The sequence below is a fragment of the Semicossyphus pulcher genome, unplaced genomic scaffold, assembly GCF_022749685.1.
Source record: "Semicossyphus pulcher isolate SPU_LCO1_2020_fin unplaced genomic scaffold, fSemPul1.0.p SCAF_1, whole genome shotgun sequence".
Lineage (NCBI taxonomy): Eukaryota > Metazoa > Chordata > Actinopteri > Labriformes > Labridae > Semicossyphus > Semicossyphus pulcher.
The window spans coordinates 4112376-4378324 of record NW_027211603.1 but is presented as its reverse complement, the minus strand read 5'-3'; the positions used below and the strand labels follow the sequence as shown (position 1 = coordinate 4378324).

The 265949-nt window shown below is 44.4% G+C and overlaps 2 protein-coding genes across 5 annotated transcripts; one reads left to right on the top strand and one right to left on the bottom strand.

Moving 5' to 3' along the window:
- Positions 1-34126: 34126 nt before the first annotated feature.
- dbx1a (developing brain homeobox 1a) lies at positions 34127-37003 on the top strand. Its single transcript, XM_069663637.1, has 4 exons — positions 34127-34503; positions 34607-34708; positions 36245-36447; positions 36556-37003. Exons 1-4 carry the CDS (start codon positions 34137-34139, stop codon positions 36844-36846), a joined length of 963 nt encoding a protein of 320 aa, XP_069519738.1. The 5' UTR covers positions 34127-34136; the 3' UTR covers positions 36847-37003.
- Positions 37004-37370: 367 nt separating this feature from the next.
- On the bottom strand, positions 37371-165543 carry nav2a (neuron navigator 2a). Of its 4 annotated transcripts, XM_069667862.1 has the most exons (39): positions 165343-165543; positions 132717-132834; positions 128256-128308; positions 115433-115505; positions 114826-115069; positions 111016-111143; positions 101255-102491; positions 99145-99254; positions 98945-99053; positions 97463-97888; positions 91534-91656; positions 73700-73829; positions 70936-71254; positions 69662-70367; positions 68239-68458; positions 66328-66602; positions 64964-65029; positions 64193-64237; positions 63502-63662; positions 61987-62169; positions 58327-58379; positions 54760-54783; positions 54276-54350; positions 50554-50637; positions 50330-50453; positions 49870-50054; positions 46648-46820; positions 46331-46484; positions 45646-45832; positions 45343-45443; positions 45160-45255; positions 44817-44994; positions 44422-44657; positions 43346-43497; positions 43144-43215; positions 42822-43018; positions 42618-42736; positions 40953-41153; positions 37371-40625 (listed from the first exon to the last, which is right to left on the bottom strand). In XM_069667862.1, exons 1-39 carry the CDS (start codon positions 165541-165543, stop codon positions 40500-40502), a joined length of 7464 nt encoding a protein of 2487 aa, XP_069523963.1. In that variant the 3' UTR covers positions 37371-40499. The 4 variants fall into 4 exon arrangements, with proteins under 4 accessions (XP_069523963.1, XP_069524035.1, XP_069524054.1 ...); XM_069667934.1 differs by lacking the exons at positions 111016-111143; positions 114826-115069; positions 115433-115505; ... (1 more) ...; positions 132717-132834; positions 165343-165543 and adding exons at positions 48915-48923; positions 59359-59415; positions 59820-59834 and having other exon boundaries at positions 49870-49997; positions 58327-58387; positions 61953-62169; ... (1 more) ...; positions 68272-68458; positions 101255-101959; XM_069667953.1 differs by lacking the exons at positions 111016-111143; positions 114826-115069; positions 115433-115505; ... (1 more) ...; positions 132717-132834; positions 165343-165543 and adding an exon at positions 48915-48923 and having other exon boundaries at positions 49870-49997; positions 66328-66620; positions 68272-68458; positions 101255-101959.
- Between the last annotated feature and the right edge of the window lie 100406 nt (positions 165544-265949).

The window sequence follows — 265949 nt, the reverse complement described above, 5'->3', positions numbered from 1 at the left end:
CATACATTGGCTGCATCCAAAGAAAGTTTCTAATGTGTCCTAAATGTGCCAAATTGTATTTGATTGTTTTTTACATGTTTCTTGTAATAAAGATTTGGCTCTAATATTACACCTAGATATTTAAACTCACTAACTATATTAAGGTCATTAAAGTGATAATTGGGAATATCTCAGTTTCTTTCTCTTTGGCGGCACCTATAGTGATAAACGGTAATTACGGGAGCACACTTTCCAGATATCCAGACAGTGTTGCATGTGTGACGTCCACGGTTGGCTCCGGTTGCAGAGCTACACTTGCAGAGAGAGGAAAAGCAGCCACTTAGCTCCGCCTACCCTCTCTGGCAGACCAACCAGAAAACGCGTAAATAACTGGGCGCCACTTGTGAGTTTTTCCGCGAAAGTCGCACCAGACACCCAGTCCATAATACTGCAAATGCAAAGGCTTTCATCGGTGGGCCATAGGCTCAATCACCATTGTGTTACCTCATTCAGCGATAGATAGAGACTTAACAGACATTTATTTAAATGAAAATCTTCGAGATTATAACTTTAATATATTGACTAAATAACAGGGGCCCTAACAAAGAACCTTGATGTACACGCATTGTACATTTCATGTTGCTTGATAGTACACCTTTACCTTTAACACACTGCCACCTGTCAGATAAATATGACGACATCCATGCCAGCGCTCTACATGAAAAATTAAATTTAGAACGTTTTGAAATAAGACATTACATTATGATTCACTGTATTAAATGCTTTACGCAAATCTAAAAATACTGCACCAACTACGATAAGCAGCTTTTACTTAGAACTTACTTAAATAAAAAATTAAATTAAATGAATTTCCCTTTGGGGATCAATATAGTTAATGTTATTGTTATTGTTGTTGTTATTGTTACTTAGAGAATACAAATGTGAGTAGATTTAAGCAGCAGAGGAAAATGTAGTATTTCAGATAAACAGCCAGTCTCTGAACTTGGCTTGAGTTTCAATCTCTGAAGTTGAAAAAAAAAAAATACTATTTTCTTTACACATTTACAGAGACTGATTTTAGATTTCTGCTGTAGGACAGTTTAGTTTATGATTTTCATGCAGCTGAGACTTTGACAGTTTGTCTATTGGTCATGTTTGATTGCACCCTCTGGCATTTAACAAAACATGACATGTCAGGAGTCACAACCGCACAGATTTAGTACTCCTATTTGCTATACATAATTTATGTCTCCATAATCCAGGTGGTCACACTTTTATAATGTAATTTATAGCGTTAAATGATATATTGCATTTCTTATTTCTTTGAAGCAGAACAGCGATCTGACAGATTAGAGTAGATGAAATTATTTAAAAACAGTTGTGAATTGGATTTTAAGTATATTTCCATATGAAATACATATGTGCAAATGCATGCCTGCATATACATATCACACAAACACGCGCACACACACGCATGCTGTACACAAGCCCGGCTTAAGGCTTAAGAGACGGTTCCAAAGACTCTGGAGTGTGATGCTAATGATGGAAATTAATGGAGCCTGACAGCACAATCTGCTGCCCATTGTCTCCCAATAAACAGCTTTACAGTCCACATGAGGCACAGAGGGGACGGAGGTTTAATCTGAGCGCGGAGACGGGGAGAGGCAGGGTGGAGGGTCAGACCTCAGGGGACAGAGCTGATCCTGAAGTGGGGATTAGCTCAATTAGAGAGGCACTGTCTGATCAAGATGCAGGGTTCGATGGTACCTATGATGTTTGTCAGTGTGTGTGTGTGTGTGCGTGTGTGTTATGAGTGATCCCCCATCATTAGAGCCGACTGTTGCCATTATTTGTTGCTGCGTCTGCTGATGCAGCTGGTGTGAACAATAGCCAAGATGATGCCTTTCGCCTTCCTGTGACCTTCTGCTCAGATATCCATTTATTGTCGTACATCTCAATGGTGATTAATCGCCAATGTGTTTTATCGTCCAAATGATAACAGTTCCATGAATATATCAGTAGGCTAAAAGTCGGCTTGTTACAGGTCAGTTTTATTATTAAAAAAAGAATCATGAAAGTTTTTTTTTCTTTCACATTTTTCATTTTTGACAGCTTTGTGAATGATTAAACTAAATGTAGGTGTTAAGCAGGTTAAAGGGGTTTGAGTTACAGTTATAGAGTATGCACTTTTAAAGAAAAGTTTCAATTCAGTGTCCAAACAAAGCGGATACATACAATAATAAACATGAGGATGATGATTTTATTTTATTTTTATTTTTTGGACAATTTTCTCTGAAAATTGCAAAGATTTTCTTTTCCTTCTTGCATGCAAGGAAAAATTTATTGATTTTCTACGGTATAAAGTCAATGATCAATGTGGTTAACAATAAATAAAGTCTGTTATTGTTATTATTTAAAAGTACCCAGAGGCCTTCTTAAAAGCATTAAAAGAAGAAACAATGGGATCATATGTTACTAGAGTTGTTGCAAGCTGTAATATATTTGTTCTAGTGAGGTATTTATCCAGATTTTTTTGCTGCATTTGAAGCAGAATTTTTAAAATTATGTAAATATTCAAAGATGCCTTGTTGTGTAAAAATGTAGATAGATGGATGGATGGACTTTATTGATCCCAAACTGGGAAAGTGTGGCGTTACAGCAGCAGGTTATCAAAGCGAATACAGCGAAAATAAATACACAGTATAAAATAACCCTAACACTAGAAGAAAGGAACATAATACATCCAGGAATTCTAACAACAATAATAAATACATAATAACCTCAACTATAGTACTTACAAAATATAAACTAAATATATCTGAAAAGTAAACCTGTCAGTCTAAAGTATAAAACTAACATATATCTAAAATGTAAATACACATTACAGGGAGATAGAAATCTTAATGTACCATACAGTCTTCACAGTTTTAAATTACAGCGTACAGGTAGGTCATGTGCAAATGTGCAAATACAGTGATTGGCGGTGTTAATGTGCAATTACAGTGAACAGAGATGTTGGTTTCTTTTTTGAACGTTAAACAAAAATAATAGTATTATATAATATGGGAAATTGTCCTACAGTACATTCATAGGAACCTGATATAAAATGTTAAAAGTGAAAATCAAAGTTTGAGGGGTTAAAAAGGCCACAGCAGCTGTCAGATCCTCTGATCATGTGTTTAAAAAAGCGGCACAATAAAGCAGCTCCACAGCAGGACAGAGGCTCGGGGTCTTCCTCAGGCTCGGCTTTGTTACGGGCTCAGACTCGAGGCTCAGACCTTCACAATATGTTGGAGGCGAAGCCGAGTATCAGCGGTGCTCAGAGCAGCTTTCCTGCTCAAAGAGCTGCAGCTAAGCAGCAATGAGACCTGCTTTCCCTCCTCTGAGGAACAATGCACTCATTAAAGGAGCAAACAGATTATCAGTGTTTTCAATAGAGGGTCCTAAAAAGAGTCTGGGGGACCTGGCAGCTCCCAGCAGGTAGAGATAAGACTACACTTGCACATCTGGCCAACCTGCTGCCAACTGATTATCTGTCTGTCATCTGTCTTTTTTTAGTCTATCAATTACTCTGACTGCAATTTGTGAACAGTTTCACATGTATGACCTAACATTCAGCCTTACTTAGAATGAATCCTAGCTTTAGTTAACTACTTTTTAAGAAGACATGGATGTTACTGGAGCTTACAAGGCAACGTTTTGTAACAGTCTTGTGGAGAGTTGCAGTGACCGGTCAAATATAAGCTTCATGTTTTTACTGTGATCAAACTCGGAGGTGCAGCAACAAATGACACTTATTTTTATGTTTTTCTTATAGGAAGAACGCAGGTGTTAAGAAGAGGGGAAAGAGGAAAGCAATGTGTGTTTTCACCAAGGGGGTCTTGCCCTGCCTTCTTGCACTGTTCCACCACTGGAAGAAGGAAAGACAGGTGTCATTCTGAGGTAAGCAAAATATAATGTGCTGGGACAAAAAAATCAAACTGCAATAACTGTCAAACAAGCAGCAAAGTGAGCTTCCAAACCATTCATGCATAGGGGTTTATAAAGCCGCTTTCCCACTGGTCAAAATAAACGCTAACCCGGCTTTTTTGCTTAGCTGGAATTGTTACAATCGGCAGTTAACCCTGGTAATTATCGCCTTGGCTTGGTCAGCATTCGAACTTAGTTCCAAATGTGTCGTTGCCGAGTTTGATAAATAGACTGATTGAGTAATAGATACAATAAAGACCTAACCACCGTAACATCTTCACTGTTCACTAACCCTGTTTCCGGTGCGTTTGTGACGTCAGATGGTGATGCAACAGAAAAGAGACTGAAAGGAGGATGCTCCACTGGCAGTGGGAAAAGAGACAATTGGCATCTATAAGCAGGTCTTCCCGGGTCTGAAAAACCTGCGTCAATGCGGTAATGTTGTTGGGAAAGGGGGTATGAGAGTTCAGAATGAAAAGAGAAACCAGTATAACACATAAAAGCTGATTCTGCACAGTACAACAAGGAAGCCCTATGAAAGTGTTGACAAACTGTAGACCTTCACACCCTCAGGTACTCTGAATCATGATCACGCTTTGTTTTCTCACAGATACCTCCTTGTGTGTCTAAAAACGTCAGCTGAAACTTATTACAGATTGAACTCCATCATGTGCTGTTGCCAACAAGTATAAAATCACTTAAGATACACTTTATTGTTTTTTGCAAATGTCCACTAAAAGCTGTTCACTAATGGTAATGGTGCTAATGGTATCGAGTCTGTCTTCTGCTGCAGAGCTGGAAAGCCTGGTCTGAATGGATGTGTATTGGCCCTGGAGGCCTTTTCATTAACATGGCTTTGTTAAAGTCAGTCAGCTGATTGACAGGAGATTCCCTTTTCTCTGTCTTTTGAAGATATGCTACAATTAGTTTGGGTCTAATTGCCCTTTTTCAATACAAACATGTATTTCCAAAGTATATTTAGTTGATATTGGTTTACCACAGCATTTAGGCGACCAAGGCAATGAAATATCAATATTTATTGTTGGTTTCTGTCAGTATTTCCCTTTTTGTCAGTGGTTGAACGGTATGAACAAACACAGGATCTGTTGTGATGAGACTTTCCCATGACAAAATTAAACAGTTAAATCTGCACGCTCTTGTATGGTGGTATAATAATAGCATAATACACCAAAGCCTCTTAGTGGATATTTGTGTTTGGCTTTGAGTTTTCACTATCAGATCTATTTGCTGTCTTAAATCTCCCCTTTGTGGCCGGACGGGTTGAGCTTAATGACTTCTTTGAACTGCCGACATCCCCGGCAGAACGGCTTCGGGAATGTCAACCAACTAACCTTTAGTCTGTTTCCCACATCCAGCAACAGTGAAGGCCATGTAATACCCATCTTTCTATTCCTGTCCGCCACCTACATTCAGGATGCAAACATGCCCCGATTCTCTTAAAAGTCAGCGTTCCCATCGTAGTCAAAACTTCAACACATGTTTAGCGTTCTAGAGATTAAATGAGAGCAAAGATGTTGTTTTTTCTGAAGACAAAATGCAGAAAAACTTCATAATAACTGCAGACAAGTTATTCGTCTGCTTCTCTTTGTAAAGGTTACAAAAAATATTCAACAAAGTTTCACACCCTCTCTTAATATTTTGACACTTTCTCTCTGTGGAACTGAAGACATGAATCTATAAAAGCGTCTCAAGTTTAGTTTCCCTAAACAGCTGGTTAATGTAGTTAAAGTAGGACTGTACCTGACTCCAGTCCAGTCGGATTTGGCTCTTCAATACAAAGTTTGGCCTCTTTGATCCTTTTTTCAGTTCTGGGCCAAAACAAGCAGCTACATCAGATGATTCTCATGTTATACCTGCAGGCCTCAGGTTTATCTGGCTTTTACATAAAAACATTTCATGAAACTACTCTCTCACAGTTTCAAGTTACGCCCTCCTAGTTTTTAACTTCATCTTTTACCAGTGAAGAATTCAGTGAGAGACTGAAAGTAAGCGGCAAGTCTTTGTCAATTTTCAACACCTTTTGAGATGAGTTGAATAGCATGATGACCATGCTTTCATGCATCAGGCTGAACTCCCATAAGGTTTGTTTTGCTCACTTTTCGTGTTTCAACAGTTTTCTTGGCACAACTTCCTTTTGTTAAGCTCAACGATCCAAACTACACAGGTTAAGCAAAGCTAATGCTTATTCCTGGGGATGCTCCCTTGAGACCCACATGGAATCATGGTTTTATATTTGTGCAAGGAATTATACTTAAGATTAATTACAATCATAATTATGTATTTAGATCTTGAATTGCATAGATCTGGTCTTCATTCCTTGATCTGTAAATGTGGCAACTTTCCTAAAGAAGTTTCATAACTGGCAAGGAGCGTGTGCAGATTAAGCAAAGAAGCTTTAAAGAAACATCCAGGGTGGCAAAACATGTTTGGAAAGGGAAAACACAGGAACACAGTAAAATGATATCCAAGCATTCTGTTGTAAATATCCATCACAGTTAAAAGACCAGCAGTCTGCACTTAGTGCCTCAGTCAGCTTTGCTTAATTCGACAGTTTTTCTGATGGATTATTAAAGACATTTTCAGATCAAGGTTGTAATAAAGCTGAACTGTATCCCAAAATAAGTAGATGCAAGACTGTTCTGCAGGCAAAGAACAGATGCATTCAGATATTTTCTGATGGACCCTGTCTCAGTATGATGCTCTGTTGCTTCTGGCTCTCAAAAAACCAGCTGAGTGTGTCTCTCTGATGGGCCCTGCTGTCCAGAGGCCTCCAGGGAGAGTGAAAGAAGTAAGAAGGGAGATCATGTCGGATCATAACGGACCCACCACAGCACAGAGACCTCCCTGCCGATGAGCAAACACAGCTACAAATGGCAGAGCTGGCTGGACAATCACTCTGTGAATGGAAGCTAATTAGCTGGAGTCTAATGCCAGTTTACTAACACCTGTATTAGCGTGCTCGCTCTGCAGGGAGTCGGGGCTGGCCAACAAGCGCTAATCCCTCATAAGCCCAAAGTACTCCTCCCAAGAACTGACATTAGCATACTCTGCTTTAGCCAGCTGTTGCTAACCTACTGGAGACGGGCTTCCGCAGTGATGTGTTGATTGAGAAGAGGAGAGGATTTCAAGGAGTTTGTAGTGGCTTACTTGTGTCTTCCCATGTAGGACAGATTCTCCCTTAAGAGTCCTCAAGGGCTCAAATCTGGCATTTCTGGAACATACTGTATGTGGCAAAAGTACACTTTTACTACAGCTGAAGGACAGATGTAAAAGCACATGTTAAAAGTGGAATCACTGATTCAACTTGTAAAAATTATCAGTAAATAAATCCAAGCTCTGAAACATTCTCACAGTATACAAGTAAAGAGTCGCCCTCTGAAGGACTAAACTTCATGTTATATGCTGATGACTATTACAATTTATCCAACTCTGAATAAATAAAAATAAATAATAAAGATTAATTATGTTGCACTTTAGATGTTGGTTGGGTGGGAAGTATCTTGCTCCTCCTGAACGTTGGTCACGTTGGTCATCGCATGACCTAGAAACCTCTTCTCTGTAGTCGAGTCCATGCACTGATGGATACACCAAAGATTTGTAACTGTAACCCGACCATTTAGGTTTCAATTGGGGCAGCTGTGGTTCAATAGTAGAGTCGGTCGTCTCTCAGTCTGAATGTTGGTTCGATCCCCAGCTCCCTCAGTGTGCATGCTGAAGTGTCCTTGGGCAAGGCACTGAATCCCACATTGTGTGTGAATGTGATGACACTTTACGTAGCAGCCTCTGCCATCAGGAGGGACTTTAAGCAGCGACGGCTGAGGGACGGCTGCAGCGCACGTGAAACATTCCAACGGGTAGCCGTAGCGGTAGAAATCTAATGTCACTAAGCAACGATTTGTAAAACCGGCTACCTCTGCTTCTTGCGAAAACCACTACAATGTCTCTTAAAGGTGCCAGAGAGCGCTTGTTATATGCTTTAGATGACAATTTAATAATAGATGAGGAGTTTATGTTACTTTATGACATGAACAGGTCCATAAATGACATAATATTACCTGCTTACACTCTGACGTTGTACTGACTACAGCAAACCAGTCTTTCTCCCATAGCTGGGCTACAATGACAGGAAGTGCGCAAAGTGGAACTTCTTTTTTCGACCGGCATAGCCATCCCTTAAACTGTCGCTGCTTAAAGTCCCTAGTGTGTGAAAGGGTGAATGTGACATGTAGTGTAAAAGCGCTTTGAGTGGTCACAATTGCTATATAAGTACAGTCCATTTACCATTTACCAATGATGCAAAAAAATTCCCTCAAATGCATTACCGACAAGTAAGGAACCTGTCTTTAAAATAGTAGAAAGTACAATTATTTGTGTTAAAATATAGGGAGGGAAGGCCAAAAATTGTCAGTTAAATAAATATGCAAGTAGAACAGAGATGACTGAGACTCTGCATCTCGTGACAGCAAATTGTTCCAGCAAAATCTCAAAGAACAAGCGTGATATTTAGAAAAAAAACTCTGGACTATCTCTTGGATTCTCTTAATCTTTGTCATTTTTTTCTCACCAACCTGCATCACTTTCAAGGCCCCTGGGAACCCCGCCATGAGTGTGTGTTCACTTTCAGTCTCATTCCTTCGCTCCCATCCTCTCCCACTGCCTGGGTGGTGGACTGATTACCCAGAAGCCGTGTGTGTATCAAGGCAAGTGCGAGGCCAATGTGTGTGTAAGGGATTAGCGAGCTTTAGCATTAACATCATGACTGGACTGGCTACATTCCCTCGCTCTGCTAATAATTTGAGGGGAGGAGAAAGCGGCTGGTCCATTAGCTCAGTCTGTTTGCTCAGGAGTTGGCCGACTCTGATCCCTTAATTTCTCTCCCCGATTCCAAGAGGATCTCTGGCTTTTGTGACGGCGGGACGGGAAGATAAAGGACGGGACTGAGGGGCACATTGATTCAGAGATCACCGTCCTTGGAACATTCTGTACACTTACCAAACTAATCAGTGTGTGTAAACAGAGCGAGACGTGTTGAGGGCTGGCGGCTAAAAGGCCGGGGTCTCCGGGGTTGATTAGGAAGAGCTGTTGATGGACCACACTCGGTGTCTCTACGCTCTGATCTGCAGACCACATGCAGGCTTGCTCATGTGTCGCTCTGGTCTGACTGGTTGTGGGCGTTTAAAGAGGATCTGTTGTCTACAAAGTTTTGAGCAGATAAGTCAGTTAGCGTCAGTTATAAGACAAGAGTTTTTATTAGTTCACATAGTTGGCAAGAACAGAGGATGAGGGGGAGGATTTGACCTTTCTATTTTCTGCTTTGCCAGTTTTCTCAGATGTTTTCTCCTGCTGACTTTTCTATAAAAGATGTAAGAAACTAAAAGTTCTTCATGGCTGCAATCGATTTCATGTGAAAATCAGGTTTGTCACACAAGAACATTTTTATTGAGATGAAACCAAATCACTATCTCTTCTTATCTTCAATATCAGGATGCAATGTTACAACTGATCTTTTCTTTCATCCCCTGCTCAGTTATTGCATTTTATATTCATTGTCATGCATTTCTGCAGGCTGATCAGATATCCACTTACACTTCCTGGTTGCACGACCAAGAAGTTATAAATTAGCGCATTGATGTGGGTTTTTCAGACCTGGGAGGACCCGCTAATAGATGCTGATTTTGTCTTTTCCCATTGCCAGTGGAGTACACTCCTGTTAGTGTCTTTTCTGCCGCGTCAGCATTTGACGTCACAAACGCGTCGGTCACAGGGTTAGTAAATAGTGAAGATAGTATCTATTACTCATTCAGTCTATTTGTGAAACTTGTCGCCTGCAAATGTGGAATGATGTTCGAGCGCTGCACGGGCGGAATTTGTAGCTGAGATGACAAGGAGTTGCAGAAGTTACCGACAGAGCATAGCATCGCGCCAGAAAGGGTGCGGAGATTAGCGTGTCGACACAGGTTTTGTGTTCCCGTCAATGCCGATCGGAGCCGAGGCGATAATTACCCGGGTCTACTGCAGAGTCATTTGACCTGGGTTTGAATGCTGATTGTAACCTTTCCCACTAAGCAAAAAGGAAGGGTGTTAGTGGGTGTTCGCAGGTTTTTTGACCAGAGGGAAAGCGGCTTTAGAAAAGAAAACGGTTACAATTCACTTACAGAAGTGCATGCAGAAACATGTTTACCATCCAAAAAGATGTGCTGCTCCTTTAATAGCTATTATTTATTTTATTTGTTGACGCTTCGTGACCTGGATAAAACGTTGTCGCTTCATTTAATCAAATGTTTTCCTTAAATTCAAAAGAGCTGTCTAAGCATTCTTTGAGAGGAAATTTGTGTACAACAACCTGGCCTGCAAAACAAAATTGAACCTAAACCTGCAGAACAGTAATAATTTGTGGTGTGGAGCAAAGAAAATGAATCAAAAGCAAAATCAGTCTTGACACAAGAGGCTTGTATTATAATAACCCATCAATCATCAGATCCTAAGCCTCGTCCCATGGGAAGCTCTTCTGTCGGCACACGATGACTCGACATCGTCTTCATTTTAAGTGGACATCAGATCAGATGTCACTATCAATTCCCTGAAGCCACGACCTCTTTTAATACCCCTCACAGCCAATTAGGGGACGCAATTGTTGCAAACCTTCAATGGCAATGCACAGTAGCTTGTTAGACCTACACATGCTACCCTGCTAGCTGCTGTCAGAGGGGACAGGGGCTAATGGGCAATCACAGGGGGGCTTATGTTGCAAATCAGCCCCCATGCACGGGACTCTACTGGGGATTCCTGTCCAGTGTCGGCTGATTCTGCAGCTTATGATCCAGTAATGGGTGCTTCGGTGGAGATCTGAGAGGGCCCTGTGGGAATATGGTGTCAAACTGGCCCAGGCTTCCTCAGGCTAAAAGGGGCTTTGATAGGCAAAGTAGCACATGGAGGAACAGGTCCCTGCTGATAGGATGTGTCACTACTAACTTGTACAGAAGCAACTGAACCCTCGTTTATCCAGCCTGAGCAGACAAACTGAAGGAGGAGGCTTTGCATTATTGGTCCATGCACTCATTAAACAAAGGGAGTAAACCCTCGTCTTGTAGTTTATTTAGACAATTCCTTTTTATTTTAATTATCAAATACATTAATGTGCGAAGAGAATGAAACGTGTACTCAAAGACTCGGGCAGCATCATCCACATTACTGCCACCAGAATAACAAAGCTGCTCAGTAGCCGACAGCACATCAGTGTTTGGAAAGACCAACATCCTGGAAAACTTTATTGCATTTACGTTGCATTTTCTTGCAGTGGAAAAATAATTAATAAAATAAAAATGGCTGAATCCAAATGTCCGTACTTCAACGGTCTTGCAGGCTTAAACCTCCAACGTACCAAGTCCACAAAGTACCTCAAGCAGACTCAATTCAGACTTTCAGAGTCAGCTTGTTGTGCAGACCTCACCGAAATTCACCTATTCAATTACTCAAAAGTCATTGCAATAGCTAGACGACCCTTTAGTTTTTGTAATTGCCAACTAAAACAAGAGAAATGACTTAAAATACTGTGTAAAACAATCTTTATAAAAAAGGGGGGCCAGCAATCATATTCAACCACAACAGTGTAGACTTTGGAGCTGTCTATCGGCCAGTAATTACATGACATTCAGTCTGCCCTCTCACAGACTTGCAGTGATTGTTGGAGTTTTGATTTGTTTATTAACATACATTTTGCTGTGGAACGTGTGTTTACTTATCAGTTATGACTTGAGTGATGAAAGCCGGCTTGAGGTGATCAGGTAATCAGCTATACAGTTTTAGACCTCTGCTGAACCACCAAAAGCTTATTGAATGAAGTCTCTTCGCACAGCGATGCACCGGGGCGGCTGTGGCTCAGTGGTGGAGTCGGTCTTCTTTCAACTGGAAGGTCGGAGGTTCAATCCCCAGCTCCCTCAGTCTACATGTTGAAGTGTCCTTGGGCTAGACACTGAACCCCACATTGCTCCCGGTGGCATAGTGATCAGGTATGAATGTGATAACTGACTGACAGTTGGCACTTTACGTAGCAGCCTCTGCCATTACTGTATGAATGTGTGTGTGAATGGGTGACATGTAGTGTAAAAGCAGCTTTGAGTGGTCACAAGGACTAGAAAAGCGCAATATAAGTGCAGTCCATTTCCCATTTACCTGACTGCTTCAGTCACATGGAAGTGTCCTTGGTCAAGACACTGAACCCCAAATTGCTCCGGTGGCATAGCCATCAGGTATGAATGGACATAGATCTGATTGGAGATTGGCACTTAGGCCTTTGCCATCAGTGTGTGAATGGGTGAATGTGACATGTAGTGTAAAAGCAGCTTCGAATAGTCGGAAGACTAGAAAAGTGCCATATAAGTGCAGTCTATTTACCATTTAACATTTACCGGCCTCCTTCTGTTTGATTTGTGGATCTTGGAAAAATAAACAACCAAAAAGGAAAAGTTGTGGCTCATTGGTCGCTTGGGCGCGTCAAACACAAACACATGTCCTGTAGAACCACCAGGAAAAAGGAAAGAATCGCTCTTTTAATTGGACTTGGCCTATGAAAGGCACAACACAACACAGGCTGCAGCTTTGCAAGTTTATTCCTGCTTATAATTTAACTTTTGTAATTGTTTATTTGTGTTTTATGTCCATCATTTATACAATATTGCTTTCATTCATTCATTGAAGGAATTCCATCCATCTTTCTTTTGCAAGAGACACCTAAAGACAAAACACAGACACACTAATGATTGTTCCAAATGATCAGCGAGCTCGTGCCTCTACGTGAAAAGTCCCTCACTTTAATTGCTATAACTTAAACTTTGTTAAACACTTACTTCAAGTAGTAAGGTGCACAGTTCCAATAAGCAGAACTTCTTCCAGACATGATCAGCGAGTTGAAGGAACTTTAAAAGTTGATCTGATACGGTGTGTCCTGGTTATTGGCTTTGATTTTGACAAAGGATGTAAACTTATACAGCAAGGCTTAATCAATGATTCCAGCATGAACCTGTCCCTCGTGCCCCCCTGTCACCACTAGCTAGAAAGTTGACATGATTGAGTAATTGACCTTGATCATCTCTCATTGCTCATTATTGATCACTATAATCCTATAAAGGAAACAGCAGCCCTGTCAGTGCGTATACTTAGCGTGTGTGAGGGGTGTTTAGGCAGAGTTACGGGGGTTTATGCCGTCTGCTCGTCCTGTCAGCGGACGGGTGGGTGTTTGGTGAAGAATAGTGAAGGCAGGTGGTGTGACTAAAGCGAGGACTGGACCGAATTGGGCGGATGCAGGCTTTAGCCGAGGGAGGAGGAGATGGGACAGGGGTGTCACCAGTCGACGGGGCCTGTCCGAAACAGCGCCGCGCACCACACCCACCCAACTGTTCCTCTTTCAGCACCCTTCTGCCTCTCTCTCTCTCCTCTTCTCTCTCTCCCTCTGTCTCGCTTTATCTCTCTCCTCTCCTCCTCTTTTCTTTTCTTTTCAAAAATGCATTGTTAACAAAACGGTTTACAAACCCTGGCTGGTACATTATCCACGACCGCCTCCTGTGAGATTGATTTAGGCAAATGGATTCAGAAAGGGGAGGAGGGGGGGGTTGCACGGAAAGGATGGAAAAGTGAAAAGGGGTGTGTTCGTCGGCGCAGCGGCTTTACAAAACCGCCACATGGGCCACGTTGAATATTCCCTTTTCTCTTGCATTTTGAGAAGCCATACATTAAACGCTCATTATACAGCCTTTATGTGCAGGAGGAGGCTCCACCTCTGTGAGGGCAGAGCGGCCGAGGACGGACTATGATCTCTCTGCATATGCATGCATGGAGCATCTTTAGAGGCTTTCTGACACGTATGATATCATCATGACTGAGAGGTTTGACTTTCATAAAGCCCGACTCAGGAAAGGGAGGGTGTGTCTATTGCAAGGCTAATTTTTTACGGTGGGAATCAGATCGTGCGTAATGTTTAATAAAGTTGATTTCTCAGGCCGCCAGCTCTCACAATGTATTATGAGGGAGACTTTGGCAACGTGAGGGGTCAAAAGCTGCATTCAAGCCTTTCAAAATAAAATGCTTAAAGAGGGAAGATAATGAAATCAAAGCGACAAAAGTTACAATAAGCTCAAGAGAAGCAACCAGCTTCTTTTTTTTTACTAGTTTCACTGTTAAAAAGCTGAAAAAGCAGCGACGTTTGGCGCTGTTGGTCCTCGCCCGCCTTTATTCTGAAAGGACACACTTCAGCGACGCAGGATTTTCTTTCACTTTTACTTTTCATTTGACTTTTTAACTATATCATCTCACTTTCAACTCCACTTTCACAGTTTTCTCATCTTTTTCCCAACAAAAGGACCCTTTTCTAGAGGTGTGTGTGTGTGTGTGTGTGTGTGTGTGTGTGTGTGTGTGTGTGTGTGTGTGTGTGTGTGTGTGTGTGTGTGTGTGTGTGTGTGTGTGTGTGTGTGTGTGTGTGTGTGTGTGTGTGTGTGTGTGTGTGTGTGTGTGTGTGCGTGTGTGTGTGAGAGAGTGTGGAGGGGGGCAAAGGTTGAACTGGGCATCCTATCATGATAAATCACTGGTTAATGAGGAGTCCATTGTGTCCTCACACATTGTGTCCCCCCTCTTCTCCTCCTCCACCCCCTCCCCTCCTCCTCCTCCTCCTCCTTGTGTCCCTTAGACCGCTACCTTTGGGTTGTTAAGCTGACACAGATAATGAACTGGCCGCTTTGAACTGTCCTCACAATATTGACTGGTTGCACACAGCAGATGTCTCGCTGGCAGAAAGCAACTGGTAAAAGCACATTAGGTTAACAAAGAGAGCTTTGCTTTGCAGGGGAGGGGACGGGAGAGGAGGTGGCAGAGGGGTCTGTGTGGGTGTGTTGCGGGGCGGGGGGGCACGGAGGCACCGGGGAGCAGAGGGCAAGCTTCAGAGTTGACAGATCTGGGGGATTATATCGCAACAACACATTTGTCGATTATAAGACGAAGAGAAGGAGCGACAAAGAGAGGACATGTTTTGAAAGAGAATATCTTCACAGGCTTGTGTCGTGTTTTCGACGTGCTTTGCATGATAATCTTTTTCAACTTGTAGTAAACACTTTATCCTGCAGTGTAAACAGTTTCAAAGAAAGCAAAATATAAAATATAATCTGCAAGTGTTGATTTGCATTTGCATGAGCGGAAGAGCCAGGGATTTTGCTGTTTTAATTTTCTTTGAAAGCAAATACTTTTTACTTTACAGTTTTTTATACTTGAAGATGTTCTGACAGTTTCTTTCTCTCTTGAAATAAATGGACAGACTCTTTAAAGGTTGTTTAAGTTGAGTAATCAGTCACAATGAAGTGTATAAAATGTGTTAATGTTGGAGTTTAATATACAGTTAAAAAACATCAAACTGTCTCAAACACAGCGACATGAGCGGTGAGTTGTGATGTAAAACATGCAAAGCCATTCTCACAGTCCTCCAAAGATACAATCTTAATCACAGTTTGGCACCGATGAGTTCATTCGTTTCTTCTCCAGATAACAAAATGATTAACTTCATTTTCAGTCCCCCTCTCGTTATTGTTGTTCAGTGAATGCAGCGCGGCCTGCGAGCCGACTGGTTTCTTTCTGGCGAGTGGGACGGGTGTCTAATGGGTCAATAATAAGCCGTGACTAACCGTCTCCCTGAGGAGCAGCTTGGCCAGACACACACTCCCAGAAAGCAGCAGAAAGGTATGAGCCACCAACACTGATTACCATATAATTGCAGCCATTGTATTTGACATGGAGAATTAGCAGCCCGCTAGGTGGCTAACTGGCCTTTTATTCAGCGTCGGACTGGACAAAAAACACACCCACACACAGACAGACGTACACAACTCGTACTGGATGGAATATGCATTTATGTGCACAGAATTATTTATGTGCCAACTGCACAAATCTCTTCATTAAACCCTAAAATCTCTCAAATCTGCAACTTCTCAAGAGAAAGGGCAGAGACAAAGTGCTGTTGATGTGTTTTCTGGAGGTGTTTAACCCCAGAAGATGAAGATCTGTCCGCTGCTAGAAGAACATTCAATTCTTGTTAGATGTCTAGATCAGGCCTGTTTAGTTACTTTTCTAGAAGAGACAAATTCCAAGTGCTTTGATCCTAAATGAAGGGTCAGATTAAGACCTTCAAAGGACCAGATTTGATAATAATGATGCAGTAGAGAGGAGTATAAGAGCGAGTTTTAGTTCACTCAGGGATTCTGATCCATGAAATGAAAAATTCTCAGCGTCTTTAAAGATTAATCTCCAGTCTTTGTCACCTCTCTCACACCTGTTTCTCTTGAGCCCCCAGCGTGGAATCAAACCATAAACGCAGAAGAACATCTTAGCTGTTCCAGCGGCACCACTTTAACCATCTGAGTTCAAGGATCAGTGTTCATACACGCTGGATAATCTGCCATGGCCTATTCAAATTCCTCCTTTCCACTTTGAAAATTACACACGCCGGCCAGTTGTGAAGTTGTGAGCTTTTTCCCACAAGCGGCCACGTCCTCAGACGCTGAGGCACGGAACAATTTGATGTGGTTTTTCTGGCATACGAGTCAAGAGGGTTAACAAGACCCACCACCATGGAGTCCCCTTCACCCCACGTGTGGCTAAACGATCACTTCCCTGCGCGCCTCACATCGCAACAAATCTCTTTTCATGATCACTTTTCACTCTTTCTCTTTCTTGCCTGACTGGGTCTTTTTAAAGTGCGAGGGAGAGGAGAGAGAGTCAGGGAGAGAATTTTCTCTCCCTCTTAAAGGTTTTGTGTGAGGACGGCTGAGTGAGCGTCCATTATAGAAAGGCCCCAGACCACCACTGGATGACCCTGCTAGCAGCGACAAAACCCAATTGGTCACGGCCGCCAGCAGCTAATGGGCCAGAGAGGAATAGCCCTGGGTGGGTAATGACTGTATTCTCTGCCTTTCTCTTTACGCCCTTCTGGTGCCCTCGTACCCCCCACCTTACCCCAGCAGCCACCAGACCCGTTCCCTCCTTGTACCCCAACACCCGGCCTGGCCTCCTCTTCTCGTGTCATCTACACTAACACACACATCTACACAATGCTGTTGTTGGTCACAGTGTCTGTGTGCTGCTTTTGGCAGCAGATGCTGCAGACAGATCAGGCACAGGGAATCAGAGAACCATATGTTTGAATGAGACATGGTCCTCATGCCTTTCCCACACAGCGGAGCCCGATGGAGGATTCTCTGTCCGGAAGAAATTATGGATTTTGGTACATTGGGACTGTGAGCTTAGTGGATGCATTTAGCCTGAGAAGGGCCAAAGAATATACACAAAAAGCTGCATTCAGAGCTACAATGTTAGCGCTGACAAATGCAAACTTATCATTCGTTTCAATGACACCACTGTGTTGATGCCAACAAGACGTCACCTGAAGGACAAAACAGGTTCTGCCACTACCACTTATGACTTCACTAAAGGCAACTCACTCGCTGTTTTGATCTTCTCACCACTACAAAGAAGTCTGGCTGAGTTTAGACGACTACTGCTGCTTTGTTAAGATCAGGCAAATATCCTGGTTGTGCTAAATTAAACAACATTAATTGCAGACCTGCAACAGAAGCCATCGCTCTCCCGCATGCATGTAAAAGAAACCCACCAACCTGACCTCCTAATCAACAGTTTCTACCTCATTACATGAGGCACACACTAATGCCCACGGTGTTGCTGAACGTTGGTCAAATACCAGCACCACTGCACTCCATGCATGTGCCCTTTAGCATGTGCATGAGACCCTCTGGGCTTTCAACTGATTCCATTGTCACCCAGGTCATCAAATATCAAGGCTTTGTCATGGCATCTCACACAGCCGCACATGGTAGTGTCTGTTTTCCTCATTTGTAAAACGTGGTTAACGTGAAAGGGTCTGACTCTTGGTTTCACACTGGACTCTGCTCAGGTCTTTGAGGTGTAAGTTCTGCATTGTTTGACACATCCATCAAGCCGACTGCCACCCCAAACGGACTCTCCTGGTCTTTCAAAGAGTGGTTGCCCTGAGCGTCTTATATTGGATGACTTGACATTAGTTGATAGCCTGGTGCGTCTCATGAAGACGCTAAATTGTACTTTGTGTGTCTGTTTGAGACGCAGATAGCCGTAACGAACGTTTTTTGTTTGATGACTTGGGAATGAGAACTTTGTTACCGCAGCAGTCTTTCCCTAATTACCGTATAATTCAGTGTATAAGAGGCACTTTTAATACTTTTTTTTTCATCTAAAAAGTGGGCTGCATCCTTTATACTAGTGCGACCAATATACCAGTATAAAATGCAAAGAGAGGTATGTTATTGTGTGTTATGGTATTTTACCCAGATGATGGCGCAATCCAGTTGTTAAGTGGTGACGTCACATCTCTGCATTAAACTGTTTCTGGGTCCAAGCCACTACAACGTCTCCTATTTAACTCCTACAATATGCCTCAGTGCTGTTTTCCTCGCTGTTTTAAGGGAGGAAAACTAACGTAATTGTTGCTAACGCTTCGTCACGGACATGCACCGCCATGATCGCCACTGCAGCCGCCACCCTCGCAACAATCAATGTTATGATAGGCTGCCAGCTACCGCTAGCTTCAACACCGGTATCTAGCAGGATTGCAAACTCGACATGGCGAACACAGATGGAAGGCTGTGATTTGTGTGTTTATTGAATGCGTTTTAAATGAAAATATATTGAAATAGTGTTTTAATTATAAATAGCTATAGAAAACATATTTCGCTGTGGGATACCCCCAAAACAGACTGCGTCTTATATTCCAGATTTTACGGTAAATCATTTTTGTTGCATAGTTTACTTGCTATAACAAAAATATTCCCTAGCATTAAAATGGAGTTGCGATGTGCAGATATTGCATAAAATAAAATATACATATAGCAGGAAAAAAAGAAAATGATTAGCATAATTGTGCTGGTAAACAAAAGTCTATTATCTTTTCCTATATATCATAATCATATTAGCTCTAACGAACCTAACGCTGCATGAGTATCTTGAAAAAAGACATGCTTTTGCTCTCTGCATGCTGCTGTACACTCAGTCTAATAATGTTTATTCAATAAAAGAAAAAGTCCTTTTTTACAGACGTGTTTCCTTTGACCCAACAACTGCAACAGAATGATACATCTTCCAATGTAACGGATCACATCCTGTCCGTTTATAGGAGTTGTGCTCTCTTATCGTATCAATATTAAGGCTGAACAGTCTAATATTTTGGCATCAGGACCTTTTAGTATTTGGATCAAGTAAGTTGTGAAAAATAAGACTACATATTTTTGTCAATATTTCGATGCAAGTCTCAGATGGGAGTCTGTATCTGTAGATGCACAATTAATGCACAAGTATTTTGTTGAAAAGAATAGTTGTTCTTTTTGTTTGCCAACGCCAGCTGGAAGAGATTGTTTGCTTGTTTGTGAAAGTTGACGATAAGGCACTTATTGGCAGGACGCTTGGGGATGCTGGGTGGTGGAGTGGTTGGCAGCAGATAGGAGGGGTTGATGGAGAAGAGGAGGAGGAGGAGGTGGTGGTGGTGGTGGTGGTGGGCAGGTCACAGTGGCTCTATTCAGACGCTAAGACAACACCACACAGAATGATAGACTCCTCAGGATTGTTTGTCCCTCACGGCCCATTCTCCCTCCTGTCTCCCTCAATGGCACCCTTAGCCGCACATGAGAGGCTCTCACAGGTACCACAGAGCGAGTGTGTGTGTGTGTGTGTGTGTGTGAGAGACAGAGGGAGATAGTGTGTGTGTGTGTGTGTGTGTGTGTGTGTGTGTGCGTTTGAAGGGTGGAGCAGGGTGGTGGAGGTGGGGTTGTATTTTAGAGATAAAGCCTCCTAGTCCTATGCTTGATTGCCCCGCTATAGACACTCAGTCAGCGGCTCTGAAAGGCTCCCTCAGACACCAGTGAATAAACTCTTACTCTTACGCTTCCATACATCACCCTCCACCCTCCTCCTCTGGCAGATCCACCCCCTCCACTCCCTCACTTTGAATTTTCTGGGGATTTGAGCACAACCCCACGAACCCTCCTCCCTTTAAAAAAAGTCTCCACACTTTTCTCCCAAAAAAAGTAATTCTTTCAACCTTTTCATTCTTAGAAACGTTCATCATTCACAAAATGGGCAGTCACTGTTTCCACACGGACTACTGAAGGCACAGCACTGCTATTTGGTTATTCACGATGCATCGAAACACAGTTTGGTTTTATTTATCTCTAAATCTGCTTTAAAGACATCCTGATCAAAACGAGCAAAGTGTCTGTCTTGTTAGCTTCCTCTGTCCTTGCTGCTGATACACAGTCATATATAACATAAAAATAATCACCTCTAATGGGCCGCGCATCCCTTAAACCCCTTTAAAGTTTGACAGCTGATCAGGTTAAGCAGGAAGCAGAAGTGCCACCCATCAGTTGTCTTCCTTCCTGTCGACACATGAAAGAAACAGTTGCTGAAACGCAAGCAAGCTTGCAAGCTAACCATTAGCCTGCATATGTAAAGGCCCTAGTTAGCACTGTTGTAGCTCCTGTCAGCAGTTTCCTGGCTGCAGGAAGAATCCATCTGACACTTGACATGACGAGCTGACTAATTCATCTCTTCTGATCAGACGTAGGAAGTTACTAAGTCACCAATTACTGTAGCAACCCATATTGAATGTCCTGGTACTTTACTTTCCATTTTCCAGTCTCCTTTTCCTTCATGTCAGCAGCCAATATTAAACCTTTTCAAGATGACTGTAGTTGGAAGTTAGATTAATTTATTTACCAACAAACTACACACACTTTGTTCCTCATCTTTCCTGTTTCTCTTATTATTTGAGAGTGTGATTCTTTCCCCGAAAGTGAGTGACTGGCGCTTGATAAACCAACACATGTCTGATTTTGGGGGATTTGCTAAAGCAACTGGTGCTGTCTATATTTATCGGTCTTAAATTTACGCAACTAGAGAAGGGCATTAATTTACTTCTACTGATCTGGGAGATAGGGGTGTGAATCTTTCATTATCTCACAATTTTATCCGATTTCGATTCTTTTTTTAAAGATTATTATTGATTATTATTTGGACAGCTGAGGTAAGACAAGAAATGTGGGGAGGAGAGAGTGCGGGAAGACGTGCTCCAAATTATCGGCAGACCAGGAGTCGAACCTGTGATTAGTGCGTCGAGGACTGTAACCTCTGTATATGGGGCGCCTGCTCTACCAACTGAGCTAAACAAGCGGCCCTCGATTTCGATTCTTAAGGTCACGATTTGATCCAAAATCGATTCTCAATTTAAACCGATTTCCGATTCACAATCAATGCCTTATTTGTTACAAAGGGGGGCTTATTTCAGGATTTACTCCAGTCTGCTGTGGTAAATTATTATATGACATTTAAGCACCGTAAAATGTGCTCAAGATTATGCTGCTTCTATATATATATATATATATATATGTATATATATGTATATATATGTATATATATGTATATATATATATATGAGGACGAAAAAATGCATGAATATTTTTTTAATAATTATTTTTGTTTACTTGTAGCACTATTTATTGTAGTGGAGTTTATTTCCATAGTGATGCAACTTTCACAACAGCAACGGACCAAGAAGTAACACAGCTCACAGAGATAAAGGAGAAAATAAAATGAACCGCCAAAGGAATTGATGGATGTGATCTGCAGGGTAAAAAGGAGGAAAAACCGAATGCATGTTTTGAATGCAGCTCAGCTGAAGTCTCTCAATAGTGTAGCACTGTGCAGTGAAGATGAACAGGGAGTCAATGCACACTCAAAGACCTGGGCGGTGATGCTTTCCACACAGCGGTTTGATTGACACTGTCTGTCACAGGCAATGAACTCAACTGTTTTTTTACTCTGCTGTCGCTGCAGGGTTACATGTGAGGGGACATTTACACAAAGTTTCACAGTTATTTTATTTGTTTGGCTGTTAATTAGCCTTCCCCTTACCCAGCAGTGGCAATATACAAACACACATTTCCATTCTAAACCCCCTGACTTCCCAGTCACTGTAATACATTTACATTTCCTAACCTTTATATGTAAAGCTAAGTGGCTATAGGAGCTGAATGTTGCCTCCTTATGGTGCAGCCTGGTTTAAGCCATTCAAATGCAGCCTCAGTGCGGAGGTGCAGGGCTTTGCATATTCCTCAGTCCTCGGGGACCTCGGCACAGGCAGGCCTACCTTTGTCTGCACCTCGGCCTGTGGACCTCAGGGAGTTCTTTGCTGTGATCAGGCCTCCATTTAAACAAGTGAAACAAAAACAGCATTTAGACCAACCAGGTTTTCCTCCATCAGAGATTTATTTGCAAGCTGTTGCCCTTCTGCTCCTGCTAATGCTAAATGCTAATACACTCAGATCTTTAACTTATTTAACTTTTACCAAAAAATCACAAATTTTTCTTGCTTTTGCAAACTCTGCAAGATGTGACAGGGATTCTTTTTAATCGACAGAAGAGATTTTGTGTCATTGAGGGAAAGCGGGCCAACTGATTATCTGTCTTTTTTTCTCTCCAACTGTTATTTTCTATTTAATGACAAATTCAAGCACTTCAAACTCTTCCACAATAGATCTAATAAAGCTGACCCTCCAGCCCGCTCCCTCACCTCTGTTTCAATCATCTCATACACTTGTGAGGAACTATGGCTAAATTAGTCTGCTTAGAAATGGAGAAGTGCCTTAATTAAAACTTCATCCTCTCTTGAAATCCCCCCCTCTTCACTTTATCCTTCTCTTCTCATCCTCTTCTGCTCTCCTGCGGCCGCGTCTCATCCAGCAGACAGAAGGGGGACATCGTTGACTTGCACTCCAAGGCCTTCACTCGTTCGCCGGCCTCAATAGAAACTCCCCGTTAGATACAATGACCTTGCAAATTAAAGGAGTGACTGTCCAAATTAAATCAAGCAAGGCAGCCCCATGCAGGCAGCCGGGCTTTAGCCTGCTCCCTGCACCCCTCTCCTCCCAACCCTTCAGTCTTTCTCATAAGCGAGAGGTGAGCAGAGAGAGTGAATGGAGGTTTTCTTCGCAGTCCTCCTTGAGATGCTACTTCTTGCTAATTAACTGGTGCTCTTTGTCATCTCCTCTGTGAGTATGAAGGACCTCGGGGGGACTGAATAGAGCTTTCTCAACTGGCAATCCTTGCCAACTGTCTCTTGCTCTCATGCACTCCTCATTATGCTCTTTGTCAGATGTTGCAATAGCAAATGAATTGATAGTGCTTTTATTAATTAGTGTTTTGCGTGCCGTTGCTAACCCTGTGAGTTTTTGGAGGGAAGGGGCTAATTGCGATAAACTTTTATTGTGCTTGCCAGTCATTAAAAATTAATTTTCATATGAAAGAGAAGTAAAAACATTAGCTTCAAAGAATGTGTGTCTGTTTAAGTGTCTGTGGCTGCAGTCTCTTTGCATGTGAATGCTGCCATGATCCCTGGATTTAGGAGACGGCCTATCACGGCCTGTCATCTCTAATCCCTGAAATATTGTCCCGGTTCAATGAATGGTGTAAAATTGGAACATATGTGTCATTATTATTCTGTGAATTTTTCATTATACTGTGATCACCACCTTTCACAGACCATTCATCACAAGCTGAAAACATAACAGCAAATGTAAATGGTCAATTTCTCGACGAACATGCAGAACCTTGAGTTTCTCAGATTGCATGAATGATTGCTGCGGATTTACTTCAAGGAGAAGCAAGAGTAAAACTATGTGTCTGCCTCCAAACACAAATGGTAGCTGTAATTTCCCATCCATCTACAGGGATCTTGGAGATTGTCAGAGATCTTGCCAGGCTGCATTGGTTGGACACACGTCGTAAAGCTAATAGGGTTGGACTCCCAGACTGTGACACTGAGATTTGCTTCTCCCTTGATCAATTAGTCTCTGCTTGTCCCGCTATATCTGCCGCAGAGAAAAGACTGTAAAGATCCATCAAACTGTACACACAAAGGCAAGACGATGGGAAAATGTTAAAGGAGAACCATAGCCATGGATAATCTTTAGAATCACAGTGTCCCATGAAAACTAATAAGTAAAACAACTGGAAACAAAAACTCTCTGTGTGTGGCAGCACAAACAATAGGTCACTCTCTAAGTTTACATCTTCCATTTTCCCTGAAGACAAAGCAAGGAATAAGAGCCAGTCGGGCTTCTTCTATCCTTTAACCTGGCTCATATTCTACCAAATGAAAAGATGACGTCTCTTCTCGAAGCTTTACCTCAAGTGAAAGTTTCAAATTCCTGCTCTGCGGCTTGTTGTCTTTGGAGTGGACTCTCTCTCAGGCCATTGTGCTCTCCTTGACCTTAAGTGTCTTATCATTTGGCCCTGCAGAGCAGAGGTCACAGTGCAATAGGTGACCCTTCCCCCTGCCCGCTCCATTCGGCTTTTGTACACATACAAGAGGTTTCTAGGAAGACTCTCCAGCTAAAGATAATATACAAAGTACTCTGAGGTAATACCCCAATGCAGCTTTGAACAACCAGGAATTGAGGATGTATGGAAAAGCTGCGGAAGAATCCAACAATTCAGAGCAAGTGTTACAGACGTAGATAGATGTAGGCCTTGTATAAGAACGAGAGGTCTCTAGGAAGACTCTCCAGCTAAAGACAATATGCAAGGAACTCTGAGATGAACCCCTAGCTACTTGGACTAACGGTGAATATAGGACGTATGGAAAAGTTGCAGGAGTTCCAAGGACTGAGAGCAAGATTTACAGACGTAGAAAGACATAGGCCTTTGTTCAAGAGGCCTTTAGGAAGACTCTCAAGCTAAAGATGACATAGAAAGTACTTGAAGAAAAAAACCCAATGCAACTTTGATTGACCAGGAATTGAGGATGTTTGGAAAAGCAGCTGAAGAAACTAAGGATTCAGATCAAGATTTACAGACCTAGACAGAATAGGCCTTGAATAAGAACAAGAGGTCTCTTGGAAGACTCTCCAGCTTGAGATAATATGCAAAGAACTCTGAGATAAACGCTAATGCTCCTTTGAATGACTGCAACTTCTCCAATGGTCCTATATTCCCAGAGGTTCCAAGGACTGAGAGTGGTTTACCGACCTAGAAAGAGATATGTCTTTGTACTAGAGGCCTCTAGGAACACCCTAAAGCTAAAGATAGCAGAAAGTGTTTTAAGAAAAAACCCAATGCAACTTTGATTGACCAGGAATTGAGGACATTTCGAAAAGCTGCTGAAGAAACTGAGGATTCGGAACAGGATTTACAGACCAAGACGGAATAGGCCTTGTATAAGGACAAGAGGTCTCTAGAAAGACTCTACAGGTACAGATAATATGCAAAGAACTCTGAGATAAACCCCAAAGCTGTTTTGAACGACTGGGAACATAGGACTTATGGAAAAGTTGCAGGAGTTCCAAGGACCGAGAGCAAGATTTACAGACCTAGACAGCCCTGGACCTTTGTACAAGAGGCCTTTAGGAAGACCCTCAAGCTAAAGATGACGTACAAAGTAGCTCTGTGGGAATGGAAGACTTGTGGAATAGCTAGAGAAGATTCCAAGAAATCCTTCGACAGTCTTCTTTGATGTTTCTGAATGATGGAGGAAAAGAGATCTGCCACATCTACAATGTTGTTTCTGGTGGACTCGCTTAACCCCACATCCTGGTCGTGAGTTCATCATGAAAGGCCAGTGGCAATCCTAGTGTCTCTTTGTGCACTCAGCTGATATCTGAAGGGGGAAAAAGACATGAAAGTAGTCCTGCAATTCACTGTCTCTCATCTGGATAAACTGTGGTAATTTCTCGCCCATTAAGCTGGCTCTGAGCTCAACATGGTGGCTAAACCTGAGGAGAGAGGAGGCGTGAAGAAGAAGAATAAAAGGGGAAATGGAATGCAGGAGAAAGTGAAAGGGATAGACAAGTGATGGTTTGGAGAGCTGACAAGCAGAAGCAGGGAGTTAAAGACCGGGCAGAGCAGAGGTCACATTACAGAGGGCTTATTAGATCCCCCATATTGCAATGATGGGATCAATTACAGGCCACACTGGGACCCAGAACCAGCACAGGCCAATGCCCCCAAATGGATGCATGTGACTTTAAGATGCAGGACTTTGACTGCTCAAGGAATCGTACCTGGGGGGTCTGCTGTGTGGAAAAGTCAGTCAGACCAAATTACTGCTGTCTGTATGACCAAAGACCCTGACCGTCCTCGTGGTCATCATGCCTCACAGAGTTTCAACGGGGTAAATGGACCGGCTGATGGTCCACATCCGGGTTGAAGAGAACCGCCATGGCCTCCAACCTCATACTGAGGCCCACAGATGTTTCAAACCATGTAGCTGCTGGCAAGGTTATATTAACGGATCTCTGATTTATTTATCTCACACTCAACAGATAGACTTTTAATAACTGGATGATTGAACTAGCTGGATAAAGGATGGATAGAGCTGTTTAAAAGTCTCAGGACAGTCACACATTTTCAAAGTTAGAGCTGCAACTAATTCCAATTTCATTCTCCCATTTTTTTGGGTGACATTGCTCCTGGCCATCACAAGCTACTGGGGCCTAATGTGGCATTTTAAATGTCTTGTTTTTGCCATATAACAGTCAAATTGATTGATGACCCGTTTGAAAAATTGGAATTGCAATTTAATAGTTAATGTCTTATCATTCGTAACCACTGGACACACTGACACTGCATGCTGTTTCCTTTCTGATGATGCTGTGCTTCAACTCTTCTGCAGCCTTTCTTTCAACCATACTGAATTTGAATTGGATTCATGCCGAATAATTCACATGGACCGGCAGAACGTGCAACCCTAAATAGAACTGTTATTGCCTTGTTAGTATTTTGATGTATTTGATGTTAATGCCCTAAAACGAATGCTAAAAGTCAGCACTTTTATATCATAATTTTATTTCTAATTGAATGAGCTCGAGGACGAGGACTGTGGAAGTTCACATTAAAGTAAGCTAAATAAACAAAAGAGTAGTTTAACTCGTGGATCAAAGAAGAATTCATCCAAATATTCCGGACACCAATCTAAAAAATGCATCCAATTTCAGTAATTTCCCTCCAGGCCAGACTCAACAAGTGCCTCGGGTAAAAGAACACTGGTTTGAAATAGAATAAAAAAGACTTCCATTATCGGCTCTCCTTGAAACCTTTAAATGAAACCTACAGAATCTGAAGGTCGGCCGTGTTTTCTTCGGTCGTGTTCATTCACAACAACGTAAACACTGAACTCCTGCTCCCGGCTCTGTGTTTTTTCCTCAACGTGAAAGAAGATAAGTGGAAAAAGCTAAATGTTCTGTCGTTCTGTTGTTGGTCTTCGATTAATCATGAGAGGCCAAGTGCAAGAACCGTGTCCAGCCTTGTTTATGCAGGGCTCAGCTAGGGCCCTTTCAAACACACACACACACACACACACAAACAGTGGCACATGCAAACACACACACTTGTGCAGCAGGAGCAGCAGCAGCACTGAAAAGATCACTGGTTTCCTCCTGTTATGCAAATGCATCAAAACGCTTGAGTGAGAATTATATATGAATCCAATGAGGCTTTTTCTCTCTTTTAGAAATGCTTAGCCACAAGTACTGAGAGCCCTCAATGGCAAGCGTCCGCTTCACTCCCTGGCCATGCGTATTATTCAGCTTGACGAGACGCAAACTGACATAAGCACCCGGGCTCACTTTCACCCACTGGCAATCCGATTATATGGCCAACACGGCATCAATGCTGCAGGGCCAACAGGCAGTGAAGTCCGTCAAGCATCCCCTCCTCCACCCAAGCCCCTTCTTTCCCCATTCATACCTTCTTCTCCTTCAACTGCCCTGCACAGCTACCCCTCCCACACACACATACACACACTTCTTCAAGCCTCAAGCGCTAGTAAACAACAAACCCTCAGGCCAAAATCCTCAAATACCAAGTTATAGCCAAATTGAAACTTTCTTGTGGGGATGAAAAATAAAGACGAACTTTGACTTGCTGCTTTCTATGAATTTGTACTTTACTGTGCAATCTAAAACAAGCAGTGTTTCTTAATTTGAATGCACATACATGGAGGAACTTTGCAAACAAGCATTTTATTGCATGTCTCATCCCTCTCAAGCTTGTCTTTGTGCAGCTCTGCAGAGCACAAAGCGAGTATTAGGCAGCTGCATGTGGTGGCCTTCTGAACCCTTTCTACTGCCTGTTCATTCCATAATACTCAGATATTAGCGGCTGTATCTATATCAAACAAGTGGTGCAGGTCGGCCTGAGCGGGGAGAGTCAGCGCTAATGTCACGACGGGACTCCTAAGCTAAACCGGTGTTGACAACCACACAGCCTGGCCTTCTTTTCCGTGCTGCGCGCTGACGCTTGGGTCCTCTGACGGGGCACCCGTAGGAGCGGTGGGTGTTTACATGACGCTACCCCAAAAAGAGTGCCAGGTGCTTGGGTGGGGGGTGGAACCGAGGCTCCTCTTGCAAATCGGCCCGCATCCGTGAAACTAATGTAGAGATGAGATTAAACTTGCAGAGAGATACATTTGCAATTGATTAACGCTGAGCCACCGTGACAAATTGTAAATACTTTTGAGGGAGTGTGTGCAAGTCTTTGTGTGCATGTGTGTGTGTGGATTTTAATGCGACATTACTGGCAGATTATTGTTAAACTAGAGAGGTTTGTTTAAATATCGACTACTTGTGTACGTAACTCTGAGCACCAGATGCTTTAATTATAAACCAGAATTAAAGTATTTAGATTTTACTGAATTCTGATGATTTCAGGTAAAGTTTAATGAGCCGGTGAAGGATGTCCCACCTGCCTGCCAGTCCCTTCTAAAACAAGGATTTAAAGGACTACTGTGCTTCCTCTGCACCCCTCTGTTTTGTCTGGTATTAATGAGCAATTAACTTTGCATACAAGGTCATGGACAATGGTATTGGTTGTCAGATTATGCTAATGCTGCTGGCTGTGGCTGCACTGAAAGAGGACAGGGAATCCCTGTGAATAGAGAGGGTTGTGGCCTTTCTCCAAGATGAGAAAATGATATGCAAACTGTACCAACATGCGCTCTAAGAGGATTAGGACACCACTCGACATCCATACCGACAACTGCTAATAAATGAACAGCGAGAAGGGGAGGCAAGTGTCCCAGTCTGGACAAGAAAGAGCAACTTTCTGCGCTTGAAAGTAGAACTTTTGTGTCACTGTTCGGAGTGAAAGTGTTAATGTGAAATGCGTGATGATGTGATTTGATGAGTTGTAAACTTTAGGGGGCGAAGAGGGGATCAAAAAAGATGACAAAAGCCCCAGTGAAAGAATTCAGTGTGGGGTGAAGCAGATGAAGAAAAGACCCCGGGGTGAAACTAAGAAGTTGAACTCCCAGGGCCGAGTGAGAGGGAACAGGTGCAGCCAGAGTTCATACAGAGCGCTTTGTGCGCTGATATGGCTCCAGTCCATTTGGGGAAGAGGGAGGGGCCCATGTTTAATACAAAGTTAATATCGATTTAATGCTTGTCACCGCTCTTCTGAATCTTGTGGCATTGCTAATTCGCTCTGTGTTGAGAGGGGGCTTTTGGGCAGCCTGAGCCAGATGCTGCGGGGACCTTCGGAGTCACCGGAGAGCTGAGGTGAAGCCGCGGCCAAAACACCCCGAGAGGGAGCCGCTGCTGAGGTGAAGCCCGGTCACAAACTGAATCCGCTGAAATAGATGTTTGGTTAACTTCACATGGCAGGAGCCGGGGTGCATCTCTGCTTCATCTGAGACCTGCACGACATGAACTGTGACACTTGAAGGCGAGATGGGCTCAGATAGTGTGACAAATACTGTGCAGTGGTACTGCAGTATCAGAAGCTTATTATAGTAAAAGCTAAACTACAATAGTACAATGATTAATAATAAGTCCTACCATCCAAATGTTACTTTAAGTAAAGTTAGAGGCCAAAAAGCAGAAACAAAAGCATATATATACATGTAGAGAGGCTCATTAGTTTATTATAGGCTTACATTGTAAGTAATATAAAGTATATTTGTTTTTTGTTTTTAATGATATACAAGCAGTATTTTAATATAGTGGGTTTTAATTGGAGCTAATTCTAACTCCTTTATAACTACATACTATACTATATAACTACTTTATTTGGTACTGGGTAAGGAGTATAGCTTTCAAATTAAAAAAGTGAAACATAAATCACATTAAATGGAAATATTCAGGTAAAATATTTGTTTCTCAAAACAGTTTTAAAGTAAAATACGCCCCGCCAATGTTAATTTACACAGAAATCCCCTACATGGACCTACATTATTTAAAAAAAAATAATGGCACTTCAACTTAACTTAAAATCTTCTCTTATGGCTGCATTTTCATGAAATGGATTAAAGTGAAGCTCATTTTAGCGACTTTATTATTAGAGTATTAGGTAAGGAGCTTTAAAATGAGCAAAGTGAAAATATGAAATTTAAATATTCACGTAAGGCATCTCAAAATGGACATATAGTGCATGTGTGTACACAGCAGTTGGACTTAATTCCCTTTAATATTCAACATAAATTGTGTCTAGAGCCCTGAAACTTTATTTACTTTACTTGACAAGCCCTTTTCTGTAGTAAATTTCACAATATTGTTATAATATTGGAATACTGCTAGAGGTTTGTAGGCCTACAGCTATATAGCGATATGTATTTCTATTTATTAATATTAGCACTTGTAAATATCCACTTCTATGGATCCACACAAAGCTGACTCATAGTTTCACTTGGATGTTTTATGGTTTCCTGTCTGGTTGTTTTTGCCTAACATGCTCTGCAGCAGTTACATCGTCAGGAAGGCTGTGTTAACTAAATCGTTTCATTTCCCAAACCCTGGCGGAGGTGGACGCAGCCGCTAAAGATGGATGGACTGGTGACCGGTGTCATATACGAGCCTGCAACCAGTCAGCACAATCTGTTCATCCCCGGTGCAGTGAAAAGACGGGGAGTTTCCCTTTTCCTCGGTGCGTCCACGTCACCGATAAATAATGAGAGAATAATAAACAGTTAACCACCTGTCGGACCCGGCGCACAATGGCACGGCCCATACAGAGCCCCTCATGCATGGGTAACATATTTACTCAGCCCCTTTCACTTAACGAAGCAGAAAGAGAGCAGAGACAATGGTTAAGTTCATCTGTTTGGTAAAATGGCATGGGCCTGTCGGAGAGAGGATAACAACCCCAGAATGCTCCACGTACAGCACTGAAAACATGAAGGGAACGGTTAATGTTCAATGTTTATATTACAAGAACTATAATCCCAAATTGGCAGGAGACTTCAGCAGTTAATATACAAAAAGACATCGTAATATATGACAAAATCCAACTTTAAAGGAACACCAGGTGCCGTTGTGAAAAAAAAAATTGAGCAGGAGGATTTATTTTACAGAATATTACCGGAAATAGCTGAAACTAACTTATTCATTTAACAAAAATGAGCGTCAAGCTTCCGATGATAATGCCAATAGAGATATTATATCACAAGTGATTCATATGAGTAATCCTCTGTGTTGATAATGATATACCATAAGTGATAAGCATCAGTAGGAAAACCCTCTGGGGATATGAGCCAGCAATAAGTGAACGTAAACATAATGAGGAGGTGCCAATATGAATATTTTAGTGGCATTTCGTGCATGAAATGTGGTATACAAATAAAGTTTTTTATTGTTTTAATGAAAATACCACATTAATTCTGTAAAAAATACATTTTCTAATACTTTAAAGCCAATGAAATAGTAGATAATAACTGTACTGCACTGTACACTCATGAATGCGTATCATATTGGACGTATTGCATAAAGAGGCTGGAAAATACAACAAATCATCCCATAATGTAATGTAAACTTCAACATGGGTGCTTGAATCCCACAGGACAGTTATACTAAAGTGATGGGGACTTCAGTGGGCTCTAACGGGGGGGAGGAGGGCAGGGGATGGGGGGGTGTAGTTGGTGGTAATATTTCAGAGATGTGCTTTTAATGGCCTTAATTCAGCCGCAGCCAGCTGTTTTTACTCGGCCTGGTAAAGGAGCGGGGACGTGGCAAGCTTGCAAAGCTCGTAGAAATTAGTCTCGGTCAGCCAGAGCAGCCTATGCTTCCTGCTAACCATCTGCTTAGCGCGCACAAAAGGAGGATTTCGGGCAGCCAAGTAAAGGAATATGGGGCTCATAAAAAAGCTTTGAAGGTCTTGTTACTTATTCGGAGGTGTAGCTGTGGTGACGGAGCGCAGTGTGTTAACGCCTGTTTGTGCGTCTGTGCGCTCATAAAGCTGCAGCGCACCTCTGATAAGCGTTGACTCTGTGCAAAGGATCATTTCACGGAGGCGTTCCCTTTTAATTATCGGATTGTGGCCACTTTATTTTAGATTGATGCTGAACCACTTATCATCGTTTGAGCTGATCCTAAATGATTCAAACTGACTGAAATGTCTCTAAGTGAATAAAGCTGAGGGACTCATGCGGACCGCAAAGTGCTCTTTAAATTCAAAGTTTGTTTACGCACACGTTTAATTGTCAGTCAGTCTTATTTTAAGTTTTTGGATTAAATGATGTGAACATACACATTTCCCTTAAGTTACATTTGCTAATATAAAAAAAATAATCTTCATAATCAATCATAATTTATAATATTTGGGGGTTTATACGAGGAGCAACAGACTTAAATAGAGACAGCGATATTACGGTGTAGGTTGGAGAGAAAGTTGGAAAAATGAAGAACGTATTTTAATATTATTACAAAATAAGATCTAGAAATTATTCTAAACTCAAAAGCTGCATACATAGAAAATATATTTCTAGTTTCTTTAATTCTTTTAAATCTATAAATCAAACTTTTGTTAATTGTTTATCGTATTTCTTTTTGATTGGGTTTCAAACTGACAATTAGGCGTTTATTCCCTCTTTTGGCCCGCAGTGTGTTTGCGCCTGATTGCGCTGCTTTAACGGGTTTTCAGGAGGTAAAGCTGACAGAACACGACGATCAGGCTCCAAGTCGCTTTAATAAGAGTTTTATAAGGGGTCTCAGTGTCCGCTCATATGAATGCGTTTTAAATCAAATCACAGATGCACTTTTATTCAGCCGGTTAAAATAGCAGAACAAAACCGTCTTTAGAAATAAAGCTTTTTTTTATTCCTCTGGGCTGTTTTTTGAAGCGGGGAGAGGGAGAGAGAGAAAGGCCGAGGGGCGCCTCCTCCGCAGCTGAGGGTGACAGTTAGTTCATGGTTAACAGGATCAGGAGCGCACGGCTCAGGCCGCACACTTCTCCTGTGCGCACTGCGCTGCGGCTCTGCGCGCTGAATGAAGCCTGTGCAGAAAGAGTGATATTTAACACATCTGTTAAAGCGTTTTGATAGCAGAAATCCCTTTAAGACATTATTCCATGACGAGGGCCAGATTGAGTGTTGAGAATCCTATGAAACCCTAAAAGTGATTTACATTTGAGATGCTGCGCAGCGTCTGCAGCTCATGAAGAACATTCACAATAAATAAAGACTATAAATCTTTTTTCTTATATATTCTGTTAATAGCATTAGATCGTTTACAGCCTGCTTTAATCTACCTGTAGCTGTTTGTTTTTGTTGCGCTGAATAAATAGTGAATAATAATAGAATAAAAGAATAATTTTGCATTTATAACAAGTAATTTTTTATATCCTGAATAACAGAAAGACTCTCTGAATGGACAAGAATAAAGTATCTTTCTTAAGTCCTCATTAAATTCCCTTATAATGAGTGAATGTGTAAAGATTGCTCTTTAATTAGGCCGCTTGCTTCTGCCAAACAAAACAACCTGAAAGGAAAGTGGTCAACATGCAAAATTGATGACTGAGCTCCTTTTGTGATGGGGACATTGTGTGTTGCTTGCTTATGAAGTCTAATGCAATCATAAATTGCGTCCTCCGGCCAATCAGCGGGCCGGGGGATGCGGCATGAAAGCGACCCATGTGGAGAACTTTGTTGAGCCCCATTGTTGAGGCTGTCAGCGCTGAGCGGAGGGCCGGGGGGGCCGGCTGCTATAAAGCTCCTCTCCCCTGAGTGAGGAGACCAGAGGAGTTAGCAGCCATTCACAAGACTGATTCTCTCCCAGAGACCTCAAGGAGTATCTCAGCTTTCACTCTGACTTTTTAAAACCGGGACCATGATGATCCCAAGCGTCCTCGCGCCTCCTGCCCTGTACCCGGGACTGTACCGGCCCGCCGCCGCTCTGCCGCTGCACCAGACCCTGCCGTCAGTCTTTCCCACCCACTCCAGCTTTCTCGTGGAGGACCTGCTGCGGATAAGCCGCCCCGCCGCCTTCATAAACCGGACTGTCCCGTCAGCGAGCGCCTCACTGCCCACAGCCACCACCACCTTGTCCTACAGCGGTGTGCCCGCGGAGCGCGTGTTGGCCACCACCGCGGTGACGCGCGACTCGTGCTCGCCCAAAACGTCAGTGCAGAGCAGCAAGGACCCAACTTTTCTCAAGTTTGGCGTGAGCGCCATCCTCGCACCATCACCAAAGACCGGTGAGTAGACAGGCTCTGCTGTGTTTTTACCTTCAGTTTATTTCTACAGACTTAATTTCTTCATTCAGGAATATTTTTTTTAACCCGTGATTTTCCTCCACAGCGTCCTCTCCCGCTACAATCCACAGCCTGCACTCCAAGAGCTTCCCCTTCCCCTGCTTTGACGGAACCTTTCACCCCATATTCAGGACGCCTTATTTACCAGGTAGGCACAACTTTTACGCACATCCCCTCATAGACTCTTCTCTCTTTAGCCTTTAGAAATGTGTCTAAACTAATTGCATTTACATGTAAAACACTTTGAGCCAGTGTCACAGATTTTTACCAGAAAAGAAGAAATCACTGTCTCATTAATGGGGACTGCTGGCTCTGGCCCCTGCCCGGACCCACCCTCCTCCTAATTAACCAATTATCCCAAATCGTCACGCTCTAAATTTGAGGCGGGGTGGCGAGTTATAGTCCCCCCTGTTTCCCATTGGGGGGCGTTTTGGCATTTCCCCGGCCCCGCGTTTTCCCACAGAGCCCGGGGGGCCTACGGGCCGCAGTGGCGGGCAACAAAGCCCTTCAGCACCGTGACCAATTTGGTCAGCTCCCACCGGGCGAACCACCCACACACCCTGGAGAGTGACTTTTACCAGGGGGGGGCAAAGGCGTGAACCAGTCATGCACTAATTTCCCTATTAGGCGCTATTGAGAGTTTTCAATATTCTCACAAGACCACATAGCGCGTCGTTGTTCCTGATTCTGCTGTGGCCACAGGGCAGCTACAGTCAGGGGGAAGTCAAGGCAGCGGTACGCAGAGAGGGAAGAGTGTTGGGCATGTGGGCAGTTTGAAGTAAAGCGAATCCCAGTTGCATCCAAATCGTCCCAGCTGGGGAAAGCTCTCCCTGCAGGCTGCACGGCTCATAGGATAGGTTACCACTGACCTCCAATCCTCACTCTCTCTGTGCCTTAAACGCTCCTCTATTCTCCGAGCGCGCCAATCAACGAGTTGAGATAAAGAATAATCTCTTAGAAAAGTCTATAAAGTCGCTAGTCCGTGCTTTCATTCAGCCAAATCATAATGGAGATGGAGTCTTTTCATGGGCTCAGCTGAAAGCCTCAACAAAACAACTCCAGCGTCCTGAATAGCTTTTCGTGTTCATTTAATGAAAATGATTTGAAGGCACGAAGAAGAAAAAAATCTCCTCCACTCCTCACTCCCCCCTCCGGGCATCAGTATTCTGGTATGCAGTTGTGTTTAGTTTGAAAGTGTAAATCTCCCTTTGTTGCGATAATATATGGCCTTCGCCGCCTGTCCAGAGTCTTTTCTGCGTTAGTTCATTACTACACAATTACCGTTCACGGTTTATTAACTCCTCTATCCGCCCTCACAGGGTTCCTTAAAGGATATGCTACCTCTTTACCATACCAATGCGGTTGGGGACCGGCCAATGTGCTAATTAGTCACCTCGTGCCATTTCACTCAAAACGGAGACGTATTGCACAGTTCCAAAGGGGGAAACTTCCAATACTAACCGGCTGAAAACTATGGCCTTAAAGAGAAATCATTATATTCATATAGAGCCTCTGTGATGTCTGAGAGCTTACATTTATAAAGCAGGAATATATTTGGATATTTTCCATCTCCTACTTGGGTATTTGTAGATTCACGCATAATTTCTTCTTTGCAAACATTGTTTTATGTTAGCCTAAAGAAAACAAAGCTAACGTGTATTCCTCTTCTATGTTTGTGTTGTAGCATCTTCATCCGTGGTTCCCATCCCCGGGACTTTCTCGTGGCCCCTGGCAGCCAGAGGGAAACCCCGCAGAGGGATGCTGAGGAGGGCGGTGTTCTCTGACGTGCAGCGCAAAGCCTTGGAGAAAATGTTCCAGAAACAGAAATACATCAGCAAGCCCGACAGGAAGAAACTCGCCTCCAAACTGGGCCTAAAAGACTCTCAGGTAAAACTTCTGATGTGTAAACATGTCGTGCGTAATTCGTGCGTAAAAACGCTTTCACACATTCCTGGCGCCGAACTTTTTCACTCATCATTTCCTGTCTGCTTGCAGGTGAAAATCTGGTTCCAGAACCGGCGGATGAAGTGGAGGAACTCTAAGGAACGAGAGCTGCTGTCGTCCGGTGGCTGCCGAGAGCAGACGCTGCCCACCAAAGCCAACCCGCACCCGGACCTCAGCGACGTGGGCAAGAAGTCATCAGCCGAGGAAGAGGAGGAGGAGGAAATGGGACAGTTCGAAGGAGGGAGAATGAGAGCGGCAGGCTCCAGCATCTCCTCTCCATCTCTCTCCAGTAAGCACTCGGACTTCTCAGAGTCAGACGAAGAAGAAATCACAGTATCTTAATTTATTTTAAAAGCAAATATAGAGATTTAAATAACCCGTGTTTTCATATGAGACTGTGACACTTGTAAGAAGCTGCCGCCCTCAAACAAGACCCATAAATGTCAATGTTAAAAAAAACAACTCACTCACTTGTTGCTTCATCAGCGCATGCGCACTGTACAGGATCTGCTTCTGAGACACAATTTGCTGTTTTGCACAGCTTTGTTCAATTGTACAGTATTTTGTACAACTTTGTATGGAAATTTTATGCCAAGAATATTGAGTTTCTCTTACCTTGACCTTAAATAGAGTTGTTTATTGAAAAATTTAGCTATTTCGTTAATAATTTATATGGATTTTTGTTTAATAAGTATGTTGTATTATGTGCTGTATATATGTTTATTTCACTTTTTGTACAAATACCAAATAAAACTGTAAACAATTGCAATTCATCGTGTTTGTGTGTTTTACAGAAAAAACTGTTTGACAAAATTCAATCATAAATAATTATTAATTTTATTGAATCACAATAACTTAAGACTAGTACAGTGATAGATTTAATTCAGCGAGCCCTCCACAGACCATGTGACAAACAGCACCGATCTGCTCTGATGTAAAGAGACTGTACACAAAATACTCTTTTTCAAGTACTGTTACAAATCAGCTAGAAAAAGTCATCAAAACGTCGCGAGATCATCGACTATATACAAAGTTATGTTACATATAAAAAATGTACATAGCAAAGAAGGCTAAACATTCATTGAGTTTGTGAGTAATAAACTGTTCAAATGCTTTTTAAAGACATCCACACCTCTGGGACCAGGCGTCACACACGACACACACGGGGGGGAGTCTCTTTGTGCTTACAAGGAGAGCGTCTATAAAACACACAGACACACGTACGGACGACAGATGTGGTTCCACGCTGTACACATCGGCAGTGCTGCACAGACGCACATTCAGCTTTTGGCTTCCACTTGGAGATCAGAATGAATGTTGCATAGGATCGGTGACAGAAACACTGAAAGCAATGCGTGACCCCGGATTTAAACGTCCGCCCGCCTGCCCCTGAAGGCAGGCTGGGAGGTTTATACGAAAGAAAAGGTTGTTTATATTTTTAAGCCACAGAAATGACGTCGAACCATTTTACATTATCATTCAACCACGAATACCTTTATACCTTTCAGAATAATCATTTCACTATAAACAAAGCAGCATGTACACTAGGTTTCACTTAATTAGATCAAAATGTTCTTGTTATGACAGTTTTGTTCCTCACAAATCACATATTTAAAACAGACTATGAGCAAAGCACAGTTAAAGGAAGGGGATGAGGTATAAAATCAACACATCTTAAACTTCCCTCATCTAATCAACCTGCAAAATATTCTGATCTCAAGCACCGAAACACATCACATATATATTCTTTTTTCTTGCTAGCGGTTTAGAATATTTACACCCGCTTCACAGCACTGGGTCGTACATGCATACAACTTAATCTGAAAACCCAAAGTACTGCCCCTCATTCGCGTCTCAATCCCACGGCATTGGTGTTTGATATGATGTGAGGTCGACGGCTCTCCTTCAGGAGGGAGTCGACTCGCAGCCCTGTTTAGTTTACAGCCATTTAGACAAATAAAGAATCAGCTTAATGCACATAGTCTGTTAGAAAAGAGTAAGGCATTGTTTCCTAGAATTCAGTCCAGCACCAGAAGATATTTGTGCTACAGCAGCCTGTTGGGGCCAGTGTGTGTGGAGATCTCAAAGGATTATTAAGTGGTCAAAGCGAGAACTAAGAGGTGGTAGAGGCGTTGTTTGTGAAATTACATGGAACATGACAACACGGAAAGTAAAGGACATTATCTCAAGTGTGATAAAAGGATGAATCCAGCCATGGTGAATGTTAAAATTTCCTTTCCCTCCCAGCAGGTCTGACTGATGTCTTTGTTTACACTTTCTGTTCATGCTTTGTTAGTCGACAAAGGGGCAGCACCAATATTTCCATTAATCAATAATAATAAGGCTAACTTTTTTGATAATTGATTCATAGTTTTTCTGCAGAAATGTCAGACATTTGTTGAGTTTCTTTTTCATTTACACGAGGAGTCAGTTTGTTTGACTAAAGTTATTTGAAGTCATGACCCTAAACTGCTTTTTGTTTGTTTTGGGGGGGTAAAGACTAAAGACTAAAAGATTTATCATCTAAATGTGACTATAATTGGTAATTGGTAGAACAAGGACTCCCTGCTATGAGGCAGGATAACTCACTGATTTTCAGCCTCAGTTCTATCATGCTATTATGGGGAGCTAATGTCATTATGGTAGGAAAAAAATGCAATTTCGCTCTGTGCCTTTGGAGGACACTATATGTTTCTCCAATGGGTCCTGGAAAACATCTGCCAGATGACATGTTTTACGTAGTCTGGTGGACGTTTTTCAGGGAGCTTGCTAAACCACACTTCCTGAATCTCAGACGCCCGCCTCCGATGTCATGTCTCGTTCAAAATGGTCAGGACCGGAAGATTTTTTATCTTATATTTTTTATCGGTATATTCTCATCGTATTTCAGATTCTGTACCGCTGTGAGCCGTTGCCTGCAGCGAAAACGGTAGTGTTTAACTCCAGCGTCTCTCGCTGGGCCGCTCCTTTCAGAGGGAGGGGCGCAATGCATGCTGGGTGTTGTAGGAATGTAGAATGGGTGAAACCACGAGCTGTTTGTACAACTTTCTCCACAGCTATGGAGCCAATTTCAAATATTATTGCGTCTATCGATTACAGAGAACGCCAGCTTTGACTGACAGAGGCTTTTTCCAGCGGCAAGTTGCTCCTTTAAGTTGACCACACTTGTCTCTTTAGAGATTTATTTTCCCCCACAGACTTTAATATTGTTCTTTTAATGGAGCAATGTTGCTACAGTGTTTGCAAACTCCGATTAGTTCTGAATGACATTTCACTGATAATATCGAACAAATTACTTTTATAACTCCTCTCTTCTTTATTTTCCAGATAAGCATCTCCCCCACAGACTTTTCTTTCACTATTTTTCAACCAAGAAATTTGGCTTTGCTACAGTTATGAGTCAAGAAAAGTCCCTCAGGGTTCAGAGAGTTTTTAGAAGTGTGAATAGAAATGCTGTAGGACTTAACATTCACTTTGGCTCGGTTTATCCACTAGACATCTTCAGCCTTAGAGGAGGAGCACGAGCAGGAAGCGTCTGGCTGTTCATCCAAGCAGCAGCAGACTCATCTGTGGTCTCAGCAGCTGGTAGCCATGTAGCAAGGCCCTGTGTCACCATCTGCAGGCAGCTCAGGCGCACTGCTCCAAACTCCTCCTGGTATTTTTTATGCTGATGATGATGGTAATGATGATGCCTCTCCAAACAGCGACAGGCTGTGTGCTTTTATTCTGTCTGTCTGAAGAAGAAGTCAGCTCCTTACAGAGGAGCCACGGGCCACAGCGGTGAAAAAAAAGACAAAAAAAAAACAGCGCAGTGCAGTAAAACGTTTCTTGCCCGTCTTTTGAAATGCAGTTTGTTTTATCCATATTAAATATTTGGGTTACCTGCACCCAAATTAAGGTGGCTGGATTTTGTGGCATGAAATCATATTGTTCATAAGTTCTCACAGCGACAGCAGTTCTTCTCAAAAAGAATCCCAGTGTTGAATTTGACGACATCACAAGGTCGACTCCAGCGACGAGTCCAGGATGTCGTCCTGGTGGCTGTTGCTGTTGGAGTCGCTGTCGTAGCTCTGCGGGCTCGACGACGTCGCCGCCTCCTTCAGACGCATCAGCATGTTCATCTGTCGGCAGAAACAAGTGGGATTAAGGCTAAATGAAAGGCATATTCCCAAGTCAACTTCCCATCAAACACTGTCCTGGCAATATGTTTTGGATGTATGATTTTACTCTAAATGGTTTCTTTGACAAAATAAAAATGAACTCCAGGTTCATTTACTTCCTTTAGAGAAGTAATAGGAAGCTAAGGAAGTGCATGCACCTTCTAACAGCATGTTTAAACTGTTTAAATGGACAATTAGACAATAATTCACCCTGAGATGCTACAATATGTTGCTGTTTTTGTTGCAGTATCACACACAACCTTGTTCCTCATGTGTTTTATTGCTCACCAGTGGGTCTGCGTCGCTGTCGCTCTGTGGAGGCTCTTTCCTGACTCCTTCCCTCGGAGCAGAGTAACCATCGAAGCCCACGTCCTCAGGACGGAGCTGCAGCAGCGGGGGCCATTCAGCCGGAGTGGGCGTGGCCGACCACGGGTAAGTGTCGATCACCCAGGCGGCAGGGTCCTCCCACGCTGCCCTGCGACCGTACAGCTGCAGAGAGACACAGAACGAAACACTGAAACATACTAGAAGATGATCTGAGGCACATTTAGGGTTTAAGACGTGAACAGGAGCTGCAAAACTTCTTTGAGCAGTTTGTGAGTTATCACTTCAGATCGGTTTTGTGTGGATTTCTTTTAACAAACAGGTGTTAACTGGCACCGGTAATTCAGGAGGGCTGCACGAAGGAATACAAATTAAACTTAAAGATATAATCTCAAAGATTTTCACTTAAATAAATGTCTGTTAAGTCACTATCTATCTCTGAATGAGGTAACACAATGCTGATTGAGCCTATGGCCCACTGATGAAAGCCTTTGCATTTGCAGTATTACAGACTGGCTGTCTGTGGCGACTTTCATTGAAAAAAATCTCAAGCAGCGCCCAGTTAGTGACACGTTTTCCATCAGCCAGCAGTCGTTGGTCTGCCAGAGAGGGTAGGCGGAGCTAAGCAGCTGCTTTTCCGCTCTCTGCAAGTGTTGCGAGTAAACAGTAATCTACTATGGCTGAACAAACAAAGAAAAGATGGATGACTACAGATACAACTTCAACAATAAGTGAAAATCCAAAGAACAAGAAACAAACTGGACGCTCAGATGAAGGCAAACAGTCTAAAAAGGAAAGCGACCGTCAGCCAGGAAAATCAAGAGTGAAAAATGAAAGTTGTTCAAAAATAGTTTAACAGCCTCTAAGAAAAAAGGAAAATAGGAGTAATAAATATATTTTTATTCTGCATGTTCTTTGTATGAATTACTAAAGATTTCTCAGATTTCTTAGGTAACAGATGCAAAATTTAGTCGTTCAGGTGGAGGTAAACTGCAGCCTCTGCAGAGCTGCAATTATTAGCGTAAAAATCAAACAGTAAATTCATCGCCGACTCTCTTGATATGCAGATTCCTGCTTCTAAAATGTGAAGATTTGCTGCTTTTTCTTTGTGATTTCTGCTTGTAAATGAAAAATCTTTGGGTTTGGTCGGTTGGTTGGACAGACGAAGTAATTGGAAGTTTACGTTGTTGGCTCACATACATTATTTATTGATTAATCATGAAAATAATCAACAGACTATGTTTGTAAAATTACAATTAGTTTCAGCCTCAGTAAAAAAAGGGTTTTAGTTTGTTGCACCACTACACTCTGGTTTCTCTTCTAAGCTGATGAGAGACAAATTCCTTTACTGCTCCGAGCTCCCCTCTCTCCCTCACAGAGCCTGCATTCTGGTGATTAGCTGCAGCCTAATTAAATCAGATGCTAATTACGCGCAGATTGAGAGTACAAATTGAATCCATTTCACTTTGATGAACATAACCCTGATCCTCCGAGAGGGCAAATCTGAACCATGCTCAGACTCATTACACTTCTGCTTCACTCAGCTGGATCCTTGTCAAATCAAGTCTCTGTATTGATTAGGTATATTGTTATAGCTACTGTATGTGTGCATGCGTGTGTGTGTGTTACCTGCAGTCCCTCTCGTACGGCCTCCAGCATGTAGGGGATGACGGAGTAGTTCCAGAGGTCGGTGAACCAAACTCTGGATCCCTCCACGTCCATGGGACAAGACAAGAAGAGCCGAGGTCCTGCACGTCACAGAGCACAGAGGTGAGACGCAGATTCTTTCTACAGGTTTACTAACTGACTTAATGTCGTGCATCGGTCTCTTACCGATGGTGACGTCAGAGGAGCTGTGTGTCTCCAGGAAGCGGTTGAGGTGGTGCCAAACCCGCGGGATCCAGTCGATGATCTTCACCAGCTCTATGTTCCGCGTCCGGCTGCCAATCTCCGTCTCGATCAGCTTTCTCCTCAGGTAGCGACCAAGGAAGCCTTTCACCGGCTCCATGTGGTTGGCACAGAGCACCCACCTGATCAGACAACATACCGGGGTATCAGGTATTAATTTCCTCCAGATTAATTGTGTTTTCAGAAGTCGTGAATCAGTCGTGCATCCAGCAGCCGAGTTAGATGGAGGGTATTTGTAGGAGTTTACCTGAAGTTGTGGTGCAGCTGCAGGTTGGGGGCGGATGATGTTGCTTGGCTCATTGTGCCAATAATGTAGGGGCTGAAAGGAGAGAGAAACTGATTATTATTCTTTCTTATCAGGTTACATTAGTACATTAAGTTACACCATTTTTAGCATGATTGTGCAGAAGAATGTCTGAGTGTGTGTGTGTGTTTATGTGTGAACTGACCAGTGCTGGTAGTTAGAGTTGAAGACCCCGTTGAAGATCTCTCCCAGCGAGCTGACGTGATGCAGGTTATCCAGGATGACCACCAGAGGGCTCTCTGCCCCCGGGACACCGCTGCACTGCTCAGCCAGACCTGACAGGTACTGACGCAGCTCCTACAGAGAGTGAGCGAGAGAGAGAGAGAGAGAGAGAGCATTATTTATGTGTTTATGTGTAGGGTTTTTTCCACCAATCTTTCTATCTAATATAAGCCAGCATGTTTATGTGACTTAGACGCAAACTTGGGTTGTTTGCTATACATTTTTTAGTTATCTAGATGGGTTAAATTAACCATTTGGTGCCTTAGACTACATCCATCCATCCATTATCTATACCGCTTATCCTGTTCAGGGTCTTGGGGGGCTGGAGCCTATTGGGTGAGAGGCAGGGTTACACATGGACTGATCACCAGTCAATCACAGGGCTAACTCACAGAGCTCAAATTCACACCTACAGGTAATTTTAGCGTCACCAATGAACCTAACGACCTATCTTTGGACTGAGGGAGGAAGCTACCCGGAGGGAACCCACGCCTGCACGGGGAGAACATGCAAACTCCACACAGAAAGGCCCTCTATGTCAGAACCGGGACCCGAACCAGGAACCTTCTAGCTGTGAGGCGACAGCACTAACCTCTGCACCACCGTGCAGCCCCGCCTTAGGCTACATCCAGAATAAAAATGTAGTTTTCATCAGAAAGCTTAACGTGTATGCCGAGCGTATACAGAACTCTGGTGGTTTAAAGCCCCTAAAACTCAGACTTTTGGAAACGCTGCTTCCTCGTGTCAGTTTGAAGAGATGTTTGTTGTAGGCCAATAATCTTTATTTTACAGTCTTAGTGGAGTGTTCTTGTTTCACTTACAGTTCATACAGCTGTTTACGTGTATGAAGTATACAAGCTGGATACAAGTAGGGCAATCCTTTTTGATGTTAAGTTTCAGTACTGAAACAAAACGTCTTTCTTACTGACAAATTCAGCTACCATCTCCAAAACGTAGCCATTGTGTTGCCTGCAGATAAAACAGATTTTGCATGTTTACCTTGCTGGACTTGTGGTCCACGTTGAAAGTGACGACAGCGTGCGGGGTCAGAGGTCGGCCCTCCAGCAGCAGCAGGTGTCGGGATAGCTGATTGGCCAGGTAGGTCTTCCCTGTGCCGCTGGGGCCCGACAGGATGACGCGTCTGTGCTCCTTCAGCAGGGAGACGTAGCGCTGCAGCATCGGCTTCGGGATCAGAGTGTCGAACACCAGAGAGTCCACGTTCTCACTGCTCACGCCTGGACACGAAGGAGAGAGGATAGATGGTGAGTTTAAGGTAATTATCTTTATAACTTTATTTACCTGTATACTAACTTGTGTTTCCTATTTCAATACGTCTTACTGAGGGGCAGAACAGAATATGTATTTGCAGCGTGAGCTTGATAAGGTGATGGTACCTTTGAGCTGGATGTTGATGGTGTTGCTGTCTCCCACCAGGTAGCCGCAGGGCAGCAGCTCAGGCGTGTGGGCGCCCTTGAGGCTGCTGGGTCGGTGGATCTCTCCGATGTTGTATCCCTCCACGCTGTCTGAGCTCAGGCCCAGCTGGCTCACCGGGTCCACGTGGGTGATGTACTCCTGTCAGACACAAGACACCGGCATTTACAGGGTGTTTTTGTGAACTTTCTCAAAGTTACAGCGATAGTTACAGGAAATAAAACTGCCAAGACTCGATCAATAAATACTTCTTGATGTCATTCAGTCTTATAAAAACACTGACGCTTGTTGCCTGTATATGTTTACCTTGAATAGGCGTCGGACCACCCCGTCCAGGACGTCCCACTTGGTTTTCCCGCTAACACCGATGCAACCTATCAGGAAATGACGAGGCCGGCCCTCCTGTGATGGAAAAACACGACTGGTTTAGAAACCAAAGAGCCTTTATGTATGGTAACGGTTTGAGCTGTGTTTTCAAACCGGTCTCACCTCTCCCCACTTGCTGTCCTCTTCCAGGCTTACGACCATCTTCACGTGCCGCCCCTCCTTCCTCATCCCTCCCTCCCCGCCGGTGTCGTCCAGCAGCATGTCTGACAGGAGGGCAGAGCAAAGTCAGACAAGGTTTCTCCCCATTACCAAGGTTATAGGTTGAAAAATTCAAACGTTATATATCTAAGCTAAAGGCTGATTTGTGTGTTTATTGGAGGTTTTATTCCTGCTCTAAACAACTAATCCATTTATTAAGAACATTTGATATCAATCAATCAGGAAGTGAAGTTTCCTGTAACTAACCCAGGCTGGTGGACTCGCTGGTGGTGAGGTTGAGGCTGTGCTGGGGCAGAGCCGGTCCGCTTCCCTGAGCCTGGCTGTGTGCGTGAGGGGGAGGAGAGGTGGAGATGGAGGCCTGGGAGCCGATCCTGCTGCCCTGATTCTCCACCTTCAGACGGTCGTTCTCCACCTTCAGCTTCTCGATCTCCAGCTGCAGACACACAGAGGTGAAGTTACAAATAAATAAACAACTGTAAGATTAATTTAATAAATTCTACGGTTAAATTATAGCTCCCCCTACAGGACAACTCGTGTAATTGAAAGCATGTTCAGAGCAAAAATATCTTCTCTCAAATATCTGATGTTTTAAGGTTGAAACGATGGTTGACAATGAGTTAAATCAACCAGTTAGACCAGTTACTGCAGTATGTGGAGAGCTCTGTTACCAAAAGCATTGCTCGAACTACAAAGAGCCTTTTATTGTGGATTTAAGTGGCTTCGCAAAGGAATAATTCTGTTCATTTATTCAAGAAGAATTAACTTTAAAAGTTAGTTTTACTGTTAATCCTATGATAACATATGTGAGCATCTCTTTCACTGGCAAAACACATGATTCAAACATTCAAAAGCAACAAAATGAACACATTTAATTTACTCTTTATATTCTTTTGGTGTGTGTATGTGTCTATGTTTGTGTTTGTTTGCAGACCTGCATGCGATTCATGGCCTCCCGGAGCTGGTCCAGCTGATGGGCGGAGCTTAAAGCCTCCAGACGGATATCCGTCAGCTTCATCTCCTTCTCCCTGAGCTCACTGCGCAGCTGCATCACCGTCTCCGCCTCGCTGTCCAAACACTCAGACAATCTGTTCACGCACACACGCACAGAAACAGGACAGCTGTTTAGTGACATCACAAAGTGTGGTACGCTTCTCCTCTGTACTAGTCTTAACATTTTTTCCTCCTTTTTACGTGAATGCTTTTTTGACAGGATCATCTTTATACCCAGGAGTGATGATGTGTACGTACAGCGAGTTAGAGTGTGTGTTTCTGAGCATGTGGCTGGACGCCGCAGAGCCGTTGTGGGGCAGTTTGGGCGAGGACGGCAGCGACGAGTCGGTCATCTCCTCGATGTCAGAGTGAGAAGAGGCCGACTTGGGAGATTTCTTCTTGCTGAACGCTTGTTTGAAGGAGCTCCTCAGCTGCAGGGGGGAAACAGATACAAAGAGAAAGACACGGTGAGCAGGGGAGGGAAACGCTCCCAAAAACACCGAGGGGAGGAGGAGAAGGAGAAGGAGTGTGCCGGGGAAAGTGGAGAAAAGCAGCTGTTAAAAAGTGCAAGTGAGGGAGAAAGGGGAATTATGGGTAGACCGTCTTATGACCTGAGCGACAGCTCACAACACAAACAATGAGTGTGTGTAATGTGTTGTGTGTTTGTCAGAGGAAGGTGGAATGTATGTTACCGCTGCTGAGGGCTTTTTTTATTTTTCAGACTTTTAGACGACTGAAAAAAAGGAGTTCTGTGTTTAACACTAAAATAAGATTAAATGTATCTTGCTTTGCATTTAGTCTGTAGTTCAACCATTTGATATTTTTTTAACTTACTTTAAAGAACTCTGATGTATAAATAACATTATTTTAGTCAGGAACGCTCGATTCTGACCAATTATTGCAAATACAAATATAGTTATTGTAGGAACCAAATAGTCCAGTAGGTGGCACCCTGGTACTTCAGAATTCACTCGACGAGGAGGAGCAAAAATGAACACCACTGAGGGGCTGCATAGACAGGCTAATAATTGTTGCGCTCGCTGTGGAATCACTTTGCAGTCTTGCGAACAAAACAGAGTCCAACATCTGTTTATGCTTTTACTGGAAGATGTATTAGTCACTGTTTAGTCAGTGTCTTCAACCATTAAGATGCATGATGTCTCGGATCCCATTCGCTGTAGTCCGCCAGTGATACAGCCTCTGGGGACAACGGTGAACATGCGGGGCGTGTAGCCGGGGGTTAGCGATAACTTTCAGTCCAGACTTTCTTTTCCCCATGCTGCTTTGTTTACAGAAAAAGAAACAGTTTTTCTTGTGACTGACTTTAATTAACAGGTCTTACCTTTACCAATATTTTATCATCATGATGCTGATTTATAAAAAGTAAAAATGAAAGCTCAGGTCTGTCCTCAAGAGGAGAAGAAAACTACTTTTAAAATGCTCGTTTGTTGAACGGAGGTTGGATCGATCTGATGCATTCGAGGAAGTCGGGAAATCTAAACGCTGAACGGTTTTCCTGACACCGCGTCAGGGAATTTATCCCAAGTTGAATTTTAGATGAAAACAGATTGTTAGCTTGCTGCAGATGTCTGTTTATAAAGTTTAATAGAAGCCAAATCATTGTCAGAGCTGCTGATGGGAGCCGGGATGTCATTACGGCAGATTGCGTTCCACCTGCTTTTGCTGTCCTCACGGACTGTTTTTCCTGCATACGCAGCAGCCTGCTGATACGTGATTGGTCAGTATTACTCGGACTACAAACGTTGTACAAACGGAAACCAGAAGACTTGCCATCCCTAAAATCCACGTCCCTAAATAGAGATTAAGAAACACCTAAATGAACGTTCCTACCTATGTAGGATTCTGAAGTATCACGGTGCCACCTACTGGATCGTTTGGGTGCTACACGTACAAAAGTCAGAAATGGCTCCTACAGTTATACTTGGCGCTCATGGCTCTGCTCGTAAGATGCTCCCTGGGAAAGCCAAGCAGCATGCTATGGCTTTACAGGCAGCACGATGCAAACCCTGGGTGCCCTGGGTATGCGAGAGTGGGCCAAATACTTTATACTAGAGAGGTGGAGGCTGAGGTGGTGGAGGCAAAGCTCTGCAAGCAGCAGTGTGTGTGTTTATTTCTCAAACTAAGCTGAACTTAAAAAATCTGTTTGATTGTTTGAGCAAGAGTTTGTGTTTGAAGGAGAAATCCACTGTGAATACTTAAATTTATAAAAGGAAAGTTTCTCTTCTTATTATCCTTTAAATCATTTAAAAATAAATTTCTTCTCAAAATTGTTGGTGATTAATTAATCGGTTGTTGCAGCTCTCATGTCAAAGTATTCATGGGTGGATTTTTCCTCCTTGTAAGAGCCGGCTCAGGTGTCATAAGAGCAGCTTTTCAGGGAGAGGGAGGCAGTGTTTAAGAGGAGAGAACAGGCACTACAGCAGGAAGAGAAGGACTACGGTTAGTAACCTAGAAAAAGTGCAGGGGTTAGGCAGCTCTCATTTCACGCAGCGTACCAGTCTTACCTCATAGACCTGCCACATGAAGCGAAGCAAAGGAAGACAGAGAGACAAAACAGCACATGTTCATATGGGTGTGTTAATGTGTTATGGAGGGACAGAGATTAAACTAAAGGAGCCTACAAGACTGAAGCTGATTTTATTAAACGTCCAGACAGCTGCAGGCTAATGCTACATCACAACCACCGTGACACAGGAGGTCTTTGATGATCCATTATGCACTCGCAGACACACACACACAGCCCCTATACACACACACTCTGCAGGAGCACCTGCATGGAGCCTGCTGTGGGGTCTCACCTACACAAACTGTGACAGCTAGAAGCTCACGCACACACAGGAGGATGGTTTATTATCACTGTGACTTAAAGCAGGAAACTCGACACGAGCTCATGTCTGTTAACTGCTAACACAAAGCACCACACTGCTCTGCCTAAACTTCAACATCAGGATCAGATTCTGACAACCACACGCAGCTAACACAACATGGTTTCAGTTTACGGGACGACACAGAGGAATAAAGTTGCGTACGTCGTCGTCTCTGACTTGTCCTCCGGTGCACATAAACGCCTTTCAGCAACACAAAGGAAAAGGTCATGTCTTTTAAGATGTAAGTTAGAGTATGGAAGATGTTTCGATGTATGATCACTACTAAAGAATGAGGACTAGATACTAGCCTATAGGAATTGATTTGGTAATTTGCAGGACGAGAAAAGGAAACAAAAAACTGTTTAAGGCAAGTTTAAGCCCCAGATTTCAGATGTTTTTGATTGCAAATCATTAAATCAATCACTACTTGGTATTCAACAGGACTGAATCTAAGAGTGTATTCACCTTTTCCCCAGAGAAAGATGCCTAAAAAGGAAGGAACCCAAACATGTGACACCAACGCATGCATGAAAATGCGCAAAGCAAAGACAAAAACAAGTCACATTGAAATCTTTAAATGCATCATTCTTACCCAGTTCTTCTTGTTCTTCTTCTTGTTCTTAGCGTCGGCGTCCATGTTGGAGCCCACGCTGGAGTGGCTGGTCGCGCTGGTGATGCTGCTGACGCTGTCGGAGGAGTGCTGCCGCCTGATGCGCAGGTCTGGCTGCTGATGCTGCTGCTGCTGCTGCTGCTGCTGAGGGCTGCCGTTACTGCCGGCTGTGCAGAGACAGACAGGGACGGGAAACGTGTTGTCATACATTATCTGCAGCATGTCTTTCTTTAAGTCTCAGTAAGTCAGTGCTGTCCTCTTGGGACTATTGGAATTAGTTTATTTCTATTAAAAAAGTGGATGGCTTATCCCTCTTAAATGTGCTGATAACCAAAAGAGATAATTTAACTACTGTCTTTCATACAAGAGTGCAGAAGTGCATGACTGAAATCTACAACATTCTGTTCCCCCTTTGCTGAGCGTTTGCATGGCGTGTCTGTACCTGTCCTTTCCCCTTTACGTGTGAGTTCAGGTGTGTTGATGACTCCGTTGATTGCAGCCTGAGCGACAGCGTTCTGCTTCTTCAGCAGCTCGATGGTCTTCCTCAACTCATTCAGCTCAGAGTCCTATAAAGAGACGAGAGGGTCAAAGCAACACATCTACTGCACTGACTCAGATGTTGGTGTACATTGCAGTCTGATATAAAACAGGAGGAACTGTTTTTACCTTCTGCTCTGCCGTCAAGGTGAGACTCTTCAGCCTGATGGTCATGTTACCCAGACTCTGTTCAAACGCTGCCACCAGGTGAGCCTGCAGGAGAAACCACATGCATCCAACACTTTATATGTCAGCATCTTCCACAAGCACATAAAACATTACGGCTAAACACAAATTCTCCAATCCCAGATCATAAACAGCTGTCCATGTAAGATCTGTCCAACGTGAGAGATGTCGAAACAACCGCTGCAACCTTGGGGCTGAAACCCAAACATGACATCAGTCTAGTAATCTTAGTATCAAACTGAGAGCCACATTCAAATGATCCACATAATCGTGAAAAATAAGAACACCCTGTCATAAATGATTATCCCCTGCAGGTCAGCTGTGAATGGTTCCCACACTACAAACACAGCGCTGAAGCCAAACCATGACATCATCTTCACCAACAACAGTCCTCAGAGCTAAAACCAGTCATTCATGCCGAGGCCCCAGACTGAACCGATGACAACATGGACCCATCTGTGGGTCACTTTTAGAGCCTGGCTGATATATTGGTTGTCAAAATGTATAAAAGCAGACCGTTGCTCGGAACGCGACTCTAATTACACAATCAGGAGGACTAACTGTATTGCCGATTGTCTCTTTTCCCATTGCCAGTCAAGTATACTCCTGTCGTCTCTTTTCTGCTGCGTCACCATCTGACGTCACAAACGCGCCGGAGACAGGGTTAGTTAACAGTGAAGATGTTACTCTGGTTAGGTCTTTATTGTATCTATTACTCATTCAGTCTGTTTATCAAACTCAGCGCCGATAAACTTGGAATGATGTTCGAGCGCTGCTCGGACGGAGACGGGTTGAGTTTGTAGATGAGATGACGAGGAGTCGCAGAAGTTACAGACGGAGCATAGCATCGCGCCGGAAAGGGGGCGGAGATTAGCGTGTCGACAAGGGTTTTGTGTTCCTGTCATTGCCGATTGGAGTCTAGGCGATAATTACCCTAGTTGACTGCAGAGTCATTTGATCCGGGGCTGAATGCAGATTGTAGCCTTTCCCACTGAATAAAAAAGCCGGGTGTTAGCCAGTTTTTTGACCAGTGGCAAAGGGTCTCGACAGTGACAAGACAGACCTAAATCAGGTGCTGTGCTGATTCCTGTGGTCGGGATCAACTTACTTCACCATCAGAAGAAATATAATAAAACTTGGTTAGCTTAACTGTTTTAAAATAATCATTTTTAAATTAATAAAATCATTTCCAAATCAATATTTTGCGTCAAATTATTCATTTTGTAAGTAAAAGGCCGTGTAATAAGCGGGATAATGTGTAGTGAGCAGGTTGTTATCGCGGAGGTACCTGCTCACCCTATCGGGGGACAACAACCTGCTGGATGGACATCTCTCAGATGTATCAGTATTGGCTGTATGTTTTCTGATATGCGTCAATACGAAAACGTTTTCCGCAGAAAACAGTACAATTTAAAAATAAAGTGAACATATAGTTTGTCCAGCAGATCAACGTCTGACTCCCTAATTTACAACATTCTCAGCACTGTCTGCAGATCATCTAGGAGAGTTTGAGGAGACTGTGGTCGGCACAATTGGTTGGCAATGTTAAATATCTTTTAAAAATGTTTTTTCTTTAAGAAGGCACCCTTTGCACAGTCATATTGGTGCTAAATCAGTGCAAATCCATCAAGAAAAGGCTGATGTACACGTAGCTAAAAAATGTCCTCTATCAGCCACCATAGTGTTAATCGGTGAATTTTTACCCTCCTAATCTGCATCGGTCTCAAACTTGTTTGAACGTAGTTTGATGGATTTCTGGCTGACATGTTGTGCAGATATTGTCAGATTGATTGACTACATGAGAGACTTCGATCACGCAGGCAGGATTGAGTGTAAACAAGTTAAAGAAGCCTTTTGTCAAAGGATTGTGTAGACGTCCAAGATAAGCAAACTTTACTTTACATGCTTGTCTGTTTTCAGCTGATTTTGCCGGTTAGAGCACACCAGTCGAACAAGGGTCATCCATCACTGTATGAGGCTTTAAACATTACAAATGCCTGCAGGACGTGTGAGTGAGAGTTGAGTAAAGTGTTGACTGATGTGTGATTTCAGTCGTGACTTTTTTGCACAGAAGACGTTCTTAGATTCTCCGCCTCGGGGGCTCAAAGGTGTGCTCAGATAATTCATCATCTGTCTGATGCTTGTAATGAAATATTTGAGCAAAGCCCCTCCCCCGGCAGCCCCTACAATCGCACCTCCATGACCCCCCACTACCAGCTCCTCTGTCTGTGTTCTGTCTGTGTTTGTCTTTCAGCACTGACACCGCACCTTCTTGTATCCAGGCGTCATCAGCTGTAAATCTTCAGTCCACATCTGGGACAGTCGCTCAGCACTGTGCTGAGACTCGACTCTCCGCTGTAACCTAACACCTTTGCCTTCCTTCCATATCTCTAATCCACGGCTGAACCGCCAGCGCGCTCTGACTCAGGCAGCAGATTACAAGCCGAGCGTGGCGAGACTTGTGCAACTCGGGAGGCAGGGTGGCAGAGACGTTCGTGTCTGCAGACGCTTAACGTGACTTTCTGATGGTTCTGCCAGATGTGAAATTATACCCTCTCAGGGTAAAGTGCTCTGCGGGGGTTATCTGCTCAGTACTTGATGAATATCACGAAAGGTGCTTGCGTGTGTTTGGGTATTAGAGAGGGAACGAGTGCCAAATTTCACAGACTTTTAAAAGTGGCACTGCAACTTAAATTTTAGTTGAATAGTTTTGACATGTATTTTCAGAAACTAGTGAAAAACATGATTTGAATTTGAATTTTCAACAGCCAATAATCACTTTAGTTTAAATGTGCACACAAAAAACCTTGTTACGATTTTTAGATTCTCTAGATAGCCAAGTTTGATCGTCTTCTCTGCGCTCCGTTGGGCTGATCCTCTCAGCTAAAGGTAAACACACTGGTCCACTCAGTATGGCGCGCGTGCAGCCCATCACTATTTTGGGATTGTTTTGTCCCTATCTGTGTTTTTTCCACGCTTGCATTGAAGCTCTAAGAATGTCAATATTGGTCTGACAGTCAAACACTATCTCAACACTTTAATGGATCAGCATGTAGTACAGACATTCATTGTCTTAAAAGGAGAACGGAGGTCTGCTGAGAGTGCAACCTTTTTGTGGATCCAGTGCCATTTAATTTATTAGCGCTAATTAGCAAATGTACGAGTGCTAACATGTTAAACTATGACGGTCATGGTAAATATTATAACTGCTAAATATCAGCATTTAGCACAGTCATTGGCAGCATATTAGCATGCGGAAGCTGCTGTTTAGCTCACAGCAAGTACACCCTCTTAGCAGCTAGACTCGACGTAGCAGTCGACTCAAAGACTTGAATTAAAGGCACTTTTAAGAAAGTAACTCACATTTTCAGACGCAGAATATTATGAATGAACGGTGTACACAGCAAAAATGTATTGGAATTTAAAGAAAACGGCCATTTCTGTAGTACATATAGGCTAAAACCACCGGCCTGCACAGCCTTTGTTGCAAGTAGTCACAAATTTAATGAGTATATTAGCGATTTGATTTGTAGCACGATAAATGGGAACTGTGTCCAAATACGTCTGGAAGTTTTCTGTGTGTGTGTGTGTGTGTGTGTGTGTGTGTGTGTGTGTGTGTGTGTGTGTGTGTGTGTGTGTGTGTGTTTGCATGCTTGCACACTCACATTGGCACTGAGTTGTGTCGTCAGGGCGGAAACCTTCTCCTGGGAGGCGTCCAGCTCCCTGCGCAGCTTGCGGATCTGCAGACGTAAAAAAGCACGACATCAAAAAGCAGCAGGACAAAAGCACACATACCTGCTCTATAAAAGCATGCAACACCTGACAGACGCACACATACACTTGCATTTAGATATAAAATGAAGAAAGAAATGTGGCAACCACTGAGGGAGTCTCCCAGATTGGAGGTCTGATATGTTGAGGTTAAGAGATGAAAAGCAGTGGGGGCATAAAAGAGCACATACAGGTGTACGCAGGTGTTCAGACAGGAACAAGGGCCTGGTACAGGGTCACGCACAATACAGTTACATGTGTAACCAGACACAACTGTGAAAACGCCCCCGTGTTCCAACAAGTCCAGCCACCGCACATAGAAAATTAAAGAGCTGAGAAAACACAGGAGAGAAGGGATGTGGGCGTGCTGAAGCTTACCTCCGACTGAGACTTCTCCTCGTTCTGCGAAAACAAACATCAGAAGGAGAGAAAATCATTAGAGGAAGCACTGCGTTAATGAAAAAGAAGAGCAGTCGAAGCTGCCCGAGGTCAGACCGAGCACCACGCATATGTCCTGCCTGCTTTTTGATTTATTAGCTCCGCGGAGACGAGCTTTATAAACTGTGGAGGAGATTGTCTGGTGTAATATGTCTGGAAAGCAGAGATATCCTCCTGAAGGCATTTCATTGGGATGTGTGTGTGTGTGTGTGAGAGAGAGAGAGAGAGAGAGAGTCCATTGTCCTTATAGGCTGCACACAGAACAATAGTAAGAAAAGACAGGTAGGAAAATACATACAGAGTGAGAGCAGGCAAAACAAACCCTTGCACGAACACAACACGCCCTGCCGTTACTGCTGCTGCACAGCAAAACAGTGTAACATGCAACACCCACATTTACATGTAAACAAGCTGCACGGGCACTGAAGCTGCAACTGAACAGTGTTTCTTTCTTTACCAGACTGCAGCTGTTTTTACAGCTCATTCGTAGTGCCGGGTCAGCTGACAGGGAAATTAACAGTCTCATTTGAAGCTAAAGTTTGATGTTGGTTTAAAGCTTTAAATGTGATTTAAAATCAATCAACAACACAATGTTTGTGTCATTAGAACACTTTGAAACATTTATGTAAAAATCAAAAACTAAATTTAATGATTATAAAAAAAGAAAATCCTGCACACTGTATTCTTGCTAAGAATGCAAATTCTCCCTCTGGACCGTCAATGCAAGGTTAGTAATAAATTGTGATGCTGAGCTAGTATACAGTGTGCAACAAGACTGAACTGATACTCTCCTAAGCATCTGCAACAGAGATTTTTGGATGTGTGAATATTTCCTTTGCATATTATATCATACAAATGAAGAAATATTGAATAATTTAAAGACTTTTCCCGCATTTATAAAGTATTAAACTTGCCAAATATGTTGTGCTTTTGGTCCTGCTTGTTGCTTATATCTCAAATATTTCTTAGGTTTCCTCCTAACGTCTAAACTCAGAGAAAAAGTATGCTAACTAACAAAAGAGAGAAGAGAAGATACTTCTTTATTGATCCCCAGGAAAATGTGGGTGTTGCAACAGCACAAAAACAAAGCAGCAAGAATTAAATACAAATAGATGTAAGGATAGATAAAATAAGAGAACACCTGCACCTACTGCACTTCCATCTACATGTATGAATCTGGCTGATTTATCCCTCTATATTTGATCCCTGTCTAAATGTTTCTTGATTGTTACTAATCTTATAACAACAATAATTGTGCAGCGTTGGTCGAGGTTTGTGCTCTCTCTCTTTTCTTTAATGAGGTTTTCCTTTCCTCCAAATCCACACCTCTCCAGTCTTCACGGCCTGTGGGAGACCTGAACACGGCGCTTGTGTTGTGACAGAAGCGCCGAAGCAGAGCGGCTGATAATTAATGATTTTCCTGTGGTTCCACCTTCCGACCACGAAGCACTTAAACAGGTTTCAACAGCCTCTTGCGTGAACTGCACAGCAGAGTGTGAGCACGTGTGTGCAGCAGCGTAAGTGGATGTTTTACAAAGTGGCATCTGTCTACACATAGTCTGCACTTCCAAACAGAGCTGTCAATCATGCACACGCACAAAACCAGCTGATCCTAGACACGCAAACAGAGCAGTCTGTTTGTCAGAGACGTATAGACAAAACACAGAGCGCCCACTCTGATGCAATCCCGTGAGCTGTGCACATCATGGCAGCAATGCTGAGTGTTTTCAGACCGGCAATAAACAGAAATAAACACATAAAAAGGAATCTAAAGGAAACAACAGGTCAGACTGGCAGCAGCAAACTTGGTTTTCATGTTTTAGATGTCGGATTTCCAAACATTAGATTCGTTTTTCATTTATCAGTCAGCCCTATATTGATAAAGAAACAGGGTATCTGCTATCATACGTTTCTTGTTATTATATTTACAGCTGTATTAAACTCCAACAGAGCAAAAAAGGCAGAATGAAGAACTCCGGCACCCTCCAGCCTTTCTCCTCCTCCCTACCGTGAGCTGCCAGGACGTGACCGTGCCCGTCAGGGATAAAGTCGCCATCATTTTGCCTCCACTCTCTTCCCCCCTTTGATTTCAAAACTGTCTCTCTTAGGCTCGGAGCGGCAGCATGTGAGTGGGGATCTAATGTCTGAGAGTTTCTCTGCTACACCTGCCCAGGTGAGTAAACCAGCCCACAGAGGGAGGCGGAGCTATGCTGGGAAGACTAGGCTCTGATTGGCCACTGTGGGCTGTCCCAAGTTTGGCTTTGTGACTACAGCCAGACCTTTTTCTCACAGGGTGTTTGAGTCACCTGGATGGATCAGAGGGTAAATGTGTGACCGAGTATTTGCCAACTGCAGGACTCAATATTTCATAATTTCAAAGGCAAAAGCAGAAACTGGTCGCTCTTGTTTCTGCGCGGAGAATGGAGCAATCTCAACCGCAAAAAACTGCCGCAAAGATTTTTTAAAAACAAGATGTTGCAGTTTAACTGCCAGAACGGTTTAACTCCTTTGTGTTGAGCTGTTTCTTCATTTGTTTTAAGAGGTCATTTTGATGCTTCACTTAAAGGTATAATCTCAAAGATTTTCATTTAAATGAATGTCTGTTAAGTCACTAACTACAGCTGAATGAGGGAACACAATGGTGATGAAAGCCTTTGCATTTGCAGTATTACAGACTGGGTGTCTGTGGAGACATTCATGGAAAAAATCACAAACAGCGCCCAGTTAGTGACGCGTTTTCCATCAGCCAGCAGTGGTTGGTCTGCCAGAGAGGGTAGGCGGAGCTAAGCGGCTGCTTTTCCGCTCTCTGCAAGTCTTGCGAGTAAACAGTAATCTACTATGGCTGAACAAACAAAGAAAAGATGGATGACTACAGATACAACTTCAACAAGAAGTGAAAATCCAAAGAAAAAGAAACAAACTCGACGCTCAGATGAAGCAAACAGTCTGAAAAGGAAAGCGACCGTCAGCCAGGAAAATCAAGAGTTACAACCGGAGCCAACCGTGGACTTCTGACGCCATTAGGTGCCGCCAAAGAGACTGAAATCTTTGAGATGTAATCTTTAATGTGTGAAAAAAATGCTGGTGTTTTATTACTGAAACAAGCACATAAGGTCTAGTTTAACACTTTAAAGTAGAGTCACACATACGTACGTAACTTTGTAATTTTGATGCTGACATAAATATAAAAAATTTTCTTAGGGAATTTCAGCAGTTACAGCATGTATAGTGAGGAGCAAGACAGAAGACACACCCTGGCTGGAACTGGTCAAAGAATCATTATGATTACATCACCGAGGCACTGCCCGGTGACCTATGCCCTGAGATACTTAGAATATTAAACCCTTAAACTCTGCTTCTTAAAGGTTGTGTGCAGGATATTTATAGAGGGGAATATTTTACAGTAAAAGGTACACTTGTCATTGTTGGAAAAAAAGCTTCATACTGTAGGACTAGAGAAGAATTCACATCCAGCCTCATGTAACTCTTGACGTTTCGTGTACTTACAGTGGAGTAAATGGAAGACGTGCTGGAGACCAGAGACAGGGATGATCCGTGAACTAAAGAGACAGAAAGTAAAAGTTGGGATTAGTAAGAACATCTGCACACACAACACAGACCCCCCACACGAACCACCCACCCTGCTTAAACCCCATCCTCCAAACACCTTTCCTCCCCACGTCTGCACTTTCCCTCTTCAGCCCCGCCCCCTCCTGAACATACTGCCAGCAGCTCTGCGGTCATAAAGATAAAACTCCTACATGCATGCTACAGTTGGGCTGTGGCGCAACTAATAACAGCCCAAGCATTACTGTGCTAATGACTCAGCCGCTAATCACACATCAGAGGCCCGGGACACAACGCCAGCTCTGTTTCCTGCCTGAGCGCAGATCAGGACGGATCAGCAGTGTGATGTCACCAACCACACGGAGAGGCTGGGCTCGCTCACTCATGCACCTCACAGGCAGCAGACATTCGTTTACCGAGGACTCACTTTTATCTACATCTGGTCTAGACGGTAAGGTGTGATAGGAATTAATATTCCCTTCAGATCTCATCGATCGGCCCGTACAAGTCTTTGTTTTAAGAGCTGATTTCGAGCTGCAACAATGATCTTAACCCATTAGCCGGTTGACAGAAAATAAATTGGAAATCTTCTTTATCTGCCAAACGTTCCCTGGTTACAGTTTCTCTATGTGATGCTAGTTGCATGTTGCTATAATGACGTCAACTATGCAGACAGTGCGCAGGAAGGGGAAGGAGAGGTGGAGGAAACAGCTTTGATCTCAGTTTATACTTGTTGACCATCTGTGTCTCAGAAACATATTCGGTTTCTCCGGACCTAAAAAGAAGGTGAGCATGTGTAAAGGTGAGTGGGAGGGTTTGGGGACACGGGGATGAGGTGACAGTGCGTCTTGGTGTTACTCTCCCACAGGACAAAGTGCTGGGTGGATGATGTGACTTTTGTCCTGTCAATCAACCAACGCTCGGGTAACTCTACACCTCAGCAACATACACATGTACACACAAACAGCAGCCTACATACTGTGGTTCCACACACACACACAAAGAGGGAGAAAGTAATGATGGAGGTTTCTTGTATGTCATCACGTCTCTCTCATGCCTCTCACTGTGATCCCTGTAATTACCTCCTCCTCTGAAAGGGAAGACAGACTCATGGAGCGGGGAGAAGAGCGAGACAGATCTGCTACCGGGGGGAGCAATAATAATAACTTTGTGTCTGCGTTATTGTGCATGTGCACATTAGGTGTGCGCTACCTGTGTGTTTGTAGAATAGCTGCATACCAGAAAAACCTCAACAGGCATTTGTTTCAGAGACATGTATATAAAAGAATGCTGTACGTATCCTTTATAACACACCTTCCAATCATCTTCCAAAGTTAACACTGAAAAATCAACTTCAATCAGTTTGCATATAAAGTTAAAGTGACATCTGAGCCAGCCACTGAAGTAGATGAAAAGTTAAACCCGAGTTAAACGCATGTAATTTCTGACTAACCCTAACCCCCTTCATCAAAACAATAACAAAACACATAGTTTGATGACTCCATGACGTTATGTGGGATTATGGGAGTTGTTGACATCATTAGTAAAGTATGAAAATCTATCTGACAGGGTGCCAGGTTAGCTCAGCGGTAATCTCTATTTACAGATCTGTAGGCGGGGACGTGGTTTTTAGGGATGGCAAATGTTCTGGTTTCCGTTTGTATTATTGACCAATCACGCATCAGCAGTCTGCGGCGTACGCAGGAAAAACAGTCCGTGTGTAGAGCAACAGCAGGTGGAACGTAATGCAGCGTAATCGTCGTCAGAGTACGGTCGACGGGATCCCAGATTGGTTTAGCGGTTAAATCGCTGGATGCCTCTGCCCTTTGCTGCGTGTCATCCCCACTCTCTCTTCATGTTTCCAACACTGTCCTCTGTCCTCTCTCTCAATAAAGGCATAGAAGGCCCCAAAAAATGATAATAATCAAATGAAAAGTTTTATTCACAAAGGGTTTAGTCACATAATCTGATATAGCCTAAAGTAACTTCAGCTGACACAAACAGTTTGCAGACTTCCTCCCTCACTCTCTGATGTATCATCTGGTGTTTCCCGCGTTTCCCCCTGAAGACGTGAACAAATGAAACACACTGCTGCCTCGAATGACCTGCAGATTTCTCTGGGTTTGATCTTTGTTGGAAAGAATGAGGAAAGAACAACATATAGAGCCTTTCTAGTAGGGATGTAACGATAAATCGCAACACAATAAAATACTGATACATAAAAGGAACGATTGAAATCGATGAGAGGAAGAGCTGAATTGCAACACTCCTTTTTAAACAGCAGAGGGCGCTATCTGCTTTTGGCTTCTCTTGTTCGACGTCATTGCGTCTCTTGCATTTGTAGCTGCATAGAGGCGTACGGAAGTGGCAGCAGCAGGAGAAGATTTTGAAGTTGAGGACGCACAGGCTTGTTTCAAATCGGGAGCGAGGTGAGAAGGAAACGGTCGAGACAAAAACAGTCTGCAAAGATCGCAAAGCAACATGACGCAGCTCGGAAAACAGCACCACATAGAGAAGCTCGAGACACCAAATCATTTAAACATAAACAATTATTTTAACTAGTTTAAAAGTAAACATCTAGATGATTTCCTTGTTTGTGAACTCTGTATTTCTGCACTTTATATTTGCTGGTTGAAGAAGGGCCTTTCTCACATCACCTGTCCAGTGCACTGCACTGCACAAAACCAGGCTTTTATGGTGAAGAAGGCAAGATGCAACGAACGCGGGCACATCTGGTCAGGTTGAAATGAATCTCAGTCGATGTTTTTTTTCAGAATCTGGCAAAGAAAATGGAGCTTTCAAGTCTGGATTTACCAGCTCTCTTAAGAAACACGCACACAGCTGATTCCCCCGAGGCACGGTTACAAAAGCAGCTCCAGTGTCGATGGGTTTGCTCCCCAGCTCTTTGTCCGTCTCTCTCCCTTTATACGCCAGCACTTACAGATTAACTACATTTCCCATGCCATCCCATACCATGAATTATTGATTCTAATGTACTTTACTTGCAAATTAAAGACTATCTTATGGTTAACATTAAGGCTTATTGTTTGTTTTGTCAGTTTACTTTAATGTAAGTTACATTATCTGAGTGTTTAAGGTGGAATTTTCCATTTAAAGAACCATTTTTAACACAATACTACGCTCACCTCTATCCCAGTCTTAGTCTGAGCCTCTAAATCAAAGCTCTGTGTTTCCCTGAGCGGAGGATTGAGCCGACTCCAGCGGAGTAACGTCGCCTGAGCGAGGATTCTGCCTGCTGGTGGGAAAAACCCGCCTGGATACTTTTCCCAATAAACAAGCTTATGAAAAAACAAAGCCGCACCAAAGCTGATTATGGATTTCTAAGGGGATCGAGGGCTTTTCTTAGAGGAGCGGTTGTAATCCCTCCTAATGTTCGCTAAACAAATGGAATAATAATTCTCCTGGCGGGGAGGTGTGGAATAAGAAAGAGGGTGTTTCAGAGTCATAGAAAGATGGAGGCATGCAGGTCTTGGAGAAGGATTACACCTCATTACAGATTTCTACAAACTAAGAAGAAAACACGGCCAAGAATCCAAGAGACTCACTGAATATTCATCACCCTTCCTCGTCTCCTCTTACCTTCCTCGAAGCCGTCCCTGAAGGAGCCCGAGCGGCTCATGGTGCGAGTCTTCTCATCCAGTGACATGCACGAGTTCCTCAGGCGGTTGTCGCTGCAGGGGTCAAACGAGGCGTCCTGATTGGTCAGGCTGTTGTTGCGCATACCGGCGAGGTTTATTTGAGCTGCTGAGGTCGGACTGGAGGCTGTGAAAATGATAGAAGAAAAATATTAGTCAAGTAAGGATTTTTTTTTCTTTATTGGTGTTCTTTAAATTATTGTTAAGTCTATGAAATGTAGAGAAACTGTAAAACATGTATATTAACACCTTCAAATTACAAGTTTTTCTGACTAGCATCTTATAAATTGATATACTGTACTTTATATAATATCATTTTCTCAACAGTAAGACCACTGCTGTTTATTTTGCTCCATTTTTATTCTACTTCTGTGTTCGGAGTTTGTCATGCACCAAAAGCACCAAGACAAGTTCCCTCTATCTGTCTGTTGTTTACGGTGAAACAAAGCAGAAAAAACAGCTACCAAAGGATATTTTTTTTGCTTAATAAATGTCTTAAAAGATTGATCTATCACTTTTCTGACAGTCGACTGATAAAATAAAGTATTGATATGAGTAGAGTCATATACAGCTCCCGAAAAAATCAACAGACCAGTGCAAAAATGTGTTCTCTCTCTGGTTCTACCATTTTTTGATGACCGCCGGGGTCAGCCCTACACACGGGTCTGTATGTGTCTGACTGACTGACTGAGCAGTGAGTGACGGTACTTTCACAGCCGTAGAGAGAGTTGCGACATCGCAATGGAGCATATTGGACCTCCACTGACGCGACTCTCTGTCTATACGAGTAGGCTGGGCTGCTCCTCCGCTGTCCTCACCTACATCCTCAGCGTGCACCTGCTTTCAAACACGTTGTCATCGGCCTCATAAGGACAGTCCTTGTAACACATTGCCCACAAAAGCGCACATTGACCTGATGCGGTCAGCCACATATGAGGTTTTGACCTAGTCTTGTTAGGTTTCTGTTTGAGTAAAACAAACTTTTGTTTTCTTCCTACTCAAATAATGCAAAGAAAACAAGCTCATGTTCATGAATCAACAGAATACTAATGTTTTAACTCGGGAAGAGTTCACAGGTCAATGTTTGGTGGAACAACCTGATTTTTAATTACAGTCTTCCAGTTTTGGAGCAAAAATTCAAGCAGCTCGTCTTTGCTCGATGCTCGTGACGGTCCATCCTCCTCTCATCACATTCAGGAGGTTTCAGGGGTTCAGATCTTGATGCTGGTTTAGGGAACATTTGGAGTGGTCTCTGAACTTTTCCAGAGCTGCTAATCAAACAGATGCTCGATGAAGTTTAATCTTTATTGGGAATAAATGTTTTTCCTTTTAATTGAAGAACTGTAACTTATAACTAAAAAGAACAAACTTGGTTTTAGCTTGATGGTGATGCGATGAAGTGCCACCATGTTTTTGAGTTCTGAAATTGTTTGCGTGTTTTGGTGTGTGAGTGGCGTACCGAGCTGTCCAAAGTTGAAGCGAGTGCCGGAGGGGGAGGTGAGGCTGGAGCCGGGGGAGAACGGGGAGTTACTGGCCGAGTCCTGAAGCCCGCTGGTGGAGTGTGAGCGCAGCCAATCACGGGCCTCCTCGTGGCTTCGCAGCTGAGGGGACGGCCCATACCTACAGGAAGTCAAAGAAGAGTTAAGAGTTGAACGAATGACACAAAACACGACAGTGTAGATTTTCTGTTTTGCATGATAAATTGATTTTCTTTTTACAATCAGTGACGTTGATTTTTTTCTCTTAAGCAGCCAGATTAGTAGCTGTGATCTTACATTGTATGAAACATAATGACACAAACTCCAACAGGCGTGAACATAGACTGATTCTCAGCTGTGAGCAACAGAAACAGGTGAAAAAAAGCAAAACAGAAGCCAAAGGAAAAAATCCGACCCCCAAAATCAAGCCTGCGACAGCGTGAGACAGTGATTGCTCTGCACGACGACGACAGAGTGACATGCCTCTTCACAGAAGCACAACACGACAACACATGTGCCAAGTGCCAAAAAACAATAATGCATTTTTAAAAAAGCGTGAGCACAAGCCTGGAAGAGTGAATGTAGACGCAGAAAATAAAGAAACACAGAAGACAAGTTGGTGAACCAGTGTGCAAAAGCGAATTTAAGTCCGGAAGGAGGTGAGGTCAGTACCTGAGTCCCTTCTTAGGCAGAGTGTTTCTACCACAGTGTGTCCCGCTGTGGGAGAGAAACACTTCAGAGGAGGAAGGCAAAGGAGGCAAGGAAACATGGCTGCATCTTTCAAGGACTACCTAATATCAAATTTCCCTACTTATACACTGCAAAAAATCTGTATCTTGCAAAGTTATTTTTGACTTTTCCTCAGCCCAAATATATTTTTTAAACAACTTAAAAGAGCACAGATTAAGGCAGGATTGCTACACTGGACTATAGAGAAAAAATAGACCCAAAACAGCAGTTTTTCCCATCATACTTGCTGTTTTATTACATTCACATGCTGAAAATAAGACTTGTTGGGCTCATAAACAGCAACAGATTCCATAAGATTGAGATTTTTGCAGTGTAACATCATAATAAACATCCTATGCTCATGACGTTTGCTGAATCTGCACCTCTATATTCTACCACAAGGTGGCAGTATGTAAACAGTCATAACAGAGGACAGCAGACCACTAAACAAAACACTTAAGCTGCCAACATCCACACAGACAACCTCACATTTACACTCACATATTCCCATTCATACAGGAGCGAGAGGTCCTAAAAATAACCACAAACTACCACACAGAGCGACACGCTTCCTCACAGAAACTCTAAAACTCAACAAGCTAGCACACAGGGCTTCTCTCTGTGCGGCCCTCTGTGTGGCAGCAGGTGGTGGTTTAGCAGGAACCTCCACAGCTGTCTCAGCAGAAGCCTAACACCGCACACAGGTACATTTACCTGTCCTGCTTCCGAGGCAGCGTGTTTCGGCTGAATATAGGGCTAGCGGAGGGGGAGGAGAGGGGACTGATGGAGGACAGGAAGGAAAAGGCACAACAGACACACACAGAGAGAGAAAGTTTTAGAGGATAAAAAAGATGAGGAAATCCTTCAGAACAACTGTGAGACTCTTTGAAGTTAATCAGAAAACTCAGAGAGGAAGGTGATGTAATGGCCTCAGAGCTGCGACTTCGTGTGCTATTATGTTCTGAGACATTCCTGCCACATTACACAGTCAGCCTGTCAGCATGGAATCCGCTACAATGACCACAATTACTGTATAATGGACTGGGGACGCCATGGGATTCTGTTACTCAGCTAGAGTGTGGACAGGACGGAGAACAAGAAGCGACACCTCTGCACGAGGGAGGCTTTGTGCATTATCTCAACTCTGGACTCTATGAAAGGACTACTTTAACATTGTTAGTGATGGAAGACGTATTAAGATCCTGGAAGTATCGATATCAACAACAGGAAAAAGAAAAGATCCTGCACTTCACTAAAAGTTTCAACTTCTCAAAGCCGTAGGGCCTGTGTCCACTAACGGTGTTTTTTGCGCTGACAGCACCCGCTTCTCACCAGAGCTTACTGTTGCTAGGTAACTGAAGCTGTCTGCCGGCACTTTCGTTTCCCCTAGTAGTGACCGTTACGTCTGTTTTAACTCGCTCTGTATGCTTAATATTTAAAAAATAATATAATAATAATATATAATAAAAACAATGTAAAGGAGTCGTGTCCTGGCGTTAGCAGCAGCTCTACACCTGGAAATTTTTACCCTTGTGAAAAGGAAAGGATTAGCTTCTGCGCCGCCTTTGTTGTTGATAAGGTTGGTATCTGAAGTCCCGCCCCTTCTTGATTTTGATTGAGGGAGAGGCGACATTGATGAGCGAAGTGTTCCAAGTTGAACTATTTTCAACTGAGAGCGCAGCGACTAAAAACAGCTGAGGGTGTGTTTGTGTTTAGGATGTTGCTGAAAACCATTAACTGAACTGAAACTGAAAATAGGCGCTGCCAGCTGTTAGTGGACACATGCCCTTATATAATTCACATGATCCTTTTCCTTACTATTATAACTGATGCATACATGTGCAAGAAGCATGTTAATGTTTAAGCTACTTGAAGCTAATTTCAGTTACTGCTAAAAAAAACAGTTGGGCTATTAAAAATCTAGCCCAGATAGATACATATGGTAAAATAACGAGACAATATTAACCTATGAAATAAATTGAATAAAAGTAGTAAAGACAGCCTCTGTAACTTCTGAAAGAAAAGATGCTATATGGATTACACAGAGCCCCAAAACCCCCACTCTCCAGTGTCCTCACCTCTCAGACATGCCGGTCTTGACGCTGCCGGTTCGCCCCAGAGCGGACAGGGTGTCCTCCCTGTGGGTGCCGTGGCCGGCGCTGCCCAGGCTCATGTCGATGGACTCGCTGCTGGTGTGCATGCTGCTGACGGAGGGGAATCCCATGCTGCCCGCCCCGCCGTGCCCGCCTAGCGTGCTCTCCCTGCTCTGAGCCGAGGAGCTGCTGAAGGTGGTGCCCCAGGTCAGGCTGTTGGAGGGGCCGGTGGAGGAGTAGACCGAGCCGGGACTGGAGGCCTGTGGAGGGGCGGAGAGGAGGTTAGCATTGCGTCAGTGAGTCTATTCAAGTGCTTAAACGCTAAAAACTTTTGACTTTTGTAAAGGGCTCTGGGATATTGTGATTAGATCTACCTGTATTCCCGACTGAAGATAAGACAAATAATAAAGACAAATAAAGAAAAAATAAAGAAAACAAGCAGTCGCAGTCCTGACATGCTGTAAGAAAACTATTTAAACTTTTGAACCGATGCTCTCCGTCTGTCAAAACATGACTGCTGCTGAAAAACAAAGCCCTGTGCGTCACTTTATGATTAAAAACTAGTCTGACTAAGGCTTATGAATCATGTCGGAGTGAGTGTCCGGGCATGCTCGCACCGTTCTGCTCTGCTTTAATACTTAGCCTACAGTCAATCAAACAAGCACCTACGCTGCGTATCTGCAACGCTTCTGAATATGTGCTTTTGTTGTTGGAGGAGTTCACCAGGTTTCTGACATTAGTCACATTAGAACAACATCATCCGTGTGTCACCACCAGAAGCCTCATCATCACAAACAACTTCCCACATCTTTAACACACACGCTGAATCATCACTAAGCTTAAAGGTACATACTGATTCTAATCTTAAAGGCAAACATAACGTCCTGGCGTGACAGTCCACCTAGACTGCTTGGATCCTTGATCGTCAGGTGCTTCCATGGAGAACAATACTAACAAAAATGCTAGCAGTACAGTGGTCCTTTGAGCTAAATGCTAACATTAGCATTCAGACTTACTGGGAATCAACACCGAAACTGTAGCGTCAGCATCTATTTTGCAATCTAGTAAGTTGAGATTCCTGGCCATAAACATCCATCCATCCATTATCTATACGGCTTATCCTGCTCAGGGTCGCGGGGGGGGTGGAGCCTATCCCAGCTGTCATTGGGCGAAAGGCGGGGTACGCCCTGGACTGGTCGCCAGTCAATCTGGCTGACACATAGAGACAAACAACCTTTCGCACTCACACCCACACCTACGGGCAATTTTAGAGTCACCAATTAACCTAACGAACATGTCTTTGGACTGTGGGAGGAAGCCGGAGAGCACGGGGAGAACATGCAAACTCCACACAGAAAGGCAAAGGCAGGCATGTGAGGCAGCAGTGCTAACCACTGCACCGCCGTGCAGCCGGGGGTCGCAGTGATGCCAAAATGTGTGCAATGTGTGTTAAACATATTTTGCAGAAAAACATATCAGACACAATTTATAATTTCAAGCAGAGCGATTTATACATCTTAAAACATGACTGGAGCTGCTCTTTAACATTGTCTTGCTGAGGAGAACATGCATGCCTGTGCTGTTAAGGTATTTCAGTCTGGACCAAAGTGGGTGCAGACAGACAGGCCAGCAATAGGGCCACTAGCATGGCTGAAAATAACTCAAATGCCACACAAAAAGGAGCGTTCCCCCTTTTCATAGTAAGTAGTGGGTGGTGAAAGGTTGGAGAAAGTCTACAGCTGAAAATAGCAGCGTAACTAATGAATAAATGGCTGCTCCTGTGACACAGCTCTAGACGAGAGCAGGCTACTACACAGATTTTAAACTAAAGATTCATGACTCTAAAAGCCCGTATAAAGATTAATATCACTGCTACTTCTACAGGTTCTTGCTCACCTGCTCGCTGCCCAGCGTCCCCATCCCTGATCCCTGCAGTCTGCCTCCAAACAGCGGGCTGTGGGTCTCGTTGTCCCCTCCTCCCAGCCCTCCGTCAGGAGACTCCAGCACCGTGGTCACATGGTTCATGGTGGCATGGGGGTTGGAGATAACAGTGGAGTTCTTCATGTTCTCCGCCGTGGTGACCGGAGCCTGTTTGCTGGGCTTCCCACCGAACAACCTGTGGAAGTAAAAGAGAGAGGGGATGAAGGGGGAGGACTGGGGCTTAAGTCCTAATATCCTTTTGATTCTTATGAGAAGGATTTGTTATTTTAACAAGTCACATGATCGGATAATAAAGGGAGCACTGTGCCAGAACAAATGTACAGATCTACGATTAGTGAATTCCCACACGGAGAAAGATGCTTATTCTGTTTATCTATTCAAGGAGAAAATGATGTGATGATGCTGCACACGATCATATCTTTTACAACCTTGTTATTTTTAATTGCTTAAAAATTGCTTTCTGCAGGTGCTGAAGTTGCCTGAGGCTGTAATATTTTGTGCATAAATGTAAATTTAAACCTGACGTTGGTGCGAGAACAAATGTCAAGGGGGTTAGCAAAGTCATTAGCATGCCTCCTCCAAGGACTATGAATATTAAGAGCTAATTTACCAACTCCTTTCAAGTAATTATTCATGAGTTTTTTGGTTTAAAGTGTTGGACAGACGGAGGCAGGCTGACTGAGTTTACCATCCTCAAGATCCTGACGCAGACAAAACATCCGTGTTATTCTTTATTCTCTTTGAAACAAGGAAGAAGAAGGAAAGGAAAGGTAGTGCTCGGATTAACTGAAGGCTAAAACACACACACACACACACACACACACACACACACACACACACACACAGGACTCTCCTGCGTCTCTGCTAATCCTGGGTTACAGTTAAATAGCAGGCCGGGCAGTGATGACTGGAGCCACGGTGGGCGATAATGGCAGCACACAGCCTCTTTGAAGAGTTATCACTCCCCCACATTAATGAGGGCAGAGCGCTGAGGTAAGGGTAAGACTCAGCTCCTGTTACCCCACACCCTCCCCCCTCTAACCTCCAACCCCCCCCTGCACCGCCAAGGCTGAGGCTTGGCAGCTGATCAGCGGAGCTCAAGGCCTGCCTTGCACAATGGCCTGATTTAACCTCACTGAGCCTGTGTGTGTGTGTGTGTGTGTGTGTGTGTGTATAAAACAAGCCCACACGTGTGATCCTTACTCACCACTGTTTATCCTTTACTAACACGGCTTGATTACGGTCTTTTAAATATGTGTGTGTGCTGTATGTGGGTGAATTCAAGCCCATACAGGAGGACAGCACTCGTTGCTCATTCGTTAGCCGTCACTGTGTCTGCAGGACGACTGAAGATGCAAAAATGTCTGAATGTGTTTACCTGCGTAGTGTCGGTGAAGACACCTGCTGTCTTCCTGTCAGAGGAACAGTCGCCGCTCCTCCGCTCCTCAGGTTGTCGATCTCCGACACGCCTTTCTCCCGATCTGTCTGATTGGCCAGCAGCCCCCCTGCACCGTTGGCCTTGGTGATGCTGAGTGAGTTTTTCCCGTGTGAAGTGACACTCAGCACGGCGGCCTCGATGCTGCTGGTGGATGAGCGGTTTCCGTTACGTGCGGATGCTCCTGAGCGGCTGGGTCTGGGCAGGCTGCGGTACTGCAGCGTGGAGCGGGCGCTCATCGGGAGGAAGCCATCATCGTGGTGACCCAGCGCCGACCCGCCTTCCTGCCCACTCGACTTCAACCCTCCTGCCAGCGAGCGTGCTGAAGATTTAGGCATCTTCCCCAGGGTGGCTGAGCCACTGGTGATGGTGGCACCGCTCGCAGTGACCATGGTAACCATCCCATGGCCTTGCTTCTTGAAGCCGAAGGTGCTGGTAGGGGTGCGTGAGGTGAGTGTGTGCGTCTGGGAGTGAGGGTCTGAGACAGTGTGTGTGAGGGCGTGTGTGGTGGGTGTGCGGCTAGAGGAGTGCGAGTGTTTCTTTGCCTCGTCGCCGCTGCTGCGTCCTGCGTCTGAGGGCGAGCGGTGGAGGCCGTTAGGACGCGGAGAGAGACGACCCTTTTCTGACACCTTGACGTCGTCTGTCTTACCTGCAGGACACACAGGACAGGACGACAGTTAGTGGATTCATAAAGATGGCAGAATCTCCACTTCTCAACTGGCTATGCCATAAATGAAGTGAAAACATAAAGACAATCCCTTTTATCTTTTATCTTAAGAGGTTTACAGTGTTTAAGTTATGGCAACATGCGCCCTTAATGAGCCATGTGATGAACCGCATCATTAAAAGTAAACACACTGTACTCATTGCACCCTTGAGACTGTTCTCTATCACATCACACATCAAAGTCATAATCAGATAACTTCCCAAGCAGTGAACTTAAATGGCTTTTACCCTTTTGAAAATACAACGCTGCTTTCATTCTTCACTTTTTACTGGTTTAATTAAATCAATAAATGTTATATTAAATCATTAGATGTTGTCTTTGTGAAAGAAAATGCTGCAGCTCCTCTTAACAGCACCACTGATCTGTGTGCAAAGACATGTGACCGACTGATAAACTGCTGCTCTAAACTAAACTAAACTAAACTGTTTGTATTACTAACAAAACTCAGCATTTACATAAATATGTGTGTGAGTGTCTATTTGTGTTTTACCTGAACTGTGGGTCTTGAGGCCAACGGAGCCCGTGGAGCCTGTGCTACTGCTGCTTTTAGTCCGGGGGGAAGTCACCCCCACCTGAGTGCTCATTCCTCTCCTCCAGGAGCCCGTGTGGGACACGGAGGGGGTCTTCCTCCCCGAGCCGCCCTTGTCGGACTCGTCTGAGATGTCGGAGGGGTTCCGGCGGCTCCACTTGGAGCCTGGCTCCATCCTGACCCCGCTGTCTGACCCGCCGTCTGGCCTCTTCACCTCGTCTCCTGACCAGGCCTGGTGCACCGCTGTGGAGGCCGAGTGCTTCTCTGCATCCGTCACAGGCTGGGAACACACACACACACACACACACACACACACACACGTTTATTACTGCTGAAGAAAGCGTCTTTTATGAGACGCTGCCAAGTGCCTCTAAAGAGCTCTGCATTTTATGACCGCAGCCAGCATGCTGTGTGATCCTGCCAGCGTCCACACCACAATCACCTGAACAGGCTGTCAGGAAGAAGTTTGACCACATCAGGAAGAGTTCAACTAGTTATTTTAAATGCGGGCTTCTGCTTTGCTTTGCTTGGAGCTCATGTTCTTTGAGAAAGGCCTGGACTTAAAGTGGAGTCTTAAGTCTGTTGGAAAAAGTTCTGAGTGGTGTAACAAGTCATCTTAAGCAACTTTAAGTTCAAGAAGATCTTTTGGGGATTCTAACTGATACATTTGAATATTTCCCCATCAAAGCCGAATATTTAGTGTGTTAGAGGAAGCTAAAAATAGGGCCGCAACTAACTATTATTTTATCTGCTAATCTGAGAAGTATTTTCATGATTACTCTGACTCAGACCAAATCATTTCAAGGGAACAAAGCTGAGCAGCCTGTCTGACGCAGTCTAAATTTTACCCTCAATCTGGGACTTAACCAGGCTTCAAATCTGAGACTTAAACAAGTCTCATTTAAGTTTCCCCTCAAAGCAGAGACGTCCACTTGAGTGCCAAATCCTAAATCAGAGAAACAAGTGTGGAAATACTGATCACTCTGAGCTTTACAAGGATTAAAGTATAACCTAGCAGCTTCACCACAGCCTCTACTTTCCTAACTATAAATTAAAGCAGTTTGAGGCATGATGGTTGCGTTTAAGTTGATTCAGCAGTTGCCAAAGTAACACGACTCAAATGCACCAAGCTTCTCACAGTCCAGCCAATGTGTGTTATCACCAGGGACAGATGATGCAGACTTAATAACCTGCACTTTGTCGGCTGCTGTTCTGAGAGAAAGACCTCTTTGTTTTATCCTCAGCACCTCGACCTATGCACCAATAACGGACACACGTCACATGATGACTGGCTCCACGGTAACCTCAACGCGGTGTGTGCGTGACATACACGTGAGTCAGCTGACAGTATTATCGTCTCAGCGATCGCTCTCCTGAACCGCGGTGGCTCTTAATCAGAGTTTAATGGTCGGAGGCCAGAGTCAACATCAGCTTTAGCTCCGTGAGCTCACAGCTGTGCCCCTCGGACTCGCATTCTTCTCTGCAGGGAGAGGAATGCTGGGACACACAGGGTTTAGGGAAATGAGGCCAAGTGGGAGAAACTTTACCACCTTAAAAACCAAGTTAACTTTTCTCAAACCAGAAACATGAAGTTAAGTATCCAGACTTTATCGTTGCTTTTTTTTGTTTTGGTATACTTTGGCAATATCACGCGAGGGAGTGATGATGCCCTGAGTATCATCACGGCTGTGATTCGGATTGCTTTTATACAACAGTTATACAAGCAGCATTCTGTAGTAAACAGTAACAATCAACTTAACTGAAACTGGACTGCTGTTGCCGAGCAACCCAAACATTCTCCTGCTCTCTGTGCCTATATGCTACCACAGATCAGCTGTTTTTATCATGTACATTTATCTGTTTGTTTTAATGTATCACCAACCAGTGAAATAAGAGTCTGCTGTGTGATTCAGAGTTACCAGCCTGATTAATGAAGACACACACGGTCTGCTGTGATGTTAGTCAACAGTATTCAGAACACCTGGCTGAGGCGGAGTGATACACAGAGTGAAAAGTCCCAGTGATGTTGTTCTCTGTATCAGCACCAATGACTGTATATAGAGAGTCTTTGATCAGCACAAATGGAATGTCTCTTATCCAATCAGATTACTCAGTCGGAGCTAACTGTTGTATAATATAGCCTACTAAAAATATTTGATCAAACTCTACTTGACGCTTTGGCAAAAATGTTCCTGACACTTCTTACGGAATTAAAGACTTTGAAGTGAACAAACAAACAATTGCACTGTTTAAAAAAAATAAATAAAAGTGAAGATGTTTATTTTTCATTTAAATGTGATGGAGGAACCCCTGGGCTTTTAGCATTCAAAAACAACAGAATTATGTATCAAAAAAACGTACAAAAGGCTGCTTTAACTGCGTGATATAAACTAGGCGCTACTTGAAGACACAAAATAAAGTCAGTGATGCTTGAAAGGCAACAGGTCTGAGTGATTATGGACACTTTAAGCTGTTTATGTAGCTGTAGCTGATGTCAGATTGGGACGTAGCGCAGCGCTGATACTGAATATCCAACTCAGCACAATAAATCAACACCATGTATGGCTTCTTCCAAATAAGGACACTGACCCTTAAATCTCTGCCTGTCATGGAGAGCATGGACCACTCGCACAACAACAATCCTTTCTAACCTTTAACTGAATAAATCCAGGCAAAGCTTTCGCCTACTTTCATTAACAGAAGACATTTTAAAGCCAAAGCTCACCTGTGCGTTGAGGCCTTTGCGTTGAGCAGCCGGCGTGTTGGCGTAGGAGGAGATGGAGGAGCTGGTGTTGATGTCATCTGTGTCGATGTTGTCGCTGATGCCACTGCTCACGGAGCTGCTGTCATCCCAGCTGGACACGCACAGAAGAAGACAGAGAGAGAGGGGCTCACTTTAATACTGTTTAAACAATAAATCTTCCAGACTGGAGAGGATGGGGAGGGGGGGGGGATGGACTTTGCTCTGAGACAGCAGCTCTTTGGGAACATGTTTCTTCCCTACGAACAAAGGCTCGTCGGAGGGGTGACATCATGATGTGCTTGTGTGTCTGTGTGTGAGTTGTTCAAACAGACCCGTCTGAACAGAGCACGGGGAGTTAATGCTGGATATTTGTAAATATGCGTGTGTGTCTGTGTGTGTTTGCGTCTGTGTGTTTGCGAGTGCATCCGCTGGGAGTCTGAGGGGGACAGGAAGCTCGGCCAGTTGGCAAACATCGCTCTGAAAGAGGACCAGAGGGTGGCTGATGGTGATGGCCAGGGTTGGCTGCACCACTGAGCTAGTCAAACACACACACAGACACACATGAAGGGAGCTGGTGTCAAACTAAAACCTCCCGAGAAAGTCTTTCATCGTGATTGGACTTCCTTTTACGATCACACAAACAGGCTGCAGGTAAAGATTACATTCTTATTGTGTGCCAATAAACTGATTAACCCTTAAAGTCAAGATTTCTCAAGATGACGTCTCCTCACTGTTCAAGATGTACAAACAGAAAGGAACGAATGGTCACATTTAAGTTGCTGCAACCGAAGAATATTGGACTTTGTTTCTTTATTAATGTTATGTTTGTAGCTGATTCTGTTTTCTTTCTTTGAGGCATCTTCTGACTTCCTCAACTGCTGATCACTGGCACCTGTGGGCCGGCTTATAAGGGACTTTGGCTCTCCCTCGCAGACTGCAAGCCAAGATCAGCCGCACGGCATCAGCCACCACTTTCTTTGTCTTTGTCTATTTGTTTCTTTATGTTAGTTTAAATAAACTATGTTTTGCTGATTTATGGTCTTTGACTCGTCTATGTTGCTTCCCCTGAGCGAGGGTCGTCACATATCAGGGGCTCGTCTGGGATAAATCAGATCCGGAGGAGTTTCCATGTATTTTCCCTTTGGTTGTACAGGTGGTAATCCTTTGTTATACCCCATTCGGGCCAAAATTAGCACGTTGACGCAGATTTTTCAGACACGGGAAGACCTACTAATAAATGCTGATTGTCTCCTTTTAGTCTCTTTTCTGCTGCGTCATCTGACCCTTTCCCACTAAACAAAAAAGCCGGCTGTTAGCGGGTTTTTTGACCAATGGGAAAGCGGCTTTAGTTTCAGTGGTGACAACAAATGTGGAGGACAAATTGCTACAGCCACCTTATTGCCATTGCCACATTTAGCGTTACTAGAGCCGGTACAATGCTTGGTTTATTTGACACTCTGATCTGTGTTGAACATTGTGGTAACATAAGCACACAAACAAGAACTTAGCCGATAAAAAACAGTCGAAAACTGGCAACATTTTCAAAAAGAAAAAGAGGAAATATCTCAGTTTTCAACCAAGCATTCGATCGTATCTTTCGATACTTGGCATTTGTTGATACCGGATAATACACGATCATTTCACTCTGCAAAAAAGCACTAAAGTTGGATACCTCATGCTGCATTTAAGCTCCATTTATCATTCATCTGTCAAGTTAGATCTTCAGATGAGCAAATAAAGCAAGTTTATGAAGTACAGTTCAACTACAAACTCCTAAAGTTTCCCCCAGCACTTGAACACAGCGTCACATCTACAGCTCTGTATGATTGCTTGCTCACTGGCTGGAACTTAAGATTTAGACTACCACCAGAAAGTAATCAGCTGGTTCTTGACAGGTTTAAGGCATTTAAAGTAATCCTGTTAACAGCCTGACACACACACAGACACACAGAGGGACAACTTCACTTCCTGTTAGATTCACCGGCAGAATAAATCAAACGGCAGCCGAGCACAGTTGAAAGCATCCGTGGAGGAGACGAGCGGAGAGGTGCTGAGAGATTTAAGAGTGACCACAACCGTCTCAGCTCGTCCGTACAGCCACAGGGGAAAGTCCCAGACACACACATACATACACACACACACACACACACACACACACACACACACACACACGCACAGAAGCACAGTAAGACGTAAAAATAATGTGCAGCCATAAAGAAACAGACATTTACAAACCTTACGATCTAAACGCCTGAACATGGACTGAACCGAAGTTTCACTGACACACTTGTGCGCACACGCATTTACACACACACACACACTCACACACACGCATCTACCTGGTCAGAGTGCCTGGGTTGCTGTGGGAACCAGAGCGCTGCGGGAAAATGCCAAGCTGGACAGAGAGCTTCATGACTTCATGCCGCTGAGAGAGTTCACACAGAGCCAGAAATCTCTCCCTCTCTGTCTGCCTCTTTCTCTCTCTCTCCCTCTGAGCTTACTCAATGTCTCTTGCCCCCCTCTCTCTCTCTGTCTCTCGCTCGCTCGCTCGTCCTGGCAGTGTTCCTAGACGGAGCTCCTTTGTCACCCGCTGCACTGATGCTTCATCCCTCGGGCACTGTTAGTCTCTCTCTGGACTCACTGAGAGAGAAACTCTGGGGGGGTGGAAGAGGGAAGGACCTGCCCTGCTGCTGGTAACATGAGCCTCCCCCGGGGACAGTTAACCACTTCAGTGCTGCAGCCGAGCCACTAATAGAGCTCACTGAGACACACAGAAACACACCCCGAGCTCTAAATAAGCCACTTCAGCCTAACAAGAATCAAACAGCAACACAAGTCAAAGCCACATGATCACAGACAGAAAAGGACCATCCTCGCCCCACTGTTGCTTTTTCCTCTGTGTGTTTCCCAGCTCTGGTTTGTGTGTGTGTGTGTCTGTGTGTACAAGACTGCAATTTCCCAGACAGATCCACCCTGACTAGCTGACAAGCCAGTGCTAATTAGAGATCAGGCCAAGCGGCGTGGCCCAGCCCACAGCCTCCTGCTGGCAAAGCAACCCGCCAGTTAACAACCGCCGAGCCCTTTACGGCCAATCACGGGAGACGAGACCTGAGCTGTGTGGGCTGCACCCGGGAGGAAGTGGTGCCAAACTCTCGCCGACATCTAATGGATGATTTCACTGAAGGGAAACGTACTCTTCCTTTTAAAGGTTGAGTTCACCTTTAAGGACAGGCTCAAAATAAACATGTCTTTAGGTTGTTTCATACTCGATTCGTCCCTTCAGGGGAGGAACCTGGTTTGACTCTTTGTTGGTCCTGATGCTCGGCTCAGATTTTCTGGTCAAGTGAGTGCTTCAAGGTCCGGTCTTAAACCTCTAATAAAGGCTTGCAAACATATCAAACATGCTTCATATTTAGATTTTAAACACTGCATGATTACGTCAGAACTTTCCGAGCAGGACCAGGAGAGTCAATGACAGGAGAGAAGAAGGAGCCAATGACGGTGTTTCCACACAACATGAAACATCAAAGCCCTGAGGCTCATGTAAGCCAGCATGAAACTGTTGACAGAAAACAAACAAGTACTCAATGCTTCCTGAATCTCAATGCTTGCTCTTGTTGAAGAATAGACAGACTGGATCAGCATTTGGCTTTTTTTCACTGCCAAGCATCACAACAGCAGGTTGCAGTGAGTCTCTTGTTTTGTTTACATCTACTTCCCCATGAAAACATGCACGCTCATTGGAGATCATGTGAGACCCGGTCAGGAGGTATGTTTTCCCCTCTGGCACACACAATAATCTCAAATATATCTTCGTCTTTCTACAGCGTCTAGACCAATGACTGTATACAAAGATGGACGACGTGTCTCCATCTACTCTCACTGTACAAAATTGAAGCCAAAATACCCGCTGTGACGGGTGCTGCCATCTTGCGCTGGTGACCTCATTTGGAGCCAGAGCTGCGCAGTAGAGATCGGCGGGTGGCGACACCGTAGCCACTTCCGCTAACCAAAACACACACTAGACTTACTGAAAAAAATAAGTTTCTTGTGTTGGTCTGAAGCAGACGTTCACAGACATGGAAAGTTCAATGACTGTATTGATTGTTTTCGTGACGTCTCCTCTCGCCGATCCTCCTCTACTAATAGGCTGTAGGAGCCGTATTTGTCAAGAGAGCTGTCAATCATCATTTTCATAGTATCAAGTAACTAATTAAAACTAAACAAGTCAGAAAAATGAACAATTGGACATAAATCAGCATGATAACAACTAACTATAATGACAGAAACCATGTTTGAGAAAAATGTATTTTACATGTATTTTGATTTTATAGTTTGACTCATGTCCCATCTGTTAACATGGAGGAGGCGGGCTTTATGAACTGTACTGCAGCCAGTGAGCAGGGGGCACTTAAAATGTTTGGATTTTGGGTGAACTGACGCTTTAAATCAGCTGGAGTGTGCAGCTAACACTCGTCTCTACACAGGATGACATGAAGACTTCACTCTCTGACCTGCTAACGAGGCTAACAGGCCAATAAAGCAGTCAGAGAGGACAGTAATGAAAAGAGAAAAGTGACCCAAATCAAGACATTCCACAGTGGACCCTCGTCTCTCGCCGGGTTCCTTAAAAAGCTTTCTGCTTTCCCAAAGGGGTCAAAGTTCAGAGGCCAAACCTCCAAATCATCCCTAAAGAGAGGAGCAGAGTGGGGGAGGACGGGGGAGCGCTGAAAAAGAAAAAAGCCGCCTTGTGGGTCAGCCAATAGGAGTGTCTGTTTGCGTCCTGAGAAAAAGGCCGTGTTATGTTTGTTTAACTTTTCTTTGGTGCGTCCCTCAGGACTGCGGTCGCTCCATGGCCCGGTTAGCCCCGCAGTACTGTAACCCCCTCTGCTGAATAAACCCCGTCTAACTCTGGCACATGCACACAGGATCTGTGCCGCAGAAATATACACACAGACGTGCAGCCACAACAGAGCTGTGAAGCAGAAGTAAGGGGATTTCCTGTGTGTGAGGGGCGACTACTGCTCCCCACTGCAGCTGGATCATATAACCCCAAATGTCTGTCTCCATCCACACAGACAGACAGGAAGACAGACGGGGAGCATTTGGGTTGGGGGGGACTCAAGTTGACAGTTGAGGTCTGTGCATGTTGAACACATGCAACGTCAGGAAAGAGAAGCATCATGCAAAACACTTGATTCCTATCAGGAGAGATGCTTTGCATAAAGGCACAACATGGAAATACGGCTGAGATCAAATAAAACATGTTCATCAGATTTCTGTGGAATTAGATCTTGATGATAAAGGCTTGATCCAAGTGATAACAAGCTCATATTGTGTTTCACGTGTGTTGTCATTGGAAGCGACTTCTCTAAAAGGAAGAAAACCACTGTTGGATTGCACGTTCATATTGTCACATTCGTACTCTCTCTTGAGGAAAACAAAGGCCATAACATGTCTGTTTTTATGATGGTTTACGTTCAAATGCAATGCATCCTCATGCAACTGTTTCTTATGGAAACTGATGCCCAACTTTTTATGCTTGATCCTTGGATGCCAAACACGTTCCCAGATCATCGAATGCCTACACTTTGTGTCAGCCCCCCTTTTGCACGTTAGGTACTCTTTAGCATCTGTTTTCTTCCTTTTAAAGCACACGGAAAAAATGTCTGTTTCAGAACCAAAAACATGGAGAGGGTAAAAATAGTAACTTAAAGTTGTTTTTTTCACACAGGACTTGAATACGGTGGCCGCAAAGTGCTAGTTTGAGGAGTGAACACTAACACACCTCTGTGCTCAGAGCTCGACGCCGGGCAGTGTCCTCTGAAAGTAGCGCTAGCTGCACGGCTAACTTCGATCCGGAGTTAAAGAAAGTGACACTTTGTTCTTGCTCGTAGCTGTTACACTGAGCGCCCCCTACAGACGTGGAGCACTTCCGTTGTGATGACAGCGTTTGCAGCTGTCATCACAGTCTCAGTTTTCTGAGTTTGTGTGTTTTTGACTTTGCATCGTTTCTGTATTTGCAGGAGATTTGATCTTTGAAATTTGCAGCACGTTCGGTTGTTGCATTTGATTGTTTTAGACTTATGCACGTGTTTTTAAATTTGCAGCCTTCCCTGCAATGGAAACCATTTGGGCTGCTGCAGAGCAATTGCCCATGTTGGCTACCGTACTTAAACATCGGTCTCCTTTGGATAGTTTTTTGACCCAATCATCGTGCCTGACTGCCACCTGAAGTGCACAACATCAGTCGTTCTACTACTATCACCCCTCTCCATTTCAGGTACGATCTTCATGTCTCATGAGGGTCATATACAAATTACATTTCTTTTCCTTTCTTACAACAGCATTACCTTGACATGCAAATAACAGATGGAGACGTAAATAACAACAGAAGGATACAAGTTCAGACAGTCAAACACGCATGCAAATAAGGCTACATGTAGAAACAACAATAATATACAACTGCAGATGTTTCTCCAGGTACCTGAACGTTGTTTAGCCAGTTTTATGTATCACTGAGAAAGATTTATCACATCAGTATCTGTACCTGCAGCTGCTCTTTGCCGGAGGGTTCAGAAAATGTATGTCAGTTTGAAGGCTTATTAATAAAAGAAAGCTGCCGGCTATTAACATGCTGAATATCACAGCATGTAATGTTTAAGATATGATACTCTTAAAGTTTGTATTTTCCACAACAGAAAACACATGAAACCGTAGCTCTGTTATTCCTCTAACTGACTGCATTCAAAAACACCCAAACGTTTAGTGAAAAGCAACTATTGTCAGGACTGAATGGAGACTGTTTCAGGGTGAAGGAAGCAGCACAGGGGCCGATGTGATGGGACCCGGCACATTCCAGGCCGGAGCCCAGGAGCCGTGTGGTACGAAAATGACACAGCTGTCCCTGCACTGACGAGAAATGACAGGACTCACACTGAGGAATGTCTCTCTCTCTCTCGGTCCCTCTCGCTCTCCCGTGTCTGCTCCCATTGTCTCCTGCCTTGGGAAAACATTTGCTATCTACACTCGCAGCATTTCTCAAAGCATTTGGATCCCTCTGGCCGCCTCTCTCTCACACACACACTTCCTTTGACTCGTCTCTTTCTCTCTCTCGCTCTCTGTTTGATGTGTAAACACACACTCCTTTATATCTGACCAACTGACCCGGATCCACCGTATAAAAACACACCAAACTCCTCGCACATGTGACACGCATCGCTGCACGGCACGCAGGCACGCGACTCTGCAGCGCTGCATCCGCTCATGCAAAGAAAAAAAAGACTAACATGAGGAATTTCTCACATGCGTGCAGATAAACTTCCTAAACACACACCGCATACAAACAAAGCTATTGTCACCTCTTTGCCAGAATGAAACGCAAAGCTGCGCCTCCTGCCTCTGCACCTGTGGTCTGCAAAACAGGTTCACGGGATCCCTGCAGCTACAACATGAAGGCAATCTTTGCCCAGAATCTGCACTCTTTATGCTGTGCTTTGAAAACTCATTGAAAAGGTCTCCAGATGACAGATAATCCACTTTAAGGAAATCAAACATTTTCAGCAGTTTCCTCTCTAAAATTGAGCCACCTGTTTTTGTCCATCTGAAGTTAACTTTTAGGCTCACAGGGGAAAATTTGCATTTAATAAGAGATAAAGGTCAAAGATCAAGTGTTTAAGAAATGTTAAAAACTTTCATTATCATTAAACTGCACAGTTGGAAACAAAACACACAGATTGCAGATTAATTATAACAAAAATGGGATTGGTAACTGATAGTGTGGACAGTTTCTAAGCTTATAATAAACCTTGTCCACCCTAAATGTAGTTAAAACTCAGAGAAAATCTGTAGAAACTCTTGTAGTGAACTCAAAGTTACAAAAAAACTTTAAATAAATTGCCTGAACTATGTGGAAAATATGAAAAAGTTGATTCCAATCTTCAATAACGTCAAAAAAAATTGTTTTTTTCAACATAAAAGCACGTCTAAAGAAAATTAATCAGGAAAATTCGATATTAAACAGCAATTTACCAGCGACAGAGGCACCATTCAGGACTTCTTTCCAGTATTATATTCTGCAGCCTGTTCTAGTTCAAGCCTCCCTGACATGAAGCGTCTTGCATGCAGACGTCTGTCCCCGAGCTCTTCCTGCAGCTCACATAGTAAAATGCGGATACTCGACTTTATCCAGTTACTTTATAGCTGCAACCTGCACGGACCTGCTGACTCCTGGACTTCCCACCCGCACGGAAAATATCAGTCAGGGAGGATTAAAACTCACCCGGCGCTGAGAGCTCCACAAACCGCTCACTGTGGATGAAATAAAGTCCAACATGCTCTGACTCTTTGGCTTACTCTCTCCATCTACTGTGTCCTCCTGTGGGTCCTGGGTCTGATTCCAGAGTGGACCAGAAACGTGGGACTGAGCATGTGACCTCGGTGCAGCTGGCTCTGCGGCTGGATCAGCTGGCTGAGGCTCATATACTTTTGCAATCAAGACGTCCTGGTTTTTAGTCCAACCTCTGTCAGATAGGATCTCTAACTACATCATACCGCTTTCAGCTGAGCAATACAGCAAATAAACCGGACAAAAACAGGAAAACGCAAACAGGCCTAAACAAATAGTACGACTGAGAGTGAGTACAAAGATCAGCAGAGAGCTCTGGATGTGGGAGCTGCAATGTTTGTTAGAAAAAGGAGACTGTGTGGGAGCTAAACCCCTCAGCTACCTGACTGAGAGCCCCACCCTCTTTGGTGTGTGTGTGTGTGCATGTGTTTCCTAAGGGGAGGCAGGTGTGCTTGTTAAAACACCACAGGGGGTAAGATGGTCTGCTGATACAGGATCCATGGCAACTGAAACATAAATTCTCTCAAGATTTTATCTCCCTTTTTCCTCTCTGAAAACACATCTTTAATTTTCCGCTATCGATTCTTTCTCCCTCATTACTCCGTTCATTAATTCAGCCTCCTCCCACGTGCACGTCTTCTGTAAGTGGTTGCACTAGAAAAAAACAAATCTTACCAAGTACATTTTGGCTGTTAAAAGTGTCTTATTCCTGCAAATCTAAAGTTCATCAGGATCTTTGCAAATTGTGTGATGCTAGAAGCATAGCTGAAGAGCTAACTGCTAACATGCTAATCAGCCGGAAACATGCTAACGACAGTGAGTCACACTCTTGGATGTATAAGAAGAGCTGCATGCTGTGCCAGTCGTGGGGTCTGCTTCATTAACTATGAAAGATACTCCAAAAATGTATGATTAAACCAGCTGCAAAGTAGCCATTGCATCGAGAAACCCCTCTAAAGCGCCTTTCACACATGCACTGCACTCAAATTTCCCAACATTGTCCGTGTGGGCTGCATGTGTGAATGCAAATGGAAATTTCTTTTTACCGACTTTATGCAGACTTTTTCCCGCAAGCCTCCGAGTAAAATGTCCGCAAGCAATTGGACTGAGTTGATGTGTTAACGCGGCAGGTAATAGTCAGGACACGGCAAGCGAGTGGGCGGGGTGATGATGTTTGTATCATGCAACTGGTGGATGAAGGATAAATGCAAACATCTGAGGCTGAAGAAGAAGGATCATTCACAAGACGACAGCAAAGATGTCTGCAAATCAGAGAGATGAGGTTCAGGAGCTCCTGGATGTGAGCGCCGATGCCGAAATGGTTCGACTGTTGCGAGGACTTTGGCAGCGCACTTTTTACGTCACGTCCAGCCTCATTTTTTACCACTGACTCCTGTCTGCAAACTACAGTGCATGCTAAGATAACTTTCCTCCATTTTCGACTATTTGCTCAGAGAAAATTTTTGTTGCAATTTATATTCATTCCTTTTATTTCCTTTTTTAAAGAAGAATTTGTCCTAAAATGAGTAAGACGGAAGTTTTTGCAGTGTAGGTGGAGGAGCTTTGTGCAGCAGCTGGGCCGTGTGGGCGTGTGTAGGAGCATCATTAACTCTGGAACAGATTTGACCTTACATCTTGAATCAAGCAGCCACAGATTGTGGGTCAGACTGCCACAGACTGCTGCAGCCTGCCCCAGAACGCCTCCCTGGACTGGCTTCATTATACACACACACTGATGCACACAAACACACTCACCACTGGGACACAGCAGGAACGCTGCTTTCAGCATGAACAAAGCTGGGAGGCATTTAGAGTATTTAGTATTCTAGGAGAGTCAAAGGCTAACTGAGAGTCTGGATATCTGAGGAACAGTGTTCGGTTGCATCAATGGTTTTGTGAGTTAATGTGTGAGAGCAGGAAATAAGAGGAAGGTAGACAAAGGAAAGGTGTGACTGTGGAATATCGCAGACATACATTTGTGATTTAAATCCCACATTCCCTAAGAGGAGATGAAAACCTTCCTTCTTACCTTTCTTGACAGGAGCAAATATAAAGGTTTGTTTAGTTTGAATGATTTGAAGACCCTGTTGCTCTTTTTAAATTACCGGCAGCAGTAAAACTGGAGCTTAGTTTAAGTTTCTTAAGCTCCTTACTTTCCTCATTGACCTTTGAAGGCCCATGACTTCCTGACGATACAACACAAAAGGCGCTGATTGCCAGCACGCAGGAAGCTCTCAGTTTAACGACGTGTTTTATCAACATGGCAGCTAAGACAAGTTCAACCAAGCCAGCCTGCAAAGATCTCCTGGTCCTTTGACCCAAAAGTAGAACATTAGGACAACAGTCACATCCCAGTCACACAGCATGCAAGCCGATTACAGAGCTGCCATGCTCTCTGAGGACAAGTACAGACACTTCAAAGATCCTAATCACCAGAAAACTTTATTGAAAGGTGCATTGGATCAAAGATAGATTCACTCAGCTGAAGAGACCGTGTGAAGGATGTAATGTAATGTAGTTTTATTCTGTTTGTAGTCTGCTGTCCTGAGCAAGCGATTGATTTCTGTTAACAAATTTGCTGGCATGACGTTAAATGTTTGTGGGATGTAAAAAGCAAAACAAAACTCTGGGAACGACTTGTTTATTGTTTTGCCCACAATGAATAAGAGGACTGTATTTGTGAGTCTTGTTTTGCTGTGAATGCATACTTTCTTAACAGTAGCATTATTCCAATATAATGTTTCTTAAATGAAAAATCATGTAAACCAACCACACATGGTTTAGGCGTGTTCAGGCTTTGCCCTGGTGCCACTGATCCTAGTAACCCAACACTGGCTCCTCTTTGCCGTCATTAACCAAAGACTCCTGGTGACCATAACAGGAGCAGAGACCCAACACCACACAGACCCCTGTTCGACCGAGGCAGTTTCAGGGCCGGTTTGGAGCTCAAGTTTGTTTGTGTCTCGACAGCGAAAGAACCGGATCTCGGGCCAGGAAAACTGGTTCCGGAGCGTCACCAACTCTTTGCTGGACTGGAACCACGAACTGCTAACAGCAGGGATGAGGGGCGGGGTTGCTGTGACCAAAAAGACAAACCAAACGAGAATGTCCGCCACAAGACATGGAAGGTAATGGTCCTCACAAGAGATCCAGAGCAAGCTGGAGGGATCCACGAAGACCAAAACAATTTTGGAGGAGATCAGGTGAGAGATGAGAGAGATCAGCTGGAACAACAGGAGCAGAGTGAGGGGAGTGAGACCCATCCACTGATTATTATTACAGCGAGAGCCTGGAGGCAAACCACAACATTCAGTCTGCTGAACCAGGGGAGCAGGTGGAGTTACAGACAGACAGACAGACAGACAGACAGACAGACAGGTAGACAGGTAGAGTGCCAGGTGTTGTTGTAGCTCAGGAGAGAAGTTGTTTAAGGAGGGGGGAACCTCTCTCTTCCTCTACCTGAGGCCAACAGGGAACCTGCTCAAGTCCAGACAGGAGAGACAACATACTGACGCTCGGGGCTAGTGTGTGTTAAAATAAGTGTGCCTGTAACACGTGTGTATGTGTGTGTGTGAGTGCGTGAGTGTGGTGTAATACAAATTCTCTGAACAAGCTGAAGTTGTGTTGCAGGTGGGATTAAAACTCCTGAGAGAAGCTGGACATCAACAGAGATGCTTCCAAACCCTCGTTCTGTTCTGCAGACAAAGAACCATCCATTATCAACATCCTTCATACTTTAGTTATATACATCTGACATTATGGGGGCAGACAAAATAATCGATACATGTATTATAAAATTATAAGCTTTGAAGTCACTAACATGGGTCATCTTTGTTTAGCCTTACAATAATAACTGTTGGAAATGAAGTTATTTGAATAAAATGTAAATAATCATCTGAAAATGTTGCTATATTATGGGACCAAGACAAACACTGTCGCCTCACAGCTAGAAGGTTCCTAGTTCAAACCCCGGTCTGGACGTAGTGGGCCTTTCTGTGTGGAGTTTTCACGTTCTCCCCGTGCATGTGTGGGTTCCCTCCGGGTTCCTCCCACAGTCCAAAGACATGCTCGGTGACTCTAAAATTGCCCGTAGGTGTGAGCGTGAAATGTTGTCTGTCTCTGGGTGTCAGCCCTGTGATTGACTGGCGATCAGTCCAGGGTGAAACCCCGCCTCTCGCCAAATGACAGCTGGGATAGGCTCCAGCCCCCCACAACCCTGAACAGGATAAGTGCTATATATAATAGATGGATGGATGGGACTAATACACATAAGACGTGTGTACAAACAAACCAAGATGCACAAAGGAAACTAACAAAGCATTCAGAGCCTTTAAGTCAACAACACTTCATTCTCAATGTCCAGGAGCTGCGTTCACTTTGTTTAAGGCACCAGTATGAAGATAAAATCCAATCCAGCGAGGAGTGCACAGTTTGAGTTGCACACGTGCAAAAAGACTGCCAAAGGGTTGATAACTAGAAGAGGAATTTTACAACTCTTCTCCTCGTAGAATTACGCAATTCACTCAACAAAGTAATGAACCAGGAATGTGGACGTGTTATATTTGATTGGCTAAAGCTCGACAAATGACGTTGTGTTGTGTTAAAGCTGAACCAGGTTAACCCTGCGTGTTTTGCAGGCGGCTGGTTTTTATGTGCAGAGTTAACAGGGGTCTAAACTCCATCTAAAGACTGTTTACAGGCTTAGCACCACGAAGACGAGGCATGGCATGTGTATTTAAGTTTATTGGCAGAGCAGCTTTTTTAAAGTGCTTTACAAAAGGCATTAAAGGACACTTAGAGGATCAATTAGAAACACAATGATGGGATTAGAGTGAATGATAAGTGTTTGTTCAGGCAGCTGCTTATGGGAGGTGTTTCTGTTAGTGGAACAACAGGCTGTTTATCCTGTGAGAAACATCACATGATTCACAGTTCGACAATAAACACAGTTTCGTATCTCTGTCACAATGTCCAGCTTTGTAAATCTAAATGTTCTGATTGGTTGCTTCATCCTCTATGACAGTAAACGGAATATTTTCTGACACTTTAAAGCTCAAACAAAAACTTGATTAATGAAGAAAATGATTGACAGAATAATCAGCAATGAAACTAACAGCTTGTGATCGCCTTCTGCAGCAATCTTTGGCAAACTTTGTGGTTTCAAGAATGTTCCACGACATCAAGTGATTCCTACGGAAGCCCCAAGCGGACATTCATCCATACATTTAAGTAATTTCCGGAAATTTTCTCGAGATCTCGACTTATTTGTCTGTCGATTTAATAAACAGAGGAACAGGCTGGTCACTGTGATGTTACAGACCAGGACATGCCATGCTGCCATCGCCCACACTAATGAGGTGAGTTAAGCCTGTCTCTGTGTTTGTTTTGTGCTTTTGCAGCTCTGGGGATTCCAGTTATGATCATCTGCCTCCAGATAGCGAGATAAATAAGTCGAGATCTCGAGAAAACGATCGATAATTACTCGCTATCACAGGAAAACTGAGTAAATAAAATGTGTGCATGCATGTCCGCTCAGGGCTTCCGTACTTTCTGCTGTATTCGCTCTTTAGTTCGTTGTCCCGGCAGCTCGAAGCTGGACTCTTCATTAGGTTTCTCTTGCTGATTTAAAATATCTCACATCAAAGCGCAGGTTAGACCTCTGAGGATGATGCACATTGGCCTTTATCTAACTCACTGCTATAACAGTGCTTTTCACTTGGGGGTTTAAGTACTTTTTATGAGGCATCCGTATGATCAGTCTATTTACTACTTTTTCAAATCAACTATTTTTCAATTGTGGTTCACACCAAATCTCTCTCTCTCTCTCATCTTTACTGGATTGTGTTTGATGTTTGTTTCTCTTACAGCACGTGAATGAAAAGCAGCCATTAGCTTCTTCTGAAAGAGGACATGATGCTGCTGACTGTTTACATCCTGAAGCTGGTGTCTATAAAGTAAAGAAGGAAATAGACCATTTGCACAAATGTCTGAAACATTAGCAGGATCTTTTATCACCCTGCCTTCTCATTATACAGATTTATATACTTTTCATGTGAAGGCATCTGTCATCAGCGTCACAGTCTCATTTGGATAAGATAGATTATATCTTAACGCCTCAGTAAGAAGGGAGGAGGAGGGCGGGGGGGGTCCCCTCTAACACTCGCTGCTGCAGCGGTTCACACCGCAGAGACCTCTCCTTTGTCTGCTGCAACAAAGAGAATTCAAATCAGAGGACAGGCGGTTATAGATTGTTTCCTCTTCCTGCTGCTGCAGAGATAAATGACAGGGATAAGCATGCTCACACACACACACACACACACACACACACAGACAGGACTGCCTGTCTCTATTGTCTCCGCCTGTTTACTGAGCCTCACACGTCCTGTCGTCACATGACTCAGTGTGATCCACTACGACGCTGCTTTGCATGCATTTGACAGTTGGTATAGCTGGTTTGTGCAGTTCCAGCTCTCACATCAGCTGCCAGCTCGTCTGATGAGGTGAAATTCACTTTCATTTAATTTCCTATTGTGTGAACGAGCCATCGGATGCTGCGTTGTCACTGTTGCATCCTTCACGCTCCTCATTAGTGCAGGTTTGGTTTGATCTGGAGGCTTTTTACCGCGAAGGCTTAACAGTTTCTGAAATGCTCCTAAGTGTGCACCTCCACCCTTTGAAGCTCGTGACCTTCTCGTGCAGGGGTCACAAGCCTTTGCCCCAATGCCACGGTGACATACAACACCTTTCCCCAACCACCCCCTTTTACTTCCACAGCAGCTCTGAGAGGCTCGGCTCCATCAGAAACCAAGAGGACGTAAAAAAGGGCTTTTAAACTACAGCAGGTTTATAGATGGGTCACACAGTGAGCAAAGACAGACCGCACACACCTCTAAGCTCAGATACAACTGTGACACGCACAAACCACAACATCATGTGCTCCTCCACCTGCCCAAACTGCACCATTAACCCTCCTGTCATGTATTAAATTAGCTTCATCTTTTACAAAAGTCATCCCTCCAGCTCCACGGGCCGCCGTTTGTTATGCTAATGCACTTTATCTGCCGCTTCCACCTCTCCTAATTAATCCCAAACTAAAAGCAGTAAGCACATTTATCAGACATTCCTTCAGGGGAGGGAGGCGGTGCGGTCGGGAGGAGGGGGGAGTCAGCTCATCCCCTCTTAATTTTCATCCCTGTGCCCTTCTCTCTAATCTTACAAAAGCTGTGTGAAGATCATGAAAGTGAAGTTTGCGGAGGATCATAACATCGGTCAATTAAATCTCACAGAGAAACTTAAAAGTGCAAAATCAAACGGAGAAATCCCCCAAACTTTTATCATTTAATTGCCTTCCAGTTTCTTCTCCTTGGTCTCTAATCAAAACAAGCAGGAGGTAAATGAAAGGTGCGAGGAGGGAGGGAGAGAGAGAGAGAGAGTCCCGCACAGAAAGGCGGTGAGGAGAGGGACAGTTTGTGCTAAGTCCCACCTGAGGGCTGGGGGAGTTTAACGTGAAGGGCTGAGAGTGTGTTTGTGTGTGTGCGTGCAGGGTGAAAAGGCAGCGAGGGGGCAAAGGGCAAAAGTCTGGAAGACAGGAAATTAGCCACACCTGAGGATTTACTTAAAAGGCTGCTTAAAGCACTCAGGACTTCTGCAAGACACGTCAACATGTCCGTCTGTGCTGCACTCAGTTTAAGACTTAAATACCTACAAAGACTTTGTTAAAAACAAGAAGAAAATTGTATTTTATTTTGAAATGAAGCATCACAAGTTGATTTCTGAATATAAAAAAGGTGCGTGCATTTTTAGCCAGTCTCTCTGACTGATTTATCCCTCTAACCGCCTGCATCAATCCTGCTCTCTATCTTTATATCACTCCAATTCCCTCGCCCTTCACTCTCTCTCTTTCTTTCTACCCCCCCGTGCCTCTCTTGTTGGGGTTCATTCTCGGCCTTCATCCATTTCCGTCTGTCAATTAGCCAGCAACCAAATCCCTCTCCATCTCCGTGACAGGACAAAGACCGCACAGTCCCACACACACAGATACCCAGTCAATCTCCTCTCTTCGCGGCACGCTGTGGCCAGTGTGTCCTGATAACACCTCAACGTGTCTCTCTCTCACACTCTGTATCAGCTGGTGCGGCAGCAGCGCGGTGTGTTGCACAAACGCACTGCGTGGTGGTGCAAGTCTGAGCAAAACCTGTGCAATATCATTCTGCATTACGGACAGATGAATCTTATTATGAAGACATTAGGCATTACATGAGATCTGACTGTGTTTCAGTTACTAAAGTGCTGTCTGAACTGGTCCTCAATAGAAAGGCTGTTTCATATATTCTGTTGTAGCTTCATTTTAAGTGCAACGCTGTGATATTACACATTTTTAAACCATTTTTTCCATCTGCACTCAAAAACACAACATTTAAAACCCACTGAATATAAATATTCAAGGCTGATTAGACGAAAAGAAGACTTAACATCCAGAAAAGAAGATGACATACCCATAAAGTTCAGCAAGTTCAGTATGAGACGTATAAAGGCATTCAAGAAAATGTAGGTATATGTAGAAACAGTCCTACACAAAGATCACCACGTCCAACCTTGTTTATCTGACAGCTTTGGTCCGGACTGTCGGACTTTACTCTGAAAGTCCGGTCCGTTTGGACAGGTGAGAACACACATTCCAACTCTGGTGCGGACCAAAGCCCTGGAGCACTGTCCGCTAGAATAGACGGGATTCAGTTCGTTTCCAAACAAAAATTTTTAATTCAGGGACTTTTCCCATGCTCTGACCAATCAGAAAGCAGTTTCCTGGTGCATCAACACTTTTGGTCCACTGGTAAAAGCTGCCGTTTGAACACAAACCAAACTGGAGGCAAAATGCAACTTTGTAACAATTTGGTCTTTGATTCGACTAAACAAAAAGACTTGAGGTGTGAAAGCACCTCAAGTCTGTTTGTTTGATTTGCACTGCAATTCTACCTCATGTTAAACTGAAGTCATTACGGTGGCCGACAAGGGCAATCACGCTACAACAGTCCAAACGCTTTCCATGAGAAGAAACAAGCTGCTCATTTAGAAACAATGCAAATTCAATTATCATCATTAACTTTAATGCATTTGTTTGTTTCGGCTTTTTGCAGCACGTTTATTTCATTCACAGCGCGTTTCCATGGTTGCATTTGTCGGCCACCGTACCTTACAGACTTGCACAGCAAAATGTGTGCCTGTTGCTAATATTACAAATGCCTAAAGCAGCAAATTAAATTGTACTTTTTAATCTGATTGCTTAACTTTTAATTGAAATTAAAAGAGGCAGCTGGTGGAAACTGAAGGAAATTGGTTTCTCCTAAAAGTACGTTGCAATTTTGCGTGGGTAAATTGCTATGAAATTAATTGAAAACACAGATGAATCATTTTAAGGTGCAAAATAAAAAGCTGATGGAATTTCCCTTTAGGGGTTTTTTAGACCTACCTGTCAGCATCTCCCTGTCCTGACGACGTGTTTCGATGCAGCGTCTCTCTGACGGCGGTCATGCTGTCGGGCAGGCGGTTCAGCCGCCGCGTGTACAGACCCAACCCTCCGTCAGTCATGTAGCTGCAAAAACACAACAAAGCACATTAGATACAGTGACCATAAAGAGAGACACACAATTAAAGGCCTCGGAAAGGACACTAGTCTTCTTCATAGAGCTTCATTTGTTGTGCACGGAGCAGGAGGAGCTGCGCATCCATCTAGTTTTCCGGTTGAGGCAAAGAGCTCATCAATCAGGGTCAGAGGGGTGGAACAAAAGCTCCAACATAAACACTGAGGGAACAAACTATCAGGCTGAAGACACACTTCTCTCATGTGGCCGGTGGTGAACAACAGCGGTCTGTGAGAACAGTCGCAGCTCAGTCGACAGAGGAAGGGTTTTATTCCTACAAGAAGGAAGTTGCCTTTCATCACAGACAGAATCATCGATTCCAGGCCGAGGTATTATGACTGATTGACTGGCTGAACATTAAGAGAAGCTAAAAATACACCGTGCATGTAACTCAGGCTATGTAGGCCATTCACTTCAGCTCATAACGGAAAATTAAATACTAAGGGAGTTGATTTATTGGTTGTGGGAGTCGCAGGCTGACCGTTAGCAGCAGTTACAGTCTGCAGCTGATGCTGAGCGAACACAAACATTCCCATTCAAACTAAAACAACACTCACTAATTCCCTCAATATTTACCCGTGGAGGAGATTCCTAATGGAGCTAAATATTGACTCATTTAACCCAGGTGTAATCTAATGAAATGTTGAGGCTGTGCTGTTTTACTGCTGAATGGTGTCTGTGTGGGACAGCGATGATTCTGTGTCTGCAGTTAAGTAAGTCGGACCACTAAAACACTTTCTGTGTTATCTCTACGAGGATCTCTGCAAGAGGGAACCCAATACACACAAACACACATTTAAACCTGCATGTATGTACAGTATACACACAGTACAGTGTTTGTTACAGACAGAGCTCCTTTGTGTAACCTGCAGTCAAACTGAATCAGCATCAGAGCTGCAGGACGGAAACTTAACGGCAACCAGGAGGCAAACGTGAACAGATGCTCAGCAAACTGCAGACTTTATAATGAACACAGCAAAGGTGCAATGATTGTGGGTGTTGTTGGACACTTTGGTGCAACAAAACAAGATGAAAATGCAACAATATTACCTTATCGCCTTATATAGTTGTTTTTATGAGAGGTTTATATATTTATTTTACTTCCTGTTTGTGGTCTTTTAGCTCTCGTTTGGTCTCTGCCAACGTCCCGAGAAGAATATCCGGCTCTTTAGTTGCTAAATTTTTAATTTTGTCAGCTGCTAGATGTTAACTGTTTCTGGCTGCACTACCGCTGGTTCATGAGGTTTGTTAGAGATGAGTTTGCAGGTTGGAAAAACCAAAACAATGAGTTAAAGGAGGCTTAAAAAACTGCAGCAGGGGAGCAGCAGCGAGGGGTGATTATTCACTGTGGTGATAGAAAACAAACAGAGACAGACTGGGACCACATAGTTGGTGCATACACCTCAATTTCAGCAGCAAGTCTGAAAGTACCAGATGTTTTACTTCTTCACCAGACCATGAAAGCTGGCTAAAGGCTTTAAAGGGATCTGGTAGCAGTCTGCTAACCGTTAACCAAACCATGAAGATTCAGCATTTTGTTACCGTGCACCAGAGAGCTGGCACGAACGTCCAGAAGAAAGATAACGAGCTTTATTTTGACTTCCTTTTGATTTAGATTAAAATCTTCTAGATCATCAACCTCAGGCGGTTGGCTTTATTTACATGTTTACTTTATTTTCACAATAAAAGAGAAATAAAAGAAAAACCTGGCGCTTTGACCTTATCTCAAAATGCAAAATTAAAGATTAAATCACAAGCGGCGCCCAGTTAGTGACGCGTTTTCCATCAGCCAGCAGTGGTTGGTCTGCCAGAGAGGGTAGGCGGAGCTAAGCGGCTGCTTTTCCGGTCTCTTCGAGTGCTGCGAGTAAACAGTAATCTACTATGGCTGAACAAACAAAGAAAAGATGGATGACTACAGATACAACTTCAATAAGAAGTGAAAATCCAAAGAAAAAGAAACAAACTCGACGCTCAGATGAAGCAAACAGTCTGAAAAGGAAAGCGACCGTCAGCCAGGAAAATCAACAGTTACAACCGGAGCCAACCGTGGACGTCACACATGCAGCACTGTCTGGATCGCTGGAAAGTGTGCTCCCGCAATTACCGTGTATCGCCATAGGTGGCGCCAAAGAGAACGAAACTGAGAGATTACCACTTTAATTGCATCTATTATTAATACTATTTGTTTTTTTTTGTCTTTTAGGTATTCTGACAAGCTTTTGGAATTGATTTTGGGTCAGCTGTGGTAAGAACGACAGAGAGGTTCAAATAAATCGCTAACACCACTAAATTTCAATTAGAAGACCCACAAAATGTCAGACAAATCCAAACCTATCTTTATATAGGAACCACACAATCAATCAGACAGATACAACAATGAAAATAAAACTTCCTTCACTGATATAAGACCTGTGAAACAGCAAAAAGAGATCTACTCTGAGGGGGGGAGCTGTCCTTTATGGGAAGCATCCATCATCCCAAAACAAAGTCACCTTGAAGATGACCAGGCAGTCTCTCTCTCTCACACACACACACACACACATATTACTCGGTCACACTAATAGGTAACCGAGCCTCCCTGTCCTCTTGCTCTAGACGCCTGTTAACCTGTAACCTCCTGCAGCAGCAGAAAACGTGTCCAAACAAGACAGTTTACAGGCTGAAAGCAGCAGCCAGGTAGAGTTTACACAGCCGTGCGACTAACAGAAGCAAAAGTTCCTGAGTAAATGAAACTGCAGAAATATTTGCCTTATGAAGAATGCACGCTCTGAGGCACTGACAGGAGGAAATTCACCAAATGTCACGCTCTGGAAAAAACAAACACTCGCCTCTGGAGATTTCTGTTGATGTTTCGAAACTGTGTGACGTACCTGTCTGCCTCGAACATGGCAAAACTGTTAGTCCAAAGAAAAACAAACACGTCCAGGTGAGGGCTGATAAGATCTCCAAAGAAACGGGGTCCGTTTTCAACCGTCTGGCTACTGTCTGTTATCAGGTCTGAGCTTGTGTGGGATCCGCTGTTTAGTGAATAATATCAGCAGGTGAGAGCGTGTTTGATCATGATGATGTCAGATAGCAGTACCGCTGAACTCTCCGTGTCTGTGTCCACGTGCAGCCTGAATGTGCCCGAATGAGTGCGTGTTGCTCTGTGGGAGCCGTGTGTTGGTATGCAGCCTCTCTCCTCAGCTCCACATGCTTTTTCCCTCCTGGCTGGAGGTTGGGTCTGTTCGGAAAGGTGGAGGAGGGAAGGGAAGGGAGGGAAAGGGGGAGGGCAGAGGGGTAGACGGGGCAACATACCCCCGAGCCGAGGAGGGTCTCTGAGGGCCAGGGAAGCCGAGAGGAGAAAATTGAAGTGGGGGTTGGAGAGAAGTGATGTAGATACTAAATGTGGTGTCATCCATCATGTTGTCTGTGTTGCAGGGCTAAGAGACGGTAAATAAATTAACTACTGAGGCTAATTCTGCTGATCTTAGTCTACAAGTAGACTGCTTATAAATGTCTAGAGCTTAAACTAATGATTATTTTTTAATGACTGCTTTATTCCTCAGCTTTGTTGTTTAACAGATGATTATTGTGTCTTTAAAGTGTAAGAAAGAAGTGGATGATTAGCACCCAGAGCCGAAGGCGTCCGCTTAAATGTGCTGCTTTTGTCTGCCCAACAATGCTTTTAATTATAGCTAGTTTTATACCTGATATAACGATGCATGTGTATCTTCTTTTTATGCTGCTATGGAGGGGACTTTCCTCGCTGACGGTCGCTTTCCTTTTTAGACTGTTTGCCTTCATCTGAGCGTCGAGTTTGTTTCCTCTTTTTCTTTGGATTTTCACTTTTTTTAAGATAATTTTTTCTGGCTTTTATGCCTTTATTAGGATAGGAGGACGATGTATAGTGTTGGAAACAGGGGAAGACAGAATGGGGGATGACGTGCAGCAAAGGGGCGAGGGTGGGAGTTGAACCCAGGGCCGCCGCATCGAGGACTGTAGCCTCTGTACATGAGCCACTGAGCTAAACCGGCGTCCGGATTTTCACTTCTTGTTGAAGTTGTATCTGTAGTCATCCATCTTTTCTTTGTTTGTTCAGCCATAGTAGATTACTGTTTACTCGCAACACTTGCAGAGAGCGGAAAAGCAGCCACTTAGCTCCGCCTACCCTCTCTGGCAGACCAACCACTGCTGGGTGATGGAAAACACGTCACTAACTGGGCGCCGCTTGTTATTTTTTCCACGAAAGTCGCCACAGACACCCAGTCTGTAATACTGCAAATGCAAAGGCTTTCATCAGTGGGCCATAGGCTCAATCACCATTACCTCATTCAGTGATAGATAGAGACTTAACAGACATTTTTAATGAAAATCTTCAAGATTATCACTTCAAAGGGTCAGTGAAAAAAATAGGTGTTATATGCTGAGGTATCTGTTGTACATGAACAGGAGTAGCAGAGACATTGCTTCTGGACAGAGAGGTAAGAACGTCTCAGGGACGAATATCAAAAACTGGATAAATCCATCTAGAGCTGGATACAACACTGGTGGAAAGACGTATTTCATTTCTTTGTGATTTGTGTGAAGTGACTATAATTGACATGTAAGTGGAGGCAAATGGTAGAACTGTGGAAGTCAATTGCTGTAATCTAAAAGCCGTAAACATCCCACCCCACCCGTGTGTGGGAGAACCAGTTAGTGGATGCTAACAGGATTGTGATGGAGCTAACCGCTAAACGGCCCGAGGATATGGAGGTGGGAGGAGGGGGAAGTCATCCGTCTGTGTCGGTTTTAGATTGTAAACCCATTGTGATCGGCATTTTCACTATTTCTTACATTTTATGGAGTAAATAATTAATAAACTCACCAAACACAAAGAGAATTTGTTCATGAACATAGCTCAAAAAGCATCCAAACTATGTCTATCCTTTCCTCCTTCACAGTTCCATCCAGCCTGAATATCGAGTCTTGAGAGCGATTGGCTCAGCTCACATGTTCAGTCACTCACCTGTCCAGGTGTGCCTGTGGCTCGGCCTTTTGTCTGCTCAGCTACAGATTGAGACATATCAAGTACTTCAAGAGCACTTAGCTCGCTCCACTGCCCCAGCTGCCTGGGGGCTGGTGAATCACTTCATATATATACGGGACGCAGAGGAAGTAATACCTCCTCAAGCTTTTAAGAGACGCTCGCTCTTTTTATCGCCTTCCCCCGCTGAGCTCGTGGGATCTTTTCTACATCTGCATTAATTTGAACTCAAATTAATCCCTGAAGCAGCTCTAATAAAGACTTTGGTCTCTCTGGCTTTTCAATGCCATCTTGGCGCCTCTTAAAACTTCATCTGATAATAGCGATGACAGCGGAGGTTTGAATTGCACAGTGTGACAGCCGAGGTATGCAGGGGGCCTGTTACAACACGGACAGTGGCTCTGAGCGAGCAAATAAACAAGTTATCAGTGTATCAGCTTCACTGCGTCTGCACACACGGAGATGGGATACTTGTGGGATCTCAGCTGTACAGGATAAATGTTTCTCATGTTGTTATGCACGTGTTATTATCTGGCTCCTGGATCACAGGCAGGAACGTTGAGTAAGGAACACTACCGCCCTCTGCTGGTAAGCTTGATTGGAGGCACATACATCACATTAAACTCTCCTTCCCTCTTCCCTATCCTTTATTGTTTTCAAAGTAATAGTTTAAACTTCTTTTGAATGATTAGTTACTCTTTCAGCATTAGCAGTTTGACAAGTGTCTGCAGGATTAAAATATCTCTTACCCGCTGGTGACATCATCAGTTCGTGTGGCGTTCTTGCTCAGCACGTCTCCGTCGCTCATGTACCCCGTGACCTCCACGGGGATGCTGTCCAGGTCGATGTCCTCCCCGGCTCTGTCTCCGAGCTCCACGCTGCAGAGGGCCCCTCCCCGGCCAGCCAGCTGCCGGCGAAGATGCCCGGGGTACAGGTATCGTCCTCCCTGCCCGCCGACCACCCGCCCGCCGTAACTGTTCCCCATAGAGGGGGCATCGCCCGCCTGCAGACGAGGGCTGGACTGACCCAGCCGCCATGACGTCAGGGAGGGGCGGGTAGAGGTGAGGCTGAGGATGCTCCGACTGCCTCCGCTGCTGTTGCCGCCACCGCCTCCTCCTCCAGCGCTGCTGTTGACGTCTGTGGTGACGCTGCCATCGAAGGTGGTTTCCAACGTGCTGTAAGAGAAGAAGAGGGATGAGAGAGTGAAAGCCAGATCTGGGATCTACAATTTAAGAAAGGGAACAGACTTTCACTCCATACTGATTGAAAGGTGTGAGAATATCCATCAGTTAAATCTACATTATTTTAACACCAGGCTTTAATCGAAGCATTTTAATTTGCACTGTTAAGAGAATAAATTGAGCCACCTCAATGACTTATTTTTAAGAATTTAAAGGGTCACATTTTATGCAGATATTCATTCAGTGTTGGTTGCAAGCTGAGAGCTGATGCTGTCTGTGCTGCATATACCAGGCTGGCTAAATGCAGCATCTCCTCCGTGCACAGACTGGTAGAAAGTAAAGATGCTTTGTTAGAGTCTATCACCTCAAAACCAGACGTATTAACTTCACACCCGAGCCTTAACTAAACCCAGACAGCTGGGTCAGCACTGAGACGTGAGGCCAGAGCAGAGGTCAGAATTCTGCGGGAGGAAACGCGGTCAGAGCTTAACCTGAATCAAAGACGAGGTGAGAGACACGCTCTGCGATCAAAGTGAAACATCCCTCAATAGAAGGATGAGACAGCAACCAGAGTAGAAACACAAGGTAATACCTGCGAGCTTAGACAGTCACAGTCTGCTGACCATGAAGCAGCTCAGCTGCTGACTCAAATCCTTCGTCTGATTTAGCCTGTTTACCACTCAGCCGGAGCAGCTATTGTGCGGCGCTGCACTTTGATGATCCCCAAACAGTAGAGTTTTGTTTTCCACTGCAGCTCACTTTATAAACTTCTTTATGAACATACCTCAGCAACTAGAAATGCACGTTGCAGTGAGCAACATGGCCTGTGCAGATGGTTCGGCAAAGACATTTCCCCTGTGTCTTACTTTATATTTTTTGCCTCGTGTTAAAGTTTCTTACAAAGTTTTCCATAAACAATCAAAAAGAATTCATTAAGGAAAATAAAGAAGCTTGATTAATTCCTATTTAACTCAAACACCCCTCAAAGGCAGAGCAGGTGTGGTCAGCATTGAACCACCAGATGGGAGAATGAATGCATTTGGCTCTTACCTGTGTGAGACCTGAGTTCCTCGGAGGCTGGACATTGTCTCCTCCAGGTTTTGCCGCAGGTCTGCGATGTTTTTGACTGTACGCAACCTCCTCGTCTCTGGGTCTTCACCTGAGTGGGACAGAAAAAAGAAACAAGCTCATAAATGCTCACCAGCACAATCAGACAAAATTCAAACCCTGCAGTGTAAGCGACCACCTACCTGAGAGGTCCTCGATGGAGAGCTGGCTGGTCTTGGTGAAGGAAACGTCTCCCCCGATTCCTCCTGAGCCGGTCTCAGGGTTCAGCGTTCCCTCGCCGTCTATTTGGGATCTGGGAAAAACACGGGATCAAAGCGAGGGCGTATCATCGATTCTGAATTATTGTGCATTTAGTGGAATCAGAAAATCGCCACAAAAGAGGGATAAACCTGATTACAAATTCAATCGGCTGTGTTTCTGGTCTTGTGACCGGGGGGACAGGGTTCCAAAACGAACGCCTGCTAAGCCCCAAATTCCAACACCGGTTGTCTTTGAAGAATAAAATCAATAGAGTCCACCCGCTGCTCCGGCTGCATTTGGAGACTATGACGACTGCATGCCTGGGTTACACACAGCCTTTGGTCTTTGCCTGATGCCAGACTTTGTCCCTGTCGGCTACTGTTCACTCTCTGTGAGCGTGAGCCGGTGTAAGCCAGTGACCGCCTCTCACACTGCTGCACGTAGCATCTAAACTTTTCTCTAAGGTTATTACATCTTTTCCGGCTGGTATCTACAATTTCTAAGATGAATTGTTCTTAAGTTTTCTGTCAAACATACACTTTCTGACAGGTGGAGGTGGTATAATCCTGCTGCTAATGCTACCTGACAGGTATACAGCAGAGGGATGGGGGGGTAGTTTTGGACAGGAGGGGCCGGGTAGCTACAGGTCAGGATGTACAGAGGGAGAGAGGGCAGCAGTGCAGGAAGTGTCAGGAGGCTAATGAGGCCCTGTTAGAAAGGACTCATTGAGAAGGAGAGGGACCTCCTTCCTTATCACAGTGGGAGCAGGTCAGAGGTCAGAGGAACACAGCATCCGCACACATTTGCACAGATACACGTACACACAGCATACACACACACGAGCATGCACAGATGTGAAAGGCCTGGTTCACATGCAGCTTTTTACTTCAACTGTCTCAAAATTGATACATGGAGGTAATATGTGCATCAGAAAAATTAAAGGTGCATTGTGTAAGAATTTAAATGTTATATCACTTTATATAGGAACTGAAAAACTGAGACCTTCCCCAACTTCCTCCATTGCCTCTAATAGCCTGCAGGTTGATTCCTATGTAAAGCATTCAGGCCGGTTTACCCGTGAAAGGAAGAGGATGTGACACGCTCTCCTCGCCACGCTGCCTAGAGCTCATTCTCCGCCCCTACGGTCAACAGTGTGCAACACGAGACAACGCAGTCTAAGAAACGGAGACGGATGATGACTAACACAAAGTACACACAAGACTAAATAACAAAAAAAAGTTTCATCCAGTGAAGCCCATTCCCAAACAGGAATGTGATCGACGTCAGGGGGAAGACTAGAGTCAACATCGGCAGGGCATGCGAATCATGGAGACCTTCGATTGCTTTTGGGGATCGAAACAGACCCACAACTGGCTTTCTTGCTATCGGACAGGTGAGCTGACATCAAAGCAAAGCATGTGATATATACATCATTGTGATATTGTGGTTTTAGCTGGTTAATATTTGCTAATGCTCGTGATGATATGCTGGTTCACCCACCTAATTTGCCGTTTGGTTACGAAGCACAAGATTCATGCAGTATATTCACGTTAGAGCTAGTTGGCTAACCTTAGCATGCTCGCTAACGTTATGACCAAAATACTATCTGAGAGTGTATGTCAGTTATCTAGCTTGACAAATAACTTCGTCAGCTAACATGACACACGGTGTTGATTATAGCCAACGGTAAATCATGTAGCAGAACAAAGCAAATGTGTAGAACTACGGACTGTTTTCTATTAACCAATATCTAAGGTTAGCCGGCCAGATGTAAGCTGGCAACAAGCTACCGTTAGCAAACAAGCAAAAGTTAGCAGACTCCTGGGGCTGATCTGACTGAGGTTCACTTAACGGCCAACGGTGAAACTAAGAATGAGGATTTTTTTTAAGTTACACAATGCACCTTTAAAAAAAAAATCAAATATGAATGAAATCTTGAAACAGTTATTCACCGATGTAACGTTTAACTCACACAGAAATGAAAGAAAAACCTGGTGCCTACATTACCCACAATGCAAAAAACATTGAGTATAACATTCTCTTTGGTCTCACCTGTACATGAAAGGTGCGACGGTGGCCGTGTTGGGGTGGCTGTGGTGTTGTTGTGTCTGAGGTAGCTGCACGCTGACCGTGTTGCTGGCTGTGCTCTGAGTAGTTCCTCCTCCCGCCACCGGGGCGGCGCTGATCTTTCCCTCTGTGGAGGCCAGGCTGGACGTAGAGCTGGAGTGTCTGCTGTCCCTGTCTCTGTCCCTGTCCAGGGCGCCGCGGTGCATGACGAGACCCCCGCCTAACCGCATGCTGCGAGGCCGCTCCCCCGCCTCCTTCACTGAGGAAGCTTTCCCACCAACTCCTTTACTTCCTGGCTTTGGTATTCCGCTGTGTGCAGGGGTGGAACTCTCCTTTTTGGCCACTTTACCCCCCTTGGGAATGAAGCTGGTGATTTTAGAGGTCCTTTTATTTGAACTGTCTGTGTCTGCAGCAACAGGTGCTGCTTCCTCTTTAAGCTCCTCCCCTCTGAGCTCTGTCCTGTCTGGGATTGAGGCACGTTTCCCCATCTCCTTCCCTTTCTCCTTCTCCTTCCCTCTGTCCTTGTCCTTGTCTTTCTCAGTGCCTTTGACGGAGCTCTTCTTGGCAGTTAAAGCTCTGCTGAAAGTGCGCTGGGCGATGCCCCTCAGGGCAATTTTGGGGCTGCTGGCGGTTGTAGAGACTGTCGTACCCGCTGACGGAGCTGCTCCGTAGGTCATCCCGTTGCTGGTACCATTCATTCCCGGCCGGACGTTGCCGTCATCGTCCTCCAGGGGGTCAGTGTTGGAGCCGGTCTCAGCTCTCTCTACCTGCCCCGCCGAGAGCTGCCTGGCTAGGGCAGCATTGTCAGCCTGGGCCCCTACGCCATTGGAGGAGGAGGAAGATTTGGAGCCTCCTTTACTGTTAAAGAGCTTAAGCTTCTCCAACATTGACTTCTGAGCAACGACCTTAGGAGGAGCTTCACTCGCCGGGGCGGTCTTACAGGAGGAGTCCTTCTCCTGCTTGTTGGACTGCATGGCAGACGACGTGGAGGTGCTGGTGGAAGGAGAGGAGGTGTTCTTGGAGCTCACTGACTTCCTCCAGGGCTTGCTGTTGCTGTTGGGCTGGGGGATGGCCGTGGAAGAGGACGACGATGAAGAAGACGGGGGAGGATTCAGGGCGGAGGTAGCAGCTGGGATGCTGGTGGAGGAGCTGACTGTCACTGCGGATGACGGAGCATGCTCAGTCATCACCGAAGGCTGTGAGGTCATGCCCTCTGAGGAATCTGCAGCGGAGAAGAGACAATTTATTAAACAATGTGATAGAAAGGTAGAGATGAGGAGGAGAGGGAGGATCAGGGGAGGCAGAAGAGAAACCAGATGCTGAGTCTTCTTCGACCCCACACAAGGTGGCCTTATAAGGGCCTGGTGGTCTGTGTTGATTCAGCCAAACTTGCCATTACTTTCCTCCGGGCTAGCCGACAAAACTGTTAAAAAGCCCTTAGCACTAACAATGAGAGGAGCCCATCACTAACTGTTTATAAAAACAATGAGGAGCCGGCTCAAGGGCTTTCAAGTCTTGCCAAGCAGGCCGCGCTGCTGCTCTTATAAGGCTTGGACTTATATGGACTGCTTTTGGTCAGCGTCCCTCTGCTTTACAAAGAAACACTGTCTGGTTACAAGAACTCCCTTTTAAATTAGATTCATACACAGGACAGAAATACAGTTTAACCCGCAGATGAACAGAACAGAAAGTTCTGCAGTCTAAGCATGCTCCTGTTTCAGAGTTATCATCCCAGAAGAAATCGCCAGCGACAAGTGTATCAGCAGCATCTCAACAAGCAAACTCACCAAGGCTGAGGGAGCGAAAGAAGAGCTGAGATCTCTGCTGTAAGTCACTGATCTTACTGTGAGACGATCCTGAGGTCTGCTGAGGTTTATCATTGTGGATCTACTGGCAGCACAGAGTTTAGACCAGTAACATTTGAATATTCAACCACACCAACGGCCAGTCAGAGAGAGAGAGAGAGGGCCTGTGCAGGGAGCACTAGGTGGAATTAATCATAACAGCTCTGTTGCAACTACCCCTCTCTCTTCACTAAACACACCCACACACATAAAGACTTATATTTATTCCAAGTCACTCCTGCTGCCGCCATGCTTTTTCATACAACTGCAGTCACATTTGGCTTATGGGACTTTGGCTTGTTAATACACAGCAAAAACTCCTTCATCCTATTTTTACACATTGCTGAGTCTGTAAAGTCCTGTTTTCTTGGGATGAGTGACAAAACACGTTGCTCCTGGTGCTGTTTGTCAGAGGTAACATTATATAAGGTCTTAAAATGTGAAACAGCATAATACCTGCTCTTTAACTATGCAAGAAAATAACTGAAGTTGTTGCATGTTTGACTCTAAAGTGCCCGGAAGTGTGAATGTGACATGAAAGGTGTCTCAATGTGTCAGCCCTGTGATTGACTGGCGACCTGTCCGGAGTGTAGCCCCGCCTCTCACCCAAGGACAGCTGGGATTGGCACCAGCCCTCCTGCAGCCCTGCACAGGATAAGGATAATGGATGGATGGATGGTGCATGTATCTATCTTTGTCTTTCTGAATGTGCACAAGGGACAATGTTCATAACCTTCTGGTGCTTATTTGTCTTTGAGTTAAGTTTTCTTTCATTCCAACTGACAACATAAATTCCACATTCATATGTTATTCATATGCTCTCATTAAGTCAGCTTTTACTCTGAATATTAAACACTCAGCCGGCTTGTTTACCCCTTCCCACTGGCTCTCCGCATTATTTCATTTTTACGGCACCTTTCAAGCCCTAATTGGAAATAGGCACTCGCTCGCCGCCTCTCCATTCTCCCCCTGTTTAGCATTTAGCTAGAGCAGCCCGAAACAATGCAGCCATTAGGAAGTGATTAGAGCCCAATTAGCCGTGCTAGCAGTTAGCAATCGGGAAAGTGGGTCAGGTTGCTAATAGCCGGCTTCCTATTGGAGGTAGATGAATGAGAAGGGGGGGGGACATGCTGTGATTATGGAGCAGGCAGGGAGAATAAGGGGGGGACTGGCACTGCAGGTTAGGGATGAGTGAAGCTTTGATGTGGGCCAGCAGGACGGACTGTGCTGGGCTGGCCGTGAATGGGGTCAGCTCGGATTTGGGGGTCAGGAAGGAGCAGAAGAAGAAAGGCAGGACATGGAGAGGCCCTGGACACCGGGACAGCCGGCCGTTGTCATGACTGGACCCAGTGACCGGGGCTGACACGCTCCAGTTGGGTTGCCATGGGTGAAGGAAAGTGGTCAATCTTCAACGCGTTGGGTCAGAAGTGACACCGGAGTGATGGACTTAGACTCTGTTGCATCATGAACCCAATGCACCCAACCCAACCGAGCTTTTTAGACATCATTCAGTTATTAATAAAAGAGCTTTTTAAAGTTGAACCTGCTATTTTTAGATTCAATGAGGCCACAAGGTGGGGCAAAGATTTCATTCAGAAATTAAAATGCTGCACAGGTGTTCTTTTTAAAGGAGCAGTTCGCCCCTGGAAAAAGCCTCTGTCAGTTAAAGCTGGTGTTCTCTGTAATCGATAGAATTAATAACATTTGAAAAAGGCGCCACAGCTGTGGAGAAAGTTGTACAAACAGCTCGTTGTTTCGTCCATTCGACATTCCTACAACACCCAGCGTGCATTGCGCCCCTCCCTCTGAAAGGAGTGAAATACTACCGTTTTCTCTGCAGGCAACGGCTCAGAGCGGGACAGAATCTGAAATACGACGAGAATATACCGGTGGATCGTCTAAAAAATCTTCAGGTCTGCAGTCTACATTTCAAACCTGACGATTCTGAACGAGACATGACATCGGAGGCGGGCGTCCTAGATTGAGGAAGTGTAGTTTAGCGAGCTCCCTTGAAAAACCTCCGCCGGACTACGTAAAACGCGTCATCTGGCGGAGGTTTTCCATAATGGCATTAGCTCCCCATAATAGCATGATAGGACTGAGGTTGAAAATCAGTGAACTGGCCCTTTAAGAGCAGGTTCCTCAAACTGACAATGCTTTTTTATACTGGTGTCCTGGTCATTTCCTTGTTTAACTCGTTTCCTCATTGACGTATGCTCTTTATCTCAGGAATGCCTTTAAAATACAGGTTAAACAGGAACTTTTCTTTGATACTTTTAAATCAAGATTGTGCTTGTTAAAATTCTGATCATAGCTTATCACTCTGGATCAATCTGGCTTTCTTTCTAGCTGCATTTAGAGAAACCAGCTTTTAATTACGAGCACTAAATGCACTTGAGGAAGCACTTTTCCTTCATAAATAAACACTGCAGTCCTAACATGCCCACAGAACGGGTCCCTGACCTAATGACCCTGTGCGGCCTCGGGCGAAACCCTGGAATTAAAGCACACATTGCCTCTCTTTCACGGCGCTGGTCGAGCTCTCTGCTTGAGGAAACATGTTGAAAGAATTTCACTGTTTACGACTAAAGTGCTTAATAACATCATTAGAGAGCACAACCAGGAGCAGAAATGACAGTAGATGAGTCGCCAAAGGGGAAAAGACCACCACTCCAGTTCCTGTGTACCATAAAAACCTGTCTCACCCTCTCTGACTCTCCTGATAACATCAAGGCGCTTTGGGAAATCAGCCGAAGTGGACCCAAAGCTCGTTTCATGGATGGCAACACTCGTGTCTGTGCGTGCGCTCCTGTGTGTCTGCAGCTGAGGAAAAGCATGTAATTTCACACAAGTGTCAACACTTTTCTCTCTGTGTGTGTGAGAGAGAGGGAGAGAGCAGGATGTTTGTTCTGCCTGGCAACCTCAAACGTTTTAACCTCGATGCAGAGCGTGCTCCAGCGACCGGAGCTAACGCACAAAAAAACAGGCAGTGAATGCATTAGAGGTGCCGTCAAATTGGCTGACACCATTAAGACATCACAAGCCCGACAACAGCTTTCACGTTTGCACTGGTCACAAGGCATGAAGCTAAACCTTCTAAGTCAGTCGGCGACCAAATTGCTGACCTGAAAATGCCCTACTTACATACAAGTCACATAAAGCAAGAGCGTAAACACGCCTTAACAGCCAAGGTGCAGGGAAGATTTCACACATGTGCAGCACAGCGAGAGCATTGTAAAAGCACTGGTCGGCTTTATTTCATACTTAAATTGATGTTTAACTTGTAAAATCTGCACAAATCACGTCAGATTTGCCTGATATGGAAGCTGCAGGTGTTTGCTTACTCATCACGTTCTGATCGCAGCAGCCTGCGCTCTCCTCTCGCTCGCTCCCCTCACTCATTGTGCTCCAGAAAGTGAGAGGGACAGCCGGCTTTTGTGCCGAGAGTGAAACTTTTTAAAGTTTCTCCACATGAATACACTCAAACAGTGACGCTACAGCTCATCAGATTCAGAAAGGCTATTCATTCAGCGATGGCAACACACACACACACACACAGAGGAACATACACAGAAGCGTGCACATACACAAACACACACCCACAGGTGCCCCCTGCTCCCTGTGTGTCTGCTGCGTGTCACTTGGTGGACACCCGGACTCTGTCACCTTGTGTTAACACGAAGCAGAACAGAAGATTCAGGTCTGTCTCCGTACTGTACAGCCTGCATGAACGTGACTCCATTCTGGTGTCACAGCCATTGACACAGAGCAGATCTGGGCTCACAATGGACGCTGCAGGTGTCTCTGTCAGCGAGTGAACCTGCAGCAGCACCATCTCCAAACAAGCATGTAGAGGATACTTTAATGTGTCGCAAACACAAACTGAACTGTAACATCAGACAGCAAAAAAAGCTCATGATAAATCGGTGTCAGTTTCACGGCCAATGAACCAAGAAGTTGGCTAATTGTCTGAGCCAATATTTCTACAACCCATTTACTTTTCCACAACTGACTTAAAAACCTCTCACAGCTTTTTGCAGCATCAAAATTGCACACATTTCTATGAGCTGCAACAACAACAACAAACTAGTAAAACTGCCTGAAGCTGCTGCCATGCTTCCAAAGCTCGAGGTATAAACCTGCAGTCCTAGCTCAGTGTGATCTACGAGTGCATGCAAGACAAACCTCATGGGTGCTGCAGAAGTCCAGGAGGAATGGAGCAAGAAGGAAAGGATAGAAGGAGATGGACAGAAAAGGAGGGAAGAGTTCCAAACCATGGCCAGCCATCCAGAGAGTGCAACAGGAGCAGGAGGAGGAGGAGGAGGAGGAGTGCGGTACAAAGCTATGGCAGTGTGGGAGGGGCTTGGCGGCATGTCAACAACAGGGCAAAAAAGAGGGGGGTTGAGAAGGTATCCTCACCCTACCTGCTGCCAATCATTGCCTGCTACTCTAAAAACACACATGCCTTCAAAGATACAAACACAACCCTGGTGGCTAGCTCTAGCTCATTATTTAGCACATGAATTTAGAGCTGTCTCATCCTTTTGTGTTACTGTTTTTTAAGAAAGTGAACAACATTTCTTCCCACAATGTTGGAGACGTCCTTTTATACCACCACTGTCACAAACATGTCCAATAAAGACCTCCCTAATGTCCAGAGAAGCGCCCGTCTCTACTGGCGCTGCACATCAGAGCGAGTGTCCCACAGTGCTGCTCAGTGTTGGTCCCTGTTAATTTGTCACTGTTTAAACACAGACAACAGACACTCACTCCAACACACACACACACACACACTTTCATGTCTTTTCTCCCACTCTCTCTCTGGGCGGTCAAAATTCTCTGTCTAATGCAGGGTAATGAGTTTAGACTGGGAACACTAACACAGTCTATATAAAGCTTTGGCCCACTGAGTCGTGACAGGAGCTATTTCAACACTGGTCTAACTAAATAAAAACTGTCAAACACACTGGGTTTGTTCGCTCCAGAACATTAACACCGAGCAGAATGAGTTAAAGTGGGTCAGAGCGATTTGGAATAAACTCGAACACAAACAAAAGACGGAAAATGAAGAAGACGGAATGAGAGACAACAGGTGAACTTCCTGCAGCCACAGTGGTCGCACTTTCCCACTGTTTAGTGCATGTTATCTAGTGTTAATGTTGTTGAATGAAGCCATTTAACACTAACTTAGTAGCAGATTGAGTAGTGTAAAAGTCCTGTTAATGTTCTGTGAGAGGGGGCGACAGAGCACCTACGAGGCGTGAAACAAGACAGGTTGAATCATCAGAACAAAAGACGAACAACCAGTTTTAATGCCACTTTAATTTCTCTTACAGTAGCCAATTACAGAAATGCAACAGGCAGATTATTATATTATATTTCACTGGAATAAAAAAGAAGTCAGCAGTTTAAGCTTCTTCCCTCTCACACTCTGGGTCAATTTTAGATCAAGTCAACAACCGTAGAGTGGTGTTTAGAAAACAAAGTCGGCTTCAGTTAATTCATGCCTCTGACCTTCTCCATAACAATAGCAGCCGAGGCCCATGGGTATTGTAGGACTCTGAGCTCTTCAAAATAACAGACTGACGGGAAAAACCCATTTTCTCAGAAACAAGGTCAAAATCATTTCAAACCAAAAGAGAATTCAGCCGGACCTCTGAACGTTACCCGACTGAATGCAGCTACATGTTTCTGAACTTCTGGTAACAGCAGAGTGAAACCCTTTTTTTTATCCTGCTCTGTTGATGTAAAGAAAACAATGACAAAGTAAAGAAAACTGTTTTTTAGGAGCTTTTTAAGAAATAGATCTGATTTCTGAAACTAAAGCAACAATAATACTGTTTGCATGAGACTAATCGTCTCTTTTAGAAGCCAGAACCTCAAAACACGCTTTACACAACAGTGAGTTACAACCAAGTAATCTGATTGGACAAGAGGCATTCCATGAGTCACTCTGTGTATCACTCCGCCTCAGCCACATGTTCTGAATACGTTTAACTAACATCACAGCAGGCCGTGTATGTCTACATTATCAAGCTGGTACCTCTGAGTCACACAGCAGACTCTTCTTTCACTGGTTGAAGATCAGTTTAAACAGATAAATTTACATTATAAAAACAGCTCATCTGTGGTAACCTGGAGACACAGAGTGCAGGAGAATGTTTGGGTTGCTTGGCAACAACAGTCCAGTTTCAGTTAAGTTGTGGAACGTTCAGTTGGTGGAGCAAAATATTATTCTATTGTTTATTACTGTTAACTTCTAGTTGCCGATTGTATAACTGTTGTATAAAAGCAATACAACACCCGAGGATGTGATGTGTTACTGAATATCACGGCTTTGATTCGGTCACAGGCCACACAGCTGCACTCTGTGTCTACAGGCTACCACAGATCAGCTGTTTTTTTTATCATCTACATGTATCTGTTTGTTTTTATTTATCATCAACCAGTGAAATAAGAGTCTGCTGTGTGATTCAGAGGTACCAGCTTGATCCGTGTAGACACACACGGTCTGCTGGCGGAGTGATACACAAGCTGTGTCCCAATCCAGGGGCTGCATCCTTCGAAGGAGGCGGTCCACGGAGGATGAGTCATTCATGACCTGCGTAGACCGCTAAAGCCAACTGAAATGTGACCTTGCGTCACCAAACACAGCTTCTGTCGCTCAACAACAGGTAGCTAGTGGGCTAACTAGCTAGCATAACTAACGTTGAGTAGGTTAACCTATTATTATAAAGATAATTAGTTTCAAGGACCCTTTCGTTTTGTTAAACATGTGTAGCGCTAGCAATTCTATTGAGTTTAGACCAAAACCTTTTACATTTAAAGTGTATTCCTCGGCCATTTAAGAGTCCGCCATCTTGTTTGAAATGGCGCGCAATGAATCTCGGGATACGTTGGGCCGCAATTGACGCACCTGATGGATCCTTCATGGCCCGGGGAAAAGCATTTGTCGGCCGCATCTGAAGCCTTCGATATGCCACTGTGAAGCAATCGGCCTTCAAATACGTACAACCTTCGAAGGCTGCAGCCCCTGGATTGGGACAGAGCTACAGAGTGAAAAGTCCCTGTGATGTTGTGCTCTATATCAGCACTCATGGAATGCCTCTTATCCAATCAGATCACTTGGTCGGAACTAATTCTTGTATAATGCTTAAATAGTGTTCAGACCAAAGTATGTTTAAGATGTCCACACCTCCGTCTGTCCATCTGTGGAACAAACAGTCTGTGCTCAAACTGTGTAAAGGAGGTCACGAAAGCTCTTCTACACTCAGACACTATCTGTAAAACAGGAACTGGACAAGCGTCCAAAGGCAGAGCTGGAGACAAAACCATCACTAATGCTGCAGTAAGAGTCTCTTTCACTTCAGCATCCAACAGCTGAATGTTTTCATAGAGAGGGTCATTTCCAATGCTGTAAAGGAGAGAGAGAAAAACGCCTCTCTCTTCCTCTGATGTGAAAATAATGTTCAGAATTAAGTGAATTGACCCTCTAAACATTAAATGAGGTTATTCACTGAAAACATCTCGATTCTGGGCACGTGTATTCCTTGTGGGTTTCATAACAAGTTGTTTCAGTGCAGTGTTGCATGCTGGGGGCTATTCATTATTTTCTGGCACAGTTTTTAATACTCTCTCTCAGTCTCAGAGCAGCGGAGCTAACTTGCATTTTCAACTCTGATAACAAAAAGCACCCAGAGGATTCACAGATCACCTTAAATATGTCCTGAAAGCAGCAACAATCTCACACACAAGCTCACACTTCTACTTTGTCATTCCACAGCCTTAACCGTGATAGATATCAAAGCCATCTCAGTGTTATGGTATAATGATGTTATAAAAAGCCATTAGAGACCTAAGTGTCTCAGTGTGTGTGTGTGTGTGTTTGTACACGAGGCCTACCTTTGTTCAGGTTGACTTTGGTCTTGTCACTGAAGCCCTGGCTGCGTCGGTTCCCGGCAGTACCGACCGAGCCTCTGGGAGGGATGTCACTGCCGGCAGTGGACACCCTCGCCGAGGGGCCGGGAAGTCTGAGAGAGAGAGAGAGGTAAAGAAAGGAAAGAAAGGAGAAAGAAAGGGAGTAAACAGGCAAAAAATGTTAGGATTCTTCATGTCAGTGACTGAAGGTTACTCAGGTTTAAGAGGGAAACAGTGAATACTCAAAACAAAACCAACGAGTTAGTTAGGATTGAGTGTTCAGGGACCATGCAGGAACTGGAGAGTTGCACATATATCAGAGTCAGCTGCAAAGATTGAGAAGCAATTGTAGAGCAGCTCGTCTTTTTGCACTGGCAGGGAAAGTTTGCAACAATGCAGAGCAGGATGTTCCAAACTGTGCAACAAAATGTGTCGCCCAAAATGTATAAGACAAAGCTAAAAGCTGCAATAATATCTCATTGTTTCAGGCAGAGGCAACTTATAATAAAAATAACGTTATTTTTCTGTTGCCGAAGGTTAAATCAAGTCCTGATATACCCTGTTTTTTAACCTACTTTACTGATCTCCTAGGGGAGGTAGACTCTCCATTTGTCCTCCTGTTGAGTCTACCACAAAGTGATGACTGAACTAACCACTCAGTCATCCTACTACTGAGAACTTTGCAGCCTTTCTTCATTATTAATGATAAGATGCACGTTTACATCTGCCTCAAATTCCGTCTAAAAGTCTGTGGCTTGGATTAGAAGATGCACACACAGAAGTAAACTCAGCGATGGTTTGCTTTCCTTGCAGCTCTTCTCGCTCTGCACCTTCAGTGATCTCACGGAGACGGACGAGCTCACAGCAGCGTGGACGTGTGTGAACGGGTCGGACAGGCTGACAGGGTGCAGGTCCCAGGGGAGCTGTGAGCTCATCAGCCTCAGATTAGAAGACCTGCTCCTTTATTTCCCCGCATGGATAAAACAGGATGTACGCGCCTCAGATAAGCTGAGGTGAAATTTATGACACCTTGATTCCATATTGTACACGTCGGTGGTGGTGAGGTCTGGGAGCCGTGGTGTAATCTAACCAGGCCGTGGCACATGGACCGCTAATGAAATGCTAATTCAGCAGCAGCAGCCGCGACATCATCATCATGCAGGGACTGTGAGGCGGACGCTGATAAGCAGATTACAGCTTCTCTTTCAGCTCTCGTATACATTAGAGAAACTCTCATTTCCACCTGACACTCACTTTGACTCAACATTATTCATCTAACCAGTGTATGGTAATAAGGTTTACCACATTATTAAGTCCAGAGTAGCCTTAGATTATTTGGCCTTCAGTTATGGCAGGAGCTGTCAGGCTCCCGTCTAAACTAATAGCACAGGCTTGTCTAGTTGGGACATTAATTTTAGATGCCTTTCTCCCTATATTTCTTTCATTTTATGCTTAAAAAAGTAACATACAGGCAAACATGAAAAAAGGAAAAGTGCTTTTAATGTTTTTGTTTAAGTCTCTTTCCAAAATTGGGCTTGAAACAGTGGAAAATGTCTCGGTATTCATTGAATAATGTCACTTCTTCACCAGCATCTGATTAAATTATACTCCAATTCTCATCTTTGCTCAATTCTACTGAACAATTAAAGAGAAAAAGAGGAACATTTAAATATTTAAGGCATTAGCTTTTGAAGAACAAAGAGTAAGATTGCTTAAAATGGAGCAGTGGTAATATATCTAATCTTGTCTTTCCTTATAAACATGGGAAAGAAAATAGGAAATATCTATTTTATATTATAATAAATCATATCCTGTTCTATGATATCATATTATACCATATTTTAATTATATCTATAAATGTTCTTATTATTATTATTACAACTTAAAGTCAAAATCATGAAGATTTTCATTTAAATAAATGTCTGTTAAGTCACCAATCATCGCTGTATGAGGTAACACAAAGGTGATTGAGCCGATGGCCCACTGATGAAAGCCTTTGCATTTGCAGTATTACAGACTGGGTGTCTGTTAGTGACGCGTTTTCCATCAGCCAGCAGTGGTTGGTCTGCCAGAGAGGGTAGGCGGAGCTAAGTGGCTGCTTTTCCGCTCTCTGCAAGTGTTGCGGGTAAACAGTAATCTACTATGGCTGAACAAACAAAGAAAAGATGGATGACTACAGATACAACTTCAACAAGAAGTGAAAATCCAAAGAAAAAGAAACAAACTCGACGCTCAGATGAAGGCAAACAGTCTGAAAAGGAAAGCGACCGTCAGCGAGGAAAATCAAGAGTTACAACCGGAGCCAACCGTGGACGTCACACATGAGACACTGTCTCTGTCTATTGCTCCTGCAATTCACGTTAATCACCACAGGTGCCGTCAAAGAGAACGAAACTGAGATCTTCGAGATTACCACTTGTACCACCATGTGTTTCTATTGCCCTATGTATCATAAATAATGTTGATGTATAGTTATATTTAAAGGACTGTAATCTATCTGCAGTCACCTTCAGACTCTGTCCGCACCCTTCTGCTCTTGTGTTAGTTTTTTCGTGTCCTGTTTTTCTCTCGTTTTTATATTTAATGTCATAAGCTGCTATCACATCTAATTTCTCCTTGGGGATTAATACAATTAAAAACAACATACAAACAAAAAAACATATAAAACAGAATAATGAGAATTGAATCTGTTAAAAACTACATTTCCTGTCACATGCTGAATTAATCAATTATTAAAATGAAGCTCAATTCGAGGAAATATCTAAACCATCTGAAGAAGGCCTTTTAAAGAGAAGAGGTTAGACAAGGCGATTGCTGTCTCAGCTCTTCATCTTGTAGTTACACATGCTGACCAGTAGGTGGGGTCATTGCTTTGCTTTGGAGAGGAGTTGGTGCGAGGCAGGTGCAATGCAAACAGAATCTGGGATGGGCGACATGCAAAAACCACATCCTGAATCCAATTGACACATAATATGACTCTGCATGCTGAAAGAGGAGGGAAATTCAAATGCAACAAATCCAGAGCATCGCACCTGATGCAGATGGAAGCTCGATTTGAACGATGCATTGTCATATTATAGATGCACACTGCAGCCACGAATAGTTTCTGTGTTAATTATTAATGTCACATTATATGGGGGATGTGCTTGTCAGGAAACCCACACACACACACACACACAAGCGCACATACACTTACTTAAGGGTTATCTAAAGGTCTTTCACAGCCCATTTAGCAGGCTTGCCAAATGAGGCGAGCTGCCAGACAGACAGAGCCGTCGAAAACGGAGCCTGGAGCTTTAGTTCCTATCAGCTAACACTACCACTCATGCATATTAGATAGTGCTTGTAGTAGAGATTGCCCTTAATCATTGACAAGGAAACACAACTCTCATTACGCTACAAGGAAATGTTATCCTTGATTAGGGGCAATTTCTACCTTCCTATTTCCAGGAATTGGACGGGAGAGGAGGAGTGTTTGAGGAGGAAAGAGAGGGAGGTGCAAGGAAACAGAAAAGCAGGAGAAGCTGACCTAGAGGTCTTTTTCTGACCAAGGGAAAACTTGAGTAGTTTACTCTGAGAGCCATCCCTAGAGGAGAAGAAGAGAGATATGGAAGAGGACAGAGAGGTCAGGTTTACAGTTATAAATGGCAGGAAGTGTGAACAGGAAGATCGAGGTGACAAAATGATGGATTAGAAAAGCAGAAGCAGCGAGAAAAGAGAAGAATACAGAGACAAACCCGATCACCCAGTTTCAAGTTTACATTCCTGATATTCCCAGTCTCCAGTGAGGCTCACCTGGACTGCATCTCGGCCTGCGCTGCTCTCTGGGCTGCCAGGGAAGGAGTCCCATGCGGAGAGTGGCTGAGCTGAGCCGGGGCGCTGCTCTGCTGGCTCAGAGGGGGGTGTGTGCTCTGGGACTGGGCGGCAGAGGGGAGGGAGGGCTGGGAGTTCTGCCGGTGGGCCTGCTGCTGCTGCTGTTTGTATCGCGACAGGCTGAAGAAGAGGCCGAGGATGGCTTTCAGATTACCATTCCGAATCTCTGGAATATAAAGAAGGAAAAGGCAGATTAGATGAGGACGGAAAAAGATCCCAGGTCCCTCCCTTAAGTCCTGTGTAAAACTTATTATGTAAGCCAATATAAATCTCTTTTTCGAGGCCTTAATTTAAACATAATTTTGAGCTTTGTGGTAAAATAGTAGGCCGTAAAAAGCCTCTGTCGACATGTTGTCCATGTGTACTGTCTGGCATTAATGTAGTGTGTCCTGGCTAAAGAGTTTGCCAATAAAAAAGCCTCCATTGTTTATCACAGTTTTTTCCGTTGCACAAAGAACATTCGTTGAGTTAAGGTTTGGGTCTACATCTCCTGTTCCAGTGAAAGCAGGCGTGCAGGAGACCGGCTCACCCTCTGCAGACAGACCCTGGATGTTGACTCCTTTGGCTGCCAGGAAACTGAGGCAGGCGTCGATGTTCTCAATCTGGACGGAGAGACACAGACACAGCTGTAAGACAGTGCAGGCCACACATTTCCATTTCAATTAGCATATTTGTATAATGTCAGGAAGCAAGCTGATCTGTGTTTTGCACGATTCTGGCAAAGCTGGAAATGAAAGGTACAAGAAAGGAAAGTTTGCAGCACAAAATGAACTCATTGCAGAAATAAGGTGCTGAACATAAACACCGACGAGGATGAAAATGTTTGATAAATATGGAGTAATATTTGGGGCCGTTAAATGTTAACTACATCTGGATCCAAATGAACACAACAGACAATAATGCTGATTGACTGATGGTGGATGGTCGCAGATTAAATGATGCTCGGGAAAATGAGGGGGCTGCCAACATCAGTCAGATGTACGACCACTTAATATTTTATTGTAATTATAACTATATCATTATTAGCTGGATCACCTACAGATCTCGGGGCAGCTGAATAGGTTACAGATCTATTACAAATCACTGTCGCTGACTATTTATGTTTCTATTTATTCTTGTTTTATTCTATTTTTTGTCTTTTATTATTTTTATTGTATGTACTGCGGTGAGACACTAACACCCGTGGGGCCTCAGCCCGCTGCCGGGGTATGTTTTGTTTATGTCACTAGAGCGCGTCCCCCAGACGGTCAAACATCATCGACATGAGTGAACACAGCATGAGGGTGGAAACGCAAGTTTATTAACCACTACAAAGTTTGTATCATTAATTGTTCAATTGAAATCCGTAGTGACTAGTTGTTGTTGTTGCGGCTAAGCTAGCACGTTGCGAGACTGCACTCGAGCTCGTCTGCGCCGATTAGATGCACAGAGGGTTGAAACAGCGGTGCTGTGACAGCCATGTTTTATTTTTATTACTGTGATTTTTAAACAAGTTTGTTGTACTTAATGTATCGTTCTGTATGGGAAAGATGAGATTCAGCAGGTTCACTGCGTCCCTTTAGATTTTAAAGCATCAGAGACACAGGACGCGTACCCACCAACATCACTGGGTCTATGATGTTTAATAGCCTCCCTTTTTTCCTCTTTGAAACTACTTAAAACGTATGAAGATGTTTGAAATTGTTTATATTATTCACGAGTATTTTGTATGTATGAGTGTATATACATATGTGTGTATGTACTGTATGTGTATATTGTTGTGTGCTATATTCATAAGCTGTTATAGCTCTTGCACTGTTTTATCTGCCACTGTCTGTAAAGCACTTTGGTCAGCTGACGTTGTTTAAAATGTGCGATACAAATACATTTGACTCGACTTAAAATAAAAAAGTGGTGATGACAGTCACCTCGTCCACTCCACGGTTAGCGTCGCATAACCGCGGCATTGCAGTCAAAACGATGTGACTTTTAAGCTTGTTGTGGCATTGAGTAGTGTGCCTACTTGACTTCTTTTCTTTGCAACTATACAATACCATTAAATTGTCCAGTGTCTATATGCTGAAGGTTATAAGGCTTCATATTTCATAAAAGAGACTAATATGAAATCTGTAAGAGGAATTAAATAATTGTTTCCTCCAAATTCTGTTAACCAGTTTTTGAGGTGCCTCTGAAAGACAAACAAATGTAACCAACTTGCTAACCTCCCCAGCAAATATATAGAGCATCGACATACAGACCAGTGATGCAAAGCTTTACATATGGCCACAGGCTGCTCACATATCGTGCTGTGCAAAGCTCTGTAAAGCTCTACTTTGACTGTGTCACCACATTGTGACAGAGTCAAAACAGGGCTCAAAGCATGCAGAGTTTCGTCAGCAGATCAGCAGAGAAGCAAACCACCTATACCCACTAAGCTGCTTTGACAGCAGCCTTGGCAACCTGAGCAGACTGCTGAGCTGTCACTGGCCTGAGAGAGGATTCGATAGGCAGACAGGCTTTGTTTAGAGCCCATGTGACCCATTATACACAGACTGTGCGAGCGGGCCAAAGTAATCACAAAGTAAAGCACATAAAACCAGTCATCAAGCAGAGCCACCGCAGATAAATGATAGTGTGATCAAAGTTTACCAACTGTTGTTTTCTGTGAGCAAACACACCAGGTACAGCGCGATAGGTATCAATATGGCACAGCTGCTGCTCTCTCACATTACGCACAGAGGTGGACTATAACTGGGCACTCTGGGCACCGCAATCAACCACAGAACTGACTGTGAAATGAACATTTAGAAGCACTTGACAGCATGCGCAAAGGTTAAAGAGGTGCTAAATCTTTTATAGCATGACATTTATTACAACAGAGGGTAGATTTATTACACACTGAGGCTAATCTGCCACAATGTACTTACAACAAACCACATCTGAGAGCTCAAATGAAATCTCACAAACAGGGAGTGCAGATATAGAGCGGTGATACTCTAAACTGAAATACATATGAACTGTGTCCTTTGTGAATGTGGCAACGTGTGGGCTGCAACCAGGAGGGTCCCGCTCGCTAAAGATTAATGACATGATTGCACTTAATATGCAGCGGCTAAATATAGCCTGACCTACAGGCTCTCTCCGTGCTTCTCCTGTTAGGAGGGATCCGGCTGTGAGGTGAGAAGCTGAAGGAAGAGCTCATTTACATTTGCTTCTATTCAAATGGTTCACATGCTGTAGGGAAATCCACCAGTGTACTACTAAATCTGTGAATACAGATCGACTCAGACAAACCAAAAGTCCTCTACAGAGGTCACTGAGTCCACTTTCACTTCTTCTATATTAGTTACAACCACTATTACGTGACTTCCATTCACTGGAATTAAGTTAAATCCATCTTAATAGCCACACCTGCCACATTACTACTCGTACTTCCATTACTTTAATCATATATTATTCGTCACATCCACTGCATTACTTTAAAGTTGTAATTCATCCAAAAGTACCCAGAACTTTCAGTGCCAGGAGCTACTTTTCAAGCAACTAAAAGGTTCCTGCAGCCGGGTGTGGTCTGTGTTTTCAGGTCTTTCTAAGGAGCCCCAAACATGAGGTATTTTCATGCCTTTCTTATGCACAACACAATACACAAAGAAAAAGCTATAAATACTCCACCAGTCAAAGATGTTTATGCTGCAAGCTGCATCGCAAACATACCTGTACATTCTGGAAAGTAATAAAATAAAGTTCCTGGGACCAAGTTCCTGCAGTGGAAAGGCAGCAAGTTCCTCGAAAAGTTGTGGAAAGTCCAACTTACATGCTACTAACCAGATTTACACTTGGTAAATTCACTTCCTGATCACTAATAAGTCCATCAACAACAAGACTACAGGCAACTGAGTTTACAAAGTGCTTGTTTGGTTCCTTCTTTCTGCATCTTCAGTGGGAATAACAGTGACTACTTCTTTCGCTACAGCACCAAATAGTTATTTATCAATCTAATACTTGATTAATATGCATTATTTCAATCCTAATTCACGCTCCGTGTCTATCCGAGCTAGGGCTGCATGATAAATCGTTTAACTATTGCAATTGTGATATGTGCATGTGCAGGACACGTCGCGGGACGCGCAATTTTGAGGCAAATTAACTGAAACACGTTGAGCTGCTACTTTATTGTTGCTTGGTGCAAAAGGAGTTCTCTTTCTTTTAAAGGTTTGTTTTATTAGAGGAAAATAGACTTAAAAAGTCCCACATCATAAAAAAGCATGGTCGTTAATTGTGTGGACATGAGAACACACACAATAAATATTACAGAACATAAAGTTATTGCAATGTCACTTGTTTCCAATATTGTGCAGCCCTAATCTGAACCCATGTGTGTGTGTGTGTGTGTGTGTGACGAGGCTGACTTCAGGTCACTGATTGAGCTGTAACAGCAGTGCTTCCCCTGCTGTCATTTCTGTGACCTCTGACCCCAGAAACAGCTGTTAGAGGTGCTGACATATGCTGGCCTTCGAGGTGATACAGCAGAAAACTGAGAAACAGAAGGAATGCAGACTATGCCCCCTCTAAATACCACAGGCGCCTCTAAGAAATTACCTATTAACATACACTAAGACCTCCTTTAATACCTCAGGCCTGACTTCATCTGAGTGACTGAACCCTCTCTCCTCTGCTGCCCCAAATCCCCTGTTACTCTGTTTAACGTGCAGGGACAAATTACTCAGTTAAAATTGGATGAAAGACTTTATAATTGATCTGTCCTTAAGAAATCCTCCCTTACGTTGTTTAAATCACTGATCAGTTGCCGTACATAAGTGCAGTTACAGAAGTTCATGAATATTTGAGGTGATCTAGTGGCACAGATGTTTCAAGGTGCTGTACAATTCCTCCAACTATCAAAACTAAAGCTCAAATGTAAACGCCATCAAAACATTTGTCCTTGTTTATTCCATTCCTCATTAATTATGACTTATCAATTAGGAGCTTAATTTGTGTAAAAGCATGGTTGCATAAACAACACGTATCCAGACCATAGACTGTGTAAAAAGATGGCTGACATGACAGCTCCCTAAAAGTGAAGCCACACCCTCTCTATCGCCCCCTGCTGACTGGCTGCAGTATAGCTCATAAAGTCCGCCTCCTCCATGTTAACAGATGGGACATGAGTCAAACTATAAAATCAAAATACACGTCAAACAGATTTTTTGCAGCTTAAATAGGTGGAGGTGTCGTCAGATGACTGTGGAAGTGACGCATATCAATTATTAAATCAGTGCAGCTCGAGTTGGGTGCCTGAACTAGCTCACAGGTGTCGCCCCAAGTTTACTTTTAATTCGTTATTTAATGCTATAAAAAAGGGGGTGTGACTGACACATGATTGACAGCTCTGGCTCTTGAAGCCGATCTGTTCCGGATTAGCAGAGTGGAGGAGGATCTGTGAGAGGTAACATAACTAAAGCAATCACTGCAGTCACTGAAGTTTCCATACATGTGAACGTCTGCTTCAGACCAACACAAAGAAGCTGTTCTGCTGTTAAACACGCCGACGTGTGGGATCCTTGCTGTTTTTTACTCTATGTGAAGTGTGTGTTTTAGTTAGCGGAAGTGGCTACGATCTCTACTGCGCAACTCCAGCTCCAAATTACATCAGCATCGCAAGATGGCAGCGCTCGTCATGGAGGGTATTTTGGCTTCAATTTCGTACGTGTCGTCCATCTTTATATACAATCATTGTTATCAATAACGGCACCTTGGAGGTTAACACCAGTGCTGTTCAGCTGTAGTCAAGTGCGTGTGTGTCTAAGGCCAGAAAAGCTCTCGTGAACCTTTTAAAAATTTTGGTCTGATTTGTTGTGGCTCGTTTTTGGCTCCCTTTTCTTCTGTTCTCCACAAACTCTGTGTTAAGACAACTGGCTGATTCATGCCTGAAAACATCCTCAGTTAAAGCAAAATGACAAAGTTTATTTAATGCTTGAAAATCTGCAGACACAACAGTCAGAAGAGCCGGAGCAAATCAGGAGAGCTCTAAAGAGAAACTGCTTCTTCTTTCTATTCTCAGACTCACACGTCCTCAGCACAACATACCTCTTAACCAACCCAGAGACATATCTGTGATACATAACACCTCTGTAAGCTCCTACCTGTCTGCATGTGTGATCTGTTCCTGCAGTGTGCCTGGCCTCACACCTCCACCCAGCCACCGTCACCTCCTGCTCTGCTCCGGCAGCAGCACGGGGCTGAGCAAGCAACAGCCGGCTGAACACACACCTCTACTCCTGACATCACACGGATGTAATTGTCGTGTGTGTGTGTGTGAGACGGAGAGAGAGGGAAGGAGGGAGTGTGAGCAGGAGTGTGACGTGTCTGGAGCAAGATTTGACTGATAAGACGTTTTGAAGACTGACACTGGGCCGATATTTTTAAACCAGCGACTGTTTCAATGTCTTTTTATTACAAGTAATTTATGTTTTTCCACAACTTAAGTCCTGTCAGAGAGAAAAAGCCTCAGAGACCGCGATAAAATCAACTTACACTAGAGAGATTGTTACAGACAGATAAGGTCTGTGATATTGCGCTATAAAAATGAACCAACAGATGAAAAACTTGACAAACAAGCAGTTCTTTAACTGCATGCACTTGAATTCTTATGTGACTATTAATAATAACACTGGTTTCTTAAATCATGAGTCTTATTTTTATAGTTATTCCTGTCGTTTCTATAAATTATGATACGACTGTAAAGCAAGAAACATGAGCGATCGGATGATTAGACTGGTTGTAAACAACTAGATTCTCTGAAGCACTTTATGTGGCAGTAAAATCACAGGTAAGCTAACAACACAATCGCTTACTGCAGAAGCAGAAGGTCGAAGGTCAACTACAATTAAGTCTTCAAACTGGGATAGGTGTTTGCTAGTATGTCTTTGTTTTCACTCTCAAATATGTTTGGCTAACCTGGATGTTTATTAAAAGCTAGAAGAAGAGCTTCTTTCATTGAAACGGAGCAAATCTGGAGGATGCCACCCTCTTCCAGCTGAGGTGGTGTTTTCGTGATTGCCGTGCTTGTGCAGAGGCGAAGGCTTGGTAAATGGAGATGTAAGCCCTTTCTGCCATCAGTCATTCTGGGAGGTGTCACCTCTCTGCCCAGCAAAGGCAGCTGCTGAAGTTCAATGTGAAGTTCTACTTGAAATAGTTGCCAGGATACCGACTAAACATCCCGAGGCACTTTCAATAATATCAGGAGACTTCAATCATGTGAAGAAGGTCGAGGCCATTCTAAACAACAAAACAACAACGGTGGTGGACGGCTCCTCTCTCTTCGCTGCAGGACGGAGAGATAGAAGATCTTAATTCTTCAGCAAATGGTAGATGAGATGCCAGGGGATCAATTAAGTTATTGTTATTGTTATTTATGTTGTCTACTGACTCATTAAACCTTCGGTGGCTGCAGCCTGAGGTCACATGGACACGTTATGTTTGTCATTCCTCGAACTCGGTCTGCCTTTGCTAAAAGTGCTTTTAATGTCGTCACTCCCTAATCTTGGTCTGAGCTGCAGGGTCACCTTAAACTGGAGCAATTTCTTTGGCTTTGAAGACAGAATTAAAGATCATTTGATCAGTGAATGCACCTGTCTTACAGCTGAATGTTAGATAAATGTTCTGCTTGTTTTAGTCTGTTGTCAGTTCTGTATGTGACAGTTTCTGTGCTGCTGTCATGGCCAGAGCTCCCTTCTAAAAGAGGTTTTGTTTCGCAGTGGGATTATTTCCTGGTAAAATAAAGGGAAAATTAGCAGGATAATATCTGTAGGCAAAAAGCCCAACAATTCAGGTGTTTCAAATGTCTGTTTTCCTACACAGAAAATTCAGTATTGGCTCGATATGTTGCAACTCTTATCTATCGGTCTGACTCTCCTGTGACGACACCAGCTTCTTTGCCCAGAGCTCTCTGTCCTTTGATTCCTAGACATCCAGGTCATATGGAATCACATCACGTTATGTGCCTATGAGACAGCGTGCTCTATCAGTCTGCATGTGTGTATCTGTACGTTCTCTGTCTCTATACGATCTGTCAGTACCTGCCCACACACACTTCCACTTTCTCTTGAGGTTTCACAGATTACAGCCACCTGCTCACCTGCCCGACCTGACATCTGCCTCAATATTTCTCTCTCTCCCGGCTGAACGATGCCTGTAGGAGGTTCGAGACTGCAGAGGCGTGCTGCTTTTCACTGCTCGTTGTTAAAAAAATGATGCACTGTAGGCACCATGATGCAAATGAAAACACATATAAACTGTAATGTTAATATCGTTTTTGACCATTATATATCTGCTATGACAATTTAGGCAATGCTACATTATTCTGTTGCCTCCTGCTTATTCAGAGGAGGTCACATTTTTCTATGGTTGATGTTTCCAGACTCATTTTCTGGTATAATTTGCAAACTGTTGTGTCAAATTTTCTCTGAATAGACGGACTGTTTTTGCAGCTTACTTATGCAACAGTTTTTATGTGTGTACTGTAATAACAGTAACATGGTTGCAAAAGAAATTATCATAAAGCATCACAGAGGCATCCTTCGTTGCAGGGCTGTTGCATTATTTCTGCATATATGTTTCTTATATTGTGTCGAGCCCCTTTAGGTGTTATTTGTGTAGTTTTCAATGGGTTCTGCAGCTTCAACATGCACGTCCAAAATAAAGCTACTTGGTGTTTGTTTGTTTGGCTGCTCAGAAACAGTGACTGTGACTGCTCGGTAGTTGTCAGTGCGTCATGTGATCAGCAGCTGACAGAGTCGGGGATTTGTCCTCCTCTGACTCACACAGGCAGAAAGTACCGCTCGCTTTGATTGAACATTAACCCGCCTGTTGAATCATTAATAAAACATCATTAAGCTCTTGTACAAGTTCCACGATCTAAAAAAAAACACTGTAAATCTGTGATCTTCACCACACATAAACAAGTGTGACTGTGTGCACTCAGGTTAAGTCCTGGGTGTTTTCCTATGAGGTAAAAACCCTGCAACAGTTTTAAGGAGGGCCTGACCGATACTGGACTTCAGGGCTGATGTTGATACCAAAATCAGGAAGTAAAAAAATCCTGTGACGATAAATTGACCAATGTTTTCAGTTTTCTGTTCCTAAATCAAGCGTCTGAACATTATAGCATGTGTTTAATCTGCAGCATTAGTGAGGAGGGTGTTACATGTCTCAACGTGTTTCTTGAAATGGTTGCCATCACTGAAACAGCTTATTGCAACAGTATTGTAAACAATACAATAGAAGTTCGTTATTCTGGGGAAAATCAAAAGCAGCTTCGCCTGAATTTGTTTCTGTTTTTATATTGCTGTGTGTAGGACAACATGAAGGCTTACACCGATATATCTGTCACAGGCCAATACAGGCCTTTTTCACAGGAGACGTTTTTTACATCCAACAGGAGGAAAAGCACAGGTGTTTATAGTAGCATTAATAATGGCTGTATTCAATTTCAACCACAATGGTTCTGTCCTATTAATGTTATTATTAACACCTGTGTTTTTGCTCCTGTTGGATGTAAAAATGTCCGCTATGAAAAAAGCCGATTGGCCAATAAAGACAGCGGACTGATAAATCGGGCTCTTACTGTGCGTTCATCCCGAACGCAAAGCGAATATTCGGCTCGCAAGTTTGAGCGCCGGATCAAAATTCGAGTTTAAATAACAGGAGAGGATCACCATGGTTACCAACGGCGTCAGGAGAATCTCAATGTTGATAGGCTTTCACTACACCATGTGATGTCTACTCACATCTTTGTATTGACTTTTTACGGAGTCTCACCGCCTCTTGTCCACTCAGATCATGTGGTCGGATCTTACTGTTACTGTTGTACAACACTTAATAGGCACAGAACTAAATAAGGCTGGTGAAATGTTGGGCTGATAAAACACGTTTCCTGTTCCTAATGCAGCCGCTGAAATCTAGTTAAATTAACAAGCTGCTGGTCTCACATGGGGATGCTTCGACAGGAGAGTCCGTGCGTGTATGTGTGTGTGTGTGTGTGTGTGAGTGGCATCCTGTGTGGTTTTCACAGCTCAGTGTCAAATCAACACCCTCGCTCTGTGCTCAACCAACACAAACAAACACACACACACAAACACACACACACGGAGCCTGACTGGGTGGCAAAGGAATGACCCGACGATGGGGGTCCGTTTAACGAGGACGTGACAGTTGTAAAAACAGCCTCTCAACTCGGCGTGGACAGCAAACATGCTACTCAGCCAGCGAGAGGTGAGAGTTCTCAGGTTAGTTCCACTGATGGAGCGCATTTCCATGTTTACTCGTTTAGAGACGCAGGTTAAGTTAAGTGGAGGTAATTGGCAGCAGCTCTGGAAGCTTTGGGGGTTTCAAACTAATGAAATAAAGTGCAGTTAAAAAAAAAAAGGCCCAGCTGCCAACTCAACTCTCAGGACCTGTGTGTGTTTGTGTGCGTGTGCTTGTTTTGACAGGAATACAACACACAAAGCAGACATTTGCATAATGACTGTGGCTGCACCTGCCCTTAGCGCTGCTCGAGTGCTTCAGATTGTGCTTTAAAGCCGACAAACCCACTGAGATTATACGCAGTGATCCAAAAATACTCACACACACACAAACTGCAACATCTGAGCTTATCCAAGCAAAGAAAAGCCAGACTTTGACAGCTACTAACAACAGCACATATTGCTCGAATGTTCACTTTTGTTTCCCTCTCGACTGACACACACATCTATGAAAATTTGATTTTATATATTTTGAACCACTTGATTCGTCCTGTAATCTTTCTTTTGAACAAACTGCTGCGTTTCAAGAAGACTGAATAACAGCACCACATAACCACAGAGAGACGCCCAGACTACATCTAATTACAGGTGACTTGGGGGCATAATCAGTGCTAATGGGAAAGGCTTAATTGATAGAGAGCGAGACAGGCAGTACAAAGGAAGGTGAGCCATTTTCAAATGTGAATTATGTACATGCAAAAAAAAAAATCTACAGGAAATCATCAACATTTTACCTCCTTCAACATCAGTTTGTCTTGTTTCTTTAAACACGTTCTCTCATGGGTATTTTAGGTCACATTAAACGCTTAATTAATGGTTGTAAAGTCGCTGGTTGTTATTTGAAACTCCTTTTCTTTTGCATGAACGCCCCCGTGGCTGTACAACCAAAAAAACAGAGTTAACTGAGCCGTCTGATAACCAGATATCTTAATATTAAAATTAATCCAGGATCACTAATGTTTGATGCAAAGAGAGCCAGACTGAGGCTGCATTCATACTGCAGGTCTTCATGCACAATTCTGATTTGGGGCGGGCTCATATCTGATTTTGTTTGGGGTCACAGTTCAAATCCATTTTAGAATGTGACCCAGGTAAGATTCTTTCACGTCACATCCGCTGACATTTGTTTCCGTAAAACACGGATGGCTGTCGGGCACTGGGACAGTGGCGTCTCCATCAGGGCAAAACGAACAAGAGCGAAATTTCTCTCTAAATATTTTCAAACACACTTCGGTTGCGGTGTGAGCCTTCTAGTTTTGATTGGATAGAGGCATCTCCACACATAGTTAAATCTGCCATCCTGCCGTCTCTCCACTGCTGCGTGTCGTCCTCGATGGTTTAGAATCACTCCTGGAAATGTGCATATTACCATGGCAACAGGGACTAATTCCGATTTGAGTGTTCAAACACAAGTCGCATGCAGGTCGCATGTTTTGGATTCCGATTTAGCACCACATATTCCAGTTGCCCAATTTAAAAAAATGCAACATACTGCAAATTTTTCTGTTCACACTGATTTGAAAAAATCTGATGTGTCCCACAGGGGGGAAAATGGAACTGGGACACTTTTAGCTGCAGCATGAATGCAGCCTTGAACCCCTTTCCCACCAAAATTACCGCGCTGACGCAGATTTTTCAGACCCGGTAAGACCCGCTAATAAATGCTGATTGTCTCTTTTCCCATTGCCAGTGGAGTATCCTCATTTTGGTCTCTTTTCTGCTGCGTCAGCGCCAGAGACAGGGTTAGTAAACAGAGAAGATGTTACGGCGGTTAGGTCTTTATTGAATCTATTACTCATTCAGACTATTTATCAAACTCAGCGCAGACAAATTTGGAGTGAAGTTCGATCGCTGCTAGGACGGAGACGGGCAGAATTTGGAGCTGAGATGATGAGGAGTCGCAGAAGTTACAGACGGAGCATAGCATCGCGCCGGAGAGGGGGCGGAGATTAGCGTTTTTGTGTTCCCATCAATGCCGATCGGAGGCGAGGCGATAATTACCCGGTCTACTGCTGAGTCATTTGACCCGGGTCTGAATGCAGATTGTAACCTTTCCCATTAAGCAAAAAAGCCGGGTGTTAGCAGGTTTTCTGACCAGTGGGGAAGGGGCTTAAGGGGACTATATTTTCAGTTCTAATAAATTAAGAATAGATTGTGACCTAGTTAACATACCTACTGACAAAACCAAACTAGTAAGTCATGATTAAATCAGCAGCAAAACTCATAAATGGCATGGCATTTGCCCCCGCAAAATATGAAAACAGAACCCCATGACATACTAAAAATAAAGCACTTGAAAAAGATCTAAACAGGAAGTCTTCACAAGTATAGTAATGTGGGTCCATGTGGGTATGTTTGTGTGTAATGAAGAAGGGTCCAGGGATCAGCTGTGCCTCCTCCTCCTCCTCAGTTGTTAACTACGGGTGTGTCGTTCTCTCTCTGGTGCTTTGGGGGGCCTCAGCAGTCTGGCTGGTGGCCAAAAATAGCCCCCTCAGCTGGCACACTGGCCCAATTTACGACCCCTTCACATTCAGAGGAGGGCAGCCCTGCCCTGAGCTCTGTCGGCTCATTTCCCACAGAGAACACAACACTGTGAAAACACTGAAATCCCACCAGCAGCGTCACAAAGAGAGTCCCACTTGAATTTCTGCTAAATGTCACAGCAGACAGAAGAACATCATAACTGTGTGTTAACATTTCCTCTGCCATCAGCGCCGATGTTCCCGGCCTGATTTCACTCCTGGAGATAAAAGGAATGCTGTCCCCTTTTCAAGTGTAATAAGACGAGGCTAAAGTGGCCCCAAAAACCAAAGCCTGAGATGCTTTCAACTGAGAGCCAACTCCCAGTAGCTTTAGCCAGAGGTTTATCGGACGGCAGCCCGCAAAAAGACCACAGAAGTAAAAATAAATGGACTCACTTTTCACCAGTGACTTCTGCAAGCAGCTCCCAGCGAGGGCCGCATGAGTCGCTAACATAGCACATCAAAGAGGTGTGGTGCCTCTCACACAAACACACACAGAGGTGAATTTCACAACGTTCTGCCAAAACAAACTTGGAAGGTCACTCACCATCTGAGAGCGGCTCTTGGGGCAGCCATTGATGTCGTCAATCTTCTCATTGGCTGAAGAGAGACAGAAAGAGGAGGCAGAGACAGAGAGAGAGAAGAAGAGAGGAATCTTTTAGGTGTGTTTGGTTGGTGTAGTCCTCTCTGTTATTTCCAGTGGGCATCCCTGTGTGTGTGTGTGTGTGTGTCAGCAGACAGTTTCCGTCTGAGTGAGGAGAGCAGAGGTGTTCACGCCGGTGACTGCGCCCCTCCTTCTCTCCCCTCCCACTGAGACATGAAACACTATCTGGTCACAGCAAATGGGAACGGGGCCGCTGGGGGCCCGACAGAGGTGTGTGCTCTGCTGTTCCTTTTAAAAATGGGCGTGTGTGTTTATCTGTGTGTGTGTGTGTGTGTGTGTGTGTGTGTGCTGTCAAGGATTCCTCCCGTCTATTAGAGGCCCAGCCCACAGCAGCTGAGACACGGCGTCAGCTCACAGCTGACAACTGTGCCAACAGCACGGCCTCCTGCACCGGGAGGCACGGTGGGGCCCACAGTGCAGCTCCACATCAGGCCCTCATTCTGCACCACCAACTCTGCAAGAAAATGCTCCTCTTCCTATCCAGTAAATGTATTAAGCTCACGTACCTTTTAATAAACACAAATCTAACTGTAGAAACTAACTGAACTTTCTCACATAACCAGGCAAGGATTGCAAAACCTTTTGGATTGTGACCCCTTAAAAAAAAGCTGTGATGACCTTTGACCTCTCACCACAAGTTTCTATAATGTTATGTTATTCTATTTTCACTGAGTTGGCTTTCACTTTATAATTTAGATGCAGTGATGCGTCCACTTTGTTTACCTCTAAATAACTTTTGACTTTAATCAGATAAACAAGATGTCCCCGTCTATTTACTGGGATAAAACGATAAACTGTGGTGAGATTAAAGAGCTTTTAATGATCCCCGCCAAATGTGTTTAAAAAAACCCATCCCCATGATGGGTTAATAAGCGAGTATACAAATGTGTAAACAGATTTAAATGATACTTTAACACTGCTACTGTAAACTCTGGTTTGTGTGCTTCCTGAAAATTGCACACTGTGGTCACACTCAGAAGAGACTGTAATTTTGAGTCACAGATTTTAACTCCAAACCAAAGAAGTGTTTCCAAATGTAAAAAAAGTCAGTCAGACTTTAAGGGCGTCTTTCAGAGGAGAAATTATACAAATGACTCTGCAAAACTTTAAGAGAGTTCATAATAATTTTACAGATGACCTTGATGTGATGGTTTCTCCTCCACCACTACCCCGACTGTGTTTGTGAGTAGGTCAAATAGCTAAACAGGTGCCACATCCGGTCCCAGTATGGCTGCTCTGACACCAGCAGCCTGCTCCAGTTTCACCAGCGGCTGTGTGGGGTGTGAAGTTTTCCCAGCGGACAGGAGGCAGCGGGCGGTAAGTCGAGGCAGAACAGGTGAAAGGATGGTCGGGTTAGGGTTGTTTTATTCTGAGAGCGGAGCGGCGGCGTTCAGCTGTCAGAGTGGAGATATTGTATATAAACCTGATATTGTGAGGGGGCCAATGGATGGGGGGGGTTCAGACACCTTTTTAAAGGGAGCTCAGAGTTTAACTTTCTGAGCCCCCAAAAGAGTCTCTTCTCAGACGGAAGACCTCTCTGATGGTCCATGAAAAATCTGGTTAATTATTTGTGCAGTATGAAACTTCACTGACTGGTTGAACACAAAAGACTGATTTTAATATGTTTTTATATCAAAGTAAAAAAGTTGATGTTCCTGGTGTTTAAAATCTCACTCGCCCCCTTCACACGGCCAGATCAAGGCGGGATTATTGCACCTCTGTTACGTTCCGTCGTCTATCTAAAATGCACGGAGGCTGAATAGCGGGGTGAAGTGGTTCTGCCTCTGTGCCGGCATCTGAGGTATCAGAATCAGAAACGCTATTTTATATAACAGAGGCAAAACGGCTTTGCTTCTGCAAACCGAACATAAAACACACCGGGGCGGCTTTTCGCCGGCGTTGCAGTGACAAAGGCGGCATGACGGCGGAGCTTTGTTACGGCGCTGTAGCGGAACCGCAGTGTTTAAAAGGGCTACTGTCTACATCTTTACGCCTCCATTCAACCATCCGAATATCAGAGAGTAAACTAAGAATAACGAGATGTTTGTGTTGTTTTCTCTTTGTGAAAAAATGCTACTCAAGGTGTCACTTTTTAATTAATTCACTGTGTAAAAATCCCCGTTTAATCAAAATAGATGTTCAAGTTTTATTTAGCCATAAATGTATTGTGCTAACTGTCTCCTATATGAGACAAAAAGAGTAGTTTTATAAAACGTTAGAGTGTGAAAGTTTCTAGAAAACATGAATAAACATTGATGATTTATCCTGCAACTCTGCATCCAATTAGAAACCTTTCTTTACTTTCTATGTAATGCACAGGACCAACTCCAAGCTAGCACTTGTGTCATTCATCAGTCATGTGTTTGACTGTACTCAGATTAGAATCCATTGGCTACTTTGGACACTAATCAAAATCTTAGCTTCCTCCTTTAAAAAGGAAACTTGTAAATCTTCTAGCAGTTTCATGGGGACCAAACAGAAATACACATAATACTACATAACTTCCTGATTAAGGTTCCTGGGGGTATTTCAGGAGATAGCTCTCTGTGTTCCACTACAACAAGCTCAGTTACGCTTCCAGGTGTGCAGGTCTGACTGATGGTGACATTGTAGTTGAATACAGCCTTGAGATAATCATAAAAACCTACATAGAAGGAAGAGGAGCTAGTATGGAAGGTCATGGCGTAAGAGGAAGAGGCCCTGAAAGCATGTGATAATACACGTCACATATAGAGTGTATAAAAAGCCATATGATGCCTGTGAGTATGATCTAACTCATAGTGTATAGAGGAATCACATGCTGCAGCTACTGCATGAGAACAGTGGGCCTGTTCACCGTGCAGGGTGAGGCCGCACGCAGCTTACAGTAGGAAGCGTTAAATCTGGGTCAGAGACACGAGGAAGAGCTGGGAGCAGAGAGTCAGTGACGTGCTGAGTCACCGGTCAGCTGGTGTCGGCCTGCTTCAGCCCCCAGGCTGTCTGCAGGAGAAATGACAGGCTGAGGACGGCCAGACCAAATGACAAGACTGATGATGATACAGAGGAGCGTGGGGGTCAGGAACAGCGGCCCATTCATACAGTCTGGACAGGGTTGGATATCTGTTATCATTGTAGGTTTTAACTTCTGTGTAGGAACCGCAGACGTTCCTGTTTTATTTGGGACATGAGACACTTTGATTGGTTTCAAGAAAAGTAGTTTTTCTGTAACAAACACAGCCGTACAACAATAAGAGATGGACTTTGGTTTGGTGTGTGGTAGATGACACCTTACATGATATTAAAGAAATGTGTTCTTGGAGGGAAGCAGCATGTGGACACTGTTGGATCGACGTTCAAACATTTAGGTTTGAAAGACGGGGAGAGGACATTTGGCAATGGTACGACGGACATCTTGTTAGTTTAACATGTCATGTTAATACTGTTATTTATGTACTTCTATTTTTATTGTCTATTCTGTATACTCTTGTTTGTATATTGTTTTGTTGTTTTTCTTACATATTTTATCTTTATGTATCTTTTACTCTTTTGCCTGGTGTTGTTTGGTCCTGTATTTGTGTTGAAAACTTAAAATTCAATAAACTTTAAGTCATAAAAATAAAGAAATGGGTTCTTTCATCACTGAAACAGTGCCGTCTGATATTTCATTAACTTTTTTTCTACACACAGCAGCAGCTAATAGATCCATCTTGTTAGCAGTTAAATTTAGGGATCGTTATTTTGTTGTTGCTTTTAACCAATCACAATATTTACAACCATTTTTTTCCCCGTTTCTTGTTTTCTTTGTGTCTGTTTTTGTTTGTGATGTTTGATGGCCATGCCTGTCCCTATTTTGTAAGAAACATTTATAATTTATTTAATTATCTTGCCTAAATCGACAAGAACTCACTGGCAGGAGAGACTGTATCTTAAAAGGACCCTTTCTAGTTTAATAGAATTAAGTTTAAATCTCATCTTACACCAAATCCCTTTAACTTTGTCTTTGTTTAAATGAGACAAGAGAGTTTTCGGGAGGAAAATGCGTCATTTTGTTTTAAAATCCACAAACCTGCATACAGCCCTTAAAACTGATTTTCCTTTCTGCACTAGTGTTCGACCCAGATTACATCAGCACCCTATGGAGGAAATCTATTCAAGTGTGCAGACGTGTGTAAGCTCTCCTGCATGATTCAAACTGACACCAGTACATCAGATGATTTTCTGTAACATCAGCACTTTCATGCAAAATGAAGCTTGTAATGTGTTCAATCTTCCCATGCAACTTTTTGTGTGGTAGGAAGTAACTCATGACATTTTTTTCCAACTTTCTTTTTGCACATACTGGAATAAAAAGTGTGTTTTCCTTACCTACGACCTGAATGATCTCAGCCAGCAGCACTCCGTCGGTGACGTCTGTTTGCAGGTCCTTGATCAGACGCTTGTGTCCTGACTTGGCAAGGTAGTGGTTGGCCCAGTCCGTGTAGATCTGCGGTCAGACACAAACACACCCACGCCGTTCAGTTATGAGCCAACAAAAATAAAATCCGGTCCAAAAACAGGGGCAACCCCGCCGGGTCGTCCACGTGTTTCAAACTCCATAAACACTTGAAAACTACAAAAGGTATAAATGGTTGAAGCAAATTTACGACTCTAATAAAATAACAACATGGTTGAATGGGAGCAGAGTAGCCCTCTTTCTTTTGTTGGGGCTCCGATCTGGCATATATCCGCGTGGTATTCAAATTGGGGCCATTGTGCTCAGCCAGGGCATTCATCTCAGAGCGCACGGCGGCTGTTTTCAATGGGCCATGCTGACATCACTCTCTGGGGACAGAAAAGACCCTTCACTGCCTGGGGGGAGGAGGGGAAAGGGGCAGAGCATGCATCTGAATAATCTGAATAGCTTCCTTCATAATTAGTCGCCAAACTCTTTCTCTTTTGCTCCCTCTCTCGCTCACATCAAGAGGAGTACGTTTCTATTTCTGGTGAGATAAAAAAAAAAGGCACAAAAGATGAAGAGTTCCTAATAAAGGAGTTATTTTTGAGAAACGGATACATCAGGAGTCCACTGTCTTGTTTTGCATCATCGCTGGGCTTGTCTGTTAAACAAGTGGAACTTCAGAGCAGCTTTTCCCACCACGGGGGAGCTGAAACATGTGCTAAACATCTCGGCTAAAAAAAGACACCAAACCCTCTACGCTCCACTCTTGCTTCTCACAAGAAATGGGGATGCAGTTATGGTGAAAAAGACAACAAAGAAGCGACAAACAGGAAGTTTGAGTAACCGGGTTACTGTCTGCTTTCTGTTTTAATCAGATGTCTTCAGTGTTATGTAATGAGAAACCTGTTTCCAACGGTACGTTCTCCTGAGGAAGCTGATATCTTGGCTGTATACATGTGCTAAAATGTTGCCGGCTTGTATGCGCATGTCGGGGAACAGGAGGTATAAAATATCATTACATTATTGTGAGGTTATACTTTCTGAAACTGAAAATGTTAAATCCTTTGGTGCATAAAAAGTAGTGCCGAAATGCAGACCCGACTTCTCTAACTGCAAAAAAACGTAACATTTTCACTCAGACTTTATACACATGGATGTGATGACAGTTTTTCTCTTGCACAATCTTTGCTTACATAATCGCAATTACTTGATCCAATGATCGTGATATGTTCCGCCAATATCTTGCCAATTCACAGCCCCTGGGGAAAGAATCACTGACAGCAGTGTTGCAGGATAAAACAGATACTTATGACTGAAAGCGATGCATCCTTATATTCAGAATAAGGCAGAGTAAAACTGAATACAATCTCAGAACCCATCGGCTATGATATAGCCTCTGGTAGTGATGGTGAATTTTGCGGGCATTTCGGTTAAGCTATCTTCCTGGACTTCCTTCTCCGTGCACTGCATCGTTTACAGTCCAGTTAGCAGCCTGAGAAGCGACCGTGTGTTCAGATCAAAAGTGAAGTGAATTTCGCCCCCTCCAGATACGTCAGCAAAATAAACGCTGTCATTTCTTGGTTCGTTCCATCCCCCAGAGGAGCGACCGTTCATCTGTTTGTGCTGAGTCTCAGTTTCACTGTAAACAGTAAGTTACACAGAGGCTGCCCTCCGGCTTACTTCAGCGGGATGAAGCCGAAAAAGAAACAGATTCTTGTGATCGACTTTAATTAACGGCTCTTCAGTTTGCTGGAATAACAACATCATGATGCAGATTAGGAACAACATGAAGCTTTGTCAGGTCTGTCCTCAAGAGGAGAAGAAAACTACTTTAACATGAGACGTTTGTTGAACGGAGGTCGGATCAATCGTTTCTGATGCATTAAAGGAAGTCGGGAAATCTAAGCGCTGAACGGCTTTCGTGACACAGCATCAAGGGCATTTATCTCAAGTTAAATTGGATCTAGAACAGATTGTTAGCTGAACTTGCCGCAGATGTCGGTTTATGGAGATTAATAAGAAGCTAAATTGTCAGATGACGCTGATGGGAGCTGGGATGTCATTCCGCCTGCTTTTGCACTTCCTGTACTAAAAATCCACTTCCTGCCTGCATATACTACATTTCTAGAATCGGTAAATATAGATTAGCCTGAATACAACTCTATCACAACTGCGCATTATGTAAAAAATTGCACTGTAAGAAGAAACGACAGTACAATCGCTAAGCTTCAAATAAGTAAGCCATGGCTCCAAAGAAAGCTTAAGGGTTGAATTTTGTAGTAACCTGTAGTTCTCAGATTGCCATTATACTTTGTATAAATGTGTAACCCTATCTCTCCCAGTAACCTGGTGTCTCAGGTGCATGTAAACTTTCTCAAGAACCCACGCTTTCCTCTCAGTACAGTGTAACACAAGCACATTCATAAGTGCCAGATGAGTTCACAGCATTGTTGTGGTCAAACCTTGGACACACAACATGCAGGTCGGGGTGTGTGACACAGCTATGGCCCTTGTTTCTTTGTGTTTGCACTGTAAACAGACCTGCAGCTTTTCCGCCACGCTACTCATCGGATGAATCACAGCTCTCACGGCGGCTTACAACAGGTGTGAGAACTTCAAAGGCACACACAAACACACACACACAGGCTGATACACACACTCATCTTCACGCACAAGCTCGAAAGCAAGAGGTTTATGAGAGTACGCGACCACACATTAAACACAAAGAGCCTCTGAGTGACGTGTAAATCACACAGGCTGCATACCCAAACACAAATGCACAGGTATAAAATGCTCTTGAGTGACACGCGGAGGTAAGAAAGCCTGCGAGCAGCAGGATTAGACTCCATCCTTTCATTCACACTCTCAGCCGGTCATGGAGAAAAGGAAGTGCAACGGTAAGGAGCTTTTGTGTGTGTGTAAGCTCTCTTTGAAGTAGTTTCGGGCAGGTAAATTGAGGGTAATTAAAACCCAGGTGAAATGGGTAGCTGTCAGTCACAGAGCTGGAAACCACAGAGGGGGTCAAACAGCCTGAGGGGAAGCAGGGGAGGGCACGGGGAGGCTGGGAGAGGAGAGGAAAGGGGAAGTGGGCAAGTCACAACAGGTTGCTTTTAAGTTGAAAATGAAACTCTTTCAAAACACGTTGTGAGTCTCTGATGTCCTCCTCTGAGCCAAGATATCTTATTCTGACTACATATCTCCCAGGGGTGACACATGTTAGTGCTGTTCCTGGAAAAGAAGTGTTAAATGGACGTGGGAACTTCACAAAAGGTACAAATATAAATATTAAAGGGATAGTTCGGTAAGTAAATGTACTACATAGAGTGGATGCCGGTCAGCACGGCCCCGGTGAGTGTCGGCACGGAAGATACAGATAGGGTCAATTTCTCCCATTTTTTATCCACTTATAAGGACGTCCCACCTAAAAATCAATAGTGGTGAAGATTGTACGCTATATTTGAATAATTCACCACGTTTCACTTTTCAGGAAGAACGCTTCCTTATTTGGCACTACTTTGTGTGGACCGCAACACATACATGTTACTACGCCTGCAGCGTACGGTGTCGGATCAGCTGTGTCAGCGTACAGTTTTTCAGAGACAACAAACTAAAGGAAACACAATATTATGGGGCATGCGGGGCCGTGCTGACCGGCACTGTATGTAGCACACTTACTATTAATAAGTATCTCATACAACCCCACTTCAAACAAACCGAACTATCCCTTTAAATATAATGTAATAATAATATTTAACAGTCACGTCTCACTTCTATCAGCAAACCTCATTTCAAGCAGCAGCAGTTACATGTAGCCAAGAGCCCGACCCAGGACAGACTGTTAGCGGTGAAGGGTAGCGACTAGCTAGCTTAGTTTGCGACCCCTAGTTAGAGGCCAGATATTTTTGTTGCTGGACACCAACACAAAGATAAAAGGAGAGTATTTGATTTAAATTAAGTTAAAGCAATATATAACTTTCATATGAATGTTTGTGTTGCTCTGTGTCTACTTGATTTATAAATAAGCAATTGTTAGCTAGCTAAAACATTAGCCATAGCAACTTTAAAAGGCTTAATCTGCCATGGTGTGAAATTTTTCTGTCTCCTAGTGGCCAAAAACATCATGCCCAGCCATCCTTACAAACTACCATGTTTGTCTGGACTACAATTTAAAGTTATAAAAATAGAACATTCGCATTTTCTTACAGAACTTATATTTGAACGAATGCTTTGTTGACTTGAGTGGGGCAAAAAAAAAGTGTCTAATATGTGCAAGAAGTGATCATAAGGAATTAATAACTTGAAATCATTAATAATGGAACCATCCACTGCAAAGCGTCCAATTAAAGACCATCCTAATATTGAAACACACACGAAAACACCAATGTGAATCATGTGTGTTTAACCACATCTGTATTGTAGCTTCTCTGATCTGAAAACTGCTCTAAAGATCACAGAGAGGGAGAATGAGGAGGTGGGGGCTGATGAGAAGCAGACATCTGATCTGAGGGGCGTTTTAATAAGCTGCATGGTTACTGAAGAGGAGTATTGACTCCATATTGTCTCAATGTCTATCAGACAGAAATGAGGTTCCACCGACTCCAGCTACATGAAAGGAAACCACTCTGCATACTGAACAGAAAATTTAATCAAACTTCCCAGAGACGTGAACGACCGATGAATTGATATTGTCGTTATATCACAAATTAAATTCATTGAATGTTTAAGAGGGCGACGTTCAGGCTAAGTGCTCGGCTATATTACCTCGCAGGCTGAATGTAAAGGAAGAGGGAGGTAGGTTGGCTTTTATTGCATGAAATGAAATGTGTCCGCAGCATCGAATATCAAAACCTGTCAAGTATCATATGTGAAAGAATGATCTTTACTCGCTCTGTGATCAGATCTGTTTTGATCTAAATCAGGAATCATTGCTAAGTTTAGACTGTCTCGTGTAAAGACATTAAAACAACTCCTGCAAGGGCTCAGAGTTTGTCTGAATTTGCTAAATGGACGAGGGCTTAACATGTTCAGATTACGTACCTTAAAGTTAGCAAATAAGTTTATATCATGGACATCTTTTTGATTCATTTATACTCTTTGATTTAAGTTTTCTGCAGTCTTAAGCCTGGTCTGTCTTACAGTCAGCCCTGTGCATTCTGGGATCTCTCTGAGCCACTGAACCTTTAATAGTGCAGAACAGAACAAAAATAAACCCTAAACATTAACACCATAAATACAACCATAAACAGTACCCACTCCACTCATATATGTCAACATGATTTACTGAGTGACACATATCAACAAGTCTGATGTCCCATATTTAACAGACACATTTCTAAACTGGGAAAATCCCTCCATTCCCAGAAACTCCCTGTCATCCCGACCCCTTCCATGCGGGACTGAGGGTCTTTTTTAGGAGCTGTAAATTACTGCCAGTGTCAGGGACACTCCAGTGACCAAAGGAAGCAACATGACACTGACTCATTCACACTCTCAGGGCCATGTGGACAATGTCATCTGGGCCTTTGGAATCTGTTGACATCCTGCTTTGGGAATCTGTCACCTTCAAAAACAAAGTCTGGGCCTATAGGCTGCATCTTTTTTGGTCTGAACACGGCGAAAGGTAGTCTGAAAGTGTCTGGACAGCTACACAGTTTCTCTGAACTTCAGGGCATTTGATATATTTATACCAAATAAAAGAATAATGTTAATATTGAATTAGACCAGTGTAGAACCCTTACATAGACACCATAATGTCCAGAAACTAACCTCTTTGGCAATATTGTTTTCCATCTTTCTTTTCTGTTTTTATTTCAAAATCTTTCAATTTTCCAACCTTAAAGTCGATGTGAAATGAAATATCCATTTCTTCGTATTCTTATATCAAAATTCGATCGTTTTTTCTTCCGGTAAAACTAAATTTCACGCGTGTTTACGTAAGTTAGCACCAAACAATTTCAACCAATCAATCTGCAACATTTAGCTGCAGAGCACCAAGAATGCTCGGTCAGTTAGCTAGCTACTGCGCTGTGGAGAACGTCTGTCTACGCCCACTTCTCAACGAGCAAATCAAATCCCTCTAATGATATGTCCCGCCTGCACGTCCTGTTTCACTCGGAAATACGTCACGATACGGAAGCTAGATACTCTCGAAATGCCGTTTCAGCTCGACTTTAAATTGTATAGTTTCTCTTCTTTCTTTTAATAATACTTTAATAATACTTCCATCCATCCATATCTTATCCTGTTCAGAGTCGCGGGAGGCTGAAGCCTATCCCAGCTGTCATTGGGCGAGAGGCGGGGTTACACCCTGGACTGATTCGCAGCCAATCAAAGGGTTGACACGCAGAGACAGACAACATTTCACACTCACACCCACACCTATAGGCAATTTAGAGTGACCGGTGAACCTAACGAGCATGTCTTTGGACTGTGGGAGGAAGCCGGAGTACCTGGAGGGAACCCACGCCTGCACGGGGAGAACATGCAAAAGGCCACCCAAGTCAGAACCGGGATTCGAGCCAGGAAGCTTCTAGCTGTGAGGCGACAGCGCTAACCACTGCACCACCGTGCAACTCTTATTTTTTATTTATTGTCTGGTTGCTTCTGCTTGTTCTTGTTTTACTTACACAGAATGATTTCTAAAAGGCTGTTTATTTTATTTGGAAATTAATGGGCAAAAAAAAACGTAAAGATTAGCCAAAAGTGGCCCATTCCCTCTAACACTGCACACACACTGGGCAATGTAAGTCTATGTAAATTAACATGTTGATATTTAATCCAACTAAAGATCCTGAAACAACCTTGAATCGTCGATTCACCGCCACGCATCGCCTGAAAGCCTGGACCCATTCCCATGCTCCTATAACAAAGTCAAATTAAAGCTTTCAGAGTTGACAGTCACGTCTTCAAAGTCGATGACAAGCAGTGATGAGTCACTCATTCAAACAGCTGCGTCTTCTCCCTCTCACACAGAAACACAGATCGGCCTCTCATCCAGCATCCCCGCTGCCTCTGCTTGCTGAGTCACCGAGCTGCTGTGTGCTGCCTACAGAAAGGCATGACGCATACAGGACACCCCCGCAGCGCTGGGTCAGCCCGGCCAAGGGCAGCCAGGGCATCACACTGAGAGAGTGGCCTTGATTTGAAGGGGACTTTCTGAAGAGAGGAGAGTGAAAAGTGAGTTCCGTGTTTCGGGCTGATGTCTCAGCTGCAGGTGCAGAACTGAAGTTAGCAAAAGTCACGACATCATGACGGAGGCTGATTATAGAGCAGATGTGCTCTCTTGTGGTCGTGTGTGTGTGTTTGTGTGTTCACATTACTGCACTCTTTCATCCCCGTTGTTTGCACTGACGCTGGTTTGTTAAGTGATACACTGCCTTCTAATTAAGCACTGCAGTGATGTCGACATGCACTGTTGCATCATTGCTGCTGGGTGAAAGTTTTAAGCTGCAGAAGCCACCTTCAGTTTAGGGTCCTTTGTAGCAAGTGAAAGTGGAGTTGTGTACTTGGTAGAGTGTGCACAATAAAAGCTGAGTCCTCGGTTCGATTCCAACCCTTGCCTTTTCTTTAAGATGATGTTTCTGGCCTTTTTTACCTTATTCGATAGTCAGAAGAGTGGCAGGAAATATGGGGAAAAAGTGGGGGTGACATGCATCGAAGGGCCGCGAGTCGGAGTCGAACCCGCCTCAGATGCAACAAGGATTTTGCCTCTGTATATGGGGCCCCATTCTTCTGTCTGAGCTAAATGCCTTTTGCTGTGTCATGCCTCCTTTCTTCCTTTCTGCCGTCTTTCTTCAGCTTTTTCTGTCAAATAAAGTTAAATGCAACCTGTTGCTTGACTTTAATTTCTCCTTTTGGACTGCCGTAAATCTTTTTAAATCTATTTTCAAAATATTTGTGAATCCTCCCGCCTCATTAACAGTTCTCTATGTCAAAAAATCACTCAGTAATACATGCACCAACCATAACATTGTGACCGGTCTGCGGCTATACAGCCCCATACGCAACAAACTGCGACACAGTTGTGACACCTTTCTATCAGAACCTGCATTAACCTTTTCAGCAGTTTGAGCGACAGTAGCTCTCCTGTTGGATCGGGCCACACGGGCCAGCCTCCACTCCCCATGCACACCCATGAGCCTGTAGCCGGTTTTTCTTCCTTGGACCACTTTTGGTATGTCCTGACCACTGCAGATCGGGAACACCTCACAAGAGCTGTAGGTTTGGAGATGTTCTGACCCAGTCGTCAAGTCATCACAATTTGGCCCTCATCAAAGTCTCTAACATCCTTACGCTTGCCCATTTTTCCTGCTTCCAACACATCACTTGCTGCCTCACATATCCCACTCAAGGATAACGTAATGTAACGATATAATCAGAGTTATTCAATTGACAGTGGTCGTAATGTTGTGGCTGATCGTTGTAGTAAGACATAGTAAACATATAAGACTCAATCTGCACAAATTAAGTTCCTACTAACTGCAATAAAAGTCAGTAAAACTTTGTCATTCATCCTCAGGCTCCTCCGACTGACCATTTTCTCATCTGATAACCTAAAACTAAAACTGTTTGGTTTAATGAGCCTGTTGGCAGCACACACAGATGCATGGCATGATGGAAAACACTGATGGAGTAATTTGGTTGGAGGGAATAAACTAAATTTAAAAGTGGGACAGAAGCAGCAAAAACTTTCATTTCTTGAAGTCTTGTGAATTCTCTCAACCTGTTGAGGTCCATTTAGTCTCTTTTGAAGTTCATGCGTGAAATCACAAACCAGCAGCCACATTTTTCACGTTTCACATGTCGAAAGTAACACGCGACATCGCAGGTGTGTCCATAAAACACACTCCTCACACACTTTGATGGCAGAGGGCTTTCCAGAAACAATTACGTTGATAACTTCAGGACTATTAGCCTTATTACTTTCAGGGTTCAGTAGGCAACTTTAAAACGGCTGCACTTAACACGCCATTATGGACTAATCTCCCGACATGAGCAGGGACTATAAAGAGAACACAGCAGGACCCGGGCTGCTATAAAGCGATATCTCTCACGAGAAGCTTTCATGGGAACAGCTCTCCTTATAACTCAGGTAATGGTAGTGAAGCGAGCGCTGAGTCCACAGAACACGTGCTACGTTAGCACTGACCGTCGAGCACAGAGATGAAGGCCTCCTCCACTGACCATGTGAGGACATCCACAGGTCTAAGAGGAAAAGACAAAATCCCAACCATACCTGCCTCCGTCCGGGTGCTTCTAAAATAATTCCTGGCAGCTCCTGGAGATCTGGTTCTACCCCTGACGTTTCTATTTCGAGCTGACCCTTCCTCTTAGGTATCTTTCTCTCGTAACTCCCTGCAGTTCAAGTCTGTCGTAGATACGAGCACTTTACCTCCACTTCCAATGGTTTCCTTCATGTTTCCTTCCATTAAAACACATGGCTGCTGTCAGGTTTCAAAATTAACATATAGTTGCAAGGTAACAGGTGCTTAGCCTGAGCAAAAATGCAAATTATGACACCAATAGCCCATAAATCTTCACTTTTAACCCCTCTCTTCTCGCTGACTTCTTACCACTTTGAAGTTTTCGCAGGAGAAGCGGCTGTAGCTCCTGGCCGGCACCCTGAGGCCTCCGTACTCCGCCATGTGAACCCTTCTACTTAATAAAGACAACTAACTGGAGGAAGCAAAAACACTAGCGGTCCTCCGGTGGACCAGGAGCTGAGCGCGCTCCGTCATAAAGGCGAGGAGGAGCGGGTAAATATAGCCACGCGGTTTGATGACTCTCCTGTCCCCCTCACAACTCCGTAACAGCTCTGTGTGTCAGTGTGAGCAGCACACGCTTCACTCCTCTTAACATGTACTTCTCTGTTATCTCTCTCTCTTTGAATCTCCCCTTCAGACTGCTTCATTGTGAAGCCTCAGACACTCTGACACTGCTTTAACCTCTCTCTGCATCTCTCTCTGGGTGTTATTTACTCTGAGTCAGACAACCTGACTCAGTTCTCTGCTCTGTTATTGGGACAGAGACAGACAGGCAACATAAAACACAGAATACTGAACATTTGCTTTGGGGCATCCTAAATACTGCTGACAGATCTTTATAAAAGAAATGAAAAACAATATGCAGACAGCTGATTTATGTTTTCTAACACCAGTTACAGCGTGAGGGACATGATTTCAGCCGAAGTCTGCTCAAAGTTTGAATGTGTAGCTGCTTGCTCTCTGTGTTTTGTGAAGTATCTCTAAAGCTCTAAACTTCTGATCTTCATGGGTTTCTAATGGACCATTTTTCCACCTGACCAGTAAAGTATGCTTTACTTTATTGGTATAACAATATTACTAAACATTATTTATAGAGCACTGATCAAACAAAAGCACAAATAGTACCACAGATCAATATCCAGCTTGGACCAACCGAACTCATGCCCACAAAGTCTGCCCAGAACATGTGTGTCAAGATTAGCTCACATTTAAACGAGCAGTTCCTCCCTGGAAAAAACCACTGTCAGTCAAAGCTGGTGTTCTCTGTAATCGATAGAAGCAATAATATTTGAAATTGGCGCCATAGCTGTGGAGAAAGTTGTACAAGCAGCTCGTGGTTTCACCCATTCTGCATTCCTACAACAACCACCATGCATTGCGCCCCTCCCTCTGAAAGGAACGGCCCAGCGAGAGACGCTGGAGTGAAACACTACCGTTTTCCAGTCAAGGACATTGATCAGAGCGGTACAGAATCGGAAATACAATGAGAATATACCGGTGGATCGTCTAAAAAATCTTCAGGTCTGCAGTCTACATTTCAAACCTGACGATTATGAACGAGACATGACATCGCAGGCGGGCGTCCTAGATTGAGGAAGTGTAGTTTAGCGAGCATGATATCACGCAGTGATTACTGCATGTCCCTGCTGGCAGGCCTTCCTGCATACACATTCAAACCTCTGCAGATGATCCAGAACGCAGCAGAGCGACTGGTCTTCAACCAATCCAGAACAGCACATGTCACTCCACTGCTCATATCCCTCCACTGCTCATATCCCTCCACGGGCTGCCAGTCGCCGCTCGCATCAAATTCAAAACCCTGTTGCTCGCTAACAAAACAGCAACAAAAACAGCTCCTGCCTACCTGAACGCCCTCATCCAGGTCTACACTCCATCCCGCCCACTATGCTCTGAAAGGCCCCATCACAACAGAACCCTAAGTCTCTAACTAGACTCTTCTCCTCAATAGTCCTCCAGTGGTGAAATGAGCTACCCAACTCTATTTGGTCCACAGAGTCCCTTTCGTCTTTAAGAAGAAGCTAAAGACCCAGCTCTTTATGAACACCTCTGACCTTCATGATATTGATGCTATTGATGATACAGATGACGATGATATTGATATAAAACACCAGAATAAAAAAGTTTCTGTTTTTAGCCACAACTCTTTGAAACACAGAAGACCACTGCCAAAGGATCTCAAACTACACCAAAGTTCATACTGGATTAAAAGGTCTAAAATATATTTTGGAACCAGGTGATAAAAAGCATTAAAGATATTTGATAAGATCTTAAAATCAATCTGAAAAGGAACCAATGTAAAGAGCTTCCCCTGTGAACTGACAGCAGAAAGATACCGCTCGGACTATTCATACTGTCGACCAAAGCCACCGGACGATGGTACACGCCCTCAACCAGGCCGTGTCTTGTTACACTAGCTTAACGTGACATGTGGTCATCCAGGCAACCCGACAAAGAGCACAATTTGCCTTACAGTGCTTACAGTCGTCCCATGTGTCTGTAATGGATGTCTCTCCTCGATGTGAGAGCTCCTGATGCTGACTGTCAGAACAGATCAGTGTCTCTCTCCTCTGACACACCTGGTGCTGCACATTACGGTAGGCACCCACACTGACAACCAAAACACAAGGTCACATGGGAGGTCTCAACTTGAATAAGGGTTGTTCCACTTGTATAATCCTGCATTGTGTTATGTCACATTAATGTCAAAGTAGTCTCCAAACAATACACTGACATCAGCCTGTCCTGCTCCATATTCACACACTGACGTAACTTCACACACTGACCACAACAACCCCACACGTCCACTGCAGGCCTCGGAGCAGCTTCAGGACAAACACATTTGTGCTTTGGTGCTAACAAAATAAAGATATGAAAGCAGGAAGCAACCACTCAGAACTCAAAGAAATGGAGCCTTTAGATCATTTGTCCTGCAGAACACCATCTGAATTAATGGTAAACTGTGCTGCGACAAGCCCGTTCACGAGTGAGGGTAATATGGGTCGTGAGATTGACAGACAGGTCGGTGCAGCATCAGCAGTATTGCGGTCTTTGTACCGGACCGTCGTGGTGAAGAGGGAGCTGAGCCTGAAGGCTAAGCTTTTGATTTACCAGTCGATCTACATTCCAACCCTCACCTGTGGTCATGAGCTTTGGGTAGTGACCGAAAGAATGAGATGGCGGATACGAGTGGCCGAAATGAGTTTCCTCCAAAGGGTGTCTGGGCTCAGCCTTAGAGAGAGGGTAAGGAGCTGCGACATCCGGGGGCAGCTTGGAGCAGAGCTGCTAGTCCTAACATTGAAATGAGCCAGTTGAGGTGGTTCGGGCATCTGATTAGGGTGCCACCTGGGCGCCTCCCTGTGGAGGTTTTCTGATCACTCCAACTGGGAAGAGACCCCGAGGTAGACCCCTGAACTCGCTGGAGGGATTATATATCCCACCTGGCCTGGGATTGCCTCGGGATCCCGCAGGAGGAGCTGGAAAATGTTGCTGGGGAGAGGGATGTCTGGGCTAACTTGCTTAGCCTGCTGCCACCACGACCTGACCCCGGATAAGCTGAAGAAAATGGATGGATGGATGGAAATTACACATTTTTAAAGCACAGATGAAGACCTACGGTGTCATTTGCCTCTTATCTCAGAAGTGCACAAATGGCAGGTTATGAAGCTCTTTCTAAAGTAGAAAGTAATAAAATCATTGGTTATCTCATCGGACATGAGAAGCAGGCAACTATCAGTCGTTGTGGTAACTGGAAAGAGTTTGTGCTTTGGGTTTCTTGGTGTAAACAAGTCAGCTAGTTCTTCATGCACCGACCCCTTCTGTGTGAGAATATCTTGGCCTTGATGAGGGATTTATTGGCCATAAAGAATGATGACAAATCATCTAAAGCCTCATTTTTTTCCAGCCATTTTTGATGCTTTTTCACTACCAAAGTTGTAGTTTTCAAGGTGAAGGTTAACCTCTACAACAACCCTCTGGTGTTCAGAGCCGTAGTCGTACACAATCCACAGAGCACACAGTCTTGTTGGCGACCCCTCCTGCTGCTTGACCATGTGGAGTCTCATCGATAAGGACTCGCAACTCTCAGCGCTGCTGTGTCTGAGGGCGACATGTGGCGACACATCCCCTCTGACCCAGCCTGGGCTGCTAACAGATGGCTGGTGGGAGAATGATGGATGGTCTCATGGATCCACTCGCACAACAGTCATAGAGGGAAGCAGGGAGAGGGAGGAGTGGTGCATGGGTGACGCTGAAGATAAGACTCCCACTTATCAACGTTTGTGTACCTTTCTTTTTCACACCTGACATCTAGTCAACCAAACCGAGAATGCAGGAACCCACGCTCAGCTTAAATAAGTCAACACTGGTCAAAGAGAATCCCTCTGCGAGCAGACAGATGGCCTGTGAGAAATCAGTGCCTCTGGTCCATATGATATGACGACACAGGACCTCAGTCTGCTCTGCCAGCTGAGACAAGAAAAGAGAGACAAATGCAGAACTGCCACTCCGATCTTTTGGATAAAATCAGACATATTTAATGACGAAAGGCTTAAGATAAACTTGAAAAAGATTACATGCTAGACAGCGTCTAAAAGTGAAGTTGAAACACCTAAACTGTGACTGTTCATTTAATCTTTTTAAATTAATCACTCAACTGTTTGGACGTGTAATTAATCTCCATATCTGCCATTTTTTCTCGTCATTGTCTCCATGAAACACGTTCTTGTTGTAGTAAAATACAAGGAACTAATATTCAACATCACTGTCTGTGCAGTGACCAGATTCTAGGTCTAAGTCCCACAAGCAGGCAGACACAAGCTAATCTGTGACAGGCAGGTTAACGGAAATTATGACGATAAATCATCGTCAGCGACCTTTTGTCCATGACGAAGATGAGACGTTGACGAGCTAAAAACAGATCGTTGATAATAAAAACTCTGATGACGCGTTTGTTTTGTTTTTGTTAACGAGACGAGACTAAATGTTTCCTCCACTGAGCGTCTAATCTATCTGTTAAAACCCAAGCAGTGCATTCCTGTAACTGGTTGAATTGGTTGAGCAGCGTGTGCAGATCCCCCTGAACCCGACCCAGCCATACAGGTGACAACAACATGACGGCATCCACGCAAAACGGGTCTGGTCGGAAAAAACACAGATGGACACACTTTATTTATTTATCCCACTGTAGTAAGAGGAGACGGAGAGACGCCCTGTGGCTACAAAGGTGGGAGGAATCAGTGGGAGAGTCGAGGCGGGATTATCGAAGGTAAGGAAACCGGATATCACACAAGTAAAGGTGTTTATAGATTTAAACACTTGGTACAACCCGACACCTTGATACCAATTTCTGATACCTGTATTCAGCTAATTGAATCAGTTTAAAGAGAGAAGACTAAAAGTGATCACTAAAATGTGACTAAAACTAATCAGCATTTACGTTACGACTGAAATATCTGCCAAAAGAAACAGTAGTGACAGAATACAAACTTCACATTACTACAACAGTCTGCTGTAAAGACTCTGCACCGTTTTGCCTGCTCTGTTTCTGTCGCACTGCACCAAACACCACCACATTGCTGGAGATGGCACACATTTGCCTTCTCTCCATCCCCGCTGCAGCTGGAACCGCTGCACCACTACCACGGATGTTTTCTGGTCTGCGGGGCCCCTGGCAGCGACTCCCCCCCCTCGGTTCCATGTTGCACTCGCACAGGCCTCTCAAGTGGCTTCTGCCCGCAGAAAGCTGAAACAGGCCACTCTAAATGAGCCCTCATGTCTCTGCTTGCTCCCTGTTTGGCACATGAAAGACGAGCAGCTTTGTGAGGCATGGAGGCCATACCAGGCACATGCTAGACGAAGCGACTTGGGCAGAACTGTGCAGTTTAAAGTTGGGGAAACAGAGTCATCCGCCAGACTGGGTTTGCATGTGTGGTCAGTGTACATGTGGTTCATAAACTGATTTAAAATTAGTGATTGTCTAGGAAATTCCTGTATGTAGAATTTCCAAATGACTTTCTGAGGATGCCCAAACATTCAGACACTAATCCAGAGTGTGATGATATTGACTCACAAATAGACTTCTGCATCCATAAATTGGTGCTTCGGTTGCTCCACAGTTGAGATGGCACAGCAGCGTCTGCCGTGCAACATCTAATTAGGACAAATCCTGAGACAAGCAGGCTGATGCACACGAGGGCACCGCAGCAGAGTTATTAAAGAGGGCTTTAGATTGTTAGTCGTACTGTTCAAGTGAACAAACCATATGCAAGGAGAGTGCTGATTTCCCTGCAGGGAAATTTATCAGGAAGCATGCTGCGGTCCTTAAAAGTCAGATCCGAACTCTTCAGGTGTAAAAGAGTCCCGAGCCTGCAGGATCAGAGATACAGTTGGTTTTTACCCATAATGCAACATCTCATTTAGATCAGAGCTCCGTAACAGGTCGAGACTTATGTATATACATATTTTCCTGTTGTCATTGTCCAGAGCTTTTCATCTCTTTCCAAGTACATTCATGCCTTCGTTGTGTCCGACCCTCCACCTCCTCATCAACGACCAGGCTTCACAGTTTCACAAGTTTGATCAGCTTCATAACTTCATCACACCCTGCAGAAGTCATCAGCCACCACCTCCACCACAGTCAGGACTCTATGGGGGGATATATCCTGCTGCTAATCAGGGCAGATACCCCCTCAACTCTAATATCTCCCTGTGGAGTCTAATCACCAAGATCTGACAAGACCTAATTACCACATCAACTGTTATAATACACTTTAAAAAAAACTTGACTGTACTTTATTCACTTTGTCGCTTCGATTCAAACCGTGCTGCAAAGTCCTCAGTGAAGTCTGGCCAGAGTCCTTGTGTCGTGTCATACCTCGTGTTTACCTGATCTTCAGGTGTACTAAGGCGAAGGCGCATGCCATACACCTGTTGAATCCTCCTGATTAACTTCTCAACAGGCTATACAACATTTATGAAATGTATCAATTGCTTTGAAAGATGAATCACCTTTAGAACGAAAATTCATTTCATCAATAAAAAACTCTAAATGGAAACTTAAAGGGCCAGCTCGCTGATTTTCAACCTCAGTTCCATCATGCTGTTATGGGAAGCTAATACCACACACTCTGTGCCTTTGGAGGACGCGATCCGCTACTCCAATGGGCCCTGGACAACCTCCAGACTACGCAAAACGCGCCATCTGGCGGAGGCCATGGAGCTCGCTAAACTACACTTCCTCAATCTAGGACGCCCACCTCCGATGTCATGTGTTGTTCAAAATCGTCAGGTTTGAAATGTAGACTGCAGACCTGAAGATTTATAGTCGATAGTAGATAGTATAGTCTTCATATTTCAGATTCTGTCCCGCTCTGACCCGTTGCCTGAAGTGAAGCGGTAGTGTTTCACTCAAACGTTTCTCGCTGGGCCGTTCCTTTCAGAGGGAGGGGCGCAATGCATGCTGGGTGTTGTAGGAATGTAGAACGGCAGAAACCAGTGCAACTTTCTCCACAGCTATGGCACCAGTTTCAAAGATTATTGCTTCTATCGACAGAGAACACCAGCTTTGACTGACAGAGGTTTTTTCCAGCGAATCGCTCCTTTAAAGGCCGGATACCGTGCGCTGCATGTGTAGGTATACAGGGCCATCGTGCAGAATAAGACAGTGCTGTATGACGTCACGGTGAAGCAGTGACAAAACAATAAAATACAGCGTACGCTTAAACTGAAATGTTTATATGTAGGAGTCTTTCACATGGCTAAGGTATGTGGTACTCCTGACCCTGTCTGCAGCTTAGCTTAGCGTCCGTGTAGGAACTCTGGCCGGCTTCTCCTCACAGGGGAACTCAGTGGATGTTTCGAATCTCAAACCACCAACAAAGACTTTGCTCAGTGAGGCGACAGGATGCGCTCAGTTATTGAGTCATTAAAATAATATTCAAACACACATGATAAATGCATGCTGCTACTGTGTGCACAAGTGAGAGTGTTCATGCATAGACAGACAGAGTACCACAATGCACTGCATGACAACTACAGTTTACGGTTCCATTCTTTGGCATGCCTCCAACCAGGATCAAAGACATAAATCAGAGTTTTGGTTTATGCTGCGTGGGTCATATGTTGACATCAGGAGCATGACAATCCAATAATCAATAGAGCTGTAAGAGAACAGAGAGGATTATGGACATCGACTGCACTTCATAATAAAAAGGGAGGTCATTTTAATTTCTGGAAGTGTGTGCACATGTTCAAGTGTGCATGCCTGTGATCCCTTTGTCTCACACACACACACACACACACACACACACACACACACACACACACACACACACACACAGGCACACGCTGACCCCGTGGCCCAGCGGCCTCCTGTCAGTCACGCTGTGCAGAGGTTAGCGGTGTGTAATTAAACTAGGCTTTCTTATCGTCTCATCTCTAGACTCTGGTAATAACCTCCTCTGCTTCCATCTCCCCTTCCTCTGTGGGCTCACAGCAGATCCAGATAAGGAGCACGGAAGACAGACAGAGAGACGGAGAGACGGAGAGGGAGAGAGAGTGTCCCTCTGCCTGTGTGTAAACTCAACAGGGTGCTCATTATTCAAAATGACTTTATTAAATCTGCTGCTTCCTACTTTTATCACAAACATCAGCGATTACAAAGATCTGTTTTCTAATTTCAGCACCACATGACCTCTCCGCACCTGACCCGCTGTGTGTTTTATCACAGCGCCCCAGATCCTGTTGAATATTTACCACCTCTGCACCATTGTACTTCTATCACACCAGACAGACAGCAACAAAGCAGAACCAAAGACTGTCCCGTTCCTCACAGATGCTTGAAAGGAGAACACGTCCCCGCTAAGCCTATTTTAACTTTCCACGCAGACATCAAAGTGAAGCGAGTATCAGGTGAGGGGAAAACCCGGGTCCACGCCTTCAGCACTTTCCTCTGATATTAAAACTAATAATCCACCGCAAGCCTGCAATCCGACACCGCGGCTACCGTAAGGCTCCGGGCTGATGAGACAAGCACTTTCACTGATTCATAAACACACAGAAAGAGGTGAGACATGTCCTGAAGCTGCAGCGTCAGGAGAGCAAGGCTGGGTAAAGTTGTGAACACGGCATTGATGTAACGACTGTCCACAACAGGAAGAAAAAACCTTCAGGGATCTGATTTTATACTTTATATGCACTGAAATAACTGCTTCAAAGAGTTTGACCTCTGTGATGACCTGGAAGTGTTAAGCCTACCAGTTTCATGGTGAAGTTCTTCTGCTCCCAGCGGCACACCATCAAACTCATCTTGCTTCTTGCAGCTTCCTTCCTCAGAGACACCTGCCTCACACTGAGGAGGACTGCTGGTCAGCCATCCAGGCCCGAATATAAGCCATGAAAACCAGATAGAGATCAAACTGAGGTGCAGCAACAGGAACAAGAATCCAAGAGGTTGCAGGATTCAGAGAAATGTCCTGAATGAGTGCAGCGTGTAGATCCAGAGGTATTGGAAGAGCTGCTGCTCGCTCAAGCCCCGGCAGGTCTCTGTGTGCCTGAGGGGGGGGGGAGCTCAGCGCCTCCAGCTTCTCTCCTCCCACTGTGAGACACGGAGGAGGGAAAAATAAACGCAGGAGGCGAAAGGAGAGAGGAGCTCCGCGGCCTCTGCTGCCGCTCTGAGAGGCAGCCAAACCAAACGCACCGAGCGGAGGAGGAGGAGGAGGAGGAGGAGTGGATTCATCCCCCCCTCCTCTCTTGCCCACGGCAACACATTGTGCTATTGCTCTTCAATGGACCATCGGTCATATGGGGAGGAGAGAGAAAGAGAAAAGGACAGACCTCTTAACCTTTTACAGCCCCTCCCCCGATGCTAAACCCCCTCCTTGACAAAAAAAGGGACAAGAAAGGGGCGATCGGTGCACTCTTGATAACACTGAGGGACTAAATAGTGGGATGTGCAGAGCTCAGGGGCCAAACCGCGCAGAACTCAACGCTAACCGCCACTTTTCTATTTATTATTTCTTTAACCAGCTTCTCTGCTGTCTGGTGAAAAAAAAAAAAGTTGTATTTTCCCTGACCAGCGACGGAGCAGACGGGCCTCTGATCAGCCGTCACCCACATCACATTACAGCAGCTGCATGTGTGTATTTATGTGCCTGTGTACAGTGGGTTCATAACCTAAGCATTTATGTATGTGTGAGTGTGTGTGTAACAGTCCACAGCACAGGATGCCGACCGTTTGAGCTCCGTCCAACCCCCTGTGCACACACACACCCCACCACCGACCACAAATTACAAGCTGAATTTGAATTTTGGGAAAGGCCCAAGATTTACAGAAAGTTCCCACAGTGGGGGGACGCCTGATCACTTCCAGCAGGCTGACAGAAAATGCTTTAACTTCACCAAACAACAATAATACTGAAGTCATGTAGACAGTATAAAGTAATAGCCTGTGATGTGTTCATGGACAAAAACGTCTTAGTTGCTTCTTTACTGCCAAATACTGAAGCACAACAGCGATGCAGCTTATAGCTGGCTCATAGCAGCTTTAAGTCTCTGTTTCTGGTGGTTTATAACAGATTTTATGTTTGTGGTTTGTGTAAAATAAAATAACATTTGCAGCTGAAATAATCTGTAAACTGCAGGTCAAAGAGTTACAAGGGTGCTGGAATTAATCTGCATTTGCACTGAAGTGACGCTCGCTGCTTCACTTCAATGCAACCAAAAGGACAAAGAGTACGAATAGAATAAGAACGTTGCTAGCAGCATGCAACAATGCAAGCTGCAAATTTCAGCATATATGGCTAACGAACAGCATAGACACTAAAAAATAACCAACAAAAAATGTATCTGGGGCGCTGGTTTAGCTCAGTTGGTGGAACAGACACCACATATACAGAGGCTACAGTCCTTGACACACTGATCGCAGGTTTGACTCCCGGTCTGTGATCATTTGGTGCATGCCATCCCCAACTCTCTACTACCAACATTTCCTGTCTCTCTCCAGCTGTCCTCTAATAAAAGCAAAAGCCAAAAAAAAATAATGTCGCTCAAAGAAACTCATCATCAGAGCCTCCAACGAGGAGGAAATCCAAATTCTAACATCAGCATCGAAACAAAGACGATGTTCAACATGTTGACGTTCAGCAGGTGTAACGTTAGAGTCGTCACCCTCTGGGTTTAGCGAGCTAGCATGCTGATATTTGCTTATTAGCAAGAAAAGTAACGTCATTGTGTCGCGGAGCCGCAGAGTGATTAAAGGTGCAGGAGGCAGACTTTTCGGTTTGATCTGGAGGTGACTTATTAACAGGTGCCACCGTCATACATGTAGCTCAACAGCACTGCTTAAATAGACCCTCTCATCAGTCCCAAGTACCTGAAGATGGAATGGCCGGGGAAAGTGTCTCATCTCCTGAGGACAGGTACTTTTTTCTTTTGGCTATTGCCTGTATTCTAGTGGACAGCTGAAGAGAGACAGGAAAGGGGGAGTAGAGAGTGGGGGAAGACACGCCCCAGGACAGGTGAATCATACAGTTCACCATTTATAGAGCTCCATGTTGGGAACACATTTATCTATGACTCCCAAATACATTTACATTTAACTAAGTCTAATGAATTTCTCATTGAAATGCATCCAATCAGCCTCATCAAGTTGCTTTAATTACACCATGGATTTCTGTACAAAACCTGGGCCAATCCCAGAAGTAGGCTAGACGTGGAAATATTTCACTGGATGGTTGTAAACTTTCATCTTCTAAAGCACTAGACACAAAAAAAAATCATTGAAAAATCAAAGGGACTAGATTCATCCTCTCTGCAGCGTAAAGTTTGTAGCAGTCCGTCCAATATTTGTGCAGACATTTGAGAAAAAAGTACATTTTTAGGTGGTGCTACAGGAAGTCATGGGATTACTGTAAAGAGTAAGTGGTATTTGTCCTCTAAGGAACATGAATGTCTGTTGTACCAAATATCATCCATATCCAACCAATAGTTGTGGAGCTAGTGTGAATTAAAGTGATGCACCCACAACATTGTCACCCCTGGTGCCATGGATCTAAAAAGAATTGCATCAGAGAGCAGGTGAAAGATTTTGTAGGTTATAATTTCAAACTTTGCTTTTCAAACAGGAACACATTAAACAATAGAGAACTTTTTTATGACTGTGCAGTATCTCATCAAGGTGTTACACCCCAACAGGAAAGCCATCTACTCAGCCCACCACACCACAGACACTTCAGTCCCCCGCTGCTCCTAACCAGCATTGATTTAATGACACTCTGACTCTCCAAGAAGAGAATATGTCAGCGTTTAGTGCCTGTGTTTAACAGTTTTAGGACAGACCTTCAACAAGCTCATTAAGTGCAGCTGCAGTGAAAGGGCCGAGCATGGTTCCATTCACAGGCCCAGATAAACCTCAGTGTGTCGGGGACAATGGGGGGATAACCCTGCCAGGGAGGGCCCTTTTGTTTCGGGGGGGACCCCCACCTTTGAGCTCTCGAGGCTGGGGAGGAAGATTGGGTGATGGTGGTGGTGATGGTGGAGTAGGGGGTTGGGGTTGTCTTGCTGCCTGGCTGTTCTGGGTGAGGACATATGGACTCGCTAGGGGTAAAGAGACACGCACAAAAGCCCTCGGAGGAGTCGACTGTGGGGGTGATGGTAGACTGACTTTATTTGCCTTTTAATTGACTTCTTCTCAAATCTCATATATTGGTCTTTTCATAATGCAGAAGGGATGACATCATGCTTATATTAAAGAACAATAAATAAACCAGTTACAGTTTGTGTCATCGGGACGGAGGTAGCTAAGTCTTACACTTCCAGTAAATCTGTACTTTCAAAATAAAAGCTTGTTGTCGACACATGAACATCAACGACAAAGACACATACAACCCATTAAAATGATCAGATGATAAAAAACATTTTTGATTGAGACTTGATAAGTTTAGAAATCACTGAGAAGCGTCTTGAATGTCAGATTTACAGCCGCACTCTTCAGGGAAGCTCAGACGCTGTCTGTGTCGCTGAGCGAGCGCAGACATGCAGAACAGCAAACAGGCACGCTCAAACACACACGCGTTGCAATTTCAGGTTGAAATACAAGGAATGAAACAGCTAAGGAGCTCCCTGAAGCTGCAGGAGGACACAGCTGAATGGAGAGATGTAGAACTCCACTCACACTTCTTTCTACGAGCAGACGGAGCTGACACAGAGCCAGAGAGTACTTCAGAGATATTCTCAGGCCTGTTCGCACTGAACGAGTCACATTAAACTCAGCTGAGATACAACCAGACGTCTGCAGCTGGAAGTACACACTGAATATATGCTCTCACATTATGGTGTAATATAGTCATCTGCAGCACATTTAGTTGATAGAAGCCGGAGAACATTTCCTCTGTTTATTACAGCCATGTATTGTATTGGAAAGGATGTGTGTGCAAAGCTGTAGAAGGTATGGAAGGTAAAATAAGTTAAGAAAAGGCAGTGTATTTTTAATATGAACCGTCATTTCCCCTTCAAAATAAAAATAAGTTGGTTAAATGAATATTAAAATTAAGGGTTTGTTTACAGAATGTCTGAATGTGACTGCTCATGTTGCAAAGACAAAGGTTGCCATCAACACATAACTCTGCACTTTCAAAATAAAAGCTCAAACTGTTAGCGTAAGTATTGATATAAAGCAGCCAGTGTGCAGTGAAATACACACACCTCACATAGAAATATTAAGACTAGCCCGTTGGCGTGTTTTACAGTTATACAGTCGATCTCCACGTTGCTGATGCGCTCCTTTCAGGACTTCTCCTCGCTGGTCTCACGCTTTGAAGCACCGCCCCCCCAAAAAAATGTCTGTTCTGTCAACTGTATCGATGTGTTATCGCCCAGGTCCACATCCTGCTACAGCAGCCACACCTCCAATCACCTGTACTCCTGTACATCAGAGTAAAACTCATCACGTTGTGTTGTCTCTTTTCACTGAAACTTTCACAGAAACTCTGCACAGAGGTTTAACGGAACTAAAACTGTATCTCACACCACACTTTGCTAACTCTGTGTCGGTCCCCGATCACCTGTGTGCCAAACCGTGACAGGTGATCCGTACTGATTACAGATAAACTGCCATCCTTTACATCACTACACACTGTTATAAAAAGTGCATCGTCTTTTAAAAATAAAATATCTTCACAGCATTTTAAGTTTTACAGATCAACTTTATAATTTGGTGACTTCCTTTAGTTGTGCCATACATACATACATACAACATAAAATACATATTATTTTAGTTTTCCTTTAAAGAATAACTTTTAATGATCTGATTCGCAGTTAAATTTGCACTTCCACTGCATTTTTAAAGCAGGTCAACTGTTAGGGGAGGGGTGGATGCTGAACAGTAATCTTTGCGACTGCTACATCAAAAGATTGTAGAATAAGTATTTAATATGTTGTTCATCACATGACTGTTTCACACAGCATGAGAGGTCCTGTGTTGCCAGCTTCAGATTTATCAGCTCTTTCTGATTCTGATTTGTTGAATCAAACCCTGACCAGCGCACGTCATCGCCTCTCCCTGGCTCCACAAAGGTCAGGAAGTTATCCAACCTGCCTCTCAGTCCTTGTTGACCCCGGACACAGGCCTCTGGGGAGGGTGACTTCAGCCCTGATGACCTCTACCTCCTGGCCTCTCCTCCTTTTTCCTCCCTGCCTTCTGTTTCCAGACAGAGATGGAGCTGATTGTGTTAGTCTAACCGTCTCTGCAGCGCTGATTCCCCAGGGGGCGCCACTCACAATGACCCGTTTGTCTGCGCCAACGGGCGCTCGGTGACGACTAACGCCAGGAAAGCAGAGGAGGAGAGAAAGTGCAGGGGAAGATCAATGGAAAGAGGTTGACTCAGGAGAAGCAGATGCCCGGTCTTAATTAATATGGTTATATCCTCAGCCATGACCTCACACAGGAAGGAGAGGGGACAACCGCACAGGAAGTGGAATCTGATCGAGACGCATTAGGCAGAGGTGAGGTCATTACGACTGGAGCCAACTGCCATATGATCAAGTATAGCTTAAAACCACAGAGCTTTACACAGCAATTAACACATTCACATTCAAATTCATCACAACAGGTTTATTTGAGGCAAAGAAAAGGTGCTGTGAACATTTATCCTCAACATTTCACAGGCAGTAACATTCAACGGCTCCACAGCGCACATGCAGTTGAACGTGTCCTTGCATACCCAGAAACAATTGGACAAATCAAGACAACAGTGGTTCATCCAAAAACAGAACAATGCTTTAACTAAAAACAAAAGTTGGATGGTTTGAAAATGCATGGGGGCTTCCTGGAAGCTCCCCTGCAGAGTTCGTGCCCCACACGGAGGCTGAGTCTTCGCTGCAGTGGCCTCGGTTTGTATTTCAGTCATCGCTCTTCGCTGCGTGTCATCCTCTCGTTCTCCCCCCACGTTCCCCGTCTCCTTTCAGCTTTCAAATCAAAAACACTCAACGGGAAACTCTGCACCAGCCTGCATCTTCAGTGCCATTTATTACTGAAAAGCTGCATCTGCTGGAGGAGAACCATATTCGTGCTCAGATAAAAGCCACAGACTTCGGACCTGCTGCCGTCTCCCCGTCTGTGTGTGAAGCCTCAGCTCGGCCTGCAGCCCTCGGGCCGTTTCAGCCCAGCCTGATGAATCTGCAGGGTGACCGTCCCCCTGTTCTCTGAGGGCGGACACAGAGGCGCGTTGTCGCTCTTATCAGCAGCGACTGAGCTTCCTCCTGCCTGATGCTGATAGTGACACATGTGAGGTGACTGCTGGGTGAAAACCTTTTATCTCCAAAGTACCAGTACCAGCTTTTTTTTTTCCATTTCAGCCTGACAGACAGACTTTCTGACAGCTTTTCAGACGTGAAGCAGAGGCTTCTGACGGATAAAACCAGAGACAGATGACACACATACGTTGATCCACGAGGATCACTCACAAGACCCAACAAGACGCGTCCTCTGCTCTTGTGCTCTTTGTCTGAACTCGAGCAGTCTGTTAAAACCTCGGTTATCCCTTTGAACAATGAGGACTCCAACAATGAATGACTAAAACATCCATTAAATCTGCTTTTAACTGCAGCACCTCCAGAGGAGACATATGTGTATGTGCGGCCCTTTGTCATGGTAATAAAAAAAGGCAGCAATATAGCCACCATCACCCCCCCCACACACACACACCCGACCCAATCTGTTTCTCCTGTGGGCGGGTAGAGGCGCATTAGCAATCCAATGCAGCAGAGCGGTGCTTTCACTCTCACCTGCTGGGCCGGGTCCTCAGGAGGAGCAGAGTGGATGTAAAAGCCATAAAAAAAGTCATTATTGCCTCATGCAGGAAGCGGAGAGGAGGGGGAGGCTCAGCACATGAGAGGGGTCCAATATTATGTGTTGATGCTGGCATTTACAGACTGGAGATGCTGTTATTAAAGATTTCGCACCTTTATTCAATTGTTTTAACTTGCAGAAAGCTCTGTTTGGGGTTTTTGCTTCTCCAGAATTACATCATTATGGAGAAATGTCTTCATCATTTGTCAGAAAATATCAATGAGTGGCGTCTACATGCTCCCACAACAGAAAGAAATCATTCTCAAGTTGCTTATTTTGTCCGAGCAGCGATGGAAACTAAATATTCAGTAAATGAAACATAAGTAATGTAATTCTTTTCACGTTAGCAGCTGCTTCAGGCTTTATTACATGAGGGATAATATACAGTACGCCCCTGCTCACTCTGAAGAGGTTCCTCCGCCATAACAACCTGCTCACCATACATTATCCCGCTTATTACACGGCTACCTACTTACAAAATCAATTATTTGTCACAAAATATTTAATTAATTTAAAAATGATTATACTGCCGTTTTCTGTTTCATGATAGTCTGTTACACTCACGGTGAGAGCTGCGTCCATAGCAACTGTTAACTCTGTAGCCTTCTTAAAATGAGCTAACCAAGCTGCTAATACTCTCATTAAATGGAAACATTTCCTCTGATGGTGAAGTAAGACGCAGTGAACGGGACGGCAGGAATCAGCGCAGCACCTGATGGAGGTTTTCTGTCTCGTCACTGTCAGAGTCTGTTGACATTTTCTTCTCTATTCACCGTCTTTAAACACCGCCGTATCCCGTACTGTGTTAGGTTTAACGTTTACTTCATATGCCGTCTTCGGTTTTGTAGATCTCTCAGTCGTAACCTTCGCTTTTCTTTTTTTGTCGAATTTACCGGACTTCTTTCGGCAGATATGATTACAGTTAGTCCTCCAGATTCTGTGACAAGAGCCGAATCCTTAGCAACAGTCTGTTCTTCATAGCAACGGTCTGTTGTCGAGAAATAGCAGACCTCAAATGCAGTGAATAACCAATCAGAATCAAGTATTAAACATAGCTGTGTAATAATCATATTGATTCAACATAGATGTGAATATATTTGTATTCAGTATTAGAGGGAAATGCATATAGAATGATCATTTATTAGGCCTACTACACTCGAAAAAATAAGTGTAATTATTTCAATGTGAAAAAGACACGAGCCACTGAAATGAACAAATTAACTTCATTTGAAATCATTTGGGGGAAACAAGCATGCAAAGACAAAACACAGCATTTACCCTTAAAACTTTGAGATTAAGAGTTTGTTTCTTGTGTTTTATTCCTTTTTAAAAATGTAGGACAGCTGGACGATGTCGCCGAGGACATGACAATCAAATGGTCTGAATCTAATCTGTTGTTCAGGCTTCAGTTAAAGGATTAAAAATACTCGACAGAGACGAACAGTGTAAAGTACGTTTTTTCTATTTTAACATACTTCAAGTCACGTGATCAGATATGAAGTTAGTGAGGTCGAACATGTTTGTTATTCACGTGTTTAGTTGTACATTTTTTAGTTTCCTGTCTGGTTTTGTTTCGTCTGTAAGATAGAGTCTTTCATTAGTTGATTTGGGAGGTGTATGTTGTACATAAAAGAAATAAAGAATGAACAGGAGATAAAATATAATCTCACTCTCTGTATTCCAGCGTGGTTTCGTCTGAGTCTCATATCTCCCCTGCATCACCATCTATCAATACTTTGCCATTAAGGTCATTTAATTAGCTCTGAATCCACAATAATTAAATGAGTTCACACATATCGCTGCACTTTTGTGGGTTCACGGTCAAACTAATTCCCAGAATGAAATTACAACCCATTTAAATAATTCAAATTAGGGAAATTATAATCTCGGCCAATTACGCATCTCTGAGGACGGAGGAAGCCGAGTTAATGGAGCTCGGCGTCGCTGATGCATCTATAACAGGGAGGATTCAATACGAAGCCGGTGTACACTGCGGTTTATTTATGACGAGATCATCTTGGTAAATATTAGCCGAGCCGGCCTGTGACCCTCTTCACCGGTTCCTCTGTGTTTTTACGTGATTGTGCTTCAGCTCTCAGGCGGAGCTGAGCGTCCATAATGAGTGTAATAAAGCCGCTCTTCACACAGAGCCGGACTTAAGCCTTTATCTGGAGAGATACTTATTAAGATAGGGGCCGCTTATCACACCGGCACACGGACAAATCTCTCTCTGTGGCTGCGTGTGTGACTGATCAAGTGACTTCTAAAGCTCCGTGCACGCTCCACGTAGCATCACGATGTATATTTCAGGGTCTCCTGCAGCGGATGTGGAGCTCGGAGATTCTTAGTTTGACTCTTTTTCTCCTTCAAAGCTGCAGAAGAATTAATGAGCTGGCAACAACGGAGAGAGAGAGGGAGAGGAAAACAAAGAATGAGGTCGGGGATAAAACTGAGGCATTAAACATGAATAGAGCAGCAGAGACGGTGGCCTTGAGTGACTCGTACACACACACACACTCTCTCTCTCTCTCTGTGTTAACTTTTGTGAATGGATTCAGGTGCAGAGTAAAAGCAGCCACTAGAGGGCAGCAGAGCATCTGTGCCGGGCTCTGCTCTGCTGTAATAACAGTATAATAAAAGGTTAAAGGTCAGAAAAGCATGTCGTTTCATATGGCATCACACACTTACAGGTGGAAAGACCAAACACACACACACACACACACACACACGCAGGCAGAGAGAGATAGAGAGCAAAGAGCTCCAAACACCATTCACACTTTTCCAGCCTATCACCTTCGCATCAGATTCAGCAGATTGTGCCAGACAGACACACACACACACACACACACACACACACCCACACACACACACACACACACACACACACACACACACACAAACACACACACACACAGTACTGTCCTGGCTGTGAACACAGTCTGGATGTGTCGCTCCGCCTCCTGCTGCTGTCCCTGCATTATGGATTAACTCTTTGTCGCAGGTGTACGCGCCATGTTTGTGTGTTTAGCGCCAACTGGGGCATCGGGCTGGATGTGTGTGAGGAGCCTCGACTGCACTCTGTCATGACTCCACTAATCCCTGCGATCACTACCGTCCTGACCGGCTCGTAGTATGTCCTGATAGAACATTTGACGTTTTGGCAGGTCGGTTCTCCCTCACACGAACCTTGTTTTGCTCTCGCTTTCAAAGATTGCAGTCAGCCAAGATTTAGATCCTTCTTTAGTTCCTCCTGTCCTTACGCTTCTTCCTTACGTGTCGTCTACGTTAGAGAATGTCCCGGTTTCACAGAGGTCAAATAAAACTAAAGACTCACAGCGACAGAGATAGTAAGAGAACTTTTCCGAGCTGAGAAATGACTCAACCTCCTCTACCCACTCTTATGACTGTACTGGACTCAGGTCTGTTTGCTGCTTCTGTGGGTGCAGAAACGTGTCCCTCTTGCTCTCCTGCGATCGGCTTTTCTCCCTGAACGATGGTCGAAAGTTGCTGCGAAATCACAGCTCCCAACATTAGCCCTTAAACGTGACTCGTGATTGTTTTGGATTCTTAAAAATGTTCCTGATTATTAGACGAAAGGAAAAAGTCTTAAAATGTGTCGCCGTCCTCCTGAAGTAACTCCCACAAGCAGAAACAGTGAAAGCATCAAGAACAGAAAACGTCCTGCTCTCAGGAGAGCCTCGTCTAATCTCAGTCTGCCCTCGGAGCAGATTGGGTTCACGCTGAGGATCAATGGCGTCTGTGCAGGGAAGGTTTTACCCCGTACTGACAGCCACGCAGCGTGGGGGGTTCAGTTCCCTCCCCTCCTCGTGAAGCCCAGGGGACACGGTCCAGAAATGAGGACGGTAAAACTGAGCTATGAAGGAACTAACACTCCTGCCCTGTATTAAAGGGATATCTAACCAGTGACTATTAGAGAATCATTTTTCAGGCAATGGTGCAAAAGCTTGGCTAGAAACTGAGATGAATTATGTGCAATAAGTGCATGCCAACTGTCACACAGTCACAAGAGGAATTATATTCCATCCTTTCTCTGTTTACATATAAATACGCCATATTGGTCCGAATAAGACGGATTTTTTCCTCTTGACGTACATCTGAAAAAGTGGGGTCGTCTTACATTCGGGGGTTCAGACTTTTAAATGCCAATATACGTTCACAACAGCAGACGGAGCCTCTTATCTGTACGGAGCGTGTGCCCCTCATGACTGAGGCCAGCTGTCACTCACAGCATCAGAGCCAGGTGGATGGAAGATGGAGAGACATGGCTCAAAGTTAACCAATAACTGAGGCGGAGTTATGATGTCAGTTTTAAGATAATTGTTGTCACAGAGTTTAATGTCTGAAGATGGCAAGCCCAAAAAGATCAGGGGCCGGCCGTAGCGCCGTGTAGCCCTGTGGCTAGTCGCAGTGCTCCCTGCCCCCGTCCTCCTGCGCTCTCAGTGCGGACACACTGCGCGCAACTGCAATTTGCCTTCACTCGCTTCCGCCCAGCCTCGCTGGTCACTTATTGGGTTGAACTTTTGAGACTTATTGAGTCTTTTTGAGGCCAATTTTTTTTCGGACACGTGAGTTTGCGTTCAGTGTATCCACACCATCAACAACCCTCCACACTTTGGTTAAGCCTGGTCCCCCAGGACCGGGCATGCCTTACCGCTGCGTCTTAAAAATGCTAACAGTCTTAGCTAACAGGTGCTAACAGAGAAAATCATACTGTTGTCTTCTAAGCGAACGCTTTTAAGAGACTGACAGGAGAGTGTGTGAGGAGCAAAGGCATGACCATTACCATAAAACTGACTTAAAGAGCAGACGGGGAAAAACAACAGCCGCTGTGAGATGATTCCCTTTCCTAACCATTCATAAAACACTCACAAAAACGTACCACACACACACAGTCAGTGAATATATGCCTGAAATATTCACAGCGCTGCAGTTGTTCAGGCCGGTCAAGGGTTAACCCAGCCTGGGGTGAAGACTGCTGCTTCATCAGCACCACGGGGATGGAGAGAGAGAGAGAGAGAAAGGAGGACAGAGGGGAGAGAGAGAAAGTCACAGAAAGTAGGTCAGCGAGAAAACGTGATTAGCCACAAAACAAGCGACACCAGCAGCGGACGCGTGTCGTGTCCGAGGGGCCCCTGGGCTCCTGTATCTCCTCCTCACGCCATCTTCATCCTCAGCATCACGCCGGGTCCTGATTCCTCTCGTAAGCACGCCTGCCATGCTGGACGCTCTGAGTAACACTGACCGTAAAGACAGTTTGCCAAGCATGCACTTGCTTGGCTCACTAACACACACACACACACACACACACACACACACACCTCCTTCCCCTCGCTGCCTTACATGGCGTTAGAGCGCTCCCTCTCTTGCCGTTGCAGCCGTTTGCGTGGGGTTGCTAAGTGCAGCCAATATTTCACAAACACAGCAGAACAGCCACCCTGATATCCTGCTACACTGCCAGCCTGCCATCTCCTTCCAGGAACTCACTCAGTTTGGCTTCTGTGCTTCTGTTGTGCCAAACTGCGCCAGAGAAAGTATGGTGAGGCTGAAAATCTGTGGATTAATTAACCAAAAAAATCTATATTCAAAGAGCCCCCACGGCTGAGAGAACGAGAGACACAGAAACATACTGAGACGGTGTGAAGCGATGTTGCTGCAAAGATGAAATTAAACCAAAACTGAAGCCGTTACAGATGTTTCTTTTTTCACTTTTTAAATGTCAAACCTAATTCTATTTAGTTAAATTAAATCATGTTGTAATTTATGCTCAAATTACCCACAAAATTAACCCCTGACACCTGCAGAGCTCTGAACAGACATTTAGAGAGAGTGGTAGAAATATGTTACCCAGCTAAATGAGTGTCTGTGGCGACTAACACAGAAAAAATCTCAAGCGGCGCCCAGTTAGTGACGCGTTTTCCATCAGCCAGCAGTGGTTGGTCTGCCAGAGAGGGTAGGCGGAGCTAAGCGGCTGCTTTTCCGTTCTCTGCAAGCGTCGCGAGTAAACAGTAATCTACTATGGCTGAACAAACAAAGAGAAGATGGATGACTACAGATACAACTTCAACAAGAAGTGAAAATCCAAAGAAAAAGAAACAAACTCGATGCTCAGATGAAGCAAACAGTCTGAAAAGGAAAGCGACCGTCAGCCGGGAGAATCAAGAGTTACAACCGGAGCCAACCGTGGACGTCAAACATGCAGCACTGTCTGGATATCTGGGAAGTGTGCTCCCGCAATTACTGTTTATCACCATAGAGGCCGCCAAAGAGAACGAAACTGAGCTCTTTGAGATTCTCACTTTAACCACCTTAAGTTTTCCTCCTTTCACTACTTAGCAATGAGCCTTCACCATGACTACCGACGCTCATTAGAAAGAAGTCATGGTGACTAATAATTACAGAACAAAATTCCCAGATTACTGAGAGAATTATTGTGCTGCAGTGAAAACACACACATTCATGGATTGCGCACTGATTCTTTTCCAATCGAACAATGAACAGAGACCCAAAGGATACTTTCTTAAACAAATAACTCGCTGACAGCCTCTCCTCTTAGCTGTGATGCGACGTGTGCTGCAGACAGTGCTGAGAGTGTTATAAACTATGGTGCTGGAGCGCACTCTGTTGGACAAACGAGTGTGACGACCCTACAAGCACTGTTTACTGCATTGTATGTTCTGTAAAACAGGTTTCATACTGGCGCAAATCTAGAAAATTTAAGCTGTTATCAAGACATTTGAGATGGCCCATATGCACCTGATAATATCTGCCCAATGAGATAATGGTCAGACTTACATGGACGGATATCTACCAAAATCACTGCAGAAATAAACAACGATTCCCAGTAAGTGGGACAGTTGGAAAACCACGCAGGAGGCAGAGCTGTCGGTGACGGTTTAACATCCTGACCTTAGGGTTTCCTCCTGCCTCTGAACCCGGTGCGACTCTTCTCAGAGATCCTGAGCCCACCTGCTGGCCCAGCGAGGGGATGTGAGTCAGAGCCAGAGCTGTCGGTCGGGTCTGGGTCTGGGGGATCGGCAGGGCGCTGTGCACCGGTTTGGGTTTGGGGAGTCCTGACTTCATCTTTGAGGACACGAGGATGGCTGGCATCTTCTTCGGTCTCACATCGAGATAGAAGTCCTGCTCCTCGGTCAGCGAGACTCCTCGTTACCTCACAAACGATGCGGCTTTTTCCGTGAGTGTGAAGGTGTAACCAGTAAGCACCTGATCTGCCACTTGATTAGTGTAATGTGTGTAAATTGTCCGGGTCTTGGCAGCTCCTCCTGGATCACAGCAGGGGGGTTGAGCTGAGCTTCCCAACATGCAGCAGAGGGGTTTAAAACCCACCAATGCCACCTGTTTCCTCCTACCAAGCAGCTTCAGCTCTTCATGTGGAAAAGAGTAAATCCTCCGCAAAGTGCTCTGGTGACAAAAAATGTGTCAAAACTCAAATGAGATTATCCACTCTGCAAAGTCAATCAGAAATCCCACTTCTCACTCAGAGGAGTCCCCAGTCGCCCGGTGGCAGTGCGTGTGTTCACGTCCATTTATTCCCAGCGCTGAGCGTCAGCACCGGGCAAACGGCTCCTATAAAAAGGAGAGCAGTTCCTGTCCCACAGAGCTGTTAATTACACCGTCGCTTCAGGATGACAGGCGAGAAGACCGAGCTCTGTCAGGGAGAGAAGGGAACAGAGACGGAGAGATGGAGAGGAGAAAAAAAAGAACAGGCAGCAGCGACACAGCGACCGCCCGCTTCAGCGACTGCTCAGCCTGTGACTGCACAGCCTGAGACACGGCGCTCTCTCCTGCCTCGCTCCCTCTCCTCCCTCTGGTAAGTCGCGGTTAGCAGCAGGTGTGGCTTAGATCAGGACTGACATATGTGGAGAGGAGCTCAACACATCCACTCAGTGTGCCCCTGCAGCCTGCCTCTGCCTCTCCTCCTCTGTCTGTCTTACTTATATGTAAAAATGTCCATCTTGGAAAGCTTGTTAATCTCATCTGGGGTTTAAACATGCCACTCTGTTCAGTGTGATTATTCTATTTGCTGGTAACTGACTTTGACATGAACCCTCAAGCAATAAGTGACGATGTCGTGAGGAGGAAAATCAATCCTCCAGTATCCATGTGGGACACTTTAAACAATGTTGTGTTTAGGAACTAACATTTAAGGAGTAATCTCATTTAGGGCTTTGTATCGATAATAATTTCTCAATTCGATTTGATTCCGATTCACAAGGTCCCGATTCAATATTGATTTGTGTTAGGGGTATTTTGCAATTTCACTGCACCTCTAACCTGGTGCGTTATCAAAATGTTTACAATAAGAAAGAAGTGAAATCATGTACTTTTTTTTCTAACATGACCAAAACACAGCGGTCAGCACAATATTAACAATTTTATGAATCAGACAGCGCATTAACTTTTTGTCCAGTTTCAGATTTTCAGTCTGAACATCTGGCTCGTGGTTTTGATTAAACGAACTGGGCTTCAAGTTTTTGCCCACGAGATCTCACAGAGCGAAGAACATAGCCACACGAGAGTTATATGGAAAGACTGGCTGAAAATCCACTTGCAGCTAAAGCTAACGCTAACAGAGAGTAACAAACATCAGAGCAAAACTAACTTACGTATTCATGGACGCACACACGATACAAAGAGTCCATCAGCGATCACTGATGTCTCTGTAGTAGCTGCAGTAAACAAGCCTGGGCATGTCTCCCTCACTGCCGTGTTTCGAGGGAAATGCGCTGAGTCGTGCTGCGTTCAGGAGCGCTCAGAAATGTGAGTGATCGGACACGTTTTTATAATTTTTTTTAAGATCGATCTCAGGATTTATGAATCAATGTTGGGTCATTCAAATGAGAATCGACTCGAATCAGAAAAATCGATTTTTTAAACCCAGCCCTAATCTCATTTGTGCAAAACCCTGATATGGACATAATACAATATCACAACATAAGACAGTATCTACAAATGTAGTTTGTCGGGGGCATTTTCCGCCGTACGAGCAGCATGGCTTTAATTAAGACAAATGTGGGGTTGGTCCACAACTTAAGTCTCGACTTAAATATCAGTAACTATTTCAGTCAGACAACTTATGTTTGTGATACACTGCCTAATACTTTGTTGGACCGCCCTTAGCTTTGATCATGGCACGCATTCGGCGTGGCATCATTTTGATAAGCTTATGCAATGTCACAACATTTATTTCCGCCCAGAGTTGCATTAATTTTAAAGATCTTGATGCAAGAGTCTTGCCGCTGCATGAAGTCTTCTCCTGTACATCCCAAAGATGCTCAGTGGGGTTAAGGTCTGGACTGCGGTGGCCAGTCCGTCTGTGAAAATGACGTTGCATGCTCCCTGAACTAACTTTTCCGCAGGATATGTCTTCCGACAAGAAATGAGAAGCTACTCACTGCATTGGTTAAGGTTAAATAACTTGCTGCCAGCTGAAACATATTAATCACTGCAGTAATGTTCCAGTGGAAGGCTCTTACCTATTTGCTTAGTTAAATCCAGGTGGTGTAGTTTGTAATGTTTATTGCAGCAGCAGAGCGAACCTTGTGTTTGGCATCTAGGCTCGGACCTCATCACTCCTCACATATTTATTTTACATGCAGAAATTTTGAGGAGTGATGAGATAATATCTTAAACCCGCCTAGCCGGAGCCTGCAGGTGGATGCTGGGGCGGTGTTGGGGCTGAAAGTATGAGTTCAGGACTGGTGCAGGGCAGCGGTGGCAGTGACAGCAGAGGGAGAGAGCGGAAATCAGTGCAGCTTCAGTTGCCTGCCTTAACTAGCTTGCAGGCGCAGCCCCACTAGATGGACTTTCAGGACATTTTGTACAAACATTCATGATACCCAGAGGATGAATCGCACAGACTCTGGTGATCTCGTGGAGTTCCATCCATTCAACATTTACTGAATTATCGCAAAAAATGTCCATCTATCTCCATTCTCACCTCTGAAGCTGCTAATTGGACTGTAAAAACGGGCAACACACGGAAAGGCTTGGCTGGATGTCCTTTATCGCTAATCGCTGGCTACACGGGATGCCCCGAAAGTATTGTGTTTAGAAGAAGAAGACAAACTTTATTCATCCCTGAGGGAAAATTCAATGTTGCTACACATGCTACACACACATAGATCCTTAAATACACACATGCACGAACAGGGCTGCACATAGACATGTGTCTCGAGCAGCTGGGGGATTCAGTGCCTTGCTCAAGGACACGCCAACATTGCTCAGGAAGGGAACTGACACCTCCCCAGCTAACAGCTCCAATCCCACGATTGGTCCGTGTAGTGCAACTCAGCAAATATTAAGAAGCAATAATGCTAAACTAAGATCTTGAACATGGTAAATTATATCGCTAAACATCAGCATGTTAGTGTCGTCATGGGGAACATGTGAGCATGCTGATGTAAGCTCAAAGCACCTCTGTGCCTGAGCCTCAAACAGCCACTAGCATTGCTTTGGATTCATATTTTACTTAACCTAAAGTCAAATATCAGCGTCTGTACGTGTCTGTGATAAAAATAAACTAAACCACAATAAACAGAATATTTTATTCTTCTGGAAATCACTGGACCAATTCAGAGAGTCATGCTTCAAATGCAGCTACTTCACTTTCAGTATAACAAGTGCTGAAAAAGTATATTAATAGACTCTTCTCTGTGTTCCTCCCTCTGCTGACTCTACTGAGCTTTTTAAACATGAGGATGGCCAATTAGTGGACTAGTGTCAGATCAGCCTGACTCCCAGCAGGCCGAGCGAAGACTCCAATCCTGCTGCAGAACCAAGGAAAAGAAGACACGCATTTTTAGCTCGTCTCTTCCAACACCAGTTAATTTGGGAATTTACAAACAAATTTGTATGTTAATCGACATTTTTTAAACATTTAACAACATAAATCAGGATACAACCAAAGGCTAAAGATGCATTTGCTTTAGACACTGTGTGAAAACTGTATGACAACAAATATAAATCCCAGAGAGAGCAAAATTTGAATCTAGCCAAGTATAACAAAAATTACGGGCTGCAAAAATTAAGATGATCATTTTCTTGATTGGTGCTTAAAATGGTACAAACTGTTATTTCAGCACAAGTTGATGCCTTTAAATGTCTTGCTTTGTGTGACCGACAGTCGAGCTGTCCTCTCAAAGAAGAAACAAGAACAAGGAGGTGTTATGCTTAAAAATGACCTTCAAGGATGAATCTGTTATCAATACAGTTCCAGATTTCCTTCCTGTTAAAGGACAAATGGATGGCTGCAGATCCAATGTGTGTCCAACTCAATGGCAATACTGTATGTACATATTTTACTCAGTATAAGTCTGATTTTTGTGGACCGAGCCTGTCAGAGCTTGAGGCATTGAAATGCATGGTGCGACATGACAGAGAAAGCCTCTAAAACAAGCAGCTTCTGCTTCAATGTGAAAACATCACCTCAGCTCAAACTGCAACCAAGCAGAGGACGAGGTGGAATTAGAGGAAGTGAATATGAATGTGGCACACACACACGCACGCACACACGCACACACACACACACACACACTCTTCACATAGCCTTATAAGAGGAATGATTTAATCCAGGAGAGGATGTGTTTAGTATGTTAATCTTAATCCTGTTACATTAATCCCAAATTATGCAAATGCTAATATCTGATTATGATTTAGTGGAATTTGGGTTTGTGTGTTTGTTTGTGTGTGCGTGTTTGTCGAGACATGAGATGCTGCTGCATTTAAAAATCTCGTGACTATAGATGTGCAGATTTTCAAACCATTGCTCGGGTTAGGCAGTCACCAGAGCAGACACGTCTTTAGAAGTGGAAGACCTTTTTTTCATTTGCTTCTATGACTTTGAACTTGGAATATACAATATAAGATATAAATAACATTTGGATATTTTGCTGTAAGTGTAGGCACTGAGTAGTTACATTTGAGGACACATCCTAAATGTAAACAGCCCACATAGCGGCGGCGTTTTCCCTGCACCAGGACGAGGTGCTGCTGCTAACAGGAATACAAGCACTGAAAAGACGACAAGCGAAACTGAGCGTCTCATTGCTTTGTGATAAAGGGCTGTACTTGTTATATCAGACAGACTTTTCTTGTGCATTAAAAAATGAGAACTTTGCAAGTTTCCTTTTGCACCAAGCAGCAAAAAAGTATGTAGCATGGTGCTGTTACGTTAATTTGCCTCACTTGATCAAACTTCCTGCACATGCACACATCAGGATGTCAAAGCTTAAACCGGAGGTATACTCGCTTTTAACTGCGTGTTCGCGGTCCCTTTGTCTGTATGGAGGGTTGGCTGTGCACGTCCTCAAAAATTAACGCTAGGCGTATGCAAGATGCAGTGTGCACATGAACGGTATGGGCAGCGTAGTGGCCAAGGTGAAGTGGGTCATCACAGCAGCGGGGACCACAATGGAAGAAAGTTCTGAAGACAAGCTGATAGAACAAGTCCGCCATTATCCACATCTGTGTCATGTGTCATCGCCACTGCACAGCAACAAACATGCCTGTCAAAACAGTTCCATTTTAGAGGTCGTCTTGGAAACCTGCAAAAGTAAACAAGTCCAGGCTCTCCTTGCAAAACGTGCTCAGTCTGATCGGGCTCTTAATCAGTATATACCGGGCCCTACTTTGAAATTGCTTATGAGTCAGGATAACTTGCAATATCCATCTAACAAAGCAGGGCTTGCATCATCTATGATGGGTCATATGTTTTATAGAAACACTTTTTCAGCCTGAAATGATTGTTTATGCCCTAAATTACCGAATTTCCCCTCTGGGGATTAATAAAGAATTATCTTATCTAAATTCATGTGATGAACAGTTATCAGGATAAAAATGGTTGACAAAGATGCCTCTCATCTGAACCTATAATCACTAACTGTAGACTGCTTTGTCACATACTGTTCACACTGTTATGACCGGTGGTGAGTGAAAGCCAGGCTGCCTCCCCTCCCATATCCTGACATCAAAACACAGCGACTGGCTGACTGCAACTTAAAGGAAAATACATTAATCCCACCCGAGCGGCCTCATACGTCAATCTGTCATGTAGAAAATGAAAAGAAGAAAAACATACAGAGCGCAGAAAGCAAAACAAGGGAAACTTTCCTGCGATCCTCTGTGATGCTCGACATGAGGCAGACTCTGCAGATCACAGCACAGAAACAGCCATGTGTGATTTATTTAGCAGGCTTTGAAGATACCTGATGACAGTCCAGCGCAGGCTAATAATAGAGCCGCTTTGGCTGTAAATGGGCGGTATTGACAGTAATAACTAGGACACCCGCTGCCTGCTCTCCTGTGTGTTTATGCTGTGTTTCTTCTTAGAATAATAAACATTCATGTGGGGTCGATGGTGGGCGTTAGCTGTGCGCTCTGTAGCTGTGGAGAGAGATTAGTGTCAGCAGAGATGATATATGTTCTGCATTACAGCTGAAGTGCTGAATTATCAACATCAGGGTGTATACGAGGACGACAGATCCTCTTTGACATGGCTTTTGTCTTACCAGGTGTTCACACAGAAACGGGAATGAGTCATACAGATTTTGCAGGAGGGGCCAGCAGCTTCTGCTGTCAGTGAGATGATGAAGTACAAGCCAGTAGGTCCAGTCTGAGATGCATTCATTTGAAGGCTTATCAGATGCCAAAACTCTGCACAAAGACCGATCAGTGATCTCTTGTCAGTACAGTTAAGTTGCACCATTAATGTTACAAAGCCATTTAGAGGCGATGAGCATCTGTGTATGTTTGAGGGCAAATACATTCACTTTGGAGAAGAATACATTTTATTCAGTAGCAAAACGTGAGGTCGGGTTTAAACTGACAAGCTCGAAGATTTCAGTTTAGTTCTCTTGGGCGCCTCCTAATGGCGATAAACGGTAATTGTGGGAGTACACATTGCAATTTGACCGTCCACGGCTGGCTCCCTTTGTTACTGTTGTAACTCTTGATTTTCCTGGCTGACAGTTTAGAAAACTGTTAACTCGCAACACTTGCAGAGAGCGGAAAAGCAGCCGCTTAGCTCTGCCTACCCTTTACCACCTTTACTGCAAGAGCTACGGCAACTTGAGGTAAATTTCCTGTACCTCCTTAGCCGACAACGGCATATACTGCTAATGAAGCAAAAAGAAGGAAGAGCTCGGAGGAGAAAAAAGCTACAAAGAGAGCCTTAAATAAAAAGACGGATCAGACGAGTGGGAGTGTGAGGGGCTGAAGAGCGATGCAGAGGTCGTTCGGTAACGGTATCTCTTAAGGTAACAGCTAACGGTAGCACTAAGCTCCAACACCTAGAGGTAAAAAGGTGGTCCACACCAAGAATCAGACATATAACGACAACTTTAGTAGCATTTGAACGCTTTGCAAGAAAGAAAGTGGACTTGGAATAAACAGCATCTCTCCTCTCTCTCTCTGTCTTCTCTCCTCGGTGCTGCAGAGAAGAAGAACGGCTGCACGGCACACAGCAGTTGCAAAATGCACGTGCATGTTTTCCACATTGGAATGTTCACGTTGCTTACTGACACTTTAATGGATCAAGGAAAGTTAAATCTGATACATTTTTGCTTTGCTGCAGACTTCTTACTCAGAGCTTAATCCAAATGGAACGCTAAATTTGATTTGACAAAGAATATATTTAATTATTGAAGTAGGAAATTAATTTTAACTCTGTTTCTGTCCTTCAGTTATACTCGTTAAAGCACATTTTCAAATTCATTCAATTTGAGCAGAATGTCATTAAAATGTATGAATTCAAACACTGCTGACGGGGATCCATTTCCATAGTCCTTCATCCAGACAATTCTACCCCTATATTTCAATATTTATGCATCACAATGAGCTGAAAGTGCGCGCACACACACACACACACACACACACACACACACACACACACACACACACACACACACACACACACAGTCCGGTCCGTTTGTGATTGTTTTCATTAGCAGAGTTAGCGGAGCAGAACAAGTGGGCTCTCACTGACAAGAGCTTTGCTAACAGGAGCAGCGGCCTGACATTTCCACTGTGACAGCACAGGATCTACAACTTAACCTACACACACACTGGTCTGTTTTCCCCACAAACACACACACACACACACACACACACTCGCACACACACATTCATGTACGATAATGAACAGTGGCAGTGCTGCAAGGCCGGATCACAGGAGCAAAGCAGCCAAGTCCATGAAGCGCAGCGGGGATCTGGCACGGCTCAGATGACACTGAGTAACCCGCACACACAGCATACTGTCAGGACAAACAAACAAACAAACACACCACAACAACAACAACACACATACTGCCAATTCAACACAATCAGCTCAGGAGAACGAGCAGGAGGAGAAAACGAGTCGTGTTTGTGCATAAAAATGAGACAGAGCGCCAAAAAAAAACTGATAAATAGAGAGTAAACTGAAGAGAGACGGAGAGAAGAGGAGTGTGTGTGTTTCTGTTCGTATCCTGCTGAGTGTGTGTGTGTGTGTGTGCGTCTGCCCTGCTCCAGCTGTGGCACATGTGTGTGCGCGTGAGCGTGTATGTGTGTGATCTAAATGGGTCTCTGGGGCAGTGTGTGGGGGGGCGTCCTGTCACTTTCCTGTCACATGTCACCTACGCAGGTCATCACTGTGAGCTGAGCTCTGTCACTTCAGAGGGAGCAAACATCACACACAGACACACACACATCCTGTATCCATCATGACCTTTTTTAAAGGGAGATTCCATCACAACTTGTTCTTTAACACTTTTGGCCGTCAGTTCTGTTAGTGATGAAACACTGGCACGAAACACGAGCAGTCATTCCATCAGACAGGTTGTACACAAAGCTGCATCATCTAAACCACTTTATTTAAAGTTATAATCTCGTAGATCTCAGTTTCATTCTCTTTGGCGCCAGCTGATAAACGGTAACTGCGGGAATGTGTGACGTCCACGGTTGGCTCCGGTTGTATCTCTTGATTTTCCTCGCTGACGGTCGCTTTCCTTTTCAGACTGTTTGCTTCATCTGAACGTCGAGTTTGTTTCTTTTTCTTTGGATTCTCACTTCTTGTTGAAGTTGTATCTGTAGTCATCCATCTTTTCTTTGTTTGTTCAGCCATAGTAGATTACTGTTTACTCGCAACACTTGCAGAGACCAGAAAAGCAGCCGCTTAGCTCCGCCTACCCTCTCTGGCAGACCAACCACTGCTGAGTGATGGAAAACGCGTCACTAACTGGGCGCTGCTTGTGAAGTCGCACCAGACACCCAGTCTGTAATACTGCAAATCATCAGTGGGCCATAGGCTCACCCACCATTGTGTTACCTCATTCGGTGATAGATAGAGACTTAACAGACATTTATTTAGATGAAAATCTTCGAGATTGTTACTTTAAGGTAAAACAGAACACACCTGAACTGAGACTCCGATGATGAGCACAGCTTAAGACCGTGCAGCAGGTCAAAGTTGAAGCAGGAAGTTGGTGTTTAAACTGCAATGGATATTTACATCAGAAAGTTTAGGTCATTTTCTTCCAGGTAAGTTTGGCTAACCTGGAGGTTTGTCTATGAGTTATATTACTATCTGACTGTCGGTGTCTTTAATTCCTTTTTACCGCCACATTATTTTCTCTGCACTTCATTTTCACAATGTACAAAGGGAAAAATCTGAAGCCAAATGTTCCTCATGTTTATCCAGTCTGCTGTTGCGAGCACAGTCTTCTTTGCTGTTGTGTGCTGGGGTGCAGGCATCACAGCTGAGGACGCCAACAGACTGAATAAACTGATTAAGAAGGCCGAGTCTGTTGTGGGCCTGCAGCTCCTCAGGCAGGAGGAGATGGCTGAGGCCAGAATACTGGAGAAATTATTATGGTCGACGACTCCCACCCTCTCCATAACATGCCAGACAATCTGAAGAACAATTTTAGCCACAGAGTCCTCATCCCCGCTGCTCCACAGAGAGATACAGGAGGTCTCTTCTACCGACCTCAACGAGGCTGCACATGCCACACCTACAGACGCTGAACTGGACTAAACATCTTTGCATGCTCTGCCTTGAAAACTTGAATGTGCCGACATATATTTACATCTATTAGGTTGTGTTGTGTGTGATATTATCTACATTATAATATATCATATTGTACCAAGACTTATCCCTTATATGATCATCTGAAAAGCTGGCAAAACTTCCTCCTTCCTTTCTTATAATGTCCTGAATTCTAAAGGTTCCAAAACTTGAATTAGTCCTCACAAAGATAGAAGAACAAGGGCAATCACACACTCAAACACACACACATTTAGATCTGTACTTTGGTGCAAAAACAACAACACAACCTGTGTAGCGTGAACAAAAGCAAAAACACGAGCAAAATGATAAAGATGACACACATATGCACACGTAGACTACAATAACACACACACACACACACTCGAGCACACGCACACAGAAACACACAGTTTCAGACACGGGGTAAAAACGAGACAGCGGAGACAGCAGCACCCAAACAACAGTCTCTTAGCAGTAAATTGGGGTGACAGATAAGAAAAACCAGGGAGAAGTCAGCATGGCCACAGCTCCGAGGTGTGTGTGATTGTGTGTGTGTGTGTGTGTGTGTGTGTGTGTGTGGACACGGGCAAGAACTCTTAGCCCTATTTAGGTCAGAAGATGGACATTGTTGAGAGAGTGAAGCAGAAACACAATGAACTGTCTCTCTCACGCTGCATAATTAAGCAGCACTAATCAGGCTAATTAATCGCTCATTAAATACTGATTCATTTAAGGTGGAAGTCATTGTGCTTTACCCCTCTGTAATTAATACAGTCATGTCTTAGGAATCCTCTATGTGACGATAACGCTTTGAAACATTAAGCATGTTTTAGCCCCTCTGACTCGACAAAGGAGACGATGGTGAATATTTCATGAATGAATGAGGGTGACGGAGAGGACAGATAATGTCTGAGAGCATAAATTAGAGCCTCAAAGCTCAGCTGATGTTTAAAAAAAGGGCCCGAAATGACAAATGTAATGTTCATAAGTCAATATTAGCCGATCTGACCTCCTTTAAGTCCTGCTGAGAAGCTGGTGCTTGGCCTAAATATCCAAATCACCCCGCCCCCACCCAGCAGAGAGCGACGTTCAGCTACATCAGACTGTATTTCTTAGTGGAGAAACAGAATAATCAATATGGGTGAGATTAAAAAAAAACTGCATCATGTAACAGAGCTGCAATAAACCAGCTGGTGTAATGTGAGCCCCCAGGCTTAAATAGCAATTACCCCAAACTGCTGCGACACAGAACAACACTTTTTCTCAGTGACGAAATAGGACAGAAAATGGAGACAGACGAGGGCAGAAGGGGGAAAGAGAAGAAATTGAGATTTCGAGCAGAACAGGTTGAAGAAAAAATAGAAGTAAAGGAAAGAAAGGATGGAGATGTAGAGAACAAGACCGAAAAGTGGATGATAGATGGTCCTTCTCTCTGCACCTGTCCTGGTTTGATGAATGGGTTTTCCTTTGGCTGCAGAATGACGACAAGTCTCAAGACAGGACACAAATGGGTTTGTGGATTTCCTGTGTTTCCTAAATCCTACTTGTCGTCCTTCAAACTCTCGACACTTTTGCTCAGATGAATACAAACTGAGAAAATCTGAGCATTAGTTACAGTTCCATCAATAACTTCTAACTTCAAATCAGTGCTTTCCATCAGATACCGTCTCTAACTTTGGTCAGTCGTGTAATTCCCTTGTATTTATCTGACAAACGCTCTTTTCCAAAGACACCTTAAAAAAGAATCATCAACCTTCCAACTGCAGAGGTTTTAGACCAGCCAGAACAGCCATGTTGGGCCCAAATAGGACACCAAACCAAGGCCTAACCAATGTTTTCCTCACTTCCAATGGAGGCTTCACATGGGTTAGCCCAGATTGGTTGATGAAGGGCCCTTGATGGGCTCCATACAAGGCCGATATGGGTAGAAAGGAACCTATCCTCTGCCCATGTTGGCTGTATAAATGTTATGCCCAATCCTCGGCCATGTAAGACCCAACACCTGACGCACTTAAAACCAAGTATGACCCCATGTCTGGTTAAAGCCCACCTATAAAGCCCATGTAACACCCACGTGGATGTGTTGGCATCCATTGTTGTACATTAATGCCTCTCACACATGAATTTCTGTGTAACCACTTACCACTACACAGACAGGTAGAACCATTACAAACAGTAGAAACGCTTTATATTATAAGCAGACTGAAAACGTTTCTTTTTAGGCCCATTCAAGCGAGATCACACTCGGCCTTGTGCCCACGACCGATTCACAGCCGTGATGATATTCAGGACAACATCAAAACCTCGAGGGTGATTTCACTTTCATACAACAGTTATACAGGCGGCAAATAGTAGTAAACATTAACAATCAACAACAGATTACTTTTTGCTCCACCAACTCGACTAGTTCCACAACTTAACTGAAACTGGACTGCTGTTGCCAAGCAACCCAAACATTCTCCTGCACTCTGTGTCTCCAGGTTACCACAGATCAGCTGTTTTTATCACGTACATTTATATGGTTGTTTTCATTTATCATCAACCAGTGAAATAAGAGTCTGCTGTGTGAGTCAGAGGTACCAGCTTGATCAGTATTCAGAGCATTCAGAACATGTGGCTAAGGCGGAGTGATACACAGAGTGAAAAGTCTCCATATCAACACTCATGGAATGCCTCTTATCCACTCAGATTACTTGTTTTAATGTGTTTTTATGTGCCGCCAACCTGACATGGACTGCAAAATTAGCGGCTTAATCTGGCACATTAAGATGATGGACCCGAGAGCACATGTTGATTAATGTGCAATGCCTCTTCTTAAACAGAATGAACACAAACATAGGTTTGTTGTTTCCTAGCATCTCTGTTATTTTAGTAAATTCACTTGTCTCGTCCGTCCGCACACGTTTTCACATAAAACTGGGCTTTCATCAGCTTTTCTAACTCATTCGAGATGTTTTGTTTTGTCTTTTTGGCCATCATTACGTTTTCTTTTCAAATGTTGGTTACTCTAGTTTTTGATGTGCAAATTTAAACTGTGCATAAGAGCATTTTGAAGTAAATGCCCTTTAATGGAGAATGGAACAAAGACAAAAAAACTTGGCAGAAAATGTTCACTTATTTGCTGTTACTCTGTATTGTTATTGTTCAGATATCTGTTCCTGTCAAAAGGACGGCATAATAAACGACGTAAACCAGTGTTAATGGCCTGATCAGGATGAATAACAAACCAAACTTTGTACGCCTTGTACAGTTTCTCTGACACTACACAGAGACAAAAAGGTGATTAGGAGACACCAAGACAGAACTTAGATGTCTAAAAAATACCCGGCTTTGCTCCGACATTTTTCTCCCTGAGCTGTGTATTTACATGAGAATACAGCACTCATTATCCCGGCCATATATACACCCACAATGAGCCATATCCAACAAAACTTTCTAGAGCACATTTACACAACTGATGGCTCATTAGTGCGGCGGTTTGGATGCAGGAATAAAGTGAAAAAAGCGACCACTTTGCCTAAACTCCAGCTTCCTAAGATATTAAACAAGCCTTAAGCTTGCAGTTCACACAGTATAGATACTGTTTATTCAGCAGAGCATAACGAACAGAGTGTTTGTTGATGCATGCAGTCAAGAAGCATTTCAGCCGCCAGATAACATACACTGCACAGAGAGAGTGAAAACAGCTATACGGGGGGATAAACAGGGATTTCTGCGCATTTCCAAGACCTAAACATTTCTTTTCCGTCAACACATATTTACATTTTTTAGAGGCAGGGCTGACTGAAGGAAACTGTCGAGCTGGCACACCAGAAGCACGAGCTAAAGAGAGCAGAGATCACGGATTAGAGGACGGCAGAGATAAAAAATGCTAATGGGATTCACGGAACAAAGTGCTGGGTATTTTGTGCTGGTTTATCGAAGTGATTGTTTGCACTGATGCATTATTCATCTGACATACACAACAGTCAATATTTCCATTTGTTGTCGTTCTTCAACACTGAAGAAATAATTACTGCTCGACTCTTTTACTCCAACTGTGAAAGGTCAAGGAGTGTGTGTAAAATATGACCTTTCTGTTAGCTGAAGATTCTTCAGTCAGTCATTTGTAGTAATTTGTAAATACTTGAAGAAATGTCAGAAATTGACCTTCATCCATGGCGGCCATTTTCAACATGAAGGCTTGGAAACGATCTGAAAGACTGGCATATCAGTCTGAAAGTTTCCCACCCAAAATCTGTGGTTTTGTGTTTATTTTTTACTTTCAAATGTCAAAGTAATTCCGCTCTACGTGCACTGCCTCTGTAGTCAGCTATTTATATCGCTGCCCAGGTAACTAAATGTTTAAAAGCATCACATTAAGTCAATGCAGATGTAAAACTGTGGTTTTAAGGGGCAGTAAAATTTGAAATGATACTCCACCCAAAACTGCTCTAATATCAAACACTTGTTCTCTGTAGGCTTGAAAGGTGCCTGTGAAAAGAAACAGCAGCTATGGCTTGGATTAATTTAATTCATCCCGATGGTGAGAGTTTTTTACAGAGGAAAAAATCACTGATTGTCCGTACAAACATTTCACACGACTCCTGTAGAATAATACATTTCACTTCCTTCCGTTCACACGCTCAGTGTTTGAACAGTTACACTTTGCCAAAATATGTCCTTAACACATTTCAGCCACTCTTATAGTTAGCACATACAAACCAAAATACATCACGACACTAGAACAGCTTCAGTACACCTCGGCATTGATCCTACAAGTCTCTAGAACTCTACTGGATGGGTAACAATCATTCTTCCAAAAGACATTCCCTCATTAGGTGTTTTAGGATGGTTGTAAAGAGCGCTGTCAAACACATCAGTCCTAAATCTCCCATCCGTCCATCCATCCGTCCATCCAGCTGTCATTGGCCGCCAGTCAATCACAGGGCTGACACATAGAGACAGAGAACCATTAACTCTCACATTCACACGGACAGTCAATTGTAGAGTCACCAATGACCCTAATGAGGAGGGAGGAAGCCGGGGTGCCCGGAGGGAACCCACGCATGCACAGCAACAACATCCAAACTCCACACAGAAAAGCCCCTTATGGGCGCCAGTTTAGCTCAGCGGTTAAATCAGCGACTGTATACAGAGGCTATAGTCCTTGCTGCGGCGGCCCCGGGTACAACTCCCACCCTCAGCCCTTTGCTGCGTGTCATCCCCACTCTCTCTTCCCCTGTTTTCGACACTATCCACTGCTCTCTGTCAATAAAGGCATAAAAGGACAAAAAAATAATCTTAAAAAAAGAAAAGGTCCGAACCTGGAACCTTCTAGCTGTGCTAGCAAGCGACGGCACTCATCCCCAACAAACCATTCATTGTACCTCATGCCCTACGGATGGGTGCATAGTCTCCCTGGAGGAACCACTCTCATAGGAACGGTTCATCAAATTAAAGACGTTCATTCAGAACAACTTTGAGTTGATTCAAAGTCCTTCTGAGGTTGACCCAAACCCGGGCAGCAAAACAAAGCCACCGGATCACCTTATTGTAGGGATCAAGCATAAAGGTTATTCCTTTAATTTGTCATGCATATGTACCAAAGACTTGCCGTATTAGCAATCTGAAGAATTTGCTAATTTCAGAAAAATATGTAAATGACACTTAAATGTCAGAAGAAAATGGTTACCCTAGTTACAACAGATAAAAGCTCTGTTGGGGTGGATTGCAGAGAAGCCTACGACTTCACGTTGCTTCAGTTTTTCTACCAGAAGACAATGTCAGTTTCTTTTCACCAAGACAATAACTGTTCCCTTACTACGCTGAACAAAGCCTTAACAATAATGGTGCCATATAAGAAAAAGCTTATATCAACCATTTGTATGGGATTGTTTTTCTCCCAAGGTTGAGGATAATTCAAAACAAACCACCTTTTATGATACTGAAGGAGGAGTAGTGTCTAAAAACAATGTTTCTCGCCACACACACTTGACAACAGTGAGGACTTATATAACAGCAAATGTAGGAGGTATCCACTGTTAGCACACATGCTGACGCACACGGCTGCACAGATGGGTGCGTCAATATGTATGCACGTACAGTTCTCACACTTATTTTAAGATTCATCTCACAGCACCCTCTAACTGTGCACAAACCTCCATCTGGCACACATATGTGAGCTTCTGTTGAGAGACCCGGTGTTTGACAGAAACTCACACTCAGCTGAATCTAAAACCAGTGAGCTGCAGAGGAAACACCACCGGGACGGGGAAACAAGCAAACTAACAAAAGCACTTCTTACCTGCCACGAGAAGGTCACAGCGCCACGGAGGGAGGACGAGCGGGAGCGGGAGGAGAGAGAAGGAGGAAAGAGAAATACATGTTAGTAATGGGCAGATAAAAAAAAGCAGGATTTTGTTTCCACAAAATGTCTTTTACATTTTAAACATAGACGGTTAAAGGAGGGGATACATGATCCTGAAGTGCCTTAAACCTGCATTCTTCTAATGGGCAGCAGGGGGCGACGCCACTGGATGCACCAGAGATGTCCAAATGTGTGACACAAGATGGGAAAGTAACCCAGTTTCTCACGTGATTTATTACCTCAGGAAACATTTTCTTAATGAGTTTAAGTGCTTTTTTAAAGTCTTCTTCAATACAGCCTGATGTTTGAATTAAATGTGATTTTCCCATTTACAGTAAAATAGACAATAAAATAGGGTATGCTTTATAGCAAGGCTTCCTGTGATGGAGAAGTCGCTCACAGTGAGACGTAACAAATGATATCAAACCTATCATCCAAATGATATAAATATGTATCTGTAATACAGTGTTGTGACCAAGTCGTCTTTGCTCAAGTCTCAAGCAAGTCTCGAGTCATTTTTTCTTGGGCAAGTCAAGTCACAGGTTATGTCAAGTCAAGTCGAGTCCTTAGTTAAGGCAAGTCAAGTCCCAAGTCAAGTCACTTTTTTTCCACCCAAGATCCAGCACTCTTACCTGTAGTATCCACTCTTTATAAAGAGAAAAGACAAGGTGTTAGCAGCCCGTCTAATAATGATATTATTGGCCAATTTATATAACCTGTTCAAAAAGTATGACAATGAATTGTATCTGTATTATCTTGGCACAGACGCAGCCATGGTGATGGTCTGCTCTGAGACCGTATTGAGTAACAAGAACGACTGATGAGGCTTCTCTTTGGGGGCTTTGATGTTGCGTGTTGCCATAGCGAGTTTGACTGACAGCCAGTCATCCAATCACGACGATCACATACCAGGGATTTTTGAGTCGTCCAATCATGATTCCCAGTTTGCGCTGCGTACATACTTGATAGTTAGCAACTTGACAACATTGAATTTTATCATTTTATATTTAACAGCTGACATTCAAACTTATGAACACACGCAAGTCATCCGAGTCATCATGCCTCAAGTCGAGTCTCAAGTAATTTATTTTTTGTCAAGTCGCAAGTCATCAAAACAGTGATGAGTCAACTCGAGTCCAAGTCACCAAGTCTCAAGTCCACATCTCTGCTGTAACATCCATTTATTTTGCTCAATGTTTTTATATGAAAGAAATGTACTTCTATTTAGACAGTTGAAAGACATTTTTATCGAGTCATCCAGACATCCAGCAGGAAAGAAAAGTTGTGTCACAGACAGGATTTTGAAATCAAGAAGTTAAACTTTAATCCATGACTCCACAAGAAGGAGGCAAACTTAGGAAAGTGCATCAGTAAAAAGAAGGTGTGTTTGGCCCTCCACCAGCTGAAATCATCGGGGGAGCCACCCTTCACGTTTACGGCCTGTTTCTGCCTGCAGGGTGCCAACGCTGAAATGTGCTGCCAAGTGCTGCCCACCCAGCTTAGCCCCATTTACTCACAGCTTCCATTTGACAGGTAATGCTGTTGGCACGGTGATGCAAAGCCAATAAAACCTGAAAACTGCCAAATTCACACTAAATGTGAAGTTCTTGCACACCTGTTTCAACGCCGGGAAACTCGACAGTTAGGGAGAAACAACAGACACATTGTGGGATAGTTTCAACTCTCCGGTGCGGACCCTCAAAGGCAAACAGGAAATTATCACCACCACAAACAACAAATAAAAGTCCCAATGTAAGCGTATTGTTTAGGAGGAGAGGAAATCAAGTGTAAGGCCTCATTTCCTGCCTCCAAGCTTTGATGGAAACTCAAGGGTTACAACTGAATTTTATGAAATGTTGTAAAAGACCTTATATGTTGGAAAGCAGGACTTTTAAAATGTTCAAAGGCCGACAGCTTGGGAAGAGGAAACACATTGACTCCGAGCCACAAAATGGAGCGGCAATTAAAGGCTCTAATTTGGCAGAGGTTGGCAGGGATGTTTCTAATAGAGGAGCTGCACCACAAGCTGCTGAATACTACAAAGAGCAGCAGCCTGCACAGGAAGCTAAGCACCGTTCAGCAGATTCATGGACAATGGACAGAATGGAAATTTTGTTTGTTTGTATCTAGCATTCACATGACTAATAAAAACCCACAAATACTCACAGCAGCATTTGGCATTCAAGCACCAACGTCACTATGGAATTGGCAGACATCCACCGATGGAGGCTCGAGTGGAAATCCCCCAGAATAAAAGGGTTCAGGGCATCCTCGCCACAGCTCAACGTGAGCCAATTTGGCCGTGATGAATCTGACTCCACACAGAGGCGCTGAGGCCCACAGCCATGATGGTTTGAATGCGCCTACACGCTCTCACGCTGTGCGAGAGATTGTGGGCGAAGGTTAGCCTGTTTAAATGGGGATGTTTTTCTCCACCCTTTATACACTGTTGGCCTCCAGAGAATGGTGTTTTTAATGCACCAGAAGCAGCAAGAATTTAATTCCTTTCCTTTACTGCTTAGATGGAAGACATGCAGGAGTCAGTGTTCATGTAAGATGCAGCATAAAACATGTTTTATATTCAGGATAAAAAAGAGGGAAACGTGTCAGAGCTGTGATCCATACAACTAAAGAGTGAAAGATTTACCAGTGTCATGATGGAGTCTTTACAGCTACAAGGTTCCCATCTCAACATTATTGAAAAAGCACACTCAAATCTTCTCAAATCCTACGCATAAACCTGGAAGGTTTTATTAACCTCCTGAGACCCTGCATGCTCATACAGGGACATTACATTTTGGCTTCACAGCACCATAATATTTAATTCTGTGAAACTTAGACCTTTGGTCTCATTCATGGACACTTTGTCCACCACCCTATGATCGCAAAAGCAAATTACACGGATCGGTGTACATTCAAGATGGCCGTGATCCGGACCAAAATGTGTTATAGTCGGTCTCTACAGAAAACTCAACCAGGTACAAAACCTCTTCAGATTTTATCATTGAAACTTGTTTATTTAATGCGTATGAACAGTTGTAGCTTGATATGGCAGACAAATATGACTCATTTTATCAATAGCAACAAGATACAACACCGTTACGACAAGGTACTCACATGAGGACATTGGGACTTTTTCAGTGTAACACAAAGACACTTCTTAGGCTTCATACTTATTAGGTCCTATTAATCCCCAAAAGGTAGGAGAAATTAAAAATGCATACCAAACAAAAGCTCGGGTCTCAGGAGGCTACAGGGACATCTATATGTAATATTTATTTCTATGGATAACCGGAAAATTGTGTTTTCTTTCATCTAGCCTCATTTGATCGACAGGAGCTGGTGATCGTTCTCCTACAACAACAAACACAGCTCGGCCGTAAACTCAAGGTTTCCAACGTGAACACTCGGACACTAGTGTTCACATTAGGTTGTTAGACAACTTTTTCAAGCTGCCAGATTGTTTAATGTTGGTTCTGTCTTTGTTATTGTAAAATATTAAAGTAATGATCTCGAAGATTTTCATTTAAATTAAAGTCTGTTAAAGCTAATGTATAAAACACACGTGTAGATTTTGGCGCCCCTTGAGGTGGATAGCACGTTACAAAATAATCTGTTGCAATATGATCGCATTTTTGTTGGACCAAGTAACATTGGTCCTGCAAGTTAAGTAATCCGTTATTTAGTTACTTTTTCATTAAAAAAGAAGCACTGTTTCTGTTTCTGTCCTCCTTCTCGGCAGGTAGCTGACCAGTGGAAGGTAAACACAGCTGTGTCAGTGCGCATGCGTAGCTAGCCAATTCAGCTAGCGAGATGGCAGAGAGGACAGCATTTAGCTTGTAGAAATATTCCCATTATATAGAATTTTTGGGTGAAAGAGACGAGAACATGTCGGTAAAATGAAAGTCGTGCCTGGAGGATAAGCGCTCGTCAGCAGTGAAGAGCTCAACTTCAAACTTAAGCCATGTTACCCAACACAGTTGAGGACAAAGCCGTACGTCTTATCTCTTTGCTCTCCGTCCTGTACATGCATAAGTAGTGTTTTCATCTTCCTGTGCACGGAAAACTTAGTGTGAATCTTATTAACAGAATATGTAAACAAAGGTATTTCCAGTCCGCGTGCTGTAACTTGGCAGCGGTGACATTCATTTAAAATAACCATATAGAAATAGTCAGTCTGCTTCATAACCAGTTTAACACCCCTAACAGTACATTTAGGTCACTATTTATAGTCAAGTAAAGTAACACAGTAGTGATTGCGCATATGGGCCACCCATGAAAGCCCTTGTATTTGCAGTATTGGGAGCTGGGTGTCGACATTCCTGGGAAAAATTACAATTTCCCAATAACCTGTTTTCCATCATATAGCAATCATTGGTCTGCCAGAGAGGTGTAAGTGGAGATAATTAAAGAGACTCTTCAACTCACACTAAAAAACTTGTGTAGAGTGGCATACTGTTTTGTTCTGAGGCAAAGGTCTAAAAACACACCTGCAATTCTGCTTATCACCATAGGTGCCGCCAAAGAGAACGAAACAGAGACCATTGAGATTGTGAGTTTCAATGTGATGGTGGCGACCACATGTTCAACCCTCCAGTACGATACGTCACTTTCATTTATTTGCATAAAAAGATTATGAATATTAAATTATCTGAATCTGAATGACAGATTTCTTGCATTTAAAATCTGTTTCATTCATCAGATCCTGATGACATTGTCCTTGACTATTCATTCAACCATAAGTAATATCAATCGCTTGCTGCTGAGCGAGCCACTGGTCCTTTTCCAACAGCAGGTGCCTCTTTAAATGCACCTCTAGTGTTTCTGACAGAAGCAATCTGGAGATCAGATTAGGAGGTGTGCTCTTTATCAGTGAGCAATCCTTTAAAGAGCTTAGTGAGCTCTGCCCAGTCTGCCTCTGACAGCGTGCCGGGTCAGGAAGGCACCCGCTCCGCGTCGCCCACTCCCCGCTCCGTGCTAATCCTGTTTCCTGCCGAGTGTTCATGCCAACCCGGAGTCAAACACCCAGTCACGGATACAGTCGCACGGGGCAAGGAGAGGGGAAAGAAAAACAGAGCGGATAAGTGTGTTTATCCTTGTGATGACAACAAGGGTAAAGGATTGAGCAGGACTTGGCTGAAGAGACGAGCTGAAGGCCATGGAGCGGCAGCATCCATTCTTTATATTCCGACAGGCTAAAACACACATCCCATGAATACTGAATGGTAAATATTTAGAGGCGCCTGAATGACGCATTCAAGGTTTGCTGCTTTTATCGCCTTGAGCCCTGAAATAAAATAAAATAAAACGGGACTTTTTGAATTTTATTTTTCATTCTGTCAACAGCAAAGTCAGGGACATAACTTGGAGGCAGGCACATCTGGCTGTAGATGTTCTGCTTGATATATTTACAATGTTACTGTTTCATTTTGTAGATGCTTTTGTCCAAAGTGACGTACATCTGAGGGTTAATACAACACAAGCAACGATCAAGACGGGAGGGAACGACGTCAGTAAGAGCCAACAAACAGCTTCAAGTGCGATCGGACACCGGTGCTGACAGGCAGTGTATAAGGTGTTTTTTTTTTTAATGATAATAATCATCATCAGCAACATCAAAAATATCAGTATAGCCATCATCATCATCATGAAAATCCTAGTCAGCATAAACTACATCCTCGATGTTGTCATCATCAGTAGCATCAATATCATTAAGGTCAGAGGTGTTCATAAAGAGCTGGGTCTTTAGCTTCTTCTTAAAGATGAAAGGGACTCTGCGGACCGAATGGAGTTTGGTAGCTCGTTCCACCACCGGGGGACGACTGAGGAGAAGAGTCTAGAGTTAGAGACTTAGGGCCTTGTTGTGAGGGCGTAGTGGGCGGGACGGAGTGTAGACCTGGATGAGGGCGTTCAGGTAGGCAGGAGCCGTTTGTGTTGCTGTTTTGTAAGCGAGCAACAAGGTTTGAATTTGATGCGAGCGGCGACACAGCCAGTGGTTGTTCTAGACGAAGTTTGACTGGTTTTACTTGTTATTTCATTTCTTGTATTGTATTATAGTCATGTATTCAGTGTTATGTTTGTATGTATGGCTGCTCACTGTTTGTGTGAAACTTTGTAATGTGCTGCTGCCTGTCCTGGCCAGGACACTCTCGAAACGCTTTTTCCTGGTTAAATAAAGGTTAAATAAAAATAATAATAATAATGCATGTCCATAGAGTCCTGTTTGTGCATGTGTGTGAAAAAATTCCCCCTCGATCTCAGTTAAGATTTTGCAACCATCAGATCTAATGTCGTGTTCTTGTACAGTTAATAGCATTCACATTCATTTCCAAGCTGTAATTACAACTGAAAACTGATATATGATAATTTGTCCCTTATTGCTGCCAAAGTGTGTAAAATCCAAAACCGATATGGTTACCTTACACACCCAAAGACCATAGGGTTAATGTGATTACACATAGATATGGTGCGATGATGTCAGTGCTCGCTATTTTAAACGCTCACACAACCTCCTCTGTAATTACACATATTTAATTAATGTAATTTATCCCGTGTGACATGGCTGCCAAAGAAGCGTCATAAGGACTTCATCAGAGCACCAGAAGACATCGTAAAAATCTCCACAGGGTTTTAATTACGAACCATAACTACTACACTGATAGTGATGTGCCCCGTGTTTCACAGAGGAGTTAACATGTTGGTCACCACAGGTTAAATAAAGGCTTTCTATGTGACTGTTTCACCATCCGATGGTGGATATCCTTGCTTTGCCTTTACCCTCAGCGGATTTAGTCACAGTGAAGCGAGTGTGACAGTTAAAGAGGCCGGGCCAGCACCTTCTCATCACCGCTCAGCGGCCACACTACAGCTGACAGCAGATGATCATTGCAACAGGGAGAGAAATGTACAGTGCAGAGTGAGTGGTGGATACAGCAGAGAAAACACACAGATGCCTGACCCGATTGGAGGCACCTGTTCTATATAGCGAGGCTGAAAGGCAAAATGCCTAAACAAACAGAGGGAGAGAGAGGACAGAGCAGGACAGAGGGATGCTGGGAGGAAGAGGAGGAGAGGATGGAGGGGGAAGAGGGAGGAAGAGACGGGGAAAGGGGGGTTTGATCTCGCTGGTTTGCACTGCGAGCCACAGAGGCCCGAAGCGTCCTTTACAAACCTCAACCATGTCAGATCACATCAGCGTCGCTGCCAGCTCCTTCCTCTCCACACACACTGACGGAGCAGCGTGCACACACTAAAACAGCAGCACAACAAATCTACATTGAAGTGTGTGAAAGAAGACGCACACACACACACAAACCTTGAAAAATCCCTTCATGAGAAGCTTTCCTTGAACCTTAATTTATCTCACCCTTTATCCTGCAGCCCCTGTGGTCAAATTTCACAGCAACAGCTTAGTGAACACACGCACGCACACACACATAATTCATCCCCGTGTTAAACATGGAGGTAAGCACGTTTGGTGACAGGATGGTTTGTGTGATGCAGAGAGTGACAGGCAGCTCGCTCCCTGAGCTCCCCGAGGATTTCACCATAAATACTCTTGCATTACTACCCTCCCATTGCTTTTCACTCCTCTCTCTCTCTCCTGCTCCCTCCATCAGCATCATGAGTGACCCACTTCAGCTTACTGTATGTCTATCTCTTTCTCTAATAACAAGGGCTAAACTTTCCAGGCGAGGAACACATTAGCAGAGCAGCAGAGGCTCTGACTGCCTGTCTAAGGATAACTACAGTTCAATGTTTTCTTTATGTCGATTTAAAATGTAATCAAGGCATCACCTTTCCAACCAAATAAAGTCTATTTGCTGCAAGTTAATATTTAGGAAACTGGGCTGTAGCCTGAAATGCTAAGACAAGGCCCGCTAGAAATATTACATGTATTGCGCAGTATGCAAGATACATCGATCAGCCAATACATTATAACCACCTGCCTAATATTGTGTAGGTCCCCCTTTTGCCGCCAAAACAGCCCTGACCCGTCGAGGCATGGACTTCACTAGCCCTCTGAAGGTGTGCTGAGGTATCTGGCACCAAGACGTTAGCAGCAGATCCTTTAAGTCCTGTGAAGCCACTTTCCCACTGGTCAAAAAACCCGCCAACACCCGGCTTTTGCTTAATGGGAAAGGTTACAACCGGCTTTCAGACCCGGGTCAAATGACTCTGCGGTAGACCCGGTTAATTGTTGCCTTGGTTCCGATCGGCATTGATGGGAACACAAAGTTGACACGCTAATCTCCTTCCCCTTTCCGTTGCCACGCTACGCTCCATCGGTAACTCATCTCAGCTACAAATTCCGGCCATCTCCATCCGAGCAGTGTTCAAACATCGTTCCAAATTTGTCAGCACTGAGTTTGATAAACAGACTGAATGAGTGATAGATAAAATAAAGACCTAACCACCGTAACATAATCACTGTTTACTAACCCTGTCTCCGGGGTGTTTGTGACGTCAGACGGTGACGCAGCAGAAAAGAGAGCGAAAGGAGGATACTTCACTGGCAATGAGAAAAGAGACAATCAAAATCTATTAGCAGTACTTCCCCGTTCTAAAAACCTGCATCAAGACGCTACATTTAGGTGAAAGGGGATACGTTGTGAGGTGGGGCCTCCATGGATCGGACTTGTTTGTCCAGCACATCCCACAGATGCTCGGCTGGATTGAGATCTGGGGAATTTGGAGGCCGAGGCAACGCCTTGAACTCCCTGTCATGTCCCTCAAACCATTCCTGAACCATGTCTGCAGTGTGGCAGGGCGCATTATCCTGCTGGAAGAGGCCACTGCTATTAGGGAACACTGTTTCCATGAAGGGGTGTACTGCAACAGGTCGGTGGTACGTGTCAAAGTAACATCCACATGAATGGCAGGACCCAGGGTTTCCCAGCAGAACATTGCCTAAAGCATCACAGTGTGGTCCAATTCTGATGCTCACTTGCTTGGACTAATTTTGGTCGGTACTGACCTCTGCTGACGGGAGCACCCCACAAGAGTTGCAGTTTTAAAGATGCTCTGACCCAGTTGTCTAGCCAACACAATTTGGCTCTTGTCAACGTCGCTCACATTCTTATACTTGCCCATTTTTCCTGCTTCCAACACGTCAACTTCGAGGACAAAATGTTCACTTGCTGCCGAACATATCCCACCCACTGACGGGGGCCAGTGTAACGAGACAATCAATGTTATTCACGTCACTTGACAGTGGTCATAATGTTATGTCTGATGATGTCTGTATGCAGACATCCAAACGACTCCATAGAAGGAGGCTTTATCTATAGTATTCTTTTTTTGTCAGTGAAACCAACATGGCGGTATGATGACACGGGCTAACAGGATGTGCCTTTCAGCATTCAGAGCAGGCAACAAGTTGAATTCATTATCTCCGACCGGCCACGGCGAGGCCAAACTTTTGATGAACGCTACAGAGGCTCGGATAAAACGGCGGAGGAGCTGTTCGCTGTCAAACGCCTCTCTGCGGTCCGGGACCATCCACCATCCACTGCGAGTCGCCCCGAGGCAGCTCTTCAGAAACCATTCAGCCGACGTCCGCTGGCAGCAGCAGAGGAGCGTGCAGTGATTTTAAATGAAGCCTTAGAGGAGCCGCTCGCTTCTGTGCAGCCCTGAATGAATTTATTTGGACAATAACATTTCCCTATCTCAATGCTAGGCTGAATCACAAGCGCCAGTAATAGATTGGTTCATTCACCGGAGGGGAAGCTGGGAAAGCGCTCCCTCCCCCCTTTCTCTCTCTTTCCTTGTTGAGCAGCGCTGTCTGGAATAATTGGTTTCATTGGAGAGGAGGAAAGTATTCCTAGAGGGCTCGATGAGAGAGGAGGGACTCAAGAGTTTTTCTGATGGATGACTCACCATCTTCTCTGTGCTACTTGTCAAGGTCTGGAAAGTTAAGAGATTATTGGGGCTGCCTCCCAACAGCCAACGACTAGAATCATGAGTTGAGAAGTGAAGCCCTGAGTCCAATGTCATTTTTGTGGGTTAAATATCTGCACTTCAGTTGTTTCTAGCTGTGTTAATGTGCAGAGAGCAAAGCAGGAGCATGGCAGGCTGTAAACTTCTGCAGAGGTCTCCTCCTCCCTGAAACAAACTGACCCTGTGTTTAAACCAGTAAAAGCACTGAATGAAGCAGCTTCACGTTAAAAATAAATGTTTCTGAGACAGTCTTCCTCGGCAGTCACAGGACCTGAAGAGGGATTACAAGACGGGCTGCTGCTAGCTTGTTTGTGCTAGCATGTTTTCAGCAGAGGTCTCTTTTTAAAAAACAACCAGACCCTGTGATAAAACCAGTAAAATCACTGAATAAAGTTGTTTCATGTCAAACATTTCTCCAACACTCTTGTTGGGTGGACACAGGACGTGAGGAGGAGCAAGAAGAGGAGCTGCTCCTAGCTTGTTTGTTGGTGTTTAGCTTGTTTTGAGGGCAGGATTTCTTCAGCTTATTGTTCAAGAGATTGTTACCAAACAAAGTCAAACAAATGGAGCAGGTCATGAAAACCGGTAAAGCACTGAATGAATCAGTTGAATTCAGTGTTTCTCTGACACGTTTCGGGGGGGTAGGTTCAGGAGCAGCTATTTGAGTTCCTGCAAATATTAGCTTACAGGCTAACGAAAAAATTTCATTTCACCAGTCAAAAGTTTGGACACACTTTCCCATTCATTTGTATGAGAAAATGTCTCCAAACTTTTGACTGGTAGTGTATTTAAAAACAACGTTGGCGTGACTCAAACAAAGTTGGTTGGAAATGTTCGTATTTCTGGTCCTGGTTTTTTGAAAACAGACACATTTGCATCTTGCGGGTGTATCCTGAGACTCATGTAGGCTGATATAGACTGAACTGGAGAGACTAAATGAATAGTCAAAGCTTCGTATCGCGCTGCAAAATCGGAGTAGGATAGAGACTGATAGAAGAAATAAACTCCTCAATTGCAGATATTTAAAGAAGTGTTTCCTTGGGATTCTAAGCTTAATCCAAAAGACAACTGGACTTGGTTGAAGTTCTTGAAGACGTTTCACCTCTCATCTGAAAGGCTTCTTCAGTTCTAACTGACTAGTGGACAGAGCGAGAAATATAAGCCTCTTTAGGTCATAAGTAATGACTACAGAGTACTAATGACCTACAGAGGCTTATATTTCTGTAGCTCTAGCCCTTTCGGATGAGAGGTGAAATGTCTTCAAGACCTTGGTTGAAGTCCAGTTGCCTTTTGGATTAAGGATCTTCACAGACAGCTTCCTTGGGATCTTATGTATTACAGTGAGTTCCTCAAAAGTCATAAGAATCTCTTCCTTATAGAGTTCAGATATTTTAACTAACCCTTAACTGGAATCCAGCGTTTAGCTTGCCTGGTTTAAACGAAACATTGCCCCAAATTGGAATGAATTGTGACAAGGAGTCAGATATATCCATAGATCTCCTTACCTCATACCATACATTAATCACATTAAGCACTATGGGGTGGGGAGGAGACTTGATTATCAAACAAATGAAAAAACTGTCTCTTTATGAATTGAATGCACAGTGAAATCATGTCATCAGATGTTCCCTAAAGGGAATTCCAAACAGAAAGCTCCGGGTTTGGAAAGCCACATTGGATTCATATTGTCCTCTCATGTCAACGTAAGGCCACGCAATGAACTGGCAACAGTACAGGCTGTTTCTCTCTACCCTCTGCCCAGTGCATGCTGGGACAGGCTCCAGCACCTCCCTCCGTGAGCCCTAATGGGATTAAGCGTGTGGAGAAAAAAGAAGAATCAATGTCAGCTTCAATGTGGTCAACTTGTACTCTGCAATTAACTGGCCGGTTGACCGCTTGAACAACTGAGCTGGCTCAACAGAAACCACACTCAGCCGTTCACTGGGTTTATATGAGGCTCCACTGGAACAGGCCGGTTATGAGGGTTATTATTTACACGGCCCCTGGGGCAGCAGGGAGCAGGAAACACAAAGTGACACAAGATAATCTCAGTTTACTCGGGCGTGGAAGGGGAAAAGCCATAACAGGTATATATTGGATCGTAAAGCACGGATGGTTTCACTGTAATCCTGCTTAGTCATTGGTCTGTGCTAACCCCAGGAAACCCCAGGATATTACAGCCAGCCTGGGGACTGGTTATGTTTCTGCCTTTGGCCTAAAGCCAAGTGAGGGAGACATCACCGTGACCCCTGCTGCTGCTGCTGAGCTCTGGACTTTCTATCACCCCAGAGAGACGAGGGAGAGAGGGGAACGACCTCAAACAGACACAGAAGCTGAATTAAGGCTTCAATCTGAGCCGTGAAACTCTGTGACCTCCATCGATTGCTCTCTTGAGGGTGCTTTAAACGAGCGAATGTCAGTCCAAACAAGTTATCTAATGCATCGATCGTAAATGTCAAGTTTTAGAGCCCAACCCTCAAAGACCCTCAGCTTCTCTTCACAGCTGACATTTTACACCACAACATTTAATACATACATACAGAGAAATCAACCAGGAATGGGGAAAGGAGGCCATCTGATTGCATACCTGGACAAGGCAAAAAGGCATGAGGGCATTGGTCCACTACTGGTGGACAATAGGCTAAAATAGTCAAGTCTATACTCTTCTTCCTGGTTTGTAGTGAAGTGTTTTCAAAGCTGATGCAGAATCAACACATATTTTACCATTTTTATACCAGTGGTATTAAAAGCATCGTCTTCTTTGGGACACCACTTTAGCTCAGCAGTTAAATCGTTCGACTCCCACCCTCAAGGAAAGGTCCCACTTTGTCTTCCCTTGTTTCCGACTCCATCCACTGTCCTCTCTCTATATAACTGACCTCCTCAGCCCTTACAAAACCTCCAGGCCCCTCAGATCTTCTGACACAGGTCTCCTAGCGGTCCCGCATTCTAATTTTTAAACTTAAAGGTGACTGCGTTTGCTCAGTCAAGGCCCCTCGACTGTGAAATAGCCCTCCATCCTCGTCTTTCAAGGCTGGCCTCAAAACATTCGCTAGCATTTGAGTCCCCACGTCCTCAATAGGCTGCCTGTTCTCTCATTGCTTTGGTTTTTATGTATTGCTTCTTTTATGCATTGTACAACGCTTTGGTCAGCTGCTGCTTTATAAATAAATTGAGTTGACTTGACTGTAAATAAAGGCATAAAAAATGGCCAAAAAATGAGCAAATTGATGTTCATTGTATGGAATTATGTTATTATGTGAAACTTTTTGTTTTAAACAAACTCAGAGTAACCTCTTTATGCTGTGATTTAGAGGAGTTTCAATGTGCTCTCCCTCAAGGTCTTTCTCCTCTTCTTGCCACACTTGGTGACGCTCGTAGAGATGGCTTTCTTTGTGCTCATCTTGGCTGCTTTCCCTTGGTCAGGCATCTTTTCTTCTTAGGAAATTCACCTTACCCGTAGCACTCTTGCAAAATATTTGAAAGGCATTCTAGGAAAACACTCAGAGGATTTTGAAAAAAGGTTGATCAAAACACACCATCCCAAAATAAAGGATAAATCTGCTCCAGGAGTTAAGTGGGAGCTGGTGCACACCGGGAGATTTCCGTATACATCTAAGCTGACTCTGGAGCCGGTCCCAGACTGCTGCTGGCCACGTCCCAGCACTACCTCCACTTAACTGGCACAGCTCCACTGGACTCCACAACCACTAAGGTAAGAGCTGATGGGAGACAGATGCAAACCGGAGGAGGCTAACTAAATGCCTTCCAAAGCTTTCATAGCTGCCTTTAATCCGTTCTATCCCTGAGAGAGGATCAGTTGTTGGAACGGAACACAACTTGGCACCTGCTGAATGCTTGAAATGCTCAGAGGGCTTTACAAGAGACTGAGGTCAGTGCTAACTGCACAGCTAGCTCCCATGCTCACAGAGCGGTTTATATGTAGCTACTGCAGGAAACTCTCGAAGGATTTGTACGCCTCATCTTTTCCTAACAGTGTTCAAGTTTCTGTGTTGAACCTCCTGCTGTCAGTTTGACAGATGTATCAACTAAGATGCCAAATATCTCTGCGGATGATTAGCTTTAAAAGATTAAAACAGACTTCCTTCAAATGTCAGATGAGATACAGTTAAGTCAATGTTGCAGAGTTCAGGGGAAGTCTCGGTGATTCATAATATCTGTCCTAGAAAATGTCCTCATTGGCCTCTCATTACCGTCCCTTCAGCATCTGCTCCCACGACTCCAAAGCTGATATTTAATTTACCAAGCACTTCTGATTGAGAACCGTCTGGATAATTAAATTAGACTAACTTCGTTTGAAACAGAAAATCACGCTGAAGGAGCTCCTTGATGAAGATGTCTCCGTGTTTCCGTGCGGCTGTCAGGGAAGCGGGTACGTGATCATAACAGCTGAGAGGCGTGACTAAAATCAAATCTAATTTAATCAGCGTGGCTCTGCTCCTCCTGAGATCTCAATCTCCAACCGGGTCTCAGGGAAAAGTAGCAGAGTAATTACTGCGATCAACATGGAAACTAACTGACATGATGTAGTCAATCTGTATGCATCTCCATCACACAGTAGGTAACATCTTCTATCCGTGGACGGACAAGAGCGGTGACGATGAAGCAAAGCAAGAGTCCATGATCCTTTGACCCTGAACTTCTACATCCACTTAAGTGAATCTGTATGCGTCTTCTTGCCAAAGTTGGTGACATTTTCTTTCTGTCGGTTAAGGGAAGTGGGCAGCGAAAATGAGGTATGGTTCAAATTGTTAAAGAGTTACCTAAATATGTACGTTTATATAAGGCCAATCCACCAAGACGTCATGGTCCATTGACTCTGTCCGCGACATCGATTATTTTCTCACCTCTTCCCGTCTCTCTTCAGTCATTCCCTGTGGCTTAATTTCTTTCTACAAGTGTCTGATGAGGCCATTCCTTCCTTCTCTCTGTGGGCCATGTGATGATAAGTGTCAGAGAGGAGAGCCACTGTAGCCTCGGGCTGATTGAATCTTCCCTCAGAGAGACTGTTGAACCTGAACGATGGAGGTAAGAACTCAGTCAACATCTAATAGGTCCATTCTCTCGAATGCGCACCCACACTAGAGGACTCCTGTACGACTGAAGCTTTTTTTGGTTCTAACCATTAAGGCCACTAAAAACATGCAAATGGAACAATGTGAATTTGGAGCATTGGATGTAGCCCATTGGTTTTAAACCTTACTCCAATGCAGAGGTGTTGACGCGCCAGCAGGGGGCAACTCTACTGGTTGCAAGAAGAAGAGTGGTTGTATAAAATGTCTTTCCAGGGGACTTGATGGTTTTGCACAATGTTTATTCTGGAAGTTATGGTCCCATTGAGAGTAAAATAGATGATGTACCAGGGTATGCTTTTTGGTGTGTGGCTACCTGTTAGTGACACGGAGCTACCGCTGCGACAAATCAACCAGGATGCAGGCGCAGAAATGGGTATCCACCCTCGCTTCCCAATAAGGTAAGGTAAAACTCAAGGCCTCAAAAGCAATGGGTGGCGTCATGGTGACTACATCTACTGCCTATATTCAGTCTATAGTTTAACTGCTTGCAACTCAAACACATGCAGTCTCTGATAAAGGGTCACAAGCCAAAACTCTTGGGAACCAGTGGTCTGAAAGCTCGAGCTGCGCTGAGTTACAAAGAGCAGATGAGGAATTGTATTATACATCTTCATCAGGAGCTGGATAGAGAAACAAATCCAGTGAATTCTTAGAGTCAACTCCAAACTTGTAACATTTTGTTGAGAATAATGAGTGAATAATTTTGCCTGCGGAAGCAGCAGAGAGCTCCCACGCTGTCTTCTGGAGCAGATACTCATAGTAGAGTAATGAGGGCAAAAGCGTGAGCAGTTAAAGAAGTAATGATCCAGAAATGTGCAGAAAATTGTTTATGTCAGGTCATTAGGAGGAACATGAGCCGACGGCATTAGCAGTTAACTAACTACTGTAAATTAAGCGATTGTAAATGTTGCTTCAAATGTTGCAACATGACTTATCCGTCGAAGTAACCGAAAGCTCTGCTCCGTCACCGTTTTGACATTTGTCTCCAAACATCATTTGTCAAATGATTGACAGGTTGATGACAAACGGAGAGAGGTGTCAGCTTTGTGAGGATGATGGATCGGTCCGGAAACACTGCTGCCCTAAACAGAAGAGATGGTCCTGTCTCTGGTGCCCTTTGAAAACGTCTCACAAAGCTGACAGATGGCTTCCACAGTCCTGTGATGCTCCAGATCTACAACACCGCCGAATATCACATTCAAATGTTGCCCCTTTATAAGAGAGGCCGAGGCCGTGTGCTCACACAGCCGAACGCTTCCTGAAGGGAGCAAACGCTGCTGAAAGGGACCGTGCTACCTGTGATAGATTCATAATGCAAACACACACACACACACACACACCTTTACTCGAGGGAGGTCTCTCTACCGCTCGCATACACCCCTGTTCATCGTCTTTGTCTGCTGTTTCCATGGCAACGTGCCGCCTCCCTCTGCGGCATATCGATGAAACGGGCTGAAAAGCGTAGAAAATAGCAGGGAGAGCTATTTCTGCTCATTAGGCGCTCAGTGTGGCAGCAACAGACAGAAGCTGCTCAGAGCCTTAATATCCGTTGGTCACACATGGACACACGACTGAACCGGAACCAGGACCAGTCCAGCAGGCAGCAGCGAGACGCAGCACTCACTGCCACGACAGTAATAATGTAATAAAATGCTTAGCTGCATTAACTTTTTGTGTCTCTGTATCTATAGAGCAAGAATCAAAGGATTTCTGTCTAACAAGACAAAAAGAAACTTGTTCATGCTTTAATTTCTAGCAGGCTAGATTACTGATTAAAAAATGGATTAGACCGTTCCAGCTCATCCAGAGTCCTCACCAACACCAAGAAAGTAGAGCACATTCCACCAATCCTCAGATCCCTGCACCGGCTTCCTATGTTGGGAATTCTTTATTAGGAATAACCCCTTGAGATGTGTCATCTCGTTTTCGAGGGATCCATAAATACAGAAATGAACAGTACAAGCACAAGTAGACAAGAAATTTAACAGAGCTCAAGACAAGAAACAAAACAGAAAACAGAATGAACAAACAATAAATATCAAACAGCTGTAGATTTTAAAATCGTTCTTCAGGTATATAAAGCACTAAATGATCTGCTGGTTCATCATGAAGCATCCAGGACAGGTTTTGTTCCCAGAATCAGAACCAAGCAGAGTGAGGCAGCTTCAGTTTCTACGCTCCTAAACTGTGGAAGAAGCTTCCGGAGCACCTGAGGCTTTCTCAATCTATTCGCTCTTTTTAAACACTTTTATTTACTGCTGCAGTCCCAGAAGTTCAATCACTTCTTTTCTACTTTAATCACTTTTTATTTAATTGTTTGTTGGTCTTACATTTTTATATATTCTTTACTTTAATATCTTATATTGCCTTAATGTTTTATTTCTCTTAATGTTCTGTAAAGCACTTTGGATTGCTTTACTCATGAGTGGTGCTTTATGAATAAACTGATCTTGCCTTGTATTTAAACTGAGGCTTTTAAACTGTTAAAAACACGAGTTAAAAAATACCTAACCATAAATATGCTCGAAGACAGAGAGTGTACAAGTGCAGCTCTCACAGCTCCCCGTTGCACAAACACCTGCATGTTTCCATATTAACTATGGCCATATTTCACCGTGTGGAGGAGAGAAGCCTTAATAAGGTGAGATGGGAAGTAAAGATGACTAGTGGCAGCAATAAATGTCCCCTTGTGTGGGTAATTGGGCTTTTAAATAAAACAGTAACTCTGTTAAAGGCCTTTAGTGCAAGATCGAAGGAATCCTCGGAAACCTGCAGCCACAAGAGTCTGTTTTATCTAGTGTGAGTTTATGTGGACGTCTTTGTGCTAAATGTGATTCACAGCAAGGTCATGCATTTTGATTGTAGCATAAAAAGTATTACCATACCTACACATAAACATTGAGCTACGTGTGACAATGTGTGAGGTTTGTACGTATTAAACTCTTGCTCTCGCACACCGAACAGCGTGGGCCGAGCACAGAGCTTGCACTCACTTAACTTTTATTCTCTTCACAAACAGCCAAAACAGCTCAATCCATGCAGCCAGTAACACGGACACGTGCCAGCGAAGAGGAAGAGGAGTGGCTGTCGTGTTTTTATTAGTGCCTCAGTGACGCACGTGCTGCTCATGTTGTGGTTGGAGGTGCTGCAGCGGTTTCCAAACGGGGGGTTCAGGGACCACCAAGGATCCCTGAGTGGGGTCCTCAACGGAATTAAGGACAATATTATTTTACTCTTACATTACCTGAATGTGTTCTGAGAAAAGAGGAGAGCAAAGATTATACTCCGTCTAGTCCAATGTACTTGTTTGTATTTGATAAGTAGTTTAAAAAGTGCAAACACGACTAAAGACAGAAAGAGGAGAGATGAACTACCACCTTTTACAGCTTTACTGTGAACCCCAGGTTACAAGCTTTCTGTCATTTGATCTCATGTGTACATTTTCATTAGTGTTCTAGTGAAGCGTGCAGCCTCCTCCAAAACATCTATGAGAGCGAACCATTCCTGAACCATGTCTGCAGTGTGTCAGGGCGCATTGTCCTGCTGAAAGAGGCCGCAGCCATTAGGGAATACTGTTTACATGAAGGGGTAAACTTGGTCTGCAACAATGTTCAGGTAGGTGGTACGTGTCAAAGTAGCATCCACATGAACAGCAGGACCCAACATTTCCCAGCAGGACGTTGCCCAAAACATCACGCTGCTATCTTCCCATCCTGCATCCTGGTGCCGTGTCTGTACTGCTCCACCTGCTTTTACAACATGCTGCTCTCTGTTACAAACCGGACTAAATTAACACGCGTCACCAACACTTCTGCAAAAATCATTGGTCTACCCAAACCCAACCTCACAGACTGCAATAACAGGGCCATTACACACATTGCAAACACAATAGAACTTTACACATCCACTGCAGGACCACCTCACCCCGCTGCCCTCGAGGAGCAGGTACCGGACTTTAAGGTGCAGGAAAGCTTGGTTTGGGAAAAGCCTGATTCCTGCAGTAATAGCCTGAACAACAGGCCCCGCTGAGAGCGTCATGTCTTGTTTTTGTTTTGCCTTGTTTTGCACAGTGGTTGTCTAATTTGTCAACGTCTAGTTGGAGTCCATGTTTGTACAGTCTGTGAAAAAGAATTTCCCCTCTGGGATAATAAAGTTGAAGTTTAAGTTCCCCAGGTAAGCGACGCACGCGCACCCGGCCATCCACATGATGTAAAAGAAAACGTGATTCATCAGACCAGGCCGCCTTCTTCTACTGCTCCGTGGTCCAGTTCTGATGCTAGTCGGCGCCTTCTGCAGTGGACGGGGGTCAGCATGGGCATCCTGACCGGTCTGCAGCTATTCGGACCCATACATAACAAACGAGTGTTCTGACAGCTTTCTATCAGAACCAGCATTAACTTTCTCAGCAATTTGAGCGACATTTATGAAATTCAAAAATAGCTGCACATCTGGGAAAACCTAAAAAAAAACATGCTTTTAATAAGAGTACCTTCAGCTGTTTGAACAGACACTAGAGAATAATGTCTGACCATGTTTGCTCCTTACTAAATTGGAAGGAAGGAAAAGATTCATCCATGCATTCTGCATGTTACTACACTGGACTGTATCTGTACTTTACAAAAGTAAGACAATTCTGTTCATCAGATTAGTCCCAGAACAATGGCTTTATAGACTCTCAGTCATCTGGCATTTTGTGTATTGTGATTATCGGGATGTTATTTCTGTCACAGACAGATTATTATGTTTGAGTAGTAGTTCTCTTTAAGGGCAGCAGAGGGGAAACTTGTTGAGGCCACGAGGAAGGTTAGCTTAAGGACATGTCAGGGAGAAAGCTCTCTCGATGAAAGCAGAGGGATTGAGATTCAGAGGAAGTAAAAGCGGCTGATCCCGGGTCGAGCGCTGGTCACTCCGTCTCAGAGGAGGCCTGGACTCGCACACAAATTATCAGGAGAAAGCTACAAGCTGCTTCTCAGTGGTTATCATTCTTAGCAGTTAGTCTTAGTCCATTTATTTTAATTGAAAGACGATTACTACTTTATTAACATTTTGTTTTATTCATCATACTCCGGGGAGCCGTTTCTCCACAGCAGCTGGCACTGTTCATGTGTCACAGTGATTGGTGCTGCAGGAGCTCCGAGGCGGGGAGGAAGAAAGCACCTGGCAAACTGCCACGGCATCACACAAGCGTAAAGTCTAACACACAAACTCTCGCACACACTCCAAAGTAAATGTCTATACATGCTGCAAACGTCCAGACACAGTGATTTATTTATATTGAGCCCATGACGCAAAATAGAGTCCTAATTTCCATGCAGAATGTCCCCAAAACCTCTAATGGAAGGCTGTGAGGTGGGAGGCAGAGAAGCCACATAAAGGGAATCAACCAGCGTCACAACTTTGGTTCCACTCGGGCTATTTTCCATTTGAACCATACAGCTAAACATCTGGCGTTCAACACCCCCGTCCTCCGTCACCTCCTTCTCTTCCAATTAGCCTGCTCCCCCCTCCACGATGTCACTAACTGCATCAGTTCAGCAGCGGCGCACGGGGTTCTCGTTTCTCCTTCACTGCTCAGCCTGACCCGTTTACAGCTATTAGAGAGGAGTTTAACCCAGTTCCTCTGTAAGTAGGTTCTGATGTATGTGGGCCTCTCAGGGCTGCATGGTGACATCTTCAGACAGTGATGGATGAGACACTGTATCCTGTAACTGTATCTTTAAAGAGTGACTTTATACCAGGCTGGAAAGTGTGTCAGGTGTGTCACACTTCTGACCACATCCACACTGTGTATTGACCACATACAGGGGCATGTTCAGTCTTAAATAGTTTTTGTTCTGGTTTCTACGGTGGCCGGCAAGGGCAATCACGCTGCAACGGCCCAAACGGTTTCCACTGGAAGAAACAGGCTGCAGATTCAGAAATGATGCCGATTCAAAGACACGTGCAAAAGTCCAAAACACATGCAACGACGGAAACGACTGCGTTAACATCAACCGACTGCAAACACAGAAACAATGCAAAGTCAGAAACACACAAACCCAGAAAACATAAGCGCATCTGATGTTAATGCACTTGCAGCACGTTTCCGTCTTTGCATGTGTTTCGGAATTGGCATCATTTCTGAATTTGCAGCCTGTTACTTGTGATGAAACTATTTGGGTTGGCCTTGTCGGCCACCGTAGGTTTCGGGGTTGAATGGCATTTTTCTCCAGGATAGTTTAAGTGTTCTTTGAGGGACATTTTCTCCTGTTTGTTGGATGTGTTAGAAGTTTGATCTAATCAGCAGCAACTTTTCTATAAACCCGCCCATCCATCTGCTTTCCTCCGCTTAAACGGCATCAGGTCATGGTGGCAGCAGGCTAAGCAAGTTAGCCAAGATGTCCCTTTCCCTAGCAATATTTCCAGCTCCTCCTGAGGGATTCCGAGGCGTTACCAGGCCAGGAGGGATATATAATCCCTCCAGCAAGCTCTGGGTCTACCCTGGGGTCTCATGCCAGTTGGACATGCCCGGAAAACCTCCACAGGGAGGGGCCCAGGAGGCCCGAACCACCTCAACTGGCTCCTTTAAATGCAAGGTCCCTTCAGATTTCTGAGCTCCTTACCCTTTCTCTAAGGCTGAGGAAGCTCATTCTGGCCACTTGTATGTGTGATCTTATTCTTTCGGTCACTACCCAAAGCTCATGACCACAGGTGAGGGTTGCAATGTAGATCGACTGGTAAATTAAGAGCTCTTATTAAGGGTTCTTATGTTTTGTAAGGGCTTAACGCAGCCTTGAGCCTATTATCTAGCGAGTTTTACCCCGGCCCATTGTTGGGAAGCCTCTGAGCATTTATCTTTTAACAATGTGTTTTTATTTAAACATTTTTTACTGTAAAATGTCGGGAAATGATATATGAAGGCCGTCAGATTACTTTAGATTCAAAGTTGTAGTCTCGTTTTTTTGACTGTATAACCCAACTGATAGAGAAAAGCAGCATATCCCCACTCTGAAGAGGTTACACCAAGAGAACGTTTGCCCGATGGCTTTTCTCAACAAATATTAACACAATTAATTGATTATTAAGACTGTTGACGACGGGGCAGCCAAGTAGCTCACCTATGACAGACAGCTTGCCCTGCGTAGTAAGGCTGAGTCGATACCGCAGCAGCCGAGGTTGGTTGGTTAACCCCCCTCACTCCCTTTGTAAAGTAAAGGCAAAAAGGAGCATGGCACCATTGGTAAATGAATATCCAGTAACAGATGAATCAATATGACAAGAGGCTAACATGTTGTTCCAAACCAACATTATGCGTTTAACTGAAGGATTTCTTCACTTGGACAAAGTTAAGGTCATCTATTTCTCATCATGTCGTGTAAATGAAGAACAGTTCTTGACATTTTGCCGTTGCAAGGACTTGAACTGTTACCAAATGTGCCCACGCTGACTTCATCATCGTGTGTTGGCTTGAGTAGGTCAGTGGCTTACATAACCGGCTACGGGAGACAGAGTGTTGCATTGAGAGATTCTTCCAGACACCGGGGCCGCGTCCTCCGCAGAGGGCCGGGGCGGGCATTCTTCCCCGGGCTGGCACCTCTCAGAGACTCCTGCCAGGAAAGCTTCACTCCCGGATAACACGGACTAAGAATAGACCTGCGGGTAATGAGGCATCAGGGGTGAGAGGCAGAGAGGAGACAAGCCCGGCACGACAGGAGGACATGGGGTGCCATGTACGCAGTCACACTTAATAAACCGAGCCACTCATCATTCTCTTGAAGGAGAAATTAAAGCGCACATAGAGAACAGACTATTTTAAAGTGCTTAGTCCTGCCATAAAACCCAGGGCAGTGCTTTGCTTGGCGGCTGCGGCCATGCACACAGCTCCGCGGTGAATGAAAGACTTACTTGGCTACTCTGGTACGAGTCTTAGTTGCCAACGAAAGCAATAAGCCAACACAGAGGCTGAACGCACGTAAACTGTAACAGTGAGAAAGAGAAAGAGAGAAAGAGTGGATGCAACCTTTCATCGCATTACCTGTTGATTCAAAGGCAGAGCGGCAGCAGTAAACAGACGACCGTGTGTGTAGACTCCCAGGGTTTTAGGGGCCGCCAGCAAAGACTCATCACAACACATGAAAGCCCGACACTAAGGGGAGGACGGGGAGGAGGAGGAAAGACAAAGCAAGATGTGACAGTGTTTTGAGGTGATGGATGAAAAAAGAGGAGAGTAGGGATGCATGGCAGGAAAGTTTTTACACCAAAAGGTAAACTCCTGAAACAACACCAGTGTGAACGACTACACCGGACGTTTTACAAGATCAATAATGAGGCTAAATATCTGTGCTTCTGAGCATATGCTGGATACACATGTATAGTGACAGCCCGATTAATCAGTCGGCCGATTAATCGATGAATGACATTTTGACATAAGCGGCCGATGTCTGCGCTCACAAGGCCGATTAAACAAAACATGTCTGCACACACAGGCAGCCTCGTCTGTGTGGCTGGCTTGAAGCATGCGCTTCACGGAGTCTGCTGCAGGTACTTTCTCTATACAGTCTACACTCCCATAACAAACCTGCCAGACGTCACACGCACACGTCACACTTAAAGCCACTGTTCTTAAAGGGGAAGGCACCGCCGTTAAACACCTAACTCAATAACAATAACTACAATAATGTTGTTTATTTAATTTTTATGTAACTTTATAAAAGTTTATTTATTTTTCATTCACATATTTTAATTTATTTTTTTATATTAAAGTCCATCGGCTGCCCTGCTCTCTAAATATCGGCATCGGCCATTGAAAAACCCACATCGGTCGACCACTGCACATGTATATTTGGGTAGATTGCAGCCGGCAAACAAGGTATCATCAGCCATGTCTACATTATTATACTTTATTTTTCAAAACATAGCTTTTTCTCTGCGTTTTGGCCTTGCCGTATTTCCCCTCTGGGAATCAATAATCTTATCTTATCTATCTTATGTTATCTTATCTCTCGTCCACACAAACGCTGTTTCAGGTCACTTAAAAATTGATGTTGTGTAAAATTCCGGCCAGGGTGAACACTTTTAGAAACTCCGCTTCATGGAAACATGTAAGTCTTTGGCCCGTGACGTCAGGCTGTGCGCCGTTATCTCCTTTGTGAGGCGTGACAAAGGCTCGACAAAAACAGTGATGCTTCTAAATCGCTAACAGGACTTTTTACATGTTTACACATACATGTACAGAGGCATTACACCAGTCAGCTTCTTCTCTCCATGGCTCTGGGTCGACTCACCTTAGTGTTGACACATGATAAGTGAAGTCTAAACACTGACGGACTGCTGGAGGGAATTTGGGAAAAGGGGAGTCCTTATTAGTCGATCAAGCCACAAACAGCCTGTGTCCTTCTCATTTCTGTCCACCATTATGCCAATAAACGTTTAGTAAACCATTGGACATCATCTCCTATCCTCTAAAACAGGGCCATCTTACATTAAATATGACTTTGCGTCATTTGAGTCTGATCTGTCCCACACTCAGACAAAAGGCAGCGTTTTTATTAGAGGCTGCAGCAGCTACACTCCCACACGGCACATCTGCACACAGCGATCTCAGTGATGCAGATGCCGCAGACTTTGAGCCCACAGAGCGGCGGCCCCTCCAGCGTCACAAAGAATGACAGCAGAGCATTAAAAGAGCCCAAAGCTCAATCAGTCCAGGCTCAACTAAAGCAAGGAGGCAGGTTTCCTGGTGCTGCAGTCTGGGGTTGTTAGATGTTTGTAGGGGGTAGAAGAGCTTCAGAAGATGCACTAATACATACTAATTCATTTAAAGTCAGTTTTGTGTTCTTATCCCAGGTCTTTAAACACCAATGCCTTGTCCCGGTTCCCTTTGGCCACTCATACTTACACTACTGCTTCTTTAAAAGTAGATGCAAGGCGGCTTTTGTCTACCGTGTGTGTCACGGCAGCATTAACCCCTTTGTTTCCAGGTCTGTGTTTCATACAGGGTAAGGTGGTGTGGGGGCTGCACGCTGATGCAGTGGTCAAAGCTAGATGGTTCCAGGTTCAAATCCCAGTTCGGACGCAGTGGTCCTTCCTGTGTTGAGTCTGCATGTTCTCCCCGTGCTCGGTGGGTTCATTGGTGGCTCTTAAACTCCCTCTCTCTGCCCTGTGATTGACTGGTGATGAGTCCAGGGTGTTCCCCCGCCTCTCGCCCAATGACAGCTGGGATAGGCTCCAGCATCCCGGTACAAACAATGGATGGATGGATGGATCATGGTGTGGTCTCAAAAAATAAACTCAGCATTGACTTTAGGTTTTACATGGGACTCAAAGTCCTGCATTATTTGACCCATTCATTGTCCCCAAATGCCGCCCCAACTACAACAAGCCTGAGCTTTTGCTCTGGACATCCAATACTCCACATCCAAAGTGATGGGTTTATTATCATTCAATTGGATTTAGTTGAAAGCCTGTTGAGTCTCATGCAGATGGTAAAAGTGCATCTTAATGAGACGCTGAGGGGCATAAAAAAGCATGAGTATGTGATGACTTGGGAATGAGAAGGGTTGACAAATCAGGCCTTGTGCAAACTACAACAAACTGATTACAATCTGAGCAGAAGCCTAAACATACAATATGCTAATTTGATTTTCCCCCTGATTAAATCGCAGGCTTAGCTTTTCAGACAGATTGTGATGTGTTTGGGTGCTGAGCAGAGATCTGATCCACAGTGAGACAGAGACACGCGCTTATCAGCCCGACAAGAAATAGAACGGAAACAAGCAGAATGCAGCCTTATCAGAAGAAACAGGGTGGAGATACCGCTAAGCCACTTACTGACAATTACAGGGATGGTTACACACACACACACACACACACACGCACACACACGCACGCACGCACTCTCTTTCACAACTTTAAAACCATCTTGAACTCCAGCAGACCTCGACCTGCCTTCCAAAAGAACAGAAACAATCTGAACGTTTGAAGATGCTGAGAGATTTCTACCTCAGAGAGACGTTACCTGAGACAAGCTGGACTAGACACACACACACACACACACACACACACACACACACACACACACACACACAAACACACACACAGTCACCTTAATCTCTTTATCGTTACCTTAAGCTTTTTGGACATCCGACTGCTCTCAGTGATGGAGCAGATTAAAGGTGAGGCCTTCTAATCTGTAACCTGCGATGTCCTCGCGGGCACTTTGCTTACACTCACTCATGGGGGAAGCATTTGATTATCGCTCTAAATACTCACACATAATCAAATCTGACCATGTTGAAAGCATATTTCGGTGTGGAAATTCACTTTCAACTCCAGTTCGAAGGGATCTCTCCGAAGTTAGTACGCCTACAGGATGATGGGGGAGGACTTAAGGCAGGGAGGGACTGCTGAAGAGCAGAATGACTTAATTAAACAGCATGGACTTGATCACAGAGAGCTAATGGCCTCCTGCCGCAGTATCACTCTGCATGAAGAGGGCTTATGTCTCAAAGGGAGGCAGGAATCTCAAAACAAAGTGTTTCATTGGACAAGTGGTGGACACAGCTGATAGTAAAGAGTTTATTCGTGTTCAAATCCCTAAATATATTCATAACCTGAAAGCAGTTTTTGGGGTAGCGCGTTAGTTTTGCAATTCAAGTAATCCATTACTTAGTTACCTTTTCATAAAAAGTAATCTGTTACTGGAAAATAAAGTGCCATACTTCTCTTTTCCTTCTGTCGCCACAAAAACACAAACTCCCTGAAGCTCTGTTTCTGTTTCTCTCCTTCTTGGCAGGTAGCTGTGCACCAGCAGAAGGTGAACACAGCTGTGTCAGTGTGCATGCATAGCTAGCTAACTCAACTAGCGAGATAGCAGAGAGGACAGCATTTACTTATAAAAAAATATATATATTCACATTATTTTTAATGTTTGTGCGAAAGGGACGAGAACAACATGACGGTGAAATGTAAGCTGTGTCTGGAGGAGAAGTGCTCGTCAGCTGTGACGAGTTCGAAGCATCTGCAGCTAAACACAGCTCCGCCACACTGGTGGGACTGAGAGCCTGCGTTGTATTGTTGTCATGGAAACAGCTGTGCCTAATACTGTATGCCTCTGCCCAGTTCACTGTCAGATTGTTAGCATAATAAAGAGCTGTAAAGGTTATACTGCCTCTGTCACTCCTGTTACCATGCAGATTATGGGACGTACACGAGGCGATGCAATGACGGTAGAGTCGATACATTCAAAGGGAGACACACAGCAGGCTACACGCCGTCTTGACTATAAAACACACACATGGAACGAGTCGCAGAGGGAGTTTAATTTTCGGTAATGCAAAAGTCATTTTAAAAAGTAGTTACTTTTCTCACACTGTAACGTAACAAGTTACTTTTGAAAGTAATGTTTCCCAAAACTGATAAAAGGGAAATGCATTTAGCTGCAGAAGAGGCACAAGGCAGACACTACTCGATCGACAGCTGCACTGCAAGAGCTTCATTTAGTATTTTATTTAGCCCTGCAGACAAACCAAACTAGTGAAACTACTCCACTTCCTTCATTTGCAGCTGCCTTGTTTAGATAAATGTTTTCAATGCAAAACTGTATCTTAAAAATAAAGAAATGCAGTGATTCGTCCTGTTTTAAGATCGCTTTAGAAGGGGTGAAAATATCTCAAGTCATGAGCAGATTTCTCACTTGATTTTGGATGATTTGAACCAATACTACAAAAGTAATAACTCCCTAAAATGCATTTTTACAGCCTATAATGAAAGAAGAACATTTACTATCAGGCTGAATGCAGTGTTGACTCCTGGAAGCTCAGGGAGTTCTGCAAAGCCACAGAAAGGGATTGCAGTGGCCTCCAGTGGTCAATGAAAACAAATGCACACACCTCACACTCAGGTTCAAACATTGTACACAACATGCAATCATTAATAACCAATAAATAATAAAAACAGAAACTCAAAATAACAGCGAGAAACATCAGTAGTCTGCAGAACAAAGAAAAGGTTCCACCAGGACGTGGAAACACTTTTAAGATGCCACAGGAATAAATGATGTATAGAAACATGTGATTTGAGTTTTGAAACATGTCTTCCGTCCAGAATCAGCAAAACCAAACCGCTTTGTGTAAACAGCGGCCCCGTCACGAGGGAAGCCCTCTCCAGGAACATGAACCGAGCTCGTGCACTTTCTCAGGGTGTTTTTCTTGACTTCTGTCAGTTCGATCCGTCTCACAGCGGAGCCGGCGATCCGCGGTCCAAAACAAACGTCCCCCTGCAGACGGTCAATATTGAAGTCTGCTCCAAACACAGTCTATCGTGAGAAGGTCCGCAGCGCTGAGATATTAACGCACGTGTGTCTTCACCTTCCAGCTCCAGTCGTTCAAATAATCAACAGCTTCTAAAACAACACGGCGTGTGTGAAAAGGCCGAGCGGAGAGCTGTGAGACGAGGGTCAGAGGTCAAACAGAAAGAAACTTGTGAATGCAGCTCAAGTTTCAGCAAAATAAATCACTGAAAAGAAGAGTTTATCCTCTTTTCCTCAGCTCTCGTTAGCATTATAAACCAATCACTACATTTCCCAGGCGGCCTTTAACACAAGTCAAAACTTTTCAATTTTAGGGTCTTATGAAGGAAATAAATCGACAAAATGCATAAAAATGTGTCAGAAAAAGCTGAATTCGGAGTGACATTTCTACCTCCAGCAGATCTTGCCTGGGGTGCCACTTTAATTCAATTAACTCTTACATCAGCGAGTCCACTATAATTTATCTTTCTTTCTTTGGGAGACTCCCTGAAACCTCCACACACCCCCAGACCGGATAAAAAACAGCCTTAGAGGGGAAACAGAATAGAATTCCCTCATTTGCATAAATCTCCCCTTAATTAAGACATTAAATATGATCTTCTGCTTTAGACACACATGCATGAGCACACAGCAGACGCCGCTCGCATACAGATTCACATTCCCCCCTCGAGCTCGGGGCCTGTAACGCGATTAAAGTCTGCCTGAAGACACCGTGCGCGGTGTGATTTCACACTCATTGTTTTTGCCGACAAAAAGGATTAACCGCTTCTGAAATAGATTCACGTCTGTCACATTTTCAGCAGAAACAGGGAATCCAGCAGCACAGAGCTCTGAGTGTCACACAGCCCGACACACAGCGATAAACAGAACACCCGGGATCCTGATTTAAAGGGACATCCCAGCTGAAGATACACTAAGAGTGTTGGAGATCGTCTGTTTAATGATGCTTTCCAGGAATTTCACCCTAACTTACTTACTTATTACTTTATTTACACATAATTTACAGAATGCTTGTTGCATGTCAGCCGTATTTAACGTTAAGACCCAGAAGTGCATCCCCTCTGTTAAATGCGAAGGTGATTTTTTTTCCTTCCATGCTCTTGTGTTGATTTCTCACCGAGCAAAGTCCGCACGCCTAATCGAAGGCATCGTGACGTGTTTCCTGTACGAAGGCAGATCTTTTACCTCTGAGTCTGCAGATTTCAAAGCCTGATTCAGCTTTTGCAATAATAGCTGTGTCTTTATTCGGGGGCTGCATCCTTCGAAGGACGTGCCCCTGCGTGGACGCTAAGGCCGACCTGAAATGAGACGGTCTCGTCCAAGGAGGATTTCCTGTTTGCATCACCAGCCGTGCAGGCCCTTACCCTAGCGTCACCAAACGCGGGTCATTTCGCCTAGCAGCAGCTACCTTGCGGGCTACCTAACCGTCAGATAACGTAACCTATTATCTAAAAGATAATTTGAAGCTTCAAGGGCGCTTTCATTATTTTTAACATCTGTATCTCTCTCTCAATGAATCTCGGGATACGTTAAAGGATTTCCCCGAGCCGAGAAGGATGCACCCGATGAATCCTTCGTGTCCCGGGAAAAGGAGGACGCATTTGTCGGCCGCATCTGAAGGAGCCTTCGAAATGGGACAGCCTCCGACGCGCCGCTGTGATTTGTCCTTCAAAGGATGCAGCCCCTGAATTGGTACAGCTTATTTCTCCCTCTACAATTTTCATCTCATCTCATAAGACAGCAGAATTTGACTCCGCTAAAGTTGCTCCAGATATGTTTGAGAACTTTCGTTGAACAATTTCTAAACACACTTTCTCTGACAGGTGGAATTTGTACTGCAGCACAACTTGTATGTTGTCTACACTTTGTCACCTGTCTGGTTTTATGTCAAGGAGGCATCGAGGATTTTACACTAAACGGATAAAAAAAGTGGTTTGAATTGAATTGATAAAACCCAACATAACAACAACATTTAATTTAATTTAGTTCACTTGTTCACATTTTTCTCCAACAATTAATCAACAACAAAAATAGATTTATTGTTTTCTAATCGTCATGGACACTAGTGCTGTGTGATGTCACAGACAGGCCAGTTATCTCACTTAGATTACCTCATTTTGTTTTTATTTGTGACTAAAAGAAACTTTTAGAGTTTGAAAATATTGAATCTGTGCTGCCGCTGCACGGTGGTGCAGTGGTTAGCTGCTACCTCACAGCTAGAAGGTCACTGGTTCAAACCCTGGTAAGACAAAGTTGGCCTTTCTGTGTGGAGTCATGTTCTTGTTCTTGTTGTGGTTTCTCTGCGGGGGTGATTGGTGACTCTAAATTGCTCATAGGTGTGAGTGCGAAAGGTTGTCTGTCTCTGTGCGTCAGCCCTGTGATTGACAGGCGATCAGTCCAGGTGTAACCCCGCCTCCCAACCAGTGACAGTTGGGATAGGCTCCAGCCCCCGTGACCCTGCACAGGATAAGCAGTATAGATAATGGATGGATGGAATCTGTGCTGCACTGAAACCTTTAACCTGTACTGAGCATGAACCACCACAAGGTGGGAGCAGATAGACTGATTACTGACTGCAGCTGCTGGGGCTGGAATTTGTGTTGAACGGACGCTTGAATGTAAATCTGGACGTATAAACAAACACCTTCATCCAAGTGACTGAATGCATGTAACTGACAAAACACACCAAACTACGTCACAAAGTCTCTTTGTGCAGGAGAGATCCATTCTGTCATTTCTCTGCACAGCATCATCGCACCAAACGTCACGGGAGGAGCGATGGTTTGTAGTAAAAAGGGTTAAATAATGTAACAAGCAGAGCAGGTCTCTAAACCCACACCCACTCCCAAGACATCAGCATCTACAGAGCGACACACACACACACACACACACAGACCCCGACCAGGGCGAAGTGTCCTTCCTGTGCAGCGGAGTGGGTCGGCCGCAGTAAGAGGTCGCTCCACAAAAAGCAGATAGCATGAGGATACATTAGGAGGTCTGTGGGAAACACAACACATGAAAAGGGCTTCCAGAGGAGAGCTGTTCAAGCAGCCTATTACCTCATTCTCACACACACACACACACACACACACACACACGTTTACATCCTCACCACTGCCCCCTCTGCCTCTCATGTCAGTGTTCACACACAGACAGGTTTTGCTCCTGCAGGACGGAGCCAATTAAAGAGCCCTGCTGATGTTTTAGTAGCAGTACGCCTGGATAAGCAACGGACACAGACACACAGAGGGGGGAGAGAGGGAGAGGTGGAGCGGGGAATCAAGGTAGTCTTGGAAACCTGAAAGGAGGGCAGAGGGGATTCTGGGAGCTCTAACCCTCAAGCGGCTCTGTGTACACCCTTGTTAGCCTCCTTTTACAATGGTTATGAGTGATGGGGGCACAGCGGGGGCTCTGCTGTAGGGCCACAGTGTGTTTGTCCGTAAAGTTACAATCCTCCCGGTTGAGTTGGCTCGCGGTAATGACAGGATTTTATAGAGTTTTAATTTTATAGTGCAGGTCCCAGAGTTACTCTGTGTCCAAACAACACATGTGTGGACCTGTGGGGACGGAGAACATACCTGGAACAGACAAACTGTGGTTAAAGAAACATCATGCAGGAATTGTTTTTCTGCAATTAAGTGCCCCTACAGTTCAAGGGTTCATTTCACTCTCTCACTAAGACTCAAAAGCGAGCACAGGATTTATTTTTCTTCATCAACATCCCCTTTGGTCTTTTCACCTTCTCCATGAAATAAAAATACAGAGCTAAGTCTGTCGACAGGAGGTGTTCGCCTTCCGTGCAGCCTATATGTCCTGTATATCAATCAGCCATATCATTATGACCACTGACTGGCTGCAAATGAACTTTTTATCCTCGAAGTTGACGTGTTGGAAGCAGGAAAAATGGACAAGCGTAAGGATGTGAGCGCCTCTGAAAAGGGCCAAATTGTGGTGGCTCGACGTCTGTGTCAGAGCATCTCTAAAACTGCAGCTCTCGAGGGTCGCTCCCGTCAGCAGAGGTCAGAAAAGTGGTCCAAGGAAGGAAAACCAGTGAACCAGGATCATGTTGATGATCCTGCCATTCATGTGGATGTTACTTCGACACGTACCACTGACCTAAACATTGTTGCAGACCAAGCACACCCCTTCATGGAAACAGTATTCCCTAATGGCCCTTTTCAGCAGGATAACGCGCCCTGCCACACTGCACACATGGTACAGGAATGGTGTGAGGAACGACAAGTTCCCCAGATCTCAATCCAATCGAGCATCTGTGGGATGTGCTGGACAAACAAGTCCGATCCATGGAGGCCCCACCTCGCACCGACTTACAGGATCTGCTGCTAACGTCTTGCTGCCAGATACCTCAGCGCTCCTTCAGAGGTCTAGTGGAGTCCAGGCCTCGACGAGTCAGGGCTGATTTGGCGGCAAAAAAAGGACCTGGACAATATTAGGCAGGTGGTCATAATGTTATGGCTGATCGGTGTACGCACGAGCAGGTATGCAGGGCATGAAGAGGAAATGAAATCTAGTGCACAACCAAAATTATTCAGAGCTGTTACGTTTAAAGCTACCACTGTTAGAGTTATTCTACCCAATCACTTGGTTATAGTCAGGGCGAGATTGAAGTCGCAGCTAATAGCAGGTCTGCAACAGGACTCCAACCTGACCTTTGACCTTTACTGCGCTTCTCCCCACATACATCAGAGGCACACTGCTTCCTGTTTTCGTTCCTCATAGTGGCATGTTGTTTTTAGGGATACTGGTAGTAGTTACAGAATGGGCTTTATTATAATGTAATATAATAAGGGTCTAATATAAGCTTAAAGATGAGGACGAGTTTGAGGACCGGCTCGGTGTCGTGCTGCGTTTCCGTGCTGCAGAACAGAGGCACTGCAATGAGGAAGGACAGCAGAGATGTGCAGCAGGGGGTTAATGTGGGCTCTGTTCGCTCTACAGAGCAGCAGGTTAACTGACCGCTGCAGCCCGAGCTCTGGAAATAAAACACGTACACGAGGTCTGGTCTAATGACACCATTACTGGCCTCCCGGTGCCTCAGGGCAGCAGAGCGACACCAGAACACAGGCACATACAGCGGGATAATTAAGTTTTACTGCACCTCAGAATCAGGGAGCAAACTGTTGGATAAGGAGCGGCTAAATTATTGTTTAATGATTAAACATTTTACAGCCTTCTCCTCTGCGGTCTGGACCCTCCATCCTCTGCTCGCCTGTAATTTCCCCCTCCACATCTTCTTTCTTCTTCTCATCTGTTCTTTACACCTCTCCTCCCTTTATCTGCTACTCCTTGCATTCACTGATTTTCCCTTTTCTTTCTGCTCTTCTTCTCCTGTTCTCTCTCTTCCTTTATGGATGCATCAAACCTGCTCCTAAGTGAGTATACCTCTGATTTTAGTGTATTTCTCAGTGAGAGGTAAAGTGCTGTGTGTGTTTCCATCTCTGTTTCAATTTAAAAGTAATTTCCAATTCTAATTATCCCGTCTCTGCGTCCCATATCATTCATTTATTGCTGAAATTACACCTCCCCCGTCAACATGAGAATATTTCAGGTACGGAAGTCCTCCCATACACACACACAGACATTATGCTATTGATTATTGGAAGAGACGAGATTCAAACACATCTGAACAGCTCTGAGTTCACTCTGGATCACACATCGTGTGGTGTTAACTGAAGCCAATTTTGTGTCAGACTCTTCTGTTATGAAAAAGGAAAATGCATTGTGGGGGATCACACGGGGATGCTCAAATATGTAGTCTCTGTCTATCGGCGAATGAGGTAACACAAAGGTGATTGAGCCTATGGCCCACTGATGAAAGCCTTTGCATTATTACAGGCTGGGTATCTGTGGCGACTTTCATGCAAAAATCACAAGCGGCGCCCAGTTAGTGACGCATTTTCCATCAGCCAGCAGTGGTTGGTCTGCCAGAGAGGGTAGGCGGAGCTAAGCGGCTGCTTTTCCGCTCTCTGCAAGTGTTGCGGGTAAACAGTAATCTACTATGGCTGAATAAACAAAGAAAAGATGGATGACTACAGATACAACTTCAACAAGAAGTGAAAATCCAAAGAAAAAGAAACAAACTCGACGCTCAGATGAAGCAAACAGTCTGAAAAGGAAAGCGACCGTCAGCCAGGAAAATCAAGAGTTACAACCGGAGCCAACCGTGGACGTCACACATGCAACACTGTCTGGATATCTGGGAAGTGTGCTCCTGTAATTACTGTTTATCGCCATAGGTGGCGCCAAAGAGAACGAAACTGAGCTCTTCGAGATTAGCACTTTAATACGCACAGACATATGCACTTATTGCAACAGTTAGACTAACAGAAATATGGGCAGATGAGATGACTGTCTGACTCATAGTCCATTCATGCAAGTACTGTGTTCTGAACTGTTTTTAACTGATCTTCTTCATTGAACACATTATTTGGCATCTGGCAAACACTTTAACTTGATAAGGAGGATCGTTCTCGCCAGCTGTGCAAAAGATGTTGTGTTTTCAGTGGTTTGAAAACATTCAAATGTTGCACAAAGGAAGGCAGTAAGACTCCTCTGGCTAATGAGGATGTATGCAGAATTGTTTGAGCGTCATTTAAAGTTGTTAAGTTGTACTGTGAGCCATATTTCAAGGTGGCCAGGTCAACGTGTAAACAGGAGTGATGCGTTCTGAATGCACAGTCTTTAAGATGAAATAAAAGATGTCTACATGGTATTTAAACCTCCCTACAGTTGCTTTTCAGAGGCTCAAACAAGAGTCATAATAGGAGTCTTCTCTGGGTTGCTCTGATTAGCAGCGTCTCAGTATCCGGGAAAGGTGAATTAAAGGTGAGTTGAAATATGAGCCGTAACTCAAGAAGCATTTGAGCCTCTTTTTGATCCAAGCCGTGAGCTGTAATCTGCCTCATCTGGATCTTCAGACACAGTCTCTACAGTCTGAGCTTTCAGGGCCGTCGTCTGCCTCTATTTCACGCCGTGTCAGTTGCCTGGGTTGTTTTTATTCCCGCTCCGTGACATCACAGCCTCCCCACTATATGAAGCACCTGAGCATCTAATGGGAATCTGCTGGCTGCTGCTGCTGACATGCCCTCTGCAGACGCTCCCCCTCCCCTCCCCATCTGTCTGCTGTCTACGGCTGCTCAGTGACAGCTCCATACCAGCGGTGAACAGAGCACACACACACACACACACACACACAGACATACATGTGTGTGAAACCAGGGATTCAGATCCACTATCGATACACTTTTAAAGTGCATACTTTATAATAAGAACATTACTATTATTGTATGACATTAGGGCTGCAACTTACGACTTTAGGTAGTCGACTAGTCATCGATTATTGAAACGATTAATCGACTAATCGTATAATGAATAGCACTACAACACCTCAACTAACTACCAACTGCAATGCTAAAAACATCACCAGATTAAAGCCTCTGTAACACACTGTGTAAAAAACATTACTGGCATCGTAACAGAAGAGGCGTTGTGTTGGACTGCATGAGACTTTACACCGAGTGGCCTCACAGTCGCTTCATTCATAAATAACTTCATCACGTCATCCGCCGTGTTCATTCACAGTCATCGCTTGGATAGCAGCGACACACTCCAGCTGCACACACTCGCCCCCTCCTCATCCTGTGCTCGTCCTCAGCGGCACTCAGCTGGAAGAGGCAGCAGCTTGTGCAGCATGCTTGTTTGATTTTGCAGACAAGGAATATAAAACTTGCTATTATAATTATTAACTTTTAAAGACGTGGAAAAACTCAAACATTTAATCTCTAAACTGGAGCATGAATAAACTGAAACTTCTTGGAATAACAGCATCTATACTTCCTGTGTCAGGACACAGACATTCCCTTCTACCATAAAATCTATTATACAGTCGTGTTTGTTGTTCGGATCTCTTCAGAGTTTGGCCAAATGGAGCACATCTCAGCCAGCTGAAACAAACAGACTCTGGCTCTGCAGCTCTTCAGCTCTAAGCCTTCCTGAGGAGCGGCTCGCTGGACGGAAATCAGAGTCTGATCCTCTGAGCCGGGAACCAAAGCTCTCCCCTTCTCGTCTCATCTCAGGACTCCTCACTTTCTAATCTTGTTCCTCTTGTTCTCTTCCTTAACCTTTACATCCTCTCTCACCGCCTCACTCAGCGGCATCAATCTCCTCTCTTATCCCTCCTTTTGTGCCGGCCACTGTTTCTGCTCCTCTCCTGTGCACGGCTTTGACGCTCTCTGGCCTTCATGAATAATTCATCAAGGAGACAGGATGAGAGGAAGGCGTCGCCGACGAAAGGGCCAACTGACGGACTGTTGGACAAACACACCTCAAACACACCTTCATCCCCATCTACAAACACATGAGAGGATGAGTAAATTCTCTACACACTACGCCAAAACCTCTGCATATGCAGCTGCAGCGCCTGAGGTGACATTTAGCTGGTGAAAATAAAACATGAATCCTTCTTCTTCCTCTTTTACCTCCTCGAGTCCTTTCTTATATTTTTTTGGTGTGAAGTAGTTTGTTCAATCTCTCTCTCAACATTTTCCCTCTGAGTGTTTGCTTGCTGCTTCCTATTCCCTCCTGTCTGTGCAGACGTCTCCGTGTTTGTGCCAGCGAGGATTTCCCTGGAAGCATCCCCTCCATCCCAAATGGGATTACATGAAATTCCCATCGCCAATCCTTCTCCTTCCACCACCCATCCTCCATTCCCATCCCCTCCAGGAAATACTACAACATACACAAGAAGGTTTTTCTTCTTAAACCCAGTTACTGGTGTAAGAACGTAATCACATTTCACCAAAACACGGCGTCTCTCCACTCTTTAATGGAGCAGGGATTCCTTTCTACTTCATGACGGCGAGCACAAAAGCAAACGTCGCCTCTCTGACTTCCTCTATTGATTCTATCTGGCGGCTTTTTGTCATTAATTCTTCCAGCGGTGACACCGGATCCTTTTCTTCCCCAGTCTTGCTGAACGCTCCAACGATTCATCCAGATAAAATTCCATTTCTCCAGCTGACAGGGCAGCCGCTCCTCGTCCTCCCTCTTCGCTCCCGGCCCGCTGACAGCCAGCCGGCTTCTTAATGCACGCAATTGATTCTGTGGCCTTTCTGAGCCGACACAACACGAGGAGCTAATAAATGGGGGTGGTTCCACACTGAGGCTGTGACCTCTGATGGATGACCCTGCCTGGACAGATAACAGACAGCAGAGAGGAGGGACGGTGGGGAGGAAAGCTGGAGCGTTGAGGGAGGTTTTCTCGAGGTTCGGAGGAAATAAAGTAACTGCAGCCAAAACCTTGGAGATACTCTGGCCTAGTTTACTATTTATACATGTGCAGAGCATGTACGTGTGTGAGCACATGCATGTGTAATGATGTGGACATAATGAGGACGGATGAGGTCACTCTGGCAGTTGGGTTGGTACACCTGTAGGGGCCGTGGTGGGCCGGATGAGAGGGATGATGTAGTGTTCGGATGCTCAGCACCGCAGAGCCGTGCAGCCCAGAATAAAACCAGTCACCATCATCACCATTATCACAGTCATCATCATCCACCATCCATCATGGCCTGCGTCGCCCTCGCCATCATCACCATCCATCATCCAGCCGGGTAACTGGCTGAGTGAATCGGTAACGTCCTTCCTCTCTGAAATCACCACATCAGAATCACCACGACTCTTAAAGTATTCTTCTTTTTGGTCTCCATGTTTGTTGCTTGGGGGTCATTGCTGTGGTGTTTTTGTGATGCATTTCCCAGAGATTATCTGCCAGTTATACTGCCGTCAAACTAGGGTTGTGAAGGTAACCGCATGGCCGCAATACCGCAAACCGCAGGGTGGACCAAGTGATCAACATCACTGCTTTCTGCGTCTCTTAAAGTCGAGCTGAAACGGCATTTCTCCACTCGACGCCCCTGTTACAATATGTTTAGCTCCAAAAATATGTTCCTGAAAAGGTTGTGGCAAAGTCTGCTATATAACGTCAATTTTAACCTTTGCATTCAACTACACACACACCAACTGTGCCCTCCTTGAGTCAACACAGAGTTCAATATCCGCTTTCTCCTTGTGCGTGCGATTTGAATATTGTGCAACTGAGTCATCGAGTGTACATCCCTGCCATCGGACAGCCTCTGACCTTTAGCAACGTCACAGTGGCATTCAGGGCAGCACTGTCCCCTGAGGCTGAACCAATCACTTTGCTGACTCATCTGCGGGGAAACGGGCCAACAGGAACAGCAGAGAGGGGTCAACCCAACAGGTACACAGGCAGGTTCAACATCTGACACGCTCGTCAAGGTTAAGTAATCGTGCACAGGGCTGGGAATGTGCTTGCTCATCCCGGGTGATATCTGCAGTGTAATCTTTTCTGCAGAGCGGCTGTAACTTCCAAACGACTGCAAAATCAAACTTTTGCTGACTTTTGTTATCCCAGATCTCCCCCTGAGGAGATGAAAGCGATGATGTAAGCTGTCCTCAAAATAAGAAAGCTTCACTCGCGAGCCTCCTTTGGAAGAGTGACAACCGCTGCTCAATAGTGTCACTTGTCACATTTCGTGAGAGGTGTCGCCTGATCCCTTTAAAATCTAAAACTAGGTAGGAGGATAGAAAGGAGGGAACGGAGCAACCGGGTGAGGAAGGAGAAGTCACCGACGCTGGTCCACAGGCGATGTGCGGAGCGCAGTCACAGCAGGAATGTTTATGTGAAGGGACGTGTGGGAGCGTGTTGCTCTGAGGAGAAATAGGTTGTGACAGTAGATTTAGCTTGTTATTCCCTCTGATTTCCCTCAAGCCCTCCATGGACGCCTTCTATGGTGATACCAATTTAGTGTAAAGTAACAGCGTGGTGTTTTCAGCACGGTATTAAAGACGAGTTTGCCATAAGATGCAAATTTCTAAGGCCATGAGTTGGCTACAATTTCTTGACACTGCAAAGCAACGCCTCCACTGTCGTGTCATATGAAAGGCCTGGCTCATTGATGCAACGACACCATGGAACACCACATTTTTCTGACAGTGTTTATTAAGAGAGAAAAAGCCCACTCGCTTCTGCTGATGTCAGATTTTCCTCAACTTCCTTAAGATACGTGACACACATGTTAACATATCTTTAAAGGTCACATTCAACCAAAACAATGACTTTTTGGAACAACGGATGGACAGTGGAGATATTAATATTACAGAGGGAGCGCTGCCGCCTCACAGCTAGAAGTTTTATTCCCAGTTTGGACGTAGTGGGCCTTTCTGTGTGGAGTCTGCATGTTCTCCTCGTGCATGCGTGGGTTCTCTCCGGGTTCTCCGGCTTCCTCCCACAGTCCAAAGACATGCTCGTCAGGTTCATTGGTGACCCTAAATTTCCTGTTGAATGTGAGCGTGATTGGACTGAATGGCAATTGTCCAGGGTCAGGGTTTTCCCATAGACTGTATAAATAACCTACTCTCAGTGACGTCAACCATTGGTTTCTGAAGAAGTTTAAAGCCCAAATTGCGCCGGCGCTGGGGGTCGCCACATTGGAAATGCCAGAGCTGGCTAATCCAGAGACGGGCAAAGAGGCGGAGCGCAGCCGAGCTAAAGACTATAGCTGAGCTCTATGGGCGGGCCGCTTAAATCAGCCAGCTACGGCTATGAAGCTAGGCTAAATGCTCCTCAGCATAGCTAGCGGTTATTCCATAGACTGTATAAATAATGAATGAGCTAGTTTGACTTTGCCAGGAGGAGATTCTGTTTGTGAAGATGACTGACTGCAGGTGTTTAGTTATCAGACTAAAAAAGTAGTGGACTTGCTGCTTGCTCGTTCGGCGCTCCTGCACATAACAGGAAACGTAAAATAACCGATCTCTTCATCACTACGGTCCGCTGTAATCTCTCCGGGGAAAAGCCAACAACTCCTGACTCCTATTTACTGCCCGACGATTAAATACATGTTTGATAAACACTGCATAGGCTAACAAGCAGCTAAAGCGAGCACAGTATACCTGCTACTTAGTGCTAAAAATATTTCAATACAATAACACGAGCATTTAACTCACCGAAAAGCTGGAGCTCAGACTTCTTGCAGCCATAAAGTTCCATAAACCCACAGAGAGATTATTTGTCCTCTAAAGTCTCCTACAACACAAACAGGTGAAGTTAAGCTCAGTGTCTGTGTCTGTTTTGACGTCTAGCAGACAGCCAGCAGGATCCACCTGTCAATCAAGTGAGCCGGGCCGTATGATTTAAGGCTTAATATAATTAAAATTCACCCCCCGTACAGTTATCTTGAACAATAAAATTAGCTATTTATAACAAAACCGTTTTTTGTACCAGGCTGTGAACATGTTTATTTCTGCTGTAATGTTATTTCTTGTTTTCTGGAGCCTCAAGTGGCCACTCGAGAAACTGCAGTTTTTTGCACATCTGCATTGGATCGTTTTTCAACACCAGAGGTAGCCGCTTGTGTTTTCCCTCCCATATTATACAAGTATTGACTTGTTCCAGAAAAGTTCTTCTAAAGAATCCTTTCTAGTATTATCTCTTTGCAGTAACTCTACATATAGCTGTAGTCATAGCAACACATGACACTGATCCGGTACATTTCCTCTGACTTCCCGTGTCCACTGCAGGAACATCATGTCATGTCCACTGAGCCTTTTTCAGAAGCTGCTCTGCTTCATCACAGTTTCACCGTGATGCTCTGTCACATCTGAACAATACACACGGTGCACTTTAATGGTGCATGTAAAAACAGTCGTAACGCATTCCAAATTGGCATAAGTGAAATAAAATGGGCAGTAAACACTGCAGACAGGCTGGCAGCTCTATGAGAGGGCGGCATATCTGCACTGATGGAGCTTTTATGGAGCAGGGGCCACAGTGACGACAGCACTAACAGCATCATAATGTAGCGATTAGCTTCAAATGGGACGGGATGTGCTGGAGCTTTGGCAGCACCCTGGTGACAGCAATGCACTCTGGGGACCAGTGAGCCTGTCAGAGGGGGAGAAGACCCTCCATCACTGCTGCTCCAGCCTGGGGCTCGATCTGGCAGGGCCTCCAGGCCAGGAGCATCCAACCCCCTCTCCTGAAGGAGTTATAAATCACCTGGCTCCTGACAGCAGCAGCGTGGAGAGGAGTCACCCTGGGTGGAGCCGGTGGCTTCTTCACCGGAAGACAATCACCTTCTAATGACTCTTTTTTCCTTCCTGTATCGCCATTTATCGTCACACGCTGAAGCCTGCGGTGTATAGAAAGCTCTGAGCTCAGCAGCTGTCTCCCTCAGTTCCTGCCTAGTGAGGTGTCGTCCTCTATGATCACGGCAGCATGTCACTGTGCGGTAGCCCCGCTCTGCCCGGAGAAGACAGCCATTACTGCCGCTGCTGCTGCTGCTCACCCTCTCGTATCTGAGAGCTGCATGTGCAGGAACATCATAAAGCAAATGGTAGATAATGGAGCTGAAAGACCGAACAAGAAAAGACAAAAGCAAAAGGCTGTGTTTGTGTGGAGAGAGGGGGTAGGGTACCAGCACCCCCCTGTATTCCCTCATCCCTGTCTGACAGGTTGTGTACAGTCTGATGCCAGACACCTTCTGTCACAGTCCAGTAAGAAAATCATGGCTGTCACTGTCCTCGCCTCCCTCCTCCCACGGCTGGGACACACACACACGCATTCCTGTTTACAGGGTTGAAGGAGCCCAACATGTCATGAGATGTGTTTTCATGGTCATGGTACACTGGTTGTATTTCTATCAGAGCAGGAGTGGAGATTTTTATTGTTATGTTATATTATAGTGCAGCCTGTAACCTGCACACAGCTCTGAGGCCCCTCCTGGTTGGGGTTGGGAGCAATGCTGGCGCTAGTTTTAATAGTTTTTAATCACATTTAAGCCACTTCCTCTGATTTTTCATACATTTTTTCCTCTTTTACCTTAAATTATATCAAAACAGGGTCAACTTTCAGGGCACTGTTTTATCTGAACCCCCCTTAATTTAAGATTGCGGCTGTCTGAAGACTTGACACATCCCGACTGATAATTGGCGTCTCTTAAACAACCCTGACCGCTGGTAGAACCTGTCACATCCTGATCCCTGAGTTTGACCTTCAGGCTGCCTCAGTAATTAAAGCTATGAGCCTCTGAGTGAAGGTCTGATATTGTCTGTATAAAGAGACAGTAAAAGAGCTTTCTGCATATATCCTGACATATTTTGTCAAAGCCTGTCATCGCTGCAGACACGGCTGGCATTTTATTATGCAAACTGTCAAGATGTTAAATTCTCGTTCCTCGCGCGCGTGTTGGTGAGACGGAGAGAACACAGACTCTGGTGTCACATGAAACAACAATCACTGTGACGTTCAGAGCTGTGAAGACAACGCCTGTTTTATTTCCTAAATCGTTCATTTGCTGAATGAAATTCTGCTCCTGTGAATCTGTTTCAGCTCAGAGCGTCTGAGCGCCTTTTTATTGCAGATGCTCACAGGCAACGTCTTTAGGTACACCTTGCTCGTCCCTACTTTGACCCACTTTTAGTACAGCGTTAATATTAGCAACAGAGATAGAGCTGAAACCAATGACTAGTAATGATAGTTGACTAGTCATGATTATTGAAACGATAAACAAGGTCCGCTTTACAAATCCTGCACATGATCCTTTTTCTTTGCAGCATCGCGGCTGAAATGCTCCCAGACTTTTAGGACACGATGGGGTTGGGGGTTTTGCACGCGCAACTCTCAGCAGACATTGTAAGGATGCAAGGTGGTGAACACCTCAGTAACTCCGCTCCAGAAAACAATGTCTGCGCACAGCATGAAAACATGCACGATGACATCACCAACTAATTATTCGTTGGAAACTAATTTTGTCATAATTTTTTGCAGACAATGTCGACTAATTGTTGCACCTCTAGACAGAAACGTTCCTCAGATTCACAAAGCTCGAAAAACCTCAAACTGGTTTCTTGGACACGACGATGAGTTCAGTGTTTGATGGGAGATTTGAATCGTGGACGTGTAATCCACAAACTGCTAAAACTGTGTTCAGTTAGACGACTCACGTTGTTACAGTTTGTTATGTTTATTGCAGCAGCAGAACACAGCTTGTGTTTGGCGTCTAGGCTCCGATCTCATCGCTCCTCGCAGATTTATTTTACATGCAGAAACTGAGGAGTGATAATATCTTAAACTCCCCATTCGGAGCCTGCAAGTGGATGCTGGGTGGTGTTGGGGCTGAAAGTAAGAGTGCAATACTGGTGCAGGGCAGCGGTGGCAACGACAGAGCAGAGGAAGATCTTGCAGCTTAAACAGAGCGCCCAATTGAGAGGAAGTGTTATCAGGTGATTGTGGAAGTGACGCATATCAATTATTAAATCAGTGCAGCTCGAGTTGTCTGCCTGAACTAGCTCGCAGGCGTCACCCCATATATGGCATCATTTCAATAAAGGACCAAATTCTTTGAGAAGTGTGTCCAATAACTTTTTCAATCAATGCTAAAATAATCATTGGAGAACTGAAGGCAAAGGGGCACCAAACCCGGTACTGTCAAGGTTACCTTATAAAGTGGTCCTCCTCTGTTTACACTTGTTTTATTATTTGAAATAAGTAGACTTGAGCTGAATTTATTCTTCTCCACAACAATGTGAACAGTGTAAAAGCGTATTCATGACAACTTCCTGTCAGGCTGTGAGTTTTAAATAACATAACAGACATGCTCACATTTTACCAAAATTCAAAATAGTATAAAAGAAGCACCGAGGAACATTTTCAGACAGAAAATCACTCGACGGCAGCCCAGTGAGCTGAGAGACTCGAGGATTAGTCTCCAGTAAACTCGCTCTGATCCCTGCAGAAGTCATAAAATACACTTCACAGCTTTAGTGTAACAACAATACTTATATACACAAGTCACAATGTAATGCTCTTTCTTCTCATTCATCATATTCACCTGGTTACAAATATAAAACTCGTCAAATATCACATGAAGGACAAACGCTGAGCGTCTGTTTGAGCTGTGAACAACGAGCAGCTATTTCCAGCAGCTGACGAAGAAGTCACGTGACCCAGCGTGCGCTAATTTGTGCAAATATTCCACTAAAGTGATGCATGGCTTTAAGGCTTTCACTGTGACATCTCCAGGGACTTCTGACAGGTTCCTCACATCGTCAGTCCGCGTGTGTGTTCTGGGTTTCAATTAAAATGCAAACACGAGCTAATTTCAGCCACGAATGTGCGAGTCAAGGTGCAAACGAAGGCGAGGAGAGGAGACGAGGAACATGAAGCCAGTCACTGCTGTGCATGATTTATGAACACGAGCACTGTGCAATATGATTACACTACAGCAAATGTGCAATATATGGTGTGTGTGCAGTATTAAGGAGGGTGCAGATGTGCAACATTGTTCTTAATTGTTGTTTAGTTTAATCTATTTATTTATTGATCTCTGCATCGGTCGGACAGCCATTCCAATTACTGTACGTGTGCACTACAATGACAATAAAGGTCGGCCTCCGTCTCTTTCTTATTTGTGTTTATTTACTTTGCCTTTATCCATTTATTTAGAAGGTGGCATCATGATGACACGTGATTTTGAAGCTAAAAATATGCCTTTTTTCAAGTTTCACTCTGCCAAAGAACAGCACATTTTACTTTGATATCAGGCTGCTGTCGATCAGCTCTTGTTATTGTCAAAGAGCTGATCACGTCTGCATATTTATAGCAGCTATAATGTTGTTTCAGTGATCTTAAATAGAAGGTTAGTCCCTGTTTTAGTCCCTCGCGTTATAAGAAAGAGGCCTTTATTTGTGCAGACGCCCTTTTTACAAACATAAAGATCACAAGCTGAGATCCATACACAGCAGCTCATCCAATAGGAGGCCTTCCTTTAATTGATGTCGTTAAAACGATCCCCGTCTGGGACTTACTGTAAAGTAATGATTTATTTAGCCGCTGATTTGACAGCGTGCACAGTTTGCACTGTTTCAGAGATGCAATAAAACTTTATTGTCCCCGTGTTTCTGTGTGTCTCAGTGTATGTGTGAACTGTATCTCCTTGTACATACTAATTACTTTACATTAAACTGCAGGCTCTTCATAGCAGGAACTTATTGGCTTCTAATTACGTTAGTGTCTCCTCTGTACCGCGGCGGTGTATCAGAGGACCATCCTGCTGAGGCGTAGCTGCATGCGTGCATCTGTGTGCAAACAAAGTGTAGTTTACATCAGTGGGTCATCATCTGTGGACCAGCAAAGCAAAGGTTAAAGATGATTAGATGTAATGAGTTTCTGAAGATGCTGCCGTCGCCTGGTTCACTCCTAGCTTTGAAGTTTAAGCTGATCAAACCCAAATTACTTTGACACCTTTATCCAACAAAATCCACTCAGGTTCAGCTTTCAACAATAGATAAGAAGCAACCGTTATAAATAACTCAAAGGTCGACATTCAAAGAACGAAAGTTTTGACAGATTTGTTTCAACTGGAGGATTTCCACACTGAAGTGGGAGGAAAAAGGCAACTTCACCGGTTTCCAATTCTTTCACTCATTTTGTGTCTCTACTGGTTTCAAACCCACTTTAAAGCCGTGTGCTGGATTCTCACCAACGCTGCTGTAAAATGAAAGCTTTCAAATAGACTTTTATTGTGAAGCAGCTTCAGGAACTGTTGACTCGGGGTGGGGATCGCAGGGTAACTCATTATGTGGCCCACGATACCAATAATATCATGATACAGCGATTCTGCAATAAATGTTGCAAGACAATCATATAATGATACCTCAAGATATCTGATCAACTTCTTTGGCCAATTAATTGCCGTTCACGCTACCCATTCATGCCCTAAGCACCACCGCAAAGGAGTCATGAAGGGATGACGTGGGGAGTCGAAATCGCAAGGAAATCTGTTTAGAACAGTAATTATTGTATTGAGTCAGAAGGACGTTATATTGCTGTATCGATATTTTGTCCCACCCCTACTGTTGACCTCAACAGGGTTTGTATACGCAAACTCAAAATGCTTTTTTTGAAGGCTTTCACCATTTTTCAACTCTTTGGTTTTGAAGGTTATGAACAGTAAAGGAAAATGAGCCACGAGTGAATTGGTTAGAAAAAACGGTAGCATGGAGGGCTGGTTCAGCTCAGCCTGTAGACTAGGCGGCAGCTTCACAGAGGCTACAGACCTGACACCCGCCCTCTGCCCTTTGCTGCATGTCATCCTGCACTCTCTTCTCCCCATATTTCCCGTCTCTCTTCAGCTGTCCAGTTAATAAAAGCAAAGTGGCCAAAAAACTAATAACAATAAAAAAGATACCATCACAGCATCAAGGTGCTGCTTCTGTCAAATGGAAAACCATTGAACGCGGTGTGCTACGACACCTGAGTGAAGCGTGTTTGACCACAGCAGCATCTCACACATGTCCCAACTGTACGTGTGTTAAACATCAGAGTCCCTGCGGGCCACAAACAAACACAGATCACCACACAAACAACAGACAGAACTATTATCCACTTTCAGGCTACATGAATGTGTAAGCAGCTTTTATCAGTTCACTTTTCACAGCAGCAACACGGCTCAGCTGATGCTACGATCTGCTTTCCCACCTCTCTGCATGCAGGGCGGTTTAGAGGGATAAATCCCAATTTCACACTTTCATGATGAGGCGTGCTGGGACACGCGAACACAGCCTCACACGCTGCTTCAGATCGCTGCTGTGTGTGAAACTCAGCACACGTGCGCACTGCAATTAGCTTTAACGCTCCTTCCTACGGCTAAAAGAATCACAGTGACTTTTATTCTGGAGCTTTTCTGCAGCGAAAACAATAAAACTGCACAACATTTTGTTTACAGTATTTGTGGATACTATGAGGTCATTTTAAGGTCAAGTTTAAAGTTAGAGAAATACTTTGCACATCTGTTTCATAAAACAGGTGTGTAGGCGAGAAAAAAAAATCCATCAAAAATACAAATAAACTCCTGCACACCGTCCGACCGTCTGTGACTGTTTGCCTGATGAAGGTCGGGCGCCGAGATGTTGCAGGCAGATAAATGTATTTTTAGAAGTTGGACGGTGTGCGGGAGTTAACTCACATTGTTGACGGAGGAAAGTTTAAAGATTGCATTTACAGTTTGCACAAAAAAAAAGTTCTTTTTTTAAACATTAATGTGATTTGCAAAGACTGCGCTACTGCACAAACTTAACTTAAATGTACTTGAGTTAATAGAAATTTCTGCCAGAGTCCACATTAGAATTGTTAAACACATCATGATGATGTCATATGTGTGGATAATTTATGGGCTTTGATAGTTATCCTAAATTACAGACTTGCTCCGATACCTTTATCAGTATTGGTATCAGCCTCCGACTAAGTGGAGAGTCCAACGTCCAAAGTAATAAGAAATCAACACCCCAAAACTCAACTGGTTACAGGTAAATAAAACATTATGCTGCTAGCAGAGAGTGAAATGTTTGTCGGGATAGAAAAGTGTCAGCAATAGTTTCTTTCCCGCAAATAATGTGTTTATCTTTGAAATCCTCCTGGGTACTCAGTGCTGGCCATCCATCCATCCATCCATCCATCCATCCATCCATCCATCCATCCATCCATCCATTATCTATACCACTTGTTCAGAGTCGTGGGGGGCTGGAGCCATCCCAGCTGTCACTGGGTGAGAGGCGTTGTCACGGAGAAGCCCTGTGCCCTAAGACGCAGACACACACACGTACAGCGGACCTCTCCTCTAATCTTGCTGCTTGCTCGGGTATTGTATCCAACAGGTTTATTTAATAAGCATACAAATAGCTGCCCATTAGTGTACCGGTACATAAAATAAATACATGTATTACACCTGGACTGATCACCAGTTAATCGCAGGGCTGACACACAGAGACAGACAACCTTTCACACTCACACCCATGAGTGATTCAGAGTCACCAATGAACCTGACGAGCGTGTCTTTGGACTGTGGGAAGAAGCCGGAGTACCCGGAGGGAACCCACGCATGCACGAGGAGAACATAGATTCGAACCAGGAACCTTCTAGATGTGAGGCTCCAATACTCATTCCAAGGTATCAAAATTGGAAGTAAAAAATGGGATTGCATCTTTAAAACATTTCGTCTCGTGAGGGGATTTAAAAGCACAATAAAGCGTAAAAATAGACATTCTGCAAGGCATGAAGGCGGCACAAAAGGGAGAAAAAAATCATATTACAATTATTTTGAGCAATATTAAGATTACAATCATTAAAAATAAGTGTGAATTATCATTTGTGCATCATCATTTTTATCTGGATTGAAAAAAAAACAGATAAAGGGACCTGAAGCAACCTGACTGACTTCATAATGATGCTGTTTTCTGTCACATTTGACCTGAAAGAATTAAAGCTTCTGTGATTTGGATATTTCACTCTGCAATGTCAATAATATTTCAATAACCTGTGCCGCCCAGCTCGCTGCTGCTGTATACCAAACCCTTCAACCAACAGGCCTTTTAAGAAAGCACACACTGAAGACAAAGCACACTTTCACTACACACACACAAACACACAATGTAAGCCTCAGTTACCATAGAGACAGGGCACTCTGGACATATTGAGGATTTATTAAAAAAAAAGCCTCCCTGGCTGTATTATTCCCTCTGCACCCTGAGAGCAGAGACACAGACTGTCACCACACTGCAGGAGCAGGAGACACCGCACCGCGCATCGTCTCACAACTGTTAGCAGGAATAATATCCTGTCTCCCGCCAGCCGGCCCACAGCCGCCGTGATGCTAATGATCGACTTTAAACTCAGCGTCCATGGCAGCGAGGTCATTACAGAGGTACAGAGGCCCGGAGTGAAGCGATACGGAAGTAGCCACAGCACTGACAGGGACTTTCCTCTGCAGGTCTCCGAGGGGGTTTCTGTGGAGTCTGGGCTAACACGGTGGCAGACTTGTCTCGGCGCTGTAATTGGAGGGAATTCTGGGTAAACACAGAGTCAGTCTGCTGTAAACAGCTGCTATAGTCCAGTGACAGTCAGCAGGGGCCTGACAGGCAGCGACACTGCTACTACACTATTTTTCCCACCCAAGTCTTAGTTTCAGACTTCTGGCCTTCATTTCAATCCATGCAGTGTGAATACTTTATTCTCTTCACTGCCAAGAACTACCAGGTCTCAATATCCAATGCTTTACACGACAATCCATGCAGAGAGCAAACATGACCAATAGTTGGAGACAATTATCCCGCTCCTTTGGGATCTTTGGGAGGTTTGATGTAATTACAGTGGCTGAAACAACCACATTTATTGCAGCTTTTCTATGAACTAAAATGTGGTTTATGTTGCAAGAACTTGTTGGTGAAGTTGATGGAACATGACAGTCATCTGTAGAAGAAAGTTGTGATTGTTTGCACAGACGGCTTGTGTCCCACCTTTGCAGGGTGCAGAAGAGTTCATACAAGCTGGCCATACCTGCTCCTCTGTGAGCCAGCATCAGAAAGTAATGGTTGGTTTCAGTTCACAGAGGGTCCATTGGTTGGCCATCAAACAAATGAGTTCATAGATTGTACAGGTGTGACATCACAGCCTTAGTCGTGTTGGCTTGCTCAAAAGGCACAGTTTCTCTAAACTGGCTGTATGCATTTTGACATTTTCACTGTGAATGTGAGGAAATTGTTGGGATTGATTCAAGGGGTCATCTGTTGCCTGAGAAGTCAAATTCAACAGGAGATTCATTCAACACAGCTGAAAGGAAGCTTCTTTAAGACTGACTGAACGAGTCCAGAAAGAACGCCATTTAGTTGCTGAATTTGAAAAGTATTCTTCCCAATTTTGGAGGGAAAATTGCAGCGATTTATTTCAAATGATGAATTCTAGTAATCACAAGATCATAAAGAAAGGAGGGGATTATCTTGCTAACTTATTTGTAAGTGAAGATTATTGGAAACCTCTAGCCCTCGCCCATGGGAGAGCAAGCTGAAGCACGAGGGGCACGTGGAGAAAGGACGGATAAAAGCGGAGGTGATGGATGATGGTTGGATGGAAGGGAGCAGCGATGTCAAGACTCCTCATTGCAGGAAGTGAAATCAGTTTCCTCCTGGTTTCCCCGAGGCTGTTCCACATGAGAGCCCAGGCTCCCCGCTGCCTGCATCCACAAAGAACAGGACGATGGAGCTGCAGAGCCCCGTGACATTTGACAGGGAGAGTGTAAGAGGGAGAATTCAGCAAAAAAATAGAAAGACACGCCGTCCAATGTTTCATCTGTGCTGTACAAAGGTTTCCATCCACAAGCACTGGGAAGCACTGGGAATGTCAGGGAAAGTGTGGCAAAGGGAAGAAATGGGAAGTAGATACAGAGTGAGATAAAAGAGTGTCATTCCCTTTATTGAAAAGATCAAATGTGACTTACAGAGGACATGAGAGAGATGATGAAACACCGCAGAGGAGAGAAGTCTGAAGACGCAGAGACAAAGACGAAGCAGACAGAATTAATGTGACTGCTGGTTCCCATTTGTAAAGTCTTCAACTCACCTGAGAATTTCCCTCAAGACCCCACCTTCACAACTCTCCCTGCGCCCCGTCTGTCCTCAGACACACTCATCATGTCGCACACTTTCACCTTTGAAGTTGCCTCGCTTGCTGAATCTTTTTAGAAGCATTGCCAGGGGTCCCAGCCAGGCAACCAGAACGTGGAGAATGGGACGGGGAAAAAGAGGTGTCAGGGAGGGAGGAGGAGGAGGGGGGGCTGATTTATATTCAAGATCACACAGACGCTCACACTGCACCTCCAGCAAAAGCTCAAATTGAAGAGAAATCCCCCCAAAAACCAATCAGGAGGACTGGCAGAGGAGGGAGACGGCACAGCCTGCTGGTTTTGGCCAACGTGGGACGAGCGTCGACACATGCCAGCATATGCAGAAATGTAGAAATCAAACACAAACACACAGCCTGCAGCGTGACAGTGGGTGGGATGTGTAGGGGAGGGGGGGGATCAGACCCCTCCCAGGCACAGGTAGCGCTCTAATAAAATTAGCTTTGGTGTTCAATCAGCTTTGTCTGCAGAAATATAACACAGAGCGTCCCTCACTCCCCCGACTCCCTGGGAAGACAGACATTTAAAAAGGAGTCATTCAGCAGGGAGCAGAATGACTGCAGACGCAGCGCGCAGATAGAAAAATGTGATGTCTAATTTCCAGGTGTCATAATCTCTATTTAAATGTATCTTTACATCCATGTTACCCAAAGCCTGAATCGACATCCTCAAATGTCGTGTTGTCTGCAACCCAAAGATGTTCATTCAGAGCACACAAAGGGAGTATTTTGACTTTTTATTGTAAAAAAAATACTCAAATTAATCGTTTAAATTCTTGCTTACTGTATAGCTTTCATCCACAGACTGTGTAAAAAAGATGGCCGACATGACAGCTCCCTAAAAGTGAAGCCACACCCTCTCTATCGCCCCCTGCTGACTGGCTGCAGTATAGGTCATAAAGCCCGCCTCCTCCATGTTAACAGATGGGACATGAGTCAAACTATAAAATCAAAATACACGTCAAAGACATTTTTCTCAAACATGGTTTCTGTCATTATAGTTAGTTCTTATCATGCTCATTCTGACTAGTTTACTTTTAATTAGTTATTTGATGCTGTAAAAAGGGGGTGTGGCCTCATGATTGACAGCTCTGTTGACAAATCGGGCTCCTGCAGCGTTCTGTTCTCAAGTAGCAGAGTAGAGGAGGAACGGCGAGAGGATACATAACTAACACTAACACTACAGTCATTGAACTTTACATAAGCGTGAATATCTGCTTCAGACCGACACAAGAAGCTGTTGGAGATGGAGATGGAGGCGCTGCCATCTTGCGATGGTGACGTCATTTGGAGCCAGAGTCTGCGCAGTAGAGATCGGCGGGTGGAGCCGCCGTAGCCACTACCGCTAACCAAAACACACACTTAACTTTACGAAAAAACAGCAAGGATCCCGCACGACGGCGTGTTTAACAGCAGAGCAGCTTCTCTGTGTTGGTCTGAGGTTAACGTTCACAGGTATTTAAACTGCAATGACTTACGTCTCCTCCCGCTGTTCGTAGTCCACTCTGCTAATCTGGAACTGATCGGAGCAGGAGCAGAATTTGTCAGCTGTGAATCATCATTTTTACAGCATCAAAAAATAACTAATGCAGCCAGTCAGCAGGGGGCGATAGAGAGGGTTTGGCTTCACTGTTAGGGAGCTGTCATGTCGTCCATCTTTTTATACAGTCTTTGGCTCCAACACGTTATGACGTAACTTTACTGAGTTTTGGGGAGAGGAAGAGGCGGGACGTCAATACTGCAGCTCCACCAGCCAATCTCTACTGCACACACTCTGGATACAAATGTTCAACGCGTCGGCGCCCGCTCCGAGTGAGAAGAGATAGAGACGAGTACATCTTTGTATGCAGTCACTGGTTGCATCATGATTGGCTGGATTCTTAACTCAACACTCAGCTCGGTCGCTGCAATATAACGAGGGATTCAAATGTTTTCTGGGTATATTTAGACAATGTGAATCAAATTAAGAAAGTCTTCACAGGCTCTGATCGATTTTACAAATCAATTCTGGTATCATTACTGCAGCTCTCTCCACAGTACTTAGGCCACGAGGGAGGTGGGATTCTTTCATCAGTATAGTGAGAGATTGATGCCAGACTTGCTTAATAAACTCCCTGATTACCTTGATGAACAGCTGCAGTATCTTGACTCACCATGAAAGAAAACATGACCACAAAATGGAAATTTAGGATGAGATTCTTTCCTTGATCATTTCCTCTCTGGTTGTTCCTCTCTCTTCCTCTTCTCCTGAGTTTGAGTTGAAATGAAACCAGCTATATAAATAAAACTGCCTCCTGCCCTCTCTCTGCCTCTCCCTCTCTCGTTATTGGCTGTGACAGATCAGTGAAGGCATCAGCGTCACATTAAAAGGTAGCGCGGTGCACATCAAGGTGATCTCTCTACTTTGCGTTCTCCTTCTTCGGCGCTGAATTATGCATTTATTCAATTCCCGCTCCTTTAGTCTTTCATTTCCTGTCCTCTTTTTTTCCCTGCTCTCCCCGTCAGCGCTCGCTCTCAGCCATGGGGGAGGAATCAGCTCGTTACAACGCCCAGTCGATGTCCAGACACAAAAAAAACACTGCTTTCTCTTTCTCTTTCATTCAGTCTGAGTCTCTCTGTGCGGCTCAAAAAGACACGAGAGGACAAAGCCTTCAAAGACTGTCCGTCGCTTTAGCTTCTCACTTGCTCTTTTCACATGACAGTGACCCTCCCACCCCTGGGATTTCCCCCTTTTTCCCACGGGTGATAGACCCTCCCCGGGACACATAATTAAATCTGTGTGGGGCGATAGGAGCGCATCCAGTGGAGCGAACGCCACTCAGTTACAGTGTCACAGCTGGATGTGATACAAGTCAAAAAGCACATGCAAATACAGAACACTCCCTCTTTCATAAAAGCAAAAGACTGGCCAAATTAGCTCCTGTTAAATAACACAGTGTGGCCAGATTCTTAAATCCCATCAGAAAGACAGAGGCTGTCAGTCACACTCGGGGAGTAAAAGCTTCCCTGGAGTGAAACGAATCCCTCTGAGTTCATACAGTAACTTCAAAACCACAAAGCAGCCGCTGCAGTGACGGAGAAGCGGCGAAGATTAGGAGGAGAAAATGCAGAATACAGCTTACCAAACTTCAGTCTCAGTGGGAGTGAATGTAGAGAACGGTGTGAGGTGAGACCTGCAGCACCTTCACGTGTGTAATCAGTGTTTACATTCAAAACGTCAACCAATCAGCAGCATTTGAACTTGGACCCTGAAATCCAGGTTTCTGCAAGGCTGCTTCCTGTTACGCTGTCAACCAGTGGAGTGGCCGGGGTTGAATATTAACAAGGATGATGACAGAGGCCGGACGAATGATGACATCATGCAATAAGAAAGGTAGCAGAAGGAAACAACGCAAAACGAAACGACAGGTTGCTGCTGCGTGTTAAACTCCACAGCTCTCTATTTTAATCTGACAGGATGAAAGTTTTGGTCTTCAGATTCTCTGTTATAAAAGTGATCATGTTAAATGTGTCCTCTGGGCAAATCAGACATGCCAATCTACCTCAGACCCATCCGCTAACATCTAATGATGATGAAACCTCTGGGAGAAACGGACAGACATCTAGACTTCTTATTCCAGATGCTAGCTGTGTTTACACTCTGACTAGAACTTTTTAAATGAGAGACTTGAGTTGGAGTTGAGCGCTGACTTCTAAGATCAAATTGTTGTCTGCCTTTGTGTGCAGATATCTGTTTTACTGGGATCAATAAAGAGCTACAGTAAATCTTTTTCAAAAGCATGCATTCCAAGATTTCAGCCGATGCATTTGCCTCTTTTGCTCTCCTAACCAAAGGTTTCCCTGAATACAACCAAAGGCCACTCGAACGAGATCAGTCAACAAGAACCCGCCCGACACTACAAATCCCTCAGCTACAGATTCTGCATTCATACAGAGATTACATCTCGACAGGCAAAACATCATTTCAATTTAAAATTCACACCCTGTTATGCTCTCTCTCGAGACTTTGCAGGATAATTACTCGTGCATATAAGGTCAGGACTATTTGTGCTGATTGACAAAATTGTTTATTGAAAAGAAGTCGAGTAAGAAAACATGCAATGTGGGGTGCGAGTTTAGCTCAGCTGGTAGCGCAAGTGCCCCATGTACAGAGGCAAAGTTCTCAGGGTACACCCTGGACTGGTTGCCAGTCACAGGGCTGACACAGAGACTACGGGCAATTTAGAGTCCCCAGTGAACCTAACGAGCATGTCTTTGGACTGTGGGAGGAAGCCAGAGACCTCAGACAGAACCCATGCATGCACGGGGATAACACGCAAACTCCACACAGAAAGGCCCACTTTGTCCAAACCGGGGTCTGAACCAGTGACTAGCTGTGTGGTAACAGTGCTAACCACTGCACCACCGTGCAGCCAGGAAGTATTCAATTTATTTATCTTTTAAACCTTCATTTAACCAGGTTTGTCCTATTGCTATCAGAGATCTTTTTCAAGACAGATCTGGCCAAGAGCAGCAGCAACAAACACACACATTAGACGGAGCAACTTAAATCTCTAACAGTGAAACACTTGTAAGTAGTCGTGCTGTCAAACTGAACTCATTATTGAGGTCTGTTTTCCAAGGACGCACTTTTGTTCCAGTGAAGTGCACTTAAATGTACTTAAATCATTTTCTTTATTGCATGAATGTAATCTAATGCATTTACTTATTATTCCTTTTGCTTGTGTTTGTGAGGGTTTAAACGACTAAAGAGAGGCCTTCATGAGAAAGATACCATTTGTACAAACAAATTACTTCATACGATCGTTTGCATAATTACTCGTTCTTTATTACTGTAATTATTAAGTTTTTACTGTGTTGTAATGATGTCCTCTCCTGCTCTCTCAGGTAACATGAGAACACTCTACTTCACCTGCAAAGAGCAGCTTGGGACACACTTGGTGTTTGGTCTTCATCACCGAGTGCAGTCACAACCCGACATGTCTCGTGGCTTCTTCACACTCCCGTCTGCCTCGGTGTGCAAATTCTCCTCGGCGCCTCTTCCACGAGTTCAAAAGTGTCCCTTTGATGTTTTACATTTCAAAGACACATTTTACGCAGTTAAACTCCATCAAATTAGAATATACAAGCGATGCTATGTAATCTACATTCTGCCCAGACGTACAGACAGAAACCGCCAACGGCTGTTTATCAGTGTTTGTGTTTAAATGCGGTTTAAAGCGTCAAAACAAAACTAAGTGGCTCTACGCTGATGATGCAGCGGGGGACGACATCGTTTCTATTCTCACCAGGAGACTCGGTAATCTGCAGCTCCTGAGGAGGACCGGACGGCCACCTGAGCAATCCTGGAAGAAGCGATAAGCTAACCTGCATTATGCAGCAGATAATTAAAGACATGCTTGATCTTATTTAATATTGATGTCTGATAATGAAGGGATCCCGGGCTTACCGACTCTTTCCTTATTGTGGTGCTTCTATCCTTTGCTTTCTCACACCAGCTCTGTTTAATACACACCTGAACACCTACCAGCACGGATACACACAGCAGCAGCCACTCTAAATGAGGTCTTTAGTGTCTAATGAGGACTCTGGTGCATTCGCTGTATGTGCTGTAATATGGCACTCGGATGGGGGGGACAAAAGCGAGATCACTGGAGACTTCATTAACGACTAATTGATTTCATTTGCGGTATTCTGAGACTAATAGCGAACAAATTCTCTCCAAATAAGCTCAGACCGAACCGTTTATCTGTCTGCAGATTACAGCTAGGGAGTAAATGGCACATTTTACAGCAGGGGTGGGGATAATGGGCATGGATATAGCCCAAGATATGATGGTGTTTGACAAAGGAAGAGGGATTCACTGCTCTTTCTCCTCCCTCTTTAATTCTCTGTCTATCCGCGGCTCTATTCTCTCAGAAACCCGGGCTAATTGAATTAGAGCTGCGTGATTAGAGCCTGTATGGCACAGTGACAGTGTCTCATCATTCGTGCTGCTGGGAGGCCTTGGTAGGCTGGAGAGGAGAGGTGGGGGTTGGGGGAGGACGAGGCTGATGTACAGTGCAGGGAGAGAACAGGGTGCTTCATAAAATGATGGTCAAGAGTGAAGCAAAGGAACTGCGTGCGAGGACAAGTAACGATTCAGAAGAGAGGAAAATAAAAGGGTGCAGAAGCGGAGCCAGCAATTGTTCTATTATGAGTTCAACAATGGGAAAAGATGCTGCACGTTCCAGGCATTTTGTGCACAATCGGAGCAGAGCTGTAGCCGTAATGAACAGCGGCGTGATTTATTAGCCTGTTAGGATCTATCATAAAGCAGTCCGGCAGAAGAACGGGGAGCTGCGGCTCCGCCGGGCCCCGCTGGCCTTTGTGTGAATAGAGAGACGACCTTGGACACGTAAATCTCTGGGGAGCCTTCATTAGCTGGCGACAGAGCCACAAAGAGCCGCCACACAGACTCTGAATGCTTTGCAGCGGGATTATGGCCTTCAGACAGCGCTGCAGTGTGGTCATTCACACGTCTGAGCGCCCCAACTGGGAGGAGGTGCAGGAGTCGATTCCTTCAATTAGCAGCTCTCTCTAGGAGACGCTGCTGCTAACTAGCCAGGATGGTGGATGCTTTCACCAACTTCAGATAAAGCGTGGATCCTTAAGCCGCCAATAACTCTCTGCCCTCTCATTAGTGGGAACCCAAAGTAATGACAGCTGTAAAGGACAGGCAGCCTCCCCCCGTCACCAACACTGGATGGTTTGTAAAGAAGAAGTAAGACGTCTCCTGTGATTTGTGACTCTGGGAACAGCCACACAGGTGAAACAGACAGAAGCTACATCTTCATAGCAGCGCTGGTCTTCAGCCGTCATTCCGTTGAGTATCATTAGCAGACGCAGTAGTAATTTTATCACCACCTTAATTGCTGGGACTGTTAATGCAAGAAAACATGCAGTCAGACGATCACACAGCCTCGGAACCAACAAATCTGTGAGCTTATCTTTCAGTTGCTAGCTCTGGGAAGCCTCCCGTTCAAACCATCCGGCCTGATTCAGGTTTGGCCAAACACGACCACTTCTCTTATATAACCAAGATGGCTGCTGCGCATGGGGAACATTCTGGACCTGCTTTGCATCATCTGGTTTGCATTATGTCTAAACTGTAAGTGTCTCAGGTCATGAGAAATGTGTGTTATGATGAACTAGAAGCTGTATGAATTGGACGTTGGAGCAAGGTACGTATCCTAGCAACCACCTGCTTCATCACACATTTTGCTGGTCAGATTGGTTGCAGCGTCCAAGGTCATTTCGGCACGTGTACAGTTTGAACGCCAATTGGAAATTGAAGGTTAATTTAGAGGCTCCAGACTATTTCACATTTGGTCTTGGGATTCTAAAGGTTTAACACATACCCCAACTTCCAAAGGACACAAGAACGTCATCATCCTGATTCAAGTTTGACCACATTGGCCATAGTTGAGTGTACGCCTTGATCCCCTTTCAAATGATGGATTATACCTGGCAACAAGCTGCTTAGATTATCTGGCTAAATTGTTGGCGCGTTTAAAACCTGATGTCTGATAATCTGAAGATGGTTGTCTCACTAATATACTGAAAGTCTTCAGAATTATGCAACAGAAAGCAAATCGTCCCAATTATTCTACTAAAGAATCAGCAGTGAAACCAATCCATCCATTAAATCCTGAGACTCCTTCTCAGTGTCAAAAGCAGCTGGACTCCATCCCAGAGCCTCCTGGTCAGAACACTGGTCCTGGTTTTCTGCGGTTGTTGTGTAGGAGTAGTATTTAAACATCCTCGGCTCTCCAGCTGCTGTTTTTCGGCTGCACAGCTGCCTCCCACAGTTAACTCAGCCCCGTGTTCAGACACACAAAGACAAACATTATGCTTCCAATATTTCTCAGGAGATGGTTTGACACATAAAAGGATGTGCTTATATTCATAACTACGCCACCAAACAGGTTCTGTAACACCAGACAAGCTTGTCAGAGGAGAAGAAATGGAAACAACAACATATCTATGGAGAGTATTTCAAAGACAACCGATGGAAGACTGAATAAAATCACTAATGCACCTATTGTGGAAGCTGCAGCAGAATATCTGGAACAATAAAAGGTTGATGTAGTAGTTTGACTCGTAGATGCTTCAAAGAAACCAATTTGTTTGAGTGGAAATGTCTCAAAAGTCGGGCAATGCACCCAGCAGTTGAGTCAGTTTAGTGCTGGAATATATTCTGTATTAATACAGCTAGACCATGATTCAGTCGGGCTGGCAGAACATATCCATCTTCCTGTCCGCTGCCAATCCTCTCCATACTCTTTATCTCAGTCTGGGGTAGTTAAACGGGCATACCCCAGCCCATCTTGTCTCCAGCCTCGAGCTGTCACCTCCGCGTTATGAGCCGTCCACTAACAGGCAGAGTAATGAGAGCGTCGCGCGGGCTGAGAGGCCAGGAACCATTATGGCTCCACAGACCACTGCCTCAACCATCAGTCCCTCTCGCAGACGGCAGCTCAGCCTCTTTCAGCCGTGCTGTAGTTTCACACATGCTGCTCTCACATTTAGAAGGTGGGCTTAAAAAAAAATGGAGCGCCAGTTAAAGGATGAGGTTACCAGGACAGCAGAAAACAGAAATCCACAGGTCTAATTACACACTGCTCCACGAGTTGTGACAAAGACCTGATGGAGAAAAAGTGGAGTCAAACAGGGCTGCAGGAATAATCAGAGAGCTGAAGCTGCTGTGTCATACTCAGAACGACAGGAGGGAAACTGGAAAGGATGCAGACTTTGATTCGAACATCACAAGAGCTCAAAAACTCCACACTAACAATACAGATCATAAAGCATTTGTTCACACGTGTTAATCCAGACAGGTGAGAACAACTACAACATGCTTCATCTTCAGCTTCAACAGCACAGTAAAGGTTTAAAATGTCGACTTCTTTTGAAACAACCTTGCGAACGGATTGGTTGACATTTACTAACAACAACCAACATTAAGAGCTGAAAAAATCGCGCCAATCAGCCAAAACATTATGACCACCTGCCTGATATCGTGTAGGTCCTTCTTTTGCCGTCAAAACAGCCCTGACCCGTCGAGGCCTGGACTCCACCAGACCTCTGAAGGTGTGCTGAGGTATCTGGCACTCATTAGCAGCAGATCCTGTAAGTTGCGAGGTGGGGCCTCCATGGATCGGACTTGTTTGTCCAGCACATCCCACAGATGCTCGATTGGAACTCGTCGTGTTCCTCAAACCATTCCTGAACCATGTGTGTAGTGTGGCAGGGCGCATTGTTCTGCCCATTGTAGGCGCTTTCAGGGGGGTCAGCATGGGCACCCTGACCGGTCTACGGCTACGCAGCCCCATATGCAACAAACTGTGATGCTCTGTGTGTTATGACACCTTTCTATCAGAACTTTCGCTCCCCATGCGCATCAATGAGCCTTGATCCTGTCGCTGGTTCACTGGTTTTCCTTGGACCACTTTTGGTCGGTCGTGACCCCTGCAGACCGGGAACACCCCACAAGAGCTGCAGGTTTAAAGATGCTCTGACCCGGTCGTCCAGCCATCACAATTTGGCTCTTGTCAAAGTCGCTCACATCCTTACGCTTGCCCATTTTTCCTGCCTCCAACACCTCACTTGCTGCCTCACATATCCCACCCACTGTCAGGTTCCATTGCAACGAGAAAATCAATGTTCTACATTCGACCTGTCAGTTGATCTTTTCAGGAAGTATTTTTCAAAGTCCAGGCTTGAGAAGACATTTTTAGGTTCATCTGATAAACCAGAAATCTCTCCCAGATAGACAGTCTGTCGTCCCTTGAATCTTTGACTCGTCCAGAGACAGAGGGATGAAAACAGCAGCTCTTCTTCTTCCTCAGGTATCATTCAGTATTAAACATGGCCGCCTCTCTTTCTTTATGATTTCTCTTTATAGAGTCTGTGCATGACTGTGACCTCTGATACTGAGCGTATGATTGCAGGTTTTGGCTCCTGGGCTCGCCGCCCCCTCTTCTGTTTCATTATATGGTTTGTGTTTGTGTGCTGAATACTGAGTGAACGATGCAGAGCTTCCTTACAGGCCCACAGAGTGACTCATGCATGAGTCAGACACTGATGATGATGACCTTTCATAACCTTCACTTCACACAGGATAATTGGGCATTCTGACTACGAGATTGATGAATATGCAGCAGCTCTGTGGTTTCAGAGTTCTGCTGGCAGACTTAAACAAAGCAGCCTTCAGTCTTCAGCTTCATGTACATTTTTTATGAGGTTATGTTCCATTGATCTCTCAGTGGAGAGATTCTCTTCACACCTAGACCGATGTAAGGTCAAGCAGCTCAACCTGGGTGTCTGTAATCTGATGTAATGAGCACATTTCTTTTAAGTAAGATAAACATTTTCCTCCAACAAAAATAAGATGTAGATAAAGTGGTGTAAGTGGACAAGGTAGCTCCGCCCTAAGTTTTCGCTTCCTGGTAATGGATTTGCTCCAGGTGGGAGTGCCTCAAGTGAAGTATCTCGGGGTCTTGTTCATGAGCGAGGGTAAAATGAGATTGACAGACAGGTCAGTGCAGCTTCAGCAGTAACGCGGGCGTTCTACCGGACCATCATGGTGAAGAGGGAGCTGAGCGTGAGCAAAGCAAAGCTTTCGATTTACCCGTCGATCTACGTTTCAACCCTCACCTGTGGTCATGAGCTGTGGGTAGTGACCGAAAGAATGAGGTCGCAGATACAAGCGGCCAAAATGAGTTTCCTCTGCAGGGTGTCTGGGCTCAGCCTTAGAGGGAGGGTAAGGAGCTCAGACATCCGGAGGGAGGTCGGAACAGAGCCGCTACCTCCTTCGCATCGAAAGGAGCCAGTTGAGGTGGTTTAGGCATCTAATACGATGCCTCCTGGGCGCCTCCCTTTGGCTGTTTTCCGGACACGTCCACGTCCAGACCCCAGGGCAGACCTTGAGCTCACTGGAGGGATTATATATCCCACCTGGCCTGGGAACGCCTCGGAATCCCTCAGGAGGAGCTGGAAAACGTTGCCGGGAAGAGGGATGTCTGGGTCAACATGCTTAGCCTGCTGCCACCGCGACCCGACCCCAGCTAAGTGGAGGAAAATGGATGAATGGATGGACAAAGGTTTTTTTGTTGTCATGAGCAAAGTCTAAATTTCCATACTCAGAATTTAAAAGTAGAAAAATACGCCGCACATCTATTTCATAAGACAGGCGCGTAGAAGAGGAATGAGTCCAAAAATATCAAGCAAACTCCCGCACACGGTCTAACTTGGCTGTTTTCCTGATGAAGGTCGAGTACCAAAAGGTTGCCAATAAATGCAACTGCAAGTAACTTTTAAAAAATGGGGAATAAAATGCTCATCCAATGTGAAATACTCTGAAATAAATGTTGGGCGAGCTGACAGGAGAGCATGTGGGCTTCATCACCATCAAATTAAGGTGTAAAATGCCCCCAAACTAATCTCAGACATACTGTAAGATTCACTTGTCCTGATATAATGTTAGCTACACTACAGTCCTTTATAAATTACACCTCAGGTCTCTTTTTTCATCTGAAGGTTCAAATTAATCCTAATGAAGCCAATATCTCTCACAGCCGAAATCCAACATGGCCTCCGCAGCAGAGCGTGCACTCTGACTGCCTAATTACATGGTGTGATCGCACAGCTCCAGCGGCTATCCATCCGTTAGTTTTAAAGCTCTTAACTTTGCACTGCACTAAATCCATGTCTCATTTTGTGAGCTTTGAAGAACCCATTTGAAAAGGGACACTGTGCATTATGTGTAAGCATCATTAAACAGATGTATATGCACCTAAATAAGTTTAAAAGGCAGAAGTCTCTGTGTCTGATGTTGTTGGGCATCCGAGAGTAGCATACCCTTAACAGGATAAGCGCTATAGCTACTGGATGGATGTTACAGCTTGTACCTCATGGTTAAATGTGTGCAATGGCAGCGCTTTAACCACGGCTACACTAGACATGTTACAGTCACAGCCACTCAGTAACCACTTCAGCCTCTTCACCAGCCATTTCCTCATCAGTGCGTCCCAGCTGCTTCACTGTCAGACAGACGATCAGTAACTCTGCGGGCCGCTAATCACCTGAGTCATCTAAATGTTACCCTATGGAAACCCTTAAATACACATCGCCAAATTACCCCGCTGCAGCCGAGCCAATCACCACAATGTGCCAGATATCTCTGCCATAACTCAGAACCGCAGGAGCCAAAAAATCAAACACAATGCAGCCAAAAACCAGACGTCTGCAGAGTCTCAGCCCTCTGCAGGACGTGACGACACTGCTGCCACGGCTTTGACCTCGAAATCTCACAGAGGAAATGCATGAAAATCAGTGGACCAAATACGATTCACGAAGAATTTATTTTTAAGTTGAGATTTTAAATTAAAAAAAATTGTTACCCACAATTCAGCTGGCATAAGATTGCAGCTAGCACATTCACTTGGTCGTGCCAGTTTAGCTCGTTTCTGCTCATCACTCAGAGCTCCACAGGAGACAACAAACCTAATGATGTCTCTGTCTGTGCCAACGTGACTCCATCTCTCCTACACCATTTTCCAAGCCTCCCAGCACCAATTATTACAAGGAGAAAGAAAATGTTTGCTCTTTGGCGAAGTGAATCATGACAAGAAAAGCCACATTAAAGTCAGTCAGGAATTGCAGTCTTCCATTGTAACCAAACGATTCACTAAACAACCAAGAAGGAGAGTAAATATAAAGAAAGATTGAGGTTGTGACCTTCAGCGGAGACATTACCTCAAAGAAACAAACACTTCTTACAGTGGAACAGTGACGTTTAAAGGTCCTGTATGTTCGGCCCCTCGAGCTGTGCTCTTGCTGTTACATTCAGACTATTGAACAGGAAGGACGAGAGGAGGCCGAGGCAAATGTCACGGCAGAACAGAAACCCCTGAGCAGTACATGTGACGGTGACTTAGCATCTCTAAAGGCCAGGAGACAAACACTGTGTATTCAAGATGAGCAAGAACGTCCAACATGACCTCTGAGCTTTCATGGAGGGGAAATAATTAATGAAGGAGGACTGTAGCCTCTGTACACGGGGCGCCTGCTCTACCAACGGAGCTAAACCAGCGCCCCATTGATTGTTTCATGTTAACAGACTTAAAGGTATAATAAGTAGGATTTTTCCTTGCATTCAAACTGGGCCCTTCCTCCTGGGCTCTGCGTCACCAGAAGCTCACTCCCACCCCGCTGAGCTAACACTGACAGCATCACGGTTACCTTTGCACTGGCATGCTAACCACCAGTTATCACTGGACTCGCATGCTAACCGCCGGTTGCCATTGTGCTAGCATGCTAACAGCCGGTTAACTTGTCCTACCCGGTTTGAGGCACCTACCTGTCCGACAGAAAGAAGGCCAACACTGCATCGCTCCTTCTCCATGTTCGCCGGTCTGAATGGGGCCCAGCTGCTAACTTGAACCACTCCCACACTCACCTCTACGCTGTGATTGGCTCAGGGAACCACGACAGCGCCCCTCCTGAAAACGTCCCGTGCAAAGCAAAACAGAATAGATGCAGAGGGAAGCGTCTCACAAGGGTCTGCACACACACTCATGTATAGAGGCCCAGAAGTGATGATTTATATTAAAGTCTACATTTTATATTTCTGGGGAAATCCTCCTTAATATGCATTTAAATATCAACATAAATTCCAACACATTTTTTGCAAATGAATCATTAATTAATTCACTTAAATCATTGCTGGGTCACGTGTTAATGTCTCTGCAGAGCAGATGTGATTACACGGCGATAACTGTGCGATTTAAGGCTTACTTTATGATGATGGGCAGCTCGCAGGACATTACACTGTTTACATATACAGTGTCACAAACATAAACACTATATCCATAACATGTGGACTACCTCACTGTCTCTCTGCCAGGATTCACTGCCAACCTGCCATTTAAAATGTATGACCACATTATGCAACACACAGCAGCGCTCATCTCCCCCCTCCTGGCGTTTCACCCCTGGGGCACAATGATTGGCATTCCCGGCTGGAGTTGTGGCCTCGCTCTCAATTACCCGTCTCATTACAGCGGGAGAGGCCAGGGGTCTTGACGAGGCGCGGCTAGTTTCTGTGTTAATCCGGGCAGGTGTGCGAGGAGGGTCCTGCCTCTCACTTTCAGGCTCGGGCCAGCGAGGGCGAGATTACAGCACTAATCCAATGTTTGTCTGACACCAGCGCTGATCCCTTAATCCAGACTGCTGCTGCCGTGCCATCTCCAGCCAGCTAGCCTGCCAGAAGCCCCCCCTCAACACCCGTAACACACACCACACCGCAGGATACAGACGCCAGCTGTTGGGCTCAGCTGTGACACAATGCTTGGTGGTGGAGTTTGTGTGTGTGTGTGTGTGTGGGTAAATAAATGCATATATACATTTATGCACACACAGATGGTGTGTGTGTGAATAGCTGGAGATGAACACAGAATAATACATCAACATCAAGACACAGTCATCAAGCTGAGGCTCTCTGAATAGTAAACCAATTAAAATGCACAATTCACACAAAGCAGGGATGTTAATGAAGCTCTCTGGAACAATAGCATGGACTTCATCCACTGTATTTACTGTACATCAGAGCCTGAACGCTCGCCCAGCTCTCTGTGTGGGCTGGAAGGAGGCGGGAGACTTCGCTGATTTGAATACGAAAGAAGCTGGACTACTCTGTTAGAAAGAAGGGCTGCACAATCAGTCGAACATTCATCCTGAGCACGATTTTCGCTTCCCTCGATTTAAATAAACATGTTGACGTTTAAAATGCTCCGCCTGTAGAAAACTACGCTGCGTATCAAATCCAGCAGCTCCTAAACTAACAGCCGATCCCCCAGGGGGCGATGGAGAGGTTTTGGCTTCACTTTTGAGGGAGCTGGCATGTCACGTCATGAGCGCCTACTCGCAGCGGCAGTTTAGAGTGGAAGAGTGAACAACAGAGACGGTCGGGAGAAACAAAAGTCAACTGTCTGGAACAGAAGACGGAGAGCTGGTCCCCCGAAACGGCTCGTCATCGGGTGTCTGGAGGTGTTTCGGGTTTTAGTGATGTTAAGCAAGAAACAAAGTGCATGAAACCTGCGTCTGCAGCCCCAAAGCAACACAACTAACTTGTTCAACCAGCTGAAAAAACAGCATAAAGTGCAGCCTGATGAGTGTGTGAAGGCCAAGAGGAATCCTTGTCCAGCATCAAGTCAGACGTCCATAACGGACGCTGTGCAGCGTGACATCCTATCCACCCGATTCCCAAAGATTAAAAAACACAACTTTATTTATATTTTGCCTCTAGAAGATGCACCATGAGTTAGCGCTGCAGTCTTACAGCTAGAAAGTTCCTGGTTTGAAGCCCTGTTCGGATGTAGCAGGCCTTTCTGTGTGGAGTTTGCATGTTCTCCCCGTGCGTGCGTGGGTTCCCTCCGGGTAGCTTCCTCTCACAGTCCAAAGACATGCTCCTTAGGTTCACTGGTGACTCTAAATTCCCCGTAGGTGTGGGTGTGAGTGGAAAGGTTGTCTGTCTCTAAGTGTGAGCCCTGTGATTGACTGGCGATCAGTCCAGGGTGTACCCCGCCTCTCATCCAATGACAGCTGATAGGCTCCAGCCCCCCGCAACCTTGAACAGGATAAGCGGTATGGATAATGGATGGATGGCAGATGCACCAAATTCAGGTAAAGACCCTAATGCAATGAATTACAATTCTTAGATATGATTCTTCTCTCACGCCTCAGCAGCATGGGTGCAAGGGCTTTCAGCTGCACTGCTCCCAGGCTCTGGAACTCGCTCCCCCCTCACATCTGACAGTCTGACACCATAACGGCTTTCAAATCCCACCTCAAAACCCACCTGTTCAAACTGGCTCTCTCTGATGCTCTGTACATTCTGTTTTCCCTTCTATCCCTACAGTCTTTTTGTCCTTACCCCCCCTCCCACATGTGTTTGCCTACTACATGTCTCTTGTTCTGTTTTTACTCTCGTTATTTTATACTGGTTTTGACCATCCTTGTCTTCATACTGTTTGTTTGAACTTTGCCTATTTTATATTTTTTTATGCTCTGTAAGGTGACCTTGGGCGTATACCTCATCTTGACATTTTTTTTAAAAACCAGAAACAGACGTTACACCGCTCTCTACAAAGCCACACAACTCCTTTTAAGAAACAAGTAATCATATCTCACAGAACAAGCGTTCCTGTTCTACCGCTGCCTCCTTTGGTTTGTTTCACTGAAAGAATGCCTTTTGTATTTTGGGTGAACTTGCCCTTTAAATGAGGTGATATAACTTACAGTAAAGAGCATGCTCTTTAAGCAGCAGATTGTTCCCTTAACACATGGACGGTCAGTGTGTCTCTGTGGTTTTGAAAGTGGATCAAAGTTGATTTATTCAGGACTCTGAGGAACACGGGAAACAGGGTGTTTACAGGCCCTTCTTGGTTCATTTCATCCCCGTAAAGGTGTCAGATGGATGAGCTAAAACCCACATGTCAACAAAATACATTCAAGCACAGGTAGGGTAGTGTACCTCTCTGTTTAACAATCAGCTACATTATTGAAAAGCTGCTTACACCTTGAGGCAGAAGTATTTATAATTCAATGTGCCACTCTGAGAGGGGCAACGCTGCATGCAGAACTTTCACTTTTGATACTTCAGGTGTTTGTTGCTGCTTGTACAGGTATTTAAAGTTATGGATTTAGGGTTGTAAGTTTGTTTTGGGGTTATTTTAGGCCTTAAAAAAACAAACTAATTGATTATTGCCCATCACAGTGCCTAAAAGTCCAAGCAGATGTCTCCAGGTGTCGTTTTCATCACAGCCCAACAGTCCAGCAAAGATATTCAGCTCAATTTTGGGGTCTGAACCAACAAAGCTAATCGTTTAGTTTGTTTGCTATCTTGCTTTGACTTCCCATCAGCTGCTTTTGTAAGTTTATGTGTTTCCTTCAAAAACAGGATGCTAGAGAAGGACAGGTTGCGGCCATCATTGGTTTTTACAGGCCCTAAATACAAGAACATTCAAACACAACTGCTAACTGCTAGCTAGCTTGTAGGTCCTGGGGATTGACATAAAACATTTGATTTGATGAACACACTGTAGCGCAGATTTCATCATAAAATGCAACTTTCTACAGTTGAATTTGTGTCAGCTCTGCGAGGCCGGCGGCAGTCTGTGTGCGAGGCTGTAAACCTGCTCTGCTGACTCTCAGGACTCTGCTGGTGATGTGTGCAGCCGGCAGCGGGAGGGAGCCTTTGTAGTTCCCCCCAGGTATGAAACCAACCTGCGTCTAATTCCAGAGCATCACACCGAGGAGCTTCAGCATCTGGGCAGCATGTGTGAGTGTCCTGGTGGATCTAGATTTACACGGAGGCAAGCTCCCAGACCTCAACAGCCTCTTCTCTACGCGCATAAATCTCTACATGCACTTAATCCACATTTCCTTTGCACTTTCATGCGAATAGAAAACACTCTCAGACACAGTAACAAGAACCAGATGAGGCAGGTATTATAAGTCATATGCAGACATGGGAGATCAATCGAGGCCCTACAACCAGGTCAAAAACACCTCAACATATTCATAGGTGACCCACTATCAACACTTTTTGAACTAAGACTGAGGACTTGGGTCTTGTCATGAAAGGCTCATCTTAAAACTCTCCGATCCAAACTTCCTATATGAAAAACAGTATGTTTAATATGTTTAGGAAGAGAAACTATAAAACTAGTCGCTCTTTTCTGCGACTTTTTTGGCAAATCTAACATGCTGAATGGTGGGAAGGTCACTTGGTAAGAGAAATCACTCTCATTGTCTGTACAGCTGAGCATATCTGTGCAGGAGAAATGAAGTGAGGAAAGCAAGCTAACGCCTTGTTCTTTCTTCTTACACAAGCAAAACACCAAGGCCTGACAATGCCATGCCTTTTGCAACCTTTCATCAGACATGTTCTTGAAAACAAGTAACTAAACTACAAAACTGCTGAGCGACAGTGATGGGACAACGCTGCTTAATCATAACATTAGTTTGTATTCCCAGTATGAGCTTATAGTTTCTTTTTTTTGAATGACGAATAAAGACTACCGCCACCTGCTGGTATGGAGAGTTGTTTCATCTCGCGCAGATGCAAGTGCTAGTTGGTCATCACATCTAGTTTTCTCGGTGTGTTCAAGTGCAACTTCTTTGCCCAGACACGACATTCACCTTGGTTGCTGCTACTTCCTTGATGTCGCTTTGGTGCATTAGGGGCAATATAGACAGAGAGAGGGATGGAGACGGACCGAAACCACAGAAGCTGGCTGTTGAAAAGCAGCTGCTGAAGATGCTATTGAAATGCTCCTGGCGGATGCTGCAACTACAGCAGAGCTATGATTCAACCAGGCTACATCTTGCACACATTCAAAGTGCACATTTTCACCTAAAATCCAAACCATCCATCTGTTCAGGGTCGCAGGGGGGCTGGAGATGATCCCAGCTGCCACTGGGCGAGAGGCGGGGGAACACCCTGGACTGATCGCCAGTCAATCACAGGGCTGACACATAGAGACAGACAACCTTTCACACTCACACTCACACCTACGGGCAATTTAGAGTCACCAATGAACCTAATGAGCATGTCTTTGGACTATGGGAGGAAGCCGGAGTACCCGGAGGGAACTCACACATGCATGGGGAGAACATGCGGACTCCACACACAGAAGGCCCACAACGTTCAAACCAGGATTCGAACTAGGAATCTTCTCGCTGTGAGGCGACATCACTAACCGCTTACCACCATGCAGCCCAGTTTCAAATCAAGTAAGCATAAATATAGTTTTAAATTTGGCACTATTTTCCTTAAGATACAGAAAACATTCGACATGTGCAGGTACAGCTCCTCACACCTCTCCCTCTCTGGGTCTCCATCGCCTGCCTTGTTACCCGAGCAGTGAGAAAAGCCCTGCTCTGACACTTTCCATGCTGTCTCATCAAACAGGTAATTAAAAGCAGCCTCCACGGGTCGCTGATTTCAGCTCATGCTATGTACACACTGTGTAGGTGGCCCAGAAACAGTGTCAGCCACAGCTTTCCATTTAGTAAGCTGACATAAGCGACGGGTGCTGAAGTCTGCGGTCTGACGTGGAGGCGACATGATGCCATGAGTCAAACCTGTGGGCTGCAGAAACTGGACCACAGTTATTCTCTGTGGTGCAAAGCAAACACCTGCAGATTGGCTGAGCAGCAAAGATAGCAACACTGCGTTATAGTGCGGGAGGTTTAATACAAATATGAGCCTTTCACATGGAAATGAGTCGCCATGAAACACTACATTACTTTAGTTTGGGGGTAAAAGCCTCGGCGCTAAGTGGATGGAAATTTAAATTCGTTCTCTGTCTCTCCGCACAGATTTGATCAATATTTCCAACCAGAAGCATCCCAGAGAAAGTGTTGACAGCAAGAAAAAAATTAATGCAAACACGCTGCTAAAAAATGAGAATGTGTTCTCTAATGACTCGCCGGGTGGAAAATTTCCCCTTCCCATAAGAGAGTGTCAGCAGCAGGCTAAAATTAACCCAAGGTAGTGCGTGTCAATCTGCTATTCTGTCAGTTTCCAGATGCTCCCCTCCCTCTCGCCCCCTCCTCCTTCAAAACATCCCTCCTCTGTGGATAGGAGGTTATCTGCAGCCTCTGATCTCCTCACGCTGGCCCTGCAGCAGGAATCACAGCAAAACACGGAGCCAAAGATCTGATGAGCGCTGCACGAGAGTGTGACGGTGCACTTGAGTAAGCGTGTGCTGGGTGTGCTCAGCAGTTAACACCTCCAGCTTTGTATGTGTGGTTTTTTTGTTATCATGATTTGTCCCAATTAACAGCAGCAGTCTTCAGTTTGTATGCAGTGAGCGAGTCTTTGGAAAAGGCTTTATCAGCTTCACAAACCTACACCGTGTTTGTGTCTGACACCACATCCATGCTAAGCTAGCTACATCACATTTGGTAACTGACCCAAAATGTTCTAACTTATGTCTACACCACTACTCAGTTTTAGAGCCCTAAAATGAAGACTTGTCGACACACTGCGTGCCCTGTTTTAGTTTAAAAACTCTGCAGTGTCGAGCAGGAACAGAGACTTTTGGAAACAATGGCGCAGACATCAACATCGCTTGCTGATTGGGTGTTCCTGATTCATCACATCCCCATCATATCGCCCCTTTCTAGAAGAAAACAAACGACACCAGCCTCGACTGTTAGCAGTTTACTCAACTTGAATATGCTAGCTGCTGTTTGGCACTTAAACTGCATTTTACGATGCTACTCACTGCCTTCACACTCCGCATGCAGGCAATTCTTTAAAGGGGGGTATAATGCTGATTTCAAGCTTCATATTTCACTCTGTGATAGCTGTGGAGTAGCTTAGCATAATTTACAGTTTAAAAAACTAATGTTTCTCACACTGGTGCTCTGTGCCCGAAACAAGTCAGTCGCCTCTGTCCCTTTTAAAAAACCCGACCCCTACAAGCCCACTTTCTTCTGATTGGCCAGCTCTCCAAAGCCTGCTGTGGCTGCAGTTTGTGACGTCACAAAGTGCAGCGTGTAGAAAAAACCTGTGTGAAACCTGGCGTCCTCAGCAGCCTGCAGACTGAAACGACAAGCCTGGGGATTACTCCAACATACTTTTACCTACAGATCTGAAACTTCACCCACGTTTAGTCCGGACATCCAACATTGTAACTTTATATATGTCTTAAAATGTGAAACAGCATAATACCCCCTCTTTAATCCTTTCGTGTGTCAAGCAGCATCATCCTGCCTACATGCTATTTGGTTGAAGACAACCTGTGCCTGTTGTGCGGGCGGCGTTTACACCGGCATGTGCATTCCCAGGCAGCAGGAGTGGTTTTGTTTGCAAATCCAAAAGTTTCTTTGCCAAGCTGTCACTCCAATCGAGACTGGCCAATAGAGACGTGTCTTACGTCTTTCAGCCTAGGTCCCGCCCACACTTTAATGCAAATGTTTGGATTTGCATTAAAACACTTATTTTCGTCGTCAGCTTTGCTTTCAAATCTATTCCGTTTGATTGCATAAAAAATAAACTAAATTTACTCCATAACAAACTCTACGGTCACAAATTTAGACTGTAAATATCAAACACATTTCAGACATTGTCATTAAACTGCTTCTGTGTTTATCTGTTGGACAGTTTGTGATAATGAAAATGATCTGATGGACGTTCCAGCGCCGGAGCAGCTGTTCTCTTGTGTACTGTTATCATGTAGAAGACGCCGGAAACAGAAAGATGCACAATGGAAACAACAGCTGTATTAAAACTCTGAATGTAAATTGGATGGAAGCCAGTGTGCGCCCACTCCTTACTAAATGATAATTAGTTTACAATTTAGTGGCTGAAAAAGGACGAAAGAGAGAAAATGAAGCTGTTTAATGGCTCATTTTTAGTTTGGATTGATTTTTTTTATGCAGCCGTGAGACATCAAGCTCGAGTCTGAGTTATCAGATCAAACAAGCGACACTAACTGCTGTTTTTCACTGTTCATCCTCCCTCCCTCCCTCCTCCCCTTCTGAACCATGGGAGCCCCATAATGGCCCCCCACCAGGGACAGTTTATTTTACACCCAGAACAGGATCACAGGGAGGATGCACCCCGCGTTCATCTTCCCATCACCTCCATCCAAATCCTCATCCACCCCTCCGGCCTGACTGGGCCCGTCTCTCTAAGGGGGGGATGCTCACCTGTCACCATTAATGAGGGCTCCCTCGCTCAGGAGTGGGGGTGAGGGTGGGAGGGTACAGAGAGGGGGAGGGATGGGAGGCCCTGACAGCCTTTTGCATGTGATGGATGACGGATTGGAGATTAAGAAGCAGAGTGATTTCTGCTGGGAATGAAACATCATCGGGCTCTTATTAATACTCAGTGATGCTCTTAGCTCTAAAATCCTCTTTGAATGCGAGAGCCTTTCTAAAAAGCACTTCAGGCTCTAAAGGATACAGGAGCACTCGCCTGGCTACTTATGTTGGTTTGATTCACACCCACATTGATAAAGAGCACAAGGACATGTAAGTCCTTAATGTAGCTGTCAGATGTTACAGATGTTTCATTTGGCATTTTTCAATATTTTCTATATATAATATTTTTAAAACTTCATTACAAAATCCAAAAAGCAATAGGTCTGTAGTTGCATCCGGTTTTCTGCAACACGTTTTTCTGTTCACTCTTTGAGACAAAGATCACATAAACACCGGACAAGTCCAGAACTGTACCTGCATCTGGTTCGAAACATGATGAAGAAACTGGGCGTTGAAATCTGTCAGTGTGCAAAAACAGGCAAACGATGGATAGACGGACATCGAGGATTTCCTCCAACGTGGTCAGAGATACAGGTTTGTAGATCGATAGAACAAATACATACTTCATTTAACTGTTACTGCAGCCTTTATCATTACTATGCTTGTCTTGTACCACTATTATTGGCATTGTAACCAAGTATGTATTACCTGTAGTTGCTCTCTTTTCCTGTCTCTATCCTGCATTTCCTTCTATCCCATTTTCCGGCCCATCCAGTCGAGGCAGATGTTCAACATGAGTCTGGTTCTGCTCGAGGTTTCTGCCTGTTTTTCAGGCCAATGTGCCGAATGTTGCTAAGTGCTGCTCGTGGTGATTCATGTTGGGCCTCTCTTTAAATAACATAACAAAGAGTCTGTCTGGACCTGCTCTTTCTGTAAAGTGTCTCGAGATAACTTTGGTTATGATTTGGCGCTATACAAATAAAATGTGATTGATTGATTGATTGTCATTGCATATCAAATACAAAATTAAGTTTAGCAGCATTAAAATGTTTCTGAAAAGGACGTTCCAGGTGTTTTACTTTATTTATAGGACAGCTGAAGACACAGGAAATAAAGGGAGCAGGGGGTGGGGGGTGACATGCACCAATGAGTGGAACCTGCGATCAGTCTGTCGCCTCTATATGGGGCGCCTGCTCACAGCTGAGCATGTAATCTTATCCTCATGTAGACTTGTAGCACATTTAATAGCGTGGACTTTTTTTATTGTATTGTATTGCATGTAAAGATTTATAACTTTTGTTTTTATATTTTTTTGTAGCCTTGTTGGGAGAATTTCACCTTTTATTGGGCAGAAACTGCAGCACACAATGTCAGAAACATTGTCAACAAATATTGTTTTAGCATCAATCCGTTGTGAGCGCTCCTTGAGAAAAGGTTTATGGAGATTTATGGAGTGAAAGTGAAAATGAGATGTAGGCTGCTTGGCCTGCGCCTCGTTTTGCTTGTTAGCTGTGTGAAAGAAAACATCCAGCGTGTCTGTGAGCAGTCGGGGAGCCGCTCTCAATTTAATTATTCCCGGTGTGCATGTCTGTGTTTTAGTTTCTGTTTCGCTCCACCATGTGCGAGAACTGAAACCAGTAAATGAGCAATAATGTATCGCAGGAAGCCGAGGTCTCACTCTCAAATTACTGCAGACGTGCAGCGTCGTACCCTCAGGTGCACCACCTGCTCTAAGACCCCCCACCGACAGCCACCCAGCTCGCACACATACACACACACACCCTGAGAGAGCTCAAGGGCACGAAGGAAGAGCAGAATGCAGGGGGCGCAGTATGAAATCAAGACGGGTCACACACACCGACGCCCCGAGGAGGGCTTTAACAGGCACGTCACGACAAAGAGAGACAGACGCACGCTGACAGCAGCCCACGTGTGGACCTCACCGCTGAGCGCGTCGGGCACGGCTGGAGATGAAGAGTGTCGACGTGTCGGCGATGAAAACCAACAATTAGCACGACGAGACAATAGGCTGTCAAATGAAGGGTTAAGACAGACAGACAGAAGTGTGTTTTAATGTTTACCGTCTCTAAATATATCTTACAAATATAATTCAATATATCTGAGATTATATCCAGGCTGGTCAGAATGACAACGCAACATGTCTCCAGATAGATTTTAAACAGTGAGGAGCTGTTTTAAGAAATCTTTAAAGACGTCATTATTGGACGATGAGACTTAAGACTTGGACAGAGCCACTGTGACGTCACCATGTGGTTTACGAACTCCCCTTCTGAAGCCTTGACTTGTTGCCATCTTGTATTTATTATTACACTTGGATAACACAGTGGTTATCTCCATCCTGGTTAACAGGCTACTCAGGGAGTGACTTGTCAATCACAGGTAACCACGCCCTAAAGCATACCCTGCTTTATCCTCTGTTTTACTTTAAATGGGACCATAATTTACTAAATGAACATCATGCTGGATAAAAGACGAGTCGAACAAAGACTTAGAAAGAAGATGTTAACTGAGGTAATTAAAGAGCAGCTCCAGTCATGTTTTAAGACATAAAATGTTCTGCTTGAAATAATAAATTGTGTCTGATATTTTTTTTCCCTGCAAAATATGTTTAACTACTTTGTAAAAATCCTCCCGAGGTATCTCCTCCTTCTTCCTCATTAAAAATTCCTGAATCTGCATAGGCCCCGCCCACTATGCACATTTCCAACCGCCCCCTCCTTCCTGAAAACAAAACGCCTCTCCGCCATCGTTTAGCGGCAACTTGTTGAAACTTATCTGGCTTGAAATGTAGAAATCAGTAGCAGTAACGTTAACGTTAGTAGTCAGGAGTGAGTTTGCAAACATTGCGATGACGGTTACAAGTGGTTGCCATAGGTTACACATAATGATATGCATAGCGTCACCCCGTCCATTAACAGGATTGGCTCCTTAGGCTTGTGACATCTCAAACCTGCCAATCTGAAAACGTGTTGTTCAGCCTGTCCTTGGTACACTGCAGTTTAAAAGCAGACAGGCCCAGCCATGGAGATGACTGCTGATGTTGTCCCTGATATGTCTTGTAGCACATGAAGAACACCACATGGAGATGTTTACAAGGTTTAACTCTTGATTTCTTACAGGAGGGGGGCTTTAAACAAGTGAGAAGTTAACCTTCTGGTTAAAAACAATCTGACTTCTTTTAGCAGCCAGCGCAGTCGCCCCCTGCTGGCCGACTGGCTGACTCTCTCGCGTTGGCCTTTTTACTACGTTCACCTCTTTTACACTGCGCATGGTCAAAACTTGAATTTAAGGGATCAATAAATACATTTCAACTCAGCAGGCGTCACTGGACGAGTGGATCTGTAAACGTGCTGACTAATAAATCGTGTTTTCATCATAATTATGATGCGAACATACACAATAAACACATTGCAACAGACTGCTTGAAATGAAATAAATGAGAGAAATAATTCTGTGTAGCTGGCCTGTGTTCACACTCAGTAAGTGAACGTTTGAACCATCAGATGGGGCCTCGGCCTTCAGATAAAGCCCAAGCTAGTCGTCAGCTGCCCTCAGATTAATTGGTGTCAAAGTGGTGACTGAGAGGTTGGCTAGAACAAACGCTGGGGGCGGAGAGGGGAGCAAGGAAGACGAAAAATAAGCAACTCTGGAAGCATCGTGGTGTTACAAACACGCCGAACAGCAGAGAGAAGCAGGAGCTGTAAATTACGGCTTGTATGTGCGCTTCAATATTGAACTGTTTAACTGCACATTATAGATTTTCCTCTTTTTCTGATCCGGGAACTTGTGAGAAAATGTCCAAACCACTTCCACTAAAAACAACTGAAAATATCCGGATGAAACGTCACAACTTCCATGTTTGACCAGTCATCCTCACACACATGCAAAGTGTTTCTGTTTAATGACCGATAACCTGACCAGGCTTTATTGTCTTTCTGCATTAACCTCACACTTTATTAAAAACACTGCTGCAACCTGCAAGACGGTGATCTCCTCCTCTCCTCCCTACACACCCCCTCTTTTCCTCTGCAGCACCCCCTCGTCTTTGCTCCCAAAGGTCAGGTCCATTTTAAACGCTCTCTTTGTCTCCTTTTCTGAGTGCTGAGACCTGAACCACCGACGAATACCCCATGCCGGTTTATCACAAAGAGGAAAATCAGCAGGACCAAACCTGAAGACGCACTTATCAAGCTTCTTGTTCCCGGCTTCGAGGCAGAAACACAGGTCTGTAAGTCGGCCAGGTGTGGCCTAATGCTTCGTAAGCTGCAGCAGACGAGACAGCAGAAAACAAATAAGGCACCGCTCCTCATGCAGGCATTCTTTATCTTAAACCAACGGATTTAAAGGAGTCTCCCATGCACCTGCAGAAGCTCATTTGGTCTGAGGCTGAGGACTGAATTGAAAAAAGGAGACAATTGATTCAATTCCTGCACGTCTGGATTCCAGCACGATACAAAGACACGGCCTTGATAGCGGTACAGTGCCACCACGTGCCCTCTCTCCAACAACAGCCTCACATAAAGAGAGAGGATAATAAATATATAATGGAGCAGCAGTCAGAGCAGCCAGCCAGGCCGGCTGGCAGGCTGGCAGAACGTGAGTGAGGGCTGAGGTTTTTTTTTTTTTACGAGGCTTGTTTTATTATTTATAACGAGGATGAGGTTTCCAGGATGCCGCGCTCGTCGTTGGCTGGAGTCCCAGAGCTCCTCCATTCATTCACTCCCCCAAAACACACACATTTCTACACACACACACACACACACACACATTTCTACACACACGCACACTGCTACTGAAAGTGCTTCTGCTTCTGGGATGTGTCTGAGCAGCAGATCCAGTTTCCTACATGGGCAGCGACTTCTGCAGCAGCATCCCTGCTTGAAACGAGGCAACATTTTAAGGCTTAAAAGGAGTTTTGCGCAAAGAGCCGAAGTGTTTCTGTCGTAAAAAACAGGCCGTAAAAAGAAACTCCAAATCAATGCTGCGCGTTCTTCCACAGCGGTGATAAAAGCCCGGGTTCAATAGCTCATGTCACCACGTTATGGGGCCTCTAACGCAGACGCCGGCCTCCGCGTTTAATATTTTATTAGTCTCATCCGCTATCTCTACCGATCAGTCGATATTCTGACAGAGAGAGAGCGGAGAGTGTGACAGGGCCTGGCGTCAATCATCTTTACAGTCTGGGTCAGTGATCCAACAGATGCTAAGCTCGCAGGAGCTACGGCGGCACTCCAGAGGCGAGTTCTGCTCTTCAGGTGTGAAAAACAGGGAGGAGAAGAGACGCCAAAGAGCTGCGGCTGTTGCTCTGAGGCGGGCCAGGAGGCAGCAGAAGAAAATCCCTCCACCTGCAGCATCATCGGCTCTGAGGCTGCTGTGCCGAGAGTTTGGCACCACTTCTGCTTACGAATGCTTCTGCTTAAAAGGGATGACATCACTTTCCCGTGGGGCAGCGGTAAAGAAAACAAATGATGGTGCACTTTCTGTTTAAAGGTTGTAAAGAAATCAGACTATAAACTGCAGCCTCAACAGTTCTACAGGTTTCGGATGCATTTCATTACGAAGTTTGGCTCTTTGGCGCAAAGCCGGCGCATCAGTGCTGCGGTCTACTGAGTTTAAATCCAAGATCTCTGAGCCACAGGGCTGGTAATGCTCCAACTAAGACATCCATCATGATGTAGACAGAATATAAATGAAATTAAACTTGAAGGTAAGAGATGTCTGGCCTTCCCGGCAGCACTGAATTAATCTGTTCCTGCCTACATCCCAAATTAGGAATAACCACAATAACACAAACGCTAACGAATGTACAAACGTCCTTCCGACATAGCAATGAAAAGAATATAAAGTATGATCCAATAAGCAAACAGAAAACTGTGCGGACATCATATGAGAAGAAACTGTTTTGCTCTCACAGACAGAAGCACGCCAGCGCCAACACACAGTCGGGTTGCGGCTTGTGAATTTCAATATGTGGAAATTTTCCAGTTATTAGACAAACCTGCTCAGCTCCAGGCATCTGGAGCGCGAGTGAGTCTGAGCAGGAGAGAGTGGGAGGATGTGGAAGCAGGTGTGAGACGAGCGAGGAAGGAAACGAGACAAAGGAAGCAGAGAGAGTGACAGGAAAGCACCGATGAGAACGCACAGCTCTCCAGGACTCAGAGAAGCTCCTTCCACCTGTTAGAATATTTGTCTTCTGTAATAAAAATAAAGCCATGTACTGTGACAACCAGAGCTGCAGTCTGTGTTGTGCTTGGAGGTTTTAATGAGAGCTATTATTCAATACCTGCCAGCGTTCCAACTAATTGATAACTACTTCAAACTGTGAAGAGATCAGGCACAGTTTGGACAAACAGGTTCCAATCTCTATTTAAATGTCAGCAGGACACACCGAGTCTTTGGCAGCAAACAGAGAGCACAACCAGGCTGGAGGTTACCCAAATCATGACGGTAAGTAGCTACCTTAGAAATTAAAATTAGTTGCCAATGAATTTAATTATCAATAATTAGTTGGTTGCGTCATTGCACATGTTTTTCATGCTGTGCACAGACATAACATCGTTTGCTGGAGCCGAGTTGCTGAGGGGTGAGCCATCTCACATCCTCACTATCTCTGCTGAGAGTTGCGCATGCAAAACAGCGACAGGGAAGCGACAGGTAAACAAAACAGCACAATGTCGGCGGCTGATGCAACACCATCGCATCCTAAACCTTCTGAAGTGTGGGAGCATTTCAGCCTCAACGCAGCAAAGAAAAGGATCGCCTGCAGGATTTGTAAAGTGGACGTTGCTCATCACGGGAGCACGACGGTAACGTGCAAGTATCAGAAGAGAAGGCACGATGGACTTGTGACTTTATATGATGTATTTTTTATATCAGCACGTTGGATTTGAATGGACAGAAACTTTTTATTTTATTGATCTTTTGTATCAGTAGGAGCCAAATCAGCAGCAAAGTTTATTGAAAGACATTTATGAATGAAGAATATTTATTGTCTTCATTGTCAGTTGAAAGAACCACCAACTACATTTAAAGCTGAGAGCTAAATAAGAGACATTATCGTTGACTAGTCGACTATCAAAATAGTCTTTAGCTGCAGCCCGACTGCGACCGTGATGGTTGAGATGATACTGTTTAAATCACAGCTCCTGCAGGTCTGACATCTCCTGCACTCGTTCCTTTCACATTTCTGATTCATAAACAAACTTCAACCTTCCTTCTTCACCGTCTCTTTGCAAACTTCTGACTGGCAAACGTGGCAGAGATGATATATATGCACACAGATGCTTTAATCAATAGCGAGCAGCCAGCTGCGTGCTCATTCAACTGAGACCAGTGATCTTAGCGATCAATGTTAAGGAGCAACAAACATCAGAACGGGCTCAGAAGACCCGTCGATTTCCCCATAAATGAGGCTAATTGAGGACTTTAATTAAGTATCGGCTGTTGGTGAGTCGCTGTGATCCATTTCCAATGAGAGAGGAGATCTTTAGTGAACATCATGACACTGCTGTCAATGTAGGCTGATGTTTCAGAGGTTTGTCACCTCGTCAAAACTAGACTCTTGGAAAACGCTTTTTTCTAAGAGATGAAAATGACCAAATAAAGTTTATTAATGATTTTATATGTATTAAATGTTTAAACAATAAAATGTGATTAAAAATACTTTAAATGTGTTTCCATCAGAGGCTCCAAGAGGCCAAGGAGACGTCTTCAAATACCTTTCCTTCTCTGACAACAGTTCAAAGATATTCCAGTAAAGAAGCAGCAAATAATTCATCAATTATTTAAAATAATGTTCCAAAATTGTCTGTCAAGTAACGTTTGATTAATAACTATTGATTTTGATGTAAACAAAATTTCAAGACACTTAAACGTAAGCTAACGGCCGCTAAAAAAGGCCCCACGTTAAATTCTTCGGGAGCCCTGATTAAACGGTGATTTCTAACCAACATCAGGACTGTTAAAAATAAAATGTAACACAGAGTTAAACAAACATATTAAATGAGCAGTTAGGGGAGAATAAACACCAAGCAGGAGACAGAGGGGAGCGTTCGCATGCAGCGAGGAGGCGAAGAAAAGACGAGAGATTCATTTTCTCTCTTGGACTCTCTCCAAACATCACCTCGATACCGTCTGTACCGACAGCCCGCGTGCAGAATATTGATTTTATTCACCCCAACTCCCCTCGTCTCATTACCTGAGCATGCAGGGACGCCGAAGTCGGTCTTATATTTGGAGTGTGTACGCCGGTCTTGTTATCCCTGCAGTGAGGAGCAGATTGCCTGATAAATAGAGCGTCTAAAGCAAAGCGATCGATAAGAGTTAACAGGAGGAAACCTCGGCCCGGACAGGAAGAGGAAACCAGGCGAAGCACATGAGTGAGACCTGCAGTAACCCGAGCTCATAGACGAGAAATTAAAAACCAGAGGGAGATGAAGGAGAGAAACAACACTGGAAAACTTTCTCAGACGTGACTACATCTCCTTCTTCTCAGTTGTTGAGTAAAATAGATTATTTCTTTAAGAAACCAGAAGCTCTTTAAAAACTTCTCTTCTCTGTGAATTTCAACAAGTCAGAGTTTGTCCACAGCCTGAAAAGATTTGCCCGACTTTCTTTCTATTCCCCAGCAGCGTGCAAAAACAGTGCACATGTAGCACACAGCAGGAGACTGTCTGTGTCTGCAGCATCCTCACCTACAGGAAATGCTGTGTTTGTAAAGGGCGGCGTCTGGTAGAGCACGCAGGAGGAGGACTTCATAATAAATGCAGCGACGCCTGCGAGCTAATTCAGGCAGACAATGCGAGCTGCACTGATTTTAACTTTACATGCGTCATTCTCCACAATCACCTGACAAACACGTCCTCCCAGGCGCGCTATTTAAGCTGCAAGATTCCTGCTCTCTCCCTCTGCTCTGTCATTGCCACTGCTGCCCTGCACCAGTACTGCACTCATACTTTCAGCCCCACCACCACCCAGCATCCACCTGCAGGCTCCGGGTAGGGGCTCGATTTTTTCTGCATGTAAAATAAGTCTGCGGGGAGTGATGAGGTCGGAGCCGAGAAGTGATACACAAGCTGTGTTCTGCTGCTGCAATAAACATTTCACACTATTATAAAGTTTGTAATACAGTAGTTTGCTTTGTAATACAAACGGGAGTTGTCTGACTGAACTGTTTGCAGGTTGGTGTTTGGATGTTTTCGCATTATCCATGAAAGAGTAACAACAACATCATCAACAGGCCCACAGACGTTACCTCTCTCTCTCTGTGCATGCTCCGGATCGTTCAGTCCCTCCAGGAAGTTGCGAAGTCGCAATCAAGGAAATTCCCACAAATTCAACCAATCCTTGCACATTTGGCCGATTACTGCAACTTTATTTCTCTCATGCACGTCATGTATGGCACCGTGCATGCACGCGTGCACACATGGTCTAACGTTTCCCTTTCATGAGCTGCCTAATCCGGCCTCAAACTCCACTGTCTATAAAAAGACTGCGTACAGTGATTCCATTATAATAAATCCAACACTCGATGTCGTCTTGTGATTGTTTCTCTGCTGAAAACTGTTAGCCGTCCACTTAGCCACTTCCTGATGCCTTGTGTTGAGTCTACTGACCAATCAGACGCTGTGTTCCTAACTTTCCACCAGCCTGAAACTCTGTTACCCGCTCCCTTTACACAACGTGCTGAAACAAACTTTGTACTCGGGGGGGCGGCAGGTTAACATCTGTTTCATGTCATGCAGCTCCTCAGGTTAATGTTCAGGAGCGCAGTGCATGTCTGAAAGGGGCTTAAGTAACCTGAGAGACAAAGCTCAGGGCAGGCGGTCCCTCACACACCAGCTGCTGCAGGATGCTGCAGGTACAAGGTGGCAGTTGGAGGTGATGGATTTTAACTAATCTGTACATCTAGCTGACGTCGATGCACCGCAGATTGGGTGTAAAAGAAAGAAAGCAACGGGAGTTTAAATTCTGTGCACGCTCGCACACGCTCGCACACGCTCGCACACGCTCGCACACGCTCGCACACGCTCGCACACGCTCGCACACGCTCGCACACGCTCGCACACGCTCGCTGATTCTTTCAAGTCATTTCTCCAGCCAACACTATCAATGTCTGGATCTGCCGTCAGCTCCATCGCCCTTCCATATTCTTCTCCTTCCAGCAGCTCTCTGGAGACTCTCAGAGAGAGATGGCATTAACACTGTGTTGATATTCTGCAGAGGTTGCACCGTCTGGGTCGCCACAATTACCCAGGGGGGAGGAAGAAAGAAACAGAGGAGGAAAGAGAGGAACATCAGTGGGGTAGAAGAGGGAAATGTGTGCCTGGAGTTTACACAGCGAGTCTATTGAGTATTCAAGAGTGTGAATGTTTCATTCTCTGTGCTCTCTGGTGGGTTTTCTGACTCAGAACAAAGCCGGGCGCTGTCATGCAAACAGAAGACGCAGGACCTTCACTTTATCTGGTCAGTGACTGCTGAGGGTGGATGCAGACTCAGGTGTGGGGACAATGGCTGAGGGCTGAGGTCTGTTTCGCTCTGCCAAACTGATAGATTCAAACGCAGAGAAAACACAGCACTTACAAAAGAGAAAGGGCATACAAACTTTCAGAAGGGCACGATCAAAAAGTTCAACACAAGGGATGAAACAAAAATAGGATCTACACTCTGTGAAGAGATTCCTCAGATGTTTCAAGGGCTGTATGATGGGTGTGTTCAATCAGACGTATCTAGAAAGACGCATATTCACAGGTCGATGCAGCGGAGATCGTATAAAGAAAGAGAGGTGATATACAGGATTGTTTTTTTGCTAATAATAGTCAATGGTTGATGGACTATATAGCCACTCAAAGCGCTTCAACACTACCTGTCACGTTCACCCTCATGTTAAGCCTTTGGGAGCAATTTGGGGTTCAGTGTCCCGCCCAAGCATTCGTCGATATCTAGACTGCAGGAGCTGGGGTTTGGAACGCCAAACTTTTCGGTGGAGAGACTCTCCCATTGAGACACAATAATAGTGTCATTGTACCTGCAGTAAACGAAGAGACTGTGCACTTTGAGGTAGGGATTAAGGGCTAAGAAATAAGACAACAGTAGCCTCTTTCACACTGCCAGTTCGAGGCGGGATGATTACGCCTCTGTTACGTTTCGTCTTCTATGTAAAACACGAAGAGACTGAAGAGCGGGGTGAAGTCGTTCTGCCTCTGAGCGGGTTTGAAGGTAGTAACAGAGGCGTAACAGCATCTGTGTAAACAGCAGAAAAGCATTGTGTGTGTGTATGTGAAGCACGCCGAGACGTTTTGTAAAAACACACTGGAGCAGCTTGACGTTGGTCCAAAGTAAAATGACAAAGGCGGCCTGACAGGGGAGATTCATTGCGGCGCGGTGTAAAAAGGGTGTGTTTT

Bases quoted from the DNA above. Each gene is read 5' to 3' on its own strand.
- dbx1a (XM_069663637.1), top strand. From the start codon at position 34,137: ATGATGATCCCAAGCGTCCTCGCGCCTCCTGCCCTGTACCCGGGACTG. The intron at 34,504-34,606 runs GTGAGTAGACAG...TTTCCTCCACAG, and splicing joins CGCACCATCACCAAAGACCG to CGTCCTCTCCCGCTACAATC. The intron at 34,709-36,244 runs GTAGGCACAACT...TTTGTGTTGTAG, and splicing joins CAGGACGCCTTATTTACCAG to CATCTTCATCCGTGGTTCCC.
- nav2a (XM_069667862.1), bottom strand. From the start codon at position 165,543: ATGCCAGCCATCCTCGTGTCCTCAAAGATGAAGTCAGGACTCCCCAAA. The intron at 54,784-58,326 runs GTAAGTACACGA...TTGTTTTCGCAG, and splicing joins CGTCTTCCATTTACTCCACT to AACGAGGAGAAGTCTCAGTC. The intron at 54,351-54,759 runs GTAAGCTTCAGC...TTACGTCTGCAG, and splicing joins AGGAGAAGTCTCAGTCGGAG to ATCCGCAAGCTGCGCAGGGA.